This window comes from Ambystoma mexicanum, chromosome 6q (assembly GCF_040938575.1).
Source record: "Ambystoma mexicanum isolate Mex_15411 chromosome 6q, UKY_AmexF1_1, whole genome shotgun sequence".
Lineage (NCBI taxonomy): Eukaryota > Metazoa > Chordata > Amphibia > Caudata > Ambystomatidae > Ambystoma > Ambystoma mexicanum.
The window spans coordinates 543,831,115-544,119,472 of NC_090937.1; positions in this window are offsets into that span (position 1 = coordinate 543,831,115).

The window sequence follows — 288,358 nt, forward strand, 5'->3', positions numbered from 1 at the left end:
AAAATCAGCTGGATGCCTGAAAGGAGTCATAAAGATATGGTTCCCAAAGAAGCATTTCTCCAGACAAGGATGTCGAGATATGAAGGATGATGGGAGATTGGTGGATGAATCAAGGGGGAGTGTAGAGAATGGTCCAGTACCCCCACCTCAACCACCATGCCCATATTGCCTATATGTTGGGAACCAGAGTGCGAGACACAAGGAAAACCTTTGAACATACAGATACCAAGGAGAATCCTGGAAGCAAGGATCCCATTGAGAAAACCATACCTGCCTATGAGCCAGTATGATGGCCATTTGAATGAAATCCCAGAAGAAACAGGAGAGCTGAATGGAGGAGAAGAATAGTGACGTCACTGTCACAAGATGCAGGACTGACGATGGAGAGACAAGAGAATTAAGATATTCTTTAAGGCATCAAGAAATTATCAAAGATAAGTGACATCTTTGGATGAAGACGAATAAACTTATCCTACAGAACTGATGAAGATATCAAGTCATTTGACTTGTGTACATATGCAAAGAAACGCAAGTAGAAGAAGTATTCTTGAGGCTAACTTTATAGTGAATAGATTGCGACATGCGCCAAGTATATATATATATATATATATATATATATATATATATATATATATATATATATTACACAGCCACGTTAGTGGCTGTGTAGTTATGGTTAAGTTGCTGTTTCCATAGGAAGAGCACTTTTTGGGCGGCTTATACCTTCGCTACCCCTGGACGAATTCTCAACAAAATTTGCAAAAAAAGTATATGGCCCACTCTGAATCTTCTTGCAAAGTTTGGTGAGGATTCGTCCAGGGGGGGAAAAGTTATAGGGGGGTCCCAAAACTTTTTTTTCCCCATAGACTGAATGGGAAAAAACTTTGCGCACGGCTACAGCCCGAACCACTGTACGGATTTACACCAAATTTGCGGCAGGAGCGGCGGCCTGGTCCCGAACGTGTGCTTTTGCAAATTTGGTGTAAATCCGTCGAGTAGTTTTTTTTAAAAATGACGAAAATGTAAGGCAAAAAAAATTAGTGATATCTGTGTTCGCTTCGCGGAAGGACTTCCCTGTTCGCTCCACGGACAGCACCCCGATTGGCCCATGGCCTTGCGTCATGTCCGCGGACATGCGACGTGTTCGCTGATTGGACGACGAGGGGCGTGGAGCATGTCAGATTTTCTGTGGCGCCCGCCATCTTGTATTCGCCGTCGACCGCGTACAGCGTGGTGAAACATGGATAAAAAATTGTATTTATTGCTGTGTGTTGGTGTTTAAGAGTGTTTGGGGAGGGTGGGGGAGTATGAGATAGGTTCAATGTTTTGTTTTTTTATGTGCTAGACATTTTTGTTGCGTTCGATTTGTCCGCAGAGAACACGGCTGTTCTGACATTTTGTAAATAAACTAAATGGTGGGGTGTTTAGAGGACGGAGTATGTGTCATGTTTGTTCGCAAGGAAGGTAAAAATGAGCTATGAACCCTTGCGGTGTACTTAATTGTTCGTAAATACACAAATTGGGGGTTTCCTCAAGACGCTGTCCGTATTGTAATCTGTCTAGTTGAATGTGTTCTAAGAACACTCGCGGTGTCCCGAAATGGTTGCAATTACACAAAATGGGGATGTTCTGAGAATGTTGTTTGTATTGTTCGTTGTCAGGGTGAAAGTGTTTTAAGACCACTCCTTTTGTCCGCTAATAGTACAATTTCCTATGGGCGTCAACCGACTTTTTGTCCACTAAAGAAACGATAAATCCGGCTGGTGTGCGCCGACATTATGTGATAATCCTATTACTGGCGCTATTGACCTGGCTGACTTGCTTTTGCGACACTAAATCATATCTCCCGCCCCTAAGGCTGATATTATCAAAGCATTCATATTCCCCGCCTCTCTTCGTGACGTTACAGGGTGCGTCATCAAATGCGCCCAGTTCTCTGCAGTCCTAAGTGGCTTTACACAGAACCCGGAAGACAACACATATTATGTCACAACACAGCGCGCCACAATTCGGAATATGAAACAGTGATTTAAAAGCAAACAGCAAGATTGTAAATTTTGTAAAGTACATTTATTTTACATCAAATGTTTAGAGAATATTCAGCAATTTGCATTTGTCTTTGTTGTCGATCCGCAAAAGTTCATGTTGAGGCACGCGATGTTCCTTTGCGGTACAGAGGGTGTTAGATCAGCTTACAACTCAGTGCGCCACAATTCGGAATATGAAACTGTGGTTTAAAAGTAAAACAGCAGGATTGAACATTTGGTAAAGTACATTTATTTCAACTGAAATGTTTAGTGAATATTCAGCGATTTGCTATTGTCTCTGCTGTCGATCAGCAAAAGTTTATTTGGAGCCACGCGTTGTTCCTTTGTGGTAGATAGGCTGTTGGTTTATGATAAAAGCAGTAAATGGTCGCTCTGATAATCGGAAGGTTGCTTCAACAACGAGCCATTAGACCACCGTATTGGTTGGTATGTTGTTTGTAGCCGCTAGTACTGCGTAAGGGCATATTGGGCCTTGGCGATTGTCCCATAAAATGGTGAGGGTCATGAAGTTGCATATTTGGACCTGCACCTGGCAGTTGAAGACCCCATCCGCTGGAGTCTGTAAATCGTGACATAGGCAAAATGGGGCCACATACCTGTTTTAAAAAACATAAATTAGTCTTACCAGCCGATCTTCATTAAAAATCATCATTTTATTTATTAGGTCGTGAAACTATTTGCTATCGAAGATAGTGCAACGGAGCATGTTAATAATAAAATAATAATATTTTCCCATTCATATAGCGCTAAGAATCGTGAGGTATCTAAGCGGTGCTTATTATTAACCACAGTGTGTGGTGCTCATTTATCGACCACGGAAGGATGAAAGGCTGAGTTTGGCCTTGCCGGGATTCGAACTTGCGTTAGCAAGCTGTGCACGGATGTCAAAGCGAGCGTTGTACTCGCTGTGCCACTTGACAGGCTACAGTGAAGTGGCACAGCGAGTAGAGCACTTGACCGCCTATAGACCGGTTAAATTATTTCTATTAACCCACCCTGTGTCGTCTGCCTTTTTCAGAGCCCTCTAAACAACAGGGGATCAATTCGGCGGTGATAGTGCACGGTAGAAAACATTATGCCACTTTCAACGAACAAGTTCAACTTGAGCGGTCTTTAATGCTACGCTATTGTAATTATATTTGGTATAAAATAATGTAAAGGGTTACTTACAGTACAATTACAATTTCCATTGTCTACGAGTGGTGCAGTCCCAAAATACGACTCCGCGTGTGTGAATGATCATTCGCATAGTGATATAATATATAAAAGTGGTTTCGTTTCAGAAATTTCATCTTTATCTTCTCTTACGTTTTAGCAACACTCCTTCAAGAGAAGTCTTTCATCACAATCTCTGTCTGTCAAGGTCAAAATACAATACAACCTTATAGTCCGCTTCGTGAGCCTCTCCGGGGCCCGAGAAAAAAATGGAAGCAGCTGACCTTCACTGTGAACGAGCATAAATTCTTACTTTGCAACATTCTGTGTAAAGCCATCTGTAGAAGTTGGTTTTTGCACGCCATGTTTGTATATTGTTTGCGTGATATTAAAAAAAGTTTGTTTAAGGGACGTTATGGTTCTAAGTACAGCCGAAAGACCCCTGAAAATCGCAAGTTATGGTAAACTATGAAAAATAACTTGCGCCACCACCGTGCACTGCTAAGACTAACACCCAGGACATCAAAGATGACATCGCAAATGTCATTGATTAAATCACTGATGGCATCACATGCGTATGTACTTTTCATGGAATTTGTGTACTAGGGATTTTTATTATAATGTTGTGAAAAAAGTTTCAAGGATATTGCAATAAATATCATACCGTTATTAGTGCTTTGAACGATGCATTGATATAAATAGCATTGTATTATGGCATTCTATCTAGTATACTGAGCTACTAATGGAGAAACATAGCATTGTGTGCAGAGTACAAGATGAAAGTATAATATTTGTAATGTTAATATGTTGAATAATGAAATGATAATTGTCCTGAAATGTTCAAAAATTCACAAAATGGGGGTGTTCTCAGGACGTTATTCGTATTGTGTGATTGCTTAGCTGTATGCAATGAGGCAATGGCACAGAGAGTAAAGTGGACGCCGTCCGCAGACACCGCGGCTGTTCGGAAATACATCCGGATTTTTCCAGGAAATCCAACATGGAAAGAAGACTGTACGGATCAGCCAATCAGATGTTGACGTTGTGGATTTGTGTTGAAAGAGACTGTGTGTGGTGAAGATGGCAGAAGTCGAGAAAGTCAGGGTGTTGGTGCTTGGAGAAATGTTTGTGTATGGTTTACAACAGTATGCTCAATGCAGGCATGTTGCAAAGAACTTTGATGTGAAAGGAGTGGAGGTGGTGTGGAGTACTGTGCCTGATTGCAATGTACAGGGAATTGTACAAGTTTGTGAGGATATGGCCACGATGAACAGTCCGCATGTGGTAGTTTTGCACTATGGTGCTTTCCATTTATGCAACGTCAGTGCCCCTACTTTGTTGGCTGATTTGGAACGCTTGGTTCAAGCCGTAATGAAGATCCTTCCAAATGCGAAAGTAATTTTTTCTGGATTACTACCTAGGGCAATAAGGGACAATAGTTCAGTTTTTTGTCCTCAGCAAAACATTGCTAGGTGTGTCATCAACCGAGGCATGTGTGCCTTCATGCTTAGAGCTGGTATGTTCTTTTGTAATAATGAGAATATTGATGCCAGTAATGCTGTTAATTTTAAAGAAGATGGCATTTCTTTATCTTTTACGGGAAATGCATTTCTATTTTGGAATGTAAGGGTTGCTTTGGAGAAGGTTATGTGAAGATTTTAGGAGTAAAGTAAGAAAAAAAAACAAGAAAAAAAAATACAAAATGACAGGTGTCTGTCAAGCATCTGTAAAAAAACCAAAAAAAACCTCTCTTTTCAGAGCCAACTTCAAAGGGGAAATGGGGCACACTATTTAAATTTACATTCACCACACTAAGATTTTCGATATGTCCACGGACATGGCGGTAGTCAGCGGACATGAAAATCACTACGAGGGGGTTAGTATGTTCTATGTTACATGTAAATGAAGTCAGGGATATTATGGTTAAGTTGTGCTACTAAAAACCTATGAAATTCAGTAAAAAAACTTTGTTAAAGGGACGTTATGGTTAAGTTGAGCTACTAAAAACCCATGAAATTCAGTGAAAAAACTTTGTTAAAGGGACGTTATGGTTCAAAGTAAAACCAAAAAACCCCTGAAATTCGGCAGTTATGGTAACATAAGCAACCATAACTCGCGCCACCGTGCACTGCTAACACTAACACGCAGGACATCTTTGAACCATAACGTCCCTTTAACAAAGTTTTTTCACTGAATTTCATAGGTTTTTAGTAGCGCAACTTAACCATAACGTCCCTTTAACAAAGTTTTTTTACTGAATATATATATATACATATATATATATATATATATGTATATATATATATATATCACTAAAAAAAACTTTGTTGAGGTGACGTTATGGTTAAGTTACCCTAACAAAGACTTGTACACTTCACTACAGAAATACTTTCCACCTCCCCTTTATGCTTCAAATTAAAACCGAAAAACCCGTGAAATTCAACAGTTATGGTTAACTAAGCCCCCAACACTGCCACCGCACGTGTGCACTGCTAACACTAACACCCACACCATGAAAGATGTCATCTGAAATGTCAATGATGACATCAATGATGACATCACTTGTTTAGCCCCTTTCTTTTCCTTCCCTGCCATAAATATATATGTGCATTCAGTAAAAAAAAAAATCACTAAAAGAATGTTATACTTCACAGTGCAACCAAACACCAATGCACATTCCCCCATTTTAATAAGCTAAGCAACCATAACTCGCACCATCTATGTTCATTGATAAGACTAACACCCAGGACATCAAAGATGAAATCACAAATATCATTGATGACACCACTGATGACATCACATGTGTGCCTCACTTATTTTGGTGCATTGAAAATGGAGGCTAGGTGGTTTTATTCACTGACCAGCACAATATTAACATTGAAAAGGTGCTGTATACCAAAACGTTACCCTTTTTGTGTGTTCTTAAAGTACTTTCTTTAGGGTCTGGTGTCAGCTCAGGATGCACATGCATGGGGCAATGGCAGGCCTCAAACACACAATTAATTTGTATAGAGGAAGATAGACTGTGGAATGCTGCTAGTTCTTTCTACCCTACTTCAATTGACCTGTATTTGCCGCTCATTTAGATGCATTGGGTTGGCATATGTATTGTTTTTTTTAGTACAAGTGTGTATTAAGTGTACATTTGTCAGCTAGTTATTACATGTGTAACATTACACAATCACCCCTGACATCTTGCTACCAACATAATAGAAAGAACCCCTTGTAGGTAGGGACTTTTTAGGGATATTATTTTCACATGTGATGTCATCAGTGATGTCATCAATGATATGTGTGATGTCATCTTTGATCTGGGTGTTAGTCTTAGCAATGCACATAGATGGTGCGAGTTATGGTTGCTTAGCTTATTATAATGGGGGAATGTGCAGTGGTGTTTGGTTGCACTGTGAAGTATAACATTTTTTTAGTGAATTTCTTTTTACTAAATGCACATATATATTTATGGCTTGGAAGGAAAAGAAAGCGGCTAAACCAGTGATGTCATCATTGACATTTCAGATGACATCTTTCATGGTGTGGGTGTTAGTGTTAGCAGTGCACAGGGGCGGTGGCAGGGTTGGGGGCTTAGTTTACCATAACTGTCGAATTTCAGGGGTTTTTCGTTCTTAATTTGAAGCATAAAGGGGAGCTGGAAAGTATTTTTGTAGTGAAGTGTGGTGGTCAGTCATAATTTCGAAAAAAAAAATGTCGGAAAAAAAAATGTCGAATTCTGTTTTTTTAAATTATATATTTATTTTGGGGTCCGGGAGAAAAAAAAAACATATTGAAAAAAAAAATTGACTTTTTTTTTTCAAAATAATGACTCTCGACATTATTGTTTTCGAAATTATCACTATAAACCGTGAAGTGTACAGGTCTTTGTTAGGGCAACTTAACCATAACGTCCCCTCAACAAAGTTTTTTTTTTAGTGAATTGTAAGGGTTTTTAGTAGTACAATTTACATATAAGGTGTATCTAAGAAAAAAATGTACTGCATGGCACAGATTTTCAGTAGTGCAACATAACCAAAAGGTTCCTTTAGGAAGGGTCGTTTGGTTAACAATATATAGCTTCTGAAGAATGCCACATGAAAATATACTGTCGTACAGCACCGTGACATGTCCCAGAAGCAGTACACACTTACCTGAACGAAGTATGCCTGTTGGGCAATGTGGAAATAGATTTTATATTCATGTAGGAACATATACCTTCAACATTTGCCTTTAACAACGCCAACACGTATTGCCTGCCAAAAAATAAAGATACCCGTAAACAAAGTTAATAATGGGTTAACAACGACCTTTCACAGTATAATTGAAAAAAAAAAAAAAACTTGAATACACATCACGCACTCCTTATTTCTCTGTAAAGTACATAGGCGCAATAATCTTTTCCAGCAATAGTCTAAATTACGAATGCAGTAGCATGTGCTACTAAAAAGGACGTGTACTTGTTGTAATCCCAGGCGACTTTGGCAGTAAGGATCACAAAACAAAATCCTCTTTCAAGATGGCCCCCATAGAAAGGGAAGGCGGTTATTGCATACATAGGACCTCTTCCCTTTCCATTGTAGGTTGCAAAAAGCACAAGAATGTGGCGTGACACAGAACCTGTAAATAAACATTCAGCGACGTACAAGCTAATACATTACATTTGCAAATAAAACAGAGGAATGGTAAAGAACATGTGACCATTTTACAGGTTACAAACTAGATCTATTTAATAACAAACTTGCAGAGACCATCGGAATAATCGCATAAGCAATGCAATGATTACAATGCTGGTTAGGGAGGCATTGCAAACATTGAAGATAAGGAGGCCGTTATTTTGCGCAAACAAACATTTTGGGGTCTTCTTTGAAGCAGTCGCTTTGTTTCCACAGTTATTTCCCAAAAGTCGTCATGACATAGAGCCTACAGCACCATAAATGATGTCATGTTGCTCCGAATAACGAGTTCAGCGAACGGACAAAGCGGGCTTACAGTGTCATTTCACATTATTGTTATGGACAGGCAACCACTCACCAGCAGTTGTATTTGCCGTCCGAAGAAGCCCTCACTCGGGATTTGGAAATCATGGCATGCACAGTACGGCAAAATATACCTAATCGGGAAACGTTACAAAAAAAATGTCAGTAACCAACCTGTGCCAAACAGAAAGGTGATGGCTGGAAGATTTTGAATTAACCATAACCACGGGCAAAGCTCTGGGCAACCCTCCAGACCATCATTTTTCAGCCTCCCAAACAATTACAGAAGGGGAAAGACCATATGCAAATCAGGCTTGGTCCTACCCAAAAAGCGGCAGTCCAGCCCGAACTGCTAGGTCACATCCCTTCTCCACTGAGGAGGCCCAACAAGGCCGAAACATGTCTGGAGTTGCTTGTGTTTCGGTGCAGAGGGGACCTGGCCTAGCAGTTCGGGCAGGGCAGCTCCCATTGGTGGCAGTACCTGACTGATTTGCATATGGCTGGACCCCTTTTGCAATGGCTCAGACGGGCTAAAAAACGGTGGTGTGGAAGGTTGCCCAGAGCAATGCCAGTGGTCCAGATTAATTCAAAATCTTCCACCCATCACTTTTTTGGTTTCAGTTTGTCTCCCTATGTGACAGAGGGTATGCCCAGACGTGGGTCCCTTGCTCGCTGCGCCATAGGGAACCAAGCTGCACCTCACTGAGGAGGCCCAACAAGGCCGAAACATGTCTGGGGTTGCCTGTGTTTCCATGCAAAGGGGACCTGGCCTAGCAGTTTGGGCAGGGCTGCTCCCATTGGTGGCAGTACCTGACTGATTTGCATATGGCTGGACCCCTTTTGCAATGGCACAGACAGACTTAAAAACGGTGGTGTGGAAGGTTGTCCAGAGCAATGCCAGTGGTCCAGATTAATTCAAAACCTTCCACCCATCACTTTTTTGGTTTCAGTTTGTCTCCGTAAGTGAGAGATGGTATGCCCAGACGTGGGTCCCTTGCTCGCTGCGCCATAGGGAACCAAGCTGCACCTCACTGAGGAGGCCCAACAAGGCCGAAACATGTCTGGGGTTGCTTGTGTTTCCGTGCAGAGGGGACCTGGCCTAGCAGTTCGGGCAGGGCTGCTCCCATTGGTGGCAGTACCTGACTGATATGCATATGGCTGGACCACTTTTGCAATGGCACAGACTGGCTAAAAACGGTGGTGTGGAAGGTTTCCCAGAGCAATGCCAGTGGTCCAGATTAATTCAAAACCTTCCACCCATCACTTTTTTGGTTTCAGTTTCTCTCCCTATGTGAGAGATGGTATGCCCAGACATGGGTCCCTTGCTCGCCGCGCCATAGGGAACCAAGCTGCACCTCATTGACGAGGCCTAACAAGGCCGAAACATGTCTGGGGTTGCTTGTGTTTCTGTGCAGAGGGGACCTGCCCTAGCAGTTCGGGTAGGGCTGCTCCCATTGGTGGCAGTACCTGACTGATTTGCATATGGCTGGACCCCTTTTGCAATGGCGCAGACAGACTAAAAAACGGTGGTGTGGAAGGTTGCCCAGAGCAATGCCAGTGGTCCAGATTAATTCAAAACCTTCCAACCATCACTTGTTTGGTTTCAGTAACCAACCTGTACCAAAATGTTTTAAAAGATCAAATCGAAACTGTGCAAAGTGGTCCACAAAAGTACATGCTCAAATTTGACATTTTAGTAATATATTACTAATGTCCAAATGTACCTATAGGTGAAGGTTAGAAACGGCGAGATTTTGCATGCACCGTAAGAGAAAATAAAATGCCAAATACACAGAAAGACGATAATGTAGGTATGAAACAAAAAAGAGTGGACAAATGAAAAAAAAAATGACATCTCGTCATTTCAAAGAAGACCAAAAAAACGTGCAAACTTATACACAAACCTATGTGGACAAACTAAGCTTTTCAAATTAAGAACATAAATAGTAAAAAAGGTTGAGTGCAGTCATACCCTGCAAATGAGCAATGTGTGCACTCTGCAACATTACAGGAAAATTGCACAAGGGCAGAAAAATAATACGTTAAGTATATTAGCACAATTAGATGGGCAGTTATGTAAAAATAAAGCATGGATTGCTGTACAGTGGGCCAAAGTACACTTACAAAATATTTACAGCCTCCATTCTTTTTCGGCAAGTCAGTCACAAATGTGTTTGCAGCGAAGAATCTTCCTTGACTGATATGCAAGTCACTTACAAACTTTTTAATACATAACCTTATCAACAGTTTTTTTTTTTACCCTTTCATTCCGTGAATAGCGCGCAAGTTTGTCTTGGGCTCAAGGTCAAAAGACAATTGCCCCTTTACTTTCACTCGGATGCACGGGCGTACTGAGCGGTCAAGCAAAAAAGCAACTTGTGTGGCCTTCACTCAGAAGGCAAATACATTCTTGCTTTGAAGCAACATAATGCAATCTAATTATAACAACCTGTACTCCCATACAGCTGCGCTGTTTGCAAACAATCTGGGAAAGAGCCACATGGTCGTGAGCACAACCTTTTCCCCCCGTTCAGTGTAAGGGGAAAAAAGACATTTTGAGAACCCCTCCCCCTTATAACTTTCGCCCCCCCTGCAACAAACATGACCAAACCTTCCAACCAAAGTCAGAGTAGGTGATATATATTTTTTCCAAACATTGGTGACAATTAGTCCAAGGGTACGACAGTTATAAGGCAGCCAAAAACAGTTCTTTCTGTGGAAACAGCCACTCCACCAAATCAACACAGTCAGTAACGTCCCTCTCGAATGTGCTGCAGTGGGTGCCGCCAGGACCTAGAGGTTAAGATATATGTCCACGTACTTTTGAATGGATATGTGTACAATGTCTTATGCCTCCACCGCTAACAAGGTCGTTACTGGGTGCATGGGCTTCAGCCATGCAGCCAACACTGTACACCCTCCCCAGAACCATCTGACATGCTAACCTATAGGACAAGTGTATGCACTGCAGTAGTATGAAGTGGTGTTTCTGGGCAGGGCCTAAGGTTTTACGACAATGATGTATGGGCTACGTGCTGCAGCCATGGAAGCAAAACTCTACATCCTGCCCACAATCACCTCAGTGATGTACAGTAGTACTGGTGTATTGATAGGTGTGCTATGCTTCACTTATTCTGGCCAGACACTGCACTCCTACCTGTTTGTACATAGATATTATTGCAATGTGTTGATGTGCACTGGCTTATAACTCCAGTGCTTATAACTTTCTTGTAGGGTGCATGCCCTTTGGCCATGCACCCAACACTGTACACTCTCCCCTCAACCATGTAAGAGATAATGAATAGTACACGTGTAGCCATGGTCGTGACATGCAGCAGTGGTTGTGGGCAGGCCCTACAGTCTTGGAAATATGGCCTTCGGCCTACGGCCTATGGCCATGCATCCAAGACTCTAGGCCCTGTCCACAACCACTGCAGCATGTCACGACCATGGTGGCGTACTAAGGAATAACACCCCCATAGGAAAATGTAATGTAATTGGGAAATACACTCAAAATTAATGGTCACTAACGCCACGCATGTCCTGCGAACATTTTACAATGGCTTATGCCTCCACCGCTAACAAGGTCATTACTGGGGGCATGGGCTTCGGCCATGCAGCCAACACTGTACACCCTCCCCAGAAACATCTGGCATGCTAACGTATAGGACGAGTGTATGCACTGCAGTAATATGAAGTGGTGTTTCTGGGCAGGGCCTAGAGTTTTACGACAATGATGTATGGGCTACGTGCTGCAGCCATGGAAGCAAAACTCTACATCCTGCCCACAATCACCTCAGTGATGTACAGTAGCACGGGGTGTATTGATAGGTGTACTATGCTTCACTTATTCTGGCCAGACACTGCTCTCCTACATGTTTGTACATAGATATTATTGCAATGTGTTGATGTGCACTGGCTTATAACACCAGTGTTTATAACTTTCTGGTTCGGTACATGGCCTTTGGCCATGGACCCAACACTGTACACTCTCCCCTCAACCATGTAACCGATAATGAATACTACACGTGTAGCCATGGTCGTGACATGCAGCGGTGGTTGTGGGCAGGGCCTACAGTCCACAACCACCGCCGCATGTCACAACCTTGGTGGTGTACTAAGGAATAACACACCCATAGGAAAATGTAATGTAATTGGGAAATACACTCAAAATAAATTAATGGTCACTAACGCCACGCGTGTCCTGCGAACATTTTCAAGGTGCCTGTACAAAGCACAGACTCAAATAGTACCCTTATTAGATACTTCATTTTCTGCACGTACAAACATCCTGAAGAAGGCGCCAATGCAGGTTATATAGGCTCTGGCCACAACCACTGCAGCATGTCACGACCATGGTGGCGTACTAAGCAGTAACACACCCATAGCAAACTGTAATATAATAGGGAAATACACTTAAAATTACTGGTCACTAACGCCACGTGTGTCCGGTGAACATTTTCAAGGTGCCTGTACACAGCCCGGACTCAAATAGTAGCCTTATTAGATCCCTCATTTTCTCCATGTACAAACATCCTGAAGAACGATTCAATGCAGAATATATAATGGACAATTGCCGGCCAAACAAGTACAGTATTTCATCTGTCTCTTACTCTGTGATCCTCCCCACGCACTATAGGAGAGCAAAACAGTTTCGAAAACAGCATTTCGCCTCTGGTGAGTAATAAGCCACCCAAAAAGTGCTCTTCCTATGGAAACAGCAACTTCATAACTACATGGCCACTACCGTGGTATTCCACTATGTATTTTAGCAGAGCTGGACTAAAAAAGGAACGCCTCTCTTGCAGTGTGTCGCAGTTAAAAACAATTGAATGAATTAACAGGAGTGAAACTCACAAAAGGTGAGGCTGGATGAGCCCAAGATTCCAAGGTCGTATCAGGCTGGGGTGAGCAGACATTGGATACAAATCGTGTCAAAGAACAAAACTACTGTTCAGAAGACATGGACAAAAACAAGGAAGACATTAGAGGTCTATTAGAAAATAGTATTTTAAATGCACTAGAGCTCAATGTTTTGTGGTCTTCAGACACGTGTAGGGATAAAATTGGATGAACATGATGACCACACCTACGGATGCCTTCACTGCCTTAATTCTCCAGAGCAAGGAACATTTCCAAGGCAGAATTCAAAGCCTTAATTAACAGCAGACCACTGGGAAGCTATGGTTAAGAAACTCACCAGCACCTATAAAACCAGCCTGTGTGCTGCTAACGTAGATGGAAAAGTACGGATGGAGTTTAGAGTGCCAATTGTAGGGGGGCTGCGTGTTTAAGGGTCCTATAGTTTGTTTAACCAATCAGACGTTGTGTATTTAGTGACATTCACAGTGACCTGTTAGAGGGGAGGGCTTAGTTTCCCCACCTGATGTTAAGAAGCCTATCACTTTCTTAAACTATTATGGAACGTATACTAAGATGTTCAATTAAAACCAATCACAATAGCCACTAGGTTTTTGTATTTTGCCACGTAGGATGGCATTAGTAAATACGTAGGTTGACATCATCCATGACAATTTTGTGTTATAAAAGAATGCTTTTTTTATAGATGAATTGAGAAACTATGTGCTGAGACGTCCGTTGATGTCCGTTGTACTCCCTGTTTTAGGTAATTGATATTAAAACAGTTCTCTTTTTGCCAACTACCTGAGTCGTTTTGATTATTGATGTTTGAGTAACTTCTGCATCCCCATTTATCTCAAGGGTATTGCTACCTCGTCTTAAAGGACTGGAGTCTCCCAATTCAATATATACATCAACCAATGGCCAACAGGGATATTACTTAGTACAGTTCCACAACCTGTAAAGAAAGGGTTTATACAGTGCGAATATCTCTGTGGCAGTCCTTCACAATTCAAACCCTAACTTGAGAGGCAGTCCAGTCCCTAAGATGAGTGTGGCCTTCAGCTCAAAAGTACTTTAGGTGCTGGTGCACGCAATCATGTGGTTAAGTAAAAAAGGGGTCTCTTTCAGGGGCTGTAGCGACTCAGGAAGGTGGGTGAAGTTGTGAAAATAAGTTCACACTATTCAGGGAGGGTCTCCCCAAGAGGTGCAGAACAGGATCCAAGAATTGGGAATAGCTTGTTAGCACAGGCTACCTTGATAAAGAAGAGCGGCCCTCAGGGGACAATTGTAAGTTAAAATGGATGGATGCACCAGGGGCCACCGGAAAGGGTTGCAAGCACTCACAGACCCTCTGCATACTCCAGGTTCAAATTCTGGGGTTTCGCAGCTCTGCAGCTTTCAGGAGCTTTGTTCCAGGAATGATTCTGTGTCAGGACAGTGGTCATTTCTCTGCTCCAGGTGAAGGGATCAGGCCACTTCCACTGCAGCGAGTCTTAGAGAACAGGGGGGCACAGCAGCAAGGCACCCACGAAGTTCTTTACCACAGCTCGGTGACACGGTGACCACACATGGTCGGGTTCAGGCATACTCTCCTAATTCCAGACCTAGGAATGCTAGGTGTGCGGAACTTGGCAGGAAAGTGCCTTATTGCCAGAGCTTACAGTCTCCAAAGGCTCAAGTAAAAACACGAGACAGTGGCAGTTCCAGAGCAAAGGTCCTGTATGAGCTGGTCAGTTCACTAGGCATTCCAGGAACACTTCCTAAGAGACTCAATTACAAGTAAAGTTGAAAGTGCCAAGCATAGTTGGTCCCACTATTTCCAAGGGTCAAAGCGCTCTTGCAGGCCTTCTAGGTTTGATCAGAAACAGGGGGTCTGACGGGACAACACCGGGCTCAGGGTGCCAAACCTTTTGCAGGTGACCAGCGGTTCCACAGATCTTACTTGATTCAGGATACTTGGCTCCTTCACTGAGGTCGGATTGAACTCAGAAGATCGACCTGAAATGGGTGTAAGATGCCTTCCGTTATCCAAAATCTTCTTTGCGTCAAAACGAAGAGAAACCAATAGGAGATCTGCTCACATACAGACATCCTAGACGTGGACCAATCATGGACCACAGCGGTCCCAGTCATCCCAGCATACCAGACATCCTGGCACCCAGAATTAGTATTGGAACTAGACGGTTGAAGCCCACATCCTGGAGACAAACACACAAGGCATGCAGAAGCCTGTGAAATCTTCGGTTTCTGCGGGGATCTGCATGACCAAATAAGGAATTTCCAGCATCTGCTCAACCGGGGGAAGGCAAAGGGACAAGATGGCCAAAGCACAGAACAAAGGACCTTGCGGCATGTCCATTTTAGGCACTGGCCACTGTCCTGGGCCAAACGCATTAAACATGGTATGGACCATCAAAAAGAGTTGAAAACACATTAAAAATAAGAGGTGCCACCAGCTCTGTCCAAGGCACACTTGTACATTCACCAAAATTCCTTCAAGGGCATCTAGGGCCTTAAAAAGGAGAAGGGGACCCCAGCACACTGTATGGTAAGGTACGTTGTGCACTGATAAAATGTTACTAAAGAATAGAAACAAAGTGAAAGACTAAGGGAAACAAAGTCTCCCAGTACTGACCATCTTAAGGGCATGTCAGTTTCCCCATAACAAAATGAGCAAAAGCCCAGCGGAGGACAGCATAAGGATGGGCTTCATTGGCAAAAGTAAGGCTAGTATGGTCAGACAACAGCAAAAAGTTGGGGAGTTTACAACTGGAGGGAAAATAATCCATACATGCAAATCTTCCCTAACAGGGGATAGTTTGTGTCACCCCAGACCTTGGCAATACGGATTTTTGATTACTTTTATATATGCCTAAGGACAAGGTGGTGCAGCAGTTACATTTGTACCATTTGTGCAATATTTTTAGTGTGCACATTCGAGTTCACAACGTCTGGCTACTAAACTTGGCTAGTTCCTTAAAATATCCATGCCACACGGTTTTTCACTTGCTCTTTGGCCATATTGTTTCTTGACATTCTTCTTGCCTTCTAAGGTCAGGAAATCCCTAATATGGTCATGTATTTGCCTGGGAATGCTGCTGTTTTCATCGACTAGTGCATGCCATTTGTGTGTGAACCCCAGAAGTGGGTGGGGCTGTCTGGTCCCATTCCACAACCATGGAATGCACAAGCATTTTTTTTATCAGAAAGGGTTGCACTCAGCTCCTGGCCTGGACTGAATCTTCCTTCCACCAGCGGCTCCAGGGCTTCCTGTATTGGATCCAATAGTGGGAAAACCTACCTCCAGCAGCTCCCAGTCAACCTGCCTATTCACTTGGAAAAATCAGATTCATGGTGGTGAGTAATCACAATATCTCAGCCACTCTGTCTCCCTCAGGTAAACCTTAGAAAAAAGGTGTGTTTCTTCCATTGCATTGCTTTTTAAATGTGTGTCATAAAAAGCTGTTCTAAGAGATGGAAAAAGCATCGTACATATCTGTAATATTCTTGAAAAGTCATCTGTAACATGTTTCACCACCACCAGATAAAAACGTTTCCTAACCTTTCCCCGCTCCTGACAATAAGCGGAGAGAAGCAAGAAATTCAAAAGATCAGAAACAAGCCTGAGTGCTGGGTGGGCGAGGAACCAAAAGTCTAAAATGTGTAGCTGACTGCAGAGAGCGAGATGGAGTATAGAAATATATGAGTTCAGTAAGATAGTTGGGAGCAAGACCATAAAGAGATTTAAAAACAAGACAAAGAAAATTAAACATAATTTGAGAGTAAAAAGGTAGCAAGAGACGAGGAGATAGAATCAGGGTAGGGAAGAAGACATAATAGATCAATTAAAGACTGAGATTAGAGGGGCCAGGTGAGACCTGGGAAGACCAAACAAGGTGGAAGAACAGTGGAACAGCCGAGAGAAAATTAAAGAGGAGATTAGAAGTTTGGGTGCTTGAAACGTGAGGAATGGCCGCACTTTACAAATGTTGTAAAGGTGGAAATGGCAAGAATGCAAAGTAAGAGATATGGTGACAGAAGGAAAGAGTTGAGTCAAAATGCAAAACAATGTTGCCAGCTCTATTTGAAATTGAAAGCTTGGAGGGCGGGAAAGACAGAAATGGATGCGGAGGATGAGGGGGAATGGTGTTAGCAGGAAAGAACAGAACTTCAGTTTTCCCTGCATTGAGAGTGAGAACATGAGAAGACATCCAAGACTTAATAGCCACAAGACAAGCTGAAAGAGTGCAGAGGATATAAGGGGAAAAGGAGGGAAAAAAATAAAGCATGTTTAGCAGAGAGTAAGCAATTATAAAGACCATAGTAAGGGAAGTAAGAAGAGTGGTCAGGTGCTGATTTAGATTTAGGCCAGCACCTTTCAAGCCAGCGAAGAAAATGACGCATAGAACGAAGGTGAGGGGACAACCAAGGTTGAGAGGGTTTCCAGTTGGGGTGAAAAGCAGTCAGAGGATAGAGCTGATCTAGCGAAGATGAAAGAGATGAGGAAATAAGAGAAGCGGCCGGTCAGCATTGAGGGAGGAAAAAAGAGGCATATGAGATGCAGAAATACAGGTAATAAGAAAAAGCATAGGATTGAAATTTCGTAAATCACGACAAAAATGTTTTGCTGTAGAGGAGCGAGTCAAGGAGTGTTGAGGAGTAGGAGGGGATATAGACCCTGAAAGTAATGGTGATCTGAGAGATAGATAGGTAAGGCAGATAATGAAGAAGCAGTGAAAGTTGAAATAAAGATTAAGTCAAGAGAAGGACCCAAAATGTGAGATGCAGGATTTGCAAGAGGTAAGAGAAAATGAGAATCAAGAACAGAGAGAAAGTAAATAGTAGCATGTGAAGAAGATAGATAGAAGTTAAAGTCACCATGTAATAAAATAGGAGGGGGGCTAGGCAAAAGGTGAGATAGAAGATGGTCAATATCATCACAAAAAGGAGCCAACTGGACCACGGGGACAATAGAGAATGATGAATGAAATTGAGATGGGTGTTATGAACATTTTGTAGATGAATTCAAATGAAGAGTAAGAAGGAATGATGACTGGAGAAGGAATAGAAGAAAAGCAAGAGCAATAGAGTAGGCAGTACCACGACTAGTGGCACGGGGGACATGGTCAAAAGAAGTAATGGGTAAAGTCAAAGAAGCAGGAGTGGTCGTGTTATGAGGCAAAATCCATGTTTCAGTAATACATAAGAAATGTAAACTGAATCTCCGAAAAATGTCCAGAATTGTGGTGGATTTCTTAAATAAGGACCTGGCATTCCAAAGTCCAAGGTCGATGGTAGCAGTATTTATAGAAGCTGAGGGATACATGAGGTTGGTTTTCGTATGGTTACTTATGAGTCTAACATCACAGTGAGAGCTTTCTGGGGAAGCACTGAGGTAGCAAGATGGCATTGCTACACAGCCGCTCTCGCTGCGGACAGCCGTAGACAGCAAACAACTTTTCCTCAACTGCGCCCCGGCTTCGCCTCCAGGCGGAAGTTGTGGCTGAGGACAGATTGGTAATGAGGCAAGGGGCGTGGCTAATTTCATTGCCTGGTGTTGCCAGGCAACGCGACGCTGATGGAGTTCCTATGGGCTCAGTAGGAACCAACTGGCAACAAGATGGAAACTGTACTCCAGGGCAGTGTAGTTACACACACACTCACAATCCGAGCGGATGGTGCCAAAGAAAGGAAGCTTTCAAGTCAGCCGCAGGCAGCAAACAACTTTTTCCCAACATGCAGTAAAAGAATTTAGGGAAATATTTGATCAAATCTGCCCCATTGTTTGGGTTCATGAGCATATGATGGACATCCTGGCATGTCTTTGATTACATGAGCATTGTATGGTAGCTGGAAACATATGTGAGAGTAACTTTGAATATGCTGCCAGTACCTGGTAACATAGAAATAATGTTCCTACACAAATCCAAAATGTTGCCTTTGCCAATATGTGTTTTTATATGTACTACCTCTGCTGAAGCCCTAAAGATGTGTACACCGTGATATGTTAAAAACAAATGCTACATTAATTAATGTATGTGTTAAGATTATACTATTTGTGTGAATTCACACCTTCTTTGGTCATTATTGTAAACTCAATAAACATCCATCGAAAGTAACAGAATATCTTTTTTATAGACAAAATCAATCTAAACACTCTTTAACATTTTTGTGTGGCAATTCCATTCGCTTGTCCACACGGCAGGAAGGGATATAGGTTTTGTATTTCATCACTGTTTTTGCCATTGATTCTATAACCAAGAGAGTACATCACCATATCCACCAGCTCTGGAAGGGGCTTTGAGCCTTATTAAGGCAAGCATATATGTAGTCATATTAACCAATGAGGATATGATAAAAAAGACAATATTTTTTCCAGCAACTACGGAAAATTCATCAAAAATGAAAATAAAACAAGTGTACAACAATGAATTAGAGCAAAACACAGGGGGGTAACATCCTCTCAGTGCACCCACCAACAAGCCTCCATGTATACATCAGGAAATGAAACAAACCGTAACAAAATCCCATATATGATCCAATGGATTGAAACATGACTTGGCAGTGTAAGGACAGAAGTCATGCTTCACTGCTATTGATCGTATATGGGATTTTGTTACATGTGGATAATGTTGTCAAGTCGATAATAGGATGGTTAGGATCAATGGTGAGATCATGTTTACACCTGGCCCAAGAATCCAGGAAGTGGCATTTGGTGAATTCGAAATACAACCCTCTCCCTCACCCTCATCATGCTAGTAATACCAGGAGTGATGAAGATTACAAATGTTAGCCTTAGCGTCCTCGAATATCTGGAACCCCATAATTGCTAAGGCATCTCGACAATTTCAGATACACAAGCAAATGTTTGCAATAACAAAGGAAAAAATGAATATTGCATCCCTTGCAAAACATACATTCTGAGAGAATGCGAACAGTAGGAAATAGCTTGAACGAAATATCACCCGAAGCACCTCCGATAGGCCTTTCGCTCAGGCTCTTTTATAGGCATTTTTATTGCCATGAGCTAGGCCCATAAAACACCAAATTAGGTTTGTATCTTGCAAGCCGCACAGAGGACCATCCTTAGTAGTTCCCTTCCTGACACCACCACGGGGAGCTCCTCGGGTGGCATCAGAACTCCAAATATCATTTCCACAGCCGACATGCTTGATTCTGTCTGGGTTACCCAACTCTACAATACCTGCATTAACAGCAATCTGAGAGCTGGAAAACCTGTTATTAGTCTCAGCTGAGCTTTCAGACTGCCTGGATATAGTCCTTTGTCCACTTGTGATCTTCAACCCCAAGGGTGAGGTGACGCAACTAACACACATCCTCTAGACCACCTCTGCCCCTACTGAGGAGATCACCAAACTGTCCTTGATGACTTTCAGCATTGAGTTGCTGGTAGAGTAAAACCCAGACCAAGCATTTGTATCCTTGTACATGATGGCATCCCTTGCCAAAAGGTTACTCGGGGGCTTTGCTAATAAACTGATCAACCCAGGCATGCAGCCATGTTCCCCGCATCTTTAGCACACCTGTCTGTAAACAGCCTGTAAACCTTTTTGGTTCAATAATCACTGTAGGGAGCCTATTTAGATTCTGAGAAAAATATAAAATGTAGTCTGTAATTATACTCACACTTGGCCCATCGGCTGGCTCACCATCCAACAATAGGCTAGAACCCATAGGATCAGAATATATGGAGGCACAATTCCAATGGCCACCTTGCGGACACACTGGCTGATTGTTACTCAGTTCCTTTATAATAGATGGCATACACTGGAGTTCTCTGAACTCACAGCACCCACCACTGAGTTCCTGGCCAGTACAGCCCACCGGACCGCCAGGTATAATGGGAAGCCTTTGATTCTGAATGGAATTACCATCTGAGCCAATGCCTGGCTTGCCCATGTTGGTGGGACCAGCACCTGCACACTCCACCCTATCCCGCACTGCCCTCTTGTTTCATGGTAAGCAATTCTCAGCATAATATCCATCGATGTAATGCTGTTGTGCCTCCAGGATTGATATGGATGAGGGTTCAGCTGCAGCTGTGAGTTCTTGAAAAACATCAGGGGTTCTGTCATTTGGGACATTTGCCTCAGTCTGTAAAACAGGGACCCCTTTTTTAGACAGATCCGGACCCTAAATTAGACATCTAAATGCCCCTTCTTTGGGACAAGAACATCCAAAAGCACTAACACAACGTGTGTAGTCATCTCCACCAATTCTACTCCATGTGGCTCGACTGGATTGTAATCAATGTCTTCACCAGTGGGAACCAACAGACCGCTTAAGCCACTGGAGCTGACCACATCAGTCACATCAGCCACAAACAACACGTCAGTGTCAGTAGCAGTGTCAGCATCAACTGCTAGCACCTCAACCACCTTGGTTGCTACAACCTCCCTAATTTCCTCTTCATTTAACTCGCCAAATGTACTGGCCCCCAAGACCCTCTGGTTTCACGTCACCCAATTGATCGTAGCCTGCGTTGACGGGTTACAAGCCCCAGCAGTGTTTGTGCCCATGTGATTTAATGTAACACCTCCCTTTTTTGCCACATTCCATGTCCAGAGTTTCGCCACCATGGCAGATGAGTTTTGATTCTACAGCTGAACAGCCTCCACCCCTCTGCAGTCGGGTTAACAGGTACATAAAAAGGAGTGGCAAGGGCAGAAGATAGTGGTAAAATGTGGTAGATAGCAGGTAATAAAATATCAGGATACAGGATGCAGCATACAGGATACCAAGGCCCTTAAAAGACCATGATTCCTGACCTCCTGGCTCCCCCCACCTCACGCAACCTTACGGTCTTATGGTCACGGTCTCACAGTAGCTGCAGCATGAGTCAAAGAGAGTAAAGAGGGGTGATCCAAAAGGAGATGGAGCTTGCAGTGTGGCGGATCAAGCTGCACCCCTGATTAAAAACTGTGTGGACTTGCTGCCTGTGAACCCCAGGTGGCTCTGTGTAGTGTCCACACCTCCCGTCAGGTTCAGAGATCTAGGTGCAGAGTGCACAGCACAACACTTACCCAGAGGCAATGGGTAGAGGGCATGACTCCAGGCTCCGGTCGACTTTGTGGGTCCTGGATCCGCCACACACTGTGCGTCTTCCAGAGCCTCCCATCTCCATCTCGTCTTCTCTGCTCCACCAATGCAGCATTCGGAGCATTTGAGGAAAGAACCTGAGAATGTTAGAGTGTCACTTTTTCAAGCCGCACTGCCTCGCAGGGGAGTTGCTAGGTCTGGAAAAGACCCGGGGCTATGCTGATGTTGGAACTGTTGGGACTGGGGGCTAGCTAGTCTTTTGGCTGTAGCTCCTGAGATTCTATCCGGGGCTACAACCAAAGGATCAGGGGCTATAGCCCCCTTAGCCCCCCCCTAGCAACGCCCCTGCTGCCTCGCACTACACAAGCATTCGCAGCCGCTTTCGACAAGGTACCTATGAGTGTTGTGGAACTCAAAATCAAGAACTGCAAGATGCCTTTCGTTCGGCAGTTGTTGTAAAGAGGATCGTGCATTAAAATGACAGGAAATGCCTCAAATACGTCTAGTGAATATTTTGTGTGGGAATACATTGTCACCCAAGAATATTTTTCTGTATTGCAACATGCTGCTGCAGATTAACGGGGCAACTGTTAGAACAATTAAATTCAGTGGGGTTGCATGTCAACATAAGGCATGAACAGGTAACATAACATCATTGTGTTAATAGTGTGCCATTTGGGTGTGGTGTGCGAAGAGGAAAATGCCATTTTGTGTCTTTTTGTACAGACCCCATCTAGTATCTCTTGACTAGTTGTAGCTATGCAGTCGCCTGATGCATAGATATTTTCTGCAATTAATGCATCTGTGTCCTACTGATTAGAACAATATTATAAAAGGTAAGCATTCATTTGACCAATGTCTGTGGCATGTACAACTCTCTGCTTCTTTAGTGCCTACACAGATTGGGAGTGTACTGTTAATGACTCATGGCATAGTGCATGACAGTGAAAATGTGATGTGCCTGAAAGCTCTTCCCGATAGCACTGCGGCCTCTGCATCATGCATACTGGGGAGCTATTGGATGGTGAAACAGGGTATTGCACGCCAATGAGGGCTGGGTCATTAGGACTCTGAAAATCTGTTGTGCCATCTCCTGGGACACTAGGAACATTTATGGATGTTACCAACATAGCAGAGGCATCACCACCAACCAGCCTTTTGCCTCAGAGCTTTGTGGGCCAGGAAAGCAAAGGATCCACATATGCAGACTACATATGTACTAGTGTGGAAGACAACTACTGTAATGGGGAACCAATGATAGGGCAAGGTACTGACAGGTGTAGTACTTGAACAATGGATATTATTATTATTATTATTATTATTATTATTATTATTATTATTATTATTATTATTATTATTATTATTATTATTATTTTATTTAGTTACCGTGCTTATGTTTAGTTAAAACATTTTGCATGCTTGCACAAATTAATAACATCCAATATATCAACAGTGGACATTATGGGGGAGGCAGTATGAGTTCAAGAGATGTGTCACATTGGTGAAGGAGGTGGAGTGAGTGCAGTATATTTATTAGGAGTTGGTGGATTAAATTGCGCAGACAAATCAAGCAATGGCAACCAACACACTGGTCAAGCCCCATATAATGCAGTGCCAGGGAAAAGCCTAGAAGTGTGGAAAAATATCAGGCACGTATTGCTTCCTCACGAGACACCACTCACTGCATGTGTACATGAGAGGAGTGGTATTTGATTACAGTAGTATAATACATATCTCTTCATCAGGGATGTTGTCAGTCCACCATCCACACTCAATGTGCCAAAGATGTTAACAGTTCAAGGATATATGATACTAGTGCCACAAACTAATAGACTCATAACATGGGGATATGAATGTTATTCTAAATATGTCACTTATAGTGCAGGGCCTGATGCTCCTGGCCCATTAAACGGGAGAAGTAATGCCAAGTGGTACACGCATGGTAGAGGGGACTTAGGTGGATGCTGCCCAGACCACTGCCATGATGTTACTAATTGGTATGGGACAAGCACAGTTGTTGGGCAGGTGGTGTGTTCACAGAGGGGGATATCTGGTGTACACATAAGCATGCAGCACCTTCGGCAGCACTAGTCAAAGGACTATGTAGGACTGCCACTGTTGCCTGTGGCTGCTGCAAGAGAAACAGGTGCTGATGTGAGACTTTGCAGAGCAATCTTGGTGGATAGGCATAGTCGTGTCTCATGCCCAGGGATACACCTGCCTCCTCATGTCTCAAGCAAAACCTGGATAATGCAACGTGATGATATGATACGTTATTTATAACATGCTTAATGCCCAGAGGTTTCTAATCGCAGACACAGGGGTCGGACCTGTGTTGCTCTGTGTGGTCTTGCTTCCAAGTCGAGCGTGTTGCCCCTGAGCCATCCTCCCAAGACGAAGAATGGCTCAGCACATTTGGTCCAAGGGGACCTCTAGCATTTGCAATCTATGTGGTCAAGTTTGGGCTTCTGTGTTTCTTTGCATCAAAACCTAGTTGTTCTAATAGCCATTATTATTTTGCAGCTGTGCATAATCTGTGAATGCGTAGTTTCGACACTAGTGTGACTCAATCATATGTTGTTGATCAATTTTGGTAGGTGGTCATGTAAAGTAATGTTGTGAAGCATGATCCACGCCTGCATTACGTGTCTTTGCCTCAGTAAATGCCTTTGAGCAGACACATGAGGCATGGCTTTATAATCCTAATTGTTCTCTTGATGGTGCTCCTTCTTGTCGCTAGGGCACTTGCATACCACTTGATTTCTCTTGTTGTGGGGTTGTTGTATGGTGACATTAGACATGTCTACAGTGGGCATCCTTTGCCACCTTTGAGGGCGGGATGAAAGTACGGATACTTCCCAGTGCCTTTGTTTAGTGGGGCAACTGTGATGTGAGGAAGCGATAGGCATGAGAGGTGGGCGTTGTCAACTACAAGTGCATATCTTGGTGTATTCACTTCTCCAACAGGACATATTTCTTGTATGTATCTTTTTGCATCTTGATACCAAACTGCCCTCAAATTTACCAACATCACGAAGATCCGTGGAATAATTTGCATTAGGCAGTGAACGATAGGCTTGCAACATAACATGGCCTATGCAAAGATGTTTTACAGCCAGGTGTCTGTAGTCAATGGCACCGCTACCCAGGGGCAAACTTGGCAATGTCACAGTAGTCCTCCTTGACATCCCTGATGATCTTTGGAGACTAAATGAAACATCTGTGTCATTATTACAAGCATGGTTATTTGTGCAGATCTTTGGCAGATACTCCCTAATCACACCTGGCATTCAGCTTTCCCCAACTGAGTTTCTCCGGGGAAAATATTCAGTTGTTTTACTTGGAAACACATTGACCAAATATATCAGTGGTCGTGTACTGTGGTGACTGCAGGCGTCCCCAACTGGACAATGCTTGTTGTATCTTTTCAGAATATAATTACTTTATTACTAATAATTGTTATATCATGCATTGCTTGCTGATGGTTTACCATACTGGAACAATGTTATGTTATGTTAACGGTACTTATATAGCGCACCGTCACCAACGGAATTGGTCCCCAGGCGCTCTGGAGGATCTGTAAATGAGAAGGTGGTATGGTTTAGTAAGGTGGAGAGGGAGTAGGATAGTGAGAGGAGTGGTGTACTGTTGGCAGCTTCAACTCGGTAGACACTGGGTGCTGAGCTTTGGTGCGAGTATTGGATCGGTGTCAGTCCGCGTGTGCTGTTGGTACGACTTATGTGTTGTTGCAGTGTGGTGAAGTGCGTGCAGCTTCTTGTGCGAGAGATGGTTGTATGAGTTTTTTAAGTATGCAGAGAGTTTGAGTGTATATTAGTTAGTGAGTTATGTGACATTTAACATGCAAGCATTCACAGTTCTGTCTAAGTGTAGCACTTGCTGACCTACATAATTCAGTCTGAGTATGGCAGTAAATAATCTTCACAATATTATCTAGATACTGCACAGGCTAATGTTCATAATTCTATCTAAGTGTGGGACATGCTAACACCCACAACCTTGTCTAGATACGGCGCAGTCTAATGTTCTCAATTCTAAGTGAGGCACATGCTAACATTCAAGTTCCATCAAGGTGTGGCTTATGCAAACATTCACAATTCTGTCTAGAAGCGACGCAGGCCCAAGTTAGGAATTACGTCTAAGTGTGGCAATGCTAACATTCAAGTTCCATTTACGTGTGACCTATGCTAACATTCACAATTCTGTTTAGATACGGCGCAGGCTAATGTTCTCAATTCTAAGTGTGGCACATGCTAACATTCAATCCCCAAAACATCCTCGTGTTAAACCAAAAAGTATTTCTTCATTTATTTGCATATGAATGCAATCTTCAGCAAGAGACTCTGTGGTTCATGGGTCATCTTTCTGTAGTTTGTCTTTCTATGTTCTCATTCAACCACAATCCAGCATGATCCTATCACGCTTCAGCCATTTAAACAAGTATAGGGTTGTTCCATTCAGGCTCTTCTGCCTCCTCGTTGCATGTTGCCCCTTTTGTACATCCATTGAGCATCATTTTTCGGCATTTTCTTCCTTCCTGGTGTTGCTCCTGCACCTTGCTCTGGCCGTCCCTGAATTATTCCATGTTCTGCATTCGCACAGAGGAGAAGTGAGTACTTGCCCTTTTCTGGATTTGTGTCTTTCCCTTTTTTTTAAATTGGCTATCTTGCACCACCTACAAGCCAAAACGATCGCATTGGAGGATATATAGGGTGAACTAGCATATGAGGAGGGACATAGGAGTTGTTTGGTTATTTACCCACCAATTGCTGCCCATCCCCATCCAAAACTCCTTCTCATGGGAACACTTTGAGCACACTTTAATCAAGCCTTATCACCAAACTTACCAGTGCTCTTTCAAAGTAGTGTCTGTGAGTTGATGGCTTTGAGCTGTACACCGCTACTGGTGCAATGCAAATGTTTTACTCAGGACTGCCCTAAGCCACTTGATTTAAGAAACACCATGTGTTTCCTTCACTGAAAACTTGTTAAAAACAAGCATTGGCATAGCCAACAGTTTTTGCTTGTGTAAAGGTATTGTGCATTTGCCAGCCTCTGCAATTTGATGCACAGCTAGTCACACCCTTTTGCACCTGCTACCATCAATGGCTACTTAATATCACTAAGCTAGTGCCTGGCCTGTGCCTTTCCCATGCCTACACAACAGCCACAACTGTCCACATTGCCAATGCTTGTTTGTTACATTGGGGTGCCCCAGTAATTCCTGTTTTTGTTTTCTTTTTTTTGTCAACTCTTTTCTTTGACTTTATAGGCTGCCATGTTCTCGACTCCAACTTTTCCTCACTGATCCCTCTGTGTGTGCTTTTCACTCCCAAGGCTGCAACATTGTAAACCACGAAACATGGACCAGCTAAACCATTTATATCATCATTCGGCCCTGGCTAGACTATGGGAATGTCCTGCTATTAGGAGCAAATAATGATTGCATAAATAAGCTACAGAGGATCCAGAATGAGGCAGTCAGGATCATATTTGTCATATCAAGGAGGTAACCCACTACTGGCTATAGAAAAAGATTGCATTGGCTTCCAGTCACAGTCACACCAAGCTTTAGGCCTTTGTCTGTGGCACATCAGTGCCTTCAGGGAAAGGCCCCCCCCCGCTACCTTAGGAAACGGGTAACTCCTTATGCACCTACCAGAGACATGAGATCAGGTATGCAGCCGCAACTGGTGGTAACCAGGTAAAAAAAAAACTAAAAAAAAACAAGGGGCGGGGACGTTCCTTTGATGTACTGTTGCCCCAAGTTTGGAACACGCTCACTCTGAATCTTCGCACCGATGAAAGCTAGGCGCTGTTCAAGGAACATCTAAAACCCTGGTTGTTTGCATAATACGGCATTAAGCAGATCTTCCGCTGCCCATGTTTTGTCCTGTGGCTTTTTATTTTTGTCCCTGCCCTTGTTTTTGTGTTGATCAGCGCCCTGATGCCTGCCAGCTGTCGGCGCTATAGAAATAAATAAAATATGTATATTTTTTTAATTCATAAATCCACAATGGTAACATGATACACTCCTGACTGTGTATTTAAGAACACGTGGGACACTGTGCAATACAATGTCCATCATTCTCTTTTTGGTAACACATTTCAACTCACACTGTGTAATTTATAGGGATTATTGGTAGATCACCAATTAAAAAGTGTGCAACCTCGGCTGCAGATATCTCTTTACCTTCAGTACACTCATTTTGTATCCAGGGTTCAACTTAAAATGTTTTCATTAACCTGGTAGGAGATTCTTTCCAGAGTCAAAAGTGCTTCCCTCTTCACTTTCCTTGTTTCAATTGCTCACACATTATTGCATTCCTCGTTTTCTCTCGTACATTTATATATATGTAAAGTATCTTGTCATCTTTTGTTTGGGCTATTAGCTGTCGCTTGCGACACCTATAATAGCCCAAACTATTGCATTCAAGTACTGATTCATGTACACATAGGGAGAAGGGCTTCTGACGAGGGTCACTTGAATGACATTTGAGGAGGGATACAGTGTTGTTTGTCTATGAGCCCACCCCTTCCTGTTCATGTCTATGCTAATTCCCATGGCAATTTCGACCCATTCCTGCCTTGTCCCGCCTAGACCTACGCCACCTGGGAACTCTTTGAGCACTGAGCTTGCTTCATGCAGTGTGCTGATGTGCTCGCAGGCTGTCTGCTTTAATATTGCAAGCAGGACAGAACTAATAGCGGAGAGCAGCCCAACATCCACCAATGCATGGCGAAGGTGCTAGCAACCACTAGAATATTTCTTGTGCTTTTTCTTTTTCTTTGCTAAGAGGTGGGGGTGATTTTGACTCTTGCACACTTATTGGACGGATTCATACCATGGCGGCTCGCATGATAGGTTACAGCTTTTCTAGGCCAGACGCATTGGTTTTACATAAAACCATCGGTTTGTTTAATGTTTAATGATGGCGAATGAATTGTTTGACGCAGTTAGCACTTGCCCCCGTTTTATTCCATGCACTACAAATGCCTATTCACCCTTCCCCAGTGCATAGCTCTCAACTCACACGCTTTTGGCGGGTGTCACCCGCCTTGTAAAGGGCTGAATCACCCGCCAACCCTCCTGCACGCCCATTCATTCCTATGGGTGTCTCACCCGCCAAAAACAAAATCGGGTGATTTCACCCTCCTTTGCAACACAAATGGTTGAGAGCTATGCCAGTGGGAGCTGGAATGGGGAAAATGATCGCTCAGACTTTGCAAGAGTGCTTAGCCGCATCCTCTGGCGCTGGCAGCCACGCCTTCCCACACCCGTTAACACCACCATTTGGCCAGAGCGGCGTCTTCACTTTCAGTCGTCCGTGTTCACTGCAGAGGAATCAACCACCTAGTGCCAACGTGTACCATTTCTCACTCCTCCATCACCATTTGCCCCATTCATTATTGACAAATAGAGTCTGCGAGGTCTATCCATCTCTAGATGTCTTTCACCCCTCCTCCCCGCTACCCCCTGCTACCCCTGCACTGTGCACTTGCTCCTAAGTCATAGACTGCAAATCTACAGGCAAACTACTTGTGGCTGCCGCAGACCCCCTAACCCTCCCCCATCCACACGCGACCCCTGCCGCAGAAAGCTGCACAGCCGACCCTTCCCAAGACGCATCACCCTGAGCTCAGCTCCAGGTGGGCACATGAGGGCTTTTCAGAGTTACAAAGATAGGAATCTGTGTGATGCTATACGGCCAATCTATGCAAATATAGAGCAGCGACTCCCATGTGGCTACAGGGTGATTTTTGATGGGATGCTGATGTTACTAATCTCCAGTGACGGGTGGATGTCATGGTATCAATTTGGGATTACTGTGTCCCCCCTAGATAGTCTTTCTGGCACTCTTCCTCTTCGTGGCACTATGTCCAAGTTGGCCTGGACTGAATGGCTCTGTAGTATGTCTTTATTGTAACTTTCTAACTGCTGCAACACATGGCAACACTTGCCCGTGGTCGCCCGTTATCTTCTATTCCTTCCCCACTCCCCAGCGATGTCTGGGATCTGCATTGATGCAATGATTTGTCATGCCTTGCAAGCTTCTCTGCTGCCCTGCGACTGCAGCATTCAGATATTGACATGCCTCACAAGGGGCCCCAATGATTAAAACACTACAGCACTGGCATGCATCACCTTGTAAGCATTCCCCGTGCCCAATGAAGACGGCATTGCGACATTGGCATGTGTCACCCTGCAAGCTTCCCCAGTGATGCCAGTTATAATACCCTAACTTGCATCACCTTGCAAGCTTCCCCGGTGACCCATAATTACAGCATCCATCGCCCTGAAAGCTTTCCCAGTGCCCAGTGAAGCCAGTTTTAGTACACTGGCTTGCGTCACCTTGCAAGCTTTCCCTCTGCCCGGTGTTGCCAGTTTCAGAGAAGTGATCTGCATCACCTTGCAAGCTTCCTTGGTGCCCCATGGCAGCATCCATCACCTTGAAAGCTTCCCCAGGGATGCCAGTTTTACTACACTGATTTACATAACCCTTGCAAGTTTTCCCAGTGTTCAGTGATGCCAGTTATAGTAAACCAACTTGCATCATGCGTTGCACATAGATACATGCATAGGCAAGGAGTTGCACACAGTAGATTTATGAGAGCAGCAAATACACTGCACCTAGACGAATTTGAGGGTCGGTAATATATTACACTTAGACGAATTATGAAGGTAATCAATCTGTTGCACTTGGAGGAATTTGAAGATTAGTGAAAGTTTTGCACTTAGAAGAATAATCGCAAACCAGCGTTTTTTTGCCATGTTACAAGGTCTGGGGCTTTCCCTAATCAATAATAGGCTTACCTTGGACAGGGACTACCTTACCAGTGCCACGGCAAATCCATACGTCATCACTGAGACCAACGTGTCCTAATTGACCTCTCACCTTTCCCACCATTGAGGACAGTGTTGCAATGCCACAGCCATGAGTCTGAGCTAAGCCAAGCGCCATGCGGGTTGGTTCACAGGGCAACTGCTCTTAGCAGAGAGCAGGCACGAACAAGGTCAGGAGAGACCATGCACAGCTGTTCTGCCAGGAATGGGGGCTCTCATTTTTTGTAATTTAGACTGAGCTATTAGGTCGTTAAGTCGAACATATTGTATTAGAGGAGCACAGCTAGGGAGAAATGGCATATGAGAAGGGATAGTAAGATTACTCTAGGCAGGGCCGGCGCTAGTTGTGTGCAGCATGTGCAGCTGCACTTGGCCCCGTGCCTGCTAGGGCCCCGTGCCTCTTGTAGGCTGCAGCTTGGGTCGTGTGCTCAGAGTCCCTAAGCTTGCTGCAGTCCACTCTCAGCACACAGGCGGCACTCGCTGCGGCCTTCAAGATGGCGGGGTCGCTTGCCGGAATATCTTTTTCGAAACCAGCTTCTGTACCTCGAGGTTTGGCTCGCGTTTGTTTATTTCTGGGGATGCAACTTGTCACCTGTCAACCTTCTGCTGTGACTCTGGAGAGACCACCCTCCCCCTCCCAGCGGCCCAATAGGCACTGCAGGCCTCAAAAACACAGCTGATCACTTTCTTTAAGTAGAGCGTTAAAAGTGGCTGCACTTTACTATTGAAGGACCATTTAAGAGACAATTTTTGTGTTGAGAACTGCAAAGGGGCATTTTTATTTTGAAAGCACATGCAAAGCAGCAGTTAGCTGCCTAAAATCTGTGCCTTCCTCCAGCACCATTAAGCATATTGTACAAACCCGTTTTAGCTAGTTGCCTTATTGTAACATGTTAATATTACCCAAGACAAAAAGTGTTTAAGTAGAATGTAACATTTTCCTCACATTATATATGAAGCATGCAAGTGAGCCATGAATATTTACCAAAGATGTGACAACAGAGGTTGAGACTGAAGGGGATATTTTCTCTGATTCTGGCCCTGTCCTGATTTTCAGGGCAAAAGTCAATACATGTGGGTGGACAGCGTCGGCAAACTTTTTTCAACGGGTAGACGCAACTCAGGTTCTGTGTTTTTGAGGCCCGCATTAAAAAGAAAAGTGTGCTTGCTCAATTGTTCAGCTACTAAGGATTTCACACCAGGTTGTCCTGTTTCCAATGCCGTTGCTTACCCACAAGGACACATAAAAGTGCAATTAAATCTCACGTGTTATGTTTGGATTTTGTTTTCTTTGGAATATTTCATTATAAAGTGTTGAGCTTAAAAGGTGGGCACCTTTTATACTTTGCTATTGTAGTTATTGGAAATTCTGCTCTCGGATAACCATGTTTTCGCTGCTGCCTACATACGTAGTGGTCATTATACTATGATGTCACTTTCTGTGATGTCACTTCCTGTGATGTTATCACATGCACATGAAGGGACCGGCACTTAATTTGCTGCACTTGCCCCCCTGCAAATCCTAGGGTCGGCCCTGACTCCAGGGTATTTCCGGAGACCCAACACTATTCATCTGCTCACGGCCAGATTGCATTGACTCCTGCAAAGGCCCTGCTACGGTGGCTGCACACAAATCAATACAGAGGCCGTTCAAGTATTTAACAACGAGGTGAGTGTTCAGGAATCGGCAAGCACACCCAAGGGGCACATGCAGTTTCCACTATTACAGAATGGGGAGGGGCATGAAGCGTTAATTAGAATTAAACTGGTCTTGTGTTATTACCTTAAATAAAGTGGTGTTCCTTGTAGTATATAACCCTAAACCTACTTTCTGCTATTTTTGGCAGGACAGCCACTGGCATAACGGGGGCCCCCACAGTCCCTGTGGTGCGGGGGCCCGCCAGCACATGTCCTGGAAGGGGGCCCCACTTGGAGAAAAAAAATATATATATATTTTCTTCCATAAAAAATGATTTTTTTCTTTTTTAATTGACTGCATACATAAAGACATTATTTCTGTAACTGAAATAATTTCTTTATGAAGGCAGAGTGACTACAAAAATAAACTTTATTTTTGAAGTCTGAGGGCTCCTCCCACCCCATGGAAGGCTGGAGGCCTCCATGTCATAGGGGTTGGGGGGGGGCTATGACTTCAAAAAGAAATAGATTCTTTTTGAAGTCACTCTGCTTTCATAAAGAAATTATTTCCGTTATGGATCGGTCCTTAACGGAAATTTCTTTAAGAAGTCAGAGTGAAGTAATAGGGCTCCCCTCAACCCGATGACGTGTGCGTGTCCGAGTGTATGGTGAAAGTGTGCACACCTAAATGTACAGGTGGCTGACTGAGTGTGCCTGTATGGTGAAAGGGTGCACACTAAATGTATAGGTGGCTGCCACTGTGAGTGTATGTTGAAAGGGTGCACACTTAAATGTATGGGTGAGGGCCTAGGTGTGTGTGCCTATATGGTGAACGTATGCACACTTAAAAGTATGGGTGGCTGCCTGGGTGTTCCTGTATGGTGAAAGAGTGCACACTTAAATGTATGGATGGCTGGGTGTGCATGTGTGTATATGGTGAATGATGTGTGTGCTTGCGTTCAGGGGCGCAACAAAACCTACATTTCGGGGGGCTAACTCTTCAAATGTTAGGAGAGGTGTAACTTCACGGGCGGTGTGGGAGGGGCAAACTTATTGTGTGGGGGCATGTCATTTCTTTACGCATTTTAATGAGACTATTCTAGTGGAGCTTCAATGTTACAAGCAGTTAACGCTCTCCTTTAAGGTTGAAAGCAAACACTTATGGACTGCCATGAGAATGAGTGGTCTCCTGTTCCCTCCCTACCCTTCCAATCTCTCCCCTGGCATGCAAGTACTAAACCCACGTCACAATTTCAATTGCCTAGAAAATGTGGCATTTCAATGCAGCTATTAGCACTGAAATGCTTTATATTAGTAAAAGCTGGGCTCTTGTTAACAACGAAACCCTGGTACAGTTTAACATCTGTGTCCTGTTCTGTCCGGCTACTGCTCTGAAGATCATCCAGGTCTAGTCAACATAGCCCAAAATTTCAGGGTGGGAGAAGTGCTGAATCCCAGTCAACTCAATGGTGTTGCACCACGACTTGTGTTTAATGCCTTGATTACTTATTGGTAATCTTCATTACTCGTAGCCCATGTCTTCCTCACCCCATTACTTGTGTATGAGGCAGTACTTGTGTATGAGGCAATCTACCTCATACACAAGTACTGGGATGAGGTAGAGGTACATGGAGGTAATACCTGACTTAGCTACCTGTAATCTTCATTACTCCTACTCCCACTCTTCCTCATCCCATTACTTACCTATGAGGCAAGGAGCTTCAGACGTAAGCTATGGGACAAGGAAGAGGGATGTGGAGGTTCTTCTGGGCCAAGGAGCTGATTTTGGAGGTTGGGGTAGGGGTGGGTGGGAGAGAGGATGTGTGTACGGTGGGAGATGGTTTTGTGCAACTAATCATAATGGTTGTCCATGACCAGGCTAAGCAGGTATGATATGTGGTATTAGTGGCTAAAGGGGCATTTTGATGCAGCCAGTCTCTACTCATTCCTCAGTTTGGTATGACATTTTTTTAACTGGGCATTTCTGATAAAGCAGTCCTGCTAAGTGTAATTACCTGGTTAGACTGGCATTTAGGTGCTGCCAGTCTACCTCTTTCTAGACGTGACAAGACAAGGGAGGGAAGATAGAGGGAGAACAAGACAAACAATCTTACTAGGTCTTGTGTCATTTAGATCGTGCAAGTGCAAGACTAAGAAGTGCAAGGGGAAAGGAAAGGGGGAGTGCAAGGATGAGGGGCGGGAAAAACAGGGCAGCAATGATCTGAGTAAGTGCAGCCAGTGCAGCACGGCTCTGGGTAGTACAAGGAGAACAAGGGAATGTAGGGTTACAGTTACAGCCCCTACAAAAGTGGTAGGCCCGAGGCAGTGCAAGGGTGACTGATCAAGAAAGAGTCTAGACTCAGTGAGACTCAGCCAAGCATCCAGTCGGTACAGCAGACAGGTAGGTCAGGCAGACCAGCAGGGGAGGGATAGAGAGAAAGCAGGGGAGAAGAGGAACATTTGGAGCTGCTTCTGGATTGTCAGGTGGGCCGGCTCAAGTTTGAGAGGGGCAGGGAGGCCATTCCATAGGGAGGCACCTGCAGAGGATAGAGATCTACCACCCAGTCTCTGCCTGGAGAAGCATCTATTCCTTAGAGAGTTGGTGGTAGCTGAGAAAAGGGCTCAAGAAGGAATGTATTTTAGAAGAGAGTGTTGGATGTAGTGTGGGCCCCGGGCCCAGAAAGCCTTGTGGACAATGCAAAGCATCTTGAAATTGATCCTTGCCGCAACCAGGAGCCAGTGGAGAGATTTCAGGGCTGGAGAGATATAATCCCTGGGCTTGAGGCCAAAGATACATTTTGCAGTTCTGTTCAGGATTAGTTACAGAGGGCGGAGAGTGAAGGAAGGCAGATTGAGAAAGAGGCTGTTGCAGTAGTCCAGCCTAGAGAGAACCCAGGCTCTGGAGACAGTGAGCTTCTGGGGGAAAGTGAGAAAGGGAAGAGTTGTCATGATCCATGCCCCTGACCCCCTCAGGTATAACAGCCCCCTGGCAGCATTGGGGCTAAAGCCCTTCACACTGGCCCCCAGGGCCTTAAAACTCCATCAGAAACATACATGGAGTCAGTCCTGGCGCCTTTGGCACCAGGCTCATTATCAGGAATAAAGCAATACCAGTTTTGGACCTTAATCCAACATGGAATCCTATTACACAGCTCAGTTCTTAAGAACCAAGCCATGCGGTCTAGCGTTTTGGGTGTGGTTGGGCCTGGAACTACTTGGCCTGGAACTACTTTACCTGGACTATTTAAACCACACCCAAACAGCGGAACAGGATTTGCGTTATAATGCACTCCTGCAGCGTAACGCTGACCGTGTCCAGCTCCTGCTCATCTGCTTCTCCAGCGGCCCGAGCCCTAGATCCGGATTCCATTCATAACCTGGAAGAACAAGAACAGCATTACCAAGCAAGAACACTTACCTGTGAAATAACCATTCTTGAATCCATCCTGCGCTTCGCTTACCTCACCCATCTCTGTTATGTTCGCCGCAACCTGCAAAGGTAAAGAAACAAGGACAGCATTAATAACAATTCTTACCTGGGCAAGCAGTGAGTCCTGGCAGCACCCTGCGCTTCTCTTACCTTGCCCATCTCCAGGTTTCACCACAACCTGCAAGGTAGAAGGAACAAGGTCAGCATTAACAAAGCACTTACCTGGGCAATTAGCGCTTCGAACGCTCATCACTCCGGAACATCACCGCAACCTGTACAAAGAGAAGAGAACAGAGGTAAGCAATTAACACCAATAAACAGCGCAGCGCTCCGCGCATCAATAAATTACTGTGGTCTTCGCCATCGGCGTGGCAACTCCAAGATCGCAACCATCCCTGTGAAAACAAAAAGAGACACTGTTAGGGAACAGCGTAGTGGAGCAAGATGCCGAGAAGACAGAGAAAATGGAGGGAAAGAAAGAGACAAAATAAAGACGAAAAAGACATTATAACTCACCTGGAAGACAGCAAGCAGAGTCGGAGTCACAGCCGGTCTGGACCCGACATAAGGGCACACGGACCAGTGAAGCAACTAGGTCCATGGAACGCCCACACCAACCATGCGCCCCTGCACAGAGACACAGGACGGAGAGTTCAATGCAAAAAAAACTTATGGTGAGCAATAACACCAAGGGAGGGGATTTGTACCAGAGGGAGGTGGGAGTCCACCCATCACAGAACCAGTATCTTAACCCTCCATTCTCCTGTTATAGGCACTAACCAATGTCTGGCACATAACCAAGTAGAGAGGGGTCCGCTATAGCCCTCAGACCTCCATCCAATATCGTGTGGCGCCCCCGTGGACAGCAGGTGAGCGTAACAGAGTCCCTTTGAGGAAGAGCAGCTGATAGTGGGACTTCTTGGCGATGTCCGAAATGTGAGGAGAAAAAGAGAGAGTGGAGTCAAAGATGATAACAAGGTATTTTGCCTCACAGGAAGGCGAAGGAAGAGGGCCAAAGGCGGGCAGCCGGAGAGAGAGAGGGAAAGCAGGGGCAGGGTTCCCAATGAGAAGGATCTCCACCTTACTGGCATTAAGGCAGAGATCGTTGGGGGTGCACCAATCCTGAATCGAGGATATACAGTCAGGAATGAGCGCGAGAGGAGAGGAGTATGAGGGGATCCTGAAGGAAAGCAGAGTGTCAACCGCATAACACTGAAAGTAAGAGAAGGCAGAGATCAGGTGGGCCAAAGGGGCCAAGTAGAGGTTGAAAAATCAGGGTGAGAGGATGAAGCCCTGGCGGACACCAGAGGTATAGAGAGATGTGCTGGAGAGAAAAGGACCAAGTTTGGCCTGGGAGGGCGGTCCAATAGGAAGGAGGTCAGCCACTCAAGGGCCTGATCTGTGATGCCTAGGTTCTCATGGAGTCGATCGATCAGGATGGTGTGGTTGACCATGTCGAATGCAGAGGAAAGATCAAGGAGGAGGAAGACAGAAGGAATGCTGGAATCAAGGTTAGAGAACACATCTTCACTGGTGTTCAGCAGAGCAGTTTCCGTGCCTCTGGCAGCTCTGAAGCCAGAACGTTTCAGTGTGAAGAGTAAGCTGGGGGATGGCCAGCTTTTCTAACAGTTTGCCCAAGAAAGGGGTGATGGAGTTTGGGTGATAGTTTGGATCAGCAGACAGCTTCTTGAGGAGTGGGTGCGCAAGAGAGTGCTTAAGGGGAGAGGGGAACATTCCAGTGGAGAAAGATTGATCATAGAAATTGGCCAAGGCTGAAGTAAAGGTGTCAATATGGTCATTGATGGTTCTGGAGGAGCAGAGGAGAACCTGTTTGGACAACACTTGCATATATCAGACTTGTCTAGAAACCTCGTCAGGTGTTGTCAGAGAGAAAGAGGAGAAAGGAGGAAGAGAGGGAGGGATGACCAAAGGGGGCCCAGGAGAGGAAGAGGCAGAGGAAGAGGAGATGGAGGACAAGATGTCCTGCGTTTTAGCTGAGAAGTGAGAGGACATACCCATACAGAGGACCTGGGAGGGAACAGGAGAGGTAAAGACTGCAACAGGATTGACCATTCCTTGCAGATTCTAAAGAGTTTGGCCCACAGAAACGCAGGCTTGAATGTGTGTTCTCTTCTTGCTGAATGTTATTGCTTCAACGGGCATGTTGGTGCAACTAGTCTAGGCATGTTTAAATGTGGCCTGACATGCTTTACTGTATTGTTATAACGTGTCGACACTGGTCTACATTGTGCAGCCAGTTGAACATGTTTTCATTGAGGCATGGCATTTTTAATGGCAGAGCATTCATGTTCCTGTGCACTGTTTGTGATTTGCATGTATTGGATTGCTGTTACCCTACAAAACAATTGTAAACAGTCTGGCTTTTTAGCCAATTCTTCTCAGAAAGTGTGCTGTACATAGCATTAAAACACATATTTATATCTTTCTCCTAGTGCAATGTGCGGCATACCCCTTCAGCAGCACGTTTGTGCTTATTGCTCAAGCATGATGCTCTAGGCCGGCCCAGAGTGTGGCGCGACCTGTGATATGTTGCCGAGCTGGGGGGCCCCTCTAAACATTGCTCGCAGGGGGGCGCCCACATTTTGTGTTACGCCACTGAGGACAGCTTAGTGAATTAGTATACATAGGGAAAACATCTGTGTGCAACCAATAGATTCCAGGCTTTATCATGGTTGGAGAGAGCTGTTTACTCTTCAATTCTGGTGGAAGGTGTATCACTCAGTTTTAGAATTGCTCATAACATTTCACTAAGAAACGATTCCAATTGTTTCACCACATTGATGGTTACTTTTTTTAAAAACTTCAGGTCAGTGAAAATGTGAGTGCTCTCTCCATCAGAGCCTGTAAACATTGGGCAGCACACAGATGTTCAAAGTAGTTGACTCTATTCTAATGTGATTTTAGGACTTGCAAAAACCCTCAAATAACCCTTTCTGATCATCAAATCACTTTGAATCTACCAATCTGTCTCTAATGTCAATTCCATTTGAGGGGTATTCATGGACATTTAGGGCTAAAGGCACCCACCTCAGGGTGTATTGCATATATGATCTTCACTGCCTCATGTGATGAGTATCCATAACAACAGCTGACGGACAGAGTAACTGCTGGCCGCACCAGCGACTTCGGCAATGGTGGAGCTGGAGAGTACCACACAATTACTCGGGTCAAACATTGTGGCCAAACGTTATCACACAATTGGTATTATATGCGCCCAATAGTAGTGTTGGTTCTAACACTAGACACATTAGTTTGCTGCCTAGATCATTGACCATGAGGGGAAGCCAACGAACATGTTTTCATCTCTGTTGTTATGAATTACTTGACAGTATATGTAGCCATACATCTATGCCACATATGGCTTATTAAAAGTGAATTCAATACGAAAAGAAATAGGCTAAACTTGACAAATCCAAAACTCTAAAAAGAGCTTCCACAGATAAAGGTGTGCACAGTTGGTGTCTACTTATCCCTGAGATGCTAAAAATAATTCAACAGCTAAGCATGAAGTCAAACCATCTAATACTGAAGATAGACGGCCAGGGTGTTTCATTCATTTATATTACCCTGATGCTGAAGTGAACAATACAGCAACGAAGCACCCCTCACAGAATATACTCACCTTAACAGAAGCAGAAGTGGACACAGCAAGGACCCCAGCCCAGACCAAATCACCATCAACCGTTTCAGAGAAGAATCAGAGTTATCAAACCATTTCTGACGTGGTTTTTCTATAATGTATACTTGATTGACCACATCACTTGCAGTTGGCAGCCATTTACAAAAAAAAAGAACCTGTCAACTCATTGGGAATTACAGGTCAATCAGTTTACTCAATAGACCCTCAGAGGTTTATTGTAAAATATGTTTAAATCAGCTAGAAGACCCGGCGACAGAGGCAAATACAATCTCTGTTCTTCAAGTAGGATTTAGGCAGGGCAATGGCAGGGAAGTACCATTGACTGGGCATCTTGTTTTTACTTGAACTAAAGTAAATATGTGAGTTTTGAGAAAGAAACATTACGTCCGTTTGTCATGCATCTCAAAACGGCGTTCAACGCTGCGTGCCAGAGCTTATTATGGCATGGATTGCTTGATTTTAAAATCTTTTCAGACATCTAATATCGGATCCAGAAATTGTACAAAAATAATTTTGAGTCCATTAGATTTTGCCCAGAAGGAAAGATAACAAAAGGGTTCCCGGTGTCAAGTGAAGGCCATCAGCGATGTGTTCTCACCCGGGTGCTCTTTATAATTTACACCAACAACCTGCCATTGCACATCTCAAATGCAGTATTCGATACCCCACTGATAGCCAACCGCAAAGTCAGCATTTTATTATATGCTGACGATGCTGTGTTGACTTTCAAGATATGGTTTACAAAAGCAACTAGGGATCGCCTTAGACGTCTGCAGAGACAGACGGTTGTCAGTCAATTGTTCAAAGACAGTAGCTTTGGCAGGCCACCGCTCAGGCAAAATCGATAATAATATTACATTTGTTGGTGGACTACTAGGAAGTAATTATTTGATTACCTGGGGATTAGAGTGCACGAAGTTGCAAACTGGGGTTCCCAAAGTACAAAGAGCAAATTGACCTTAAAAGACAGTCAGGTGCACTTGGCATACTTCATCATCTTCCGGGATTTCATTTACCCATACAGTTCTATATGTGTATGAACAGCGTAGGGGTAACGCGCTGTCTTGGAAGCTCAACCATGCAGAGCATTTGAATCCCGGACCTGCGCTTAGAAAATGAACTCAGGTATGGTATTATGTGCTTTATAAAAAAAAAAAAATACAAAACATTGTTTTAAAACACTTAAATCTGATGCCTTGTATGCAAGTAAACTTTGGGGAGTTGAAACACATAGACAATCGAACCAAAATAATTTAAAAAAAAAATGTTTGAAACAATCGTGGGGCCTTCCGGCCAGCACTCCCACTATCTCACTGTTTTTTAAATTGGGTTAAAATCGATTACGTCTGAGACCCCTTTGATACAACACAATTCTAATAATTTTACATTGTACAAAAATATGTTCTGGGATGTAATCCACTCTCCTGGGGAAACATCATGGAAATGGTTTAGGCATACCAAAACCTTAGTACATAATATAGGTCTTGCACACCTTCTGCATAGAGAAACAAAAATGACATATGCAACTGCCAGGGATGTGAAGAACAAATTGTCTATGCAATTTAAAACTGCTAAATGAACAAATATACTTTAATTTGAGCACTCGATCGATTTCCATGTTGCAAAAATAAAATATGTAGGTAAACTCATAGGTGCTTGCATGGGCTACAATGTCTTCTAAAGTTAGCAATGAAAGTTTGTCTAATTAAAAAGACTGGCCTCATCACGACTTCGGCGGTAGGGCCGGCGCTATTAGCGCGGGGGCTATTAGGGTGACCGCCATAGACCCCGGCGCTAATAGTGCGGGATCACGAGTTCGGCGGACTTGGAAGTCCCCATTCCCGATTGAGCCCATTCGGGAATTCCCCATTCCCCATTGGGCTCAATGGGGAATCTTCGCGCTCATACCGCCGGCGGATTTCCCGTCGGCGGTATGAGCGCGAATTTTTGGCGGATTTCACACCAGCTCAGAGCTGAGTTGAAATCCGCCGAAGCCCTGATTCGGTGGAATTTTAAATCCAGCGGTAATAGCGCTACCGCCGGATTTAAGAGTTACCGCCGAAGTCGTGATCTATTTGAAAAATAACTGGGCAGCTCTTGGGTGCTATCCTTGCAAGCAATGTGGAACAGCACTGCTCAGCGTTTTTTAAAGGCTTTGCAGGAAACTAATAATATGATGATTAAAAAGGAGGATAGAGTGCTCCATGTTAGGGCCACTTAAAAGCAACTTGAAGAATGGGATCACACTGAATATTGATGATACTGGCAGCACTATCGCCAGCGTCTTTATACTTCAAAGGGCTGATTGTGCTTCTGATGAACCCCTCTCGCCTGTGGCATGTAGGTTGCCCTTCTGGCTCACCAGAAGTAGTCTGCTATTGGATAGCAGGCATATTAGTGAGAAATGAGAGTTGGGACTTGTTGCACTAGGTAATGCCATTGGCCTACATCCCCTTTCATTGTGTGAGCATGTTAGAAAGACTGAGTGTTCATACAGCCGCACTAACAGGCACACAGACTGGCTCATCCCGATTTCACCCGGCCAACCCCACCCACGGATGCCCAAGCAAGAAGGACAATGGTGGTGAGTGAATGCCGACAGCTAGTGCTTGAATATTCTGCACAGGTGCAGTGTGCTATATGTACCTTTCCCTTCCCATGTAAGGTTCATGATCACATGTACGTGTCGATGGGGGAGAGAGGCATTTAGGGAGCAGTCTGCTGGGCATTTTTGGATGCTGACAGTCTACATTGGATATCTGCACTCGTGCCATATCTGTTCTTTGCAAATGACCCGGTCCATGATGATGATATTAAGACAATTAATAGTTTCTTATTCAGTGCCTCATGTCTGATTCTATCTGTTTCAAAATGCTTTATTATTTAATGGTACTCAATGTATCTACCTCAGAAGGATGAAGGGATAATTCAGCCATGATGAGGGATTTGAAATTGCCTGAGATGGGGTAGTTAACTAAAAGCTTTCCCCCGGTCATGCTGCGCCAGTTGTGCAAGTGAGACTGGGTTGCAATGTCCTTGTCCATACTATGACCTTTTGGCCTGTGTGGAAAGCTTGTTTTGATCCTGCCCAGATTTATATCAGTGCCCATATTTCAGAGAAACTTGCAATGAACGGCTGTGCCCTTGCTGTACATGAAATCATTAAGTAGGGAATCTTGTATTGACCCTCACAAAACAGTGCATATACCTGTTTGCAAGCGATGATTGCCCTTGCTTCGCCATTGTTACATTTTTCAGTCCCAGTGTGGAATACTACAGATTGGCAGTAACCTGTTTGGGACCGTGTCTTGAGGTTCGGTGGATGACACTGTTCAGCTCTGTAGTTTTCATCTTGGATCTATTCAATGCTATACATTTACCCACGTGTAAGGAAACCTTGCACTCGGCCTGTCCACACCGTATCTGCCATGCCTATGCTGCTGAGATACCAATATCGGAAAGAAGCTTGCACTCGCCCTACCCAGGATATACTCTTTTTGAGGAAATATTACAGTCACCCAGGGATGACATTTCACCAAAATGCCAGAGGTAACCACACGACCCTTGGCCTCTGATGACATCACAGGAAATTATGTCATTTGACCCACCATCAAATGACATCACGGGCAGTGATGGCACACGACCTTTCACCACTTGAAAAAACAGAAAGTGGCATCACATAGCATTGATCCTCATTACACTAAGATAAATATGGTTATAATATCACTGCAATATGATATACAATTCATACAAGAATGGATCACCATATGTAGCGTTAATATCATTGTGTATATGCCCATATTACCAAATTACCGTGAATGTAAGCAGGCTCCCAACACATCAACCCGGACTATTGTACATCACTTGGGCTAAACAGTACATGGACAGATGATCAAAAAGAGGCCGAAACCTCAAAATGCAGACATCCAATGCCTGTCAAGTGTCTGTCAACAGACTGGAAACAGCAACTGACCAGCAGAAGTCAAACCAGAAAAACGATGGTCTGGAGGGTTGCCCAGAGCTGTGACTGTGGTTATGAATGATTTGAAACCTTGCAGCCATCACCTTTGTGTTTTGCTTATTTGGTAAGTAACTCACCTTTTTTTTGTTAGATGGGAGATAGGGTGGGAAGGATGTGTTGCAGGTCACAGTAATTGCAGGTTTGTATTCATTTTAAAATTTAAACAGCAACAGCAGCTCCATGACATCACCCCTAACAAAAGCCCATTTTATTATTTTCTTTGGTCCTTTATAACTTGCTTAATGCTAGACTCCCCCAGCTTCTAAGCACTGGAACAGGAACTGAACCTATGTTGCACTGCATCCTTTTGTTCCCGAAGCAAGTGTCTTGCCCCTTAGATATCCTTCCAAATATATATTTTTTTGCTTAAGGAAGCAACAGATTGTTTACTTCATAGGCGAAGGGCAATTTCCTGTAAATTAATTATCTCACCTTGCATATATCTACAGAGCGCCTGTGATGCAGGTGTGGCAGGGTCAGGTCACACAGTGTCCAGGCAGGATTGGAGGCAGATACCACTGGAGTTCACCCCTCTTATCACCCCTCTTGTCACAGGCCCAGTAGCTCACTGGATGTTTAAAGCAGACAACGAGAAACACTATTGAGATTTGCGTTCATGCTGTGCTGCCACAGAGTACTGCAGGCTGCTTTTACCCATTCCCAGCTAGCTAGACCAAGCCCAATACCCTTCCTGTTGCTACAGTACTGGGTATGAGCTGCACAGACAGCCCCGCTCTGAACCCAGCCATTCAGGCATTCTTTCCTAATCGACTGCCAACCTGTTCGTGATGGTGGCTTCATGGTTTTTTGTGCATCCCTATTATTTCTCGTGTTAACAAGATCTAGATTCCAAGTTAAAAAATCTGTGGCACATTTAGCTTAATTTACAATTGCCTTTTTCAGGTGCAGCACAGATATCTGCTCTTGGCACTGCCTCTGTGTTCAATGGACGCAAGGACAGGTCTAAAGGTAGCAGTAGGGCACCCCCAAATGACGTCTCTACAGTCACCTTGTTAATGTAGGTCTTGCTTCTGTTTGTGAGTAGAGTTTGCACTAGCTATGTACCTGTTTGTGCAATGGGCTCCTCTCACCAATGCTTATTTTGGCAGGGAAGCTTACAGTGGCTATAGTTCTGCTCTATCTATTTGTGGAAAAGAAAATGTGCACTGCTGTATTTCTAAGTGAGGGAAGCTTGAATTGACAATGCCCATGCGGTACCTGTTCAATTTCTAAGGGATGCCTGCACTCACTATGCCCATTCTTCAACTTGTACATAGGGCCATTTATTTATTTATTTATTGAACATTGGTATGGTGCCTCTATAGCAAAAATTGTTTCCAGGTGCCACAAAACAAGGGGAGGGGGGGCAGAGGAGAAACAACAATAAAAGTCCTACTAGGCCTTGTGACATTTAGATCATGTAAGTGCAGTGACAAGAAGTACATGAGGGGGCAGAATGGATGTGATATGGGAATGGGGCAGGAGGGGGAATTGCAGGAGGGAGGGGCCCCAGGGGCTAGCAAGTGCTAAGTGGAGCCCAGGAGGGCAAGTGCCTGGGGAACCAAGGGTAAGGGTCAACTAGTCCGAAGGCAGGGGTGGACCAGCCTCTGTGGCTAGTCAGGAATGGGTGCCCAAGGGCAAGTGCTGGTTATGAGGGTGCTAGGGTAGACAGATTGATGAGGGCCTGACCCCTGTAAGACTCATAAGGGACCAGACAACCAGTTGTAGCGGCAGGGAGACATTAGCGGGGGAGAGGGAAGGAGGAGGAGAAAAGGAAAGTCTTGAGAAGCTTACATAATTTAAGGAGATCCTGCTCAAGTTTAATAGACTTCAATTGTATTGAACTGTCTATCGAGTGGTGTGAATACACCGTGAGTAAGTGTACCATTAAGGACAATTTAAAACAGAGAATTAGCTCACACATTAGGGACTTGGAACACTTGACTGCACCAATATAAACACTACAAGAGAAAGAAACGTGATCATGACAGAAGCTACATTCTTAGCGTATGCGGAAGAATTAGTTGAAGGCATACTAGCAAACCCTTCCATCTTGGGTGTAGATGAACAGATTGGCCTACAAGCCAAAGGAGATTAATGGAATGAACTGGAGGTACTAAAAAAGAAGTTGATAAGAACAGAGCTACATGGCTCCATTATGACTGAATACCTGAGGTCCCAAACAGCACCTAATGGCCTGATAAGTCGAATAGAACCTCGTATCTTCCTGGATCAGATCCAATTTAGATGCGACTGGAGCTGCATAGCCAACAAATGCACCAGGTTAATCCTCATAATTAACACAGCGAAAGCTGTATCTGAAAAAATAATGAACAAAATTAAAGCGAAACAAGACTCTCTAGCTGCCAAAACCATTGTTGGAAACTACTTAAAGAGCATGGAAGCACTAGATGCTACAGTAAAGGAATTCAAGGAATTCAATTTGAATAAAAATATCACCAAACAAAAAAAAAGATATTGCAGCATTCACCCACGAAAAGAAGTACCCCTACATCACAGAGGAATATTATGAGGATATTGACAAGAACAGCAACCAGAACTAGTCTAATGGTCAATCAAGGGGACGCACATACCAACGTAAAAACAGACCTCGTCCTAACAACTGGAACTTCTGGAGTGGTTACTCAGATGAGGATAGTACCAGACCATCAAGAACACTGAGATTTGAAGACCAAGAACAAAGTAGACGGGGAAATCCTCAGGGTTTTGAACAACCAAGAGGTCGAGGGAGATCAAGAGGCTGGCAGCAAGACCAGTCACTGCGAGTGACATGCAACCACGGACGGGGATGGAACGAACAAAACGCCTCAAGAGTATGAACCGGAAAACACAAAACCATAACAGAAACATGGCACAGTCCTTGGTGGTCAATTTATCGAATATAACACTGACACAGGAACAACTAAAAGTACTACAAATGGGACTATCTTCTGTCCCCACAAGGAAACACGAGCCCTTTGAAGTCCGGATCGAAGTTACACAACTAATGAGAAAGATCCGCCTCAAACAATTCTTTGTGAATTCAACTGCGCAGGAGAACCAAGCTGCCAACAATCTCCATAATAAATCTACCTACTACCCTCCCCCGCACTATATCTCTCCTGAATCAATCACGTTCATTTGAGAAGGCTCTGCTCACGAGAATTGAAAAAATCGAATCAGAAGAGATTACACCTTTCTTCAATTTACAAAAATTGGAGAGCCAAGCACTCAGAGAATTAGAGAATAACGAACAGATTGTAATTAAACCGGCCAACAAAGGGGGCGCAATAGTGGTCATGGAGAAAGAGTGTTACAACAACATGGTAGAGACTTTGGTGAATGACAAAACCACATACAGAAGACTTGGTAGAGACCCTACAGAGGCTTTGAAACAACTGATTGACCCTATCATTGAGGAAGCGCTCGCAGAGGGATATATCAGCCAAAAAGAGGCTGAATTCCTCTGCCCCAAACATCCCAGATGCCCAGCGTTTTACGCCCTACCTAAAATACATAAAGGCACCACACCAACTCCTCGATGCCACATAGTGTCAGGCATAGGCTCTATATAAGAACCTCTGTCCCAATTTGTGGACTACTTTTTGAAGGAAGAAGTGACCAACATGAGATCATACACAAAGGACACCACTGCAGTCCTTAAATATTTGGACAATGTAATGTAACAATGACAATACATACATCGTCACCATGGATATAGAATCACTATACTCCAAGATACCCCAGGGAAAAACCTTGAAAATTATAGAAAAAAACACTACGAGCAAAGAATCCGGAGATAGGGATACCTATCTGCTTTATTATGCAATTAGCAGAATTAGCCCTAACAAGAACTACTTTATAGTAGAAGAAAGGTTCTTTGAACAAATCTCGGGAACGGCGATAGGGACAACATTTGCCCTCTCTCTAGCAAATCTATATGTCACTGACTTTGAGGAACAAGTCATTTACCATCCCTCTAACCCCTTCTCAAACAACATCTTCAGTTGAGCCGTTACATTGACAATGTGCTGATGCTGTTTCATGGTGATGAACAAACATTCCTGAAATTCACGGAATGGTTGAACTTAGAAAATCCATTTCTCAAATTTACATTTGAAAGCAGCAAGGAAACTGCGACCTTCCTAGATTTAAAACTGCAGAGAGAAGGGAGAAGAAAATAAACAACGGTATATCAAAAAACAACTGACGGTAATTCGTTATTGGAGTACAACAGCTTTCACCAACATTCGCTAAAAGAAAATTTACCCTTTGGGCAATTTCTCCTCTTTAGGTGTAACTGCTCTACTCATAGGGAATACGATGTGCAAGCCGAGAGACTGGTGACAAAACTGTGGGAAAGAAGTTATCTGTAAAAAATTATCAGATATGCCAGGAAAAGGGCGCGTAACATCCCTAGAGAAGTGACCCTGGAGCAAAATCCCAAGAGCAAGTCAGACGACAACCAGATTACAGCAGTATTCAGCCACTCACCCATAGTGAATAAAATCAAAAAAGCGGTGAAAAGAGTCTGGCATATCCTAAATGTAGGAGAGCATACGCTGTATACCCCAAGGTTCGCCATCAAGAGAAGACGAAATATAGGAGACAGTCTGGTGCAAACTTACAAACAGAAGAAGGAGACCATGCAGAACCAACCAACGGTGTGGAATCAGCCAAAGGCCACGGTCCACTCACCATGTGGCTTATGCTCAGCCTGTCCCTTCACAAAACGGACCACTACTGTTGATATTGGGTGGAACACGCCATGGGAACAGAGGGTGTTGACTAACTGTAACACCTCTAACTTAGTCTACTTGCTAAAATGCCCCTCTAATAAGATATATATAGGGATGACCTCAAGACCTATAAAGGTACGGATCGGTGAGTACAGATCCAATATAAAGATGAAAAGGACTACTGCTCCATTGGTGGAACACTATCAACAAATGAAACACACAGAGAACAATGTGACCTGGACAATACTGGAAAAAGTAGTAAAACCCACAAGAGGGGGCAATTTGGGAGCAATGATGCTTAGAAGAGAACAGTCATGGATATTCAGGCTCAAGAGCCATCTGACTGGCCTGAATGAAGGCATATGCTGGCAAGCCTTAGTGGTCCTGTGGACACTGATTTCCTTGAGTAATACCATCATTATATGATAACAGTGACAAATAACACCAGTAGTTGCATCCAATTGAATCACACAGTATGCCCTTCATGACTAAAAAAGCAGCAGAACACTTACAACATACTATGTATACAGGACACAGAGGTATTAGCAACCTGATCTCTTACTCCACCTGTCTAAACATACACGGCTTCATATATAGCACCATATTGTCGAAATTCCCTGTGAAGTCAGCATATTGGACACTTAAAAAGACTAGCATGGACACGGATTCACTTAAAGCGACCCGTTGTATTAAAAAGAAGATAAGACACCGAATCCGCCATAAAATGATTGGCGGAATCGTGGTACATATGAATAAAGCTCTGCAAACACGGAATTTCTCAAAACACAGCATGGCAATACATACGTGCTGTTGGACGTGTAGAAACTAAAAAAGGACTACAGCCCCTGAAGGAGGGTACATAAGGAATACCCTCCCAAAATGGCACCTGAAAACTTCGCTGGCGAGAATAGGAGCCTGGCACAGCGAGACACGAGTCCAACACCAGGTAAATTAAGAGCGAAACGAGCCTGCCTCTAATCCTTAGGATGACATGCTTAGTCCAACCTCACTATGTATTCTACTGCGGCAGTCATGAGACCCGCAACACAGCATACGTGCAGCGTTCCTCTCCCGGCCCGGGCTTGTGAACACCCGGGAGGGAACTGGCAACCCAACCGCATGCATGACTCAGGCTTATAGACCGGGGAGCCCCGACATTAGGGCATATGGCATCAAGGGCATTAACAGCACCCAGGTCCACAGGCACTTGATAGACAACAAGTGCACTAAGTAACAACAAAGATACATGGGTTAGCAGTCAGAGTTGGGGCCCCTCCATAAACACGAGAGGATGAGACTACCAACAGACCCAAAAATGGCACAGTGCACCCTTCTCTCTAAGAGCCTACACATATTAAGGACAATAGCGCATGCGCTATATATACAACAGTGACCCTGATACAACACCCTGTTATGGCTAAGAAACATAGCCTGGAACTGTAAGAATGAAAAATATGAATAAGTCTAGCTAGGCATTGTTACTTCTGAATATTAGATTACATCATATCAGGCCATGATCTCAAGCATACAACAACTGGCTTACATTACCTCATTTCAGGTCCAGTCCGCTAAAAAGCACAAGTAGGATTGCTAACCTCAGAAGGCTACAATATTCCCTCTACACATTAACACACCACAATAGGGTAAGTGGCTACAATTGAACCTTTTTTGAAAAAGAAATGTTTATAAACAGGCTGGTAGAATGATAATCCAGACAAAGACTGACCAGTGGTCATTGTATCGATAGGTATTCAAGATCCTCACCAACCAAGACTAAGAGACCGGAATCAAGCCTACACTCCAAAGGCCATACATTCCGGTAAGAAACACTGTAAACATTGAATTAGAGAACACAGCTGTCATGTACACTTCAAGCTCCTGACTGTGTATTTTCCCTTCTAGGGAGTGGACGTAATGATGAGATGTCCCAGCAATGTAGAAGACGCCCGTGCCAGTCAAAGAAATTGGAAGACAGCAACATTTAATGACTGTCTTTTTTATGCCAAAGTATAATGCCCTTATAAGGCACGTTGTACAGTCCTGAAGAAAGCAGCAAATTAGTTTCCCCGCTGAAACCGGTCGACATACATCACTAGATATAGCAAGTGACCTTGATATACCTGTCTCACTACACTGAACAAGTGAGCTTGAATAGAGGACATACATGTTTTAACAATCCTGTGAGATCAGCACCACCACCTGGTGGACGACCTACAGTGCTTTTTAAGATAAGTCACACTGAAGGACAGCAACGCCATTAAAGATGTTTGTTGACTGCCCAACAGTGCGCAATTTTTTAGAAGTAGAAAAGTAGTTAGCCAGGCTAGGGCGAGCTCTTTACACTTCCCCCACATCTGGAGAGGCGTAGCACAAGCGCCATACCGGAATTTACCACCAGAAGGGCCAGTGTTGTTTCTTTATAGGGACATTTAGTTATATGTAGGGACTGAAGCAAAAGGTCCAAATAATTTACAATTGATAGCATTGATTCTGCTCATGACATGCTAACAAGTTTGAGAGAGGCAAGGAAGCTGTTTAATAGGGAGGCTACTGCCGAAGAAAGATATCTACCCCCCATTCTCTGCTTGGAGAAATGTCTGATATGTAGACAGTTGGAGCTAGAGTACTGTAGGATTCTAGCAGGGGGTATTCAGGGATAGGATTTTGTATGTAGTGAGGTCCCAGGACCCAGAAAGCATTGTGGGTGATGCAAAGGGTCTTGCATTAGATCCTTGCAGCCACCGGCAGCCAGTGAATAGATTTTAGGGCTAGAGAGATGCAGTCCCTGGATTTAAGGCCAAGGATAAGTCTTGCAGTCCTATTCTGGATTAGTTGAAGAGGGTGGAGAGAGGAAAGAGGCAGATTGAGGGAGAGGCTGTTGCAGTAGTCCAGTCTGGTGAGGACCAGAGTGCTGGAGATATTGAGTTTCTGGGGGAAGGGAAGGAAAGGGAGAATGCCTCTGAGGAGGTGAAGCTGAAAGTGGTCCTTCTAGGCAAGGTCAGTGATATTAGGTGAGGAACAGAGACAGGAGTCAAAGATGACACCCAGGTTTTTTACCTAAAATGAGGGTGAGTGGAGGGGGCCAATGGAGGGCAGCCAGAGAATAGGAGAGAAGGAGGGGGCAGGAGTCCCAATGGGTAGGATCTTAGTCTTACTGGCATTAAGACAGAGATCATTAGCAGCACATCATGCCTGGATAGCAGTCAGACAATCAGGAATGAGTGAGGAAGGAGAGGAGGTAGAGGATGGAACCTTAAAGTAGAGCTGTGTGTCATCAGCATAACACTGGAAATGTGTGGATAAGGTGGAGATCAGGTGGGCAAGGGGGAGTCGATGTAGATGTTAAAAAGCCACAGGGACAGGATAAAGCCCTGAGCAAGATGAAAGTGAGGTGGAGAAGAGAAAAAGGCCCAGTTCAACCTGGGAGCACCAATCAGAAAAGAAAGGGGTCAACCAATCCAGTGCTCGGTCCGTGATACCCATTGTACCACAGAGCCAATTTATGAGGGTGGCATGATTGACCGTGTGGAAGACAGAGGACAGATCGAGGAGGATGAGAACAGAGGGAGAGTTTGAGTCAAGCTTTGAGAGCAGGTCTTCACAGGTATTCAGGAGAGCAGTTTCCATGCCTCTGGCTGCTCTGAAGCCAAACTGGTGGTTGTGGAGACAGCCAACAGATTCAGTGTGATTTATTAGTTGGGAGATGACCAACTTCTCCAAGAGTTTGCCCAAGAAAGGGCTAGTGGAGATAGGGCAGAAGTTAGCCGGGCACGATGGGTCAGCAGATTACTTTCCTAGTAGGGGGAACACAAGGGGGCAATTGAGGGGTAGTGGGAAGGAGCCAGTGGCAAAGGTGTGATTGCCGAACTCAGCCAAGGTGGGAGCGAGGGAGGAAATGTTGCATTTTGATAGTTCTAGAGGAGCAGGAAAGTACCTGTTTGGAGGACACATTCATAGAGCAGACTGTCTTGGTGACTTCCTCCGGTGCTATGGGTGAGAAGGAGGAGAGTAGGAGGGGAGGAGAGAGGGGGACATAAAGGGGGCCTGTGAGCAGCTGGAGGAGGGAGGGGGTAGAGGAGAATGAGAACAGGATGTCCTACATTTTGGTTGTGAAGTGGGCAGCCAAGGCTGTGCATAGGGCCTTCGAAGGAAGAGGATAAGTTAATTTTGGCATAGGATTGACAAGTTCCTTTCAGATTTTGAAAAGTTTAGCCTTGTTGGTGGTGGCCTCAGAGATTTGGGCTTGGATACAGGCCAGCTTCTTGGAGTATATGGAGAGCCTTTATTGTGTTTAGAGCAGGCGACAGGCCAGTTTTGTCAGAGGATGTGCTAGAAATCAACCACTTCTGTTCCGCAACTTTGCACTTGCATTTCAGCAAGGCTAGGTTATAATCATACCAACTATTGCACTTGGAGGCCTGCTTCATGTGGATCTTCATGGCAGGGGCAAGGATGTCAAGGGTGTTGGAGATGGTGAGGTGGAGGTTAGTAAGGGCTGAGTCATTGTGAGAGTCAATAGCAGGGGTGAGAGGGGAATGAAAGATGCACTAAAAGCAGTTACTGACACTTGCCTCATCATTTGAATGATGGAGAAAGAGACTGGCAGTGTGCGCATGGGTTTAGCGAGGGAGCCCAGGAGCTTCAATTTAGAGGAGAGTATAGAAGAGGAGAGGACAGGAGAGGAGAGGAGAGCATGGTCAGACCAAGAGAGAGGTGTAGTGAGAGGGTTAGAGAAAGATATGAGCACATCCAAGGTTTGCCTGGCAGAGTGGGTCGGGCCAGAGGGAAGAATGGTGAGGTAAAGAGTGTCACAGAGGTTGCCATAAGAGTAAAGTGGCAGCATCAGGAGAGTCAAGATGAATATTAAAGTCTTGGAGAAGGAGAAACCTAGAGGTAGAGGTCAGGAGAGAAGATCCGATGTTGGCCCACTCTGAAAGGAAGAGGGAGACTAGACCAGAGGTCCTGTAGATGGTGGCGAATGTGAGCAAGAGGGTTGGAGAGACCCAAAGCTTATAGACAAGGCATTCAAAGGAAGAGTAGGATTGAGTGGGTATGATATAAGCAGGGACCCATCTACGGAAGAAAAGGACCACTCTGCCTCCAGACCGTTAGGCTTGAACTTGGAGAGGATCTTGTAGCCCTCAGGAAGGATAGTGTCCAAAGCACTGACAGAGATAGCATTGAACCACGTCTCAGTGAGAGCAAGAACATCAAGGTCAAAGTCTTCAAAGAGATGACATATGTCTGAGGATTCTTTGACAGCAGAACAAGAGTTGAGGGTAGCTAAGTGAAGCTGGTTGCCACCTTTGAAGGTCTTCCAAGGAGGGGTACAGGGATGAGGTACACCCATCGGTGGGGGTGAAGAGGTCAGAGGGGTGACAGACAGAGGATTGGCAGGAGAATGGAGGAAGTTAATGAGAGATGGGAGATGTGTATCGAGAAGGAGGAGGTTGGGCCGAGAGCCCTGGGCCATGATAGTGCCATTCTGGTAGACATTAGTGATGCACTGGATGATGGGAAGTGTGCCAAGAGCACTTCCTGTGTGGTTCCATTAGTAATGGTTGAAGAAGAGAAAGGGGAGATGACTGCAACCATATGGGGAGTCCATATATCCAGGGAGTGAATGACAAAGAGGATGTCAGTAATAGTCTGCCTGGATGAAGGGTTGACATAGGTATCGGCAATGGGCAGGCCTGGGTTAGATTCCAGGAGACCCTTCTTAAATGTTTTGCTTACAGGCTTCAAAGGAAAGGCAGGATAGGTAATGGAGTAGCAATTAGAATAGAAAGGGAAGCTGGAGAGCACCATAGGGGGAGGTGACAGAGGGAAACTCAGGAGAGAGAGAAGATTGAGAACTGCACAATGCATGAAAAGAACTCACCAGGCACCCTTGCAGTAAAACAGTCACAAGTGACTCAGGTGCAAGTCACCACACAGATCAATGAAGCAGGCAGCCTAGCAACAGACAGAATGCAAGAGCACATGCGGGTGCAGGAATGGGTGAGAAGTGGCCCAGAGGAAGCCAAAGTGAATAACCGCTTCTTTGTTGTAGCAAGAAAGTTCCAGCCCCCTAGCAGTTTCGTAATCACAGAGCCAGGCGGGAGCCATGCAAAGTGGCAGTATTGGCGATAAGAACTGCTAGGACGTTCTCTCCCCACACCCAATGTAATCCCCCCATACACCACTGGCGCTGTGCCCATTTAACCAGCAGGCAGATGCCCAACCAGGCACAAGGCACCCAAGCGGGGTCCAGTGGCATCATAGCACCCAAAGTGAAGATCCATGGCCAGCAAGGAAGGGCCCAAGTCAGCTGCTCAAATCCCACCTTGCAGCAAGGCTCAGAGGCCCATATTACACTCACCAAGAATATTTGGCTTGATAGTACCTTGTTGTATACAGAATTTTGATCTGTGATAGATCAGATAATCTCATCAGTCCTCCCCTATTCTGCTCACTCATCTTCAATGTATCACGTTCCACAAAGGCCAGGTCTGTACTGCACACAATGGGTAGGTGCAGTGATCCCTGTGGGCTGTACCTCTCTCTTGTACCAGTCCCTGCATATGACCGATGTGTCATACTTCCTTCCTCTGCCCTGCAAAGAGTATGTAGTGCGGCTTCAGGGCTCAGGCCTGTTCCATCACCACTGTTCTTCAGGAGGGGCCTGATGGCATCACATGCGCAGTCACACCCTCAATGATTCCTCTGTTACTTGGCTGTTTTACTGGATAAGCCCAGCCATCCAGATACTCCATCAGCATGCGCGGGCTTCCAGCTAAAGGATCTCAGGTCAGAGCCTGCCTGGACAAGCTTGTTATCTGGCACTGCAATGTATCTGTTACTGCTCTGCTTGTCTAGCTTTCTCTGGGGCTTTCTGATAGGCTTCATGCACCATTACCAGCTGGTTCTTTGGAAGCATACATGGGTATAGGTGGGTGCATAGAGGGTGGAGGTGAAAGTTGAGCATGGAGTTGTTAGATGAACACTGCCATCTTGGTCTAACGTTCTCCCTATTCAAATAGGGAGAAACATCGGCTTCCAGGTAGAGTGACTTGGGATTCATTGTCTGCTGTGCTGCATCAGTGTATCCAATCCCAGCTTCCTTAACAATGATTTTAAAAATAGAGGGGTGGCTCCAAACCAGCACCGCACCCATGTTCTTCAAGGGTTCGGTGCTTTGTCACCTCAACTGCTGTCCACAACGCGGGTCTAGGCTACCGCGTTCTAGCCGACCACCGGATGCACGCAGATGCTCTTCTCTATGCTCCCCCATAAACCTGCTTCTCCCGAGAGACCTCTATCTTGCAAGGGGCAGCCTGCTCACTCATCAGCTGCCTTTCTGCCCATGGAGACCGAGGGAGGGCCCCCGTGTAGATCTTCGTTCCAACAGTGGGGCCTTCCAGCCCCTAGCCTGGGAAAGCATGCATGGGGCAATTCCAACTCTACGCCGGGGAGTGTCTATGCAGCAGGCCACTCCAGCTCTCCGCCGGGGAGTGCGTATGCAGCGGCATCAACCACCTCAACCTGTCTAACACCTCAGGATTGGGGGCACAACATTAGGCTCAGCCTCTTCCACCTCTGCTACTTTCTCAGGGCCAACTTCACACCCAGGGCAGTGTGGAGGTCTCCATCAACTGCTGTCCCCTCTGGGGCCTGATCTCATCCTAGCAAATAATGCGGGCAAAGGACTCATTTTTGCCTGATACCCACTGGCATCTGCAGAAGCTCACAAACCATCAGCTCTGATTTCCACCTGAGGGGTACTTCATTGCAGTTTTATCAGATTATTTGACGCTGGGAGTTAAGTGCACATTCATTACGGTGCTCCCAGTCTGGCAGCCACCCTATGGTCCAAACCGAGCTGTACGTGTCATATTTGTGAGGTAACTCTCTACGTGCCCTGTTTGTGAGGAGAAATTATGCTGACGATGGGCCTCATTATAAGTTTGCTGGTAAAAAATGAATATTACCGGCATGACGGTGCTACCGTTTCCGTGTAGCAGTGCTGCCGGAATCTATGGTAGATTCCGAGACGGCATGCACGCGCATTCCGGCATGCTGGAAATGGTAGCACCGGCAACCCGGTAATGGCCCCTAAACCCCCGATACCAGCATCCCCGATGCTGCAGACACTGACTCTGACGACGCCGTAATTACTGGTACAGGTATTACGGGCACCGGAAACGTCATCGCGTCGGAAATGGAAATACACCGATGGCCATCATTAAAACACAATCCATTGCAATCTTCATTGTACAGGAGTGTTACTCGAAAACCAAGTATATACCGACACTGAGGAACATGTCAGCTAAGCAAGCAGCTGTCTGTTGCCGCAAACCATGTTTCAGTGAACAGGAACTTAACAAGCTGGCAGACACACTTGTGGAGCCTGCTGATATGGTGTTCTGTGCTGATCTGCGGCGCCCAGCACAACTTAGGAAAAACGGCCATTTGGGAGGATATGGGCCGCAAGGTCTTGGTGTTGGGGACACCACCCCAGATGGTCAGAGATTGTGGGAAGAGGTGGGACGACCTCTGTGTCCGCAACCTCCTAGCTACAGAGAGCAGCCAGGGGCTAACCACGTGAGGTGGCGCGCTATCCCCCATCAAACTGCAGGCATGGAAGGAGACCTGCAGCACCGTCCTCCATATGGAGAGCATAGAGGTAGTTGGAGATGCAGAGACGGGAGTAGCGACTTCCGATGATGCTGGTGAGTGTCTGTAACCGTCATCCCAAAGTCACATCACACACCTTGTATCCCCAATGCCAATGGTCAAGTCCAAATGTCAAGTAATTGGCACTAGAACCCCGCTGCCATTCCACCCACGACAACCTCCTTCCACACAAGTACAATTTACCTGGCAGGAAGACAAGAAACACACCCCACTGACACACCCCACATGTCCCTTCCTGTCAACATGAACGCACCAACCTCCACAAGTGAAACACATCTGTTTCACAACCAAACTCTACATGTCACACAACCCCTGTGGCATGGCCACTATATTCAACCCACTAGAAACCAGTTCCCCAGCCAATAGACACTGCACACTCCAGGGCCGCACCACAAAGATGCTCCCACACTGCATCCCCACACATTCATGTGTGCACCATGCCATGCCCAACACCATGTCCATGACAATGCACATGACTCTGAATGTACTAGCATTGATGTGTATCAGATGGAAACACACCCATTCCTGGTGGCCTGCCTCACTGTCCCCCACAGGCACATCATCTGACAGCAAGGGTGAACATCCCACCACACCCAGGTCCATTGCAGCACGCTGCCCACACAACATATCCACCACATCTAGCCAGGAGCAAAGCACCACCACGGCAAGACCTGAACATGCCACAACATCTTCCGCACAGCCCTCCCCCCCCTGACACCAGGACACAACTGCTGCCCAGCAGCCCCAGCAGCCACTAACTCCTGCCGGCAAGCAGCCCTTGCAGGCAACAACACCTGCAACCGGGCAGCCCCGGCAGGCAATAACACCTGCAGCCAAGCTGCCCCGGCAGGCAACAACACCTGTGGCCAAGCAGCCCCGGCAGGCAACAACACCTGCAGCCAAGCAGGCCCATCAGCAGGAAGAGGCTGAATTCCCAGACCACAAACTGCAGGCTGAGCCTGAATCCCCAAATGACATGCAGAAGAAAGAGCCTGAATCTCCAGGCCACTCCTGCAGGAAGAGCCTGAATCCCTGCCACCCAGCCAGGTGCCTGATCCTGCAACACCAACAGTAGGCCCTGGAGCACACAGCACTGTTGAAGCCAGTGGGCCCGACACACAGAGAGATGGTGGCCATGAGGACCAAGCTATGCTTACTCCACCAGTCCCTCTGAGACCACCTCCCTTGCCACTACCTGGACTGAGGCACATACAAGACATTGAGGGGTGCCTCAGTAGAATGGAAGAGTGGCAGCAAGAAATACACACCTTGGTCACCCAGTACCTCACTGAGGCAAAACTGACACGGCAGGACACATCACGTAACACAGCATGGGTGCTTGGCAGAGCCATGGAGGGTGTGTACCACCTGGCGAGGACTGTGAGGGAGGGGAATGGAGTGATGTCTGCTATGACTGAGTAAATTAACAAGTCGGTGAATGCTACAGCCAAACAACGGCCCATCACCACCCCACTCGGCCCATTCTCCAGCACAACACTGACCAGTTCCATTCAGAGTAGCCCTGTGCGTCAGTCACAGTGACTCAATCGCCTGCCAGAGGCTCTGCCCTCATACTCCAAAAAGTGGGTGTAAATAGGCCATGTTACTAGTGCATGTGGGGAGGGAGTAGTTGGGAAGGGGTTGTGTGGGTAATGGGGAGGGGGCAGTGGGTGTGGGGTTGTTGGGTTTGGGGGTAGTTGGGGAGGGGGTAGAGGTGTAGGGGTTGTTGGTTGTGGGAGTGGTGGGGAGGGGTTAGATGTGTAGGGGGAAGAGGGGGAGGGGGTAGTGGTGGAGGGGTCAGTAGGGGACAGTGTGTGGGGTAAAAAAAAACAGAATGGTAGTGTTAGTCAATTTGAATCACATCTGTACATAGTTCATCTTTATGCAATACATCTGGTGTTCCGAACAAACATGACTGGACATTGCTTATTCAGTTTGAGTCTATTTAATCATGTACAGTGTCCAGTGCCCAATGTGACCCAGTCCCAGTCCTGTGTCTTTAACAGTCCATCAAAAGTAGTGGTCAATTCATTCTTGCCATGTTGCACGTCCATCATTGCCATTGTGGCGCTGGGGATTTCCCCCATCTTCATCATCGTCATCCTCATCCTCTGGTGGCATCATGTCCATGTCAGGGGGCAGGGGGATGTTGCGCCGGATGCACATGCTGTTTAGCATGGCACATACAAGCACGATTTTACCAACCTTCCCACCGACCTGCTGAGGCAGCAGAACCGGGCCTTCAACAGGACAAATGTCTGCTTGATGGTGACGCACGTGCATACATGTGCATGGTTGTAGGCCTCTTTGTGCCTGTTGTGTGGTTGCCTGATGGGGGTCATGAGACAGCCCACCAGGGCATACCTGGCATCACCTGCAAAGGAGTGAGAGAAAGGGTACCTGTGATTTATTTGGTCATTCCATGTTGGCATTGGCTGTACAGTGTTAATTGGAAAATGCAAATGGGCACAGGAAATCATAACTGTACATGGCATGTGTCATTGTCTATGAACCCGTAAGTGAATTTAGGGCTGATCCATGGCGCGGGGGATGGGTGCAGTTGCTGTCACATGGCACAATCGCTGTGAACCTGCACTCTCACAACTCAACCACAACAGACCACAATGCACTCAATTGGCATTATTGTGTTAGCAATGGAAATGGACTGTGCATATACAGTGGCAACTCACACATATGACTAGGTCAGATATCCATTGGTAGTATGTGTCACTGGTGAGGGGTTATGTTACAAGAATACGGCTGGGTGGGTGTTAGCATGGTGGAATGAAGCATTGTCCTGCACCTCTCAATCAAATATTGGTGGTAGTCAATAATTGTGCTTTGTGTCATTTTCATCCTTGACCCATTCAATTTGAAGGTGTCCCTTGAGGTGACATGACAGGTGTACCTGTGGATTGTGAGTGCAGTGAGAATTTTTGGAGTGTGGCAGATGGTTTTCGCTCTGTCTGAGCATCATGACTTGTGAATTGCGTTGCTGGGTTCATGTATTTCATGCATTGGCACTACAGAGTAGTGCATTGTGGTACATGTGGTTTATGTTTTCTGATGCTCCTAATACATGTGCTGATGTGAGCACTTTGTCTGTTAAATGCATGGAGACATGGCTGTGAAGGCCTTGCACTTGTGCATGCATTTGCTGTGTTGCACTTTCTGTTGAATTTCTATAAATTACAGTACAAGGCACCCATTACGCTGTGCCTGGTCTTCTTCCATTCAATGTGTGAGGTTTTGTGCTGTGCAGGTTGGGTATGATGAGGTTACTTAGTGTAAATTCTCATCTTACTTAGCCTTTTATTGGCCTGCCCAGTCTCTCTGCACTTCATTGTATACCTGCTAAAGGTTACAGGTACTTTGCAGGAGTGATGATGGATTAATGCATGCAGTGTGCACACATGCTCCTCATGCAAGCTATGCTATGCCATGTGTGGACACCCCTCATGGCCCTGTGGTTTCACTCAAACAGGTTGCCAATGCTGTTAACTGTGGGATGTATTAACCCACTTATGCTCTGCCCTGCGGCATCACTTTGTGCTGATGGTGCCAGAATTATCAAAATGGCTGCGAAAACCCTTGTGTGCGCCAAAACCTATGGAAATCACGCTTTGCAACATGAAAAGATGGCTGCCAAATCTACCATGCATGTTGTCAGTGGTGGAACAGAGATCTCAATCCTGAAACAGGTCACTGGGCTTCACAACAAGTAAAAATGGAGCCTGCATGAAAAGCAGTGCTTTGCTGAAAGAAATCCAAAATCTTGCGTTTAAATCTTTTTCTTGTTTGGTGAAACTGCAGAATGCCGACACAAAACACACACAAACATCCAATATTCTTGCTGGGTGCTACAAGTCACTTAGTTCAAGAAATCATTATGAACAGACAATGTTCTGAAAAGCTGAATTTGTCATCAAAACATTCACAGCAAAAATGTGCCTGCCTGTGAAATCTGTCAAAATCTGGGTGCAGTACCCGTGGGGGTTCCAAGAGAGGGGCGTGATATGAGTGGTACATCGTTCAGAATAAAATAACATTTAGACACAAAATAAATAAGGATTTCAGTTGTGCATTACACGCTAGGGGTTAATTAGGTGAAGTGCTGAATTGAAATCACTTACATAACCCCCCACCCCCAATTCAACACCCCTCATGGCCCTGTGGTTTCACTCAACCAGCAGACAGGTTGCGTATGCTGTTAACAGCCCCCACTCCAATTCAACACCCCTCATGGCCCTGTGGTTTCACTCACCCAACATCCAGGTACGATATCCAGCATGTCCTGCCATGTAGCAGGGCAGCGTGGAGTTGCGCAGCACCATGGAGTTATGTGTGTAGCCAGGGAATCGTGCACAGCAATGTGTGATTATTTTGCGGGCATCGCACACCATCTGTACATTGAGGGAATGGTACAGCTTCCTGTTGCGGTACACTACCTCCACAGCATGCCGGACAACCAGCTCCACATGTGTACAGTCGAGCGCACCTATTACATTTGGCATGCCTGCATGTGAATGGAATGATATTTTGGTTGCATTCACCTCCTGAGCAGTCAGTGGTAGGCCAATGTGGTTGTGTACGTGGCATCTAGCACCTGGATGAGCACATGAGAGAAACAGGGTTGTGCAATTCCATGCAGCTGCCCCACTGTGTGCTGATAAGTGCCTGTGGCAAGGTAGTGTAGCACACTCACTACCTTCAGCATGGGGGTTGGTGGCTGTCCGGATATTGATTAGGCTCACCAGGTCATCATGTATAAGGTCCACTATAGTGGTGATGGTGTCCCTGTCCAGCCGGTACAGAGTGTGGATCTGAGCAGGGGTTAGATTGAATGGGCTGGCCCTTAGGCGAGGGATTTGTGGCTGCCTGCGGGGTACAACTGGCTGCACATTGGGTATCTGCTTGCCCATTATCACCCTCCTTCTCCTCCTGTGCCTCTGCTGCATCCACTGACTCAGTGCCTCCTCATTGAGTAGCTTTGCAGGCATGTCCTCCAGCTCCAGTATTGCTAGTGCTAATGGAAGCATTGTGGATTTGGAAGGGGTGTGGTGTGTGGCAGTGCTCTTTTTGTGCTGTGCCACACTCCATTGCCTCCAACTGTGCGGATTATCTACACCTGTGCCAGGTTTGTACACATCAGATTCCTGTTACCGCTTGCTCTGCGATGCCGGTGTTTCCGGCATAATTTTATCGCTTATTACCGGCATCTCCAGGCCGGTATTTGCTTGTGTGTGCACCTCTTAATGTGGCCTTACTTGCAGCATGTCAGTGTCACTGGCACGGCTGCCGCGTAAGAAAGCTGATACCGGTACCGGTTTGGATGGACACAGCCGGCCCCTGCCGATGCCAGTGTCACCGGCATCGCAACTCGGAGTACTCCAGTCCGGTAAAGGATGTCAGTACGGTAATATCGGCATCAATTTTGCAGGAACAGCATACTTGTAATGAGACACCATGTCCATGTAGGTCCAATACCTGCTGTATTTAGGAGATACGCTTGTGTTGTTCCTATCTGTGCTGCACTTGGCATGTATGTTTTACCCAAAAGGGAGCTGGGTCATATTTGTAACTAGAGATTGCTTTAGCCAGGAATACATGGGGTTTTGGGGTGGCAAAATGTCCAGCTGCCTTTAGCTACCAATATACCTGCAATAGCCCTACCCAGTACAGCGATATTCAATTAGCATATAAATGCATATTTTATGCACGCATCCTAGTCGACAACTAAGCTTTCTCCCTGTTAACCTTTTTGTGACACATTGCAGCATTCGTAATTTGCAAATGGGCCTCATTGTCAACTGTAGGTCACTATGTGCTGCATGGAAAAAGTGCATTGCAGTTTTTTGTGTTTTGTTTCTAGGTTATGTGCTATCCCCGAGCGAGCAGCAAAATCTGATTTAGCATGAAGATTCACCCCTCGCTCCCCCCTTCTTTTGCTGCACAGTTGCCATTTTGCCATTTGTTCATGGGAACATAATCACAACGGTGACACCAGGCGCCACTATTAGCCTTGCTCGTGTACACCATCACTTCAGATCTGACACTTCATCTTGCTAACTACCTTCCCAATATAAGATGGATCATTTAAACAATGATATAGCTGTCAAGATGGTGATGTGATCCGCTTCTCTGGCAGTTCACCTCCACTCGCAGATTGTATTGTACTTTCTTGCGGGCATCTTCGAATCTGCGGCTCATCTTCTCTGGCCTATTTGCACGCGCTGCACGTACCACAGAGTTTTAACTGACTTACTTCAGAAGGATTCACCGCAGTTGCTAGGGAACGTTTCTGTGTTCTTTTCACTTCTTATATAGCATTAACTTTCCAATTGATAAGGCCGCACCTTTTGGTACTGAGGGATTTAGGCAGAATCAAACAATGGCCGTGGGACTGCAGCATAGATAAGCAAAAGCAGACGTGTTTTTTAGACAAGTAATACATGGGATTAGGCAGAAAGAAAGGACGGGGACACAAATTCCGTGAGTGTTTTTGAAAATATTACACAGGATAGAACAAAAGTTGATGAGAGCAACGTGTACTACTGCAGGATTAATGCGTTCATATTTTTCGAAAACTGGAAGAGCAAATGAAAGTCATGAAAAAAGAAATACATAAAAATCCGCCGTTCCTGCTTCCTTGAGAGGTATAACCATTTCCAGAGTTCCGCGTGCGTACGAGTATAAGGCAGAGTGGTTGGAATGATTCTTTGTCCGGAGCTCTTGTGATTTGCCTCAATCATCTGACCAATCCACTTTCAACTAAAACTTATGACATATATGGGAGCTGAACCAGCAAAAGTCGCAACTGGTGAATTTGAAATGTGGTGGGGTGTACATTTCTCCGGGGCGAATGTGTAAGCGAATGAGCGCAGCGAGTGAGCCCAAACCACATCAAGGGAGGGTTGTAGGTGGGTTCTCCACCCAGGAAAAGTTTGGAAAATGGCTTCCAAAATGTGCAATTTACTGCCAAAACCACAGAAATATAACAGGAACATCATAGGAACATCACTGCAATATCTCACCTGTGCTACGTTCTGTTAAAAAGAAAAAATGGTGGCTTTGGTTTGAGTGTAACTGCTGGGTCCGTGGACTGACTTACCATTGTGGACAAGTGGTACATTGCAAATATTGAAGTACCAGAAGAACAAACAATATAGTCAAAGCAGCAGAAACAATCACTTGCGTTAAAGGTTAATATTTAAGACTGAAATACTATATAAAAAAATGATGGCTTTTTTAATGGTGGAGATGAGTAGGCCAGTCAAATATCAGGTGACATGCTAAAAAGCTGTCAATGTTATTTTACATAACCTATTGTTGATGGAGTTAAAATTGGACTGCTCCTGAGATTTTTTATCTAATGTTATAGAAAAGTATACAGTGCTGGAACAAATTTGGATTTGATTGGGAAATTAAACTGTTATACACAGCTACCCAGTGAGGAATTAAATACATTCCATAATATAGAGAAAAGGGAGGAAAGAACGAATCGCACTCCCGCATGGCACAAACATGAATGCCAGGTTCAAAAAGGTTCGGAAAAAACAAACAGACACAGTATAGGAATTACTGATGTCTTTAATGTTTTAATAAGTTAAAAAACAAAAGCACCGTGCAAAAAACAAATGCACGACACATAGCAGCACATAGAAGACAGAACAACAACAGGACGCCTAGGGGCAGCAGCCTGCAAACAACGCGTTTTGCGCTATACTGAGCGCTTGATCACGCTATATCCATATTATGTTTATATATATATTCAGTAAAAAAACTTTGTTAAATGGACGTTATGGTTAAGTTGCGCTACTAAAAACCTATGAAATTCAGTAAAAAAACCTTGTTAAAGGGACGTTATGGTTCAAAGTAAAACGAAAAACCCCTAAAATTCACCAATTTCAGGGGTTAAACAACCATGGTAAGTTAAACAACCATAACTCGCGCCACCACTGTGCACTGCTAAGACTAACACCCAGGACATCAAAGATGACATCACAAATGTCATTGATGACATCACTGATGACATCACATGTCTGGCAACCCCTTCATTCATTTACTGGCATATCTAGGGCACGTGGTTTTCTTCAGTAGCAGGCAGGAAATAACAATTGAAAAAAGTACTATATTTATAGAGTTATCCCTCAAGCGTTCTTACAGTAATTCTCTTAGGGTCCAGTCATATCATATGAAACATACACATAAGGCAAGACACAGGCTTGAAAGACAGCATTGGTTTCTGTGCATGAAGATAATCAGTAAGGTTAGCAACACTTTCTGATAGTTTTTTTTTTACTATACTTTCCCTGTATATATTCATATTTGTATACATTGTACTCACACTACTTTCTTTAGGGTGCAGTCACATTATGTGATACATATGTGATACATAGGGTAAGTTGCACCTTTGAAACAGAATGTTAATTTCTCTACAAAAAGATAATTAGTTAGGTAATGAACACTTTCTGCTATTGCTATTATACTCATATTTGAATGTGCTGTTATTTATTTGTGGTTTTGTCTGTAGTAAGTAGTTTTTATTAGCTACTTATTACATGTGTAACAGTATGCAAAACTGTAATAAGAAAGTAGTTATCATTTCAGTATTGAATATCGCAAAATTATGTATATTACACTTCCATCATGTCTGCTGCACACAATGTGTATGTTTCTACATGAGTACGTTAATATACTTGATAGAATTTATAATAGAATGTATTTATATTAATGTATTGATTAATGCACGAAGTACCTCATGATATTTATGCAAATGATCCTTGACAATTTTTTGTGAACATTATAAGAATGCATTGCACAGACTTTTTATGAAAAGTAAATGCACATGTGATGTCATCAATGACATTTGTGATGTCATCTTTGATGTCCTGGGTCCTTAGCAGTGCACAGTGATATGATATGATATGATATGATCGTTTATTTATATAGCGCCTATACACAATGTGTTTCAAAGCGCTTCAAGGCAAGGGAGGGAACAAGGGAAAATACAACCACATTCATTACAGGCCATGAACAGTAAGGATGTGAAATTATCATACTCGGCCTGACGACATTTCAGATAGTGCAAGAGCTAAGACATAGATAAGGAAGGGAGGGGGAGTGTGGAAAGGAAATGGAAACAGACAGGCGACTACCGTAGTAGGCCTGACGACATTTCTGGTAGAGCCGGAGAAAAAAAAAGGTGAGGGAGAGGGGTGCAGAAAGGGGGGGGAGGAACAAAACAAGCGATTATCATACTAGACCTGACAACATTTCAGATAGTGCTGGAGGGGTGGTGGGGAGGAAAAAAACAGTAATGGCAGGGTGGAGGAAACAGACGAGGTTGCTATCATACTAGGTCCAGGGACAATTCTGATAAAGTAAGTGCATAGAAGAAAGTAAGGGGAGGAGATAGGAAAAGGGAGAAGGGAAAGGAGGAGAGAAAAGAGAGTAAGCAGTCAAAAAGAGTGGAGAAGCAAGAGTAGAGAGCGAATACAATTGCAGAAGTAGTAACACATAATGTTGCAAGCCAGGATAAAAGATGAAGATGGGAACAGCATGATTTAGGGCCACCATGAGTACAAGATGCAAAGGAAGTCCAGCATGAGAGTTGAGAAAGAGTGACGCACCGTGAATGAAATGAAGTCCATAAAAGTCAAATCCAGCATTGGCCACAAGACAGTGATGGTGAAGGAAGGAACCAGGTGGGCGGGGCTTGCTAAGTGGTGAAAAAGAGCAGCAGGCAGGAAGGTACCAGGTGGGCGGGGCTTAGGCCAGGTGACCTAGATCCACTTGCACCTGCTCCCCATCTGCAAAGGAAAAGAAGCTGGAGGGCTCCTTAAGTAGGGAAACAGAGCGGCAAGCAGGAAGGCACCATGTGGGCATGGCTTGCTAAGTGGTAAAAAGAGCGGGAAGCAGGAAGGCACCAGGTGGGCGGAGCTTGCTAAGTGGTGAAAAAGAGCGGGAAGCAGGAAGGAACCAGGTGGGCAGGGCTTGCTAAGTGGTGAAAAAGAGTGGCAAACAGGAAGGCACTAGTTGGGTGGTGCTCGCTAAGTGGTGAAAAAGAGCGGCAGGCAGGAAGGCACCAGGTCGGCGGGGTTAAGGCCAGGTGACCTAGATCCACTTGCACCTGCTCCCCATCTGCAAAGGAAAAGAAGCTGGAGGGCTCCTTAAGTAGGGAAACAGAGCGGCAAGCAGGAAGGCACCAGGTGGGCGTGGCTTGCTAAATTGTGAAAAAGAGCGGGAAGCAGGAAGGCACCAGGTGGGCGGGGCTTGCTAAGTGGTGAAAAAGAGCAGCAAGCAGGAATGCACCAGTTGGGCGGGGCTTGCTAAGTGGTGAAAAAGAGCAGCAGGCAGGAAGGCACCAGGTGGGCGAGGCTTAGGCCAGGTGACCTAGATCCACTTGCACCTGCTCCCCATCTGCAAAGGAAAAGAAGCTGGAGGGCTCCTTAAGTAGGGAAACAGAGCGGCAAGCAGGAAGGCACCAGGTGGGCGTGGCTTGCTATGTTGTGAAAAAGAGCGGGAAGCAGGAAGGAACCAGATGGGTGGGGCTTGCTAAGTGATAAAAAAAGAGTGAGAAGCAGGAAGGCACCAGGTCGGAGGGCTTGCTAAGTGGTGAAAAAGAGCGGCAGGCAGGAAGGTACCAGGTGGACGGGGCTTGCTAAGTGGTGAAAAAGAGCAGGAACCAGGAAGGCACCAGGTGGGCGGGGCTTGCTAAGTGGTGAAAAAGAGCGGCAGGCAGGAAGGCACCAGGTGGGTGGGGCTTAGGCCAGGTGACCTAGATCCACTTGCACCTGGTCCCCATCTGCTAAGGAAAAAGCTGGAGGGCTCCTTAAGTAGGGAAACAGAGCGGCAAACAGGAAGGTACAAGTTGGTCGTGGCTTGCTAAGTGGTGAAAAAGAGCGGGAAGCAGGAAGGCACCAGGTGGGCGGGACTTGCTAAGTGGTGAAAAAGAGCGGCAGGCAGGAAGGCACCAGGTGGGCGCGGCTTAGGCCAGGTGACCTAGATCCACACACACCTGCTCCCCACCTGCAAAGGAAAAGAGGCTGGAGGGCTCCTTAGGTAGGGAAACAGAGCGGGAAGCAGGAAGGCACCAGGTAGGCGGGGCTTGCTAAGTGGTGAAAAAGAGCAGAAAGTAGGAAGGCACTAGGTGGGCGGGGCTTGCTAAGTGGTGGAAAAGAGCGGCAAGCAGGAAGGCACCAGGTGGGCGGAGCTTGCTAAGTGGTGAAAAAGAGCGGCAGGCAGGAAGGCACCAGGTGGGCGGTGCTTAGGCCAGGTGACCTAGATCCACTTGCACCTGCTCACAATCTGCAAAGGAAAAGAAGCTGGAGGGCTCCTTAAGTAGGGAAACAAAGAGGCAAGCAGGAAGGCACCAGGTGGGCGTGGCTTGCTAAGTGATGAAAAAGAGTGGTGAAAAATTTACCATTACTGGCGAATTTCAGGGGGGTTTCGCTTTTACTTTGAACCATAACGTCCCTTTAACAAAGTTTTTTTACTGAATTTCATAGGTTTTTAGTAGCGCAATTAAACCATAACGACCCTTTAACTAAGTTCTTTTACTGAATTTCATAATTTTTTAGTAGCACAACTTAACAATAATAACTCTGACTTCATGTACAAGTAACTTAGAACATACTGAACCCCCTCTACTGAATTTGATGTCCGCGAACTCTTTTAATGTCCGCGGACATATGCGGACAACAGCACCACTACCCAAAAAGTCTGGGGGGTATGTTTAATTGTTATATCATAATATATGAACATTTTACAAATTCACAAACCAGCACACATACACATTATATGTAGTAATACATAAGAATTGTAACCCATATGTATAACACACTAACCATTCACTTAAATACAATATGTTCTAAAATGGAATATACCAAAAGAAGAAAGATAGTCTTCGAACATGATTACCTCACAGAAACTCCACAACTAAGAGCAACAGCAGATCTACAGACCAGTCAGAAGACACCTTACCAGAAGCTAGTAAGTTTACTGCATTTTGCTCATATATTTGTAAACTTTCTGTATTAGATACAAAAAAGTGATATTATGTTTTTTTTTCTCACAGAAATGTCTAGAGCTCTGGAGTGGCTAGAGGAGCATTTCCCACGTGAGGAAATGTCTGAAGATAGTGAACCTAATGGTAGACACTTTACTATATAAATCAATTAATAAATATTATTTTATATACATTTAATATATACTTTTTTTTGTACAGACCATACAAAAATTGAAAATACTAAAGAAAAAGCAGTATTGGATAAGACTCTTCAGCACATAGAAGAAAAAATGGACCTACTCATGGCAAATTTTAACAATTTAAAAAACTTTGTGGAGGATCACTTGAAACAAACAACTACATACCATTGTCCCACATGTACCTGTCCCCCTCACCATATCCCACTCAATTATCCCCAAACCTTCTCCATGAACCAAAATGTTTTGATGAGCCTTCCATCCCTTCTTCACCTCATATAAATCCTATTGAAACCCCCCAATTCTCCTGTTTTTGTTTCAGTTTCTGCCTCACCTTCTCTGTCATAAATTTAACATTTATGTAAAATAAAGTAAAATTATTATATTGGCCCTCATTACGACCCTGGCGGAAAGTGACTGACCGGACCGCCACAGCGTAAATAGCGTTTCCGCCATTGCACGAAGGAGCAAAGTGCGGCCCATTCCGACCCATCGGGCACGAGCACCACGGCATGGCGGAAGTGCAAAGTCTGCGATGGCGGAAATGACCCCAAAACGGCCCACACCGCCGTCGTACGGCGCCCTAGGTGCAATACCGCCACCCATCACAGCGGACACCGCAGTGTGCGCCTACCGGAAAGTACGGTGACCGGAAATATACGGAAACGGAAGTTAAAACATGGGCCCGGAACGGGAAACATCCCGCCGTACACCTATAAAACCACTAAAACCACACAACCACTAAAATCACTACCCTGAGACACACCCCAACCCGTCATCCACCCTAGCGAAACCAAGAAAAATGGGAAAAGTAGCGAAGAAAGCGTGCGACCGCAAGCGGCAGGTCCACTTCTCCCGTGAGGAACTCACCGTGCTAACAGAGACCCACCAGGAGAATGCTGCCGTCGTCTTCTGCACGCAAATGACCAGGACGGCACTTGCAAACAAGAAGGCCATATGGGCTCTGGTGGCACAGCGGGTAAGTGCGGTGGGGACCGCACCCCGCACCCCACAGCAATGCCGTAAGCGATGGGACGACCTGCGGATACGCGTCCGCAGCATACTCTCTGCCAACCGCAACATTGCCACAGCCACCGGGGGAGGTCCTGAATCACCCATCAAGTTGACCCCCTGGGAAGAAATCTGTGCCTCCACCATCGGAATGGAGAGCATAGAGGGAGTCGGAGGGATGGAGAAAGGAGTGCAGACATCCGAAGATTCAGGTAGGTGGGCCAAATAAAACAATGCCAAATCCACAAAGTCCATCCATGTGAAGTACCATGCGTCCACATAGTGCAACAGAAACACATGTCCAGGAGAACGTCCACACACATCGGCCTGATAGCGCACGTTAAAACCCACAATAAATACATAAATAATTAAAAACCCCTAAAACACGCACTACACGTGCAGCAGGCACACCCTAACTGCAGGCTGCCAAACAACTGCACCCTCACTCCACACACAAATGAAAGCACCTCCAAGGCCCCGACCCAAATCACCCTCAGGTACCACCCCAATGCATGTGATACAATGCCATTCCAATTCCCACAGACCCATCAATAACCCTCGCCCTCCTTTACTCCACCACAGGGTCCGATCCAAACGACGAGCTTCAGGACACCCCTACCAGCACACCTGTAAAGAGGGCCAAGACCAACGGCCAAAGACCCTCCACCTCAGCTGCACGCATCAAGACACGGCAGCAGCACAAATCAGGTGGCAGCACAGAGGAGGGAACATCAACAGGCACCCCAGCAGCCAGCATGCCCACAACACCACCACCACAGGTCCACCCAATGGATGCCACAGAAGGCACTGCCTCCGGTGGCAGCAGCACCATAGGTGACACCCCATTGATGGCAGCATGCTCCGACACAGAAGACGGGGATGTCGAAGTCAGATCCATCCATGACCTGTCCCAATCCCCCTGTCTGTCCCATCCCGTACAACATGAGGATACCACGCAGGGGCACCCACAAGACGACGACTGGCCATCCCCCACAAGCCCTGTGGCAAGGCAACATGAGGACAACAGCCCCTCTGTGACACCCCCGCAAATGGCCATGGCCCAGCAGAGGCAACAGTCCCTCGACCAGTTAATCGTGCAACAGCAGCAACTGGCCACGCTCCTCAAGGACCATGCCGATGAATGTGGGGGCACTAAGGCAGACATAGAAACATCAACTGAGACACTTAGGGCAGAAATGGAGAGAGGTACAGAGACACTAAGGGCACAAATGGAGAGAAGCACCGAGAGCCTGAGGGGGGAACTGCATGCGACGTCCAAGGACGTATGTGCCGAACTTGCTGCAGTGCGCCGTGTGCTCACTGAGCTCTCGCAAACCCTTAGGGACATGCATGGACGTGAGCAGGCAGAGACATCATCCGTTGCAAGTTCCGTCCAGGGCAGCCCCCAACGTAGATCTGGGAGGAACCTGCGCTCCACAGGCAGGGGTGCCCCTGATACCCGCAGAGGGGGCTTGCAATAGCGACTGCCCACTGACAATGAGCATCTTTGGACACTGGTGTTCGGGGGGGAGGTAGGAGGGTGGAGGGGGTGTGTTGGGCTCACTTGGGTGGCGGGTCGATAGGGTGCACAACATGATATCACATATGCCATAAAAAGTGCACGATCAACCAATGAGATGTGTGGACATTGATCTTTGTGTACTAGGCCATCATAGGCGTACAGTCCATATTGTGCATGTCCCAGACACACACAGTGCCACGAGTCCCGTGTCCATGTATCAGCCACCAGGCGTGAGTGCTAGAAGCATACATCAATGAGATGCTGACGAATGTCACGGCCCTCCGGTGCCTCGCAGACTCCTTGAGGTGCTGCCACATCCCCACCCTCATCATGACCATCATCAGGTGCTTGCAGTTCTGCGTCAGGGGGCATGGGCACATTTCTACGTACGCACATGTTGTGGAGCATGACACATGCCATCACCATCTTTGCAACCTTCACATGGCGGTACAGGAGTGCCCCGCCAGACCTGCTGAGGCAGCGGAAACGACCCTTCAGTAGGCCGAATGCCTGTTCAATGACTACACGGGTACGTGAGTGGGCATGGTTGTAGTCCTCCTCATGCTGGTCCCGTGGGTTCCGGACTGGTGTGAGGAGCCATCTCTTCAGTGGATATCCAGCATCACCTCTATGTGGACGAGAAACGTATGATGTGGAATGCCATTGCTACGTACGCACACCACTCCCCCTTCCTGCCAGGTCATTGCCGAATCACATACCCCACATTATCATGCATGTAATGAGACTCACCGAGTAGCCAGGATCTGTTCCCTGCGTGTCGCTCCATGTAGCGTGGTATTGTAGAGTTCCTCAAGACCATAGAATCCTGGGTTGATCCAGGGAATCGGGCACAACAATGTGTAATGATCCTGTTGGAGTCACACACCATTTGTACATTCAGAGAATGAAATTGTTTTCGGTTGCGGTACTGGGCCTCCATGGCATGTGGGACGACCAATTCCACATGGGTGCAGTCGATGGCACCAATGCAACCCGGTATGCCGGCAAGTGCATGGAATCCCACTTTTGTGTTGGTAATTTCCTGCTCCGAGCGTGGTAGGAAGATGTAGTCGTCTGCGTGCTGCAGGAGGGCATCGAGCACTTGCAATAGTGTCCGTGAGAACAGTGGCTGAGAAATGCCATGCAACTGTCCGACTGTGTGCTGGTAGGTGCCTGTGGCCAGGAAGTGGAGTACAGACACCACCTTCAGTAGGGGTGGGATGGCGGTTGGGCTATCTATCATGCTGACAAGGTCAGCCTGTGTCATGTCCACAATGGCGGCTATGGTGTCCCGGTCCAGACGGTAGAGGGTGTGGATCTGCTCATCAGTGAGGTTGAACGGATGTGCTCGGAGGCGTGGGATTGCGGGCTGCCTGCGTGTTGGTAGTGGCTGTGCTGGCGGCCCTTGCTGGCCCTGCCTTGGCCTCCTCCTCTTCCTGCGTCTCCTCCGTGCGGCCGGTTGTAGTTGGTGTTCGTCTTCTTCTTGGAGTTGGAGTACTTGCAGTGCTATCAGGTCCACCAGGGCCAACATCGCGAGTCCTGCCGGTAGCATTTCGGTGTGGTTGTGGGAGGAGACTGGCTGTGCAATTTATGTGTTTTCAGGCTGAATGGCCTCCACCTGTGGTGATTCATTCCACCTGTGCAAACTGCTCTCCCCTTTGGCCGAGCACGTCCCGCGCACAACGCTGCAATTCGTGGAATGGCATCTTGCTATTGCAATCATGTATTTGTACCCGATGGCCGTGTAACATTGGTTGATATGTTCATTCTGCTGTGGTCCCATTGTTTCACATACTATCTGTGCAGTCGCGAACAGAGTTGTGAAGGGTCAGTGGAACGTAGTACTCGAGTAACGGTGGGCCCTCATTCATCACTGTACCGAGTTGCAACGACGGGCGGGGCGTCCCATTCGTGGGTGAAGGCAGTTGCCATTTTCACACACAGCCGCACTCGATGGATTAATTAGTGTTTTCAAACGGCCACAGATGCCTCTTTGACGTGATGTTGCAAATGAGGAATTCGAAGGGCGGCGCTTTCGGTTTTCAGCTAGCGGCGAGGAAATGCCCACAGGTCTGACTGCAAATATAACGTTCTATTGTTCAATGTCCTTGAGACAGGGGCCATGGCGAGAATGCAATGATTGATATGAATGGTTTGGGATGCGCAATAGCGACGTGGGCGATGAGGCCGGACGTTCCCAAATACATGTTACTTCACTACACTGGAATTACGGGCTGGGGCACTGTGGATTTTGCAGGCTGCATAACGCACAGACTCAATGGATATTTCTAATGTTATGTGAGTAAATATTCAGGCGTTTTAATCCCGGGATGAGGGAATGATGAATGGATGCATGGGCAGGTGATTTGATACAGAGTTTGCCATGTACAGGGCTTCTTGGGATCTATCCGCCTCCCCTACGCTATGTGATGCAGGGCTGCCATAGTGGGACCATCGTCTATCTGGCCTTGTTGAGCCCTCCCTGTCTCGACGCGCCCTCAGACACTTGTGTCCATGCACGTTACCAATCCCATCAGATGGATTCTGTTTTCACAGGCGCATGCACAGGTACACTCGTTTGTGATGGTGTTTACACCTCGATATAGATAGTTATGAGTCGCAAGTGGTTTTTGGGTGGTGATGGACCTTTGGAGTGGGCTAGCATGCATGTGGCTGTGGATTTAGTGTGATCATTGCAGTGAGTTGTTGGAATGTAGTACTGATGGCCATTCTGTTCTTTTTCTTTTCTTTTGGTTGACAGGTATCTCCTCCCCTTTTGCCACTGCCATCTGTATGCCACTCCTGCAGATGGGTTTTACTCCCGACACCTGCTGCTTCGTGTTAATCAGTGGAGCAGCATTACGATCTTATGGGACGATCGCCAATGGGCCACATGCCCTTACGCAGTACTGGTGGCTCGGAGCAACATTTCGGCCTTTCAGCTGGACTAGTGCCTCCCCATTGGGACGGCCCTGCGGTTCTGTGCGCTTCCATGTTGCCTTTTCGTACGTCAATGTGGCTCTGTGTACCATGAGGGAACAGGGCGTCACACAAGTAGTGGCTGGTCATTTCTTGCGGATGCAGCCCACAATGGTGAAATGTGTTTTGGAGTTCATGGCCTGATGGCTGTATGGGCTTGGTGATTTTGATGTGCATTAAATTTCTATTCTGATTTGGCCCGTGTAGCGTTCTTCTTTGCAAGTGATGTGGCATATGCCTATTTGGGGGGCGATGTATTGTGAGGAGATCTGCACTGGGTTCCAGCTTCAGAGTTTAGTTGCGTGGTACTGTACTGGGCGCGTTTGCCTACGAAGCCCGTGAGGTCAGGGATGGGGGCTGCCAATATGACAGTTTGAATCTTGTCATGCTCAGGGGCGGGGGATTGGGTTTTGTGTAACAGATGCCGGTCAGCCAGGTGGACTGGTGGAATGATGTGATTTTCGGAATATTGCTGGTCACAGGTGCCTGTGTTTGCGTGCGTTTCTTGGTGGGGGACTGTGGTCATGTCCATTGGGATGGCTTCTGTATTCGTGCCATCTGTGCCCTGCAGCTCCCATTGGCCCCTGTTGTGTTTCTTTTGTTCGTTGGCATGCATGGGTGACTTGTACATTTCACTGGTTGCATTGTGACTTCATTGCACCTACTGGGAGTTGTACTTTGTGGGCAGGGAGCGGTGTACGGGCACTCAGTGGGGCCGTTTACGGTTGATTCGCGATGCCGTACTTCTCACCATGGCGGAATGGTGCATTCCGCCATGCTTGATGGCGTTAGGTACATGTCCGCTAGGGTCGGAATTGGCGTACCCTTGCGCCATGGTGGTGTTTACGGTTTGGCATGGCGCGCGCGCGCGTGCTTGGTGCAGTTAGCGTTGGCGTTCACTACGGTGTCGCTAATGGCATCGTACTTTGCGGTGACGGGTCATAGTCGCACCGAGCGCTATTCGATGGCGGTATTGCATTTCCGCCATCGTTTTCCGAATTCCGCCAGGGTCGTAATGAGGGCCATTGTGTCCTAATTCATTTCTTGTTTTTTTTTAAAAAGCAGTTCAGGTGTCCGCAGACAGCGCGCGTGTCCGGAATGTCCGTAAAGAAACAAAAATGGAAGCGTCCTAAGGACACTATATCTGTCCGTAATTTTTACATGCAAGTTGAAACTGTTCTAAGAACACACGCGGTGTGGGTGTCCTGTGGACGCTATGCCTGTCCGTATTGTTCGCAGACAAGTTGAAACTGTTCTAAGAACACAGGCTGTGTCCTGAAATATTCATAAATAAACAAAATGGGGGTGTCCTGAGGACACTATACCTGTCCGTACTGTTCGTGGACAGGTTGAAACTGTTCTAAGAACACATCAAGTCTCCTGGGATGTTTGTAAATAAACAAAATGGGGGTGTCCTGAGGACGCTAGGCCTGTCCGTATTGTTCGCAGGCAAGTTGAAACTGTTCTAAGAACACAGGCTGTGTCCGAAAATGTTCGTAAATTAACGAAATGGGGGTGTCCTGAGGACACTATACCTGTCCGTACTGTTTGTAGGAAGGTTGAAACTTTTCTAAGAACACATCAACTGTCCTGGGATGTTCGTAAATAAACAAAATGGGGGTGTCCTGAGGCCGCTATGCCTGTCCGTACTGTTCGTAGCAGGTTGAAACTGTTCTAAGAACACATCAAGTGTCCTGGGATGTTCATAAATAAACAAAATGGTGGTGCCCTGTGGCTGCTATGCCTGTCCGTATTGTTCACAGGCAAGTTGAAACTGTTCTAAGAACAAACACCTGTCCGTAAATGTTTATTTCACTTGTGACGCACTTTTAATCACTTCAGGACCTGAACAGTGTCCGTAGAACACCAACGCGCATACGCAAAACAGTTTCAGTGTATTTGGTGTCCTGCGTGTGTTCTGATTGCGAACACTGTTCGTGTCCACAAACAATTTAAAATGACATTTTCAAGCAATCTACAATATTTTTAAATAAAAAGTCCCACATAGTAATCCTGAGTTTCTACATACTTTTTGGGACTTTTTGAACCCTTTTTTCTGTTCAATCTGTCCGCGGACAGCACGCATGTCTGCGAACTGCACACAAGTACCCCTATAAAAGACCACACCCTAGAGCTCATTCTCATTGTGTTTCTGGCTATTCTACAGAACACAGTGAATTTTGCGGCCAACTTTACAGATTTTCATGTCGAACCTGGTGGCTTCCATGGCTCCACTCATGCTACCTGGTGCTGCATCTGCCTCAGCACCACCCCCACCCCCTCCACCACCACCACCTCCCCAAGGGCCTGAAGAGGGGAACAGGAGTGAGGATGCACAGGAGGATGAAGAGGATAATGAGAATGAGGTAGTGGAAGTCCCTACTACCAGCACTCGGCATGAGTCTTGGGTGTGGCAGTTATTTACCATTTGTGGTAATGTTCCTAAGGTGCGTGTGAACCAAGTCACCTGCAACGAGTGCAAAATGGTACTCAGTCGTGGGAGGCCTGGTTCATACAGCTTTGGGACAACTACCATGAAGCGACACCTAAGGTCATTCCACACTGGGGCCATTCGCAAGGTTGTACCTTGCGAGGAGCATAGCAGGTTGACTTCCTCTACTTCATCCTCCGTTTCCGATCCTGTCACCACAAGGAACACTCCTGTGGGACAGCGTATTCCTCACACTGCCTCACAGGCCAGACGCAATACTGATGACCCTTACCTTTCAAGGGTCACAGTTGTGTGTGTGTACTTCGACGCAGTACTGTGCAGGGGGGAGAGACTTTGTAGTGCTTTTGAGGCTATCGTCTCAGAGCACGAGAAGATCTGCTCACTACCCAAGTAAAACCCACTCTACATCTTCCTCTCTCCACTCGCCCTTTCTTATCCCCGTGGTTGGTGTCCCCCCTTACCCTCCTTTCCCCTCATCTCCTAGTGTGTTGTGTATAAAAAATAAAAAAATATAAAACAACAAAAATAAAAAAGGCTCTTTTCAGAGTCGCCTTTCACAGTTAAAAAATAGAAGTGAAAATAAATGAAGCAGGGCCCTGTGTATTTTTTAGAAGTCCGTGGACAGTCCACGAACATCTAAAATTATGGAGTGCTGCCCTATCATAACCATTGCAGTTTTATCTGGGAGGAAGTGGTGGCTCTGAAAAGAGCCTTTTGGTGGTGTTTGTTTGTGTTTGAAAAATTTGAAATGCTCAACACCTACTAAAAAATGGATGCTGTAATTCCAAAAAAGGTTGCAATGCATTTTGGACATTTCTCAGAAAAATCTGATTGCCAGCATAAGTAAGATGGACTCCATCTCTGCGAAAAATGGATGTGCTACGAAGCATAATATTTTCATTGTGAAAAGAGGACATGCCAAAATCTCTTAGAAAGGCACAAACAGCCTTATTGACATTGCGCTTTGCTTTCTCCATTTGTGGACCAAATGAAGAAGAACGAAGCCACATTTGTCTCTGCGCAATCCATGAAAAAATTACTTGAGAATTTGGAAACATGTCCATGACCTTCCCAAGTCCTTCTTTCATTGCATATTGCAAAGAATTTCCAGACACATGTCCTAATCTGTTCGCTTCATAATGAATTACAATTATGTCTGGATGTTGCTCTGTCTCCAAAGTAGCACAGAGAGGTAGCAAGTCCAACCACTTCATTCCACGAACTCCATGCCAGCGCACTTCCACATGTGGGAATCCACTATCTACAGCTACTCCACAACTTTCTGCATGCTCCTTCAACCAATGTATCCATGAGTCTCCCAAAATCCAAACAATCTGTTTTCTGAAACACACAGCCATAGCTATCTGTTCTTCTCTCAGCAAAAAGAATATCTGAGAAACTCTCTCCTGGCACAACACACCCACTAAACTTTCCTGACCAATCCCTTTCTCTGCTCATTCTCATTTGCATGACTCCCCAACCCAAAATCCCTGGATGTAACACCCGATGTCTGGGGACTACCGCCATGTCCACGGACATATCGTAACATGGACAGTCCTTCTACCATTTCCATTTCACTTTCTGTGCCATTCTCTCATTGGACATAGCTAAGAAGTCACATGACCATCCGCCAATCACATCCAATACCTCTACATCTAACTGCATCATCATAGATCAGCACTTCAAATGTACTGTTAATCTCTCTGAGTACAAATGTCATATCATTGGAAAGCACCTTTTACAAGAAATACTGTACAAGTCTCCAAGATTTCTACTTGCAGCTGCCTGCATATCCATATGCATGAACACAAACTACAGGTATGCATATTTCCTGTATAGTACATGTACAATTCTTATAGATTCATATAAACAGATTAACTGACTTTTCGCTTGTATAATCTATAAAATGAATTTGCTGTCATTTTTTCCATCTCCCAAAATTAACTGTCACTTCCAAACCTAGCTGCTATTTAATTTCTTTTTTACACACACATATTCAAAGCATGTTGAACTAACATATTTAAAGTACAACATGAAGAGTTAACATACTCAAACAAAATTGCATGCACACACTATGTTCAAATATCAAACAACAATACTTGTACAAAAACATAAAAATGCATTAATTTATTTATTTATTTACTTATATTTATATAGTGCGCAAGCAGCCCATGGCATTGAGGCGCTGTTACTTACAAGAGCTTAGTTACAGAAATAGTGGTATTCAGTGGTACATTATGAATTCCACAAGGCATAGAAATGATATTTTGATTGGTACAGTTAGTCATTACAATACAGTTTATGCATTAAGAACATATTATATGTATTCAACTGGTGCGACGCATCTTATGTGAATAAGATAGTTTTGATGGTTTTGAGGAAGGCGCTGAGGGTCAATGTCAATTAAAAAAATCAATGTCTAAATTAAAAACAGTGCTATATACAAACAAAATTACTAATTTGTTTCCTTTACAATTGCAGTGAAGACCATTCTCCTGAAAAGAAGCAGCCGAATTTGAAGTACAAAGAACAACTAAGAAGAAACCTGCTCATTTCAGAAAAAAGTAAGTTGAATACCACCATATTATTTGTACTATTATTCAAACACACCATTTTGTCTACAAATTCCCATTTCTTAAACAGAGATTTACAGGCACAATTTCCTATTTTTCAACACACAAATGACCCAACTCAGCCCCTAGAATTGTTATATTATAGAACAAACAACTGTTTTAATTGTATACCATTAGATTTACTATTTGTACTTCTCCACACCACTAGCTTACTTTCTACTGTAATCTGAACCCCAGTTTAGTAGCACATACATTTAAGGATACCCATCCCAACTAGTTGTAATGCCCAATGCACAATCACACACAATTACATACATCTTTATCATCTTACTCAGACACTCATGCACACAGCACACATACATTAAGAACACCCCAACCCATACCTTCTTTATTTTTTTCAACAAACCCTAAAGAATGCCTATCAAAAATCGAGTCCGTAGAAAGCAACGGAGAAGCAGAGTAAATGAAAATAGAAGTGTCCAAAACAAGCATCCACCTCTACCAGAACTTGTAAAAAAAAAGTTAAAACAAAACAGCTAATACAGTCATTTAGCGAAACAAAACAAGCTTCAAGTAAAGAAACTTTGCTTCCTCTATCAAAATGTAAAATGAACCACAACAGAATTAACAAAAAATCAGCTACCAATATGGATAAAACTGTTCCTATAAATCTTGATATAGTGCATAGTAAGTATACCAAAAAACGTAATGTTCCGAAACAGAGTCCTTCAAAATCTCATAAAAACGGGAGAGAAATCAGGCTCAACTCTTAAAACCTAGCGTAGGGAATTAATCTTAGAAGCGTTGATAGACAGTGCAATCCTTCTCAAAAGAAAGTTATTTATTTTAGTGTTAAACAAAATGGAACCACTAACAAAACTAATGACTAAATTACAAAAAAGACTTCTCAATAAACGAAATGTCAACAGAAATAACTTCTTAAGTATCTGTGGAGGTGAGTGGAGTCACACTACGAGCACAGAACCATACTTTAATGAAGAAGCATACAAACAAAAGCAAACAAATACAATTGCCATACATAGCAGTGGACGAGGTTATGAAAAAGTTAATAATACCATAATGGAACAAGAAATACTGCTTACAAAATATCCCCAGAAAACTTAGAATTACCTCTCCATTCAACTGAATCAGAGCGTCTAGTATACAAATGGCCATGCACGTCAATTTGTAACATTCGCAAAATATCTTTCAAGTCTTTACGCCTATTCCTCAATAAATATGTGAAAGGCAAGAACAAAATCAAAATTAAACTACTGCAAAATATGGATACCTGTCCAGTGCGCAAGTACACAGGACTAAAAGGACATGCATTGGCCTGCATTTCAGGACCTACTTGCAAAACCACCTTCCATTATATCAAAATGATATCAACACATCATTCAACTATAAGAAATCTAGTCTATAAACTGTACTATGCTAAACGTCATGCTTTAGCACTAGCCAATTTAAATAACATTCTTCTACATGGTACAGCAAAAGACCTACTTGAAGAAATCGACTATATCCAGAAAAAATGTTTTGGAAGTGAAAGCCACTTACAGAATGAAATAGTTTTAAAGCAAATTAGCAACAATTCTATGCATGACAACCTTCTACTACACACTACTACAAAAACAAATACTGAAATTTAAAAGTACATCTGCTGAAGTAGTACCAAGCCATGTGTGTGTATGTTGCCATAGAACTTTTTATAAAAGTAACACAGAAACTGTAGACCTAACATACAAAATAGAAGACAATTAAGATTCTAAATGGTTTGAATTAGCTATCTACCTTATAGCAGAAAACAAATACAAAATAACTGACCCCTTAATACTTTGCTGTTACTGCACTACAAAACTTGACAACAACCAAACTCCTTCACGTGCTATCACAAATAATTTGGAATTATTTCCATTACCAAAACCCCTACAACAACTACATTTATATGAGAGCATCATAATTCAAACAGAGCGCCCCTTTCAGGCAATAATACGCCTTCAACCAAAAACAGCAAAATTACCTCCCTCTGAATTAGTGAAAGGTATTCGGGGAAAAGTAGTGTATTTACCATTAAGTCTAAAAGAAAATGTGCACACTCTAGGAGTGCAACGTCCAATGGAGCAATCTTTAATTATCTTAGTAAATGGTGTACCTACAAAAGACAAAAGAATTTGGCAACAACTGGTAGATTTACATAAAGTTAGACAAGCCTTGTAATATCTAAAAGACAATAATGAATACTATAAAGAAATTAATATTGAAGAAAACTTGAAGGATACCACTGAAATAATTCAAGCGACACAAGAAACTGGTCAATTTGAGCTCCTAGATCCTGCTACAATATCCAACACTTTAGACCATTATACAATTCACCCATTGCACTCTAATGACACTGTAGAAGATGCACTAGAAACGTTCCAAATGCGTCAAACAAAAGGATCACCAATCAGCATATGGGAAAAAAGTATAGAAGCACGTGCTTTTCCTGTACTCTTTCCTACTGGCAAAGGAGGAAGGTACAATGATAGACCTATTCAAATAACAGCATCACAATACCGCTCATTACGGATGTATTCTGAAGATCCCAGATTTAGACAAAATGTGGAATACATATTCCACCTACTCTTTGAAAGTGAACTAGCAACTTTATGTTACAGAGTTGCACACATATTAAAATCAGGATCCCATTTTCAAAATATGTCAGCTACACAATTATTACAAAAAGTGCAACAAAAAAATGAGGCTTTACAATCAAATATTACAAATCTATTAGCAAATATGCATGGTACCAAAGAGTACTGGTTTCGACGTCATGGAGAAGTACGTTGTATGATCAGAAACCTTGGCCCACCAACTTGGTTTGTTACATTAAGTTGTGCAGAATATGCATGGGAAGATTTACATGATTTCCTATGCATATTTAACAAAAACAAAACAAACAGAGATATACTAACACCTGGAGAACTTTGTTCTCTAGATCCTGTTAATGTTTCAAGATATTTTCACCATTGCTTCATTGCTATGCTACACTTTATTTGTAATAAAACTACTCCTCCCCTCTGAGAAGTGCAACACTTCTTTTGGAGAAAAGAATATTAAGCCAGAGGAGAACCACATATCCACATGCTTTTATGGATTAAAGATGCTCCTAAATTCGGTCAAGACAGTGATGCCACTGTTTTACAGTTTATTAAAAAATTTATCACTTGTGAAATTCCATCAGAAGCAACAAATAGTGATCTTCATGCACAAATTTTACAATTTCAAAGACAAAAATGTGGCAAATATTGTCGTCACAAATACAAAAACAAAGGGAAATACTACACCAAATGCTGCTTTGGTTTCCCTAGACCGGTTACAAAAACAGGTCAAGTGAACAACTTCATGTCTTCAGTTAGACATAGTGTTAAAGGTAAATCACCTAAAAATACATATTACATAAAAAGAACAGAAGAAGAAAAATATATCAATGATTGCAATGTAATCATTGCCCACTTATGGAACGCAAACAAGATGTGCAGTACATTGCAGACAATTCAACTGCAGTTGCACGATATGTTACAGCATACTTAACAAAAGCAGAAAAACAGAGCTCCAAGACCTCTGGAATGCCTGTCATCAGGCAAAACACTGTCTCAGAAATTATACAGCTTGGGCATAAAAATGCTCTCCCATATAGAATGTGGCTCCTATGAAGCAGCAGATCATTTAACTGGTACTGCTCTGTATGGAAAATCTGAAAATATAGTATGACTAAGTATTGGTCCTGCTAAATCTAGAAAAAAAGTTCTAAAATCATACGAAGATATAGAAACAATAGCCAAGCATGATCCCAGCAGCCACGACATTTTAAAAAACAATTTACTGGACACATAATACCCAAACAGAAGTAACTGGTTGGAAACCATGTGTCTATACCACATAGCCCAAAACTTCACATACAAAAATAATATAAAACCCGATGAATAAAAAGGTAAATACAGAGTGACAAACTGTGAAGGCAGCTTAGTAAAACTCACCAAACGAAATTTAATTAATCATATCAAATTGTCATTAAAGACTCCTCAACATAAAGAACTATATTACATGTCCCTGCTACAACTCTTTAAACCATGGAGAAAAGAAGAAGAAATACTAGATAACTATGACTCATATGAAGACGCTTTCAAAGCAAATGAAAGCACTATAACTGATGTAAACTTTACACAGTACAAAACAATGTTGCACAATGAACAGCAACACGAAGAACTCCAGGCCCAACTAGATAAGGACACTCCTGATAGTAGTCAACCTTTTGCAACAGGAAGCCAAGAACCACTGGGAGAGCCACTAATAACAAATGAGGCAGAATTAGCTATGACAGAAGTAGAAAATACCATGTGTCAGTATGAAGATAAAGAAGACTTAACTATACTACAATCAAAACTAAACAATGGACAACGTAGCATTTTTCAAGAAGTAACAAAAGAAATCGCACATGGTGTACAACATGAAAACAAAGAATGCACCTGCCAAAATTACAAACCTATATTACTGTACGTCAGTGGTGAAGCTGGTTCTGGCAAAACATTCTTAATCAAAATCATCAGTAAGTTCCTTCAACAATTGACAAACAACAAATTGTCAGCTGTTGTCACTGCCCCCACAGGTTTAGCTGGCTACAACATAGGCCGTGTCACTCTACACCGATTACTACTCCTACCAGAAGAACACCAAATCAAATTAGACTATTACAAACGTTCTACAGAAGCTGCAATGGAACTACGCAGAGTATTAAAACAAATGAAAATGCTACTAATAGATGAAGTGAGCATGGTCTCCAACCTAATGTTGGCTTTGATTCACCTCAGATTACAAGAAGTACTCAAAACAAACTACGAAGAGCTCTTTGCAGGAAAACACATTATTGTTTTCGGAGATCTTCTTCAATTGACACCAGTGAAAGGTGAGCCTATTTTTAAAATATTAGGACACAAACTCTGCCGTAAAACTGTTGGCAGCATTGGAAATGTCAACCTACCTGCCACCTTGAAACTTGAGGAGAACCACCTACGGTTCTGGAAGCTCCTCAAGACCTTCCTCTTCACCTCTGCCTTTCCCTCTCCTCTCCCTTGCTGATCTGCTTCCTCTCTCAGCAATGCTACCCAGGTCCCTGCTCACAATGTCGCCCTCCTGCACTGCCCCCTGGCCACCCCTTGCACTGGGGCCTGTATCTGTACCCATACAAACCCCCCCACTCTTCGTCTGCACTGATCAGATACTCCCTATCTGACTAAACTTGCACTTGGCCCGCACATGCTAGCACTACCCTGTTTCTGATCACCGCATTTATTTATTTATTTACTTATTATTTATCTTGTCCTCTCTTATGCTTCTGCATTTTCCAATTTCTCCCCCTCCCATGCACTTTTGCTCTTTTTCCCTTCCCCATGCACTTGCACGTTCTCAATATCACTGGGCCTAGTAAGATCGCTGTATTTGTACTCCACTGTTCCCCTCCCTTTGCCTGGTCGCGCTCTGAAACACCTGTGTATGAGATGAGCCTGTGTATGAGATGAGCGCGATATAAATAAAATATCATATCATATCATAACCTTTGGCAACATTTCCAATACAGAGAATTAACACAAAATATAAGGCAATCTGCAGATCTCACTTATGCCAACATCTTAAAAAGTATTAGAGTTGGTACACTATCTCAAGAAGCACAAGCAAGATTGAAAACCCAGCACATTCATGCACTTTATGGCGATAATGTATGTGCTACAGATGTTATGGCACAATTAGCACCCAAAAAAATCAATTGTATGGCCTTAATGCCAACTCTTGCAAGCTGTTTCAAATTCAATGAAACAATGTTTAATCAAGAAATGCAACCAATAATGGAAATTAGCACCACAGAAAAACTAGACGTACATGGTATGACACTACCCATGTGTGAGCAAGCCACAACACGACTAAATAGTTTAGAAAATTCAATCTCCAACACAGCTGGGTTCGAAAAAATATTAAAATTATCCTTAAATTGCAGAGTAATGCTTAAACGTAACCTTGACGTGGACCAAGGACTAGTTAATGGAGCACTGGGTACAGTTGTTGGCTTTCAAACATACCCACGTGACAACAACATTCAGTTTGTCAATATTCTCATTGACAAACTTTCAGAAGTAAAAAGGATAGGACACTCAACAGCTCGATTCCTTCTCTTCAAAGACATGTATGTACGCAGAGAACAATTTTCTCTAACTCTTGCATACGCAGTCACCATTCATAAATCACAAGGTCTTACCCTAGACAAAGCATTAATAGACATTGGTAACACAGTCTATAAAGAAGGCATGAGCTATGTAGCACTATCACGCTTACGTACACTTGACGGTCTATTTCTAATCAACTTTGATGCAAGTAAAGTAAACGCTGATATTCCTTGCATTTTAGAATACAATAGACTTCGTTCACTATACACCCCCATCTAAAAACCTATCCTGTTCCACAAAAAGTAACATTTTGTAAAAGAAAACTAAATCAAACAGAAATACAACAGAATATCACTGCAATTCCTCCAAAGAGAGTAAAGGAAACTAATACTTCATCAATTAACAAAACCAAAGAAGACCCAGTTAGAGAAAGTAACCCAGGTACTTCGTCAAAGAAGGAAGACAAACTCAAAAAAAATCACTCAGATACAGAATTACCTGGTCCATTTAAACTCTCAAATATAATTGTTGTAAGTTGCTACGCAATTTAGCAATGCATGTTCTATTTCAATTACCACCAATTGTTGACAACATATTCTTACAGTACAGACCAATTGTGTTTGCAAATGTTAGTACTTCATAGAAATGCAACAAACAATCCTAATAACACATATTCAGGCCGATTCATGGAATTAATGTGAGCGTAAAATGGCAGCGCAAGCGTGAAAATCGTAGCGCAAGCGTGACAATCGCTGCACAAGAGTGCCAAAGCCGCGCACATCGATTCATGGAAGTCAGTGCGCATGTAAATACTGGGATGTGCGCTAAAATCGTGGGTGGCGCACGGCGGCGCACACGTCATCAAACGGTGTGCCCTATGTGCACAGCGAAAGCGCACATACCGCAGCGCATATAACAAAAGTAGGCGGAACACGGGGCCTAACATGCAGAATGGGGAACAACACGTGAAAATGTGGGCGTTACGGGGGGAAGAACAGGAGGTAAATGCTCGCAACGCCCACACGCTCGCCTACAACACGTATTCATGGAATCAAACAGGGGAAACGCGTGCGCCAAAAAAGACGCGGTAATCCGGAAACACGTACGCCAGCAGGAAGCAGGCGCACGCGGCCCCGCGCAGCATAAACGTGCGCGTAAACAACAAACAAGCTCAGACGCTACGGTGAATATACTGTTCCTCGCAGCAGTGGTCGTGGGACACCACAGGAGGAGGAAGATAGCCAGGCCCCGAATTTTTACACCCATGACCAGCCTTTTTGGGGTGCTTGAAAACCAGGTGTATGGGGGGTAAAGGTTTCCATCACACATAATACTCGACCTGGTGAGTGAGTGTGTGGATGACCTCACATCACCCACTCTGTGCTCCCAAGCACTGAGCCCCTTGGAAAAGGTGCTCAATGTACTGCACTTCTTGGCCACTGGTTAATTTCAGCGGACAAGTGCCATAGTGGGGGGGTGTCACAGGTCACACAGTCAAGCTGCCTACACCAGGTGTTGGCCATCATGACTGCACGCTCCACAGTCCGCAGGCACATATACATGCCCAGAACACCTGCAGAAAGGCAGGCTGCCATCCAGGAGTTTTATGGGGTGGCACACTTCCCCAAAGTGCTAGGTGCCATTGATTGCACCCATGTGGCTCTACGTCCTCCCAGGGCAATTGAGCACATCTATAGAAACCGCAAGCACTGGCATTCCACCAATGTGCAGGTAGTATGTGATGCCAAGGGAATCATCACCTCAGTATATGCCAACTATCCAGGGTCCACCCACGACAGTTTCATTTACAGAATGTCAACCCTAAACCGGGACCTAGAAGCTGGGCGGCCTGGCGATACATGGCTGCTCGGTGAGTATAAATGCCACAGCACATGCATGCATGCCAGATACTGAGTAATGTCACAACCCTACTAATGATACCCATCACCACCTCCCCAGGGGACAGTGCCTACCCTCTGAGCACCCACATGATGACGCCAATTCGGAACCCCACCACTCCACCCGAGGTAAGATACAACACAGCCCATATTGCAACCCGGGGCATAGTGGAGCGCACATTCGGAGTGCTCAAGTCACGCTTTCGCTCCATTGAACGTTCTGGCGGGCAGCTGTTATACGCTCCCCCAATAGTGTGCAGGATCATAGTGGCAGCATGTGTCCTGCACAACGTTGCAACACGCCGGGGCCTGCCGGTGGACATGGTGGTGCCCCCACATCCCCAACCACATGAACGCCCGCTGCGCATGGGAGGGGAAAGGGCACGGGGTGAGGCAACCCGAACGCAGCTGGTGGCTAATTAGTTCACTTAGAATCACACCCCTGTGGAGTGCACACAGCCCTGCCACATACCAGCTGACAATCGATGATGACACAAGGGAAAGTGAACTGTCACAACCATACCAGCCTGAGATTGGTCACTTGGAAGTGTCACAATGTGTGCATCGCTACCTACAGAAACACCACCAATGTTGTGTCATCAAAAGACACATACGCTGCTAAATGCATTACCCCTTTGCAAAATACAACATGAGAACAGTGCCATGTCACCCAACCCCTCCCCAGCACCACCACCCAACACACCATGGCATGTCATGCTATGTGAGAGCAAACAAAGCAATCCCGAAAACCTGACCCAAGTGTCACAAATAACAGTGTCCCTAATGGAAACTGGCCACACACAATATGCTCCCAGTAATGTTGAACTAACAACACACATGACCAAATACTTACCAACAATACAATGCAGCTACACAAGCTCAAACATAACTAAAACATGACACTACTAAGTTAAAGTAGTCGTAGTCTTACAACCTGAATATGCCACCACATCGCCCCCTTACAACTGTAGTCTTGCAGGCTTCAAAACTTGTCTGTGTACTGCATACAACATGAACTCCATCTCCAAAGTAGACGGCCTTTTGAAGACATGAGGAATGAACCTGCAAATTCAGAGGGAGACATGGAAGCAGAAGCATACATAATTCCAACATGCAGTGTACAATACAACAACAATATACACAAGGAATGTCTACACAGTATTGACTACAGACTGCCCACACAGCTCATGGGAGCCCAACAACACTGTGTACATCACTGTCACTTGGTCACACCCTTTGCAAGCCCATGGAAACGGGAAGCAGGAGGGGTGTGTGTCTCACGAACCCAAGCATCGAACCAAACTCAGGACAAGCCCGCATGTGCCCAGCTGGAATACACAGTGGATGCCCATGGGAGCCACACAAAGCAACACACTGTAAAACAAAACCAAAAAACTCAAAAATGGCCATGTGTGGACCATGGGGGAGGCCACCGAGGAGTTTCGAGGACAGGGTGCACCCCAACACCCACCTGCGTGGATGTTGAGAAAAAAAAATACCTCCATGGGCTCATGGCCAGCACGGCTACGCTAATGTGGGAGAACTGCTGTCGCTATGTTCACCCTCTGCTGCTACATCTAGAGGTGGCCGTGCTATGGGAGGCAGCCCACGCAATGCCCTGGTATGGTCCTCCATGGCAGCAAGCATGCGGGCGTGGAAGGTTTCGTTCTGGAGGATGATGGTGCGGAGATCCCCATGCAGCACCTCACGGGTAGCCCGCATTTCTACCTGCATGGCCTGGCGTGATGCCCGGATCTCCGCACGGGTTGCCTGGAGCTCTGCCGAGAGTGAACGTGTGAGCTGCTCCAGCTGCTGTTCTGACCTAAAATTTCGGGAAGCCTCAAGTTCACCCAGAGTCTCCCTGAGGAAATGGTGTTCTAACCTCAGGGCTTCCCTGTGGCCCTGTGACTCTACAGATATGGCTTCGCGCAGAGTCTCCAGTGCAGCCCGTTGGTCCCTGTTGGACGCCAACATGTCCTCCCTGTGTGATTGGCAAATAGAGTCTGTTGCCTGCTGTTGGAGCTACATCTGCCTTTCCGGGGGTAGAAGGAAAGTGGCCACCCTATCCATTGCCTGAGCCATCATTTCACACGATGCTCCCTGTTGTGCTGCTATACCGTACATGGAGTTTTCCCATAGAGTATTGCCTGGTGGCGCACAGCCACCGCATCGGCGGGCACCACACCTGTTTGGGGCAAGGCGACCTGCTGGCACCCCATGTCCTCCACTGGTGCCCGGTTGTGGCTGAGATTCCTCCTGGGTCTGCACCATCTCCTCTACCTCAATAGCATCAAGTGCGTCATCACATGCATAAACATGAAAGACAACAAATGGAAACAGGCTTGAGCACCATAGCACACACATAGGCCTGACAAGCCAGAGATCCAGTACATGAATAACACATGTCCCACATGACTATAACCCTGCCATGCATGCACTGTCAATGAGTTGGAAGGGGAGGCAAAAAGCAGACACTGAGGACTCCAAGATGGAAAAGCAACACATTTGCTGCATGCCCGATAGCACTGGCATCACACATTAGCCTGTGAGTGGCATGTCCAATACACATACATGACACACGCCAGCACACAGATGGCATGTAGCATAGCCATGGTACTTTTGTCAAGTACAGCCATATGTTAGTGAATGAGTACTGTCACCCATCCATGTGAGATGGACATGATGAGATGAAAAATTCATAATAGTGTGACAAAATACGCATGTGCCACACACTGCAACATATCCAGTTAACAATTATACAGTGATGGCAGGAAGATGGATACATCAATGGTTGGTCACTTCAACATGACAAGAAACAACAGTCATTTTCCACATTCAAACAGGCCCCAAAAATGTATGTGAGCAGGCCCTTACTCAATCAGCCTAAATGGGCAAATCATTCCCATAACAAGGTAATAAATATGGGCCTTTGTGGGGTGTAATCTATGACAGAAGCATGTCACATATGTGGCATGAGGGCAGAAAAATGTGTTGCAAAAATGGGAGGGTTGAAACAATCAGGCAGAACAAACACTGAAAACTTTGAACAATGGTGTTGCAAGATGACAGTTCAAGGGCAACTGCAGTAATGTGTTGCTAATTGGCTACTGTGGTCAGAAGGTATACTGTCATACCCAAATCCAAGGCCGGTGAATGGTTTGGAGGAAGCACATGAGTGACCCATGCCACTCAGGAGTACACACCCTCACCTGGCACTCAATCAGAACACATCACCCAAGCAACATACACATGGATAACACACACATCCATGGGCACTCACCGGACAATGCTTCATAATCTGGTAGGTCTCCCACGCCTTGGATCTGTTCCTCTGTGACGAAGGTTCCAGCAACAGACTCATGTTCTGTGAGTTGATCGTCCTCTGGTGGAGACCCACCACCAGTTACCAGAGTAGAGGCGTGATTGGAAGCCAGCTTGTTCTTTGCTCTGCGTTTCAGGTCATTCCACCGCTTGTAGCAATCATCAGCTGTGTGCCTCACAAATCCAAGGGCACTAATGTGGTCTGCGATGGTCTGCCAGAGGGCCCTACGTTGAGCAGGCATAATCTTGCAGCCTGCAGTCACCACCATTTCGCTCTATGTGCCAACACATAGGCCACAAGTGCATCAAGTTTGGCGTCATTGAAGCTAGGCTTCCTTGATGTGCCGGAGTGTGTAGCCATGTCTGGGGTCTCAGCCTGTAGTGCAAGAGCACCCTTCTTCTTCTTCTTGGAAGGTGGTGCGGATCCTTAGTGGCATACGCCGCTCTGGTTAGTAGGGGCAGTTGTGCAGGTGGACTGGGTACTTGAAGTTTGCGAATGCACAATGACCAAAGGTCTTGGTGCAGGCATTGGCTGCATGGTGATGTTGGCAGGGCCAACGTCAGTGTGATGGACCTGGACCGACACTGTCCCAGCTGGGAGACTCGGAGCTGGGGTGGATTGAGCTGCAGCTGCCCCTGCAGCCTCCTCACCCTGGCTACTTGGGGCAGCAGTTGACATTGCACCTGGCCTGGTGACAGCAACTTTCACCGCCACACATGGCTTAGACTTGGTGACCTGGAATCAGCCTGGGAGTCATCCTGTGCCGGTTCAGTTGACAAAATGGGCCCGTCCAACAAGGGCTGAGCTGGGATGGTGTCAGCTACATTTCCCACAACCATGGGGGGGTATAGGTGGCCCTGATTGGTCCTCCACACACTGGGCTCTAGGGGCACGCTGCAAATCCCGGCCACGTCCCCTACCGCGCCCACCATGCCCACCTCTTTGAGGTCGCCACCTTTACCTCCCTTACTGCTTGGTCACCTCCCAACCATGGCACTGATGTTGTGTGTATGGGAGTTGCAGTAAACAATTGTCCTGGTCAATTCGGGTCAAAGGGGTAGGGTACTAGATGGAATTCGTACCCTAGTGCTCTAGCAAGGCTGTCTATGACCCCTGGGGAAGATGACAGGTCACGCAATGCACAGGCACCCCAAAACAAAATTACACGTGCACGCAACCCCTGGTAGACCACGTGCATGGAAAAAAGAACCTGCACCACGCAGTGGCACCCAGAAACACAAAAATAAGCGTACATGTGTTACACGCAGCCTACAGTGACCTCTGAAGGGGTACGCAGCACACGGGGGGCAACCACAGTTGGAAAATACATGCGTGACTCACTGTCTGCCTTGAAAAAGAACGTGACACCCCCGCCAAAAGAAGAAAAGAACGCAGTCTGAGGAAACAAAGTACAAACTGGAAACGTTGTGAAGTAATCACATGTGAACCGACAAGAAGTACAAGAATCACCCGCTCGGTCTCCACAAAAAGCACGTACAAGGAAATGGCATCCTACATGTATTTTTTAAGCCTGCCCACACGTGCAATGTCACAGACGCGTGCACGCGCTAAGGCCCTTTCCTCCAATAGCACGCTGACGTGCATTATTCTCACGTGCTTATTCACAATCTACCCGTGTTGTGGGAAACGCCCGCGCAAGTAACGTCACAGACGCGCTTCCGTGCTAAGGGCCTTTCCTCGGATTTCACGCCGACATTCAATTCTTTCACGTGCCAAATCACTCCATATCAAGCTGGCCAGGCAACAACACACGGAAGACCATGCTCCTGCCCAGAAGGACAAATTACTGCTATTTGGTGCCTGAACATCAGCCATCTGCAGGGGTCCAGTTGCTGTGACCACCCCTGCTGGAACAGTAGACTCCCGACTGGTGTACCATCTTGCTCCACAGCCCAGCCCCAGGACCCAGTTGTCCACCCACACCTGCCTCGGGGGTTGCCATGTCGGACACAACACCATCTGGTACCACTGGCAGAGAGGCAGAGGGTTACCAGCTTCACTGCTGCAGAAGTTGGTATCCTGGTGGAGCAAGTCCTGGGGCATTATGATGCCCTCTTTGGAAGTTCATGCACCGACAATGAAGGACGGAAGAGGATCTGGACGGACATCGTGGCTGCCATCAACGTGGAGGAGGTGGCAGCCAGCGACTTGCAACACGTCCGGAAGCGCTGTGAGGACTTCAGGTCCAGGACCCTCAGCAAGGCCAGGCATCTCCTGAAGTCAAAGCATGGGAAAGGACGCGGGGTCCGCCTTACCAACATGCAGATGAGGGTCCTGGAACGTATAGGGACAGCGCTCCACCTCCAGGTCCTTTGCAGGCAGACCCGTTGAGCGGTAAGTGTGCATGCCTACTGATTGGATGCTGTGCATGTTGAGGTGTGGCAGGTGTGTGCAGTTTGCACATATGTCTTTGAAGGACCATGTATGTGTGTGCATGTACAGGGACATGAGCCTGCCGCATGAGACTCCAGTCATGTGTGAGGCAAATCCACGGTGTATGTGAACGAAAGCATTAGGGCCAAATGCATGTTGGGTTGCACACATGTTTACATATCTATGTATGTACCATGGCATGGTTGGGGTGTGACACATGGATGTGGGTTCCACCTTTATGTGCGTGCATGGTGTACATGTGTGTGTGAGGGTATTTGACATGTGTGCCACTGTGATACACCATGGATGCATGTGACACTGACATGTAGGGGGCTGATTGGCAGATGTGAAATGGATGCCGGGATTGCACTGCAACAGGTGGTGTAGATGTACAGATGCATGTTCGTCTGGTGGCGTGTGTGCATGTGTTTGCCAATCCCCGTGTTGCATGTGATGTCAGGCTAACCTTCGGATGGTCATGGTGTTGTATGTGTATGGATGGTGCTGGCTGCTGCAACATTCCAGTTCACTTGCGCGTGAGTGTTGATAGAGATGATATGTGTGTTGGGGAGTGTGAGGCCATGTATGAAGGTTGAGACTGCCACTCATCTGCAACTGTCATGTGTGTATCAGACCATTGTACAGTGCCCTGATGCCTGTGTTCTGTCTCTCCCTGTCTGCAGCGTCAACTGATGAAGAGGGCGGAGACGGTGCTGTGGAGCACACAGGCAGGGATCCTACCGCCAGCTGGAGAGTCAAGGCCCAGCTCCCCTCTCAGGTTTCCATCTCATCGGGGAGTGAGGAGTCAGGTGCCGCCTCCGCAACCGCAGCTGCCGGGGATGTGTCCAAGAGGCGGAGGTCGGAGGTGGACTCCTCGGCAGCAGAAGGGGCAGCTGAGACCTCAGAGGGCCCTATGGAGGAAGATGGCATGGAGTCATCCAAGTTGGTGGGAGGTTTGGTTGAGGGGGAGGCCGTGGAAGTCACACACACGGGGCCTGGAGGGGGGGATTCCACTGGTGCCAGTGGTGCAGTTCAGGGGCAAGGACAGGAGGCAGCACAGGCCACCGCAGAGGTGCCTGTGTGTAATCCTGTTCCCGATCCTATGACTGCATCATCCGGCACCAGCAGGGATGCCTTCGTCCAGACCTGTTTTCAGGGAGGGGATAGCCGCACAACAACTGGTCTTCCTTTCCCTGCGGATGTGGCAATCCAGGACCGGATTGAGCCTGTCCTGGGTGGGGTGGCGTTGCGTGTTCGTGACATTCGGGATGACGTGCGGTGTTCTCGCGAGGACAGCGCATGTCATTTCCAATGTCTTGAAGACCACGTCAACCTACTGGGCAGGGTCACCAGTGCTGGGTTCCTCCGTGGGCTGGAGCTTCTGCCGACCCCCTCCTCAACTGAACTCCATATGCACCAGTCGTCCTCCATGCCATCTTCCTGCCCAAGTGTCACCCGGGCACCCTGTGGAGCTGTCCCTGACCCAGCGGCCAGACTGGTGGAGGACACATCCCTGCCACAGTCGGAAGTCGAAGGTCCAGCAGGGGTGGCCACCCCAACAACTGGACCCCAGCAGGTGGCTGACATGCAGGCAACAACGGCAGGGCACATGAACAGCAGCAGCATGCTCAAGGTGGGAGCGATGATGTCTCGGGGCCAACAACATCAGAGGGGCAGGCATCGGCCGGAGGGCAGGAGGACCCTGGATTGCAAGTGTCTTCCTTGTGGCAGCGGTTGGGCCAGGCCATAGATGCGGAGTGGGGGCGGGCAGAAGAGGCATGGCTCACAATGGTCAGGGCGGAGAACTCCATGCAGAGGGCACTGAGGCGGGCCGAGTGCCTTGAGGCAACTCGCAGGGAGTTGGAGTTCAACATGGCATCGTCCCTGCGAAACCTCGGGCCATGGAAGAGGCCCACCTCCACGACATAGACCAGGAGTTCGATGATGCCCTGGCCCGGGAAATCGAGAAGTGAGCCGTTGGACTCGCCTGCCCCCATTGTATATAGTTTGTAGTGTTAGGTTTCATTTTCATTTTCATTTATTTTGGGGTGATTGGACTATGCCCCACACTTTTGTATATAGTTATTTCTTAGGTAGTTTCTTTGTAAGGTTTTAGTTCTTTTGTTGGGCTCATGGACCCTTTCACAATTGCTTGTACATAGTTGGACATTGGATTCATGTGTACATTTTCTTTGGATTTCACCATGGAGCAATGGAATTTGATTATTATGTTTCCTTTGGATTTGTTTTGGTGGACAGTGAGTTTGGACCATTTTTCTTCAGGAATTCTTTGGATTGGATCTACATTTCCTTTTTGATTTTTTGGACATGCATTTCATTTCATGTTTGTATTTTTTTTGCCTTTCATTTCATTACATTATTTTTGTTCATAATACATTTTTATATTTTAATTCCATGTGTGGGATTCGCTCATTGGGTTCATGCATGTCAAAATGTGGGTTTACACAATCTATGGCAAACAGTGTGTGTGACGGACATGTGTTGATTTATATGGTTGACTTTTGATTTGTGTCCTGACATATGCATGTCAGTGTGGGGTGGATTGGTGAAATCATTGCATGTCAAGACTGGGGGGCATGCTGTGGTATTTTTGTGCACATGAGGGCCTTGATTGTGCAGCTTCCTGTCGTGTTGCAGGGGGACATGAGTCAGGGCCTGCTGGCAGGTGCCCCTCACTGCTGGGTGGATGGGGGTGCTGGGGGACATGAGTTGGGGCCTGACCTTCAAAGCTGGGTTGGTGGGGGTGCTGGAGGACATGAGTCGGGGCCTGACCCTCACTGCTGGATGGATGGGGGTGCTGGTGGACATGAGTCAGGGCCTGCTGGCAGGTGCCCCTCACTGATGGGTGGATGGGGTGCTGGGGGACATGAGTCAGGGCATGCTGGCAGGTGCCCCCCACTGCTGGGTGGATGGGGGTCCTGGGAGACATGAGTCGGGCCTGACCCTCAATGCTGGGTGGGTGGGGGTAGTGGGGGACATGAGTCGGGGCCTGCTGGCAGGTGCCCCTCACTGCTGGGTGGATGGGGGTGCTGGGGGACATGAGTCAGGGCCTGCTGGCAGGTGTCCCTCACTGCTGGGTGGATGGGGGTGCTGGGGGACATGAGTCGGGGCCTGACACTCAATGCTGGATGGGTGGGGAGGCTGGGGGACATGAGTCGGGGCCTGACCCTCAATGCTGGGTGGATGGAGGTGCTAGGGGACATGAGTCAGGGCCTGTTGGCAGGTGCCCCTTACTTCTGCGTGGATGGTTGGTGCTGGGGGACATGAGTCGGGGCCTGCTGGCAGGTGCCCCTCTCTGCTGGGTGGGTGGGCGTGCTGGGGGACATGAGTCGGGGCCTGCTGGCAGGTGCCCCTCACTGCTGGCTGGATCTGGGTGCTGGGGGACATGAGTCGGGCCTGCTGACAGGTGCCCCTCACTGCTGGGTGGATGGGGGTGCTGGGGGACATGAGTTGGGGCCTGCTGGCAGGTGCCCCTCACTGCTGGGTGGATGGGGGTGCTGGGGGACATGTGTCGGGGCCTGACCCTCAATGCTGGGTGGGTGGGGGTGCTGGGGGACATGAGTCAGGGCCTGACCCTCAATGCTGGTTGGAAGGGGGTGCTGGGGGACATGAGTCCGGGCCTGCTGGCAGGTGCCCCTCACTGGTGGGTGGATGGGGGTGCTGAGGGACATGAGTCGGGGCCTGCTGGCAGGTGCCCCTCACTGGTGGGTAGGGGTGCTGGGGGACATGAGTCAGGGCCTGCTGGCAGGTGCCCCTCACTGCTAGGTGGGTGGGGGAGCGGGGCGACATGAGTCGGGGCCTGCTGCCAGGTGCCCCTCACTGCTGGGTGGATAGGGGTGCTGGGGGACATGAGTCAGGGCCTACTGGCAGGTGCCCCTCACTGCTGGCTGGATGTGGTGCTGGGGGACATTAGTCAGTTCTCACTTGTGCGTGGTGACATGTGGGCTTGCTCAGGGGCTTCGACAGAGTGGATGGCCTGCCTGTGGGGCAAGGCCAGGGGTGCAGTGTGTACCCCTGTGTTGGGGTCTGCCTGTAGGCCCTGGGGAGAGGGCACACCTGGGAGGACACACACTGTCAATTCATTGGGGCACACCCGTAATACACGTGCCACCTGCTCGCACAGGGCCAATTGTGTGTTAAAATTCCTGCGTACCCCCGAAATACACGTACCCCGCTTGCACAGGGACAATCACGTGTGAAAGTTTCTGCCCACCCCGAAATATACATACCCCACTCGCACAGGGTCAATAGCGTGTGAGAGTTCCCACGCACCCCTGAAATACATGTACCCCACTTGCACAGGGCCAATCGCATGTGAGAGTTCCTGCGCACCCCCGAAATATACGTACCCCGCTCGCACAGGGCCAATCGCTTGTGAAAATTCTCGCACACCCCCGAAATACATGTACCCCGCTCACACAGGGCCAATCACGTATGAAAGTTCCTGCGCACCCCCGAAATACACATAGACCGTTCGCACAAGGCCAATCGCATGTGAAAGTTCCTGCGCACCCCCGAAATACACATACCCCGCTCGCACAGGGCCAATCACGTGTGAAAGTTCCCATTTACCCCCGAAATACACGTACCCCGCTCGCACAAGGCCAATCGCGTGTGAATGTTTCCGCGCACCCCTGAAATACACGTACCCCGCTCGCACAGGGCCAATCGCATATGAAAGTTCCCGCGCACCCCCGAAATACATGTACCCCGCTCGCACAAGGCCAATCGCATGTAAAAGTTCCCACACACACCCAAAATACACATACCCCGCTTGCACAAGCCCAATCGCGTGTGAAAGTTCCCACGCACCCCAGAAATACATGTACCCCGCTCGCACAAGGCCAATCGCGTGTAAAAAAGTTCCTGCGCACCCCCAAAATACACGTACCCCGCTCGCATAAGCCTAATCGCGTGTGAAAGTTCCCGCGCACCCCAGAAATACACATACCCCGCTCGCACAGGGCCAATCGCATGTGAAAATTCTCGCGCACCCCCGAAATACACGTACCCTGCTCGCACAGGGCCAATCGCATGTGAAAGTTCCTGCGCACCCCTGAAATACACATACACCGCTCGCACAAGGCCAATCGCGTGTGAAAGTTCCTGCGCATCCCCGAAATACACGTACCCCGCTCACACAGGGCCAATCACGTGTGAAAGTTCCCGTGCACCCCCGAAATACATGTACCCCGCTCGCACAAGGCCAATCGCGTGTAAAAGTTCCCGCGTACCCCCAAAATACACGTACCCCGCTCGCACAAGCCCAATCACGTGTGAAAGTTCCCACGCACCCCAGAAATACACATACCCCGCTTGCACAGGGCCAATCGCGTGTGAGAATTCCTGTGCACCCCCGAAATAACCGTACCCCGCTTACACAGGGTCAATCGCGTGTGAAAATTCCTGCACACCCCCGAAATACACGTACCCCGCTCGCACAGGGACAATCGCGCGTGAAAGTTCCCGCGCACCCCCGAAATACACGTACCCTGCTCACACAAGGCCAATAGCTTGTGAAAGTTCCCGCACACCCCCGAAATACACCTACCCCGCTCGCACAAGCCCAATCACGTGTGAACGTTCCCACACACCCCAGAAATACATGTACCCCGCTCGCATAGGGCCAATCGCGTGTGAGAATTCCCACGCACCCCAGAAATACACGTACCCCGCTCGCACAAGGCCAATCGCGTGTCAAAGTTCCCATGCACGCCCGAAATACACGTACCCCACGCACAAAAGGCCAATCGTGTGTGAAAGTTCCTGCGCACCCCCGAAATACGCGTACCCCACTTGAACAGGGCCAATTGCGTGTGAGAGTTCCGCGCACCCCCGAAATACACATACCCTCCTCGCACAGGGCCAATCGCGTGTGAAAATTCCTGCGCACCCCGAAATACACGCACCCCGCTCGCACAGGGTCAATCGCGTGTGAAAGTTCCCGCGCACCCCCGAAATACACGTACCCCACTCGCACAAGGCCAATCGCATGTGAAAGTTCCCACGCAGTGGGTTTCATGTATTCGGAGGAGTGTGCAGGGATTTTTACAGACGTTTTCGTGGTTGGGGCGCTGTTTGCTTGTCCACTGGGCTGTGCACCATATACGGTATTTCTGCGCTGTTCATGGCACACGGGGAGAGGTTGGGGGCATAACTGGCGCTGCTGCAAGGTAGCTGCGCTACTCTGCGCCACGGCTGGTTATGGATGTTGAAATCCATGAATACGCTGTGCGCGGAAAAGGATTTTGGTGCATGCGGCTGACACAGACTGCCGCACGCGCACACTGTGCGCCAGCGGCGTGCACCATTTGTGCGCTGAATTCTATGAAAAAACCCCATAGTGTTTAAGGAATAAGACAACAATTGGACTACTGTGCTGGAATGGTGAAATTCACTATAAACGCATAGGAAGATACACACGAATTTCTAATGTACTTACTACAAGTACTGGAAATCAAAAACATACCTATAAATTAAATCTTCCAGATTTCATACATGTGGAACATACATGCACTCTCTGCAACAATATGACACAAGAACAAATCCCCAAAGAGCGCTTAGTGTATGTATCAATACCTAATTGTGAATCTGTTCCATTTCAGCAACTTGTGCAAAATGCAAACCATGGTAGATTATGTACTACCTGCAATTCGGATAAACGCTCCACCTTACTAATACAAACACATAGTAAATACGTAATACTAATGCTTTTACGTTACAAAGCAAATGGTACCAAAAACAACTGCAAGCTGCCTGGATTCACACAGGTCAAGTATCACTTGGTAAGAAAACTTTCACAACAATAAGTATAATCTACCACACAGGAGACACAACCAATGCAGGTCACTATACTGCATATATATAAAAAAAAATGTGGATGGTTCGAATGTAATAATAATACCATTACTCTAAAGCAGAGATTGCCTGCAAATCTTACAAATGCTTATTTAATCTTCTTAAAACCGAAATGTATTAACTAAACTGTACTTAAACCTTAACTAAACTTCTATTAAAAAAACTATAAACTGTTAGAATAGGCCAACAGGTATCTAACTGCCCCAAGATTCTACAACAACTAAACAGATAAACGAATACTACTAAATTATATAAAAAAATAGATAGTTAGAATACGCCAACTGGTATCAAACTGCTCCAAGATTCTACAACAACTAAACAGATAAATGAATACCACTATATTATATCAAACAATAAACAGTTAGAATACGCCAACTGGTATCTAACTACCCCAAGATTTTCAATAACCAAACAGATAAATCAATACCACTACATTATAACAAAAAATAGACAGTTAGAATATGCCAACTGGTATCTAACTGCCCCAAAATTATACAATATCCAAACAGATAAATCAATAGCACTTCATTATAACAAAAAGTAGACTGTTAGAATATGTCAACAGGTATCTAACTGCTCCAAAAATCTGCAACAAGCCTATATATAGAGCATTAGACAAAAACAACAAGTGAACACTGAAAACAAACAAACAAATATACTGTAGTATAACAAAAAAAGTTTTTTTTTTAAATCCATCATGGATTTTTTTTTCTCCCACAGACCCAGTGATTTTAGCAACAAACACAGAAACTGAGCAAATTGCACAGTACACTGGTTTGTAATCTACTAAATATGGGGGTAAAAAATGTTTTTTCAATGTTATAAGTCATTACAAAATACAAATACTAACATGATCTTTTCTTTTATCACAGAAATTAACAAGAAATACATGTACTTCACCACTGACGCACAGTAGTATAGGTTTGTAATTTTGGCAGGTGCATTCTTTGTTTTCATGATGTACACCATGTGTAATTTCTTTTGTTACTTCTTCAAAAATGCTACATTGCACATTGTTTAGTTTTGAGTGTAGTATAGTTAAGTCTTCATTTACACACATGGGTGTTCTACTTCTGTCATAGCTAATTCTGCCTCATTTGTTATTAGTGGCTCTCCCAGTGGTTCTTGGCTTCCTGTCACAGAAGGTTGACTACTGTCAGGAGTGTCCTTATCTAGTTGGGCCTGGAGTTCTTCTCTGTGTTGCTGTTCATTGTGCAACATTGGTTTATACTGTGTAAAGTTTACATCAGTTATAGTGCTTTCATTTGCTTTGAAAGCGTCTTCATAGGAGTCATAGTTATCTAGTATTTCTTCTTCTTTTCTCCATGGTTTAAAGAGTTGTAGCAGGGACATGTAATATAGTTCTTTATGTTGAGGAGACTTTAATGAATTTGATAAGATTAATTAAATTTGGTTTCGTGAGTGTTACTAAGCTGGCTTCACAATGTGTCACTCTGTATTAACCTTTTTTTCATCGGGTTTTATGTTATTTTTGCATGTGAAGTTTTGGGCTATGTGGTATAGACACATGGTTTCCAAAGTTGTACTTCTGTTTGGGTAGTATGTGTCTAGTCAATTGTTTTTTAAAATGTCTTGGCTGTTGGGATCATGTTTGGCTATTGTTTCTATTTCTTCGTATGATTTTAGAACTCTTTTTCTAGATTTAGCAGGACCAAGACTTAGCCATACTATATTTTCAAATTGTCCATACAAAGCAGTAGCAGTTAAACTATCTGCTGCTTCATAGGATCCACATTCTCTATGGGAGAGCATTTTTATGCCCAACTGTATAATTTCTGAGACAGTGTTTTGTCTGATGACAGGTCATCCCAGAGGTCTTGGAGCTCTGTTTTTTCTGCTTTGGTTAAGTATGCTGTAACATATCGTGCAACTGCAGTGGAATTGTCTGCAATGTACTGCACATCTATATTTGCATTCCATAAGTGGGCAATGATTGCATTGTAATCATTGATATATTTTTCTTCTTCTGTTCTTTTTGTGTAATATGTATTTTTAGGTGATTTACCTTTAACACTATGGCCCTCATTACCACCCTGGCGGAAAGCGACTGACCGGAGCGCCACAGCGTAAATAGCGTTTCCGCCATTGCACGAAGGAGCAAAGTGCGGCCCATTCCGACCCATCGGGCACGAGCACCACGGCATGGCGGAAGTGCAAAGTCCGCGATGGCGGAAATGACCCCAAAACGGCCCACACCGCCGCCGTACGGCGCCCTAGGTGCAATACCGCCACCCCTCTTAGCGGTCACCGCAGTGTGCGCCTACCGGAAAGTACGGTGCCCGGAAATATACGGAAACGGAAGTTAAAACATGGGCCCGGAACGGGAAACATCCCGGCGTACACCTATAAATACACTAAAACCACACAACCACTAAAATCACTACCCTGAAACACACCCCAACCCGTCAACCACCCTAGCGAAACCAAGAAAAATGGGAAAAGTAGCGAAGAAAGCGTGCGACCGCAAGCGGCAGGTCCACTTCTCCCGTGAGGAACTCACCGTGCTAACAGAGACCCTCCAGGAGAATGCTGCCGTCGTCTTCTGCACGCAAATGACCAGGACGGCACTTGCAAACAAGAAGGCCATATGGGCTCTGGTGGCACAGCGGGTAAGTGCGGTGGGGACCGCACCCCGCACCCCACAGCAATGCCGCAAGCGATGGGACGACCTGCGGATACGCGTCCGCAGCATACTCTCTGCCAACCGCAACATTGCCACAGCCACCGGGGGAGGTCCTGAATCACCCATCAAGTTGACCCCCTGGGAAGAAATCTGTGCCTCAACCATCGGAATGGAGAGCATAGAGGGAATCGGAGGGATGGAGAAAGGAGTGCAGACATCCGAAGATTCAGGTAGGTGGGCCAGATAAAACAATGCCAAATCCACACAGTCCATCCATGTGAAGTACCATGCGTCCACATAGTGCAACAGAAACACATGTCCAGGAGAACGTCCACACACATCGGCCTGATAGCGCACGTTAAAACCCACAATAAATACATAAATAATTAAAAACCCCTAATACACGCACTACACGTGCAGCAGGCACACCCTAACTGCAGGCTGCCAAACAACTGCACCCTCACTCCACACACAAATCAAAGCACCTCCAAGGCCCCGACCCAAATCACCCTCAGGTACCACCCCAATGCATGTGATACAATGCCATTCCAATTCCCACAGACCCATCAATAACCCTCGCCCTCCTTTACTCCACCACAGGGTCCGATCCAAACGACGAGCTACAGGACACCCCTACCAGCACACCTGCAAAGAGGGCCAAGACCAACGGCCAGAGACCCTCCACCTCAGCTGCACGCATCAAGACACGGCAGCAGCACAAATCAGGTGGCAGCACAGAGGAGGGAACATAAACAGGCACCCCAGCAGCCAGCATGCCCACAACACCACCACCACAGGTCCCCCCAATGGATGCCACAGAAGGCACTGCCTCTGGTGGCAGCAGCACCATAGGTGACACCCCATTGATGGCAGCATGCTCGGACACAGAAAACGGGGATGCCGAAGTCAGATCCGTCCATGACCTGTCCCAATCCCCCTGTCTGTCCCATCCCGTACAACATGAGGATACCACGCAGGGGCACCCACAAGACGACGACTGGCCATCCCCCACAAGCCCTGTGGCAAGGCAACATGAGGACAACAGCCCCTCTGTGACACCCCCGCAAATGGCCATGGCCCAGCAGAGGCAACAGTCCCTCGACCAGTTGATCGAACAACAGCAGCAACTGGTCACGCTCCTCAAGGACCATGCTGATGAATGTGGGGGCACTAAGGCAGACATAGAAACATCAACTGAGACACTTAGGGCACAAATCGAGAGTAGCACCGAGAGCCTGAGAGTCCAAATGGAGAGTAGCACCGAGAGCCTGAGAGTCCAAATGGAGAGAAGCACCGAGAGCCTCAGGGGGGAACTGCATGCGACGGCCAAGGACGTATGTGCCGAACTTGCCGCAGTGCGCCGTGTGCTCACTGAGCTCTCGCAAACCCTTAGGGACATGCATGGACGTGAGCAGGCAGACACATCATCCGTTGCAAGTTCCGTCCAGGGCAGCCCCCAACGTAGATCTGGAAGGAACCTGCGCTCCACAGGCAGGGGTGCCCCTGATACCCGCAGAGGGGGCATGCAATAGCGACAGCCCACTGACAATGAGCATCTTTGGACACTGGTGTTCGGGGGGGAGGTAGGAGGGTGGAGGGGGTGTGTTGGGCTCACTTGGGTGGCGGGTCGATAGGGTGTTCAACATGACATCACATATGCCATAAAAAGTGCACGATCAACCAATGAGATGTGTGGACATTGATCTTTGTGTACTAGGCCATCATAGGCGTACAGTCCATATTGTGCATGTCCCAGACACACGCAGTGCCACGAGTCCCGTGTCCATGTATCAGCCACCAGGCGTGAGTGCTAGAAGCATACATCAATGAGATGCTGACGAATGTCACGGGCCTCCGGTGCCTCGCAGACTCCATGAGGTGCTGCCACATCCCCACCCTCATCATGACCATCATCAGGTGCTTGCAGTTCTGCGTCAGGGGGCATGGGCACATTTCTACGTACGCACATGTTGTGGAGCATGACACATGCCATCACCATCTTTGCAACCTTCTCATGGCGGTACAGGAGTGCCCCGCCAGACCTGCTGAGGCAGCGGAAACGGCCCTTCAGTAGGCCGAATGCCTGTTCTATGACTACACGGGTACGTGAGTGGGCATGGTTGTAGTCCTCCTCATGCTGGTCCCGTGGGTTCCGGACTGGTGTGAGGAGCCATCTCTTCAGTGGATATCCAGCATCACCTGTATGTGGACGAGAAACGTATGATGTGGAATGCCATTGATACGTACGCACACCCCCCACCCCTTCCTGCCAGGTCATTGCCAATTCACATACCCCACATCATCATGCATGTAATGAGACTCACCGAGTAGCCAGGATCTGTTCCCTGCGTGTCGCTCCATGTAGCGTGGTATTGTAGAGTTCCTCAAGACCATAGAATCATGGGTTGATCCAGGGAATCGGGCACAACAATGTGTAATGATCCTGTTGGAGTCACACACCATTTGTACATTCAGGGAATGAAATTGTTTTCGGTTGCGGTACTGGGCCTCCATGGCATGTGGGACGACCAATTCAACATGGGTGCAGTCGATGGCACCAATGCAACCCGGTATGCCGGCAAGTGCATGGAATCCCACTTTCGTGTTTGTAATTTCCTGCTCCGAGCGTGGTAGGGAGATGTAGTCGTCTGCGTGCTGCAGGAGGGCATCGAGCACTTGCAATAGTGTCCGTGAGAACAGTGGCTGAGAAATGCCATGCAACTGTCCGACTGTGTGCTGGTAGGTGCCTGTGGCCAGGAAGTGGAGTACAGACACCACCTTCAGTAGGGGTGGGATGGCGGTTGGGCTATCTATCATGCTGACAAGGTCAGCCTGTGTCATGTCCACAATGGCGGCTATGGTGTCCCGGTCCAGACGATAGAGGGTGTGGATCTGCTCATCAGTGAGGTTGAACGGATGTGCTCGGAGGCGTGGTATTGCGGGCTGCCTGCGTGGTGGTAGTGGCTGTGCTGGTGGGCCTTGCTGGCCCTGCCTTGGCCTCCTCCTCCTCCTGCGTCTCCTCCGTGCGGCTGGTTGTAGTTGGTGTTCGTCTTCTTCTTGGAGTTGGAGCACTTGCAGTGCTATCAGGTCCCCCAGGGCCAACATCGCGAGTCCTGCCGGTAGCATTTCGGTGTGGTTGTGGGAGGAGACTGGCTGTGCAATTTATGTGTTTTCAGGCTGTATGGCCTCCACCTGTGGTGATTCATTCCACCTGTGCAAACTGCTCTCCCCTTTGGCCGAGCACGTCACGCGCACAACGCTGCAATTCGGGGAATGGTATCTTGCTATTGCTATCATGTATTTGTACCCGATGGCCGTGTAAGATTGGTTGATATGTTCATTCTGCTGTGGTCCCATTGTTTCCCATACTATCTGTGCAGTCGCGAACAGACTTGTGAAGGGTCAGTGGAACGTAGTACTCGAGTAACGGTGGGCCCTCATGCATCACTGTACGGAGTTGCAACGACGGGCGGGGCGTCCCATTCGTGGGTGAAGGCAGTTGCCATTTTCACACACAGCCGCACTCGATGGAATAATTAGTGATTTCAAACGGCCACAGATGACTTTCCGACGTGGTGTTGCAAATGAGGAATTCGAAGGGCGGCGCTTTCGGTTTCCAGCTAGCGGCGAGGAGATGCCCACAGGTCTGACTGCAAATATAACGTTCTATTGTTCAATGTCCTTGAGACAGGGCCCATGGCGAGGGAGCAATGATTGATATGAATAGTTTGGGATGCGCAATAGCTACGTGGGCGATGAGGCCGGCCGTTCCCAAATACATGTTACTTCACAACACTGGAATTACGGGCTGGGGCACTGTGGATTTTGCAGGCTGCATAACGCACAGACTCAATGGATGTTTCTAATGTTATGTGAGTAATTATTCAGGCGTTTTGATCCCGGGATGAGGGAATGATGAATGGATGCATGGGCAGGTGATTTGATACAGAGTTTGCCATGTACAGGGCTTCTTGGGATCTATCCGCCTCCCCTACGCTATGTGATGCAGGGCTGCCATAGTGGGACCATCGTCTATCTGGCCTTGTTGAGCCCTCCCTGTCTCGAGGCGCCCTCAGACACTTGTGTCCATGCACGTTAACATTCCCATCTGATGGATTCTGTTTTGACAGACGCATGCACAGGTACACTCGTTTGTGATGGTGTTTGCACCTCGATATAGATGGTTATGAGTCGCAAGTGGTTTTGGGGTGGTGATGATCCTTTTGAGTGGGCTAGCATGCATATGGCTGTGGATTTCGTGTGATCATTGAAGTGAGTTGTTCGAATGTAGTTCTGATGGCCATTCTGTTCTTTTTCTTTTCTTTTGGTTGACAGGTATCTCCTCCCCTTTTGCCACTGCCATCTGTATGCCACTCCTGCAGATGGATTTTACTCCCGACACCTGCTGCTTCGTGTTAATCAGTGGAGCAGCATTACGATCTTATGGGACGATCGCCAATGGCCCACATGCCCTTACGCAGTACTGGTGGCTCGGAGCAACATTTCGGCCTTTCAGCTGGACTAGTGCCTCCCCATTGGGACGGCCCTGCGGTTCTGTGCGCTTCCATGTTGCCTTTTCGTACGTGAATGTGGCTCTGTGTACCATGGGGGAACAGGGCGACACACAAGTAGTGGCTGGTCATTTCTTGTGGATGCAGCCCACAATGGTGATTAGTGTTTTGGAGTTCATGGCCTGATGGCTGTATGGGCTTGGTGACTTTGATGTGCATAAATTTCTATTCTGATTTGGCCCGTGTAGCGTTTTTCTTTGCAAGTGATGTGGCATATGCCTATTTGGGGGGCGATGTATTGTGAGGAGATCTGCATTGGGTTCCAGCTTCGGGGTTTAGTTGCCTAGTACTGTACTGGGCGCGTTTGCCTACTAAGCCCGTGAGGTCAGGGATGGGGGCTGCCTATATGACAGTTTGAATGTTGTCATGCTCAGGGGCGGGGGATTGGGTTTTGTGTAACAGATGCCGGTCAGCCAGGTGGACTGGTGGAATGATGTGATTTTCGGAATATTGCTGGTCACAGGTGCCTGTGTTTGCGTGCGTTTCTTGGTGGGGGACTGTGGTCATGTCCATTGGGATGGCTTCTGTATTCGTGCCATCTGTGCCCTGCAGCTCCCATTGGCCCCTCTTGTGTTTCTTTTGTTCATTGGCATGCATGGGTGACTTGTACATTTCAATGGTTGCATTGTGACTTCATTGCACCTACGGGGAGTTGTACTTTGTGGGCAGGGAGCGGTGTACAGGCACTCAGTGGGGCCGTTTACGGTTGATTCGCGATGCCGTACTTCTCGCCATGGCGGAATGGTACATTACGCCATGCCTGATGGCGTTAGGTACATGTCCGCTAGGGTCGGAATTGGCGTACCCTTGCGCCATGGTGGTGTTTGCGGTTTGGCATGGCGCGCGCGCGCGTGCTTGGTGCAGTTAGCGTTGGCGTTCACTACGGTGTCGCTAATGGCTTCGTACTTTGCGGTGACGGGTCATAGTCGCACCGAGCGCTATTCGATGGCGGTATTGCATTTCCGCCATCGTTTTTCGATTTCCGCCAGGGTCGTAATGAGGGCCAATGTCTAACTGAAGACAAGTAGTTGTTCACTTGACCTGTTTTTGTAACCGGTCTAGGGAAACCAAAGCAGCATTTTGTGTAGTATTTCCCTTTGTTTATGTATTTGCGATGACAATATTTGCCACATTTGTGTCTAGGGAAACCAAAGCGGCATTTTGTGTAGTATTTCCCTTTGTTTATGTCTTTGCGACAACAATATTTGCCACATTTGTGTCTTTGAAATTGTAAAATTTGTGTATGAAGATCACTATTTGTTGCTTCTGATGGAATTTCACAAGTGACATATTTTTCAATAAACTGTAAAACAGTTGCGTCACTGTCTTGACCAAATTTAGAGCATCTTTAATCCATAAAAGCATGTGAATATGCGGTGCTCCTCTGGCTTGGTATTCTTTTCTCCAAAAGAAGTGTTGCACTTCTCCGAGGGGAGGAGCATTTTTATTACAAATAAAGTGTAGCATAGCAATGAAGCGATGGTGAGAATATCTCGAAACATTAACAGGATCTAGAGAACAAAGTTCTCCAGTTGTTAGTATATCTATGTTTGTTTTGTTTTTGTTTTTGTTTGTTATGCGTAGGAAATCATGTAAATCTTCCCATGCATATTCTGCACAATGTAATGTAACAAACCAAGTGGGTGGGCCAAGGTTTCTTATCATACAACGTACATCTCCATGACGTCGAAACCAGTACTTTTAGTACCATGCATATTTGCTAATAGATTTGTAATATTTGATTGTAAAACCTCATCTTTTTGTTGCACGTTTTGTAATAATTGTGTAGCTGACATATTTTGAAAGTGGGATCTTGATTTTAATGTGTGTGCAACTCCATAAAATAAAGTTGCTAGTTCACTTTCAAAGAGTAGGTGGAATATGTATTCCACATTTTGTCTAAATCTGGGATCTTCAGAATACATCCGTAATGAGCGGTATTCTGATGCTGTTATTTGAATAGGTCTATCATTGTACCTTCCTCCTTTGCCAGTAGGAAAAAGTAGAGGAAAAGCATGTGCTTCTATACTTTTTTCCCATATGCTGATTGGTGATCCTTTTGTTTGACGCATTTGGTACGTTTCTAGTGCATCTTCTACAGTGTCATTAGAGTGCAATGGGTTAATTGTATAATGGTCTAAAGTATTGGATATTGTAGCTGGATCTAGGAGCTCAAATTGACCAGCTTCTTGTGTCTCTTGAATTATTTCAGTGGTATCCTTCATGTTTTCTTCAATATTAATTTCTTTGTAGTATTCATTATTGTATTTTAGATATTGCAAGGCTTGTCTAACTTTATGTAAATCTACAAGTTGTTGCCAAATGTTTTTGTTTTTTGTAGGTACATCATTTACTAAGGTAATTAAAGATTGTTCCATTGGACTTTGCACTCCTAGAGTGTGCACATTTTCTTTTAGCTCTAATGGTAAATATACTACTTTTCCCTGAATACCTTTCACTAATTCAGAGGGAGGCAATTTTGCTGTTTTTGGTTGAAGGTGTATTATTGCTTGAAATGGGTGCACTGTTTGAATTATGATGCTCTCATATAAATTTAGTTGTTGTAGGGGTTTTGGTAGTGGAAATAATTCCAAATTATTTCTGATAGCACGTCAAGGAGTTTGGTTGTTGTCAAGTTTTGTAGTGCAGTAACTGCAAAGTATTAAGGGGTCAGTTGTTTCATATTTGTTTTCTGCTATCAGATAGAGAACTAATTCAAACCATTTAGAATCTTCATGGTCTTCTATTTTGTATGTTAGGTCTACAGTTTTTGTTTTACTTTTATAAAATGTTCTACGGCAACATACACACACATGGTTTGGTATTTCAGCAGATGTACTTTTAAATTACAGTATTTCTTTTTTGTATGTGTGTAGTAGAAGGTTGCCGTGCATAGAATTGTTGCTAATTTTCTTTAAAGCTATTTCATTCTCTAAGTGGCTTTCACTTCCAAAATATTTTTTCTGGATATAATCGATTTCTTCAAATAGGTCTTTCGCTGTACCATGTAGAAGAATGTTATTTAAATTGGCTAGTGCTAAAGCAGGACTTTTAGCATAGTACAGTTTATAGATTAGATTTCTTATAGTTGAATGATGTGTTGATATCATTTTTATATAATGGAAGGTGGTTTTGCAAGTAGGTCCTGAAATTCAGGCCAATGAATGTCCTTGTACTCCTGTGTACTTGCGCACTGGACAGGTATCCATATTTTGCAGTAGTTTAATTGTGATTATGTCTTTGCCTTTCACATATTGATTGAGGAATTGGCGTAAAGACTTGAAAGATTCTTTGGGAATGTTACACCTTGACATGCATGGCCATTTGTATACTTGACGTTCTGATACAGTTGAATGGAGAGGTAATTCTAAGTTTTCTGGGGATATTTTTGTAAGCAGAATTTCTTGTTCCATTATGGTATTATTAACTTTTTCATAACCTTGTCCACTGCTATGTATGGCAATTGTAATTCTTTGCTTTTGTTTGTATGCTTCTTCATTGAAGTATGGTTCTGTGCTCTAAGTGTGACTCCATTCACCTCCACAGATACTTAAGAAGTTATTTCTGTTGACATTTCGCTTATTGAGAAGTCTTTTTTGTAATTTAGTCATTAGTTTTCTTAGTGGTTTCATTTTGTTTAACACTAAAATAAATAACTTTCTTTTGAGAAGGATTGCACTGTCTATCAACGCTTCTAAGATTAATTTCCTACGATAGGTTTTAAGGGTTGAGCTTGATTTCTCTCCTGTTTTTATAAGATTTTGAAGGACTCTGTGACAGAACATATTTGCTAAAATACTTTTTTTGGTATGTTTAGTTTGCACTATATCAAGATTTATAGGAGCGGTTTTATCTGTAGTGGTAGCTGATTTTTTGTTAATTGTGTTGTGGTTCGTTTTACATTTTGATAGAGGAGGCAAAGTTTCTGTACTTGAAGCTTGTTTTGTTTCGCTAAATGACTGTATTAGCTGTTTTGTTTTAACTATTTTTTACACATTCTGCTAGAGATGGATGCTTGTTTTGGACACTTCTATTTTCATTTGCTCTGCTTCTATGTTGCATTCTACATACTTGACTTTTGGTAGGCATTCTTTATGGTCTGTTGAAAAAAATAAAGAAGGTATGGGTTGGGGTGTTCTTAATGTATGTGTGCTGTGTGCATGAGTGTGTGAGTAAGATGATAAAGATTTATGTAATAATGTGTGATTGTGCATTGGGCAACTACAACTAGTTGGGGTGGGTATTCTTGAATTTATGTACTTCTAAACTGGGGTTCAGATGATAGTAGAAAGTCAGCTGGTGGTGTGGAGAAATATAATTAGTAGATCTAATGGTATACAATTAAAACAGTTGTTTGTTCTATAATATCAAAATTCTAGGGGTTGAGTTGGGTTATTTGTGTGTCGAAAAATAAGAAATTGTGCACCATTCTGCCTCTAAATCTCTGTTTAAGAAATGGGGATTTGTAGACAGAATGGTGCACAATCTCTATTTTTAGGCACAGAAATATCATGAATTAACCTTACAGTGTGTTTGAATAATAGTACAAATAATATGGTGGTATTCAACTTACTTTTTTCCTGAAATGAGCAGGTTTCTTCTAAGTTGTTCTTTGTACTTCAAATTCGGCTGCTTCTTTTCAGGAGAATGGTCTTCACTGCAATTGTAAAGGAAACAAATAAGTAATTTTGTTTGTATATAGCATTGTTTTTAATTTAGACATTGATTTTTTTAATTGACATTGACCCTCAGCGCCTTTCTCAAAATCATGAAAACTATCTTATTCACATAAGATGCGTCACACCAGTTGAATACATATCATATGTTCTTAATGCATAAACTGTATTGTAATGACTAACTGTACCAACCAAAATATAATTTGTATGCCTTGTGGAATTCATAATGTACTACTGAATACCACTATTTCTGTAACTAAGCTCTTGTAAGTAACAGCTCCTCAATGCCATGGGCTGCTTGCACAGTATATACATATAAGTAAATAAATGTTTGTGTTTTTGTACAAGTATTGTTGTTTGATTTGTGAACATACTGTGTGCATGCAGTTTTGTTTGAGTATGTTAACTCTTCATATTGTACTTTAAATATGTTAGTTCAACATGCTTTGTAAATGTGTGTGTAAGAAGAAATTAAATAGCAGATAGGTTTGGAAGTGACAGTTGATTTTAGGAGATGGAAACAATTACAGTAAATTCATTTTATAGATTATACAAGCTAAAAGTCAGTTAATCTGTTTATATGAATCTATAAAAATTGTACATGTACTATATAGAAAATATGCATGCCTGTAGTTTGTGTCCATGCATATGGTTATGCATGCAGCTGCAAGTAGAAATCTTGGAGTCTTGTACAGTATTTCTGCTAGAAGGTGCTTTCCAGTGATATGACACTTGTACTCAGAGAGATTAACAGTACATTTAAAGTGCTGATCTATGACGATGCTGTTAGATGTAGAGGTCTTAGATGTGATTGCTGGATGTTCATGTGACTTCTTAGCTATATCCAATGAGGGAATGGCACAGAAAGTGAAAAGGAAATGGTAAGACTGTCCATGTTACGATATGTCCGCGGACATGGCGGTAGTCCGCGGACATCGGGTGTTACATCTGGGGATTTTTGGGTTGGGGAGCCATGCAAATGAGAATGAGCAGAGAAAGGGATTGCTCAGTAAAGTTTAGTGGGTGTGTTGTGCCAGGAGAGAGTTTCTCGGATACTCTTTTTGCTGAGAGAAGAACAGATAGTTTTGGCTGTGTGTTTCAGAAAACCGATTGTTTGGATTTTGGGAGAATCGTGGATACATTGGCTGAAGGTGCATGCAGAAAGCTGTGGAGTAGCTGTAGATCTTGGATTCCCACATGTGGAAGTGCACTGGCATGGAGTACGTGAAATTAAGTGGTTGGACTTGCTACCTCTCTGTGCTACTTTGAAGACAGAGCAACATCCACACATAATTGTAATTTATTGTGGAGAGAACAGTTTAGGACATGTGTCTGGAATTTCTTTGCAATTTGCAATGAAAGAAAGACTTGGGAAGATCATGGACATGTTTCCAAATTCTTAAGTAATTTTTTCACGGATTGCGCAGAGACAAATGTGGCTTCGTTCTTCTTCATTTGGTCCACAAATGGAGAAAGCAAGGCATAATGTCAATTAGGCTGTTTGTGCCTTTCTAAGAGATTTTGGCATGTCCTCTTTTCACAATGAACATATTATGTTTCATAGTACATACATTTTTCACAGAGATGGAGTCCATCTTACTTATGCTGGCAATCAGATTTTTTTGAGAATGTACAAAATGCATTGCAACCTTTTTTGGAATTACAGCATCCATTTTATAGTAGGCGTTGAGCATTTCAAATTTTTCAAACACAAACAAACACCACCAAAAGGCTCTTTTCAGAGCCACCACTTACTCCCAGATAAAACTGCAATGATTATGATACGGTACCACCCCAACATTTTTAGATGTCCGCGGACTGTCTGCGGACTGTCCGCAGACTTCTAAAAAAGTCACAGGGACCTGCTTCATTTATTTTCACTTCTATTTTTTAAATGTGAAAGGCGGCTCTGAAAGAGCCTTTTTTTTGTTGTTTTATATATATATTTTTTTTCATACAAGACACACTAGGAGAGGAGGGGAAAGGAAAGTAAGAGGGAGACACCAACCACGGGGATAAGAAAGGGCTAGCTGAGAGAGGAAGATGTAGAGTGGGTTTTACTTGGGTATTGAGCAGACCTTCTCATGCTCTGAGACGATAGCCTCAAAAGCACTACAAAGTCTCTCCCCCTGCACAGTATTGCGTCGCAGTACATACACACAACTGTGACCCTCAAAAAGTAAGGGTCATCAGTATTGCATATGGCCTGTGAGGCAACTTGAGGAATACGCTGTCCCACAGGAGTGTTTCTTGTGGTGACAGGATCGGAAACGGAGGATGAAGTAGAGGAAGTCAACCTTCTATGCTCCTTGCAAGGTACAACCTTGCGAATGGCCCCAGAGTGGAATTACTTTATGTGTCACTTCATGGTAGTTGTCCCAAAGCTGTATGAACCATGCCTCCCGAGACCGAGTACCATTTTGCACTCGTTGCAGGTGACTTGGTTGGCACGCGCCTTAGGAACATTACCACAAATGGTAAATAGCCGCCACACCCAAGACTCACGCCGAGTGCTGGCAGTAGGGACTTCCACTTCTCGTCATCCTCTTCATCCTCCTGTGCATCCTCACTCCTGTTCCCCTCTTCAGGCCCTTGGGGAGGTGGTGGTGGTGGAGGGGGTGGGGATGGTGCTGAGGCAGATGCAGCACAAGGTGGCATGAGTGGAGCCATGGAAGCCATCAGCTTGGCGTTGAAAATCTGCAAATTGGCAGCAAAATTCGTTGTGCTCTGCCAGAAACACAATGAGAATGAGCTCTAGGGCGTGGTCTTTTATAGGGATGCTTGTGCGCGGTTCGCAAACATGCGCGCTGTCCGCGGACAGATCAAACAGAAAAAAGGGTTCAAAAAGTCACAAAAAGTATGTAGAAACTCAGGATTACTATGTGAGACTTGTTCTATGGTGAGTTTTTATTGGAAAATATTGTAGATTACTTGAAAATGTAGTTTTAAATTGTTCTGGGACACGAATAGTGTTCACAATCAGAACATACGCTGATCATGGGTGCGGTCACATGATAGGTTCGCGAACATGTTTGCGAAGGGAGCGTGTGCCCGCAGGACACCAAATGCACTGAAACTCTTTTGCACATGCGCGTTGGTGTTCTACGGACACTGTTCGGGTCCTGAAGTGATTAAAAATGCGTCACAAGTGAAACAAACAGCTACGGACAGGCGTTTGTTCTTAGAACAGTTTCAACTTGCCTGCGAACAATATGGACAGGCTTAGCGTCCTCAGGACACCCTCATTTTGTTTGTTTACGAACATACCAGGACACTTGATGTGTTCTTAGAACAGTTTCAACCTGCCTACAAACAGTACGGACAGGCATAGCATCCTCAGGACACCCCCATTTTGTTTATTTACGAACATTTTAGGACACAGCCTGTGTTCTTAGAACAGTTTCAACTTGCCTGCGAACAATACGGACAGGCATAGCGTCCTCAGGACAGCCCATTTTGTTCATTTACGAACCTCCCGGGACACTTGATCTGTTCTTAGAACAGTTTCAACCTGTCTACGAACAGTAAGGGCAGGTATAGGACACCTCTATTTCGTTTATTTACAAACATTTCAGGACACAGCTTGTGTTCTTAGAACAGTTTCAACTTGCCTGCTAACAATACGGACAGGCATAGCGTCCTCAGGACAGCCCCATTTTGTTTATTTACGAACCTCCCGGGACACTTGATCTGTTCTTAGAACAGTTTCAAACTGTCTAGGAACAGTAAGGGCAGGTATAGTGTCCTCAGGACACCTCTAGTTCGTTTATTTACGAACATTTCAGGACACAGCTTGTGTTCTTAGAACAGTTTCAACTTGCCTGCGAACAATACGTACAGGCATTGCATCCCTAGGACACTCCCATTTTGTTTCTTTACGAACATCCCAGGACACATAATGTATTGTAAGAACACTTTCATCTTGCCAGCGATCAATACGGACAGCGTCCTCAGGACACCCCCATTTCGTCCATTGACAAACATTTCAGGACACAGCTTGTGTTCTTAGAACAGTTTCAACTTGCCTGCGAACAATACGGACAGGCATAGCGTCCTCAGGACACCCCCATTTTGTTTCTTTACGAACATTTCAGGACACTGCGTGTGTTCTTAGAACAGTTTCAACTTGCTAGCGAACAGTACGGACAGATATATAATGTTCTTCGGACACCTCTGTTTTTGTTTCTTCACTGACATTCCGGACACCGGCGCTGTCTGCGGACACCTCAACTACTTTTTTTTAAAAAAACAAGAAATGAATTAGGACACAATATAATAATTTTACTTTATTTTACATGTATGTTAAATGTTATGACAGAGAAGGTGAGGCAGAAACTGAAACAAAAACAGGAGAATTGGGGGTTTCAATAGGATTTATATGAGGTGAACAATGGATGGAAGTCTCATCAAAACGTTTTAGTTCATGGAAAGGGTTTGGGGATAATTGACTGGGATATGGTGAGTGGGGACAGGTACATGTGGGACAATGGTATGTAGTTGTTTGTTTGAAGTGATCCTCCACAAAGTTTTTTAAATTATTAAAATTTGCCAAGAGTAGGTCCATTTCTTCTTCTATGTGCTGAAGAGTCTTATCCAATACTGCTTTTTCTTTAGTATTTTCAATTTTTGTATGGTCTGTACAAAAAAATATATATATGTTAAGTATATATAAAATAATATTAATTAAATGTTTTATATAGTAAAGTGTCTACCATTAGATTCACTATCTTCTGACATTTCTTCATGTGGGAAATGCTCCTCTAGCCACTCCAGAGTACTAGACATTTCTGTGAGAAAAAAAACATAATATCATTTGTTTTTGTATCTAATACAGAAAGTTTACAAATATATGAGTAAAATGCAGTACACTTACTATTTCAGGTAAGGTGTGTTCTGAGTGGTCTGTAGATCTGCTGTTGCTCTTAGTTGTGGAGTTTCTGTGAGGTAATCATGTTGGAAGCCTTTCTTTCTTCTTTTGGTATATTCCATTTAGAACATATTGTATTTAAATGAATGGTTAGTGTGTTATATATATGGGTTACAATTCGTATTTATTACTACATATAATGTGTATGTGTGCTGGTTTGTGAATTTGTAAAATGTTCATGTGTTATGATATAACAATTAAACATACCACCCAGACTTTTTGGGTAGTGGTGCTGTTGTCCGAACATGTCCGCGGACATTAAAGGAGTTAGCGGACATCAAATTCAGTAGAGGGGGTTCAGTATGTTCTATGTTACTTGTACATACAGTCAGAGTTATTATTGTTAAGTTGCGCTACTAAAAACCTATGAAATTCAGTAAAATAACTTTGTTAAAGGGACGTTATGGTTAAGTTGCGCTACTAAAAACCTATGAAATTCAGTGAAAAAACTTTGTTAAAGGGACGTTATGGTTAGGTTGCGCTACTGAAAACCTATGAAATTCAGTGAAAAAACTTTGTTAAAGGGACGTTATGGTTCCAAGTAAAACCGAAAAACCCCTGAAATTCGGAAGTTATGGTAAGCTAAGCAACCATAACTCGCGCCGCCACCGTGCACGGCTAAGAGTAACACCCATGACATCAAACATGACATCACAAATGTCATAGTTGACATCACTGATGACATCACATGTCTGTCTACCTCTTTTTTCCTTTACTGACATATCTAGGCCACATTGTTTTCTTCAGCAACAGTCAGGAACTAAAAATTATAAACCTACTATATTTGTAGACTTATCATTAAAGTAGGTTCTTATAGTAATTCCCTTAGGGTCCAGTCATATCATATGAACCATATACATATGCGAAGACACAAGCTTGAAAAACAGCAATCCTTTCTGTGCATGAAGATAATCAGTAGAGTTATCAGCACTTTCTGATAGTTCTGTTTTTTTTTAATTACTGTATTTTCCCTATATATGCTCATATGTGTATGCATTGTACTCACACTACTTTCCTTAGGGTCCAGTCACATCATGTGATACATGTACATAGGGTAAATAGCAGCTTTGAAACAGAGCAATCATTTATTTGCATACAGATAATCAGTTAGGTTATGAATTGTTTCTGCTACTACTTCTGCTTTTTTGCTTACTTCACTTTCCCTTTATATACCCATATTTGTATGTGTTATTGTGTCTTTGTGTTTTGTCTCTAATAATGCAATTATGTTATATGTGGGTTTTATTAGCTACTTATTACGTATTTCACGGTACACACAACTCTAATAAGAAAACAGTTATGATTTAATTATTCAACATATCAACATTATGAATATTATACCTTCATCATGTATGCTGCACACAATGCCTATGTTTCTGCATGAGTACCTTAGTATACCGGATAGAACTTCATAATAGAATGCTATTTATATCAATGCATTGCTTAATGCACTAATTAGCTCTTGATATTTATTCCAATGATCTTTGACACTTTTTTCTCAACATTATAATAAGAATCTCTTGTACAGACATTTCATGAAAAGTAAATGCACATGTGATGTCATCAGTGACTGTGATGTCATCTTTGATGTCGTGGGAGTTAGTCTTAGCAGTGTACGGTGGTGGCGCGAGTTATGATTGCTTAGCTGACATCACTGATGACATCAGATATTTGGGTCACTTGTTTTTGTTCACTGACAGATCTAGGCAGGTGGTTTTGTTCACTACCAGTCAGAATATTAAAATTCAAAATGTGCTGTATTTCTAGATGTTAACCGTGTTGTATATTCTTGAAGTACTTTCCTTAGGGTTTGGTCTCAGCTCATGGTGCACATATATGGGGCAATAAGCAGGCCTCAAAAGCACAATTCATTTGAATATATGAAGATAAACTTTAATGTTATTGATATTTTCTGGTGATGCTGTTTCTTTCTTCCTTGCTTTAGTTTCCCTGTGCGGGTCTCTGATTTGTATGCATTGTGGTCGTTGTATGTATTGTTTGTAGTAGTACAAGTGTGTAGTAAGTGTTGAATTATTATCTAGTTATTACATGTTTGACAATACTCAAAACTCTGATAAGAAAGTATTCATTATTTTAATATCCAACATTGCAAGATTATAAATATTGTACCTCTATGGTGGTATGCATGCTGCAGCCAATGCCTATGGTTTTGTATGATTAGGTTCCTGTACTAAGAAGAACACTGCAATAGAATGCTGTCTGGAGCAGTACATTCTTCAATAGATTAAGTAGTTCATGATATGTCTCCCGGTCACCTATGACATCTTTTTGCCAACAAACCTGATAATCACAACCCCTTGTAGAGACTTTTCATCAAAATTAATTTCACATGTGATGTGATCAGTGATGTCATCAATGACATCTGTGACGTCATCTTTGAGGTCCTGGATGTTAGTCTTAGCAGAGCATGGTGGTGGCACGAGTTATGGTTGCTTAGCTTACCATAACTGGTGAATTTCTGGGTTTTTTCAATTTTGCTTGTCACCATAATATCTCTTTAACACAGTTTTTCCACTGAATGTGATAGGTTTTTACTAGTGCAACTTAACCATAACGTCCGCACAGCATTCATACTGCCCAAAAGCACAGGGGTTACCTTACATTATTGTTGCATGCAGCGAACAAACATAAGATGTTTAAAGGACAGCACATATATGTACCACAATCAAAAAGTAAATGTCTACAAACTCTGTACTTGTAAAACCACAAGTTCAATTACATAGGTTGTGCAAAATAATGGAATGCACCAAACACAAAGGTGACCTGTGTTTCTAACAATATTAACTCAGTGCTGCTTTGCTTACACAGTCAGAAGCAACTGTCACAAGAAAGTCCAACCTACTAAGAAGAAACTCATACAAAAAGTAGAAAGTACAATATATTTATTCCTGTAACATTGGAGTTTGTTGTATGTACCTGACTTTAAAAAAGTATTGTTTTTTTACACAAAAATGCCAAGCACCCCGAAGTGGCTAGAGGAAAATTTCCCCCATGATGATGGTACACAGTTACATTTTTAAAGTAGGAAAAGCAATGTACATTGCTCACATGTCACTGAAACATGTTTTCTTTTTTTTAACAGTCCATAGTGCCCATGAAGAAATTGGGCTGGAATTACCACCAAATGTGCAAGAAGGTGGGCACAGACAGACCCAAAATGCAAATGTAGCAAATTAACTGATAAGTCTCTGTACAAAAAATGGATCAGTTGAACACCAATTTTGCCCAGTTGAAGACGTTTGTAAAAAGGCATATAATGGACAATATTAAATACCACTGCCCCACTTGAACCTGTGCCCCTTCCCCAGATCCCAGCCAATCTTCCCCAAATCCCTTTAAGCAACGATGCTATGATGAGACATCAATCCCTTCCTCCCCTGATGTACAGCCTGTGCAAAACCCCAATTCCCCCATATCCCCTGTATATTTTTCCCATTCTGCTACCCTTCCCTTTCCTAATTAAGTGAATTTGTGTATGTTATTACATTTTTATGTGTTCACTGTTGCTGTATCTGTGTTTTTTTTTTAAAAGCCCCGTTTGGAGTCCGCAGACAGCTCCGGCCTGTCCGTAATCAAAATGGAGGTACCCCCGAACAGTGCACCTGTCTGGACATGTCTGCAAAATCATGATGCATCTTTATATGATTTGGGGACCCAGATCCTGTCCTGCAGACACCTGGGCGCATGCACATCCGATCCCCTGTGCCCTCAGAACACTGTACCCCGTTGGCAGATTTCTGCAAAGTCATGGCATGCTTTTAATTAGTTTGCCCCCCCCCCATGTCCTACCGACACCTGGATGCATGCACATCTGATCCCGTGAGCCCTCCGAACACTGCGCCTGGCCACCGATGTCCGTAAAGTCATGATATACTTTTCATTAGATTGGGGGTCCCACCCCTGTCCTACGGACACCTGTGTGCATGCGCAACTAATCCCCTGTGCCCTCTGAACACTGCGCGTGTCCGGAACTGTCCGCTACGCATGTGTCACACTTTTAATTAGTTTGGGGAGTCCAACCCTGTTCTACGGACACCTAGGCACATGCATACACTGCATCCCACGCAATTGGTGTACTACGGAAAGCTGTCCTATCCGTGGACATCCGGGAATGTCACAATGTGACTGCACCTGCGCTGAGCATCAGGCCCATCTGCGGACACTGTCCTTAACCCCGAACAGTTTAAAAGTGCATTTTTGGCCATTCCAGAGTATTTTGCCTTGATGATCTAGAGACTTTTTGCTACTTTTTGAGCCCTGTCTGAGGCTTGAAGTGTCAGCGGAGCGCACAACTGTCTGTGGAGCACGCCCATATAAAAGACCAAACCCCACTGCTGCTCCTCATTGTGTTTTTGGCTGACCAGGACACAGAACTTGCTGAGATTCGTGTGGCTGGATTCCTGCTTTTGGTGTGCTGCTATTCTTCCTTTTATCTGCAATGGCATCCATGGCTGCTGCTGCCTCAGCACCACCACCACCACCATCTCCCCCACCACCAGCACGATCACCATTTGAAGGGCCTGGAGAGGGGAACAGGCATGGTGATGTAGAGGGGGATCAAGAAGACGAGGAGGATGAGGTAGTGGAAATCCCTACTACCAGCTGCCAGTGCGGAGGCTATTTACAACCATTGGGGGAGTACCCAGGGAACGTACATCCAAGGTTCGATGCACTGAGTGCAATACGGTACTCAGTCATGGAAAGCCTGGGTTGTACAGCTATGGGACCACCTCCACCTCTATGGGACCACCACAAGGCAGCAGTTTGGAGGGTTGTCCCTTTTTGAAGGTGGTCTTAGGTTGAGTTCCTCTGTTGCATCCTCAAAATCTGCTCCTGTCACCACAAGAGACACTCCTGTGTGGCAGCAGATCCCTGAACATGCCTCACAGGCCATACAGAATGCAGTGGACCCTTGCCGTTTGAGGGTCACTGTACTTTGAATATACTGTGGTGCAGTACTCTGCAGGGGGAACAGTTTCAAAGTGCTTTCGAGACTACGGTCCGGGAGCATGAGAAATGGTGCCCCCTACCTAAGTGAAGCATACCCAACATCTTCCTCTCTCCACCTGCCCCTTCATCCCTGTCGTTGGTGTCTCTTCCCTACCCTCCATTCCCTTCCCTTCCTTGTGTGTCCTGCATAAAAACACCAAACAAATCATAAAAGAACAAAAATGAAAAATAAATTGTTCTTTTCAGAGCCACCTTTCACAGTTGCAAAAATAGAAGTACCAAAAAATGGTGCAGGCCCCTGTGCAGCCGGAAAAGTCCACTGACAGCTTGGTTGTCCGTGGACATCTAAAAATATATAGGTCGTGGCAGCATCTAAACCATTGCACTCTTTTGCGGGTGAAAGTGGGGGCTCTGAAAAGAGCCTTTTTTGTTGTTTTTTTGCTTTTGGAGGGTTTTGTTTCAATGTTTAGAGAAAAAGTAGGCAACCCTTACTGTAAAATGCTTGCTATAGTTGCAAAAAGGCTGCAAAGCATTTTGGATATTTCGCAAAAAATCACCAGCATCAGTAAAATGGACTCCATCTCTGTAAAAAGTATTGGTACTTCGAAATGTAATATATTTATTGTGGAAGTACGACATGCCAACATCTCTCAAAAATGTCCAAAGAGCCTTGTTGACATTGCGCCTCGCTTTCTCCACTTGTGGACCAAATAAAGTGGAGCACAGCCACATCTGTCCCTGGACAATCTGAGAAAAAAAATACTCGACTTTCCCAAATGCCTCCTTCATCACAAACTGCAGTGAAATTCCCGTAACATGGCCAAAACTGTTCCCTCTAGAATTAACAATAATAATGGCTGGATGATGGCGCGTCACCAAAGTGGCACAAAGTGGAAGCAGGTACGCCACTTCATGCTGCGCACTCCATACAACTGCACATCAACATGATCAAATCCAAGATCTGCCGCCACTCCACAGATCTCTGTATACGTCTGCAACCAACATATCCACATGTCCCCCAGAATCCACACACTCTGCCTCCTGAAAGAAATGACATCTGCACTCCTCTCAGCAAACAGATCTTCTGCCACAGTCTATCCTTGCATACCACACCCAGGAAATCTTATTGGGCAATCCCCTGGCCTCCACAGTCCCATTTCCATGCCTGAGGTGTCCACAGACTGATTGTTCAATTCAAGGGAGTGGGGAAAGAATTTTAACCCAAGCTAGGAGATTTCCACTTTAGTGGTGGCTCTGAAAAGAGCCTTTTTTTAAGGTGCTTGTACACAAACACCTTTTGTTTTGTATTTGTTTTGGCCTTTTCTCTTCTTTTCTTCCTGGCAGGCTTACATGAACCTCTTCAAATCATCACTTAAATTGTAAAGGACAATGCCATTTCCAATGTTGGACAAAGAAATGCTACCTGCAAAGAGGATTAATGTTCTCATTGTGGAAAGAGAACATCCCAGCACTACACAATAATGAAGACATGCCTCTGTTTACAAGACAAGTTTCTGCATCTTGCTGAGGACAGAAGACATTGGGGTTTTTCCATACTGCTCTGGGTGATATGTGTGAGAAAACCACCTTTGAACTGGGAAAAAGCAGCATCAATGTTTTCACCAAGTCCTTCAGTGCACTGAACAAACTTGCAGCACTGATATAACCCAAAGGCACTCCTCTGCAGTGCACCACTAGAACATCAGGAGTACTGAAAGTGGCCATATCTCTGCAAAGTGCAAGCACTCCTTGCAAATTGTGGCCAGGCAAACTGCACCACTAAGCCCCACAAAGCCTCCACTCCCTGAAATCCAAGATTGTCAGAAATGCTGCTTCCCTCTGCATATCTCTGCAAATCACTCACAAAGGAATCTCCCACTATCCACACACTAACTCTCCCCATCTCTCCAACAACAGCCATCTTCATTATACACAGCAATGAAAAAAGCATTACCCTCTCTTCCGATAAAGCACAACCTGAACACCTGATTGGCTAATCCCCACAGTCCCATTTCTATGCCAGGCATGCTGAGAAGACCCGAATGTGGCACACCCTGTCCGTGGACTACCACAGTGTTTGTGGACCCTGTAACACAGAGGGCAGCCCTTCTTCTCTTTCCACTTCACTCTTTGCAGCACTCCCTCATTGGCTACTGTTAAGCAGTCACACACCCATCCACCAATCACATCCAAGAACTCTACATCTAACTGTGTCATCACAGTTCAACACTACAGATGTACTGTTCAACACTCAGAGTATAGGTCTCCTTTTAATTCCAAAGCACCTCCATCAAAAACTACTCTAAAAATCTCAACGATTTATACTTCCAGATTCATCCACATCTGCATCCATCAACACAAGCTACAAGTATAAGACACATGGAGTGGGGTACCAGGTAGTAGAGCGCTCAGTAATGTATATCTGCTCAGGTACTAGTTCAAAGTAAAAGTGGTGAAGTGGCTGCTGCAAACCTTTGGAATGGTAGGATCCCTCAGCCTACTCTATTGATACTGAGAACAAAAACAGAATGCTCCAAGGTAAGGCACTACCACACAAAAGAGAGTAATAATAGAGAGAGTATGGATTGTGAATGTTGCATTCTATTTTTTAATCACAGTTATGCATCATGTGTATCAAAGATTGGTCCACTGAAATAACTTTGCTCAACTTTGCCGACACCTGTTTCAACCCTGACTGGGTCCTTATCAAGGCAAGGCTGAATAGAAAACAATGTATATAATGGAGAAACAATATGATGAGCATGTAAGGCATTTGAATGTGATGTGTTGAGGTGTGTTTTGGCAATTATGGTGACGCCTCCGTCTGTGGATTCTGTTCTGTCCGCTCGGAGGATGATATAGTCGTCAGGGATGGCTAGCGAGAGAGCTGGGGCATCGGCTGCATGGCGCCAGGACTCAGTGATGGCTAGGAAGTCTTGTTCTTCTACTCAAATGAGGTCTGCCTTATCTGTGGCATAGGCTACTACAGATTGCGCATTCATTAAGGCGCCTCTTATGGGTGGGGCGATAGTTTTCATGCGGGTATGTATGGTGGCTGTGTTGTGAACCTTATGCTTGGTCATAATATTAGTTAGGCTATGCTTGGGTCTGTCCATGGGACGGTTAGTGGGAGTACCCATGTGCATAGGTGGGGTCTGGTCAATCAGTTTAGACTGGATGGAGTCCCTGGCACGAAGCTCATATAGTTTAGGTAGTCAGGCATGTAATCTGGCATATCTAGCAGAAGGGCTGCATGGCGTGGAGAGGTGGGGCAGAATGGGTGTGGCATAAGGCATAATGGATGGGGGAGTAGTGCCTATGGAGGCAGAGCTAGAGTTAAAGCTTGGATAGATAGATGAGTGGATGAGGTGGAGAATTACTCTCAGCAGTGCTGAGTAGATGCCTGGTAGGTACATTCTATTGGGTGTAAGGTGAGACAATCAAATAGCAGGGCAGGTATAGGCTGAATGCAGCATGGATGCTGAATGCCACAATCAGATGGCAGTGCAACTCAATACTGAATGTAACTATCAAGTGGCAGCGCAGCTGGTTGCTAAAAACGACAATCAAATGGAAGTGCAGGTAGCTACTAGATGCAACATAGATGTAAAAGTGATAATTCAAAAGCAGGACAGCTAGGTGCAAAATGCAATAATGAAATGGCAATCCGATGGCAGGGCGGGTAGGCACTAGATGCAACATAGATGAAGAATGCGATAATCAAATTGCAGGGCAACTAGGTGAAAAATACAGTGATCAAATGGCAATCAAATGGCAAGACAGGTAGATACTAGATGTGACATGGCTGCTAGGTTCAGCAATCAGAGGTAGTAACAGTACACAGAGTATGGTGAAGCTCCTTGGTGTCCTCATGGTGTTGTTATAGTGCGTGTGGGAGTCAATGGTGTGCGAGCTCTTGCACAGGTCATGACTGAGAAGCAGTACAATGAGTAAGATGGCTATTGTCAAGTCAACAATGCAGTAGTTATGGCCAAATTCACATAAATATATATACGCAGATGGTGCCTGTCTTGAAGCTAGGTTCTCAAGCAGCACAAGAGTTCAAGTACAGGTGCTTACTAGTTGAAAAGTGTGAGCAGACATACTTACAATTGCATTACAGTATAGCAGTCAAAGGCATAGGCGCAAGTCTCATAAATGCAGTGATGAGAAAGATAATAAGAGAGGATAGCCACGATAGCTAGCGGGGTCAGGCAAGTACGCTAGGCAGAGTAGCAATGGGGAACATTGTGATATGCAAATCTATAGTACTGTGAGCAGGACAATATGTCGGGGGTGCTCAGGTGTGGGACATGCACAGTACCTTTGTTGGTGCCTCGGTGGGGGCTCTGTGATGTTGAGCAGGGGTTCTGGCAGCAGGCAGTTCAGGCAATGGACAGGCAGGAGACAGGCGTTGGCTTTATTAGGCGGGCCTTAGTGCAGTCGGGCCGGCTAACGCCATCCGGAGGCAACGCGTGATTGAAATGCGCGATGTGGCCCAATCAGGGTTGTTTCCTCATAAGGGCGGTAGCTAAGCAACCTAATTAACAAAAACATGGTCAGCCATTTTCTAGGGCACGATCTCGTGTGTAGCAATGACGGCTCACAGGACGTCTCACAGGGCGATCCAGTAGGTAGGCATTCGAAATGAATTGCCACAGGAAGGTTCTTGCAACAATCAGGCAGCTGCAGTCTGGAGGAGGGGCACAGCTCTCCGATTCGGCTGGTGCTCGGGCGGGTGGTCAACTCCGTCGGAGCTGGGCTGCTGCAGGATGGAAGGGCTCCTGCCGTCCCAGGGTGCTAGTGACTTGGAAAATGATTAATTGTGCCAGGCGCTGGCCTTGTTAGGCGGGCCTTAGTGCAGTCGGGCCGGCTAACGGCATCCGGAGGCGCAGCGCGATCGAATAGCGCCGTGGCCCAATCAGCCGTAGCAAGGGGGAACAGCGGCGATGTCACCATGCGACCACACTAACGCTGAGTGTGGGCCCTTAATTCGGGGACATGATCCGGACCCTGGGACAGCGGAAAAGTATTGTGTTGTGCAATGTACGGAGTGTTTTTCGGAAAGTACATGCTTACAAACACACCACAATGTGCCATCTGGTTTTCACCAATGTGGGCCTGTTTTCCGGGTACAAGTTATCCACAGCAGCCCTACAAAAGGCCACACCCCAGAGCTGCTCCGCAATCTGTTTGTAGCTTTTCAGAACAGAGTAGCAGGCCACATTGGTTTTCCCTGTAAGTGATGGTGCATCGCAACTGCTGTGCCACATTGCCTTTGCAAGTAATGGCAACCATGTCAGCCCGGCTCAGTAAACATAGTAATGAAGAAAAGTATTAACAGCCCTTCCTGTGACCCACACCCTCAGTTGCGATAGTCCCCACTGTCCCATTCAATGGGTAGCATGCTGAAAACATTAGTATGTGCCACATGCGTTTCTCAAAGTACTACGAGGGCTGTGCCCCAATAAAGCAAAAATATTCCTTCTTCCCTTTCCCCTTTCTTCTTTCCGGCAAGCCGTCATTGGGAACTGGTAAAATGTTCCACACACATCCACCAATCATATTGAAGAACTCTCTATGTAACAGTATCCGTTCTGTAGAACAGTCCTCTGCATACACACCACACCCAGAAACGCTATTGCGCAATACCTCCACAGTCCCATTTCCATGGCCATCCTCCAAATCCCCGGATGTGGATTTCGTGCTTTGTGCGGGCATGGGGAATGAATTGCAATTAGGGTAGGGGAGTTTGTTTTTAGTGGCAGCTCTGAAAAAAGCCTTTATTTTTTTTATTTTTAAGGTGCTTCTAGAGAAACAACTTTTTTCATTTTTTATTTGATTTCATGTGTTCTTGTGCTCACATTGTTACAGTAAACTCTTCAATGCATCCTGCAGATAAACAAAAAAAAACATTACCAATGGGCAACAATGAAATGCCATTTGCATGGAAACACTCCGCATTTCCACAACAAATCTGGTCATTGTTGCATAAGAACATCCCATGAGCACACAAAAAAATCACACATGCTCCTGCTGATGCGACACCTTCCAACCTCTGGCTTGGAAAAACATACATTAGCATTGTCCCATACTCTTCTTGGTGATATGGATGAAAAAAGCTCCTGGGCTGTGGGGAAAAAATCTCTTCACTACATTCAGCAACCTCTTTGGTCAACGGAACTAACCTAAGTAAGTCACGTAACCCTATTGCATACGCCCGTAGTGCATGACGACAACATCAACAGGAGCCGAAATGGCCAGGCATCTGCAAAGTGCATGCATATTGGCGAAACTGCAGTCATAGACAGCGCTACACAATGTGTCCACTCCTTCCAAACCAAAATTGCCATCAAAGTGTCTTTCCAGGGCTTACTTGTGCAGATCTATCACAAAGGCATCACCCAAAGTCAACACAATGCGTTTCTCCATGTCAGCAAGCCTCACTACGCAGAGTAATGTAAAACAGTTTGAGCGCCCCTTCCTGTGAACCAAACCCTCAGTACCTGATTGGGTAATCCCCACAGTCCCATTTCCATTGGCCAGCATGGTGAGAAGGGCAGAATGTGGCACGTGCGCTTCCCAAAGTACCGCGCGCGCCGTGCCCCAGTAAAGCGGGAGCAGTCCTTCTTCCACTATTTTTTGTCCACCACTATCTCATTGGGTACAGGTAAATAGTCACACGCACATCCGCCAATGCCATCCAAGATGTTAGCATCTAACACTGTCAGTTCTGCACAACACTTCATATGTACCATTACTAATTAAGCCTGCAAGTGTCCTGCCATTGGAAAACATGTCAAGTAGAAAGTTCAGTAAAAGTTTGCAAGATTTGTGCATCCACATTCATCCTCATGAGCACACCCATCACCACAAAATGGAGGTATGAATACTTTTTGACTCTGCGCACGGTATCTGCCACTGAGCGTCCATTATGTTTTTAAAAACCATACTGTTTTTTCTCCCATCCCCTACCATCAAGTGGCACTTCAATGGTATGTGCTTGCAAAGTTTTCATACATTGTAATATCAAAACAGGAACTCTCTTCTTTCCTTCCCACAATGCTACAAATTGTTGTGGCCACTAAATGATCTCCTACATAAATGGTAAAAATATGGCACCTAAACCAGCACTGAATGTATTTTACCAGCCTAAAGCAAGTTCCCAAAAGTCACTTTCTGCACAGATGTGGTTCTCTCTAGGCTGGACTATTGCAAGAGCCTCTTTTTAAATCTGCCCATTTCTAATCTCTGCCTTCTGTAATCCATCCAGAAGAGGACTGCACAACTTGTCCTTGGCCTCAAGCCCAGGGATCATATCTCTCCTGGACTGAAATGTCAGCAATAGCTCCAAGTGGCTGAGAGGAATAAGATGAAGACCCTCTGCATTATGCACAAGGCCTTCTGGGCACTGTGATCTCAATACCTTAAAATCTCACTTCCCATATATCTCCCTGCTCAGGCTCTTCCCTCATCTGCCTCCAACTACCTGAGAGTAAGTACCTTCTGCAAGCAACCAGTTGGTGGTAGATCTCTTTCTTTGGCTGGTACGTCCCTCTGCAACAGCCTCCCTGCCTCCCTACCACTTGAGGAGAACCACCACCGGTTCCGGAAGCACCTCAAAGCCATTCTCTTTGTGCCTTCTTTTTCCCATCTCCCCAGCTGACTTCCTGGCTGAAACTGATTCTGCACTGGTTACCTGGCCACTCTCTGATGTTGGTCCCAGGCCACCTCCCCACACCAGTTGCACCCCTGCACTGCCTTTCTGGAAAACCCTGCACTTGTTCTTCTTCCCATACACTGCACTTCCCCCTCCGCTACCCATGCAGTAGGGGGATCTGAGTGGCACCTGTCCTAGTAGGTTTGTTGTCTCTGTCTCCCCTCTTTTCCCTCTCCCTTGCATTGTCACGCCTTGCAAAACTTGTTTATAGGCGCATTATAAATGTCATATCATACAATTTCACAACATATGATATTATACACACATTGCATTCATTACAATAGGATGCCTGCCACTTACGTTTTACACCTCACAGTTTTTTTTTAGCAGTACCCCACTTACTACAAACTTTTCAAAAATTGTTGCACAAAAGCAGTTTGAAAACTATTTGTCAGCCTTTTAACGGCTACTGGTGCCAAATGATGTTAGTAAAAGTAGTGAGTAAAATTGGCAGCTCTTATTCTAAATACAGATACCCTTAGGCTCACCAGGGTGTAGAAATATTGTGAAACAAAGACAAATTTTGTATTTTAGAATTGGCGCCTTTATTGTTTCATTTCTGTGCTTTGTTATCACACTTTTAGTGCATTCCTCTTTTAGTAGATTCCTCATGTACTATGTTATCACACTTCTAATACATTCCTTTATTAATGGGTTCCTCTTTTAGTGCATTCCTCTTTTAGTAGGTTCCTCGACATGTGTTTCCCCGTCTTTGTGTCAAACGGTTATTCAGGAGGTTCCTTCTTAGCCTTATATTCTGTTAAATAGTCACAGAAAATTATCTTTTCACTGGAAATTCTTAGGTTCTGTTGTTGAGTCACAGTTCCACTTATAATTTCACTTTAGCCTTTCTTGATGTCACTGGAAATTCTTATGTTTCCCAATTTGTATTCTGTTGTTAGTCACAGATATTTTCGTTTTTCTTAAGTTGCTTTTGGTTCACTTTTCAAATTACTGTTTGTAGTCACTGTTAATTTTCAATATTTGTTTGCTTCGCTTTGATCACAATTGATTTTTATTATTATTCTGTTATTATTGACAAAATTTTGGCACTAGTTTTATTGCTGCTGAAAAAGAAAACCACATTATGGTTTTGTTACAATGTTGTAAGCTCAGAAAAATATGTTCGCACAGTTGTTAATTGGTCGTAAATTAATCTCTTAGAGATTTAGAAAAGAAGGAATTCTTTTGTTAATTTGTGTTGGTTTAATTACTAAACCTGATAATATACCACTTTTGTTTAGTGCTTTACGGTTTTATTCTAGCAATGTGTACACAATTATAATACAGCTGAATTATACCTTTTTACCAGTTGGTTGCAATGGTGAATGTTTTCTCAAATCGTTTGTGAACACATTGCTGTAAGTCAGAATCTTGTTGCAGATACCTACGTATAAAAACCGCGGGGTATTAAGTTGGAGCATTCTGTGTCAATCGCAATATTTTGACACACATTTTTGTCTATTCTAAGACAGCTCCTGTGCTTAGTTTCCAAAAGAGTCCTAGCTAGTGTAAACAAACATTATTTGTACCTTAAGATTTCTTCTTTCCTGCATCCACTGTTGCTCGCGTTCTTGGCCGATCTGTGCGGGTGTTCCTTGTACTATTTCTGAGTTCCAATTACATGATTTAACGTCCCTACGTGAGGCCACGTTGTTTCACTTTACATACTGATGGTTAACGCCATCTTACTTTGCACAAAAGCAGCACTGAATGCATGTTAGCAACTTCAAACAAGTACATACAGTGCATGCATACAAACAGGATGCCCGCCCGTTACATTGCACACTTCCACCATAGGCTTCTGCACTTCTTTGTACAAACTTGGGTCCGCAAGTCCAACTTGGGTCCTTCCTCTCTGACATCTTTTTTTCTACTTCTGGTGTAACCCAGGGATCTAACCTCTCTCCCTGGCTGTTCAACCAATACCTGGCACTCCTTGCCCACTGCATCGCTGCTCTCTGACCCAACTTTCAGTGCTATGCAGATGATACCCAGCTCATTTTCAGGCTACCCTCGGCCTCCTCCTCCTCTCCTTCCCTCATCTCTGACTGTCTGTCTAACATCCAGGAATGGTGTGCTGCCAACAACCTCTGCCTTAATGCCAGTAAGACTGAGATTCTACTCATCGGCACACCCACTCCCTCCTTCCCTGCAGCGCTCTGGCTGGCCTCTCTTGGCCCTCCTCCCACTCCCACCTGCAAGGCTAAAAACCTTGGGGTCATTTTCAACTCTGCACTCTCCATCTCCCCTCACATCTCTGACATCTCTAAGAAGTCACACTTTCAGCTGCACCTCCTTAGCGGTATTCTTCCTTTCCTATCCTTCACCCAGAAGCTCACTGTCTCCAGAGCCCTGGTCCTCTCTAAACTGGACTACTGTAACAGCCTCTATCTAAATCTTCCTGCCTCCACTCTCCGCCCTCTGCAACTTATCCAGAACAGGACTGCGAGACTTGTCCTTGGCCTCAAATCCAGGGATCGTATCTCTCCAGGACTTAAATCTCTGCACTGGCTCCCAGTGGCTGTGAGGATTAAATTCAAAACCCTCTGCATTGTACACAAGGCCTTCTGGGGTTTGGGGCCGCAATAACTTCAACTCTCTCTTCCTAAATATCTTCCTTCTCGAGCTCTTCGCCCATCTGCCTCCAACTCCCTCACGGTCAGTCGCTTCTCCAAGCAACGAGTTGGTGGCAGATCACTATCTTCGGCAGGGGCCTTTCTCTGGAACAGCCTTCCTGCCTCCCTGAAACTCGAGGAGAACCATCTCTGGCTCTGGAAACACCTCAAAACCTTCCTCTTTGCTTCCGCTTTCTCTCCTCCCCTCCCCTGCTGAATTCCTGACTGAAATTGCAATGGGTACCTGACCATCCTTTCTGATCTCTGGCCCAGGCCCCGTCAATTGCCCACCTGCACTGCCTCCCTGGCAACCCCTGCCCCTGGGGACCATTTTTTTGTATCCCTACAGACCCCCTACCTGCACTTCATTACACTTGCCACTAGCTGGCTGTTTTATTTCTCTTATTTATCTTATTTATTCCACTTTCCCATGTACTGCACTTTCCCCTCACCCTTCCCCCCGCGCACTTTTCCGTTCCCCCCTTCCCATGCACTTGCACGATCTGAATGACACCTGGCCTAGTAGGATCATTGTCTGTCCCCCCTTTGTTCCCCCCTTGCCTCGTCGCGCCTTGAAACACTTGTGTGTAGGCACGTTATACATGCCATATCATATATCATATCATATCATATATATCATATCATATCATATATCATATCAAATCAAAGAGACCTTCTGGCACAGTTTTTGCGTACACACCACAAGCACAAACCTTATTGAGCAATGCCCTACCGCCACAGTCCCATTTCCATGTCTCCCATCCTGAAAATGGCTGGATGTGGCATGTGTAATCCTGAAACTACCACAGAATCAGCTGAGTTTTCATGCTTGGAAGGGGGGTGTAAAACAGGGTAGGGGATTGCATCTGTAGTGCTCCGTCAGAAAAGTATTTTATTTAATTTGTGTTTTACGCGCTTACAAACAACCTTTTTGTTTTACACCGGCATGGTCCCATACTCCTCTTGGTGGAATCGTTGAGAAAAAAAAATCTGCATCACTGCATTCATCAACTTCTTCAGGTGACGGAACAGACGTCCACACAACATGTAACCCAAATGTAGACCTCCATAATGCTCCACGACAACTTGAACAGTAATGGTAGAGGCCACATATCTGCAAAGGCGAACCATTCTGCCGAAACTGCATGCATAGAGACTGGCCCACAAAGCGTCCACTCCTTCCAAACCGAAATTAACAGCTACACCTCTTTGCATGGCATACCTGTGCAGATCTTGTACAAAGGTATCACCCACAATCAGCACTTTTCGTCTCTCCATGTCTACCAACCTCATTACACAGTGAGTATTGGGAAAAAGTAGTAACACTGCTCCCTGTGAAACACACCATTGACACATGATTCCATAATCCCCATAGTTCCATTTGCATGCCCACCATGCTCAGAATGGCAGGATGTGGCACAAGCGCTTCCCAGCTAAAGCGAGCGCTACACCCTAGTAAAGCAGGGACAGTCCTTCTCCCCTCTCCACTGTTCTTCGTCCAGCATGCCCTCATTAAGTACTGTGAAATATTCACGCATGCATGCAACAATCACAGCCAAGAACTCTGCATCCAACACTATCATTTCTGTACAGCACTCCATATTTACTGTTGAACACTCCGAGTACACTTTGCATGTGCTCCCAAAGCACCTGCAGTACAAAGCTCTAGAATAAAATCCCCGATTTCAGCATCCAAAACCATCCAGAGCGGCACCCATGATGCCTTCGACCATGCACACAAACGTCTACTGCTTGCCCTCACCCAGAACAACATAATGGAGCCATGCATGATGGAAGGTTGTTTGTGGTGTCAAGTCTAATGTTGAGGTGTGTTTTGCCAAATATGGCAACGCCTCTGCCTCTGGATTCTGTTCTGTCCACTCAGAGGATAGTATAGTCGTCAGGGATGGCTAGCGAGAGAGCCTGGCCAGCGGCTGCCAGGACTCGGTGATGGCTAGGAAGTCTAGTTCTTCTACTAGAATGAGGTCTGCTATATCTGTGGCATAGGCTACTACAGATCGTGCATTAGTTAAGGCACCTCTTATGGGTGGGGCGATAGTTTTAGTGCGGGTAGGTATGGTGGCTGTGGTGCGAACCTTATGCTTGGTCGTAATATTAGTTAGGCTATGCTTGGGTCTGTCCATGGGACGGTTAGTGGGAGTGCCCGTGTGCATAGGTGTGGTCCGGTTAGTCAGTTTAGACTGGATGGAGTCTCTGGCACGAGGCTCATATAGTTTAGGTATTCTGGCACGTAATCTGGCATTTCTAGCGGAAGGGCTGCATGGTGTGGAGAGGTGGAGCAGAATGGGTGTGGCATAAGGCACAATGGATGGGGAAGTAGTGCCTATGGAGGCAGAGCTAGAGTTAAAGCTTGGATAGATAGATGAGTGGATGAGGTGGAGAATTACTCTCAGCAGTGCTGAGTAGATGCCTGGTAGGTACATTCTGTTGGGTGTGGGTAAGGTGCGACAATCAAATGGCAGGGCAGATATAGGCTGAGTGCAGCATGGATGCTGAATGCCACAATCAGATGGCAGTGCAACTAGATACTGAATGTAACTATCAAGTGGCAGGGTAGCTGGGTGCTTAAAGCGACAATCAACTGGAAGTGCAGGTAGCTACTAGATGCAACATAGATGAAAAAACGATACTCAAAAGGCAGGGCAGCTAGGTGCAAAATACAGTGATCAAATGGCAATCAAATGGCAAGGCTGGTAGCTACTAGATGCAATATACATGCAAAATGCGATAATCAAATTGCAGGACAACTAGGTGCAAAATACAGTGATCAAATGGCAATCAAATGGCAAGACAGGTAGATACTAGATGTGACATGGCTGCTAGGTGCAGCAATCAGAGGTAGTAACAGTACACAGAGTATGGTGAAGCTTTTTGGTGTCCTCATGGTGTTGTTATAGCATGTGTGGGAGTCAAAGGTGTGCGAGCTCTTGCACAGGTCATGAATGAGAAGGAGTATAATGAGTTAGATGGCTAGTGTCAAGTCAACAATGCAGTAGATATAGCCAAATCCACATATATTTATGCAGATGGTGCCTGTCTTGAAGCTGGGTTCTCAAGCAGCACAAGAGTTCAAGTACAGTTGCTTAATAGATGAAAAGTGTGAGCAGACATACTTACAATTGCTTTACAGTATAGCAGTTAAAGGCATAGGCGCAAGTCTCATAATTGCAGTGATGAGAAAGATAAGCAGAGAGGATAGCCATGATAGCTAGCAGGATCAGGCAAGTACGCTAGGCAGAGTAGCAATGGGAAACATTGTGATATGCAAATCTATGGCAGTGTGACCAGGACAATGTGTCAGGAGCGCCCAGTGTGGGACAAGCACAGTACCTTTGTTGGTGCCTCAGTGGGGGCTCTGTGGAGTCGAGCAGAGGTTCTGGCAGCAGGCAGTTCAGGCAATCGACAGGCAGGAGACAGGCGTTGGCCTTATTAGGCGGTCCTTAGTGCAGTCGGGCTGCCTAACGCCATCCGTCAGTGCTGCACGATTAAAATGTGTGCCGTGGCCCAATCAGGGTCCTTTCCTCGTAAGGGTGGTTCCTTAGCAACCTAATTAAGAAAAACACGGTCAGCCATTTTCTAGAGCACAATCTCATGTGTAGCAGTGGCAGCTCACAGGACGTCTCACAGGGCGATCAAGTAGGTAGGCATTCAAAATGAATTGGCACAGGAAGGTGCTCACAGCAATCAGGCAGCTGCAGTCTGGAAAAGGGGTACGGCTCTCCGAGTCGGCTGGTGCTCGGGCGGGTGGTCAACTCTGTCGGAGCTGGGCTGCTGCAGGATAGAAGGGCTCCTGCCCTCCCAGGGTGCCAGTGGTGTAAGCGGTTTCAACCCTGCACTCCACCTAAGTCAATGCTAAGCGTGAGATGCCCAGCTGGAATCCTTATTTATATATTTTTATGTCAAAAGTTATTTTATTTCTGGATGATGTACCCTTATATCACGCCCCTCTCTTTGAATACCCCAGTCTCACTGAACCAAGGAGTAGGTTTGTTTTGCAAATTTAAAAGATTTATTTGATGAATTGAACAATATATATATCACACTTTTATGAATATGTACAATATCTGAATATCACACTTATGAATATTATACAATGATCAGCAATGGGTAATACTGCAATAATCAACAATCTCTTTAATCAATTAGGAGTATGGATAAGAATAATAACGTAGCAGGGAATAAAACATTGTGTGGGTTCAATGAAATGCAATGAGATGGAATTAATGCAACACAGAAATGAAACTTGATATGAATTCAATCAAAGACAATGTAATCACTCTTTCCCCCTGATACTAGTCACTCCCCACCAATATGCAAGATGAAGAGATGGAATGGGAGCACACAGGTTTCAGGAATAACAATCAACAATTCCAGTTTCATTCCCGATTCCCCCCAGCAAGCTCAGAGAGAACAGGAATAATTTTCAAACAGGTTAATTGCTTTTGAATGTAATATGAAGCAATGGGAAAAATGCTAAAATGACTTTAATTCGCTAAATAGGATTCAGAACTAGTGAGAGTTGCTTTGGATTGGTTCAGGTAAACACTAGCAATGATTGTTGAATGATTATCAGATTGAAAACGAAATTCAGAAGTTGATTGCAAGAAATGGCTATTTTTATATGGAGTGAAATTGAGCCAAATGCAAATCGCAGCTAACTTTTCAGCGCGTGACAAATGAGATTACAGAAAAACTAAATGGAGTTAAAATAGTTGAAAGCTGAGGATGTTAGCTTCAAAATGACGTTTACATTTCGTTCCTAGCACATACGGTTCAGAAGTTAGAGAGGTTTTAGTAGAGGTTGCTTGTACTAAGGGCTATGAAGATGCAAGATACCCAACAGCCAGCCACCAGAGCAGCGGCACCTCCACTCTGACTTTTGTCTGCCAGGACATTTGACTTTCTTCAGAAAAATATCAGCGCACAGATGATTATCACTACAATTATCACAGGATTATATGTATGTGAGAAGGATTTCAGGATGGACAAAAGAGATTCTATAATGCAGTTCTGGTTATGTTGGAATGGGTTGGATTGGATTACTTAATACTAAGAGGTTGATCGTGGACAGTTCTACACTAGATACTCACAACTATGGTTTGGAATGGGCCCGTCAGAGATCTGGTCAAAGGTTTTGCTGGAATTCGCCATCGGAAAGGTCTCAGGTGCTTGGTTCTGCTCTCAGCATGGCACTCTGTTCTGCACGGCCTCTTGGACTGGATCTGATGGGTGGGTTCTGGGTTACAGCTCTGCTGGACTGATCTGGATCTTGGATTCTAGCAAGGGTTCTTGGCCAGAAGCAGCCAAAACAGCACAGACAGGCTGTTGAATTGGTGAGGCCCCATGGAAGTTTAGGGGTTAAAATCAGGTTGCAAGATTTTAAAGGCTAGCTGAGAAGGGTTCAGGATTTTGGGTTGGGCCTTTTGCTTCAGGATTCTGGAGTCTGCATCTGGGTTCTGGAGTCTGAATCTGGGTTCTGGAGTCTGGATCTGCATTCTGGAGTCTGGATAGGGGTTCTTCCTGCAGAGCGCTTCGCCGGTAGATCAGTGATGGGTGAATGTGTGTCTGTGTTTGGGTCCTCAACAGTCCCTATTTATCCATTTTCCAAAGGGGTGGGAAGGTTGATTATACTATGCCCAAACCTCTAAGAATCTGATAGGTCAGAGAATTCCCTCTCCCCTGATTTGAGAAGGGAACAGTGTGTCATGATGTGTCATCATGTGTCAGAGTGACACTGTGTTTATTGTCCAGAGAAAAACCCTTCCCTTTGTTTCTACCCAGAAAATCAATTTTTCCTAAAGAACATATTTCCAATATCCCCAATTGTTGATAATACATATTTACATTACAGATTAACTAAGGTATCTTTCTGTCAAAGCCTCATCTTCCTACGAGTTTTGGTTCACAAATGACAATTTATCGCACTTTTCGGTGGTTACTCAGTGTCAGTTCTGTACCAATTATTTTACATACATGCACATACCCTATGGGCATATTCCTGTAAATGTTCATATTTCTAACATAATCACAATAGCTAGAAAATGGACATTTTCATGGTTCAGTCTCTGAATATCGCACAGATTCCAGATTAGTTTTAAACTGTGAGCGAACTTTTCATTTTAATAACCTATAAATTCCATATTTTTATCAGTTCAGTACAATTTGCTATAAGTCTTTTTCTCAAACATATTTTCTGTGCTTTCTGAATAGACAAATGGTTAGTCTCCGCCTCCAAGGTCTTGGCTGGGCCAGAAAGTCACACGGGTTTGTCTTCCTGGGCAGTTGGTTTCAGTTCACACCCGAATTAGCATTTTCTTTCAGTTCAAGAAGCCCATTGTTTCTTTACCAGAGCAGCAGAGCAAGTCTCCTCCTCTTCTCATTAGCATCCAAATGAGATATCCTCTCCTTTTGGTGGGAAGGAACAGGGTGATGCGTTCTCAGTGGGGGAAAACCTCTTTGAAGTTTTAGCTGAATCAGGTTACAGTAAATTGTGACATTGTTCCTTGTTAAAATTAAAGTTAAGCAACCATATCTTCAATTCCAGTCTTTTTCAACATGAAAATCAATAGTGGCACCCTATATTGTATTTGATGGAAGTCCCTTCTTTCCCCACACTTAGATTTTGAGACACAAGTTTAACATGACAGGTTTAGAGATCGCCAGCTTCTGACAGAGGCGAGTAGCAGTATTGCGTCTATTTTCAACATATTTTCCCAAGCAAGCATCTTTAAATGTGGATTTTCTTATGATAAATGTACTCCTGCTGACATTATATTTATGTGGATTCTTGAAGAAGAATGATGTTTAACCCCCAACAAGGAGGTTGGATCTTTTGTGTGGTTTGTGAACCATGATTTTTGCAAATTTGACAACCAAGAAAAACGTATTTCCAAACAGCTCTGTGTTTCTTTTGCAATCAGCATTGCTTTTTCAAGTAGTTTCAGGCTACTCTGTGGGTAGTCCAAGGGTGGGTTTTGGCAGTGGTCTCCTGTGTTACCACTGACATAGGCAAAAGTGGATTGGCGGCCTATTTTTCAGGTTTTTCCTGCGCACTTCTGTGTGATTTTAGTGTGCATAATGCTTTCCAGCGGCCATTCTGATGTTTCTGATGCACACAGTGCACAGTAATGTTGCAGGGCCTGGACTAGTGGGTTAAAACATCCCACAGTGGCTTCGAAATGCGTACAATGTACAACGTATTCTGCCCAAAACACATCTTGCAGACAGCGTCCCAAGGGAGAACAGTGGCGCCATCACCATGCGACCACACCAACGCTGAGTGTGGGCCCTTATTTCGGGGACATGATCCGGACCCTGGGACAGCGGAAAAGTACAGTGTTGTGCAATGTACAGAGTGTTTTTCGGAAAGTACATGCTTACAAACACACCACAATGTGCCATATGGTTATCAACAATGTAGGCCGGTTTTCCGGGTGCAGGTTATCCACAGCAGCCCTACAAAAGGCCACCCCCCAGAGCTGCTCCGCAATCTGTTTGTAGCTTTTCAGAACAGAGTAGCAGGCCACATTGGTTTGCCCTATAAGTGATGGTGCATCGCATCTGCTGTGCCACAATGCCTTTGGAAGTAATGGCAACCATGTCAGCCTGGCTCAGTACACACAGTAATGGAGAAAAGTATTAACAGCCCTTCCTGTGACCCACACCCTCAGTTGCGATAGTCCCCACTGTCCCATTCCCATGGGTAGCATTCTGAAAACAGTAGTATGTGGCAAATGCGTTTCTGAAAGTACAACGAGGGCCGTGCCCCAATAAAGCAAAAATATTCCTTCTTCGCTTTCCCCTTTCTTCTTTCCAGCAGGCTGTCTTTGGGAACTGGTAAAATGTTCCACACACATCCACTAATCTTAAAGAAATCTCCATGTAACCGTATCCGTTCTGTAGAACAGTCCTCTGCGTACACACCACACCCAGAAATGCTATTACGCAATACATCAGCCTCCACAGTCCCATTTCCATGACCATCCTCCAAATCCCCGGATGTGGATTTTGTGCTGTGTGCGGGCATGGGGGAATGAATTGCAAATAGAGTAGGGGAGTTCGTTTTTAGTGGCAGCTCTGAAAGGAACTTCTTATTTTTTATTTTTAAGGTGCTTCTAGAGAAACAACTTTTTTTCGTTTTTTATTTGATTTCATGTGTTCTTGTGCTCACATTGTTACAGTAAACTCTTCAATGCATCCTGTAGATAGACAAAAAAAAACAGCATTACCAATGGGCAACAACGAAATGCCATTTGCATGGAAACACTCCGCATTTCCACAACTAATGAGGTAATTGTTGCAGAAGCACACCCCATGAGCACACAAAAAAATCACACATGCTCCTGCTGATGCGACACCTTCCAACCTCTGGCTCGGAACAACATACATTAGCATCGTCCCATACTCTTCTTGGTGTTATGGATGAAAAAAGCTCCTGGGCAGTGGGGAAAAAGCCTCTTCACTACATTCAGCAACCTTTTTGGTCGACGGAACTAACCTAAACAAGTCACATAACCCAAATGCATGCGCCCGTAGTGCATGATGACAACATCAACAGGAGCCGAAGTGGCCAGGCATCTGCAAAGTGCATGCATATTGGCAAAACTGCAGTCATAGACAGCGCTACACAATGCGTCCACTCCTTCCAAACCAAAATTGCCATCAAAGTGTCTTTCCAGGGCATACTTGTGCAGATCTATCACAAAGGCATCACCCAAAGTCAACACAATGTGTTTCTCCAAGTCAGCCAGCCTCACTACGCAGAGTAATGTAAAACAGTTTGAGCGCCCCTTCCTGTGAACCAAACCCTCAGTACCTGATTGGGTAATCCCCAGAGTCCCATTTCCATTGGCCAGCATGGAGAGAAGGTCAGAATGTGGCTCGTGCACTTCCCAAAGTACTGCGAGTGCCACGCCCCAGTAAAGCAGGAGCAGTCCTTCTTCCACTATTTTTTGTCCACCACTATCTCATTGGGTACGGGTAAATAGCCACACACACATCCACCAATGCCATCCAAGACGTTAGCATCTAACACTGTCAGTTCTGCACAACACTTCATATGTACCATTACTAATTCAGGCTGCAAGTGTCCTGCCATTTGAAAGCACGTCGAGTAGAAAGTTCAGTAAAGGTTTGTAAGATTTGTGCATCCACATTCATCCACATGAGCACCCATCACCACAAAATGGAGGTATGAATACTTTTTCTACAGTATGTTTACAACTCTGTTATAAGTGCCTCTGCGCACGGTATCTGACACTGAGCATTCATTATGTTTTTAAAAACCATACTGTTGTTTCTCCCATCCCCTACCATCAAGTGGCACTTCAATGGTATGTGCTTGCAAAGTTTTCATACATTGTAATATCAAAACAGGAGATCTCTTCTTTCCTTCCCACAATGCTACAAATTGTTTTGGCCACTAACCGATCTCCTACATAAATGGTAAAAATACGGCACCTAAACCAGCACTGAATGTATCTTACCAACCTAAAGCAAGTTCCCAAAAAGTCACTTTCTGTACAGCTGTGGTTCTCTCTAGGCCGGACTATTGCAAGAGCCTCTTTTTAAATCTGCCCACTTTTAGTCTCTGCCTTCTGTAATTCATCCAGAAGAGGAATGCGCAACTTGTCCTTGGCCTCAAGCCCAGGGATCGTATCTCTCCTGGACTGAAATGTCAGCAATAGCTCCAAGTGGCTGCAAGGAATAAGATGAAGACCCTCTGCATTATGCACAAGGCCTTCTGGGCACTGTGATCTCAATACCTTCAACTCTCACTTCCCATAAATCTCCCTGCTCAAGCTCTTCCCCCATCTGCCTCCAACTACCTCAGAGTCAGTACCTTCTGCAAGCAACCAGTTGGTGGTAGATCTCTTTCTTTGGCTGGTACCTCCCTCTGCAACAGCCTCCCTGCCTCCCTACCACTTGAGGAGAAACACCACCTGTTCCGGAAGCACCTCAAAGCCATTCTCTTTGTGTCTTCTTTTTCTCCTCATCTTGCCAGCTGACTTCCAGGCTGAAACTGATTCTGCACTGGTTACCTGGCCACTCTCTGATGTCGGTCCCAGGCCACCTCCCCCCACCAGTTGCACCCCTGAACGGCCTTTCTGGAAAACCCTGCACTTGTTCTTCTTCCCATACACTGCACTTCCCCCTTCCCTACCCATGCAGTAGGGTGATCTGAGTGGCACCTGGCCTAGTAGGTTTGTTGTCTCTGTCTCCCCTCTTTTCCCTCTCCCTTTCCTTGTCACGCCTTGCAAAACTTGTTTATAGGTGCATTATAAATGCCACATAATACAATTTCAAAACATATGATATCATACACACATTGCATTCATTACAATAGGATGCCTGCCACTTACCTTGTACACCTAAAAGTTTTTTTTCTGCAGTACCCCACTTCCTACAAACTTTTCAAAAATTGTCAGCCAAAAGCAGCACTGAATGAATGTTACCAACATCAAACAAGTGCATACAGTGCATGCAAACAAGCAGGATGCCTGCCCCTTACATTGCACACTTCCACGATAGGCTTCTGCTCTTCTTTGTACAAACTTGGGTCAGCAGGTCCAACTTGGTTCCTTCCTCTCTGACATCTTTTTCTCTACCTCTAGTGTCCCCCAGGGATCTATCCTCTCTCCCGAACTGTTCAACCAATACCTGGCACTCCTTGCCCACGGCATCGCTGCTCTCTGTCCCAGCTTTCAGTGCTATGCGGATCATACCCAGCCCATTTTCAGGCTACCCTCGGCCTCCTCCTCCTCTCCTTCCCTCATCTTTGACTGTCTGTCTGCCATCCAGGAATGGTGTGCCTCCAACAACCTCTGCTTTAATGCCAGTAAGACTGAGATTCTACTCATTGCACACTCACTCCCTCCTTCCCTGCAGCTCTCTGGCCGGCCTCTCTTGGCCCTCCTCCCACTCCCACCTGCAAGGCTAAAAACCTTGGGGTCATCTTCAACTCTGCACTCTCCTTATCCCCTCACATCTCTGAGGTCTCTAAGATGTCACACTACCAGCTGCACCTTCTTAGAGGTATTATTCTTTTCCTCTCCTTCCACCAGAATCTCACTGTCTCCAGAGCCCTGGTCCTCTCTAAGCTGGACTACTGTAACAGCCTCTATCTAAATCTGCCTGCCTTCACTCTCCGACCTCTGCAACTTATCCAGAACACGACTGCGAGACTTGTCCTTGGCCTCAAGTCCAGGAATCGTATCCCTCAAGGTCTGAAATCTCTACACTGGATCCCAGTGGCTGCGAGGATTAAGTTCAAAACCCTCTGCATTGTACACAAGGCCTTCTGGGGTCTGGGGCCGCAATACCTTCAACGCTGTCTTCCTAAATATCTTCCTTCTCAAGCTCTTCGCTCATCTGCCTCCAACTCCCTCAGGGTCAGTCGCTTTTCCAAGCAACGAGTTGGTGGCAGATCACTGTCTTCGGCAGGGGCCTTTCTCTGGAACAGCCTTCATACCTCCCTGAAACTCGAGGAGAACTATCTCCGGTTCCGGAAACACCTCAAAACCTTCCTCTTTGCTTCTGCTTTCTCTCCTCCCCTCCCCTGCTGAATTCCTGACTGAAATTGCACTGGTTACCTGGCCACCCTTTCTGATCTCTGGCCCAGGCCCTGTCAATTGCCCACCTGCACTGCCTCCCTGGCAACCCCTGCACCTGGGGACCATTTTTTTGTATCCCTACAGTCCCCCTACCAGCACTTATGTCTGCACTTCATTGCGCTTGCCACTAGCTGGATGTTTTAGTTCTCTTATTTATCTTATTTATTTCACTTTCCCATGTACTGCACTTTCCTCTCTCCCTTCCTCCCATGCACTTTTCCTTCCCCCTTCCTATGCACTTGCACGATCTGAATGACACCTGGCCTAGTAGGATCATTGTCTGTCCTCCCTTTGTTCCCCCCCTTTCCTTGTCGCGCCTTGAAACACTTGTGTATAGGCACGTTATAAATACCATATCATATCATATGATATCATATCAGAGACCTTCTGGCACAGTTTTTGCATACACACCACAAGCACAAACCTTATTGAGCAATGCCTTACCTCCACAGTCCCATTTCCATGTCTCCCATCCTGAAAATGGCTGGATGTGGCACGTGTAATCCTGAAACTACCACAGAATCCACTGAGTTTTCATGCTAGGAAGGAAGGGGTGTGAAACAGGGTAGGGGGTTGTTTCTGTAGTGGTCTGTCAGAAAAGTATTTTTTTCATTTGTGTTTTACACGCTTGCAAACAACCTTTTTTGTTTTTTCTTTCTATGTGTTTCTTTTTGCTTCTCCTCCTTCACTTTTTACAGATTTATGGTCAACGCTTCTTGCACAGTGTCAAAGATAATAGTATTGCCAATGGCATTCAAAGAAATGACATTTGCATGGAAGCAGTGTATATTTTGCAACTTCATACTCTCATAGTGGGTGGAGAACATCCCATTAGTGCACATAAATGCAGACATGATTCTGTTTATAAAACACCTTCCGAGCTCTGACTGGGGACAAATTACACCGGCGTGGTCCCATACTCCTCTTGGTGGAATGGTTGAGAAAACGACCTTCACAGTGGGAAAAATCTGCATCACTGCATTCATCAACTTCTTCAGGTGACGGAACAGACGTCCACACAACATGTAACCCAAATGTAGACCTCCATAATGCTCCACGACAACTTGAATAGTAATGGTAGAGGCCACATATCTGCAAAGGCGAACCAGTCCGCCGAAACTGCATGCATAGAGACTGGCCCACAAAGCGTCCACTCCTTCCAAAGCAAAATTAATAGCTACGCCTCTTTGCATGTCATGCCTGTGCAGATCTTGTACAGAGGTATCACCCATGATCAGCACTATTCGTCTATCCATGTCTACCAACCGCATTACACAGTGAGTATTGGGAAAAAGTAGTAACACCCCTCCCTGTGAACCACACCCTTGACACCTAATTCCATTTTCCCCACAGTTCCATTTGCATGCCCACCATGCTCAGAATGGCATGATGTGGCACATGCGCTTCCCAGCTAAAGCGAGGGCTACACCCTAGTAAAGCAGGGACAGTCCTTCTCCCCTCTCCACTGTTCTTCCAGCATGCCCTCATTAAGTACTGTGAAATATTCACGCATGCATGGAGCAATCACAGCCAAGAACTCTGCATCCAACGCTATCATTTCTGTACAGCACTCCATATTTACCGTTGAACACTCCGAGTACACGTCGCATGTGCTTCCAAAGCACCTGCAGCACAAAGCTCTAGAAGAAAATCCACGATTTCAGCATCCAAAATCATCCAGAGCGGCACCCATGATGCCTTCGACCATGCACACAAAAGTCTACTGCTTGCCCTCACCCAGAACAACATAATGGAGCCATGCATGCAAATATGTGGTCAGAAACCACAATCCACAAACTTAACATAGCCAGTGGCACATCTACCCAACCACAGTACCATAACACAGCGATGCATGGAATCATGTAACAGTTAGCATATTTCAAAAACTTCCCACTGCCTCTGCCACCCCTACCCACTTCCATTCACAAAGTATTGTGTCACTGCCAACCAAACTACACAATCGTCACAACATTGGGCATACTCCCAGGAAGCTACACAAACCAGAACATCCAAGAACATAGAAGATTCACTTCAACCTTACCCTCTTCTATACTGAAAGTGTTCCAACACTGCACCTAGTGGGCACACTGCAGGACTTTTCACTGCACAATCTCCAGCCATACACAGAAAACCGTAGGATGTTCTAACAATGACTGCACCCATGGAAACAACAATATAAGCATGGCAGCGCACTTCTGGTGTTCTATGAAGAGTAAAATCTGCTCCACAACCATTCTGTTAAGGTGCCCAGTCTCTGAGAGATACAGTCAAAACTGCATTGTTGCGGTGGGTGTGGGGAAGGCCTTGGCTTTTGGTTGCATGGCCTGTGGCCTATGACCTTTGGCCATGCACCCAATAGTCTAGGCATTGCCCACACCCACCGCAACGTAATCCAGCCATTCATGACAACATGTCACCACGTACCACAATCCACACATGTACAACATCCACTGACACTCCTACCCAACCTCTGCACTGTTATACAGCTATGCATAGAAACATCCACCTTTTAGCAGAATCTACAAACTTAACAAGCCTCCGGCACCCCTACCCACTTTCATTCACATACAATGGTGTTACTGTCAACCGAACCATCCAACAATATATGCATGTCAGCTGACTTCTGGTGCTCTATGAAGTCTACAATGTGCTCCACAACCATTCTGTTAAGGTGCCCACCCTCTTAGAGATGCAGTCAAACCTGAATTTCTGCAGTGGTGTGGGGCAGGCCTTGGCTTTTGGGTGCATGGCCTACGGCCTATGACCTTTGGCCATGAACCCAATAGTCTAGGACTTGCACACACTCACTGCAACATAATGCTGCCATGCAAGGCAACCTGTGACCAAGTACCACACTCCACACAAGTACCACAGCCACCGCCACTGCTACCCAATCTCTGCACCGTAATACAGCTATGCATGGCAACAGGCAACAGTTAGCAGAACCTACAAACATAACACAGCCTCCGGCACCCATACCCACTTTCATTCACATAGTATGGTGTTACTGCCAACCAAACATTTTTTTTGTTTACAACAGTGACCCTGCTCCCAGCTCTCTATTCAGTACCCAAAAGCAATGCTGCACAGTGCAGTAAAGTAGTCAGCACGCTTCTCAACGGACACTACACAATCCTATGAAATAGGCAGTTCACCCCTATCCCATTATATGCACTCACTATTTAAATATTGCACCCACTTCACACACTGCAGTATCCAAGAACATAGAAGATGCACTTCAAGCCTACCCTCTTCTATACCGTATTGCAACACTGCACTCAGTGCACACACTGCAGAACTGTTCACTCCATTTGCTGCAGCCATGGAGTAAACACTGTAGGATGTGCTACCAAACACCACACCCATGGAATGAACAATGTATGCAATACTGATGAACCACACACAGAAGGCAACAATGTCAAATCTAATTGCTACAAGGGCGCATAGTTGGTGGTGCAAGGCCTCCATCCGTGCATCGAATGGGCTACGGGCTTAGCACATGCAACACACCGGAATACACCCTATCTTACAATGTGCATGTCATGTGCAATTCACTCCCCTTCTGCAATTAAGCTCCCACCAGTCACCACGGAAAGAAGTCTCTGCACCAGCTATTGTGCCGTAATGAGGCCTGCCTGCATTCAGCACACATGGTAGTTGCATGTGCAGAGACCCACAAATTGGTGTTGTACGCACGGATCCTGCAGGCACATCAACATCTTTGTCCACCTATTGACATATCTCAGATGACCCACTTCTCACTCCCCACCCTTTCTATACCTTCTTCCCACCACCCCATGGGGTAATATATATTTTGCAATGCACTGTGCTTCTGCAAATCAGCTCCCACCAGTCACCACGATAAGTGGTTGCAGCACGATCCATCGTGCCGTAACGAAGGCTGCCTGCATTCACCACACATGGTAGTCGCCTGTGCAGGGACTGGTGAACTGGCATACTACGCATGGATACTGCAGACACACCACCGTATTTGTCCACATAATAATCACACATCTCAGATGAACAACCACCCTTTCCATCCCAGTCTTCCCACTACCACATGCTGTACATTATGTTTGTCAGTCCCTTTTGGCACCACACTGTCCTCTGATACGCCATGGCAGAGTTTCGCAAAAACTTTGATGCAGAACGCGCTTTCCTCCAGCCAACCACCGGCCACATCCAAAGTTCGCCGACATCACAGCGGACTCCAAGCCAATGTGAAGTTTGTCTGCTGAGCGAACAGGGAAATGGGTCAGTGTAGCGGAGCCAGATATCACTCATTGTTTTAGATGTACATTTCAGTTCTTTGCAATGAAAGTACTGGTCGGATTTCCAGCAGACACACACAAGCACGCTCTCTGAACCAAGCCACCGCACCAGCCGCAAATTTGGTGAAAATCCTTCCAGCCGTTTGGTCTGTGGTTGTGTGCAAAGTTTTTTGCCCATTCAGTCTATGGAAAAAAAACATGTTTGTGACCCCCCTATATCTTTTCCTCCACTGCACGAAACCTCACAAAACTTGCCAACAAAAATTCAGAGCTGGCCAAATACCTTTTATTTTGCAAAGTTTGGTGAGGATTCCTCCAGGGGGAGCACAGATATAAGCTGCCGAAAAAGTGATCTTCCTATGGGTTTAGCAACTTAACCATAACTACACACCTGCTACGCCCAAAGGCCGTCTAATATATTTATATCCGCACCATTATATCATTAATACTAGCAGGCCAATTACCATGATTCCCCGCACCACAGTGTTCCTGAAGACGTGCAGTCTTCTGCTATGCTTTTGATTTTGGTTTTTGTTGGCACCACTGTAGAGGAGGAGCCAAGTACCCCCACCTCAACCACCTCACCTGTATTGCCCATATGTTGGGAGCCGGGATGTGAGACACATGCGGTACCAGTGGAAATACCGATACTTAAGAAAATACTGGAAGCAAGGTTCCCATTAAGAAAACCGTACCTGTATACAAGAAAATATGATGGCCGTTTGAATGAAATCCTGGAAGAAACAGAATAAATGAATGGTCAAGACAAATAGTAATGTCACACAGAGCAGAGTTGATGTGACTAGAACTGATGAAGAGACTAGAGAATGCAGATATTATATGAGGCATCAAGAAAAAACAAAGCATAAGTGACATCTTGGGATAAAGGTGAAGAAGCTTATTCCATAAAATGGATGACGAAATCCATTTAGTTTACACGTGTAGAAAAGAACCGCAAGCAGACAAAGTATTCTTAAGGCTGGCTTTATAGTGAATATATTGGGGCATGCGCCAATATATGCATATATGCATAAAGGATAAACGATGGATGCTTCCGCTATGTGTTGTAGCAGAGTTGGACTAAAAATGGAAGTCCTCATCTTCAGTAAGAAAACACATAAATTAAAAGTGAATCTCGGAAAGACGAGGCTGAATGAACCATGAAGTCAAGCCAAGAAGCCAAGGTCTTATCAGGATGAAAAAACTAGCAGTGGATACAAAATCGTGTGAAAGAACAGCTCCTGTTCAGAAGGCACGAACAAAACACGAAAGACCTCAGAGGTCTATGAAAAAATAGTATTTTTAAAACAGTAAGAGCTTGAAATCATGGTCTATAGTCACGTGGAAGGATGAAGTTGAAAAAGCATGATGTTCACACCTACGCATGAGGGCAGAGCGTGCCTTCACTCCCCTGATTCTCCACAGTACAGAACAAACTCAAGGCCGAGTTTCAAAGCCTAATTGACTACGCTGACCACTGAGGTGATGATAGATTGATATGGTAATTGGTGGGAAGCTGGGGTAAGACAAGCTTTCCAGCACCTGGAAGACCAATCTGCATGCTGCTTGATGTAGGTTGAAAAGTATTGACAAAGGTGAGAGTGCCAACCAATTGTAGGGAACCGTGTAATTAAGGGTCCTATAGTTTGTGTAGCCAATGGGATGTTGTGTATTTAGTTACGTTCATAGTGGCCATTTTTGAGGGAAGGGCTTAGTTGTCAAACCAGATGTTAAGAAACCTATCACTTTCACTCACTATCCCATCCTAGTATAGACAGTATATGTAGATGTTCACTCTGAGCCTATCATAGTTAGTAATATGTTTTGTAGTTTGACACGTAGGATGACGTTGGTAGTGACGCAGGTCAACGTCAATGATGACAAGTTTTTAATATAAAAGTACTGTTTTTTTATGAATTTCATTGAGTAAGAGGATCGAGAGAATTTGTTGATGTTCATTATGCTCCCTGTTTTAGACTATTGAAAATAAAACAGTTATCCTTTTTACCAACTAACAGAGTCATTTTGATTATTGATGTTGAGTAATTTCTGCATCTCCATCCATCTCAAGGGTAATTGCTACTCATCTTAAAGGGCTGTGGTTATTCAGTTCACTTAGTGGAGAGGATGGTTTAAAATCCATCTGCGTAAGTAAACTTTGGAGTCCCGGCAACATCTCCCGACCTCTGCCATTCGGCTAACAGGACATTAAGCCCCCTGTAGATAGTGGTTAGTTTAAATTTAAAAAATCTTGCAATTAGGGCTTGACGGTCCCTCTGGTTTCAAACAGAATCCCATTCCACGGTCTACGAGAAACTGAACGAATGGGAAGTTGGAGAGGTGTTAAAAGAGGCGTATGATCCCGAGCGTCGGAAGACAAACATGCAAATGGTGAGTAGGAACTGAGAAAATTGGTAAAATGATTATAAGGGAAAGAAGTGTAATGGGAGGTGGGGTAAATATAACTTGAGAATAAGAGTGCTAAATAGTGAAAAGAAATTGACTTGTGTAAGGACAAGCAATAGAGCTATCGTGAGGAGAGATTGCCACGATAAGAGGATACACCCTGTTCCTGCATTTTAAAGAACAGATCAGAAGAAATCTTAAACCTAAAGTCCCATAGTGGACACATAGACAACGAGTTCTGGTTAAAGACAGACTTAAAGAGGTTGATTTAAACTCTGTATGGAGTATTGATTAGAGGGTAAGACAAATCTTAGCAAGAAGATCGTAAGAGATATGAGTGACCGGTCGAGAGTTCTGTTTGTCTGTTTGTTTTATGTATTTGTGTGTTGGTGATGACATCATAGTTTAAAGAAATTGGTAAAAGGTAAACGGGAGGTTGGAGAATTTAAGTGATCGTTTAAATATGAGATGATGGTTTTTTTTAGCAAGATTAAAGTAAAAACAAACTTGATTTAGAGGGATTTGAGCCGGCAGATAAAATGTGAATGCAATGTCTGCAAGGAGGGTCACTATCAAAGGTAGTCCTGCAGTATATGACAACATATTTGCATGCAGCATACATAGGGAAAAAGCTAGACAAGCTACTAGCGAGCTTAGAACTTTGGAAAATGTACCAGGAGGAAAGAGAAGGGCCGCTACCTCCAGATTGGATCCTTAATATATGCAAAAAGGGGGGTGAGGAGCCTTCTGCTCCCCCACCCCATCAAAAATAGATGGCCAAAGCAAGAAAGATGATGGGTTATACCCAATGAGGGAGCTTAAGGCAGCAACGGGGTATAGTAACTCAGCATATGAGTTGCCTGCGCAAATCAGTGACGAGGGCCCGGAGAAAAATACTGAGAAAGTTGTAATTCCTAAAGTCCAGAGGGACAAGGAGAGACGAGACAAGGAGAGAAGTGATTGAGCAATCACATCTTTAGATATAGGAAGAGAAATAAAGAGATGGAAGGGAGAAAGAGATTAAGCTTATGAGTTAGCACTTTTACAGAATGAATGGATGGGTGGACAGATTTTGCTCAAACTCGATGGCAAAGGCATTGATGATGTAAGACAAAGGGAAGATCGAGATGGTCAAGATAAAAAGAATAAGGAAAGGGAGAAACGATCGAAAGAAGAAGAGGTAAAAAGAGAAGATCGACAGAAATGCGAGCAGGTATATAAAGATGAACAGTTGAAGAAGCAGGAAAGAGCATAGAAGCAAAGAGAATGAGATAATAGACAAAGGACAATCGATGAGAGGGAAATGTTAGAAAGGAAAAGAAAAGAAGATGAAGAACAGAAGTTAAGCAATAAGAGAATGCAAAGATGAAGGGATGAGGAGATACGAAGGGCAAACGAGAGAAGGGATATGAAGAAAAAAGAGTAAGATAGGTAAAGAGAGGAAGCAAGAAGGTGCAGAGAGCTTGATGATGAAATATAATGAAAAAGAAGACAGAGAGCACACAATCTAGATCACCTGGAGAAGGAGATAAGGGATCACAAACCAGAAGTAGAATGGGAGGACATAGAGGAGATCTTCCTGGAATATGAGTCATTACCTGGCCCATCTAGAGTCAATCTAGAGGACGAATTTGATTCCAAGAGCATTGGGAAAGCGATTGATTAAGTTTATTATGATATGAAAGCCCAGAAAGAATTGAAGGGGAAGGGAAACAATGATGGACTTGAGAGTACACAGCTATACGATACAGAGCATGTAGCACAAGGCCCCCCCAAGGAGTTGTCTTTAGATAGACTGACTCTACACAGAGATGAGGAGGAGAGGAGTTATATGAGTTGGGCAAAGGAAATGTTGGATGAAGACAGAGACACCTTTTGTAGAGAAGAGAAGATGACGTATGTGGTCCTGTGGGTTGCTTTTCAGTGGATAAGGAAGTGAGATGGTCAGATTTAGACGCACCTGTACCTAGGACGTCAAAATCATTGATGCAGTCAGATCAACCTAAAGGGCAATCTCATGGTGAGAGGGGGGAATCGCCACCATATGTGAGCATATTAAGGTTGGTACCAGGAAGAAGGCGGTGCAGTAAAATTGTCTCTGCCTTGAATAGACAGACAATGGGAGATGATAGTGAGTTTGGAGTTTTGCAGTTTCCCCTTGCTAGAGAAAGGGGGAGCTAGACCACAGAATATACCTTGGCCCCAGATGAACAAGGATAATTTGAGGTGTAAACTTCTGAGTTTAACTTCTGGCGCCGGAAAATGGATACATGAATCAGAAGAAAATGACAGAAGGAAATACATTGGCTATAGGGGACATTAAAGCTCTCCTGATTGCCATTCTTGGAGAGAGAGCTGATGACGTTTTGTCCAGAGCCGGGTATTCTGGTGTTACTACGGTTAACACTGCTCATGACGGAGCACCATTTAATAATTGTAGTGTGGCAGTCTAGAAAGCGCTTACAGTACTCTATCCAGACACGTCCAATATGGGAGCTATAATGACAAAAAAGATGCAGAAAGGGGAAGACCTGCTTGCCTACATTCAGAATTTTCAAGAGTAGTGGAGCTTGGAGACACGCAAATCTTGGGGAGAATCTATATCTGTGTTCTATCATATACTATGCCAAGGGCTGCCAGACCCGGTACAGAAGCAGGCTAAGATGTTAGTGGGTATGGAGGCCAAACCGTTGTCGGAGATCCAGTTGACCATTGTACATTATTGCAGACACTTGCAGGAAAAGAATCGCAAAAAAGATGATGTCAGGAAAAGCGAAGAGGCGAAGTTAGTACAAAAGAAGTTATCTAAGTACGCTATCAAAGGGGCGATTATAACTATTGGAGACAGATCAAATTCACAGCAGGTAACAAACATGTCGCAGGGAAATATTCAAAGGCAGTTTAATCAGGGCAATAATGGATTTGCTCCACGAGGAAGGGGAGGATTTCAAGGTAGAGGTTTTCTGTATAATCAACGGAATTGGCAGAACAGTCAGGGAATCTTTCAGAATAATCAAGGTGGGTTTCAGAATATGCAGAAAGATAATCAAGGCATGCAGAGAGGACAAATGGGGAGACCGCCTCCTGTATATTGGTTATGTGAAATGACAGGGCATTTAGCTAACATGTGTAGAAGTCAAGAGTTTGTGCAGAATGGTCCATTTTCAAGAGGGGGGACTTCAAACCCGCCTGCATATTCACAGCAGAGTGGAGATGTATTTGCTCAGAATCAAACAGTGCAACAGGCACAAGTGCTGAGAATGCAGCAAGGTTTGCAAATGCAGCAAGCAGCAGTAAATCCACCGCAAGGGCAGTCACAGCATTCATCTATGCAGATACACCACGGGACAGTAAATGTCTCCTAGGATAGGAGGCGTCACTGTGGAAGGAGGAAATCCATTTACAAGTACAGTAATGAGGCTGTATCCACAATGGGACAGCTCAGAGGGAGACTTGATGTGTTCAATGCTATCCGTGATGCCAAATCCTCACGAGGAACCGAGGGTAGACATCAGTATAGGAGGCAAAGGTTTTTTGTTTTTGTTAGACACGGGTGCAACACATTCATGTATAAAAGAGGGAACCTTTTTAATGTATTTAATGCCATGAATACTCAAGGTTTCACAGGAGCTACAAGCAGAGTTTGTTTTAGTGAAGGCTTACCAGTCTCTATAGGAGAATGTGACATGTCGGTGCCACTGCTGTATTCAAGGCAGACACCTGTCAATATATTAGGTCGAGATTTGATGACTAAGTTGAATATGACAATTTCGTTTACTGATAAAGGTATATTGTGTTCAACACCAGGAATGCATTATTTAAACGTGAATTAATTTATTATGGCATTTGCAGGACAAATGACCATGAGAGGTATCCCATTAGAACCTGAAGTGTTTCATTATGGGGTATGCATTTTGTTGACGTGGCTGGCAGGCTTGGTAGGCAAAACTATGAGAATACCTGATGTGTCTTTATTCAGGCCAAAGATACTTATGGATGAAGAGGAAGGGTGAATCTTTACTCTTGAACTACAAGCAGCAATACTGCGAGGAGAAATGGCTTTGCTTGATGGGAATGACCATGATGGCAGACGATGGTGCACAGTGATCGCCATTGGGGAAGGTTACAGATTTACTGACGACACTGATGAGGACATGTTTAGAGATTATCCATCAGATGATGAAGCAATATTTCAGATGAGCATTACTAATTGGGTACGAGCCATTAAACGTGAGGTTCCCCAGAGAATGATGCTAGTACAAAAGCGTCCTGAATATTTTGAGGAAGACATGGCAAAAGTGCCAGTCTCATTATGGACTACATGCCCTTATGACGTAGGCCTATTGAAGTGGGTTGGAGAAGTGTATTGAAACCAGGAGCAATTTTACCAAGAGCACGACAGTATCCTATGTCTCGAGAGGCAGACAAAAGTATGTTTAAGACAATTTCCGGCATGATGGATCAGGGCATCTTGGTGACATCAGAATCACTACATAATATGTCAGTGTACCATATCAACAAATCTAATGGGGGCTCATGGAGACTAATTCAAGATTTAAGAACGATAAACCAGATTGTAGAGGCCGAGTTCCCTCTAGTTCCTAATCCGGCTACAATCTTATGTAACATACCTGTTGAAGCACAATATTTTACTGTGATTGATTTGAAAAATGCATTTTTTTTTCAATCCCCTTGCACAAAGACTCACAGGATCTGACGTCATTTACGTTCAGACAAACTAAGTTAAAAACCACGAGATTACCTCAAGGGTATTGTGAGTCTCCATTGATTTTTAATAGAGTTCTCAGATGGATTTAAGCAATATTGATCTGGAAAGTGTTGTCTTGCAATATGTAGATGATATTTTAGTTTTCAGCACTTCAGGGGAAGGATGCAGATGTGTTTCTATTCAATTCATGGTTGTACTTGCTGACAAAGGATAGAAGGTTGACAAGGAGAAGTTACAGCATTGCCAACAGGAGGTATTCTACATAGGTCAGTTGATTTCACATAAAGGGAAAAGAGTTACTTCTGAGAGAGCCAAGGCCATTTTGAAAACCACAAAGCAACACACGATAAAGCACATACAAAGATTTCTCTGACTATGTAACTATGTCAGAGTATGGGTCTTTGATTATAGGTCATATACAAGGCCTTTATCACAAGCTCTAAAGAAAGCACAGGCTATGCAAGAGAACATTGTTTGGACTGAAGAGATTGATTAAAGATTTGAGGAATTGAAGAAGGCAATTTGTACTGCTCCAGTTTTAGGGATTCCTAATTATGCTGAGGAATTATTTTTGTTTTCACATACGCATGGTACCGTTATGAAGGCAGAGCTCACACAGAGAAGTACATTGGTGTACAAGCCACTTGCATATTACAGTGGGATTTTAGACCCAGTAATGGTAGGTCATTTTCCGTCTGAACAATCTTTGGAGGCCGCCGCGATCGCCATTGAGAAGGCTACGAGTATAGGGACGGCATGCTCTATGATGTTGTTTTTTGAGCATGCATTATTTGCTATCTTGGAGAAACCAAAAGGAACATTGACTTCCCAAAGGGCTTCTGCCTATGAAGTAGTTATATCAAACCCAGTGACCAATATAGTCGATACAGAATATTGAATCCTGACAGGTTTGTACCTGAATCATTGGCAGTGGATGAGCATGTGCACGACTGTTCAAACTAAGAAGAGTTCTATGATGAGATCCCTAGGATAAAAGAAAATGCCTTGAGAGGGGTAGACATTGTTTTTATTGACAGTTATTCAAGGATTCATCAAGATAATGGGCAGAGATACACCGTGCCGCTGTGGTAAAACACACAGCCAATGGGGAGTTTCAGACATTAGTAAGTGCACGGCTCCCATGTTACTATTTAGCACAGGCTGCAGAGTTAGTGGCACTGATAGTCGCGATCGAGAATCATGCAGACCAAAAAGTAACGATGTACAGTGACTCTGCCTATGTGACGTCAACAGTGCAGGCAGGATTAGCGCATTGGAAAAGGAGGGGCTACCTCCAAGCAGATGGCACTCCAGTGCAATACACTGCCTTTTTGGACAGGCTTATCAGGACACTGCAACTCCCAGTAAGCATCACAGTTGTTAAATGTGCAGTTAATGCTAAAAGGGCAGATTTTATCTCACTTGGAAATCAAGCAGCAAACGATGAAGCCAAGAGAGCTGCATGTTTAGAAGATATGTCTTTTGATATGCCTAATGTGAATGAAAAAATGGTGGTGATGATGAGTGTGTCTGACCCATATAGTAATCTTTCGAAGACACAATAAAAAATTAATAGAGATTCAGGGAGAAGCACCCCAAGACGAGAAGGATCTGTGGACGTGAAGAGGGTGTTCTTTAAACCCCTCTGAAGCATTGTGACGACAAGACAGCACTGGTAAACCAGTGAGGCCTGTAGCCTTATTAAGGGTGGTGCTGGACCAGCTACACTACCCTGCGCACACAACTAGAGAAAACCTTGCTGCAACTATTGCTGAGGAATGGTCTTTACCAAATTTGTTATAACACGTCGTATTCTATGTAGTGAATTGAATTGTTTGCCAAAAGTTCACTGCTGGGCACACACTGCACACAGTTAGAGGAGTTATTCTGAGACCTATTGGACCTTTTCAGCATTTGCATATCGATTATGTCGACATGCTGCAAGTATGTAATGGGTATATATACATGATTGTAGTAGTCTGTCCCATTTCAAGATAGATTGAAGCTGGTCCATGTATGCGTCCAGACTCTACCTGTGCAGCAACATTCTTAGTGTGAGAAGTATTTCCTACATGGGGAATATGTGAAGTAATAAGATCAGATAAGAGTCCTCAGTTTGTGAATCAGACATTTGAACAGATTAGCTTGATGCTGGGTATAACGCACAAGTTTTCTTCGGCTTATCATCCACAAGGGAATCTTGTGAAAGGATCTGTGAAAGGCTCAATGGCTTGCTTAACAAAAGAATAGCCAAATTGAAGCTTACCTTGAAGAAAGGGTGGTTGCATTGCCTGCCAATGGCATTATATGCATTGAGTAACCAATCAGGTTCAGACCACCATCTCACCCCTCACAAAATAATGACAGGGAGACGAATGGGGAACCCCTGACGCCTTCATCCAGAGTTAGATGTGATGCACAGCCAAAGTCCGAACTGTTTGGAATGGAGCTATGTGAATATCTTACTTGTATGACCTCAAATATCTGTCATTTCAGGTCAGCTACGGGCGAAGAGGGTGGGTCAGCGCAGAACGCAGAAGGAGATGCTTCAACAAGTAGACCTAAAGAACTATTTGTTCCTAAAGTGTTCCCAGGAGATGCAATCTTAATTTGCAACCATACAAGGAAGAAGAGGGACGAGCCCCGCTTTAACAGTAGTTTTATCGTGGAAGACATCCCGCCTTCTGCAGTCAGAGTGCAAAGCAGACGCGCTTGGAGTTTTCTAGGTGACGTAAAGATTTATGCTGGATAAATCCTTCTGCCCTCACCCCATCAGAAGGAAGCATCGGGGAAGAACCTCAGCATGTGCAGACAAGGTCTATGATGAGGAAGAAGTACGCAAAAGCTTGTTTCGGGATACTCTTTTCAGTCACTTATAAAAGAGTTAAGGGAAGTTGATTCGAACACTCTGTGCAGTCATTTCAGGGTTAAGGGAAGATATGTGTTCTTGAGACACAGGAGTTTGTGACATTGGACTGAGGCATGCTTAAGCCTTGATAAGAAGAAGATATGCCAGATCTTGAGTTTGTTTTCGACAATTGGAAGAGAGTACAGTACCCTGATTCATTTCTCACTGAGTTCCTGTTTGGATTTGCTTATGGTGATGCCTGATGACAACATTACATTGATCATTCTTGCTTATTTTGAGTTTGTATTGCGCGCATACCATTCGATTGTGGGGAGAACTACTAGTATTACTGTTTTCTTGTGAGAACCTAAAAATAGCTCAGTTGTGAGAAGATTGCTTATAGCTATGACTGAACAAATTATTCAGCTTTCTGAGTACAGTGGGGAAAATACAAATGGCCCTATCATCTGACAATGCAGATAGATTGGTCAGTTTGGTCTTCTATTACCTGGTTGAAGAGTGTCCACAACTTGTCAGAAGACACACTGATGTGCGTACATTTCCAAGGGATCCGAGAAACAATGCAGCTTTAAATGAGATTCTGAGAGACATCATACTCCAAGTAAAAACTTAGCCTGCAAGGACTCTGAGATCTGAATGAGGCCTTTTATTCAAAGGACAGATTTTCGAATTTTTAGCTTAAAAGAACCCTTGTTTCATGCTGAAAGAAGATCATCAGGTCACCCAGTGAAAGGCCGATTCAAGGAGTTCACTGGGGCTTTGTGTTCATTGTCCAGTAAGTAGTTGGTTGTCCAAGCAAGGGTGTCGAGTGAGATCAGCAGTTTCAGAAGCAGTACATCATGGTGTCACATTAAAGTTAATGGGCCTCATTACATGGTAGGCGGTAAGGGTTTACAGGCGTTAAAAACCAACCCGCAAAGGGACCAGTGGAGCTAATTACGGTACCGCAATTTGCGGCACCGTAATTAGCGCCTTCCCCATTCCCATAGAGCCCCATGGGGCAAAAATGGGAATGGGGAAGGGCAATGGTGGAAGGGGAATTACCGCCCCGCCAACCATGGAATGGGGCGGTAATTCCCCTTTCCTCCAAGGCGGTACCGGTAAATTACCGGCATGAACCATGGCGCTATTAGCGCCATGGTTTACCGCCTACCGTGTAATGAGGCCCAATGTTTTCCTTCCTTAGGCAATAAAATGGGAAGTATTAGTAGCAACACTATCATGCCAGATCCAGAGAGATGTCTCACATTATGTAAAAAAATCGATGCTGCACCCTGACATACCTCTGTGTTATTTATGCTTGCATCTTGTTCAGAATAATATTGTTCTGGATCACTGTACGAACTTCCTATTACTTAAACCTAAATGGAGCAAAAAATCATGAGAATTTTTCTAGCAGAAGGAAGGTATAGACATGGCAACTACTAGGCAAACAAGACCCTATGTAATTATCCCCATTCCAAAGAATAATGATGAATCATCTAAGTCTGAGGTAAATGTTACTGACAGTCATTCAAATGCTAATGGTTTCTTAGAGGCTATTTCTGGACGCCAGAAACAGGTAGACAAAAGAAATGGATGTTGAAAAATGAACCTACAATGCAGTGGCGTAACACAAAATGTAGGGCCCTCCTGCGAGCCATGCTGAGCACCCCCCAAACCAACTCAGCAACAAATCACAGGTCATGCCACACTCTGGGCCGGCCTAGATTGTCACGCTTGCGCAATATACACAAACGTGCTGCTGAAGGCGTATGCCGCACACTGCACTGGGAGAAAGATATAAATATGTATTTTAATGCAATATACAGCACACTTTCTGAGAAAAACTGGCTACAAAGCCACAGTGTTTGCCATTGTTTTGAAGGGTAACACCAATCCAATAAATGTAAGTCACCAACAGTACACAGGAACATTAATGTGTTGCTATTAAAAATGCCATTCCACAATGAAAACATGTCCAACTGTCTGCACAACTTAGACCAGTGTAGACACATAATAACATTACAGTAAAGCATGCCAGGCCACATTTAGACATACCTAGGCTGGTTGCACCAAAATGCCAGTCAAAGCAATAACACTCATCAAGAAGTGAACACACATTAAAGCCTGCATCTCTGCGGCCTCTACCAACACGGCAAACTCTTTACAATCTGCAAGGAACTCGTCAATCCTGTTGCGGTCTCTACCTCTCCTGTTCCCTACAATGCCCTCTGTACGGCTCTTGCCTCTCACTTCTCCGCTAAATCTCAGGACATCCTGTCCTCTATCTCATCTTCCTCTCTTGGCCCCCTTTGGCAATCTCTACCTCTCTCCCTCCTTTTTCCTCTTTCTCCCTGACAACACATGATGAGGTTTCTAGACAAGTCTGATCTATGAAAGCGTCGTCCAAACAGGTGCTCCCTTGCGCCTCCAGATCCATCAAGGACCATATTGACAACCTCACTCCAGCCTTCGCTGATTTTTGTAATCACTCCATAGCCACTGGGAGGTTCCCCTCTCCCCTTAAGCACTCCCTTGTGCACCCACTCCTCAAGAAGCCACCTGCTGATCCTACCTGCCTGGCAAACTATTGCCCAATCTCCATCACCCCTTTCTTGGGCAAACTCTTGGAAAACCTTGCCATCTCTCAGCTTACTCTCCACACTGAATCTGTTGGTTGCCTACATGACCATCAGTCTGGCTTCAGAGCTGCCAGAGGCATGGAAACTCCTCTCCTGAACACCCATAAAGATCTGCTCTCTAACCTTCATTCCAGCATTCCTTCTGTCCTCCCCTTCCTTCTTTTCTCTGCTTTCGACACAGTCAACAACGCCATCCTGATCAATCAACTCAGTGAGAACCTGGGCATCATGGATCAGGCCCTGGAGAGACTGACCTCCTTCCTCTTCTTGGATTGCCCCCCTCCCCCAGGTCCAACCTGTTCCTAATCTCTCTGGCACCTCTCTCTACCTGTGGCATACCCCAGGGCTCTATACTCTTAATCTGATTTTTCAACCTCTACTTGGCCCCTTTGGTTCACCTGATCTCTACCTTCTCCTCTAAATTTCAGTGTTATGCGGATGACTCAGCTTTCCTTCAGGCTCCCCTCTGCCTCCTCTCCTCTCTCACTCATTCCTGACTGTCTATGCACGATTCAGGATTGATGTGTTTCCAATGATCTCTGCCTTAATGCCAGTAATACGGAGATCCTTCTCATTGGGACCCTGGCACTAGCTTTCCCTCTCTCACTCTGGCCATTCGCCTTGGGCCCTCTTCCTTCACCTTCCTGTGAGGCAAAAAACCTTGTTGTCATCTTCTATGCCACTCTCTCTTTCTCTCCTCACATCTCGGGTGTCACCAAGATGATCCACTCCCAGCTTCTCCTCCTCAAAGGGACTCTTCCCTTTCTCACGTTCCACCAGAAGCTCACTGTCTCCAGAGCCCTGGTTCTCGCTATGCTGGACTATTGCAACAGCCTATTTTTCATTCTGCCTTCCTCTATTCTCCGTCATCTGCAACTAATCTTGAACAGGACTGCAAGACATATCCTTGGCCTCAAGCCCTGGGATCATATCTCTCCAGCCCTGAAATCTCTCCACTGGCTCCCGGTGGCTACAAGGATCAAGTTCAAGACCCTTTGCATTCTTCACAAAGCTTTATGTGGCCAGTCCCGCACTACATCCAAAATACCTTCCTTCTCGAGCCCTTCGCTCAGCTACCTCAAACTCTCTAAGGGTTAGGCGCTTCTTCAGGCACAGAGTGGGGGGTAGATCTCTCTCCTCTGCTGGTGCCTCCCTCTGGAATGGCATCCCTGCCCCTTCAAACTTGAGCCAGACCATCTGAAGTTTCGTAAGCAGCTCAAAACATACCTTTTCTCCTCAGCTTCCTCCCTCTCCCTCCCCTGCTGACCTACCTGTCTGCTGTACCAACCGGTTGCTTGGATACCCTTAGAGTCTCTTGGAGTCCAGGCTCTTTCATGATCGGTCACCCTTGCACTGTCTCCGTGCCTACCATGCACTTAGGGGCTGTAACTGTAACACTTCAGCCCCTTGTTCTCTTTGCACTACTCATAGCCGCGCTGCCCTGGCTGCACTTACTCAGATCATTGCAGCCCTGTTTTCCCCTCCACTTTCCCTTGCACTTCCTCCTCCCTTTCCTCTTGCACCTCTCGTTCTCAAATTGACACAAGGTCTACTGAGATAGTTTTCTTGTCCTCCCTCTATCTTCCCTCCCTTGTCTTGCCGCGCATAGAAACACTTGTGTACAGGCGCGTTATAAATGACTTTTATCATATCATTTTATCACAGATGCCCAGAAAAATATACAATGCTGCTGTAAGAAATGGCTAGAGTGGCAGCACCCAAATGCCAATCTAGCCAGGTAGTTACACTTAGCAGGACTGCTTTATCAGAAATGTCCAGTTAAAAGAAAGTCATGCCAAACTGAGGAATGACTAGACTGGCTACACCAAAATGCCTCTCTAGCTAATACCACATGTCATGCCTGCTTAGCTTGGACATGGGCAACCATTGTGATTTATCACACAATCCCACCCCACCACACATCCCCTCTCCCCCCACCCCCTACCACAACCTCAACCCCAATCAGCTCCTTGGCCAAGAATTACCTCCACATCCCTCTTTCTTCTCCCAGAGCTTACGCGTAAGGCTCCTTGCCTCATAGGTAGGTCCTGGGATGAGGAAGAGTGGGACAAGGAGTAATGAAGATTACAGGCAGCTAAGTCCGGTATTACCTCCATTTACCTCTACCTCATCCTAGTATTTGTGTATGAGGCAGAGTACACAAGTACTGCCTGATACATAAGTACTGGGACGAGGAAGAATATGGCTAAGAGTTATCAAGGCATTAAACACAAGTAGTGGCGCAACACCATTGTGTTGACTGGGCTTCAGCACTCCCCCCCCTGACATTTTGGGCTATGTTGACTCGATCTGGCTGACCTTTAGAGCAGTTGCCAGACAGAACAGGACACAAGTTAAACAGCACCTGGGTTCTGCTGTTAATAAGGGCCCACCAATTACCAACGTAAAGCATTTCACTGCTAGTACCGACATTCAAATGGCACAATTTTTAGGCAATTGAAATAGCGATGTGGGTCTAGTACTTGCATGCCAGGGGAGTGATTGGAAGGGTAGCGAGGGAATAGGAGACTTTAAGGAGAGAGTTAGCTGCTTGTAACATTGCAGGACTTTAAGGAGAGAGTTAGCTGCTTGTAACATTGCAGCTGCACTGGAATATTCTCATTAAAACGTGTAAAGACGTTAGATGCCCCCACACAAATAAGTTTTCCCCTCCCCACCACCTGTGAAGTTAGCGCATCTACCAACATTTGAAGGGTTAGCCGCCCGAAATGTAGGTTTTGTTGTGCCCCTGTACACAAGCACATGATATGATATGATAATATAATATGGAATCTATAACGCACCTATACACAAGTGTTTCAAGGCGCAACGAGGCAGGGGGGGAACAAGGGGAGACAGACAACGATCCTACTAGGCCAGGTGTCATTCAGATCGCGCAAGTGCAATGGTAGAGGGGACTGGGAAAAGTGCAAGGGGAAGGAGAGAGGGGGAAAAGAGCTGTACATGGTTAGTAGAATACAAGATAAATAATAGGGCCAGCTGGTGGCAAGTGCAAGGTAAGTGCCGGGAGAAGTGGCTGTAGGATACAGAGACAGTCCCGTAGTGCAGGTAGGCAGTGCAGGGAAGAGTGGCTGGGCCAAGGACCGAGATCGGTGAGTGGCCCAGTAGCAGATTCAGTGCAGGTTCAGTGATTTTAGCAGGGGAGAGAGGAAGAGAAAGCGGAGGCAAAGAGGAAGGTTTTGAGGTGCTTCCGGAACCGGACATGGTTTTCCTCAAGTTTCAGCAAGGCAGGAAGGCTGTTCCAGAGGGAGGCCCCTGCTGCGGAGAGAGATCTACCCCAAGCTCGTTGCTTGGAGAAGCGGCTGACCCTGAGGTAGTTGGAGGTGGATGAGCGAAGAGCTCGAGAAGGAAGATATTTCGGAAGAGAGAGTTGAAGGTATTTTGGCCCGAGGCCCCAGAAGGCCTTGTGGACAATGCAGAGGGTTTTGAACTTAATCCTCGCTGCCACTGGGAGCCAATGTAGTGATTTCAGTCCAGGAGAGATACAGTCCCTGGGCTTGAGGCCAAGGACAAGTCTCGCAGTCCTGTTCTGGATGAGTTGCAAAGGGCGGAGAGTAGAGGCAGGAAGATTTAGATAGATGCTGTTACAGTAGTCCAGCTTTGAGAGAACCAGGGCTCTGGAGACAGTGAGCTTCTGGGGGAAGGAGAGGAAAGGAAGGATACCTCTGAGGAGGTGTAGCTGGTAGTGTGACTTCTTAGAGACGTCAGATATGTGAGGAGAGAAAGAGAGTGTGGAGTCGAAGATGACCCCAAGGTTTTTTGCCTTGCAGGTAGGCACAGGAAGAGGGCCAAGGGAAGCCGGCCAGAGAGCTGCAGGGAAGGAGGGAGTGGGTGTGCTGATAAGTAGAATCTCATTCTTACTGGCATTAAGGCAGAGGTCGTTGGCGGCACACCATTCCTGGATCGCAGAGAGACAGTCAGAGATGAGGGAAGGGGAAGAGGAGGCCAAAGGTAGCCTGAAAATGAGCGGGGTATCATCCGCGTAGCACTGAAAGTAGGGACAGAGAGCGGCGATGCGGTGAGCAAGAAGTGCCAGATACTGGTTGACATACACACCATTCACCATATACACACCCAGCCATACAAACATTTAAGTGTGCACTCTTTCACCATACAGGCACACTTAGGCAGTCATCTGTACATTTAAGTGTGCACACTTTCACCATACAGGCACACATGCACACCCTGCAACCCATGCATGTGTGTGCACCCTTTCACCATACACTCACACAGGCAGCCACCTATACATTTAAGTGTGTACTCTTTCACAGTACACTCACACACGCAGACGTCATGGGGTTGAGGGGAGCCCTATTACTTCAAAAAGAAATTGGGGCTAATTTTGGGTCCGGTGGTAACCGTGCCGGTGCTACTGGCGGGTTGCCGCCAGACCCTTAAACAATGACTGGTGCCTGACTTCCTGGTGCCACCAGGCTCTTCCAAGTCCAGAGGCCGGGAAGTCAGGCACTGGTAATTTTGGTAATCCCCATTCCCGTGGAGTCCCATAGGACTCCATGGGATTGGGGACACAGAAGCACCAGCACCATTGTTAACGGTGCCGGTGCTTCCCTGACGGGTCTGCCTACCATTGCCGCTGTGCCCAGCAGGGTCAGACCTGTTCGGCACAGCAGCCACAGCAGGTAGACCTGTGATAACAATAGTGCCAGTAAGATTACCAGCACCGTTGTTTCTGCACTGGCATGGTCAGAATGAGCCCCATTGTTTCTTTTTGAAGTCTCTCTAACTTCATTAAGAAATTATTCAGTTAAGGACCGAACCATAACTGAAATAATTTCTTTATGAAGGCACATTGACTTCAAAAATAAACAATGTATTGTTTAAGTCATAGGGCTCCCCCAACCCCTTGACATGAAGCCCCCCAGCCTAGGGTCTTCCATGTCATGGGTTGGGGGAACCCTCAGCCTTGAAAAATAAAGTTTCTTTTTGTAGTCACTCTGCCTTCATAAAAACATTATTTCTGTTACAGAAATAATTTCTTTATTAATGCAGAGTGAATTCAAAACAAAACTTTACTTTTGTTGAAAAAAAAATGTTTTTTTTTTTCAAGTGCGGCCCCCTCCCAGGACATGTGCTGGCAGGACCCCCTGCACAGCGGGGGCTGCGAGGGCCCCTGTTACACCAGTTCTACTAAGTTAATGCATGCAACTACAGCTAGTCCACTGATGAGTGTTCCTAAAATTGTTCCAGTTAGAATGAGTTTTGCTGACATGTTGTATGAGATAATCATGGCAGATCATGAGAGATGAATAAGACATAAAAGAGATACCGGGGTGGAGGACTTTGAGCTAAATGATTACCTGGATAGTACAACACATTTGGGAAATAACTTATGGTATCAACATATGAGGGAAGTGGGAAGAAGTACCTCTAAGGAGGAATGATTTGTATGTGCACTCCTGCCTTACAGTATCTAAAGTCCAAGATCTTCATAGCTATTGAAATAGACGCCCAGACAGCACACTGTCTTTCACACATAACACTTTGCAGAACCAGAGGCCAGTTCATGGATCGAGATGCTTATCTCAAATGGGCAACTGAATGGACAGATACAGATGAAGATGACCATATCCAAGATACAAAGACAAGAGACAGAACTCACACGAAGAATCATGTGATCAGATATGAGAAACCTGGATTGAAAGGTGCTGGAATCAGATGAGAAGGAAACAAAAAACTGGAGAGTCCAGGAAAATCTGCAGAAGAAATCAGTAGATGGAGGAACAGAGGTCAAATGCAGATCTGGGGATCAGTGCTATCACCAAACGGGTGTGAAGAAGTAGTGGTGATCTGCAGAGCCTGGGTGGTCACTGGTTGTTATAAACCTGCCATTGACATTGTACAGCATGGATGCAAGCCACTATGGCCAAGACTTGCTAAGCTATTGACTTGGGTCAAAGACAGGGCAGGACCCTTGCAGATAGTACCTTTGGAAAGTGCAAAGCTGTGCTTCAGAAATAATGGCACAAGAAAAGTTGGAGAGAATCAGAACTGTGGTTGAATCTTTGATGTACCAGGAATGATACATGGGACAGCAGTGACCATGGATCATTATTGGGCTTGTGGATCCAGAGCCTACATGAGGATACCCACGGATTGGGGAGGACGCTGCTCACTAGTGAATGTTCATGTGCCAGCACTGGTGATTCCAAAGAGTGACTTAAACCTTGACACTTTCCCTAAAGAAGATGCTCCCCTGTGGAAGACGAGATATGTGGAGCTGATAAGAAGAATGAAGAGAGAGAAATACTTCTCAACAAAATCTATCGAAGCTTTCGATGATATTCCTTATGAGCACAGACTATTTAACCAGACAGCATCAGTGTTTTCGTTGATCTTCATGCCAAGTGTCCAGGTTGGAGCAAATACCAACTGGCTACAGATTACCAGATGGGAATTAACTCTACCATAAAGGGATTCAATGCTATCAGAGAAGAATTGTGAGCCATATGACTGATGACTCTCCAAAAAAGATATGTTTTGGACATAATCACAGCTGTGGATGGAGGTGTTTGTGCAAAAATCGGAGAATCATGTTGCACATTTATACCTTCTCATGATGACAAGAATGGAACCTTGATGGAGGCCATAGGTATGCTGAAAAAACTTCATGGCCAGATGATCGATGAAGTAGAAGATATCATTGATGACAGTTGGTTTGGATCTCTCTTCTCTTGGGTTCCACAATGGATGGCAGAAATTTAAAAATTCCTTAGAGCCCTGATACTTATGATATTGCTTGGATTCTGTGTGATCAAGATAATAATCCCCCAATGCAAGAAGACAGCCAAGAAAGCCATAAGTATGAAAATCATCATCAATGTTGAACCAGGATAGAAAGCCAAAGACTTGACAGACGAAGAAATCAGAGACTTTGTGAAGGCCAGTATCCATGCACCTGAAGGAACAAAGTTCCTGTATGGAAAGAATCATAAGACGTATGTGGAAAGATGGATCTATTGCAGTACAAATGGACAGTGCAGTCTCATGACGTAGAACAAGGATGAGCACGTGAAAACAGCAGGATGCTTGAAAGGAGGCATAAAGATATGGATTCCAAAGAAGCTTTTCTTCAGACAAATATGTCTGGATGTGAAGGATGGTGAGAGAGTGATCGATAAATCGAACAGAGGTGGGAGTGTAGAGGAAGATCCAAGTACCCCCACCTCAACCACCTCACCTGTATTGCCTATATGTTGGGAGCCAGGATGTGAGACACGTGCAGTACCAGTGAAAATACTGAATCTTGGAAGCAAGGTTCCCATTGAGAAAGCCGTACCAGCATGCAAAAAAAATATGATGGCCGTTTTAATGAAATCCTGGAAGAAGCAGAACAAATGAAGGGTCAAGACAAATGGTAATGTCACACAGAGCAGAGTTGACGTGACTAGAACAGATGCAGAGACTAGCTAATGCGGATATTCTACAAGGCATCAAGAAAGTATCAAGGATCAAGGTGACGAAGCTTATGACAAAAAATGGATGAAGAAATCCAGTTAGTTTACACGTGTACAGATGCAAAAGAAACGCTGGAAGACAAAGTATTCTTAAGGCCGGCTTTATAGTGAATAGATTGCAGCATGCGCCATTATATACATATATGCATTAAGGATAAATGGTGGATCCTTCCACTACACGCTATAGCAGAGTTGTACTAAAAATAGAAGGCCTCATCTTCAGCTCATTCACTCCAGGTTGCCCAGCCAAATCTTCAGGGACATATAAACTTCCCACAATGGAAGATTTAAGAGGTGCCGGATTGGATTTTCTTGTAGTCAAATCAGCAAGGGAAAGAACAAAACAAGCATTGGCTAAGCAGTATCAAGTTTTATTAACTTCTATTGTATTGAGAAAAACTGTAAGCCAATCTTATTAAAACAAAAACTATTCAGTGACTCCATTCCCTCATAATCAAGACTACCTGAATAATTTTGCAGTTGAAACACTGCCAATAAAATAGAAAGACTGAATGTTGTGAAGCGTCATCTTGAACACATACCATAATGTTGATTTATAACATGATGGATAAATACATAAACTGGTGTTTTCTTCAACATTTCCTGGTTGAACTATATTTAAGATGCATTTTAACACTGCAAACTAAGTTTTCTTCTGTGCTTATCAGCATTTCTCACATATTTATTTTTGTGATGAAGTGTTAATGTTCCAATCTGCATTTCTGCAAAATTAAGTTTGTGGCCTTAGGATGGCTTCTTGCCTTACTATTTGCTAATGTTCCTTGTGTGTTGTATATTCTGGACCATTGTCATTTGAATTCCCATGGAACAAAGTAACTACCTGAATCCTGCAGGGCACTTTTTACATGGTGACATCTGAGGTACATTTGAAATGCATTATTCTGGCATATCATCACTTTAGACTGAGTCCATCTCCATGTCTCTTATGTTAGATGTTGTCCATTGAATGAATCAACACTGATCACCTTGCTTTATCATCACCATATTTCTCCATACAATTGAACCATATGCACCGCACTTGAATGAAGAAGTGCAGTCTTTTGTCATCAGTTTGCATGAGTAATATTTTTTTGGTTTCCATTTAACATAACAATATGAATACAAGATGGTCGTTTTTTAATGGAAGAAACAATGATTTGTTGCAATTCATTTTAATACGTGACATGTACAATGATCAGTGATGGAAGTGGTCGCAGGCTCATTTACTTATTTACAAGGCTAGACATTGGGCTGAAGCTATATATTTGATCTTCACAGTAGAGAATGATGACATTCTAAATGATATTTATGAGTTTGAAAAGGTTGCTTTGTTACATGTATAAAATGTATAAAATAAAACCAACCAACCAGGGAATGGTTCTTTCATAATCACCCAGTGAGTGATATTTCAATTCTTCTCACAGTCACATCCAACTAAAATGGCTTTACCATCTCATGTCTGCATCTTAAAAAAATAAAAAAAAACACATACATGAACAATAAACTCCCTGGAGTGGATCAGTAAAGAAATGATCCAAATAAAATGATGTTTACCTCTGTTTCTGAAATAGTTGCAATATTCAGTGGCAATGGCATAATTATTCACTCTACTGAAATTGCAGAATGGATCCACATGCAAAATAACATATATTGTTGCTTTAAAATACATATATCCAGTCCTTTTATCCTAAAATACGGCATACATTATTGGCATGATGGAATGCATGGAATACATCATATTCCATGCATTCCATAAGAGTGGAGACAAGGGGCCTCATTACGAGTTTGGAGGTAGCCATGGTGCTGTTAGCGCCATGTCTGCCTCCAAAATCGTGTCCGGGTCCGGGGTCTGTGAATGAGAAATTACCGGTCATTCCAACCTTGGGGGACCCGGCAATTCCTCATTCACAAAACCCTTCCCCATTCCCATTCGAGCCTCCATAGGGCTCAATGGGAATAGGGATGGAGCTAATAATGGGCCCGTTAATAACAGGTCCATTATTTGCTCCCTGGTCCCCTTACAGGACCCGCAAAGGACGTCTGGTCTGACCAGACGTTCTGTGCGGGTCCCGCAAGGGAACCTCGTAATAGTGCGGAATGGGTTTACCGGCACCGGCACCAGTAATGGTGCCGGTAAACCCATTCCGCCAACTTCGTAATGAGGCCCAAGGACTTTTAAAGGAGTGGTGTTGTAAATATTAGAAACTGGTGTTTTCCCTGGTATACATAGGGCCTCATTAGGAGGCTTGGGCTTCAGTAATGAAGGGTGCTGGTACGGGACCGGCACCGTTCATTACGGGATGCGCAATTACAAGGTTCCCTTGTGGGACCCGGAACAGACGTCTGGTAAAACTAGATGTTCTTTCCGGGTCCCGCGAGGGGACCAAGCAGCTAATAACGGGCCCGTTATTAGCTCCATCCCCATTCCCATTGAGCCCTATGGGGGCTCATCTGGGAATGGGGAAGGGTTTTTCCAATGAGGACTTACCGGGTCCTCCATGGTTGGAATAGCCTGGTAAGTCTTCATTGGAGGAACCCGTTACTGGAGCCCGCTATGGAGGCAGCCATGCCCTTATTGAGGGCATGGCTGCCTCCATACTCATAACAAGGCCCATAGTGTCAAGTGTCTAGAAGGTAGACTGAGATTGTGGTAATGCTCCCTAAATGTATAGTAACAGGTGAGGGAGGGCAGAAGGACTGTTTGAATATAGTAGCGTTGCAAAATGTTTGTGCACAAATGAAAGTTACTGTTCAAAGAATTATACTTCAAGAACAAGGGGGTTATTCCGAATTTGGAGGCAGCCATGGTGCTACTAGCACCATGGCTGCCTCCAAAATCGGTCCGGGTATGGGTTCCTAAATGGGGACTTACCGGGTCATTCCAACCTAGGAGGACCCGGTAAATCCCCATTCAAAAAACCAATCCCCATTCCCATTTGAGCCCCGATAGGGCTCAATGGGAATGGGGAGGGAGCTAATAAAGGGCCAGCTAATAGCGTGCCAGTTATTTGCTCCCTGGTCCCTTAGCGGCTCCCGCTAAGGGCGGCTGGTAAAACCAGCCGTCCTTAGAGGGAGCCGCTAAGGGACCTCGTAATAGAGCGTTAGGGGGTTAACGGCACCGGTGCTGTTAAGCCCCTACCGCCGGGGTTCGAATGACCCCCCTAGTCTTAAAATTACAAGGGCTGAAGTGATAATGATGTTTTTATTCGTGTTAAACCCCATGTGTTACTCTTGGTAAAAAGTTAATCTTATGTAATTCATGACTAATTGACACAACTGATGGTTCACACAAATATGTATGAATTCTATTGACATACATAATGTTCTGAAGCATAAACTACACATGCATAACTTACTTCAAGGCCAGAAACAAATGTGGTTACCATGGGCGTACTAGGGTCTTGTAGGTGTGCCTGTATGGAAAAAAGGTACATACCTTAAAAATGTTACTTTATATATATTCGCAAAACATCAACATTTTTGGAAAGACACATATTGTATTTGGAGGTTCTATGTGTGAGTGTTAGATGAGATGTGCAAAAGTGAATGGAAGTGTTTCTAAATGTGTGGTATATATAGAGTAAGTCGAGATTTGTGGAAGCAACGTTTTGAAAAGAGAAACGTTTTAAATAAAAATATTTGGCACATTCTTATGCTTTGCCTGTCTGACATTTGGTATTTTGTATTCAGTGTTTGTTTATGTGTCCCGACCCACGTTTGAGCTGCATTTATTAAGTTAATCTGGTTAAAGGTATCCCATGTCACACCTTACCACCAACTTTGGGTGTGAGTGTGCATGTTTGTGAAGTCACTCCTTAAGTTTTTGTAAATACTGAGGGCCATATTCATTTAAAAAAAGTGCTAAATCTATGCAAACTACTTTTCACCATAAAGAACATTGTGCCTCCTTGCGCTTGCGAAAAATTTAGCACTGTTCACTGGTTCATGGATTCTAAAGCACAAAGTAAACCATAGCACAAACAACAGTGATGCCCAGAATGCCCACAACTTGCCCCCCACGGAAACAAAAACTAGCACCAACAAACAACCTTTGCGCCTGCCTTTCCACCACCATGCAGAACCCCAGAAAAACTGTGGCCGTCCCCCGTAAGTCAAAGCAGAACCCTGGTGAAACTGCTGGGTGTCACACGTAAGGCAAGTCAGCACCCTGGTGAAACTTCAAATCGTCCACCCCCAAATCAATCCAACACCCCAGCAAAACTGTATACCGTCCACCGCAATCCAGCATCCCACGAAACTGCAAACCATCCCCCATAACACAAGTCAGCAGCACGGCCAAACTACGGACTGTATCCCCCCCAATGCAATCCAGCAACCTGCGAAACTGTGAACCGTCCTCCGTTACTTAAGTCAGCAACCCAGAAAAACTACCGACTGTCACCTCTAAGTTGAATCAGCACCCAAACTGCGGGCCTTCACCTGTAAGTCATAGAAGCCCACCAAGTCCTGACTGCTCTCAGCACCCTCAGTGAACTCCCCCACCACCCCTGGCAGCTCCCTCAAGTCCTCAAACCGCACTTAACCACCACTGACCATTACGCCAGGCAGCCCCTGCTACTTTGCCTCCTGCCACCACCCCCACTGACCTCTTCCCACTATCCCAGGCAGCCCCTGCAAGTTGGCCCTTCTTGAAAAGGGTACAGGATCCTCCAACATCCCCAAGTATTTAATAATAGGGCAAAGGCTGCCACAGATACGGTAAGAGACCAGGGGAGAGGGGGTGCCCTTAAAGGCTTCTGTATGATTACATTATTGCATGCTTTATAGATGCAGTGCACATGTGGGAATAACAGCCTTCTTAGATATTTGCAACCATACTGTAGCACAAAGCTTAAAAACAGCACGGCAGTCAGCACCCTCCTACTGAATTCTGAGCACTACGCCAGGCTACCCTCTCAAGTCCTCACAACTCGCACCACCCCCCTGACCTCAACCCACTAACCCAGGCAGCCCCTACTAGTCCAATGTGGAGCAACAACCTACTTTGACTCCACCAGCCTGGCTCTACCGTGAAGTACAATTTCTACATATCCTCCTCCAACATGAACAACTGGGATTACTGCTGTTGAATCCAGGACTATGCATTTCACCATGACTCCCTGGTAGACCACATGTGGCGTCATGTCAACAGGACACCATAATGTCTCACACAATGAACTTTGACTACTCCATGTATATGTGAGATGCTAATGCAATGTGGCATTTGTACAGTGACTTTGTGTCATTGCAATGGCCTTAAAGCGCAGAGGGAAAATGCCCTTGGAGGACCAAAGTATGAGGAGTCATAGATTTGTCTGACTGATTAACAATGCGTGCGTGCATATTAGCCTGTACAAAGGTACGTAGATAGAGGTGCTAGCGACCCAAGTAGAACAGGTTTGGGGTTAAGTGATGTGAAGGTTGTCAGAGAGTGCGGGAGTCAATGAGACTGAAAATGTGTTCAGCTATAATCTGTGCAATATATAAGAAGCAATTATCAGACGTGGCTGCTTTCTAGTGACAGAGTTGATGGATGATATGAGAGCAGGCAGTGGCTGATTGCAGATCTGTGCAGTTGGGTGGCCGTACTATGGGAATGGCAGAGCAATCTACCATTGAGTGCACAACTGATGAGTGTAGCCCACTCATCCACAATGAGCCCACATCCCACCTCAACACCCTGTGATGAATCTGATGATATCATCACTCCTTTCCCAGAGGTAGCCTCTACTCATGTACCCAGGGGACGGCAGCTACTACCTGATCCTGACCCTGGTGGTGGCTATGCGAGGGAAGATCACATGAGGGGAGGCGACCTTCAGAGTGATGGACATGCAACATAAGATGAGATATGGTACCCCCCTTTCCTTTTAGGGATATCCCCTCCATTCCCTCTACCTTGATGGCATATTGTGATTACACCCTACAATATCCCGCAAAAGTTGCTGGACATTTTACAGCCAGCAAAACAACATGTACTGAGTACGAAGAAGAGGACTGACATGAGAAAGAGGGTGAACCATGATGCACAGTCTAATGTTGTGAAGAACAAGATTGGTCCAAGACATTAACAAGCCTGGAGGAGGGAGTTTGAATTAGCCGCTGCTGAAAGATGGAAAGAACTTTGTTTTCCAAAAACAGGAGATGCAGGTTGCAGTGCGGAACAGATGGTGTCCCAATGCAGGAGGAAACCCTGAAGGCAGTCAAGTGGAGTCAGCGACGGAGGGAGCCGTACGAGGCACTATTGGCTGGTTGGGCAGACTAGGAACCAGAGGGGATGGATAGCCATGTCTGCAGAGCACAGCCATTGAGACCGACTGTGTAGAGAAGCAGTGCCGGTTGGCACCAGTATCGCCAGTCGATGCAAAATGAAGTTGCGGCAGGAACTAGAAGCCAGGACGGACTTTGTTCTGATGCAAGGAGTGAGAACGTTCCGTGATGCTGCCTGGGGAAAGCACTCCACCAAATACTGAGGTGAGTGCCCGAATATGTATGAGTGGAGAAAAAGAGCATGTATGTTACCAGTAAAAGCCAAATAGGAGAATGGGACACCAAAACTGAGGCAAAGAAATAATGAAAGAATGAATTGATTGCCGAGAGTGGGGCGAGAGTAATCCTTATTGAAATCACTGTCATCTTCATAGTCACAGTACTTTGCATGAAGAAGCTTGGGGAAAACCCATACCCATTGAACTGAGTGAGAAAGAGAAATTGAAATCTAAGGTGCTGGCAGGAGATTATTCCAGACAAACTGTGGAGCTGTGATTCACACCCATAAGTAACTGTACAAGAAAACCTGGCAGGGGAGCATACCAGGTTTTTAGCAAGTCAAGGGACCCAAACCCAAATTGTGTAAAGAAATTGTACAAGAGAACCTGGCAGCAGAGTGTACCAGGTGTTTTGCATGTCTGGGACCCACACTTAATATAAATTATCCTCGAAAGAGAATCCCAAGAAGACCCTGCTCTCAGGTTCTGAATTGCATTGAATGTAGAAAAAGGCCTGGGGAAGGGAGTTATTTCCCCTGGAGTGGATTGCAACAACAAAAGGAGGGCGTTATCCTCTTGGGCTTTAAAGAACTTGGTTATTCTGTTGATGGTTTGTTTTTGCTGGAGGGGAACGTGGGCAAGGGAGTCATTCCCCCTGAACTGTGAAAATTATCCATTTGAACGTGTGCTGGAGCTATACCCTTTTGGTGACCTTGAACATTTATGCACATTGAAAGCCAAAGACAATACCCTTAACAGCTTAGCGTTCATTTTTAGAATGATGGGGCTAGGATAGGATTTCTGATACAGGGCATTTTTGCTTTGAACATCTTGACACCTGACATATCCTTAGTTTTGTTTAAGGTAGGAAATTACCTCGTAGATTAGGGATTTTGAGGCATTTTCCAACCCCTTTTCCAACCCCTTCTCAATTTAAGAAATGTGTATGCCAATCACCTTGAGCCCTCTGTGTCTGTGTTTCATTCATGGTTCCTCACAATGCTAAATTCCCATAGCATTTAATGAAGTGTGGACACATACACATTGACAAGCAAGTATCAAAGGAACTCCTGAACATCAGTGGACCAGAAAGGAATTCAACCTACAAGAAACTCAAGCTCCAGTAGCGAATGTGCTGAGGCGAATTAGTTGCCACCAGATACAACAGACACATCACACAACTAAACCATATAGAGTATGTGGCAGTACACATGAACAAGTGAGTATCCAAACACGCATCCACACCATGTAAGCAATCCAACAACATGCTTGTATTGCAAAGGACGTATGTAGGCAAGCAACAGATGTGCAGGGCAACACAGTCAAAAATGAGAATCACAAAGCACCTCACCTCCCCTCTTATACAAGAGCCCACCCCTTGTCAATCATCATGGATGCTACACCCACATGTGGCATGTGCACTTGTCTCCCAGCAAACATCACAGTAAGAACATGACACACACACAGTGAGGCCCAAACACACATGACAGACATAGAAAAGTATGCACTTGGAGAACATGTCAGAAGTAAATTAACACCTGGACAATGAAACCGCAAGAAGTGTTGTATGAAGATCATCAAACCGTGTATTTAAACTACATGAAAACTAGGGGAACGGTCAAAATGTTCATGGAAAAAAACAAGGAAAAGTAAAAAACGAAACTTAACACAATAAAAACTGTGAACACTGCAGAAGGCTAGTCTGTTTGGATGTTGGCTATGACTTCGACCAGAGCCGAATCCCCATCTACAACCTCAGCCTCTAGGTGGGCCACTGATGCTGCCTGGAGGACTTGTACCCTGTCAATCAGCACCAACTCAGCATCCTCCGTCATGCTACAAACTTCCCCCAGAATGTTAGCCTGCCTCCTCGCAACCCTCTCCCCCACCTTGGCCCTGGCACTCCTGATTGCTCAATCCCTTGCCCGCCACCTCCTGCTGCCTTGCATACTGTGCTCTTGAGGACACAAGAGTCTGGAGCCGCATGTGCTTCCCCTGCCTCATCTCGACCAGTTGTCTCCCACTCCTTCCTCCTCCATGTGGCAATGCCCTGCAGAATGTGCCTCCTCACCATCACCATCTTCTGCTGCCTGGATGTGTCAGCTCTCTGAGTGTACCCCCTCCAACTGGATGACACTTCTCAGGGGAGTACAGCACCTGCACTGCCCTGAAGTGCTAGCTGTCCCTCCACTGCCTGTTCCTGTATTGGTGGCTGGGCAGGCAAAGTGACCACCTCATGTGGCATTGTTCAGACTTGCACCTCATGCAGGGACATAGGCACAACCAGACTGGACAGTGGTGGTGGGACTGGTGCACAGGGGGCCAAAGTGGTATGTGGCACAGAAGGCTTTCTGGAGGATGACTGGGTGCAGAGGAAGATGTGGAGGAGAAGGGCAATTGTACTACCCATCCCAGAGAGACCAATCAAGAGCAGGGCATGTGCCAAGTGAGCCAGGAAAACACTCCTCTGCTTGTGATGCTTTGCGCAATCTCTCTGAGAGCTATGTACAACATCACAAATAGCTGCCATCCACCGGGAAATAACTGCCAGCAAGGACTGCACAGCATCTCGGATGGCCACATCAAACACAAGTGGGGAATTCGTCTGGGTGAATGCATCCAAGCAGGTGGTTTCTGCCGAAGCAAATGGGCCAGTGACAGGAGGTTGTGCAGAACCCTCCATGGAGGACTGCACATCTGCATGTTTCTTGACCAGGGGTGCAGCATAAACACCCTCCTCAATGCTTCCACCGAACCCTGTGGGGTAGGCTGCAATGGCCCCCTCCTCCACCAATCCAGATGAGTCCAGAGAGTCCTCCATCATTGATGGCCCCTGTGTGGCAGCACATCCATCACAATCCCCTCCTGGGACTCAGCAACCTCGACGGATGGTACTAGCGCTTCGCCAGCCACATCTCTCTCAGAAGAGGAGGTGTCAACAGTGAGTGGCTGCGGTATGTGTCTGGGTCTGCAGAAAGAGTTTTTTGCTTCTCCGATCCACAGTACTGCTTCTGTGCTCTTTGCCAGCTGCAGCAACCTTGGAAAAGTGTCCAAACAGCATGGACATCAGTCAACATTGACAATGCATGTGTGGCATACACAACATAAAAAGTACCATTAAGTCAGCATGGGTCAACCAGCAACTGCCGCACACACCCATGCAATCAGCATGAATACTGACACACGAGTGCAGGAACAATGATGAGTTACAGTCATGACACATGCACATATCAACCCAGAACATTGATGTGTGGCCACAAACACTATGCAAGAAATTATGACATAGCACAATCCCAATGCCAAAGCGACCCAATTGTAACCTGCAGACAGGGTCATGAGAAGTGTGCCTGGGTACATGTCTCACTAACATCATTGCATGTCTCGCATTATCACCTTGTCTGCTCACACAGACATACAACGTGGGAAAGGCTACAAACAGGATGGCCACGAAAAGTCACACTTGAGATCACTCCGGTGGAAGGAATCCTGCTTGCTGTCACCTCCTCCACCACATACCGCAGCCATAGACCTCTCGATTGGCCAGACCATGGCATGATGCATGACCCGTGATGAGGATGTGCATGTCTGGGATGCAACAGCTGCTCCACCATTGATGATCCTTCCACAGTTTCACATACAGAAACCTTGTTGTGACTTTTTCTTCATCTGCGTATTCAAATGTGATCCTCTTCTCAGTGCTCCACCAGGGCCTCCGCCAACCCCAGCAGGACCAATCCAGGGACCTCACTCAAAAATCCAAGCAATCAATTATAGTAACGGGCAGTGTGTATAAAGGAGAGGGACTTAATCAGCACCAGTTTATGACCTGCATTTACTGGGAATTCGTAGTGCATGTGATATAATTACAATTCCCAATCCATATCACAAACATGTTTCAGTGAGCTACCCGCACCTGTCGGCAAAGGGTAGACACACGCTGATCCATTCAGTGTGTTACACTTGCAGCACCGGACATCTGACAGCATCACAGACATGTTATTGTTTGTTGTCATGTTGCTAAATGCCACTTGTCTCTTTAAGAAGTTGAACGCCAACCACTGGGGATCATGTACGTAGTTGCCAATTGAGCTGTAGGCTTCACTCCTGGTGTTGCACTTTTGTCTATTTCATTCGGATTCAGCTTTGAAGCCATACTCCCCCTCATACCCAATGCCTTTGGTTTCCTAGATGCTGCTCAGTCAGTCACTGTGCTTGCACGGTAGAGCAACCCACATTGAGAGGCCCTCCCCAAGGGAGTATGCCATTAACGCAGTCCTGAGGCAGGTGGAAGGTCAGTGCTTGGAAGAACAGCTGAGGCCAGAAAAGAAGTTGAACCCTAGTTGAACAATGTGCATCAAATCATTCCAGTCGAGTTCAGTGAGGCACATGGGCAGGCCACCCTGACATTCACATGCAAGTCAGATGAGATTCTTTTTCAGCCAGTCAACCTGCTGGCCGTAAAAAGGTCTGTCTCTTGGAATTGTACCATTGACGTGTTTTTGCCCACCACTGTGAGACGGCAGGACACTCCCAGCAGGCCATGCTCTGATGACACATCACCTGGGGCTCGGAGGGTTGCAGTGGTTTCAACACAAAGCCCAGTGGCATGGTGGTTTCACTACAAAGCCCTGGGAGGGCAACACAAACCCAGTTGGGCACAGACAGGACCTTTACACACTGTCTACAATAATCCAGAGGAAGGTGACTGATCTTTTTTGTATTATGTGTACCCAGGGTGACAGAGGGGGAGTTTTGGCCAGAAGAATCCAGCCTCTTTATGGACCAAACTGGAAATAGCATTTTTGAACTGAAGGACATTCCGACTGTTGTCTGCTAGTGCAATGCATTCCAATGGTCCTGTGCAGGAAGGTCATTGAGTCCCCTGGCCAACAGCTAGCAGGACCCACTGGGTAGGGGCCACAGCAGAACTGTATGCAAGCCAGGTGCACAAAGGTCAGGGGCAGGGAAGGGCTTCAGTGGTGCTCTGGCCAGGGCGCATTTATGCTTTTCTCCCCAGGGATAGACAGAGACCATGGCAGGATGCCCCGGGTCGACTGCTGGCCAGGCAAACAGTCGACCCACATTCGAAGCAGGTTTTCAGGGAAGGGAACATATCCACCAGCCATAATGAAGGTAGCTCTTCCAATGAACCTGATAAGCAGGCACAACCCCTGGTTTACTGATAAATACCCACACTTCTGCGTGGCCCCAGGAGTGAACATGCAGGTGGTTTTGTGTTGCTGGGGGAGGGGGGACAGTGGGGCTGCAGGGACTTTGGCATGGCATGCATATGCTGAATGCATTGGAGCTTTGCAGGGCCCGGGCCCACCCCAAGCATTCAGAGGGCACTGTTCTGTAATCCATAGTTTTCAAGTTTCACAGTTCCATGCATGATTCAATGACCAAGTCCTTGTTTTATTCTGCATTGCATGCCTATGCTAGCAGGCAATGAGTTTTGACAAGCCCCACTAGACCTCTCCAGAGGGCATGGCTCAGATGTTTCTCAGTTAGTAGCCTGGCCGGCCAGAGGTGTTAACCCAGCCATTGTTCACCTGTCTCAGAAGCAGTGTGCCAGCCACATTACGTAGGATATTTCCTCCTGACAGGGGACTGAGCCCACTCTGGAGGGCAAAGCACAAAGACTTCAAGGGCTTAGGTGCTATCCCACCCTTTGATGCCACTGGGTAAACCAAAGCTGTCAGGTTATCTTGTTCCATACGGGACACCTCAAGGCTGTCCAGTTACTTCTCTTTCATGCACTTCATGTCTACGCAAGCTGAGAAGGCGATTTAGAAAGAAATGATGTTGATGGGAGCCAGGTGTTTCCTTTGTGCACACTGGTTCATTGCATTTAGGGGAGCACAGTGTATGGTGTCATTGGTGCCAGGCATGTGTTCACTGCGTTGCGTGTATTCATGTGTGTTGGCCTGGAGTGAGCAGGTAGAGCAGCATGGGTGCAGAGGGAGCCTTGATGAAGATAGGAGGCAGATGATCCATTTGTTGCAGTTCTCACATGACACTCAGGGGAGCACAAAGTGGTGCTGTTGTGGGCGGGGATGTTGTCACTGTGTGGAGTGTTTTTCAGTGTGTTGGCCTGAGCTGAGCACGTAAAGCAGCATGGTGTGGAGGGAGACATGTAGATGGAAGGTTGGTGAGTCATGTATTGCCGTAGTTGCATGGCACACAGGGGGGCACACACGGTACAGTGTCTTTATTTATTTTATTTTATGTATTGGTTATTTATAATGTGCATACACACAAGTGTTTCGAGGTGCAACAAGACAAGAGCTTGGGGGAACAGAGAGGACACAAATGTAACAATCATACTAGGGTTTGTGACATTCAGATCATGCAAGTGCATTAACGAGAAGTGAAGCAGAGAGGCGAGGGTGGGAAGTGCAGGAACAGGGCAGAAGGGCCTGTGAGAAGGAAATGCCATGGGAGGCCACATGGACAGGGCCAGGAGAATGCAGAGAGTGCAGGGGAAGGGGGGTCCACGAGCTAGGTGTGACGTAAGCAGCTGGAATGACTCCAAGGGTGCAGGCCCAGCTCGCAGGTGCAGGCAGGAGGTCCATAAGGGCAAGTGCAGGATTATTGGGGAAGTCAGGGGCAAACAAGTGCAGGGCTAGACTGGACAAGGGGGGGCTGCGAAGTTTCCAGAACTTAAGAAGATACAGCTCAAGTCTGATAGGGGCAGGGAGGCCATACAAGAGGGCGGCAACTCAAGAAGAGAGAGATCTACCCCCCACTCTCTGCATGGAAAAGTGTCTTATGTGCAGAGAGTTAGAGCTAGTAGACCCAAAGGTTCTAGCAGGGAGAAACATAGGGAGAGTGAGTTGGATGTAGCGGGGTATCAGGCCCAAGAAAGCCTTTTGGATGATGCAGAGGGTCTTGAACTTGATCCTCACAGCAACCAGGAGCCAGTGGAGAGATTTAAGGGCTGTGGAGATGCGGTCCCTGGGCTTGAAGCCAAGGATAAGTCCTGCAGTCCAATTCTGGACTAGCTGAAGAGGGCGAAAAGGGGGAGTTAGGCAGATTGAGGAAGAGGCTTTGCAGTTTTCCAGCCTGGAGAGGATAAGAGCTCTGGAGAAATTGAGTTTCTGGTGGAAGGTAAGAAAAGGGAGTATGCCTCTGAGGTGGTGCAGCTGAAAGCGAGCCTCCAGGTCCGAGATGTGAGGAGTGAAGAAGGGAAAGGAGTCGAAGATGACACCAAGGTTTTTAACCTCACAGGAGTGTTAGGGGAGGGGCACATGGAGGGTGGCCAGAGTGTGGGAAGGAAAGATGGACCAGGGGCCCAATAAGAAGGATATCTGTATTACTGGCATTAAGGCAGAAATCGTTAATAGTGCACCATGCCTGAATAGCAGAAAGGGAGTCAGGAATGAGAGAGGATGAGGAGGAGGCAGAGGAGGATAGCTTGAAGGAGAACTGTGTGTCATCAGCCTTACACTGGAAGTTAGGAGAGAAAGTCGAGATGAAATGGGCTAGAGGGGCCAGGTAAATATTGAATAGCTAGGGCGAGAGGATAGAGCCCTGAGGGACGCAACAGGTGGAGAGCAAGAAGGCGGAGAGAAAAGGGTACAGGTGAACCTGGGAATGAGGGTCAGAGAGGAAGGAGGTTAACCAGTCCAGAGCCAGGTCTGTTATGCCAAGAGTGTCATGGAGCTGATTTTCCAGGGTGGCATGATTGACTGTATCAAAGGCAGAGGAAAGATCTAGAAGACGAGAACAGCAGGAGAGCTGGAATCGAGGTTAGAGAGCAAGTCTTCACGGGTGTACAGGATAGCGGTCTCCATGCCTCTGGCAGAACTGAAGCCAAACTGGTGTTCGTGGAGGCAACCAACAGATGCAGTGTGGTGGATAAACTGGGGGATGACCAGCTTCTCCACTCGTTTGCCCGGGAAGGGGCTAATGGAGATAGGGCTGTAGTTTTGTGGACAGGAGGGGTTGGCAGAAGGCTTTTTTATGAGATGGTGCACAGGGGAGTGCTTGAGAGTGAGGGGAATTATCCAGTGGCAAAGGAGTTATTGCAGAAATCAGCCGAAGCTGGAGCGAGGAGGCAATGTTGTCCTTGATAGTTCCAGAGGATCAGGAGAGCACCTGTTTAGATGAGACCTTCAGAGAGCAAACTTGTCTAGAAACCTAAGCAGGTTTTATGGGAGGAAAAGAGGGGAGTATGATGGGAAGGAAGAGGGGGGCGTGGGAGGCCTGAGAGAGGGTGAGGGAGAAGGGTGTGGAGTACAGGAGAGTGGGGAGAGGATATCATGAGTTTTAGAATTGAAGTGAGAGACAAGAGAAGTGTAGAGGGCCTGTGAAGGCAGGGGTGAAGCGTAGACTGCTGTACGGTTGGCAAGTTCCTTGCAAAATTTGGAAAGTTCAGCCAGGTTGTTAGTGGCCACGGAGATGCAGGTTTGTATATATGCCCTCTTCTTTTAGCAGATGGAGAGTCTGTATTGCCTTTGAAGCAGGTGGCAGGGCACTTTGTCAGATGATGTGCTCGAAGCCTGACACATTCGCTCAGCTACTCTGCACTTGTGTTTCAGAGTGACCAGGTTAGAGTCATACCAGGAGTTGCACTTGGAGGCAGGTTTCATGTGGATCCTCATAAAAGGGTCAAGGATTTCCACAGTGTTGGAGATGCAGAGTTGAAGGTTAGTAAGGGTTGTGTCAGAGTAAGTGAAGGAGGCACACAACGGTCAACTGACACTCGCTTCATCGGTCAAATGAAGGAGAAGGTGACTGGCAGTGTGGGAGGGGGCTTAGCCGGTGTTAGGACTGATTTCTATACTCTGGCATGGTGGATAGATGTATAGAAGGCCAACCTATATTGTGACAGGGACAACTCTGAGAAACTGTAGCCAAACCAGTTTAGGTAGCATTGACAGGCTAAGTTCTTCAGAGGTGGTGAGCAGGGGCGTAGGAGACCCATAAAATCTGGGGGGGACAGGGGACACCTTGGGCCTTCTTTTATTTATTTATTTATTTATTGTTTTTTAGTCAACTAACTCTACTTTTCGCAAAATTAAAATAGCAGTACGTATTGAATCACATATATCATCACTGTACAAAACAAGAGAAAAGAAAACAGAAGAAAATTAAGAAAAAGTAAAGCAGTTAAGTCACAGTACAAAATCCTTTTATTTGGCATCTCACTTCAGAAAGCTCAGCTCATGTAAAAATCTTACCACTTCCCAGGCCTGTGCATAGCTCGTCCCAAAAAGATTGGGTGTCCACCCACCATTCCTGCCTTGTCCACAAATCTCACAACCTGTACAAGCCTCTTAACGGGGGTCTTGCTGCAGACACAAACTACAGAGTAAAATGATCTGTCAATTATTTTGTAGTGAGTGATAATCATGAGCATTTGTCCAAAAAAGCAAAATAAAATTTCCGGCGTTCGGTACGCATGATAAATTGTTTTGCAATTGTTTGTATGTCCACCAGATCCATTATATCTTTGTGTATATTGCACACACACACACATGATTGAGTCTTTTCTGAGTCATTGTTGTGCGCAGCCAGGTTTTCAGTCGCAGTAAAGCACTAAAGCTCCTCTCAGCCTCACAGGAAGATACTGGAACAGTGAGGAAGATCTGCAGTAGCTTCTCCACCTGTGCAAAGAAAGCTCTTTCTGTGGGAGGCATCCGTCGAAAGATCTCTACCAATTCTGAGATGGAAGAATATTTATGGACGCTTGATAATGTTGTTAATTGTGCCGAGAGGAGGGGATATTCAATTTCTGGATACTTAACAATATTTTCTGCGCTTCTGCCTGTTAGAAGCAGCTGTTCAATATGTTCATACATTTGGATGCCTTCCTGGTCAAAACGCTGCTTAAGTTGAACAGAAACGGTGTCTAAAAGTTCAAAATACTGTGGTCTGTAGTAGTCCTTTATGGTTCTTGGATGAACATTTTCAGCTAATCCTTCATCAATACGTTTTGGAATGTGGCGTCGTCTGGGCAGTTCTGTCTCCTTCAGTTCATATTTTGTCACCAATTGTTGAAACCAATAGTAACAAACGCTTGCTCAGCATTCTTTGAGAGATCAACCCGTTTCAATGCAGCAGACTTTGCACAGGGGAAGCAAATAACTCCTTCCAGTTTGGTACTGTAGTGCAACCATGGAAAATCTTTGAACCAGCTTTCCTGAAAATGCAATACGCACTTCTTCTGATTTTGGAACTGCACTACAATGGTTTGAACTGGTATATATTTCACAGATGGGTGATTTGGAACCATTGCACTTAGAAGAGCTCCCTCATCATCGCTATCTGAAAGGCTGGTTGATTTTTGCTCAACAAAGATTTCACAGTTGTCCTGGTCATCTTCCGCATTGGCAGTTGTTGCCCCAAGGATTTCTTCTGCTCCATAGATCCTTTTGTCATATTCATTTGTGGGCGTCATGCGAAGTCATTGCAATGCATTCAATTGGAGCCGCATCAGTACATTCAACTTCTGATCCTACCTGTTGGTCTGTGGACTGCAAAACAGGCATGTTCTCTGCTGCACTGGACTGTTTTGTAACAAAGAATTTACGAATGTCCATTCTGAAAAAGAAAAAAAGAAGACTACATTCGGAAAGAGAAAAAAAGGAGACTATACAGCTATAGCAATTCGGCCAGACATGGAATTGTCAATGCAATGTTACCATTTATAAAAAAGTATTTGTTGTGTTCAGTACAGCGTACCTATCCAAGATGTCCACTCCTGTGATTTTCTCACAGATATGTTGATGCCCAGGGTAGATGGGTGAGGTGGGGGGCTGGGGGGAAGTAAAAAGGCACACTGAATGCCACAGTGAAAGTTGATATAGAAATGCAATAAAAACATCCACTTGCCAATAAACACTGAGGGGTTGATCAATTTCTTTTAGGGACATAAACCTATAGTATGTGTGTGTGTGTGTGTGTGTGTGTGTTATGTGTGCGAGTGGCTTGCCAGAAATATGTTATGTGTCTCACTCTCCACGCAGGGCCATTCCAAGGACTTGTGGAGCTAAGTTCTGCAAATCAAGTGTGGGAGTGGGACCAATGTAATGTGTGTAGGGTGACCACAGGAAATGAAATCATGGGGAATTAAATCACTAGAAAAATAAATTACTTACCTCTATAAACATAGTTTCTCGAACAAAGCAAGGTTCCCGGGCAACATGCATCCCCAACCCATTTCATCTTATTCCCATGTTGGGAGGGAAGGGCAGCAGGGCACACAGATGAAAGGCATTCTTAATTGGGCATTGCCAATGCCAACAGTTTTGGCTTTTGTGTAGGTATGGGGAAATACATTTGCCAGGCACTGTCATAGTGGTCTTAACTGGAATCTAGCAGCTGCAAGGTGGTGAAAGTACTTGGGCATTATGGACATATAATAGCACTGCTTGGTGAATGCCTGATATTGATAAACAAGCTGAAATTGTTGGCTTTGCCAATGCATGTTTTTAACAGAACTTCAGTGAAGGACGTGCATAGTGCTCATAAATCGAGTGGCTGATGGTAGGGCGGGTTTGCAGCTGCTTTCAAAAAACACTGACAGGCACTTGAGTGAAAAGTTTAATGGTAAGGTTTGAATAAAGCGAACACAAACAGTTCCCATGAGAAGGAGGTGTGGGCAGCGAGGGAAATAAAAACAGTAATACTTCCAAGCAAAAACATCTGTACACACAGGATCGGACAAAAGAGGATTGCAACATATATGCCATTCTGTTAATCAACTTTAATCACTTATTATGCTGTGCAGGTGTCCGCTTTCCTGTGTGAGGTTCGGCTGCTGCAAGTAATCGAAAATCAGCTCTGGCACATGTGCTTCACTGCTTCAGGTCTTCAAAGTTCCTTTTTGAACCAAGGACATATGAAGCACAATGTTGTTAGATGCGCACAGCACAACATATTTATTTATGAAGTTACATAATCTGAACACTATCACTAATATGCACAGGCGTGTGGATTACACAACTCCATGAAACCTCTCTGTATGTGAAACCTGTGGTGTTGATGGGTGCAGGTCAAAAGTACCTGGTTCCTGTGTGCCAATCTGCTTTCTATGGGGTTGGCAGAGAAACCTGGGAGTATGTAATCCATAAGGATGAGCCCAAGATCAGATTAACCGCTGCTGTGGGAGAGTGCGACAGAACTAAGGAGGAGAGTGTAGTCAAGGCTCGGTTAGTGTTGATGTGCTCATGGCTAGGCCGGTTGTGGCCGTATGTGTAGGGTTTGTGTGTGTAGTGTAAGGTGGTAGGAGATATTAGAGGAGAGACGGTTAGTCAGGGAAAGGTGGGATTGGGCCTTACAAGACAAAACAACCTGCAACCCTACCCTCCTAGATAGGTACCATATCTCTAGCTCACAATTTGATCTGTCAATCCCTCTCTCTCTCTATCTCTCTCTCGCATGCACACTCTTTCTCTCTCCTTTCTCTCTGACTTTCTTTCTCTCATCCTCACTTTTCCTTTCTCTCTCTCTCTTTCTCTATCCCTTTCTTTCTATCTCTCTCTCTATCCCTTTCTCTTTCTCTCTCCCTTTCTCATTCTCTCTCTCAAAGAGATATGTAGCATCCCATGTGAAAAAAAAGAATATGTGAGTTGGCAGATGAGAGAAAGGGGGCAGTCAGGAGGACACTCCACTTAATCCCCATGAGCTTCCTGCTAAGGGTTAATGTAGGCAAGAACCTTTGGTTCAGAGAAAGGGCTTCTTGAAATCTGAGTGCCGCACTCGCCCATTTTGTCTTCCTTGGCATGCTGGTTGGCAGGTTGAGAGATGAATCAATACTCACTCTAGCATGCTCATGTATTATTATTTATTTATTTATTTATTGTTTGCTTGTTAGGCGCTTATACAACAAGTAAATTGTGTTCCAAAACGCCCACAGGGCAACAGGGAGGGAACATGGGAGTAAGATTAAATATAACACTATAAGATAAAGGCGGACCTGCTAGGCCTGTGAACATTCACAACGTGCAGGTGCAGAGAGAGAGAAGGGGTGAGGGTAAGTTCTAGGTGTATAAAGTGGGAAGCACTAGGGGGTGAGCTCAGTGGAGTGCTGGGTATTTTGCCCGTAAAGGGTAGGGCCCGTCTTGGACAGGGAAAGAAGGTGTTTGTCAGACAGTCGGGGCAGTGGCCAGAATCACTGTTGTCTCCCAAAAGCTCTAAAACTCTTCTCACACAGGCCAAAATTACATTTCTCCCGTCCCAACTCACCAGGGTTTCAGGCAGCACCTGGATTTCCATAGTGCAGGCCCAACCTTTTAGGGTTGGTCAGTTTTTGCCCAAAGTGGGCATGTTAGATGAGTTACTTCACTGTGCAGCTAGTAGTTTTGATCAGTGGTAACTTCACTGAGCGGCTAGTAGTTTTGATCAGCGGTAGGTTACTCTGTCTCTGGTACAAAAGGAATGAGTTGAGATGGAGAAAGAACTCTATTGTACAAGTTGACCTCCACATGCAAGTCTTTTCGATCTTTGGCTTCAGTGGAAGGATCAGATATTAAATCCAGGAGGATCATGAAGGAGCGGCAGGTGGTCAGATCTCGGGAGGATCACCCTCCAGTGGCTCTCCCAGGGAGAGCACTGGATTCAACCGGGCTCTGCATTTGCAAGTGAATTATAAGACACTGATACGGTGTCTACTCTATCTTCCAACATGATTTCACTCCCTAGGTTTTTCAAAGTAGTTTTCATTCCATTGTTATTAATGTATAATATTTTAAATTCTTTTAACAAACAATTCTTTTAACAACAATTCTTTTAACAAACACCTTTTTGCAATGCATTACTATGAAAAGCAGGTGGCGTTAAGCTTGTGAGCCTTTAACAATGCAAAGCAGTGCTGAACACTAACAAAACCTTTGCTCCGGGAGGAGGGGAACGGAACAGCCAGAAAAAGTCAGGCGCGAGATCGTCATTTTTCTGGATGACCAGAAATAGCTGTCGACTCACAATACATATGGTGCTGTGGTTGGATTTCAACTGGACATTCCCAATGGGATGAAGACCACAGCTTCTAAGTAAGCCCCCTCTGGCTTGGTGGAATTCACTTAATTGTGAACCCCATACCACGTTCTAATCGGCGACATAACCCATCGGGCCACATTCCTTTCACGATTTAACATCCCAAGTAGCATAGTGTCCGAGAAGAAAGTTTCCCCCCTCTTAGCGCTGTATGTTCTTCATTCACAATGATTGTCCTTTACGATTAACTCTTTCAGTGCCCTTAGGGTGTACATATAGGCCATAACATGTGATCTTGTTAAGCTGAAAGATGCATAGGTATTGATTTTAAAAGGTTTGGCTAAAGGGAGGTTATGCCTAGGTTGGTGTAATAGAATTCAGTGACTAAGGTTTCCGAGACCAGGAGGAGGGAAATTGGGGGGACCCAGGAGACAAGTGCCTCAAGCCAGGACATTTCTAAATACTAAGTGCAATAGTTTAATAACAGGTCAGTTTTTTCAAAGATGTAATTTCCTTGTTAACACACAGTGGCTTTGTAGCGGGAATGCATTCGGAATGAAACACACAGTGGCTTTGTAGCGGTAATGCATTCGTACTGAAACACACAGTGGCTGGAATGCATTTGGAGAGAAACACACAGTGGCTTTGTAGCGGGAATGCATTTGCACACTGGCTTTGTAGCGGAAATGCATTTGGAGTCATCACTATCATATTCGCCCAAAAAACCGTTTATTTAGTGCTAGTAGGGAGTGGGACCCGGCCTATGTCGGCAAAGCCTGCAATATAATGTGACTCTCCAGTCACATACATTTGGTGCCATCCTATGCACGAGACGTTCATCACATGCCAACCGGCAGATCCTCCCTTCCTTCTATTGGTGCGCCGGGTGACAAAATGCAGGTTTGGCCTTTCACAATGGCCTTAGATGGTAGCACTGGTATGTGTTTGGGGCATATGTCACTGTCAGACCAGCCATAGACACACACTAGTGTTAAGGATGATGAATCTTCTATCCTATTCTTCGAATTGAGGTGTTATCCTCAAATGCACTAGCATTGACTGATTGGGGGAAGCACTGATGGTCTGCATCAAACCTCCTTTTGCACCAGCTGCCCCTGCTTAAAAAAAGTGGCAATTACCAATAACCAAAAATCAACGTCCTTTGCTTTTGAATTAAAACTATGAAAACAATTTGGTAGAATTGATGGTACAACTGATGACATTGGTTGATGCAATGCGACCTCTGCAGAAATCCCTGGGACACGTAAAGTGTATAGGTTTGAATCCTAGAATGGCCAGCTAGGCCTTTCATTCTAAGGTTTTTTAAATGAGTGCTGTTAACTTATATTAGAACGGAGAGCCCTGGCCAATCAGGGTACGCGAAGCGCACCAGTAAACAATGTCAAACTCTAACTCTCTTTTGGATCCACCATTTTCCTTACCAGTGCCCCAGACTGCCTTTCCCCCTAGCCCACCTCACCTTGCCCAACGCTCAGTTACCATCCTCCGATGTCTTCCTTTTCTCTTGCTGCTTCAGAGACTCCTCCCCTACTCTGGGTCACCCGTGGCAGATAGAAAATGAGAGGGTCTCTTTTTTTTTTCTGCTTCGCAGGTGGCCATTTTCGGTTTGTAGCTTTTTTGTTCTTATGGGTAATCTGGCACACGTAAACTGTCCTGCCTGGACCGAAACGGTTATGCCGCTGACTTGGCGCCTTACAATAAACACATACGCAGATTACTAACATCGCACCGGTCTGAATGTTTGATCTTTCGAGCCCTTTTAGACAAACTCCCAGAACAAAACGTTTCATTTCTAATCATCTACTGAAAATCGGTCCGCATTTTATCAACCAGGGAGGGGCAGAGAGGCTGAGTCAACCCTGCCTGGAAGGACTGCAACCTACCTGCAGTCAGACCACACAGGTCTGTGCAGCTGATGCTGAAGAATGTGTCACTCTGACCCACGCAGCAGGTACATTAACCAGCTGAGCTCAAATCCCAGTGCAATAACCTGGCCTCCTTTAGCAAGTTATCAAACCTCGAAGCTTTCACAACAGAATTCGAAAAACCAGTCCCTCCCAAATCTTTACAGAAGACACAATAACAACTTGAGGTGCCATCCCAAGACCCCCAACGCAGCCACCCCCCAGGATCTATGCGGTAGGCGCTGTAATCCCCTGAGCTCGTGCTGCAGTACCCAAACCTGCACACGCACGTGGTTCTCTGCAGCAGGCACACTAACTTCATCAGCTTTCATATCAGGATTCGAACATCCAGGAGACTCGATATTTCCACAGCAGGTACATGAACCCCACGAGATGCCATGCATATAGGCGGTGACTCCCTGCAGGATTTATGGTGCAAGTCGCACGCTGATCTCTGCAGCCAGCCCATTGACTTCCTGAGCTGCCATACCAAGATTCGAGCTTGCACTGTCACATACTGAACTTTGCAGCCGTCACACTGACCTCTTGAGCTGCCATACCAGGATTCACACCTGCACCGTCACATACTAATCTCTGCATGCATCCGGCGCATTGACCCCCTATGCTGCCTCCCCAGCTCGAGACTCACCCAGAGGGCCTCCCAGCTGCCTGGTTTCCCTTAATAAAAATAAAAAATAATATAAAAAAACGAATGGCACACGGGGACGAAAGAAGCCTGGTTGCTAATATACTTAACTACCTCCTGGAGGGGTGGGCATGGACGTCAATGGTATTAGGCCCTGGCTACTTTGGCCTACCTGGCTTCAGCTTGAGGACTGGTAACGTCCATGTCTGCCCTCAAAATCGATAGTTAACGCTATTTAATAATCACTCTTGTTAACAGTGGCAAGCAACAATCTTGATCAAACTGCAGGAAGAGTAAAGGGTTTCTTCCCATGACAAGCATATCATTGGAGTGGGCATTGACTAGCAGGGAGGCTAGCAGAATACTGGGATCTGTCTGACAAGCAAATTATTAGGGGTTTACAGAGTCGATTACGAATCTGCCCCAAAAAACGGGAAGAATTCAGTTTATTTTGATGCCCATAAAAAGAATAAATAAAAAGCTGCACCTGGCGAGGCTGGGATTCAAACCCACGAGTGCTGAGCACAATGGATAGCAGTCCATTGCCTTAACCACTCGGCCACCTCGTCGTCTTGCAAATTGGAAAATCATTGTTGACTCAAACCTACTCTCTCTTACATACTTACCTTTTCTCAAGAAGCACAAAAGACACCTTGTAAAATGCACATGAAGGAAAGGTCTTTAGTACCCAAAGGAACCCTACAATTATTAATAATCTAGGTCCACAGGCAGCATATATCCTTTCCCTACAGAAAACGCGCAAAGACTACATTTCTCACAGGAGGGAAGCCGAGACAGAAAAAACTCAAAACCACTATTTTACCATTTTCTGATTGCAAAAAGATATGCAAGTCCTTTTTTGAGTTGTGTGGTTACTTTAACCCAAAAAAAAGCCCACAACACGATGAATGGAACTAACGCTTGTTCACCTATGGTGTGAGCGTCCCATCCGGTGCTAGTTTATCCCAATATTGCAGTTTTTAGAGATTCACATTGTAAATACATTCCTGCCTGACTACAATTCACAGAAATATTGTGAGGTTTTTGCTCACGTTGATAATGAGATAGTGCCTTACTCGCAACCTCCATGAGAGCCACTGCCAGAGAAACTCAAAGCAACCCAGTATCTGAGTAAAGGGGTGGGGTGTGGAGTATGGAGCAGTAGGACAGCATACCATATTCTCCCCAATCCCCACCTCCTCGCGACCAGGGATTAGAGAATTCACAATAACAAACAGATCGGCATTTGATAGATGTCAGCACGAAACTGCTCATGTGTTTTCAGAAACGAGGACTTTTCAAAAATATACGCAACAGATACGTCAGTGGGGTGTGTGAAAAACACTCATAGGAAATAAAACTGATAGCAATCGTTAATTGTAGTCGTGGGCTCGTAGCCGAGTGATTAAAGGATAGTTCCGGGACTTTTTTTTTATTGTCCCTACGGGTCGGCCATGTGTTTGTAAGCATAAATCGGTAGATCGTAGGAAACTTTCCTATGGACCTTACCCGACTTTTCGCCCATTATCGCACTCGAAATCAGCCTCCATTTTGTGATAATCCTATCATTCCGCCGCATCGACCTGGCTCACCTGCCTTTGCGGCACTAAATCAAATCCCCCGCCCCTGAAACAGACTTTATCAAAACATTCATATTCCCCGCCTCTATCCGTGACGTGACTGAGCTGCGTAGGCAAACGCGCCCAGGCGTCTTCTACGCGACTCCACACAGACCCCGGAAATCAACACAGATCAGCTCACAATACAGCGCACCACAATTCGGAATATGAAACTGTACTTTGAAATCAAACCGCAAGATTGTAAATGTGGTAAAGTACATTTATTTGACATCAAATGTTTAGAGAATATTCAGCGATTTGCATTTTTATTTGCTCATGTTCCAAAAAGTTCGTATTGAGGAACGCGATGGTCCTTTGCGGTACACAGGGTCTTAGAGCATCTCACAATACAGCACCACAATTCGGAATGTGAAACCGTGGTTTAAAAGCAAACGGCAAGATTGTACATTTGGCAAAGTACGTTTATTGGACATCAAATGTTTAGAGAATATTCAGCGATTTGCATTTTTCTTTGCTCTCGATCCAAATTAGTTCGTCTTGAGGGAAGCGATGTTCGTGTGCAGTACACAGGGTGTTGGTTTACGATAAAAATAAGCTCTTCTGTCGCACTGATAATCGCATGGCTGTTCCAACAACGAGGCACTAGGCCACCACAACGGTAGGTATGTTGCATCTAACCGTTAGTACCGCGTAAGGGCATACTTGTACTTGGCGATCGTCCCATAAAATGGTCAGGGTGGTAACGTTGTTCACGCGGAGAAGCAACTGGCGGCTGTAGAAGCCGTCCGCCGGTGTCTGGTACTCGTGACACAGACAGTAGTGAATGATGTACCTAAAAACATAAAAAATGAAATTAGTCTCACCATCAGATCCTTATTAAAATTATTCATTTCATAGCGAGGACAGCGCTACTGGGTGTACACAAGTGTTTAAAGGCGTGGCGAGGCATGGAGGGGGGGGGGAGTGGAGTACAAGGTAAGTAGCATAAAATAATAAATAAATAGGGCCAGCTGGTGGCAAGTGCAAGGTAAGTGCAGAACAAGTGCTGGGAAGGGGGGGCTGTAGGATACTGAGACAGTCCCCCAGTGCAGGGGTTGACAGGGAGGCAGTGCAGGTGGAGAGTGGAAGGGCCCAGGACCGAGGTCGCAGACAGTGGACCAGTTGTAGCAGGGGAGAGGGAGAGAGAAAGCAGAAGCAAAGAGGAAGGTTTTGAGGTGCTTCAGTAAAAGCAGATGTTTCTCCTCCAGATAGTGCGCGGTAGAAAACACTATGCCACATAGAACGAACAAGTACAACTGAACCCGTCTTTAAAGCCACTGTATAGTAATGAAATTGCGGTATAAACTCATCAAAAGTTACTTACATTATATTTGCATTTTCCATTGTGTCTCTGTGTAGGGCAGACCCGAAACACCACTCCTTCTTTGCCGACGTTACTTCTTCTAATGAACGTGGCTCATCGTTTCGTTTCTGAAATTTTATTCATTATCTTTTCTTAGTCTTTCAGGATGGTCCCGGCCTGTCAAGGTCAAATCACAATAGAACCTTATATTGGGTCGTGGGCCGTTCCGCCACCCGAGCAAAACATCAAAGCAGCTGACCTTCACTTTGAGCGAGCACACATTTCTAGTTAGCTCCAGTTAGTGTAAGGGCATCTTGTCTGCGTGCCTTTTTTTTTATTGTCCCTATGGGTCGGCCATGTGTTTGTAATACGGAAACATTCTATAATTTTTGTAAAAATGATTTATATTACTGTTTGGTTTAATTGCAATGGGCCTGCAACATGAGGATACTCGAGAGAACAGACAATCGAATTACAATCATTTAAACCGTGATGTGTATTTCTCAATGAGCTCTGCTTTAGGTGGACATGGAACAGAGGCAATGTTGGGTGGCAATGCAGTTGTCCCCTGCATAGGTTCGTTCACCACTCCATGTATGTGCCTATCGAGGACATCTACGATAAGTCTCTCAATAAACTCATATTGCATATCCTCAAACACTGGTTTGATCACCCATTGTTTACTTCTTTTAGTGAAGGCCTTATTGTAGCGAAGCGTCCCTAAAGTTCCGGTCGTCCTACTTTGTTGACGGCCAACATTATGGTTATGTGCCAAGACCGCTAGAAGAGTCCGATTTATCATGCCTTCCATGCCAAAATGCAATCTTTTGGGCCTGTACTTTAGGCACATATTGTGGAACACCTCCAAATCTCCTGTGTGGCAGAATTCCGTGAGTCCCCTCAAATCTCTTGTTATAGTTTTATCAAATACAATCTTTTCAATGGCCTTGTGAGTGGGTGATGAAGGAATCAACCACTTCTTCTTCCGTGCCTCCTCTGTGGACAAATGGCCATGTTCACATTTGTGGAAATGCTCATTTGTCGACCATCGATGTACGTTGCTACAGTGCAACATTACTGACCGCCATTTTTCCAGTAGAATTTCCAACGACCCTTCACATGTTTTTGAGCTCCACCAAAGATGGTTGCTGATTGACTTAGACCACTGTGAAATACCTTGCATATCTTTTTTTTTTCCTGCAGCCGACAATTTTTTATTGATTGATTTTGCAAGATGCCAAACGTCAAATTGGTGATTTATATTTTTGTACTGTTCTCTCATTGTCTTGGCAATTGAAACGTGTCTGTCCGTGGCTATCAGGTCGATCACCATTCCCCGCGATTGTAGTTCTTGCAATGATGCTACAAAGCCAACTTTCTCCATGGCCACTGAGGATGTACTTTGTGACACCTGCACGACCACCGAACTCACAATTTTCTTACTTTCCATGTCCTGAAAGTGGTAGGTGCAGTACTTGGCTGAAAATCCTGGACTGTCGCATTGTCCATCACCGGCTAGCCTGAAGCGTTTGCCCGCGAATGTACTTTCCATTGACATTTTTTCCATTCTCCAAGCTTCGCTGATGGCTGGAAATAGATAATCGGTTTGGTATTTGTAGAACTGACTTTTCGCAATGAAATGGATTCCCACAAACTGAAAGAAATACTGTAACTTTTTAAAACTTGAACCACTAAAAAGTGCGGCCGCTGCACAAAGTAGATTGCCTGCTGGCAGTTGCCCCAGCATGGGTTGTGCAGACCATGCGAACGGATGATATTGTGTACAGGTGGCATGTATTTTAAGGTTAGTGCCTCGAATTGCACGAGTCACATTAATCAATGGCTCCCCACATACTTCCCCACCAACCCAATGCCCACATTTCATCATCATAATAATATCCATCAAACAGCTATCGAATACAATGAATTTGGCCTCTTTCCTTATACTGTCACTCTGCATCCCAGCTGGTTCGGCCTGTAACGTTGAGGACATGTCACTCGCATGAAAGGTACAATCTCTGATATCGTCTTCCGCTATGCTGAGTGATATTGATGGTGTTTCATTGTCGTCCACTTCATTCTCTTCCATTGCAACATCTGTTCCTTGTCCGGAGATGGGAGAAAAAAACAATGTCTTCAACTTTCGCGTGCTCTTATTTTTTGCGGGTGTGGATTCTGTGAATTGATCTACGACTGCATCCAAACTACCAGGAGGACATTCACTATCAATGGCTGGTGGTGGTATAGCTCCGTTGTCAATCACTTCATATTCTTCCCATTGGCACGATGCATCTCCAGTCTCAAGTCCCTGCCAAAAGGTTTGACAAGCAACATCTCTCGTTCGCTTCACTGTCTGTGTAGATCTAGTTCTTACACCCACTCGCAACTAGAGGACAGATTAGAAAAGGGATGTTCAGTTTAAACACAACTTACAGTATTGAACTATTGACAGTGAAAGACAACATAATATAGTGAACAGGACACTAACCTTCTTTTGCTTTCTTTTCTTTGAAACTTTCTTTCCTCGAACTTCAACATCTGGACGCTGTTGCTCCGACTCGTGTGTGCATGTCTCCACTTCCTCTCGCGCTGCAACGACTATACTTTCATGATAAGCACATCCATCACTCACTGAGGCTCCATCGACTCGCTGAAACATAGAACTTTCATTAGTATGTATAATAATATTGAAAACACAAAATGTACTTGGGGACCAATACCCATACGTACATCTCAATAGCAAAACACGAATGAACGCATTGTGTAGAACATTCAAACGACAATAGTTCACGCATTGTTGATCTAGTTAGATTGAACTGTCAAGATCCATACCTCGGGCTCCGCATAGACTTCCATTGATGATATTATTGAAGATGACGCTTCAGCAACTCCCTGAAACACAGTAATTGCATTAGTATGGTTTTCTATTTTGTTTAAAAGCACATAAACTTTCTGCAGGCGTCAACGGCTCATCTAAATAGACCTGCACAAATGATCAGTTGTCTAAAATAAATAATGGATATCTAAATATGATTCGATTTGCTCCATCGTTGGAAGTGTCACCACCCAGAGATCTGCATCAACTACTAGGGGTGATGTTCTTGTTGAAGAAGCTCCGTCAGCTCCCTGAAACATAGTACTTGCGTTAATAAAGAAGGAAGTATAGCGGATGTAATCACGTCATTTGATCTCGCATGATTGATCTGTCAGTATCCATACCTCGAAATGCATAAGAACATCAAGGGACGCTGTAACTGCGGTGCACACTTCTGCAAGCTGTTGCGCCGACCCGTAACTGCATGCTCCCCCTTCCTCTTGGACTAATGCTCCATCGACTCCCTGAAACATAGGACTTTCATTAGTAATGAACACAATATTGAAAAAAGAAGACACATAGGAGGGCGACGACAGAAGGACATACCAATGGCTAAAAACGAAAGAAACATTGTGTGTAACAATCACGCTACAAAAATGCAAGATCTGATGATCTCCATCGATGGAACTGTCCGGAAACGTACCTCGAGCATCTGAGTGACATCTACGGTTGTCGTCAATGCGTTGGACTCCTCAGCATCTCCCTGAAAGACAGTACTTGCATTGTTTTGGATAACAATAATTATAACTGAAAACAAAGACTAGAGGACGAGTACTGTGGTGTACCATTAGGTAAAATAATTACACGATCAATTAAAACTATTGATTTACATGCCTAAAACAAGTCAGTGTCAGAATAGCTAAGTAAGATTACCCGATAGGCGCTTGAAGTGGCTGATGACTGCAATAACGACACGGATGGAGAATCTTCAGCCTTCATATTTAGTGGATACATAAATGGGGAAATTATTGTTAGCTAATGCTACACACTACCGCAATGCCGAGAGATAAATACGTAAACTTGACTCACCAGTGGAGGGATGTGGACGAATAGAGTGGGAATAGCGGTTGAGAGCAATTTTCGCCTCGCTCGCGGTGTTTTCGTCCTTATTAGCAATGATGTGGAGTACATGTCTGGGCTAAAGTGCCTGCTGCAGATGCGGTATCGATCACTCCTCTTGTCCGCAAAGACTTCTAGGACTCTACTTTCTATCTCAGAGGCTGGATATCCGCAATATCGGACCCATTCTCTTATCTGATCTATTGTCTTAGGGAAAACATGCATTATAGTACCTTCAGATTTGTTATGGGTCTTCGAAGGGCAACCGCCAATGGAACAGGCAGGCATTATGGAAAGTTCTGAAAAGTAAAGATCAACAATTCTCTATGAATACCAATGTGTTAAAACATTAAATGACACATAAAAGGTTCAATGCAAGGTCCGTTTTGGTTCTTGGAACTATACACGTTATTCACATGCGGATAAGTATTTCAATAACTTTCAAAAAATAGAAAAAGTAATTTGACTAAACTCAGAACATGTGACTAGTTCCTTGCATGTACTGTCGTGAACGAAAAGAAAACATGGATGCAATTTGATGACTACTAGCAAATAGATATAAATTAAAAAATTGGACGCAAAATGATTATGGTACATGGACTTACCTTGACGAACAAACAGTTAGATGCAGGGATCAGAGTAGTTTCTTGTCGTAGAACAGGGAGCAGTTCACAGGTTGCAAACTGACGAGTTTGCTCAAAGTGGTCACGGAAGTTCACAGAGACGAAGAGCAGATAACCAGCACCTTCACGGGTTGACTAGCAAAGCGCAAAGAAGTTCTCATTAGAAATATGAAGTGGGTTATAAAGAATTCGAAACAGGGGTGTGTTTGTGAATGAATGACGTGTATATGTCGTGGCATTATGCGGTCTGCAGGGGGCCGTCCAGCGTGAGGGGGGATGCTTGGCAGGAGACACGGGGTCTGGAGGTAGACATGGGAACAACAACCCATGCTCTATAGACCACTTTGAAGTGTACATGGTCTTTGGCACCTCTTGGCCTTTATCGCTCCCTGACAGCTCCACTTGCCAGCACAAGTACCCCGGTGCCAACTGCCTTTGATAGGGCTGGGGGTGGATCGGGGCGGTGGTCGTGCAGACAAGACACAGGAAGACTCGTGAATGGAGACACACTTATGTGGATTGCAGGGGGCCGTCCAGCGTGAGGGGGGATGCTTGGCAGGAGACACGGGGTCTGGAGGTAGACATGGGAACAACAACCCATGCTCTATAGACCACTTTGAAGTGTACATGGTCTTTGGCACCTCTTGGCCTTTATCGCTCCCTGACAGCTCCACTTGCCAGCACAAGTACCCCGGTGCGAACTGCCTTTGATAGGGCGGGGAGTGGATCGGGGCGGTGGTCGTGCAGACAAGACACAGGAAGACTCGTGAATGGAGACACACTTATGTGGATTGCAGGGGGCCGTCCAGCGTGAGGGGGGATGCTTGGCAGGAGACACGGGGTCTGGAGGTAGACATGGGAACAACAACCCATGCTCTATAGACCACTTTGAAGTGTACATGGTCTTTGGCACCTCTTGGCCTTTATCGCTCCCTGACAGCTCCACTTGCCAGCACAAGTACCCCGGTGCGAACTGCCTTTGATAGGGCGGGGGGTGGATCGGGGCGGTGGTCGTGCAGACAAGACACAGGAAGACTCGTGAATGGAGACACACTTATGTGGATTGCAGGGGGCCGTCCAGCGTGAGGGGGGATGCTTGGCAGGAGACACGGGGTCTGGAGGTAGACATGGGAACAACAACCCATGCTCTATAGACCACTTTGAAGTGTACATGGTCTTTGGCACCTCTTGGCCTTTATCGCTCCCTGACAGCTCCACTTGCCAGCACAAGTACCCCGGTGCGAACTGCCTTTGATAGGGCGGGGGGTGGATCGGGGCGGTGGTCGTGCAGACAAGACCCGTTTGCCGCAGGGCCTCACCAAGGAGAGGCCATCTAACTGAATGTAAGAGGATGGCTGCAGGATCTACTACATGGAATGCAGGGGGGTGAGTTTATAAATACCTCACCCTCCCAGGAGAATATACACTAGATTCATTTAAAAAATCAAAACAACCATTGTTAAAATATATGTTGGGCTTTATTTTAGATTTTAATTAAACATAAATAATAAACATTACACATTGTAAAGTTGAGGTTGCAGCACATCGAGGGAAAATCCGCGGTATTGTCCACTGTCACTGGGGAAATGTTGTCTAATGGCAAGTACCGCACAGGCAGGTATTACTCTCCGAACGCGGTGTCCGAGCCTCCCGTGAAGCCACCAAGTGAAGCAACGATAGGCCACCAGCCTGTACCACCTGTGAAAAAAAAAGATGCAAACTGTATTAAACTGACCAAACTTTCTTATCAATGTCGATTCAGGTAACACATGTCATTTTTCTTAGAAAAAAAATTATATCTAGAAAATGCACTATATGGAACAAATTTACATGCGTTCGAATGATATGTAAATGTAATTTTATATGTGGGAGACGACCATGAAATAGTGGTGGCATCACTGACATCACAAACAGAGTATACTTACTCGTTACTCGGATTAACAGTGCCGCGAAGTTCGTGCATAAGCACCATCATCATCCTCAACACGGTCCGTGAGAGGCAGGCTTCCCTGAACTCTGGCAGCTCGGTGATGCATTGCGGACTTTGCTCGCCTTCCTGCAGACTTTGCTCGCTTTCCGAAATGTAGGCCAAGCACCCGGAATTTTCACGGCAGCAGCAGTTCTCCTCCTCAGTTGGCATTAGCTCGCACCGATTGCACGTGCACCAGGTGGAGACGCCGTCCATGCGACATGGTCCAGGCTCTTCATCCGTTGACTGGTCCTCCCAACTGTCGTCCGAATCCCCATCGTTTTCGCGTGCTTGACTTTCCAGTAGTTCTTCCTCGGTGTACTCGGGCTCGTACATATACGGCATTATTGTGGCCATTGTGCGGTAAAGATAGTAAAATAATTTACAGAGATGGTACAGGTGTTCACACGGGCTACAAGCGGCGAAGGTAGCTGACCAGAGCACTGAAACGAGTCACAGAATACTCAAAGTAACACAGAGAGAGGAATGGAATCGAAAATCTGCTGCTGTGTGTTGTGAAACGGTCTGTTTATACTTATTGGGGAAAGAGGCGTCCTGCCATTTCCATGGCAACACGTCAATAGCTGAGGCGCAGCGATTGTTGACACGAGACGTGCTTGAAATGGGCAGTACGCGTCTGCTGATGTCAGGCTCAGGGGCGGGGGATTTGATTTAGTGCCGCAAAGGCAGGTGAGCCAGGTCGATGCGGCGGAATGATAGGATTATCACAAAATGGAGGCTGATTTCGAGTGCGATAATGGGCGAAAAGTCGGGTAAGGTCCATAGGAAAGTTTCCTACGATCTACCGATTTATGCTTACAAACACATGGCCGACCCGTAGGGACAATAAAAAATAAGTCCCGGAACTATCCTTTAAGGTGATGGACTTGAAATCCATTGGGGTCTCCCCACACAGGTTCGAGTCCTGTCCTGCCGACTATCACAAAACAATAATTAACCATTAAAATATATATCACTCTGTAAGGGATAGACATTGCAACGCACAATGGAGATGCATTCAGAGTATACCCACTTACCCAATCTCCGGAGCAAAGCGACAAGGGAGATGCACTACTTTGCAGAAAACAAAGAAAGGGCAAGGGGGGGGGGTCTCTGACTGGAGTGGAACGGGTCAGGCTGGAAGGAAGCACTAGTATTCTAGTGTCACGCCTCGGGAAGCCAACAGCACGCGTTGAAGATGAGGGAGGCTGCGCAGCAATGCACTGCGCACACCAGCAGCCCCGGCTGGCACGTGCTGTGTATTTACTGGGGGTGGGGGAGGAGGGGAACGCGCACGAGCGAGTTGTTGTCAACAACTCTTGCTCGTGGACCTGCGTTGTTCTCCTCCCCTCCCCCTCCCCCTCCCCCAGTGTTGTGTGTGAATCATCAGACTGCCAGGGCCATGGATTCGATTCCTATGGCCCTCGCTGCGTGCAAACTTCAGACAGAGTATGAAGTTTGCACGCAGACAGTGCACACACTGGACACACAAACTGGGGGGGATAAAGGCCATTGTATCCCCCCCACTTAAAATAGTGGGGGGGATTTGTCCCCCCCCAGTTCCTACGCCCATGGTGGTGAGCTTGTAAAGGGTCTACAATGAAGTCACACAATGGGAATCACAAATTGCACTTAGGCAAGAAAATACAGTTATTTAATTATGGCCAAAGCACACTTTAGAAAAATAAATACAAGCAGGTAGACTTATCCCACAATACTATTAAACTAAGTACACATATACATTCACTGGGGTGGAAAGCATAATCCAAATAAAATACTCCTGCAATGGAATGGATAGACAAGTGATATACACAAAAAGTTCCACAAAGATGATCCCTAGCTAAAATTGTCCAGCACAAAGTTGCCTGGGGCCTTGTGCCCAATAGTTCAGGATACAGTTCCTCAGCATTTAAGATGCAGGAAAAAATGCAGGTAGGGTCTCTGGGGTCCAGTGAAGGGTTCTTAGAGTTAGGGTTTAATGTAGATGAATGCCCAAAATTATCCCCAACAGTCAGACGTCTTGCAAAGACAAGCATTGGCAAAGCCAATCGTGTTAGAAATTGGATTATTATAAGCCCATTGACTTATAATGGGAGCATAGGGGTAGGTTAAAAGTTCAATAACTTAGCCCCTTACTGTGATTCTTCCCCAGACTTGGTAGAACAAGGGAAGAGTGTCCTATGTTGCTTTTCCCGCCCAAATTCACAGCCCTCGAGTTCCAGTGGTTGCAGGTTCGAGCTTCACTCCGGTTGGTGTCTTTTGCTGGTACAAATACTCTTGGTTGAAAAATGCAAAAATAAATGATGCAGCACCCCTCTCAGGACTGGACTCGGGACTGGAAAGCAGATTTCAGATGGTGTACGCTGTGCACAGTGATGCAACAGGACTCGGTAGCCACGGTCAGACTTTCCAGTCCATCTCCATAGAGGAGAGCCTTGCAATGGCGGCTGAGGGTCCACAAAGTTTCAGGCCGAAACACGGTTCAGAGACAAAGTTAGCATGGTAGCCCAAACACGAAGCTGGTCAGCCACAGGAGGGTTCCAGGGCAGCTTGCGAAGGTGCTTTTTTGTGCTGGACATCAAGCAGATATCTGGATCGCATGGTTCCTCCACTCCAAGGTTCATAGCACCTTCGCAAGGCTACTAAAGATCACAAGCAAGACAGGGCTCCATCACGGCTGCAGCAGAAAATGGTTGTCAGGCCTCCTTCAGTCAGGTTTCAGGTTTCTTCGGAGGTCTCACTGCTGGACAGTATACTTGACTCCTTCAGGTTTCTCCAGGATTTCTGAAGAATGGGTGCAAGGGTCCTCTTCTTATCCTAAAAGCCAGGTAGGAGCTGAAACTCTGACTAGCCAGTAGCAGGACTAGCCCACACACATACCCCAGCGGTAGTCAGATGAGGACCACAGGCAGGAACATTCATGCATGCCACTCAGACACCCAGAAACCAGAATTTGGATTGGAGTCAGACTGACCCAGCCCACATCCTGCCTGCAAACACACATAGCCCCCCTTTAGCCTGCCAAAAGCTGCTGCTTTCCCGGGTACTGGAAGTCCTTATAAGGATCTTCCTGGCCTCTGAGGTCAGGAAGAAGGCTAAACAACAAGATGGAAAAAGAACACGTGAAAAATCTAGTGGCTCAGCCATGTTTGACGAGTAGCCACAGTAATTAGCCAAATGCGGTAAACGCGGTAAAGCTACAACGAATTTCCCCAAAAAGTGGGGAAAAGTCACTGCTGCCACCAGCCCATCTTTTAAGCACATCTAGAGGAACCAAAACTACTCTGAGTGTTAGTCTAAGGCAAAACAACATTGCACCCAATTGCTCTGCAGTGTAAGCTGCTTTGTGCAATGATAAAAAGTTACCATAAGTGATACAAAAAGTAACCACAAGTAACAACATAGTAACATGAATAAGGGAAACACTGTTTCCCAGTACTAATAGCCAGAAGGACACATCAGTTTCCCCATAACATGTGAGCAAAGGCCAGTGCAAAAAGTACAGGTCAGATTAAAAAATAAAAGCAACAAGTTTAGGAGTTCCATAAAGATGGAAGGAAAGGTGCAGTAAAGAAAATCTTCCAAAACACGCCCCGCCCCCAGACAAAGGGACAGGGGGAACTAATCCACACCTGGATCGGTCCTCTGTTCCAGTCGGTTATCCCTGTTGGACAGCCCATCAACATTTCTACATTTGGGATCTGGCCTATGCCCAATAGTTAGGTTCAAGGCCTGCAGACACATGAACCACCTGAGCCATTTTGGATTCTCTCCCTTAACATCTATCAACCACTTCAAGGTTTCAGGGGGAGCAAACACAGTGAAGTGGGTCCCATGCAGGTATGACCTCAACTTCATAAGGCACAATAAAATGGATAAACAACTCTTCTCCACCTGAGGTCAACTGAGTTCTCCACTCCTAAACTGGTAGCTGACTAGACATATATGGTGCTCCTCGCCTTTAACATTTAGCTTTGAACATCTTCCAACTATCCCAGTGACATATGCATCTGTCTGCACTAAGAAAGGTCTCTTCCAATCAGGTGCCCTTATTGCATGGGCATGACCTAGGGATTCTTTCAATCCAGTGAAGGCCTTTTCACACTCAGGAGTCCATAAGAACTCTTTAGGTCCCCTATGAGTAGTGAGAGCAGTCAGAGGGACAGCTATATTGCTATAGGCAGCCACTGTGTTTCTGTATTTCCCAGTGAGGCCCAGGAAAGTCCTCACTTGGGCTTGGGTAGTGGAGGTTGCCCAGTTATGTACCTGATGTACGTCACTGACAAGAGGTTGCATCTTGTCCCCACATACACCAACTGTATGCATGAGGAAGGCCAATGGCTCCTGTTCAGCTTGACACTTGGCTGCCTTCCTTAACAAGTTAGCCTGATGAAGGTCCTGACACCCAGTCTCTTGAGCCAGACCCAGTTCCTTCTAAGTGGGGGTTGAATCTGCCATGTCATCCAGACATGTATTGCTGAGATCCATTCTCCGACTCAGAACAGAGTCTAAGCTCAGTTGACAGGTGTCAGTTGCAGCCGCCAAACCAGAAGACCATACACTGAACTAAGTCTCTGAAAAGGATGCAACTGCTGTCTCCTCTTCAGCACAGACTGACAGGGGTATGTTGCCATACACTGTAGAGAGATCATAACAGCAACTGTACTTGGCAATACAGAGCGGATCCATTAGGGCGTTACTTCTTAGTGAAGAGTGTGCTTTGTCTTGGGGACAGAACGCAGAGCTGTAGTGTCCATACAGAATCTAAAACTGGCTTTACTTGTATATCCCTCCAGTTCCTCAGAGCTGAACTCTTGAGAACTAGAATGCTCATACACTCTTTGTTCCAACACAGAGTGGAACTCACACCAACTCTCAGAACTTTTTCTTGGTTCTGAGCCACCACAATACAGAATCTTGGTGGGTTCACTTGCTCCCAGAATACAGTCTGGTTTACACCATCCTGTTATAAAGGGTGTCAGTGACAACAAGAGGGGAGATTACCTCAGCGAATTCTCCAGCTCACCTTGCTGATGTGGGGTCTGGTGAGGAGACTCTAGGCCATCCTCACTGAAGCCATTAGAAGGCCTGCTTTGATACAGGACAGAGAGACACACAGATTTCTCTGGCTCCCACTCTATCACCATAAGCAGGGCTCCAATGTTATCTCTCAAGATAACATCCATCATACTATTCCCAGGAAACTGTATGGCAACCTGTCCAGGTTCACCAAAGCCTTGGGAATAGTTTACCTTGCCAAGCTGTGAACCATGGCAAGGCCCAGACCACTGACAGATAGTCAGGGATTTACAGAACAGGTTTGTTAGGAGAATCTCCCACCTCCTTCTCTTGGGCTCACTGAGAGCTCCAATCAAACTCCTGAGAGATCTGACAGATCTCTCTCTCAGACCATCCTGTGAATGACAGCTCAGTGACACTTGACAGGTCGCTTCACCATCCCTCCACTGGGTCTGACCACTACCGAGCACAGCAGAGGAGCTACCTCTGTAGCTGTAATTCAGTAGTGGGTCAATGACTGACTTGGCAGTCATTCCCTGTGGGCTGGCACAGGGCATAGGGGATTATGATCAGTAATCACCCTTTGCAACCTATTGCCTGAGGTCTTCAGAGTCAAAGGGCTAATGAAATTAGGCCATGTCTCAGGTAGCAAGGAGTTCACTCCTAAAAGTGAACTCTGGAGTAATTGAATTATTGTCTCACTCCTGTGAACCTGGTGACAGAAAGTGAGACTCCTAAAATTGGTTTTCCCTTGGGACCCCCATCATGGGCCAGCAGGAATGTGTGTCAGACCACACAGGTTATATCACCAACTGTAGAAGGAAGGACCTCACAACCTGAGCAAACTCAGACCTCTCAAGGTTTGCTCTGGTGGGCTCTGTGGGTGTGCTTTGCAGTCACCCACCTTCCTGTTGAACTCTTTGCTTCGCTGGAGGAGAATCCTCTCATTGGAAGCAGGCCTTTCTCCATAGGCCTAACCATGATGGTTTCCTTTTCTGTTGGCCCATACTTATTGGTCTCCTAGGACTCTCCTCTACCTGTATACTAGGCAGCTGAGGAGGCCCATATAATGCAAGGCTTTCTGGGGGTCCCTCTTCCAAACTAGGAATGGGGACACTTACAACTACCTCAACATCAGTTTTAGGTAAGGCAGGGGGAATATTTTCCTTCCCTCTGCCTTTGTTTCTGACTCCACTCGCCATGGGTTTCCCCTTAGGCCTAGGCTTTCTATTAGGCTTGGCTAAGACAGCTTGATTATGAGACCTAGTGTTTGAAAGGTCTGGTGAGGGCCTATCAGTACCTAGGTCTTGAAGACTGAACTCACCCAGACCTCTTCTAGGAGCCACTCTCCTTACATTGACAGATGCCCTGACCATTTCTCTATTCACAGCTTGAATGACAGGTGCTACCGGAACATTAAGAGAAGGCCTACCAGCCAACTGAGTATACCCCACAGGAACTCTGGCAAGACCCTGTGGGTTTACCATGAAGGAAGCTACATCAGTATGACTGGGCCCTGTGTTCCTAACAGTAGAGAAAGTTACACCTACTACCTGAACACTCTCCTCAATATAATGATCACTATGTAATAGGACTGGGATGGGAGCCAATGTTCCAGCATTGCTAGTTTCCTAGGAATCTAAACACATTTCAGACTCTTCCTTGAGGGAATGCAGTCTAACGGGAAGGACACCCCTGCCATCTCTTCTTTCTCATACTGAGAGAAGGCCAGACTGGCAGAGTGGACCCCCAAGGTCTTACTCTTACATTTGGGGTCCACCTTCCTGTGGTCACTTGCTCCACAGGTATAACAAGTCACACTGGCACTTGACACATAGGGGGACATAGTGTAACCACTCACCTGCTTGGGAGGGTTAATCCCACTACCCTGACCTGGTTCTGATTACTACCCCTTTTAAACCTTTTGTGGGCCTTCTTGGACATAGTTTTATCAGTATCCCCACTCTCCTTCTCTTTCTGCTTCTTTCCCTCCTCCTGCTTACCTGAAGCAGGCTTGTCCTTATGGGACACTCTATGTGACACCCATAAGTCAGCAGCATTGGCTAGCCTCTTTGTATTTAACTCCTTTGAGTCAACCACATGGTGCTTAAGCTCTGGGGAACAAGAGGCAAAAATATGTTCAAGCATGACCAAATTGATCATACCCTCAAAGGTGGTTACCTGATAGCCTTCTATCCAGCCACACAAGTTCTTCAAAGAATCAGCAACAAAACTTACATAGGTCATACCTTCTTTCTTTTTGTATTCTCTAAACCTCCTCAAGTATTGGGCAGGAGTCTTCCTAAACTTGAGGATCAGAGATTGCTTCAGTTTTACAAAGTCTAATCTATCAGCCTTTGACATTTCCATAATGGCACCACAGCCAGAATCGGGCAGTCTGCTGATCAACCATGCAACCCTGTCAGCATCACTCCCTCCTTATACTTCACGTGCATATTCAAAAGTTACAAATCAGAAAATTATATAATTCTTCTGAGCCTTCTCCTTCCTCATCCTCAACACCCGTCACTGTAGTGCCAGCAATTACATTACTGGTGCTGGGTCTAGCCCCAACACCACTATCGGGACCATTTGTTAAATTAGGTACAACTTTGTTTCTTTCAAAATCCAGAATGTTTACAATTAGCTCAGCTTTTGTGCCAGAGACTGTCAAGCTCCTCTCAACACACAACGTTCTCAATTGCTCCGCTTTTGAGGCACTCAAAATTGTGAAACTGATAGTTTCCATGATATTCAGTATAGTAAGGGACTTCTATCTACAAGTCAATAAAACATTATAGTGTCTTGTGTAAGTATAATCTGGACAGACCACCAGTACACTGTGGTACCCAATACAGATCATTTTCACAAAACACCCAGGTGTTATGTAGAGAGGGTCATCCCACCGCTTTACACCAATGTGTCAGGACTGATTTTCTATACTCTAGCCTGGTGGACATATGTATAGAAGGCCAACCTATATTGTGACAGGGACAAATCTGTGAAGCTGTAGCCAAACCCGTTTAGGTAGCAGTGACAGGCAGTCTATTATAAGTTCTACTGAGGTGGTGAGCTTGTAAAGAGTCCACAATGAGGTCACACAATTGGAATCACAAATTGCACTTAAACAGGAAGTATAAAAATACATGTATTTAATTATGGCCAAAACACACTGTAGAAAAATGAATACAAGCAGGTAGACCTATCACACAATACTATCAAAAACTAAAAACATTTATACATTCACTGGGGTGTAAAGCATAATAGAAATCAAATACTCCTGAAAAGGAATGGATAGACAAGTTATATACACAAAAAGGTCCACTGAGATGATTCCTAGCTAAAATTGTCCAGCCCTAAATTGCTTGGGGCCTTGTGCCCAATAGTTCAGGATACAGTTCCACAGAACTTAGGATGCAAGAACAAAATGCAGATGGGGTCCAGTAAAGGGTTCTTACAGTTAGGGTTCAATATAGACTAACGCCCAGAATTATCTCCAGCAATCAGAAGTCTTGCAAAGGCTAGCATTCGCAAAGCGAATAGTGTTAGAAATTGGATTATTATAAGCCCATTGACTTATAATGGGAGTATAGGGTTATGTTAAAATCTCGATAACTTAATAACTTATCTCCCTTACTCCAAATCTTACCCAGACTTGGTAGAACAAAGGTGCCCTATGTTGCTTTTCCTGCCACAATCCATGCTCCTCGTTTTCTAGGGGTTGCAGGTTCGAGCTTCACTCTGGTTGGTGTCTTTTGCTGGTGCAAGGACTCTCGGTCGAAGAATTCAAATACAAACAATGCAACACCCCTCTTAGGACTGGACTTGGGTCAAATAAGCAGGTTTTGTGTCGTGCAGACCACACAGAGGGATACAACAGGACTCAGTATCTGTGGTCAGAATTTCCCGTCTATCGCAGTCGCCTTTGAGCTAGGATGCCGACATATTGCAGGAGAGAGCCTTGCAGTTGCAGCTGAGAGTCCACCAGGTTTCAGCTTTGAAGATAGCATGGTAGCCCAGGAATGAAGCGGGTCAGCCACAGGATGGTTCCAGGGCACTTCTGAAGGTGGTTATTGTACTGGGCACTGAGCAGATGGCGGGAATGGATGTTCCCTCCACTCCCAGGGCCATAGCACCTTTGCAGGGCTACTAAAGATCATGAGGCAGACAGGGCTCCACCAGGGCTGCCGCAGAATTTAGTTGCCAGGCCTCCTTCAGTCAAGTTTCAGGTTTCTTCACAGGTCTCACAACTGGACACGATTCTTTGCTCCTTCAGGTTTCTCTGAAGAATGGTTGCAAGGGTCCCCTTCTTAGCCTAAAAGCCAGATAGGAGCCGAAACTTCCACTAGCCAATAGCAGGACTAGCCAACACACGCGCCCTAGCAGTGTTCCAATCAGGAACACTGGCGGGAACATTCATGCATACCAATCAGACACACAGAAACCATAATGTGGATTGGAGTCAGACTGACCCAGACCACATCTTGCCTGCAAACACACATCGGGTCGCTACTTTTGCTTCCCCTCTCCTTTATTTTGTGTTGTCCCGTGAATCTCTGGTCCCGGAGTCTTTTCGCCGCACCCTGATGCTTGCGAGCTTCGGCGCGTAATAAATAAATAAATAAATAAATAAATAAAACATAGCCCTCCAATAGCCCGCCAAAAGCTGCTGCTGCTTTCCTCGGCACTGGGAGTTTTATAAGGATCTTTCTGGCCCCTGAGGCTAAACAACAAGATGGAAAAAGAACAGGCGAAAAATCTCGTGGCACGGCTATGTTTGACCAGTAACCACAGTAAGTAGCCAAACATGGTAAATACGGTAAAGCTAAAACAGAATTCCCCAAAAAAAAGTGTTGGAAAGTCATTGCTGCCGCCATCACATCTTACATCTAGAGTAACCAAAAATCCTCTGAGTGTTAGTCTAGGGCGAAAGAAAAATGCACCCCATTGCACTGCAGTGTAAGCTGCTTTGTGCAATGATAAAATGTTACCACAAGTGATACAAAAGTAACCACACATAGTAACATAGGAACACGACTAAGGGTAACACTGTTTCCCAGTACTGATAGCCTGAAGGACATATCAGTGTCCCCATAAAATGTGAGCAAAGGCCAGTGCATTGAAGCTTAAGTACAGGTCAGATTCAAAAATACAAGCAAAGCGTTTAAGGGTCCATAAAGATGGAAGGAAAGGTGCAGTAAAGAGAATCTTTCCTAATAGTCGGGGAACCAGGAGGTCCAGGTGAGAGGACACGAGAACATGATCAGACCAGGAGAGAAGAGTAATGAGAAGGTTGGAGGTGGGGAAGTCTGAAGAGATGAGAGCATCCAAGGTGTGTCCAGCAGAGTGCATCGGACCGAAGGGAAGAATAGAGAGGGAAGAAATCACATATGTTGCGGAAGAGCCCAAAGGCTGCATCAGGAGAGTCGAGGTGAATATTGAAGTCTCCAAGGAGGAGAAGCTTGGAGGAGGAGGGGGAGTCAAGAAGAGAAGAGGTGAGATCATCCCATTCAGAGAGAAAGTGGGAGACCTGGCCAGCAGGCCTATTGATGATGGCCAGAGTAAGAGAGAGGCCAGGAAAGGCACATAGCCTGCAGGCAAGGCATTTTAAAGAAGAGTAGGCCTGAGTGGGAATTATAGTAGCAAGTACCAACTCAGGCATGATCAGGACCCTCTGTCCCCGGGATGGTTAGGCCTGTGTTTGATAGGATCTTGTAACCGTTAGGGAGGAGACTGTCAAAGCATGTGACAGAGTTGACCATCAACCATGTCTCGGTGAGAACGAGGACATCTAGATCGAGGTCCTAAAGGAAGTGGTAGATGTCAGAGGAGTGTTTGATGGCAGAGCGAGAGTTGAGGGTAGCTAGGTGGAGCAGATGGGCTCTTTTGAAAGTCTTCTGTGGAGGGGTAAAGGAGTATAGTACACCTGTCAGAGGTGGTAGAGGGGCCAGTGAGATGACAGAAGGAAGAGTGTCAAGAGAGGAGAGGAAGTTGATGAGAGATGGGAGATGGCTATCAAGAAGGAGGAGAGCCCTGGGCCATCACAGTGCCATTTAGGTAGACATGAATGAAGACCCTAGAGGACACAAAGGATACCAAGAGTACCTCCCAGCATGTGTCACTGTTAATGTGAGAGGAAGAGAAAGGGGAGAGCACAGAGACCATATGGGGAATCCAAAGTTTAGAAGAAGGAACGACAAAGAGAATGTCAGCGGAAATCAGCCTGGAAGAAGCAGTGAAATAGATGTCAGCGAAGGGCATGCCTCGGTTGAAGACCAGGAGATCCTTCTTAAGCATTTTCCCTCCAGACTTTGACAGAGGAATAGGATAGGTGATAGAATAGCAATTAGAGAAGATAATTGAGATGGATAGCACCATTAAGGGAGAATGGGAAGAGAGGGAAGGGGGAGAAAGGGAGAGAGGGTGGAAATGCAGAACACAAACCAACTAAGCCCACAGCAATGCAACGATCAAGCCAAGTGCGAATGGAAGGCCTAAATTCCAACATACAGCAAAGAGCACAACAGCTACAGGTGAGTTATAAGGACAGGAGAAACTAGAAAGAGGGATAAGAGGGGGCAATATCTAAACACAGGCAGCAATTGCAAAGAAACAAGCAGATTTGACATTCCAGAAACGGTGGGAAAAGCATAACAAATAAACACACAAAAGCAGATTTGACTTTCTAGGAAGAAGGGGGAAAAAGCAAAATACTAAGTACAGTAGAAATTACAACATAAGCACAGAATCAAATTTGCTGGCATCATTAGCATGGAACAGATTAAGATAAGGAAGGTGAACAACGAATGTACAGTGCAGGCAGGAGAACCCATGACACAATGAGGGTAGAGAAGCCAGTAACACAGTGTGGAGGAAGTCAAAAAAACAATGCAGGCCGGTTTGTAAGGTCTGTAGATGATGCAGATAGCAGCAGGAAGCCACTAAAAGGTTATTGCTGGCCAGTAATAGAGAACTCAGTGACCAAAGGTCGGGAAACAATGGTGCTGAAAAGAGTTGTAGCACCAGGCGTACACCGATTGGGAGCTCAGGAGTGAGGGACAATATATCTGAATTCATCGACCATCAGACCATGGAAGGGCACCTAGAAACAGCTCCACAATGGCTAGTGGCTTGAGGGCTGGATGATGGTTGCCCAGATGCAGATTGTTCCCTTATTGGTGCAATACACAGTGTCTTCAAGTGCTGTGAGGCAATCAACTAATGCACCTCACCCCACCTGGACCGTGCAGGTAGGATTCAGAGTGGCCTCACAACAACCAGGGGCAATCTCACAGGTTAAAACCATGCCACACAGACCCATGAGCCAGGGATGTAGGGCCGTCCAGACTTTGTCCACCACCACAACCAGGGAACAAGCAAGTTCTAAGCTGCTCCCCAGGCAGCAGAGCGCACCATGGCCACAAAACCCAATAGGGCCTCAGGGCAGCCCACTAGTACAGGCATACTTGCCGTTCCCCAACCAGCAAGACCTACCACAGTGATCCAACCACAGCATGTGTGCCGGCCGCAGGGCCCGCCACCAGTGTGTATATTATCGGAGGCAAAGGGGGTTGTCTATTCCGAGCACTTTAGTGCCATCAATACAGGGCCACTGGGATGCAGCAGCTCCACCAGCCCACCATATCAGATACTGCCAGAGGGAGCGAGGTTCCAGAGGGCCAATGATCACCCAGGTCCATCTTGTGGCTGCCTTCTGCCTCAATCATCCATGGCTGCAGTGATGTCTGCAGGCACAACGTCTACTTTGGTATGTGGGGATGTGCGCTACGCAGTGAGTGCCTGGTCCCCTCTCCTGGAGCCAGATGCGGATGCACTTATAGCACTTGTTAATCGTGGGGCATTGTGGTGCTCTGTATAGCTGGGGTGGGCCCGGCCAAACCGCCTCAACATTTGCAGCATTCTGCTGCTGGGACTCTTTGCCATCAAGGGCTGTGATTCTGGCCGCACTCACTCCGCCAACCTCAACCAACATCTTTGCTGGCTCGCTGAGGGGCCCAGTGGGGCTGTGACCACCCCACATCCGGCATCATATGGAGCACCTCTCCACCTGTGTCCCCTTGACTCTTCACCCCCAGCGCTGTCAGCCTGTGCTGCTTTGCCACCCCCTCCACCTCTTAGACTGCAGCCACCATCTTCAAAGAAGATGCATTGAGTTCAGGGTTGTGTTACCTGGTCTGACCCTGTGTTTTTTTTTCCATCTTAGGCATGTTACAAGGTAAGACGGTTGCTGCTATGCAGGACACAGGGCTGTGGAACACCTGCATGCCACACCTCCACCGTCTACTGTGGTTTCGGCACCAGCATAAAAGTACATTGCTACATGACTGAGGACAGCTGGAGCCGACTCTCAAGGGAAAAAGTTGCCATGTGAGATGGACATCTTTCTTGGACTAAACTTGCACTTTTCTCAGTCTGTATGGCATTTAATATGGAGATGTGTTTATGAGCTGTATCGATGGCAGATAATCAAGCAGCCACTCCACCTGTATATTAGGGTGAGACATGCCTAGGGTGGGCAGAGCAGTCCTCCCAGGCAGTTGTTCCTGTTTCCATTATTTGTTGTGCCTTTCTTCTTCTGGTCTCCTGTGTGTTGTTGGGTGTCTGAGTGCACAATTATTGGTGGTGGGCATATCAAATTGCTAACAGCTTTCATTGAATGTGTTGTGTGCTTTTGTGCACACAGCAGGGATACTGTTGTTCCACTTGCTATGACTGTGTCAGTGGTTTGTGCAATTGAATTGATGGCTATGGACACACACAGTTTGCCTCTCCCAGACACACATTCTCAGGGTGTTGGTATGGGCAAGGTGGATTAGCGCTGATTCATCATTAAAGGGAAATAGGGATGTGGCTTCACTGTGTGTGCTCTACGGGGGCTGCTAATCAGTTGAAGTAGGTTTGAATGACCTGATTGTGTACAATCTGTCCCTGTGTCCTTTGACCTGCCAAGGGGATGGGTAGTGCCTGTGATTGAAGGCCATGCTACTTCTGCAGCTCTACTGGTATGTCACACTGTGTACCAACATTGTGCAGGACAAAAGATGCCTTGATGATCTGGCATACTTCTGGTGGGGCATATAGCAGTACGCTACCAGAGTGTCCAAGGGAGCTAAAGCGTGACTTAAGCACCCCGAATTTGCACTCCACTTTGGTCCTAGTGGCTAAGTGTGCTGTGGTATACTGTACCTCACCTGGGTGGTAGGATTCCTGAATGGTGTGAGCAGGATGTGTGAGAGCGGATAGGCACAGTCCCCTGCAAAGGTGGAAATAGTTATTTTTAGCATTGATTTTCATGGGCTGTTACTCTGTGTGTCATGTGACTGCGTGCACATGTGATGATAGTTGATACTCACTAATGAGGCCGCTGTTGCCATAGGTTCCAGATGCCAAGGCCTGTTATAGTGGAGAACGGCAGTAAATTAAGCAATCATCTAGGCTTCCTGGGAAATTGGCATTTACATGCATGATAACTCCCTGCACATCACAGATTACCTATGCAATGATTGCATTCCAATGCTTCCGTTTGCGGTACTTGTGCTCTTTCTCTTTGGGGTCTGTAGCGCAACACGTGTACAAGCAATGGCTCTGACTACCTGTTAAAACAATGGCATAGGTATACTGGAATTAGTCCATAGCCATAACCTTTAGGGCCGTCAGCAGCTTCTTCAGGGTGTGAGTCCATGGGAGCAGATGGTCGGTGATGCAAGGTCTTCCTCCCACTCCTTGATCAAGTCAAATAAGACATGGGGGGAATCTGTACCTTGCATACATCCCTTTGGCTTGCATCCCAAATAGCATTGTGAATGGATTGGAAATCATGTTCCTCACCTACCTCTTCCTCCATGAGCAAGAATGATCGCTGCCACTACTGCCAGATTCATCCTAGAAGTCTTATTTTGTAATGGTGTACATTGCACACTTTTGTACGTGGCATTTGCGCTTTGTATGTTGCATCACGTATCATGCGGTGGTGAGATTGCAAGGTTTATGTGTGTCTTTTCACTCCCGGAAGTTGCGGTTAGGAATCCATAAATTGGGTTATGTTTGCGCTTGCATGGGCATGTACGTTTTTCACCTGGTGCATCCCGGTGTCCAGTCATTTGGTCGACTACAAACTGGTCGACTGCAATTTGGTCGACGTCATTTGGTCGAAAATCAAATGGTCGAATTTTTTTTTTTTTATTTATATATGTGTTTTGTGGGTTTTCGTGTTGAAAAAAAAAAAAGAAAGAAAAAAAGGGGGTTGGTGGGGGACCCCCCCCCCAAAAAAAAAAAGGGGTAAAAATAAAAAAAATAAAAATTCGACCATTTGGTTTTCGACCAAATTGATTCGACCAGTTGTCCAGTCGACCAATTGTTTTCGACCAAATGACTGGCAACCGTGCATCCCTCAACACGTGCCCTATTTCTTTGCTCTGGCCCGTATAACACTTTGCGCTGTATGTCGCACACAGTGCTCAGCACCATGCAAAGCAGGTAAGGACCTGCACTAAATAAGTGAAACCTCGCACACAGTTCAATACATGACTCAGCAACATGTGCTTTGCGTGGCGCAAAATGCACTTTTTCCCTTTGAAAAACTTGCTCTTAATCGGGCCCTCTGTTGGGGTGTAGGTTAGGAACAGATGTCTGCCTAAAATAGGGCTGACATATTGTGCTCTAAGAACCCGATTCCTTGCACCTGAACCAGATTCTCCCAATTCTTTTTTAACTAGCTCTTCGGTATTTTTAAGTGTTTAATTATAGAAATGCGCATTTGAAACTAAACTGAACGCAGGACGCTTGAGGTGCAACTCTTCCGTGGCACATTTGCGAACAGTTTGACTGTAATTATCACTACCTGTGTGGATTTTGTGTCAAACACTCATGCAATTTATGAACACGTAGATGCTATTTCATACATATTATGTGTGATGTAGTTCTCCTTGAAAAGAATAATTGCAAGGAAAACGTCACGTCAAAAACGTAAACAGTAAACTATGCAACCTAAAAAAAAAGAACAACGTTTAAAAAAAGTGTTAATGAATACGTCTTTGGAAGCTGCTATCTTCACATATATGTATGGAAGCAGGAGAGCTGTGATTTGCCCACTCCGTTGTTTTAAAATGCACAAAAGAACAAGAACAATCAACAAAGGTCACAATCTATTCAATCTGGCAAGATGTTTGATGAAAACGGTACTAACCACATCTATCGTGTACTGTATGCTACATTTGCAAACTAAAGACTGCTATTTAATGCAACTGTCAGATTTAGACCGGAGCATAGAAAAAGTGTGTCTCGAATGTTATCTCCAAACGATACTGCCATACCAACGGGCTTTCTTTATCACACATGCCCAGCTTATACCACATGCAGGCACCTAATCCCCTCTGCCCTTTGATACAAGCAGATGTCATAAAGGTTACATCTTTAGCTGGTGGCAGACAAAAAGCATGTTCCTGTGCTGAAGGGAATCGGAGAGAAGTGAACATCCCTTGCCGGCAGCTGCAATTTCTCCAGCTAGGAGGCACAAAGGAGCTTAAGAAGAATTGATGATGGAAACTTTTTGTCACCAGCAGAAAAAAAAAAAAACATTTGAGACAGGCTAGCTCTAGGCTCTCTCTGGGAAAAAAAAAAGCGCATGCCGGGCGATGCCAGGGGTACTTAGCACAGCTGCTCGTGGCTCGGTGCCTAATTGAATGTTGTTTGTCTGACGTTTGTCCAGTGGACTGTTGCCAGTGGCAGCATGCAGCCGATGCGCCATGTAACACGCGTTAACTCCTCACCTGCAAAATGCGTAATTACATCACACAATTCTGATGAGATGCGAACATGTTTTTAGATGCCAACAGGCACCGGCACACAGTGCAGAAGAAGATGCTTCCGGTTGTGCTGCGGATTCGCGTCTTTGAAAAAAAAAATGGTGTTAGTAAGGGAAGAGATTGACTTCGGGGCCCGCGTTCTCCCTAATGGTATTCAGTCATTAGAAGGCACGCCATCAATTTCCAATTGGCAGGGACTATAGACACACTGCCATCCCAATGGTATGTGCGCGTGCAGATTTTCATTATATTTCCTCTGTCTTCAGGTGACACAATGTGATCGATGCCATGGCGCTGTCCGCATAGTCAAGGTTTATGCTTCAAAGGAAGCTGGCATGCCTAAGCCTGCCTGTTTAGTTATCAATAATGAACAGCCTGAAGGCTGCAGTTTAAAAGCCATTTGTTTGCACGTTTTAAAGATGCATCATATTTATGTTAACACACGTTCATAATGAGACATTAATAGCTTTTTAATCTTTAGAAATACATGTTGTACTCATTTGAAAAACTCTGACAACTTTGATAAATATGCAAAGCTGTCTCCGTTCATGTTAATTAAAATGGGACATTACAGGGGCCTACATAGTGGAATGATGCCGCTGGTTCCAGGAGGTTTCCCAAACAAACATGGATTCCATAAATCATGTCGAGGCGTTGGTGTGTTTTGTATATAATATGTACCTGAGGCTTTGCTAGTGGGGGACTGAGGGGGCTATAGCCCCGGGTATTTTTGGTTCTAACCCCGGATAGACGCTCAGGGGCTACAACCAAAAGGCTTGCTAGCCCCGCATACCACAATCCCCACATTAGCGCTGCCCAGATCTTTTCCAGACCTAGCAGCACCCCTGATATGTACTAGGAGTGTGCAGTGGGCCTATTATTGACTTACGGGAGTTTGCTTTCTAAATCTAAAGTTGCCTATGGTTTGTTCTTGGCCTTCCCTTTGCTGTCTTTTGAGCCTTGCCCATTAACTTGGCTGCAGTGTGCTGATGGGTAGGACTTTGACTGCAATACTATTCTATACTAGGCTGATCTCATTCAGATGACTTGCAGCCGATCAGGTGGTTCAGCAATGCCTGGCGTCAGTTATGTACTGACAAAAGAACGTCGTTTTCCAGGGGAGACATTGTTTCATTTGCTGTGAAATCGTCTGGACATGAACGGAACCTCAGAGTGTTAGTCAATAATTATCTTGCCATTAAGCTTCACTTTAGCAATGTAGTCAGAACCTGTTACTTCAATAGTGGACAGGAATTCTGCACCGTTTCTCCATTTCACACATTTATCTACTTCGGTGAAGCAGTGTTAGCTCTGCACAGACTTGCCTGCAGATTCTGCCGAGTCTAACATGTGTCAGTAAGAATGCTGCTTCAACTTGCACCTCCCAAACACTCATCTGACTTAAGATGGTGTAGCTGGCTTCTAGTGATGTCATTGGATTGTAGTTAAAACTATGACCATTGTTCACAGGTTCTAGCGTTAACAGGCCCGAACGTCTTGCTCGTCACTTCATTAAGGATGTCCCCACTCACACAGTGACACATCTTTATGTATATCTTTTTAAGTCAGATTGCCTATTCGGATCAAGGCCTTGGAATAGCTAAAGATGGTCAAGAAATATATCAATAGGGTTTGCAGTGTAGATAACCAGAGGGAGCATGTTTGAGTGAACAGAAGTACGAATTTAGACTTGTTAGCCCGTAGCTATAGTTTATTTAGTATTTATTTATTTATTTAGTGTTTGCTTGATAGGTGCTTATACAATAAGACAATACTGTTTCACAGCACCCACAGGGCAAGGGAGGGATCAAGGGTAGGATGCACATTGCAATACATAAAAACACAATATTTAAGAGCAGAGCGGTTGGGGGAGGAGGAAAAAGAGGATGAACATACTATGCCTTGTGAGTATTCAGAACATGCAAGTGCAGCAAGGAAGAGGGCAGAGGGGTACGTTTTGGGGAGTATGAGCTCATCGGTGAGCCACAGATAAAGTGCTTGGGGTGTTGAGTGCAACAAGGCCTGGAGCCACGAGGGGTGTAAGTGCATGTGCAGAGGATAGACAGAAGCTGTGTTAATTCTCTGGGGATGTCAGGGCCCGAGCATACATAAGGGCCCAGAAGACCAATTGCAGCAACTGTGGGATTAGCAGGGGAGAGAAGAAGGGAAGGTGGAGGTAAACAGGAGAGTCTTAAGGATCTTCTGGAATTTAAGAACATCCTGATCAAGGCGCAGAGGGAGGGGGAGGCTGTTCCATAGGAAGGAGCCAGGAGAGGAAAGCAAGTGACCACCTGCCCTTTGCTTAGTAAAACACTTTACACACAGAGAGTTGAAGCCAGAGGAGCGTAGTTGTCTAGATGATGAACCCGGACAACGGGTCCTTTAAGATGAGGTAACATTATCTGAGATGGGTGGAGATGCAGATCTTACTCAAACATCAATAATCAGACCGACTCAAGAAGTTGACAAAAAAAGTCAAAGCTGTTTTTAATAACACGTCTTTAAAACAGGGAGTACAACAAACATCAACGGATGCCACACAGACCTATCCCTCACTCGAGAGATACACACATTTATAGTAAAAACTCATCATCATTGATGTCACACTATGTGGCAAATAATAAAAAACCTACGGGGGTTTGTGGTTGGTGAACGGGGAACATCTACATATACTTTTTATGGCCTACACAACGTGATTTGATCTCTAAGTTCAGGTAGGCCACAAAGCTCATTCCAAGTGCAAGTCATCTTCGGTGTCATGAAAATATATGACATACTATTGGCTTCTCAAACTATAGGGCTCCTTAATACGTGGTCCTCTATAATTGGTTGGCACACTTGTACCATTCTAGAATATTCCACTCGCTATCAGCACGCAACTGGGACTTCAGGTGCTGGGGAGTTTGGCCTGGTCATGCCTTCCCACCCAATTAGCCTAACATCCATCATCACTCCTGCAGTCTGCCATTCAATTAATACCTTTGAACTTGGCCTTGCAGAGGATCACTGTGCCTGAGAATAAAAGGGAGTGAAGCATGATCTTATCTTCTGGTCTCGGTGTAGCTCGCCCCAAAGTTTATTCACATCCAACCATTCGACTGGAGACCACATTTTCAAGCTCTTTGTTGTATTTTAACATCATTAAATGAAGAAATCTTGGCAAACTCAATGGTTTTCATTACACCTCAAACAGGAGCTAAGCTTGCTTCTCACATTTTTATATCTTCTTGAGTACATGGCAAGGCTCTCGGTGGCCCGATTCTTGGCACTGGGCCAGGCAAGCCTTTCTCGGATCTTCCTTCGCCATCAGCTATTATTCTGCCGCGCCGCACTTCCAACCCTTTCATTCACGGGTCCAAGTTTTCAAAAGTGCTTTGTGGAACATCCAGGTTCTATATATTACTATGTATACACATTGGTCTATCACATCAATCTATTCACTACATAGACAGCCTTATGATTATTTTGTCTACTTGCGTTACTACATTTGTACAATTGTAAAATGATTTTGCATTTTCTCCGGTGCTTCTCTGCATGTGCAATCTTCATTTTGCTCCCAAAATGTTGCAGACTTCATTACTTCAATATCAGATTCTATAAGGTCTACATTCTTACTTTAATTGTATCTCTTCTGTGTGTGTCACCGCTGCTTCATGTGACATCACCAGTTCTTTCTTCCATCAATTTTCACACTTCTTCCGGAACTTCCTTCAGAAGGTCATCATTTCTTCATGGATATATATAGGGTTTTCTCAATGGATACCTTGCTTCAAGGATTTTTTTGCAGCATTGGCATTCACACTGGTATTTCACATGTCGCAATCTCTGGTTTTCAACATATAGGCAAAATAGGGCGGAACTTCCGTTAAAGGTACTTGGCTCCTCCTCTACAATGAGGTTGAAGATAGTGTGGTCCCCGGTCTCAGACCACCTTGTGGAAGATGCAGTGGGATTTGAATTTAAACTGTGCAGCAACTGGGAGCCAGTGGAGACTTTTTAGTGCTGAGAGATGTGGTCCTTGGATTTAATGCCAAGGGTAAGTCTTGCTGCCCTATTCTGGTTTAGATGGAGGGGTCGCAGAGTGGAAGATGGTAGATTCAGGAGGAGGCTATTGCAATAGTCAAGCCTTGAGAGAACCAGGGGTTGGGTCAGATTGAGCCGCTGGGGGAAAGTGAGAAAAGGGAGAATTGTTTTGAGAAGGAAGAACTGAAAGTAGTACTTCTTGGCAATGACCTGAGTGTGAGGGAGAAATGAGAGATGACTAAGGTTTCTGGCTTCAGAAGATGGCACAGAGGGAGAGCCCAAAGAGGAAGGTTATAGTGAAGGGAAGTAGGAGGGAGCAGTGGTCCTGATGGGAAAGATCTCAGTTTTACAGTCATTGAGGCAGTTGGTGAAACCATAGCTATAGAAAGACTATTTATTTAATTGTTCAAGTGGTATGAAACATAAATACAAATGTACAAAAACAAGTCTCATGTTGTGGCAAGCTTTGCCAAGGATTACGTTCCGCTATCTCTGGGAAGGGTGGATACAAGAAATTTGCTGGGAGTGGAGGTCAGAGATCTGGCAGTAAAAATGTTAAAGCAGGCTGGCACACAATTCATAAGGAGTTTCTCTTTTTTAAGCGAATTACAGCTGAATAAGTATGGAGTCGAACATGGGCGTACATTTCCAAAGTAAGTCATGATTACATTGAATGGTCACTATCTGATCACACCCATAATTTACAGAAAGTTACAAAGCAATATGCGAGTGCATCAGAAATCTTTGATTTCTACAGGGAATGTCTTATTACAACACCCCAGCCTCGTGCTACGGCACAAGTGCCCACAGCTCACATTGCAAACATTTAGTTTCATAATCATTTGCTGTCCTTCGCCTACAGCTAGGCTCCCACTGTAAAGATAGACAGAGAAATCCAAGCTGGTAGCAAGGTTACAGATGACAATGACAGTAAACATAAGCATTCTTCGTACAAGTCACATTCTTCCCACCTTCCCCCAAGGGTTCGCAGACTCTGTGAAAAAGAACAATAGTGGAGTCCTTTCTGGCTTAATTGCAAAAGATGCTGATTTTCTCTGCATCTCATTCAAGTCATGCAGAAAAATATGCCTGAATATCGGCACTGCAACACTTGGCCAGGACTCATCAAAAGTCTCAGAACTAGTAGTTGGTTAACCCTAGTATGCAGTCAACCATAATATTGCGCAACAACATTTTAGTAAATATCAGCCTGTCTAAAATAGTTCCAGCTAATCATTAAAAATCAGGCATGTGCAATGGGCATTGAATACCAAACAATAACAAAGCAATAGATGCTAACCTATGTGTTACAGATGTCAATATTTGTCAACACATGTATTTTCTTGTAGAATTGACATGAGAATAATACTTCATCTCTTACAATATAGAGTACTAAAGTTGAAAGTATTATTTGTAAGTGTTATTTTTAAGTCTACCCTATAATTGAAAATGCATCAATAGTGCTAACCAGATTATTTATGTTTTTACTTGTTTGGTTGCACCATGCGTATTGCCTCTCAATCTCTCATAATCCTAATTTTTAAAACCAGGATGAAGCCTGAAATATTTCTGTTCATGCTGTCCCATTATGCTGCTGAACGCATACTATACAATTTATAAGAAGCATTTAGCAGATCTGTTATCTATGATAATTCAATTTTTTATTGGGAAAGTTCAGACAGGGATTTACACCCGGCAATGATTATTGAATTGGTGGCATGGGAAACACGCAGAATATGCAGAAACTAGATTGGATATATTGCTGGTAGATGCAGATAAGGATGTCCACCTTGACTTCTGGGACATTCTTTGCATTGTTTGTAAAGATTTGGGGGCTGATTGGTCTACCCTCACCATCCACCAGGTGTCTTCAAACCCTTTCCCACATGCCTCAAGCAGATTTTTCTGCTAAATGTTAAATTCAGAGTTTAGGGGAATATGAGAGTGGGACCTAATAGGCTTGTCCCAATTCAGGGCTACTCTGATCAGAAAAAAACAGTAACATGCTGTAGAATATAAGACAACCATTTCAAACATTGAAACCATCTTGATTAATGTGTCCAAAATATAACACTGGATTAGATTTTTAAAAGGTTTTCAGATAAACAAAAAAAAAATTAGAGTTAAACTCTCTCAAAGTAATTGAAGATTGTACGTGGGACCAAAATAATTGAAATTGCATTGCTATTGGAATGTTTTTTTCCCTTCCAAACAATCTCTTTAGCTATCTGGATCTGTTTATTTTTAAGCAAGTAAATAGTATACAATGATATTTATGTAGCCTTATAAAAAAAGCTGAATTAGAAGGGGCTAATATATGGTGAGGGTTGGTGGGCTCTTCCAGATTTTGAGAGAAATCACCTGCCAGCAGCAGCATAACCCATTTAAAGGATTACTACATTAATCCTAATAGGAGTGGCCCTATCAAAGATTGCTAATAATCAATAATGTTACAACCCTTTGTGAAACAGGCCTTGTAACTTCTTCATCAATCATGTACTCAGCAGAACATGATTAAATCTCGGTTGATTACAGAGTCATGGCCGTGTCTGCATCTACGGGTGAGTATGTAATCATTAGTTTCAGTGCACAAGCTCGTTCTTCTAAATATTTCTTACAATAAATAGCTACCCACTTACTATTATAGATATATTGTAGTTACAGTATTTACGAAAGTCGAGTTTTCACACACACAATACATTTATAATGGTAAGTGGGTAGCTATTTATTGTAAGAAATATTTAGAAGAATGAGCTTTTGCACTGAAACTAATGATTACATACTCAGCCGTAGATACAGACACGGCCATGACAGACGAAGACTGGATAGCACCTACTATTGTTACAGAAATTTGAACTCTCTAGGTGAGTAATTTATTTGTTTAACATTTATTCATGAACAGATGCAGCAACTGCAGAAATGCGCACAAAATAAATGTAACTCATACAATGTATAATTTCCAAATAGGTTGGATGCAACACGAGATTATCATAGAGCACCAGCTGACGTATTTTACATATCATTCCTATCTACACTTCCGCACGTATAGCAGTCACATAGCGTAATGCTATAATTAGTAACTATGTTCTCTTAACTTTAAGTAAATGCATTCAAATATATTTACCTTGTAGGATACCATACTGTACTCCCTGCCCGGATTGATGAAATGTAGGTACCGTTGACAATACAACTCAGTCGAGTTCCCAAAATTATAAGAAATCTAGGAACCCAGACGAGGTAGAGATATTATACATTACTAGATGACCTAATTTTGAATGCTGTAAAGTAGACTGATAACGGAACTTCATCATACATCCCATAGGTAAATCATACTTTGGGTCAACTCAGCTGCCACTACACCAAGGACAAGTACCCATTATTTCACATCGGTACCAGTATTTGAGAAACACGTCACAGCAAATTCTGAAAAAATGGATGATGAATTATGAACACAATAGAACTTTGTAAAGTATTGGATTATGCAAGATCGAAAATTACTTTTTTGCTCCTGAAGAAGAGTGATTCCTTTCGAAACGCGTTGAGCTTTATTTTTACTATTTCTTTTGATATTTCATGATATTGTTTGTTGTTCTGACTTACTTTGTCTGTGATTTAAATGTGAAACAGAATTTTCATTTGGTGAATTTCTATATTGTAGATGCTTATGATATACATAAACTTAATTTGTTGAATATGAGAGATTAGTTGAATGTTGGATAAAAAAAAATGGATATAATTGGTTTATCTCTTGAACTTATAGGAAGTACTATGTTATTTCATTGAAATCATTTTGAATTCTGACTGAAAGTTCCCTTTCAGTTAACTTAGGTGTGAAGGGGACGGGAGTGTCCATTAACCATGGGCATTTTATGTTGTTCACTTGTATATCACTGACTTCTGATACCAGAGTCAGTTTATTCTCCCCAGCACCCTTGACATTCGAAAATTTAGTAAGAGCGAGTATTTACCTCTGAATGAACGAATACTCACTCACAATGGACTCACAATGGTGTGCTTGATCTCTTCGCTATAATGTTAGTATTTAAGCGAGAGACCCAGTCATGGCCAGTGAGATGCAGAATCATCTTTGAAATTAAGAGAGGGTCGACTAACTAGGCCCTTGTATCGGACTGTATATATTTACAGAATTGACTTGCCAGGATTGTAGCTTTTCCTACTTCTTGCTAATTCTCTTGACTCACATTACACTGGGCAGATTGACCAGGAATGAATTGACATGGAGTTCAATTTGGGAACATAATGTGAGGTCTGGTTCTGCAATTAGTAAAAAACAACCATCCCACTCCACTCTCCAAATGGAGATCATTTATTTTAATGTGGATCTATTTTTCCTGTGGCAAAATGCAAAGAGATTCCAGGGCTGTCACTATGTGACTTATTAATTTCCCATTCATTTTGAATCTTACTGCCTGATTTGGATTCCACTGTAGTTTCTGAATGCCCTTTTTCAGTCTCCAATATGGATTATTTTTCAATAGTCTAAAGTGATTGATTAGCAGGTCTTGCATTATTTCGACTTTATGATTGGTTGGTATAACTGGAAGGACTCTACTGAACCTCACCATAAGATAGGTATTGCACTTGAATGCAAAACAGATATGATTTACAGCAGATGCAGAGGTTCTTCACTTGTGTAAAGACTCCTACCCATTACCCATGTTATTACACAGGGGCTTACCTGTTTCCTTGGTGGATGCTGTGAGCCTGTTATCATGGCCGGAAGCTGATTCTAGCTTTTCCGGCATTGCGGAAGGTCCTTTCCTCTAGTATTGCATAATCATATAGAGGAACAAACCTGCTGGTGTCCCATAATCATCGGGAGAGACTTCGGCATTCTCGCAATGGTGCCTATACTGTGGAAGCAATCCTTTTGTTTCTCTCTAATTAGGGGGTACAACACCAAGACTTTCAAGAGGAAAGGGGTGTGACACATCGTGCTCCTGCATGGGAGGAATCACTACACCTGGTTCCTAGAGCAGGTGGGATGAATCCTTACAGGTTGTGAGTGCATTTCCTCCAGGCCTCTGGAAGCCTTCCTAGTCAGGTAAGTCTCTGACAGTCTGTGAGAATCTTTAAGCTCTCCTGGGACATGGAGGGAGTACTCAAAGAGCTTATCAACACAGTGCAGAAATTGCAGGTCGGGGTGAATATCAACCATAAAGAGAACACAGTTCTTTTTCAGATCATGACAGCTTTACATGGGATGTGGGTCAGTTAACAAAAAAATAATTGGCCTCAGGAGCCATTCCTCGTACCGACTCCCAACCGTTACTGACACCTGCTATGCACCCTGCCCCAGGAAAAGTGGCAAATATACCATTGCCTCATGTGCCTCCAAGATAAGGGGCAATCCTACGGAATTCAGGTAGTTTCTAATGCAATGTAAAATACACTTCTTTAATCGTCCCACTCTCTATCTGATCAAGCCAAGGTGGCTTCCATTTTGTTTAATTTGGAGTAGACCACCTTGTCATGGGACATCCCCTACACAGACAACCACTGTGCCCTCTTGACTGACTTCACTGTGATCCTCCTAGAATTAAACTATGTTTGATTGGAAATATGCCGTCCAATCAGTTAGGAATCAGTTAGTCGATTTACACCAAGGCAATAGAGATATGTTATCTTACCTGGCTCAATTCAGCACATTGGTAGCCCAAACACACAGGTCTGAAGATGCTCAACTGACCCTTTGTATCACGCTCTTAAAGAGGACCTCAAAGACACCCTCAGTCAAGTTGTGGCTCCCCCAGATAACACTGCTGATTATATTTCCTTGACGTTCAGAGTCGATCAACGCATTATGGAAAGAAGGGGAGAAAGGAGAAGAAATGCATTCACCCTTTGGACAAAATTCCTTCTGTAAATTTTCCAGAACCTGAACCCATGCAACAAGGGACTACTTGAGGACCAATTGACCCAGAGAAATGAGAAAGAAGAAGAAGGTGGAATTTGTGTTTCTGCTGTGGGAGAAACTGGTCACTCAGAGTGGTTATGTCCAAGGCAAGGGGTGGGAAACGCTCATGCTCACTGTTAATAGGAGGCGGATGCCTCCAATGAAGCCAGTGAGGACCTCTTCTTAAAGATCAACCCTATAACCAAAGAACCTCATCCTGTGGCATACTATTCACGTATCTTCTCTGGGCTTAGCCATGTCAACGCCAAATTTTGCTGTGCATAAAGAAATAGACTTGGACTTCTTGTAAGATTGATTGGCTTCAGTGCCTTTCATGGCTATGGTTACGTGGATGGTCAAACCCAAATGCTCAGCTTTCACAGAAGATGGTAAAGGATTAATGGTACTGACCTAAAATTGTTAATTCCGCTGACACAATTTCTAGCAACAATTGAATATCAGTTAAACATGGTTTCTGATGCTTTGGAAGTGAACAACGGGCCATTGGGCATCTAGAAGGCCGATTAAATGAAGGAAAGGGAGGTGGTGATCCTGAATGTAGTGTTGTGGGGATTGCTGATGTATGTAAACATTTTTTTAAAGGTTTATATAAAACCGTATAAAAAAAAAAAAGGGTGCCAATAAAACTGGATTGATAGAACATGTAAAGAAGATGCTGGGGAAAGTAAATACCAGCAGGAGACTATTAAACCCCTATTATTGGACAATGGTAGGTCCTGCATATTGATGAAGAAAGTAATGGAGTGGGTAAATGGGACTAGAGAGATAAAAGAACTACTGAAACCAATGAATAGAGAAATTATGAGAACATCAAATAACATTAAGAATACCTTGTCTGATCAAACTGGAAATACCAAAGGGCACCTATTACAAAGGTGCACTTTAGGTGCTTAGAATTGGGCGAGGTTCGGAGTTGGATACCTGGTTGGAAATTTGAGTCCAAATGCCCCTTGTGTCAAGCTGGGCATGAGGATTTGGTCCATTTTATTTATTCTTTTGCCCAGCATATTGTGATCCAAGGAAACAATATGTGCTCCGCTGTTTACAGGAATAAACTTTACCAAGCATAGGCCAGCACTTTATTACCTATTGAATGCATCCTCGCCAGTTATCGCCTGGAACCTATCACTATACATAATAATGGCATGCCCAACACGCGAAAGGAGACAGAGACAATACACAACGGTAATAAGTAATTATGAAACTTGATGAGTTGATCTCATATACAATAAATATATGTGTTGGACCATGTCGGGAACGGCACCTGAGATGTACCCTATTCAATGTTTTCACACGTGTTAGATCTCAGGAAATGCAATAAAACAACAATTAATATAAACAAAAGATGTTTTTTTAATAATAATGTTGCCCTTAATTGAGTTCTTTTTGGGTCCTCGTGGCTACCTGTACCCGATAGTGTGTTGATGTTGCATACACACAGGGGTGGTATGCTGTAGAGAGGAGGTTGCCCTTGCACTAGGGTTTTTTGGGTGCATGAAAAACAGATTTAAAAGTGCATATTGTAATTATTGCAGCACGTGTATACTGTTATGACAAGTGGAAATGTTTCAAATTTATTTTGTTCTATGTCATCCAATAAAATGGTATAAAGGTGCTGGCCGTGCTAATCAGGGGCACCACCGGCACATAACCGAGCTGTCTCGGTTTTTTATATAAACCCCTTTTGCACTTACACAGAGTCCAGAGCTTTATTTGTTCTCTTCATCTAGTAGCATATGGAGTATCACAAAAGATTACAAAATAAATCCCTTTTGGAGTTTTCATCAAAACGAAACACCTCAGCCACTTTCCAGTGTACTTGTCAATTCCTTTGTCTTTGGCCGAGGGGAGGCCTACCGGTTTCAGTGGTAAGACAACACAAACCATTTTCTTCAGGGCCAGAAAAGGTAAGAAGCAGGTAAATCTTTAGAGGCTGCTATAGTGTAGATTGAGAGTAGGCTGCTTTTGATGGTTGAAGTGCCGCACCCGTACTATGGTCCTGCCCGCTTCTACAAAGTCTTCTAAAAAAGGGGAGGAGGCCACCAGGGGGCGCAGGCAGGATGGACGCCTGAGCTTCGAGCTCCGCACCCAGCCCCGGGTAAACTGCGGTCCACCAGCGGAACGAGGGTCCCACGAACCACGCGACCCCCACCAGGAGGAGTGGGAACCTGTAGCCCCCACCTGGACCCAACTCCGATCCCGATCCGACGCTCCTACGCGGAGCTTCACGGGCCGAGGCGACATCAGCAACCCCTCCCCCACGGCCTGGTGCGAAGCAACGTGGGAGGCAACGAGGGAGGGTGCGGCGGCCGCACACACACAGGTTGTGCCACACACGAGTGGGCCTGGGGCTGCGGGCCCGCGGCGCCCCCCCCCCGGACACTTAACGCGGCCTACAGCGGGTCATCGCACGACCCAGGGGCCCGACCCGAGGAAGGCCATCCGCCCGCCCAGGGAGCTGCGACATCGTAGGGGGGCCGACGCAGGAGCGCGCCCCCCCTCCCATCGCGGCACACACCAAAGCAGCCCGTGGCGCCCGGGGGCTCCACACCTGGCGCTCCTGACACCCGAGGCGGGGCATCCGGGACGCCGCGGCCTGTTATAGGGGGGCCCTGACCCCCCGGCCCGCCCCACAGCCCCAGGGCCCGGCCTGGAGAGGGCCATCTTCCCACCCTTGGAGCAACGACACTGCAGGGGGGCCGACGCGGGAGCGCGCCCCCCCTCTCCCATCGCAGCACACACCACAGCGGCCCGCGGCGCCCTGGGGCTCCAAGCCTGGCGCTCCTGACACTCGAGGCGGGGCAGCCGGGACGCCACCGACGCGGCCTGTCATAGGGGGGCCCGGACCCCCCGGCCCATCCCACGGCCCCGGGGCCCGGCCCGGAGAGGGCCATCCTCCTGGCCTTGGAGCAACGACACTGCGGGGGGGCTGACGCGGGGGCGCGCCCCCCACCCTCCCATCACAGCACTCAACAACTCAGCCCACGGCGCCCTGGGGCTCCACACCTGGCGCTCCAGACACTTGAGGCGGGGCAGCCGAGGTGCCGCAGGCACGCTCTGTCATAGGGAGGCCCGGGCCCACCTGCCCATCCCACGGCCCCAGGGTCCGACCCGAAGAGGGCCATCCATTTGCCCACGGAGCATCGGCATCGCCTGGGGGCCGACGCGGGAGCGCGCCCCCCCCAACACACTCCCCCTCCTCCCGCTCTTACCTGAGGAAAGTGCCAAGGGACACCTGCAGCCTCGCGACGAGGACCCTCCCCACTGCGGCGAGGTTTGGGGAACAAAGTGAGGCAAGCATAGAAGGCAAGGACCCCTGCTCAGCACCCCTACGACCCCCCTCCACTGGAAGGGCTCTTGGAGTAAACGGGGGACCAAAGGAAACGCTACGCACACTTGAAACATTGCTTGAGTTGGGTCCTCAGATACCCCTACCTACAACAACTTGGGAACTCCCCCAGCTGAGATACCTGGGGATCGCCACCACAGGACTAACTAACGGAGCCAAACAGGGTAGACACGCTCCGAGCTGCCGACGCCCTCGGGGGTCGTGCCCCCTCTCCACCCTGCACCCCGACTGGCCCAGACACGGTTGACGACCAGGCGGTGCCCGCTGACAAGTAACCGACACAATCCTTCCATGAGCTGGAAAGAAAACCTGCTGAAATACCAATTTGTTGCCAACGAGAGTGTCATGGCGACCGGGGGCCCCGCTGCCCCACCCCCAGACCTGGGGGCCATCCAGAACAATATCCAGATGATTCTAGAGGAGATACGCGGGATGAGGACTGACATGGGTGCCAAATTGGCTGACCTCACGACCAAAGTCACCACCCTAGAGGACCGAATGGAGGGAGTCGAAAACAATCAACTCTCTGTAACACTCCTTGAAACCCAAATGGACATTAGACTCCAAGACATGGAAAAACGAGAGGAAGAACTCCGGCTGAAGGTCGACGACATGGAGAACAGGGAGAGAAGGAACAACCTGCGCATTTTTGGCCTGGTGGAGTCCGAGGGCGAATCCACACAAGGACTCGAGGGCAAAGTGCACGACATTGTGAGGATCGCCCTGGGAACAGAGCCTACGGACACGATCAACTTTGACAGGGTGCACCGGGCAGGGGGGGGGGCAGAGGCCCGCGCTCGGTCTTGGTCCGGCTACATTATTATAAAGACAAGGCCAAAATTCTAGAGAAAGCGAGAAACCTCGGCAACATACAATACGGCGACTCAAGGGTGTCCATCTTTCAAGATCTGTCGGCCCTCACCCTGTCAATGAGGAGGAAATGTGGCACCCTCACAAGATGGCTTCAGGGAAAAGGGGTTCGATACCGCTGGGGACATCCCTTCTACTTGGAATTTGAATGGCTAGGGGAGAAGCACCACCTGGTGTCGGAGGAGGATATTCGGAGGGCCACAGACGACCTGGTTTGCGACCAGGCGGGCCACTCGGGCACCCAGGATGGAGGAGCCCGAGACCCCCCCAGGGGTCCTGACAGAGTGGTGAACCACAGCGGCAAATCCAAGGTCAAGGGGGCCCGGAAGTTCCGGAAAACTAGACATCCGTCGACAAACTCTGAAGACCACTCAAAGTCATGACAACACCGTTCGATCGGAGGTGGAGGAAATCACAAGGTGAGCATTGACTCGGGGTCCAGGCACTGGAGGTCCTGGGCCCACGAGGTGCCATAACGGGACGCCGCATTGGCGCTACGGCTGGCCCGCCGGACTACAGGGCGGGCGAAAGTTTGTTAAAAAGTTAACTGTTTGGATGAGTTAGCCCACACACGAGGCCCAAGTTAATGGTTGGTGGGCTGGAGTGGGGGCTCATTGTTCCAGAATTTTATCTCGGACACTTGTACCGAGGTTCTGACGGGGCCGATCTATATTGATTTTGAGAATTGGGATTCCCCAACACATGAAAATCCCGGGGCTGGGGTTAGAGTCCTTGGTGGTTCGTTGACCAACCCCAACGTATGTTGGGGAAAGTGGACGAACGCCTTATATTTCAGGGGAAGGGTGGGAGGGGGGAGGAAACAGGGAGGGGGGCTTGGAATAGGGGGGAGGGGGGAAGAATGGTCAACAGGGCAGACAGAGGGGTAAAGGGGGATAGTCAGTTCAAGTCACAGAAACTTGCTTGGCGGCGGGCTCTGAAATTCAGATACTATGAGGGGTCCAAAGTGCACTACCGAAAAGACGATAATGATTGAAGGAAAGATAGGCACGTTGAATGTCTAGGGCCTTAACTCTCAAAATAAGAGGTCCCTTACGAGCAATATGTTCCGCAAACAACATCTAACAGTCCTATTCCTACAGGAAACACATTATAAACGAGGGAGAGAGTCCAGAATCAAAGGGAAGGATATTGGCTGCAACTACTGGGCATCACACGCGACCTCGAAGAAGGAGGGGGTGGGCATTCTCCTGGGAAGGGCACTCCAACTCACAGGGGTAGAAACCAAGAGAGGATTTGGAGGTCGATTTTTAGGTGTCAAAGGGTTTTGCGAGGGACAGCGCATCACTCTCGCCACCGTATACGCGCCCAACTCGGGTCAGGTAGAGTTCCTCACGCGGATCTTCAGTGTCATGGACGAGTGGGCAGAGGGGGCCATGATACTTGGCGGGGACTTCAATCTCATAGCTGACCCCCAACTGGACTGGTGGTCCGCCAGGGGAGGGACACCCAAGGGGATCACTAAGGACAACCTGGCCTTGCAAACCCTCCTGAGGGATCACTACTGGGTAGACACCTGGCGCAAAGCATACCCGGGCCAAGGCGGTTACACCTTCTTCTCTCCCCCACACTGCACCTACACTAGAATCGACCTCCTGCTGACCTCAGAGGAGGGGGACGGGGTGGTAACCCAACCAAGGGTCGAAGCCATAACGTGGTCGGACCACGAATTGCTCGTGGCTAATTGGTCACTGCCCATCGCCCCGAGATCATCCCGATGGCGGTGCAATGACACGCTCCTTAGGGACCCCGTATTCCGTGACTTTATGAAACAAGAAATGCTGGCCTACTTTGAGACAAACGACACCGGGGAGACTGACATGTCCACGGTATGGGAAGCGGGGAAAGCCACTTTTAGAGGTCTCCTCATAGCAGAGGGCTCGAGGCGCAAAAGGGAGAGGGGCCTGATCGAGAGCAAACTCCGTGCGGAGTTGAAGGTCTTGCGGACCAGATTGGGCGCCCCGGGGGTGGACCGGGATGCACTCCTGGACGAGATGCAGGGCAAAAGACAGGAGCTCCATACGGTTCTCATAGGGGAGGTTGTCAAAAAAATGCGGTACACCCAACAAAGATACTATGAACGGGGCGACAGGGTAGGCACTCTATTGGCACAAAGGTCACGGGGGTGCAGAGTGGAAAGAGGGATTGCCCAGCTTGCTGATGAGGGAGGCAGAATTCATGGGGACCGGCAGAAAATAACGGAATGTTTTGCTGACTACTACAGCAAACTTTATTCCAGGCAAGTGGGCGAATCACAGGAGGATATCTCCTCCTACCTGGCAGAACATCCCCTCCCCAAGCTGACCGACGAAGACTTAGAGGCCCTTGAGGGGGAAATCTCAGAAGAAGAGGTGGAGGGAGCCATCAAAAGACTGAAGGCCGGAAAGGCACAAGGCCGAGACGGCTATACAGCAGATTTTTACAAACAGACCCAATCGATCCTAGTGAAACCCTTGGCTAAATTGTTCAACCAGATTAGGAGTCGAGACACAATCCCACCGACATTCCTGCAGGCCATCATCACTGTCATACCCAAACCCGGCAAGGACCAGAAGGACTGTGGGTCTTACAGACCCATCTCACTTCTTAATTTGGACGCCAAGATTTTTGCTAGAATCTTGGCTTCCAGACTGGAAAACTCCCTCCCACGCCTGATACACCCAGACCAGGCGGGATTCATCCTTAACAGACAGGGTTCCGATAATTTAAGGAAAACACTCCACATACTTGCCACAACCGAGGCCAGAAACGAGGGCACACTCCTATTGGCTCTCGACGCAGAGAAGGCCTTTGACAGGGTCAGTTGGGCCTTCATGAGGGAGGTTCTCACATCTATGGGGATGGGCCCAAGGTCATTGGGATGGATATCTGCGCTTTACTCCTCCCCCTCGGCCAGAGTGGTGGCAAATGGAACGGAATCAAGAGAATTCCCCCTTGAACGTGGTACGAGGCAGGGATGCCCCCTATCCCCGTTAATCTATGCATTAGTAATGGAACCATGGGCAATCTCGATCCGCAACGATATGGCCATCAGGGGAATACAGATGGGGGACATGCATTGCAAAATTTCCCTCTTTGCAGATGACGCCCTGCTTTATGTCACCAGACCGTCCCAAACAATCCCCCGGTTGCTACAGGGCCTCACACGATATGGGGAGCTATCGGGGTATAAAGTCAACCTGGACAAATCGGTGGCATTCATTGGTGGGAATCTATCGGACCCGGAGATGGCCTTTGTGGAGGGACTCCCCTTTAAACGGAGTGAGGAGGGGTTCCGGTATCTGGGAGTCCAAATCACGCGCGACCTTGAAGACCTGTATACGGCCAACTTCCCCCCCCTCTGGTCAGCAATCAGGAGAGACATAGAAAGGTGGGCGGGAGTGGGTCTCTCGTGGATGGCACGCCTCAATCTCATAAAAATGGTGATTCTCCGAAAATTCCTGTTTCTCTTCCAGATGCTCCCGGTGCAGGTCCCTGGGGCCTTCTTTGAAGAAACAAAACGAGTCCTTCTTAATTTCCTCTGGCAGGGTAAAAAACATAGAATCTCGTACGAGGTATTGACCAGGGCTAAGGAGGACGGGGGGGTGGGTTACCCCGACCTGGGGACATACTCCAGGGCATCCCAGTTGAGGATTCTGGTTGATCACTTCTCACCGGAAACGAAGAAACAGTGGGTAGCCATGGATAATAGGCCCCTTGCACCTGTCACAATAGAGGAATGGCTCTGTGTCCCAAGGAATAAGATCCCCAGAACCGTCCTGAACCATCCGATTCTGAAAGTACTGTGGTCCCTATGGAGAGAGGGAGGCTACTACAGATGGCTCACAACATGGCCCTCCCCCTTAAGCTGCATTTGGGCCCCTCCTTTCCTGGCCAAAATAGCAGAACCAGCAGCATACCAGACATGGTTAAAGGCAGGCCTTAGCAGGGCTGGTCATATGTGGGTGGGGGGCTCTTTCCTACCCCCGAGTGACCTTGAGGAGGCCCTGGGAATAGGCACGCTTTCCCCTTTCCGTTATCTCCAGCTCAAAGGTGTCCTCACTGAGCCATCTTGGGGCGATACCCTCAGGAGGGATCTCACAGACTTTGAAAAGCTTCTCCTAACCGCGAGGGGCTCCAAGGGGATAATATCCCGCCTCTATAGGCTCTTTCTGTTCTCTGTCCCCAGAGACCCGCCGCCAGCACGCACACAATGGGGTAGGGACCTAGGTGAGGAAATCGATGACGAAAGATGGACGGAGATGTGTAGACAGGCTAATCGATCCACGGCCTCCCTCCAGTATCGCCATCAGGCCCTCAAGATACTACACCGATGGCACTATCCCCCGCAGAGGATAGCTAGGATGAGGCCAGGATATGACCCACACTGCTGGAAATGCAGGACAGAAAGAGGAGACTACCTTCACATGTGGTGGGGATGCCCAGTGGTCCAAAACTATTGGGACAAGGTACGGGCCTGGATCAAGGGGGTGGATGGGGTTGAGCGATCTTCCTGCCCTTGGCTCCTCCTCTTCGGAATTGACATTGGGGAAGGCCAAGAGGGCACTCAAGACCATATGCTTCAGGTTATGCTGGTAGCAGCCAGATGTTGCCTGGCACAGAAATGGAAACATCCGGAAATGCCAGGGGAAAAAACCTGGGTAACCAAGGTACGGGCCATCTACGACATGGAGTTCCTCACACACCTGCTTGATGAGTCCAAATCCAGCATCGAGGAAATCTGGCTCCCCTTTTTTGACAAATACGGCCGAGCGGTCCAATGCTTAGTGGTGGTGCCGAGGGACCACCCCCCCCCAAGGACACAGGGCCACGGCCCGCAGACCCGATTGTGAACTTTACCCAGTTGGTCCACACGACTTCGACGTGCCAAGCGCACAGTGCATTGCCACTTCTGTTTTCTAAAGAGCCTGTTAAGCAAGCAATTAACCAACCTATGAACATTTGAACTGAAGGGGGGTGGAGAGAGGGAAAGGGAGGGAGGGAGGAGGGGTGTGTTGCGATTGGTTCTTTCTTGTTAACTCACATCAGCAAATGTAATGTGATTTCGTAATGCACAACTGAAACTTAATAAAATTGATTTTCAAAAAAAAAAAAAAAAAGGGGGCAACATCGCCTGGAATTAGTATTTTAAAGTTGGGCGCTGTTAATAGGGCGTTCCAACAAAGGACCAAGCAATGGAAAATGCATGTATCTTCTTTCTCAAGTAGGTGCCGACTGGGCTTGTCACGCGGTAACCTGTCTGTTGACTTGTTGACGGTTGCACGGGTCATAGAATAAACAAACCATTACTTTGAGTCACATACCGCAAGGCTGCAGCTCCCTGCCTGTCACGCCGTACATGCGCTGTAAAGTCAACAGACAGGTTAACATGTGACAAGCACAGCCGGCACCTACTTGAGAAAGGAGATACATGCATTCTCCATGGCTCGGTCCTTTGTTGGAACGCCCTACTAACAGTGCCCAACTTTAAAATACAAATTCCAAGCGAAGTTGCCCCCTTTTTTAGAAGATTGTGTAAAAGCGGGCAGAACCATAGTACGGGTGTGGCACTTTAACCATCAAAAGCAGCCTACTCTCAATCTACACTGGAGCAGCCTCTAAAGACTTACCTGCTCCTTACCTTTTCTGGCCATGAATAAAGTGGTTCATGTTGTCTTACCACTGAAATCGGTAGGCCTCCCCTCGGCCAAAGACAAAGGAATTGACAAGTACACTGCAAAGTGGCCGAGGTGTTGCCTTTTGATGAAAACTCCAAAAGGGATTTCTTTTGTAATTTTTTGTGATACTCCATGTGCTACTAGACGCAGAGAACAAATAGAGCTCTGGACTCTGTGTTAGTGCAAAAGGGGTTATATAAAAAACCGTTACAGCTCGGTTATTTGCCGGTGGTGCCCCTGATTAGCACCACCAGCACCTTTTTACCATTTTACTCGATGACATAGGACAAAATAAATTTGAAACATTTACACTTGCCATAACAGTATACACATGCTGCAATAATTACAACATGTGATTTTAAATCTATTTTTCCTGAACCCAAAAAACCCTAGTGCAAGGGCAACCCGCTCTCTACAGCATACCACCCCTGTGTGTATGCAACATAAACACACTATCGGGCACAGGTAGCCACGAGGATCCAAAAATAACTCAATTAAGGGCAAAATTATAATTAAAAAATATCTTTTGTTTATATTACTTGTTGTTTGATTGATCTCATATACCCCATGATTGCTAAGGTACTCATAGGTCTCATATAATGTTAAACTGTTTTATATATGAGATTTTACACATTAATTGTGTAATGAATTTAGGTAGTTTCATCTACTCAAAAACATGAAATTGTGCTATGAAATGATATTGTAATGTATGGATTATTGTGGTTTGCTCTAATTGTCAAATGGTTGTGTGTGCTGTATCTATTATGGATTTTTTATTCAATCTGAAATAAAGAATTGACTTACTTAGCTTCTCTGCTTCTGAAATAAACTGCAGCATCTTTGAGAAAAAACTGTTCACAATAAAAAAAAGCCTTTCTTACTTGGTGTCATCTATTCGAAGGAGCCTGTCATCCCATTACAGTTATTACTGACCATCGTAATTTGGATTTCTTAAAGACAGCAACATTTCTTCTTCTGATTTGACTTTGTTGTGACTTGTAAACCAGGAATCTTGAATACCAAAGCGGATGCAATTCCTCGACCCTACAAAATGGATGTACAAGAGTCTGAAGGCATACCCTTTGTCTCACCAGAATGGATACTTTGCCTCACTGAAACCCGATTATTCCCTTACTAAGAACTCATCAAGAAAGCAAATACAGCATTTTGTAAAAGGTTGTTTCCCAAAGAATATCCTTTGCATTGAGAAAATAAAGGTTTTCTCTTTTATCAAGACAAACTATGGCTCACTAACAGAGCTAGCCAACACACCTTTTTATATTTGTGCCACAGAATTCCAGGGGCAGGACATTCGTAAAATCTATGACAAGGTATGAAGAGTCACATGGTGGAGTACCATGAAGAAGGAACTTCAAGAATACGTCCAAGTATGTGGAGTTTGTGCTAGATCTATGAAACCCTGATACAAACTGTATGGTCTCTTTCTTCCATTACCTCGACCTCAAAGACCCTCGTAGACTTGCTCTGTGGATCGCATATCTGATCTACCTGCAGTACAAGGATATGTAGTTATATGGACCATAGTAGATTCCTTTTACAAGATGGCCCATTTTGTTGTATTCAAATCAGTCCCTGCTGCTCCCATTTTGGCATGTACATTTCTACAAATTCCAGTCACATGGATTACCCTAAAACATCCTAATGGATCAATGTTCACAATTCATTTCTGCCTTTTGGAGAGAGTTGAATCGACTTTTGGGTATTCAGTTGAACTTCAGCACTGCTTATCACCCCAGAGCAATGGCCAGAATAAACGTGTCAATCAAACTATCGGAGAATACCTAAGGTTCTATGTTACTGAACGGGATATGGATTGGGTGACGTTATTGTCTCTTGTTGAGTTTGCTTACAATGGGTACGACTACACTTCTATACAAGCTATAACGTTTCAGGTTTCCCATGAGACTCAGCCTAGCTCCATCCCATTCTGAGGGGTCAGGGATACCAGAGTACCAGCTGTCACAGAGTGGGACAATCACATAAAAGCATGCCAAATGACAGCACAGAACCTTTTGAAAATAGCCCAAGAACACGCTCGCAAGTATGTTGACCAAAAGGGACAAACTGCCCCGGACTGCAAGGCTTATGATAGTGTATGCTTATCCACTTCCCTTTCAAAGATCCCTGCCTGTAGCCAAAAGCTCAAACCATGTTATATAGGGCCCTTTCCTATTTCCTGAGCCTGAGTTGTTAACCCTGTGGCCATGGAATTATGACTGCCAGCTGCGTACAAAATCTGTCCTGTTTTCCATGTTTCCCTCTGTAAGCCAGTCCAGACATCTGTGTTGTATACCAGAGGTATAGCACAGCCCCCCATAGTGGTAGGACCACAAAAGGAGTAGAAGGTTCGAAAGATAAGCGATTTGCGGTTTGTCCATAAAACACTACAATAGCTAATACATTGTAAAGGATATGGTCTGGAGGATCAGACCTGAGTTTCTGTTAGAGATGTTATGGCTCCCCATCTTGTTGCCAGGTTCCACAGACTTTATCCTACTGATCTCAGTCAAATGGTTCCCTCCTCAGCAGCGGTTGCCACCATCACACGATCACGGCCACAAGCTGCCCTGTCTTTCGCAGCATAGCAGAAGTTACTTTCTTCTAGTCTGATGTGAGCAAGGAGTGGAATGAACATGCTGATGTTCCGTAATCATCGGGAGAGACTTGATAAGCCCTCCTAAATGCAAGCACAGTGTTCTCTCAGCAGTGCCTCTTCTGTGGAAGTAATCATTCAGGTTTAGGTAATTAGATATCTCACTTTCCTTGCTCTTTGTTAGTTCTATTATGTTCCGTCCTTTTCCTCAATAGTGTCTATGTCCTTCCCCTTGCTGATACTTCAAAGATGCTGTCCCTGTTCATTCCAGGTAAATGAAACCTCCTCCATCTCTTTTGCATATCAAAGAGAGTAGAACTCTTCTTCCAACCCTGTGTTTCTTGTGTATCTATAATTAGGGAGTACAGCACCAAGACTTCCCAAGAGGAAGGGGGTGTGGCAGGTATAACTCCTGCAGGGGGGAATCACTACACCTGGTTCCTAGAGAACATGGGGCAAATGCTCACAGGTTGGTAGCGTATCTCCTCCAGACCCCCAAGAGCATTCCCAGCCAGGCAAGGTTCTGACAACTTTACACATATGTGTGCATACTCCCATTACCTTTGATCAGTGGGCAGTAATCTTCTTACCTGTGGCAGTTAAGCCTAGCAACGAGATATCTAACTTTGGCCCATTCTGGCACAGATCTTTCTGTTTCATCCAATAATAGACGTCTTGTAGAAGGATAACAAGTGACACATACAATCAACACACAAATATCAAAAGCCGGGAACATAATTAATAAGAACTTACACACAATATATCATCAGAGACCATATCTGCATCCTCAAGCCTTCACAAAGATGTTGAACGCCTTTCCCTAGAAGCACTGCTTAAAATTCCATTATAATCCTGCTCCTGAAAAGAAAACGGCAGCCAATAGGATTCTAATGTATCTACAACATGTCCAGGCTCCTTTTTCTCAGCATGTTTTTGACATGTAAGGTGACTTGCTATCTCCAGAATTCCACGTGTGAACATTTATCCCTAAATGTTTCTAGTTAGGTAGTTTATACTGTTTAGGGTCAAACCATTCACATTGATAGATTCAAGGTTTAACTGAACGCCTCTTAACATTCCTGCGCTTGATGTCCTAACCCATCTCTAACTTTCATCTGCATTTGATATAGTTGACCATGAAATTCCTATGGAGAAATTAGGGAGATGGCAGGTGGTTGAGCCATAAGATTGTAGGGATGTATAGCAGAAAATAAAAATTCAATCGCAAGGACCAAACATTTCTCCAATGTACACCACTGGTTTCAGTGCTATTTAACTTTTAGAAGCAGCAATTGAAAGAAGAAATCGCCTGTTACAAAGTGTTGCTTATACAATTTTAAATATAAAGAACAGGCAAACCTGTATGGGTTCAGGAATCCTCCCTTTAGAACAATTTCAAGGCACATTTGAGGGTGCGTCCCACACTGTCATCCAGGAAAAAGGCCTAAACCAATATTTTAAAGGTTAAGGAAACTTTTGACACGTAACATTTTGGAACACTCTGCCCAACCCAACATACAAAGACAACATGCCCAGGAACTACTGTGTATAGTACCGAGCAAGACTGTTCAATGGACAAGTAGACATGGAAGATGGCTGAAGTGACAAACCAACACTCAGTGTGTGTGTAAGGTCCATTGGTAGATATTAGAAAATTATAATTTGCTGACTCTATGTGGAAAACCTCCCCATGGTAGTCATGTCACTCAATATTAGAGTACACAAACTGTCTTTATGCAGGCTTCCCTGCCTACAGGCTCCCAAAATATGCATCTTCAATGTCAGAACACAGCTTTCTGCTTTGCTTAAAAAAACACCATTTAGTATATGGGAATCCTAAATTGGTCCCCAGTGGTGGCCAACATCAAGAATAAGATGCTATACTGCACCTTTGAAAGCATTCACTGTTTGGTGCACTGCTACCAACAAGACAACATTCATTGTTGACAAACATCAAGAGCCTCCTGCTCTTACAACACCAATGTTCTTGGAGTGCTTTCATCCCATTGCAGGAACAAATGCATCTTTTTTTATGGTCCTCTTCCATAGGACTTTCTCCCCTCACATAAGCGCCATTGAAACACTCATGTGTTTAAGGGCAGCATTCAACACATTCCTTTTCTGACCTTTCCCTAGTCATCTCCCCCTACAGCACCAAGACTCCATTTAGATTCGGCTATCCATTACATAAGTGAAAATAGACATATATTCATATATCTCGCTGGACACTCGTGACTATGAAGAATCTACAATGTGACATGCATATGTTTCAGAAAACGTCTACATTAATACAAGACAACATGATTAACAGATTGAGAACAACAGTGTCAAAAGCATCTAAGTTATCACGAAGTTGTAGAAGAAAACGTTTATTTTGCAATCCTCTGTGTAACATTTTGTAAACTTTAACACAGAGATGCAAGTGATCGCTTCTTATGGTCACTAGTCGTAGTCCGTTTTCCCTTTCCATGGCGACCATCGGGAGCGGACATGCTGGGAACAGAAGTGTTTCCAGCGCGTTCGCTCCCAAGTAAAGAAGAAAAAACAAGGTAAGTGGGGTTGGGAGGGCAGGGAGGGGATAGTTTGGGGAGGAGGGGGGTGGAGGAAATTAAAAACTTACCTGAGTCCCCGGCAGGGGACGAAGGCAGCATCCAGCCATGGGGAGGCTTGGAGCGGGGATTGCCCTGTTTCAAGCCTCCTCGTTGGCTAAGGGGCTGCCACACCCCTCACCAGGACCAGAGTACCCGGCACGTGCGGGACACAGTGGCGTACATGGGAATACCGTGTGTTATGGCTCGGAAAAGAGCCAATCCACATGTTGTATTCCCAGTGCGCAGCGTGTGCCGGGTACTAATGTAAGTTACATCACACACATTACTAGTGAGCTCCAACACAGCACAAGGACCTTGATCACTATTTAAAAAGCATAACTGAGGTTGACACGGCAGCGGTAGAGCTGAGCTAATGCTAGCACTCATCCATAGAGCAAGTGGCTGGTCTATATGGTGGTAGTGATGCAGAAGTGATGAAGTTTAGGTTACTGTAATACGTGAGTTAGTGTTCAAAAAGCACGGGAGGAGCTGGGTAAAGGGAGGTGAGCTGAGTTCATAGGAGGAAGTTGACCAAACAGTGATGGAAGTGGGCTATGCATTATTTCCTTGAGGCTAGTGAAGCACACTTTTTATTCCGGAGGGTCAAATTGGCTAACAGTGTATTGAGCAGAAGTGAGTGCTGTTCTGAGGGAGTCCTGTTCTAAGGGGTATCAATGAGGAAGTTTTAAGAATTTTGAGGGGAAAACTATTCAGTAAGCCGGTTGGAGTGGTCGAGAATTAGAAGCTCCTTCTTCCCCTCCAATGTATTCTAGGCATGCAGAATGTATGGCCTTAGAGAAATATATATGCTATCAGTTTTGTGTACAATCTGATTATTCATTGTACCACTTCTAACCAAAATGTTAAAGGGCATTTTGAATATTACTGTTTGCAAACAAATATAAATCTATGCTGTAGCAGCAGATACTCTCTTATAATTAGAGCTCGAAACCAAGATCATATATGAAAAGTTTGTGGACCAGATTGGCTCATCCTATGCACAAGTTTATATGTATATGCCATTTGAAGCACCCATGTAATAGATGCCTTAAGAGTATGCAGGTCATCAGTGGATTAATTTGTGGTACAGGCTGTTTTCAGGTTCTAAGTGAGATGACCACTAAGGACCCACCTATTCAAGGAGGCGTGCTCGCTACGGGCTACATTTTCTCTAGATACCTCTGCAATGTTTTAAAAGAGATTTTATTGGTAGGCATTTAACACTGAAACATGTTCTGTGCACGTCACTCAGTAAAATGTTAAGACGCTTTATTATGCTGATATGAAGGATTAAAAAGGAAGATTTAATTCTTACATTTGGACATTGATAAAAGATCTGCTAATTGTATATTGACACATTCTCATGTTGGTATTTTATCTGGATCATGATGATAATGGCACAAATGTTTTGATGTTGTAATATTTGGCCTGTATTAATGCATATATACTTTTTTATGGATTAGTATCCAAACTAAACCTAATTCAAATATACATACATTATAATCACTCTACACTTCCAATCCCACAATATACTAACTTAACATTGTCATCTAACCTCTACTATTGATGTGGATGGGTGGATGATCATTCCTTGCCTTCAGGACAGCTTGAGGCTTTGTGTGTGGTGGCAGGGGTTTTTAAAGCCATAATGCCAGAGGTGTTTAAGTCTCCAAGAACTGTACCAGATGGCCCCAACAACACCTGGTCCCATTTCAATTCTGAGAGGAGGAGAAGAGTTGGATCATGGCCAGAGGGGTAACCCACTACGTAGAGGGGTGCCCCTTTGTCATTTGTAGCAGTGGAAGTGCAGTCTCTCAAAATTGCTGCCAGTTGTCAAATTGAGAACAAGCAGTCAAAAATGGGCTGCAATCTCGTATCAAACTTCAAAAACATGAGGTGTAACATCCAAGGGAGAAAATGCATTTGGCGGTAAAGAAAATATCAAGCAAAACAAATACATCACAACAAACAGCAGAATTATCCTGCCATCACTTCGCTAAACAACTTTAAGCAGCAACGTCTTGATGCTGCAATGAGACACATACCAACATGACTGAGAAATATATCAACATTATCACTACTTTCGAACGATTAATCAGTAACACAGGTATCTTCATTTTTTATGTTTCAAAATGCAAGTATTTTGTAGCAGTTCTGTTCTGTGTGTAATGTTCCAATGATCTGTTACTTAAGTGTTCTATAGAACACCATTTGCGTATAGGGTGTTGTAATCTGATGTGAGAGGGGATTCCATTCCAGTAATTCAGTTGCTACTGGCTGCACCATGGTGTCTGTTCAAGAAACTTGCTGTTGTCCTTCCTAACAGTTTCATACCTCATTGTTACATTGGCTAGGAGCGGATGTTGGACCCCATGGATGGCAGATCCGCGCGTAGAGTAGCTCAGCTGAGCAGCAACTGTGGTAGCAAAGGTTTTCTTTCCTTTGTTGGGTGTCGGAACCAGGTCAGTGCACTGGAGCACAGAGGCATCCTAAAATACTGGTGTGCACCAGTGCAGCTGCATTCCATGTAGGTGTTGTTGAGCAAACTGGCAGTAACCAGAGTTGTGAGTAATCAGTGGGGGGCAGGAGAGATCGTGCAGCATTGATGTGATTCACAGTGACGTTGCGTCAAGTATCTGAGGATTTAATTTGAGGAAAATAGAGGAAACAGAGGTTCTCGTTTTCCCGGCTAATACTCTTCCCCTTTCTCTTCCTCCATCTTTTATTTTGTTTCCCCCATCACAGCTTCCAATCTCCCCTACAGATCGAAATCTGGGGCTTCATCTTGACTCTTCTCTATCCTTCTTTCAGCACGTTTCTCTAGCATCACGTGCCTGCTGCTATCATTTACACAATATCCGCAAAGCTCGCCCATTTCTTAAATTTGAAGCTTGAAAAGTCTTGATTTCTTCTTTTATTTTTTTCCTAAACTTTTCTACTGCTCCACGGTTCTCTTTGGGCTCCCACTGTCTTGTCTCGCCCCTCTAAAATCTGTCGTTAACTCACCTATCCATTTTCTCTGTCTTCTTTCTTTTCGAGATTCTATCTCACACTTCCTTGCTACTCTTGGCTGGTTATCCTTTCAATCTCAACTCAAATTTTATTTCTTATGTCTTGTCTTCAAGTCCCTCTATGGTCTTGCTCCTGACTATCTTTGTATCCTGGTATCCTTCTATATCCCTTCTCATTCTCTTCGCTCCTCCTCTCAATTTCTCTTGGTGGTATCCCACTCCCTATGTGCTCAATCAAACTTTCATTCTTTCACTCTTTTAGCTCATCTATACTGGAATGCTCTCCCTTACTCTCTTCACTCAATCTCTGCCTGTCCCTTATTTCGTAAGTCACTGAAGTCTAATTTTCTCCAGCATGCTTAATATGATTGATTGATGGATTGTTTTTATTGACTATGATTATTCACTTAATTGTACCGTTCTTTGTTTCTGTGTACAACGCCTTGGCTTAAGGCCCTATATACAATATAAATAAATACAAATACAAAAACAAAATGCCGTAATGCTAGTACGGTGGCTTGGAAGTGAGCAGTAAACAAAGGAAGGAGAGCACTACAAGCATTACACCATGTGAGTAGGTAGAAGGGGAGAACTGCCATCATGTTTGTCCAGATGACTGTTAGCAGACCCTGGTAAGAAGGAAAGAAAATACATAAAAATAAATATAGTGACAATTGGAACATAATTAAGAAAATGTTTAGGGCATAGATCACAGCATCAATGTGCAACAAGCAAACACAAAGTCACCTACTAAGTTTTTAACAAATCCAGAGGAACCAGCTGTGGGTAGTTAAATTCTTGTGGGTAGTTAAATTCAAAGTATAGTTGAGAGCAGCCGGCAGAGCAATGGGAATGCATGATCAGAAGATTACCCTTCTTAACTGTTTGGGCACAGAGAGCCTTAGAGTGTTTCAACATTTACCATGTGATGATATAAGGGTTGCAAACCCCAGGAATGGCAAGGAGACACTCTGGCCAGCATAAATGAGACAGCATTGAACAAACTAGAAATATGTTTTGGGAGGAGGCCCAACATAGTGTTGGAAAGCTATCATTTCTTTTCAAGGGCACAAAACAGGGGCAAGTCAAAAGATGTTACAGTGTTGAGGTCTTTGATAGCTACATAAAGGTTTACAGGAATACAAGCCAAATGCATAAGAGATCAAATAAGGATGAGAACATGTAACACCAAAGTTAGGGCGAGGTTGTGGATTGACAAAGATCCCCCCCCCTCTTGGACAAAACCTTAGAGATAGATAGAGCAATTGAATAGTCCATGGAAAGTGATGGCCGAGAGGAGTACACAAGTAGACACAGTACATGCTAACTTGGCAACAGAACACCTGGCAATGAAAGGTATCTGCCAAAAAGGAAAGTTAAGGGACCTGTGAAACCAGAAGGAGAATTGGCCAGAAACCCGAAAGGCACAGCGGGGGCATATGGGAAATAACTTTGCAAGAAATGCAGATGGTCGAGTCGCGGAACGGGTGCAAAGATGGTCCTGCCACTGCGGCGGAACATAGACGTTGTGGAGGAAAGGGCCATTTTTCTAGAATGTGTAGAGCAAATACTAGTGGGGAAGAAAGAATTGGAAATTATTACATCAGAGTTTCATGATTGAACGAGAGGAAAGCACATGAGTGACAGAAGTGGCATATTACAGTAAAACGGGAGAAAGAGTTTGGACCTAGAGAGATGATAATGGTGAATGTTGTTCAACTTGAAATGTTGGTTGATTAAGATTCACCCTACTCTATGATTTTACCAGAATTATATGAGGTGAGGTGTGGTAAGGAAGTGGTTGATCTTAAGGTGCTGGGTATCAATCTGAGTGCTTGTGGACTAGTACCCATAAAGGTATTGGGTTGTGAATGGGTGAAAATAGAATTTAAGGGATAGTGGAAGACAGGCAAACTATATATTGCGGACAAGGGAGTGAGTCTTCTAGGGTGGGATGAACAAGCCACATTGGACATACATATTTTCCTGGGCAGAAATGTGCCTGTGTTGTGTATGAGTGAAGTGAATTGAGATCATTCTGTAACAGGTGTGACTAAGTATCATAAAGTTATATATTCTTCAGTATTTTTTGACAGTTTGGGGATGAAATGTGGATTTTCACACAATATGATTAAAAAAGGGAACAGTGCCAAAAACACACAGTTAGATATGGGCCATTAGCAAGAGAGAGAGAGACTTAAGGAACAGTCACAGACATTGAAAGATGACAACATAATTGAGGAAAGTGATGCATTGGACTGGTTATCCCCTGTAGTGGTGACCCAGAAACAGGACGGTGGACTATGAATGTGTGTGGATTTGAGGGTGTTTAACACAAGCATTTGGGTAGATAGACATCAATTGCCAACCATTAATAAGTTGTTAGCCACCATAGGGCAGGTGGGGTGGTTTTCAACTATTGACGTATTGTCGGTGTAACATAAAATAGATTTTCATAAGGAGTCTCACCCTCTTACTTAACTTGTGATGCCTTTTAGGGCATATGGGCATTGCCAGATGCATTTAAGTTTAGCATTAGCATCTCTGGTTTTTCAGTGGTTGATGCAAGCATTGTTTGTAGACATGGCGGGTTTCAGTTATTTCCAAGATTACATTTTGATATGGGCAAGAGACACACATGAACACAATGAAAGGGTACTCATGGTTGTACGTGTATTACAAAAGAAAGGGTTCACCATTAAGTTGGCAATGTGCCAGGTTGGCATGCAAAGCATGACCTATCCGGGACACCCTATAAATGCGGATGGTAAAAGACCGAAGGAGGGGTGAGTGAGGGTACTAAGGGAGGCACCAGCACCTACTATACTAACAAAGAACAACTCATGTTGTTTTAGTGATAACATACTATGTAAAGTTAATTCCTTTATATGCTGAATAAAACTGTCAGCATGCAAGAATTGTTGAAAAAGCATGCAGTGTTTTTATGGTCTCAGCACTGTCGAGAGGAATTTGAGTGTATCAAAAAAGGATGCAGACAAGGTGCCATTATTGGTTTCTTTTGATGTTAGTTATAAGACACATTTAATGGAAACACTTGTGTATAGGCACATTATAAATGCCAGATAATATCATATCTTATCATGGAGGATGCAAGCGATGTAGGTATGAAAGATGATGGCAAGGTGGACAATATTGCCCCATACCAGGGTGCTCAGAAATGTGGAAAGGTGGTATGCCATCATTGAAAGGGAAGGTGTATCTGTGTATTGGAAGTAAAAACATTGCAGGACATTTTTATGGGGCATTTGATATGTGATCAAGACTGATCACAATCCTTTGACCTATGTCATGATGACAAAAAGTTTGGGATCAACATCTCCTAGGACCTTCAAGTGGATGGTAGATTTCCAGAAGTATAACTTCTCCGTAGAGTACTATACAGGGGTTAGAAATATTGTGGTGGATTGTTTGTCGAGGTTACTATCCCGCCTCACTGAAGATGACAAGGAAGAAACTGCCAGTGGGACGCAGGTGGCATGCAGCATTCCTGCATTGAAAAAGTGGAAGAGGGAGAGTCCAAGTGATGTTGAGCTAGAATGGATCAGGTACAGTTATGATATGGTTGGAGCAGCAGAGAACTAACAGATGCGGGAAAGCATTACATGCATGTATTGTATGAGTTGGTGAAAGGTCTGTGGAGTGTGACCAGAGGTGATAGGAAATTACTCCTATGGTTATGAGTATGAGGTTTGTGAAGTTGGTGCATGAAGGTTATCTAGGAAGATTATTGATAAAAAAAAGATTGTGAGAGTTGTATTGATGGCCAGGGATGGATGATGATGTGGAGAAGTGTGTGACAAGAGTATGGTTGTACGCAACCAGCCAGTGATTCCTGTTGAGGTGCCAGGTGAAGTGTGGGCAAAGTTGGCTTTGGACATCATGGGTCCCAGGGATGTGTTAAGTGGTGAGCTTAAGTTTATAGTGGTATTGGTGGATTACACATCCAGGTGAGTGGAGGCAACAACTATGCAGTTTGTGATGATGTATAAGGTCATAGAATTTCTAAGAAAGATTTTTGACAGGGAAGGGGTGCATAGTCATGACCAATGGGGTGCAGTTTGTATCTCACCAGAGTTTATGCATGAGTTGGGTATTAGACATGAAAGGACGGCTTTGTACAATCCGTCGGCCAATGGACTAGTAGAGAGACTTAATCGTTTTTTCAAAAGGCAATGCAATTGGTGAGTGCTAATGGTTTGAACTGGCAGTGTCTTGTTTTGAAAGCTTTGAAGGCATACAGGCACACGCTGTCAGGTTTTACTGGGTATTCATCTTTTGAATTAATGAGAGGCAGGAAAGCTGGATCAAAATTGAGACCGGTGGCTTCAGGGTGTGCCCGGGTTAACAGTGTGGATATGGGTGAGGTGTTGAAGAGGGCTCGATGAAGAGAAGAGCAAATGAGGAGAAAGTGTTGAGTTGAAAGTGTCAGAGATGAGAGTGGGTGATGTGGTGAGGGTACAAAATCCCAGATTTGTGCACAAGAGCATGAGTGTATACATGCCACCCCAGATGGTGGTGAAAGTAGGGACTGGTTATGTACATTTGGATGATGGTTTTCAGTGGAGTAGGAAACGGATTGCAATTCAAGATGGTAAGGGGGGATGCAGAGTGGATGATCTGGAGGTGGTGGAGGAGGTGGCAGGTACTCAAATGAGAAGTAGCACGTTTGGGAAAACCAGTAATTATGACAAGAGTCAGTCTGTTCTTGAAGAAAATGTGACTCAGGCTTCTGCTAGGTGGGGGTCTGATGTGGCAATGGGAGAGGTTGAAAGGGCGTGTGAGAATAGCACATGAGAGGGCAGGACACCTGAGAACAGCATGGATTTACATTATGATAGATCACCTATATCCAGGTTGAGGGTGCACCATGTAAATTTCAAGGACTATGTGTGGGAGTGTCATTAGCATTTAGGTGTTATTATGAGGAATCAATTTATTCAGGAAGTTAGATGTTTTGTTGTGTCATGTTATTTCTATGTTATAGGTTTCAGCAGGTTATCATTAATGTGTGTAGGGAGGAGGACGTGTAGTAGTTATGTTCTGTTTGCTATGTGCTAATGATCTGTAACTCAAGTGTTCTATAGAAAACCATGTGCATAAATAGTGTTATGATCTGATGGGAGGGGGAATCCAATCCAGTGTGTCAGTCATGACTGGCTGCACCATGGGGTCCATTCAATAAACTTGGTGTTGTCCCACTCACCGTTGTCTTACCTCATTGTTACACCTTACAAGACGAAAAACATTCATATATATGGTCAAATCAAAAGAGCCAAAAGCACTATACTTTTGATTTATGATTACCTTTGACCATTATAAATTAATTTGAAGAGTATAGACTTATTTTATTTAACTCCCCCTGAGTTTTTACTTGCTTTTGTTTTGTTTTTGTTACCTTCCTTTGACATTGATCAACCTATCATTTTGTATACTGCCAACCCTTTCACATATATAGCACCCCAGAGAAATATTTAACCACTTGAACGATACTGTCTCATTTGAACGCTTGGCATGTAATGAAGAACATATTTCTACAGCACAAACACATTGACAATGTCAAATTACAGCTCATGAATTGCCATTTAAACTTGATTATGCACTGCACGTCAGACTTGCACTAAATATTTTAGCGCCTGCAGGTTGCAAAATCCTAAGAACCAGCAGTAATTGATGGTGACTCTGGAAGCAGATTAATTCCTCTGTATGCCCATCATCATCTGCCACTCTGATGAGCACTATGGCAATAGATTAAAGGTAGCAATGATTTTGTTTCATGCCAGTCTGTTAAGTAAAAAGGTGTAATGTGCACATGTATTCTGTATGAAGAGAGAGTCATTCATTGAATCACATGTGAAATATCTGTAACCACAATAATAGTAAGTACCCATGCATTGTGTTACTATAATTCCAGTGATGAACTCAGATAAGAAGATATTAAGTTATGAAGCTAAATAAAAAAAATGCAGATTTAGATTTTAGCATTTATGTTGTGGAATTTTACAGATGTGTTGTAAAATGGCTCAGAACAAGTTTCATAATTTCTGGGCAATTTAAGTGTTTAGTGAAAAAGGAGGAATTTTGTTTTTTTATTTACTTGAGTTGTTACCATTGTATTTTTGTCGCTCTTGTGTTGAACATCGTTATATTAGTTAGAATTTTTGGTTATTATGAAATGGATTTTGTAGTTTAGGTGCTGTGACAAATCCTTGGATGTCATCACTTCTCCTCGAGGGTGAGCCCGTACCCATGAGGACAGGGAGGTGATGCCACTACCCAATTGCCCCCCTGGGGTTGGTACTCAGAGGGAAGATCTCATGAGGAGACACGCCACTGTAGGACCTAGGATGACTATCCGAGGAGAATGGGATAAACTCCACTCCAATCCCCCTCACCTACCCCACCTTTGCCTTGTCACCCCATGTACATGGGTTATGTAGCCAAAATCATAAGTACTGGGACAAGGAAGAATCTAGTCGACCTGAGGGAGAAGTATAGTAGAAGCACTGGGATGAGGAAGTGTCTAGTCTGCCCAAGGGAGGACTATAGGACAGGTATTGAGACAAGGAGGCAATGGGGAAGCATGAAGAGTACTCCTGGAACCACTAGTGGTGGTTCAAGTGGTTCCCAAATTCCTATTGGTAAATCACATTCAAAATAGAAGACAGAAAACAGTAGATGAAGTTCATCACTTCCTGCAAGATCTGCAAGGAAATTGGCAGTGCGGCCAAGAGAAGCAAGGGGGAATGGGACGCAAGGCAAGAAGGTAAAGTATTTCTCGAGGGTCAGAAGTGAAAAGACCCTTCTCCCTACTGGAAAGCAGTTGACTTATCTGACAGAGGAAGAAGGACTGTGCAGACCATGTTGGTACAGCAGGCCAGTCGAAACGCGCAGCTGTGGAGACGCCGTAGCTGGAACAAAGTAGGCGGAAGGCATGCCAGGAACAAAGGCAAGTCCCAGGACTGACTGTAGCCCATGGCAACACTTCCTGAAGGTAGGGGCCAACACGGTCTGGCCAGTGGGGACAGAAAAGAGACTAGTGGTCCAGATACAAAGGGTTGAGCTATCCTGGGAACAAGGGCTGAGAAAATAACCCTGCAACAAGACTGTAGGAAAGTAATATGTGAAGCAATACGGGAATGGGACCTGTACCCACAAGAAGGAAGTTCATCTGTCATCTTCATAGTTGTAGTACCTGGCAGGTTAGTGAACCAGGTATGACACACTAGCATCAGAAAATCATATGGGTCTGGGACCCACAACCCCAAGATAGGAATCCAAGTCTACATTGTAGAGAAGTGAACACATATTAGAAATAGGGCATGAGAAGGGAGTCATTCTCCCTGGTATTGTGAACTGTGCCAAGACTGTTAAAAGGCCAGTGTAAGGGAGTCATTCCCCATGCTGTTGTGATTTGTAAAGTATGCTTGAGAAAAGTCCAAGGCAAAGGGGACATTCCTTCTGGTGTTGTTAACTGTCCATTAGACCTGAGATAATGTCTGGGGAAAGAAGATATTCCCCCTGGTGTTTTGAACTGTGTGATACGCCTGGGAAAATGCCAGGGGAAGGGAGACATTCACCCTAGTGTTGCAAACTGTGAAGTAAGCCCAAGAAAAGGACAGTGGAAGGGAGACATTCACCCTAGTGTTGTGAACTGTGAAGTATGCCAAGAAAGGCCTGGGGAAGGGAGTAAATCTCTCTGGTGTTGTGAACTGTGAAAATAAAAGCCAAGAGAGTGTGAGCACAGAGCCAAGGAAGGCCAGGGGAAGGGAGCCATTCCCCTGGCATTGTGAAAACAATGTGAGCAAGATACTTGGAGAAGGAAGGCATTCTCCAGGAACCCAATAGTGAAGAAACAAGTGTGGGCAATAGGGAATGTTGATTTTTGAATTGGAACTTTACCTTTTGAGTATGAACTGAGAACTTCACTGCTTTTAACCTGGAACTTTGTTTTGTGCTTCGGAAAGGGATTTAGACCTTGAGAATTGAGTTATTCCCAACTAACAATTGAAATTGTGATCTGTTGTCCAGAAGAAGGGAGCCCTTCTTCTGGACCAAGAAAATCCACTACTTCTTTAGTTTATGTATATGTGTAAGGGAAAGAAGTAGGTTTTTGACACAGGACAGTGGACTCTTGATTGGCACGGACCTCTGTAGTGTTTTAGTTGAGGTAAGTAAACCCCTCTTAGAATAGGAAGAGGTAGGTGTTCTCTTTATTTCTCATATAATAAAAGTGTATGCAGACTTTGCATTTAGTTCTTTATCACCATCAGGCACATGGCCACCAGTGAATAGACTTACCTTTGGTCTGTGCTCTTTTCTGTTCCCATATAATGATTTTTTTAACCTCAATGATGTACGTAACCAAGGAAACAAATAATCATGCATCCATGATCACATCTGGAGACATTATACGTGTCACATCCTTTCAGGTGGGGACTGGTGGCTACAGGCACACCACTTTTCAGAAAGACAACTAACATGTTTTTCTATACTGTTTGGTTGCCTAGGAGTATTCATCGATTTCTTTGAGCCAAAATGGTTCACACACTTCATAAAGACTAGTAAGTGTGGTTCCATAATTATTTCCATGATTTCCTTTTTTTTATTTTTATTTTTTATCAAGAATTACAGGAATTCTGTTGTGAGTTAAACACATTTGTATTTAGCATTGTGTCTGTCTTCATTTTATTTACAGACATGGGCAGCCAGTCCTGAGGAAAACATTCCCATATAATTATTGGACAATTGTTGAAACTGGGAAGGAGTTAATTACAGGCGACCTTTCCAAAGAGCAAAGAACATAATTTTGAAGACAATTTGACAGTATTCTATCTAGTATACTTTGGCATAATAATAAAATGCTATATAATTGCAATATTATCAAACATTTGGGTCTGTTTGTTTTTAATATTTTGATGTATTAGATTGTGAATCGATTTTGAGATTTGCTTGTCCTTATATATTAGGAGGTGATGGCTTTTTGTGCACATTAGGCTTTTGGAATTGGGGACGCACTGATTGTACTATCCGCACACTGCACTTTATATATTTATTGTGCATTCTCGATATGTGTATTATGTCTACAACTACTTACTGTTCATGCAGAAGCCAGTGGACGAGGCTACAAAAAGAAAATATATTCAAATGCGTTGTACAACTTCTTTTGCGTAATACCTTCATTCCACAATTGTTTTGTGATTTGTTTATAATAAGGGTGTATGCCAACAACCATGCCACCTGTGTGCTAGTCTCCTCTTTCTACACCCTTACGCTGTGAATAGAGCACATGTACCACAAACAGATTGTGTTGGTGCATGCACTTAACATTTCTGAATTACTTTTAGAAGGTGAACTTGCAGCAGAACATATGCAAGGTAACCATGAAGGGGAGCTAGAAATGAAGAAATTAATGTTTGAGCTGGAAAACGTATTTGTTGTCATATGTTGAATTTGTAGAATGTAAGCTTCGGTTTAGGTAAATATCACAATTATATTGAATGTACTGCTGATAGTCACATTTTTCCATCATTTAATATAATCCACCAAAACCATTAGGGTATTGTGCAATTCAGCCGCTGGGCCCTCTCTGGCCACTTTAATAACAATGATGATTAATGTATAATCACAATAATATGTATGCATGCATGCACATAGTCGTGTGTTTGTAGGGCATATAGAGCACAACCCTAGTTATAAACAGAGATGTACAGTCTAGTCAGAGGTACACAGTGAGGGGTGATTGCCTTGTCCGTCTATGGTCCTCATTTGTTGAAGTGGTCCATGAAGAACAGGATTTTCAGTTATTTCATTAATCACATAAAGGAGGGAACCAGCCTGATGTTAGCAGGGATGTTCTTCCAAAGCACGGGTGAAAGTGGGAGACTGCTTGTTTTATGGATTTCCCCTTCCTGCTCTTATTGTATTCCATTGAGGCAATATTTTGGCTCCTGGTGTTTCGTTGTCTTCCTGAGATGGTGTTCCTTTCAGCTAATTATGGTAGGCCAGCCTGACAATGCATACCTGGTGTCTGAAATAACATCCTGCTTTAGTTATTTCTGTTATAGCCCAGGTTACAGTGTTTCAAAAGTCTAGTGCAGTCAAAAATACAGGCCTTGTCTGTCCATGGATGCAATATAACCCATTATGTGTCAGGTGATGCTTCTCACACCATGAGACTGACTGCCAAAATGATTGTGGCATGGAGCCAGTGTGAGCACTGATCTGCAACACAAATATGGTCTATTTAAGTGATTGTCCAGTAGAAGGTAAGTATGGAGGTACATGGTGGTGAGGCAGCCCAGTGGAAGGGACACTGGACAAGTGCCGGAAAAGGACAATGGGTAGAAGAATGGAGTAGGATAGCTGAAGGCATGAAGCACGGAGCACATGCAGGAAAACAAAGTAAGGTGCACAGAAACAGTAGTAAGACAAGAATCTGCGGCAAGAACTTGGAAGCTGGACCCTCTGCTTTGGCTGTCTGAACTTGGGTTGGACCAGCTTGTGGGAATATGGGCTTTGGCGATTTTCTGAATCAAATAAGGTGGGGCTTCTTTGGAGATACACTTGTGGGTGATTGATAAGACATGATTTTGAATGGTTTGGATCATTAGTTTTCTCTGGATAGGAAGGGCCTGGCGCATTGAGAAATTTTGTTGATTAGGCTGCGGCATAGGAGATGGCATTTACTTGGCATGTTAGGGAGAGAGTGTCATCGATACAGACTCCTAGTGTTTTTACCGAGGAGGAGACAGGGATCACAGATCCATTGATGTTGAAAGTGGAGTATTGAGGGTCAAGAGTTTTTAATGCTGCTGCTGCTGCGCCAATGATGAGAAGTTCCGTTTTCTCAGCGTTGAGGCATAGGCCGTGGGTCGCCATCCATGATTGGATGCTGGCGTAGGTGGAAGTGAGGGTGGTGGTAGGAACTTAAGAGCGGGAGGAGAATCTGTATTTTGTCAGCATAGTTAGTATAAGCTATGTATAAGCTATGCTGAGCGAGTCCAGCTGTTAACCCAAAACTATGGAGATGGTGAGGCACAGGCATTATCGGCAAAGACTTTCATCACTCTCTCTTCGAGGAAGGAGGCTCCAGGTGGCACCTTCCTCGGAGAAAGCAGCTGAGGAGGTGAGATGGTGACATACAATATTATGGTTCACTAGATCAAAGGATGCAGACAAACAGAGGAAAAGAAGCATGGCCAGCTTTCTTTAATATCTGATAGTGTCCAGCTGGATTTTCAGATCCAGGAGAGCTGACTTTACCGTGGCCAGGGCGGAAACCAGATTATTGGATGCCTATAATTTGGTTGTTTTCTAAATGCCATTGAATTTGTTAGTAGGCTGCTCTGTCAATAATTTTGAGGAGGAACGGTACAGTGGTAATGGGCTGACAGTTATTTGCAATAGTGGGCTGGAGCTTGGATTTCTTTAATAAGGGAAGGACCCAAGCTTCATTGAGGCAAGAGGGTACTATTCACATATTAAAGGAGGCATTGATAAAGGCTATGATGAAAGGGTATAGTTCAAGGGGATAGATCAATGGTGCTGGGCAGATGTCCCCTTTGCATCTGGATGGCTTTAGACTTTGTAGGATGCAAGACGTTTCTAGTGTAGTGAACTTTTTGAGAATAAACAATGGGGCATCTGAAAAGTTTGCATTGGGCATGTAAGTGGTAGCAGCATTTTCATAATGCAAGGTTTTTTTACCCAGATATTCTCTGATAGTGTGTCAGTTTTGAGCAGTAAAGTGTTCTGAATGGAGTTACACCAGGCAGAGTCCTTAAGTATTGTAAAGACTTGGGGGACTAGTGTTTTCAGTTCTTTGAGGATTGAAAATAATTCCTTTGAGTCGGAATTGACATTGGGAATCATTGTATTGAATGAGGAGGCCTTGGCATGTAGAATGGCTTTTTTTATAATTATTGGTGAGGGTTGAGAAAGCGTGCTTGGATGATTCAGAGGGAGTATTTTTCCAGCTTGAATCATCAAGTATTTTTTAATCTCTGAGGGTTGTGAGATCTTGGGTGTACAAGGCGTTGGAGTAGAAAGCTGGTTTGGCTTGTTTGGCTACTAGGGGGGCAATGGTGTTGATGGCATTGGTAAGGGTAGTGGAATATTTATGTATTTAATTTTTTTATTTTTTTTATTTGCCAGTGTTATGAAGCAGCGAAAAACAGCTTTTTAACACAATAAAAACAAACACAATCAACTGATTAAATCAGTCATGAAAATTATAGTCCAATAAAACCAATAGTATCACAGATAAACGAGTTAATAACGAACTACAGTGAGAGGGTCTCCAACATACATGCAACCTTTTCCCAAAAGATATTAAAAAACACAATATAGGGTTTGTGATTACCCCCATGTATAACTCCCATATTGCTGGAGAAGGAATTGAAGGCTTGAGGCCTGCTGCCATCCGAGCAGGAAGTCAGAGGGTGTCCAGTGATGCACAAAGGACTTACAGGGGTTTAGCAGATACAATGGAAGCAGTGCCACAAAGGCGGCACGTGCCCATAGGTCTATGGATGGTGATCCAGGTTAATGATTTATTATTTCTTTATTTATTGTTTGCTTGTTAGGTGCTTATACAGCAAGTGAAATGCCATTTCAAAGCACCCATAGGGCAAAGGGAGGGAGCAAGGGAGAGAAACACATTAAAAACACAATATTTAAAAGCAGTGGAGGGAAAAAGGAAAAAAGGATGAACCTACTATGCCTTGTCAGTATTCAGAATGTGCAAGTGCAACAAGGAAGAGGGTATAGGCGGTAAGTGCTGGGGTGTCTGGGCTCATGTGTGAGCCACAGATGAAGTGTGTGTTATGGTGAGTGCTACATGGCTGGAGCTGCATTAGTGCGAGCCTTCAGGGCAGAGGGTGTGCCAAGGCATTTATTGAGTGTAGCCAAGAGCTGGGGATATTGGGTGTGGGAGGTCAGGGGCCCAGTGAGGCATAAGGGCCCAGGACACCAATCACAGTAACTGTGAGATTAGCAGAGGAGAGAAGAAGGGAAGGAGGAGGTAAAGGGGAAAGTCTTGAGGAACTTCTGGAATTTAAGAAAGTCCTGCTCAAGGCATAGAGGGAGGGGGAGGCTGTTCCATAGGAGGGAACCAGCTGAGGAAAGCGATCGACCACCGGCCCTCTGTTTAGAAAAATGCTTTACACACAGAGAGTTGGTGTCAGAGGAACCTAGTGGTCTAGAGGGAGAGTATTTAGTAAGAGAAACCTGAAGATAGTGTGGTCCCCGGGCCCAGACAGCCTTGTGGAGGATGCAGAGGGATTTGAATTTAATCTGTGCGGCAAACGGGAGCCAGTGCAGACTGTTTAGGGCTGGAAAGGTGCAGCCACTTGGCTTAAGGCCAAGGATAAGTTTTGCTGCCCTATTCTGGATTAGCTGAAGAGGTTGCAGAGTGAAAGACAGTAGATTCAGGAGGAGGATATTGCAATAGTGAAGCCTAGAGAGAACCAGGCCTTGAATAACATTGAACCTCTGGAGGAAGGTGAGAAAAGGGAGAACTCCTTTGAGAAAGAAGAGCTGAAAGTTTGACTTCTTAGCAATGGCCTGAGTGTGGGGGAGGAAGGAGAAAGAGGAGTTGAAGATGACTCCAGGGTTTCTGCTTCAGAAGAAGGAGCCGGGGGAAAGCCCAAGGAGGAAGGCCAGAGTGAAAGGAAGAAGGAGAGAGGAGGGGTACCAGTGGGAAGGATCTCAGTTTTACAGGAGTTGAGGCAGAGATTGTTGGAAGTGCACCAGGACTGGATGACAGATAGGCAGTCAGGAATGACGCAAGGTGCAAGAAGGTCATCAGGAAGTTTTAAGAATAGTTGTGTATCATCTGCATAACACTAGAAGTTGGAGGACAAGGGGGAGATGAGGCATGAAAGCTGAACATGGTAGACAAGGGGGAGAGGATAGAACCTTGGGGGACACCACAGGTGGAGAAAGGAAGTAGGAGAGGAAAAGGTGCACAGGATGGCTTAAGAAGAGCAGTCAGTAAGGAAGGATGTCAGCCAGTACACTGCCCATTCAGAGATACCAAAGGTATCATGGAGCCTTTGTATGAGGATGGCATGGTTGACCATGTCAAAGGCTGAGGAGAGGTCGAGAAGGATGAGGACAGCTGGGGAGGTGGAGTCCAGAGATGTGAGAAGTTCTTGATGGGTATTCAGAAGAGCAGTTTCCGTGCCTCTGGATGCTCAGAATTCAGATTGATGGAGACCACCAACAAGTTTGAGTCAGGGCAATGCCAACTTCTCCAGCAGCTTCCCCAGGAAGGGGACAGGCAAAGTCTGCTGAAGGTTTCTTCAGGAGGGGGCCCACAAGGCAGTCCTTAAAGGAGGAGGTGAAAGGGGAGTCCTTAAATGAGGAGGGTAAAGCACCAGTCACAAAAGAATGATTGCAGAAATCAGCGAGTGCATGTGCAAGAGAGCAAATGTTATCCTTGATGGTTTTGGATGAGTAAGGGGAAACCTGTTTAGAAGAGACCTTCATGGAGCAGACAACTCTGGTAACTTCTTCAGGTGTGACATGTCAGAAGGAGGAGATGGGGTAGGAGGTGGTGAGGGGCAAATGAAGGAAAGGGTTGTGGGATGAGTTGGGAGGGTGAATAACAAGCGTGTTCAGGATGTCCTGCATTTTGGTGGTGAAGTGAGTAACCAGCATTTTGCAGAGGGCCTGGGAAGTAGAAGAGGTGGAGGAGACTGCAGAATGGTTGGCTAGTTCCCTGCAGATCTTGAAAAGTTGAGCCGTGTTGTTCAAAGCATCGGGAACCTGTGCCTGTATGTGGCCTCTTTTCTTGGCTTAGATGGAGCGTCTCTATTGCCTTTGGAGAAGGTGACAGGGTAATTTGTCAAATTATGAGCCAGAGGTCTGCCACTTCCGTTCTGTCTCGCCACACTTTCGCTTCAGGGCTGCAAGTTCAGAGTCCTACCAGGGTTTCAGGCAGATCCTCATGACAGAGGCAAGAATGTCAAGAGTATTGGTGATGGACAAGTGGAGGTTGCTAGGTGCAGAGTCAGAATAGAGTCTGAGATAGGGGGCCGAGGGGGATGAAGGTAAATGTGAAGGAAGCAGCTGATACACGATTCATCGGGCAGATGTTAGTGAGCGAGGTTGGCAGGGCTTTTGGGGGAGTGGTCAGAGGGCAAAGGAACCCAGTTGAGAGGAGAGGAGGGAATGGTCTGACCAGGGGAGAGGGGTGACTAGTAAGGGGAGAGAGAGAGATCAGGGTGTATGGACCAGAAGGGAGAATGACAAGGGATAGAGAGGTGCAGAGATTGATGAAGAGAGTAGATCATGAGCCAGGGGAGTCTAGTTGGATATTGAAATCACTTAAGAGGAGGAGGTTGGAGGTAGATAAAAGTAGGGAAAAACAGAAATCATCCCATTCAAAGAGGAACAGGGTCTTGGAACCTGGAGGCCGGTAAATGGTAGCAATGGTCAGGGTGGAGATAGGAGAGATGACCAGCTTGCATACCATTCTCTCAAAGAAAGAGTAGAGATGGGTGGGTATGATAGAATCAGGAACCCACTCAGGGAAGAGTAAGGCAACCCTATCGCCAGTGTGGTGAGGTTGATGCTTGGAGATGTCCTTGAAGCTGTCAGGGAGGAGGGAGTCCAAAGCAGTGACTGAGCTGGCATTGAACTAAGTCTCGTTAAGAGCGAGAATGTTGAGATCAATGTCTTCAAGAAAGAGGCAGATGTCAGCAGAATGGTTCTTGTCTGGGTGGGTGCTACGAGTTGCCAGATGGAGGAGATCCCTGCCTTTGAATGTTTTCCTAGGTGGAGTAAAGGGGCGTTGTACACCAGTGACAGGAGGAGGGCTAGAGGGAGTGGTAGGGGGTGCAGGAGAAGGAAGGAAGTTAATGAGACACAGAAGACTCCAGTCAAAGAGAAAGAAGGTGGGTTGAGGACCCTGGATCAGGATAGTGCCTGTCTTATAGACATTAACAAAGAAACGTGAAGATAAGAAGCCGGCCAAGAGGACTTCCCACTTGGTGCCACCATTAATGGGAGAGGATGTGGAAGGAGTGAAGTTCTGACATAGGTATCTACAATGGGAAGTCCAAGGTTTGCACACAAGATATCTTTTTTGTGCTTTTTCCTGCTGGACTTCGTGAGAGAGGGGAGATAGGTGATAGTGTAGCAGTTAGAGAAGATGGGTGAGATGGAGAAAAGCATAGGGGTGGCAGAGGTTACTTGAGGAATGAAGAATAGTGTCTGCACAGCACATGTCTAGCTAAACTCACAAGGAGGCAACGTAGAGGTAGTCACAAAGGCATAAATGCAATCCAGGAAAGGAAATCAAATTTCAAAAGAGAAGAGGTGCATGGAAGTAAAAGTACACAGGGCTAAATACGATTTTTAAATAAGGAGGCAGAAATGCAATGCAAGTGGTGCACAGATGTAAAAGTACACAACCCTAAATTCGATTTTTAAAAAAGGAGGCACAAATGCAATGCAAGAGGCGCACAGATGTAAAAGTACACACAACTGAATTTGATTTGTATAAAAGGAGGCACAAATGCAATACAAGAGGAGTACGATGAAAAAGTACACACAGCTATATTCGATTTTTAAAAAAGGAGGCACAAATTCAATGCAAGAGGTGCACAGATGTAAAAGTACACACAGCGAAATTCGATTTTTTAAAAAGGAGAGTCAAATGCAATGCAAGAGCTGCACAGATGTAAAAGTACACAACGTTAAGTCCAATTTTTAAATAGGAGACTCAAATGCAATACAAAAGGTGCAAAGATGTAAAAGTACACACAGGTAAATTCACTTTTTGTTTTTTAAAGTTTTTTAAAGTATGCACAAATGCAATGTAAGAGGAACACAGATCTAAAAGTACACATAGCTAAATTTGATTTGTAAATAAGGAGGCTCAAATGTAATGAAAGAGGTGCATAGATGTAAAAATACACACAGCTAAATTCGATTTTTAAAAAAGGAGGCACAAATGCAGTGAAAGAAGATGTAGGATAGTTGAGGCAAGGAAGGCAGAGTACATAGGCACAGTAAATGATTCAGAAAGATTAGGGGAGGAGGCAATGGAAGAGTTCATCCATCACTCACTTGCAGATCTGCAGGGAGCCTAAATGTCCAAGAATCCCAAAACATGGTGTAGCAGTAACTAGTCTGGAGGTCAAGACATAGTTTGTGGGGGGTAGAAGGCCCTTCAGGCCCTCCTCGGCTCAGACAGGAGCCTTAGAAGATTGGTCTTCGGAGGGGGAGCCGGCGTTCGCCTGCCAGGTTCTGGATTGGCTGTTCAAGTGTGGACACAAGCCAATCAGGGATGCATCAGGCTGCATATATCCAGAGACTCATGCATTTACACTGGCGCATCCATTTTGCAGAGTGTGCTTTTAGCACAAAAAGTATGGGCCAAATGATGAAAAACACTACATCCAAAGTGGACTCATGATTTAAAATGATTCAGCAGAAATCTTCTAGATTGACAATAAAAGTGCACTTTATAGCCACAATGGAGTACCCCCACAAACCTTGAGCCCACAAAGGGCTGCCTTATGGTCTTTTGATGGTGCTGTGTGCACAGAGCCTTGTGGTGATAGTGGGGGTCGCAAAGGCCCGGAGCAGTGTGTGACCAGCCTCTGTTGTGTCCGAGTAGTGTTGCACTAGGAGCTCTAGGCCTGTAGTCTCTAGGATGTCAGGATTAAGGCATTGAGGAAGGGGGTACGATTTTCCTTGGTGAGTTTACGTGAACTGCGTCTAAAAGTGGAGGGGGTTGAGCTAGTGGAGGGTTTGATGAGCAGGCCTGCTGGGAATGAGAAGATGATGACATGATGGTCTGACCATGGGCAGGGTGAATCGGTTTTAATGGAGATGTGACAATTTGTGTCTGCCAGCCAGTATAGCGTGCGTCCTCTGTTGTGAGTGGGATCACAAATGCATTGGTCAAAACCAAGAGAAGTGAGGGCAGTGGCTAGTGAGGTGGCTGGTAAGTCAAGGGGGTTGTTGATCACCAGTCAGATGGAGATTCCCCCAATCTTCACAATTGTTTCAGTAGAGTTCTAGGCCCTGTCTGCCCCCTCTCTGGGTTCAAGTGTGTAACCTTCACAATTTCTAATTGGGTAGTAAACCCTTCTTGGTCTCTTCCTAGGCCTCACGACACTCACAGCTCCCTACATCCCAGCTGGTCGGAATGTCGCCCTGTTACCTTTATCAACTACTGCGCACGGCAGTGGCTCTTCTGGGGACTGGAGTTGGCCGTCCGATCCTCCTCAACACTCGGCAGCTTCTCTTATCTGCTTCTGTGACCCATGACTGCTGGCTATGTAAGTATGGCTCTGGGACCCTGCGGTCCATCTTCTTACTGATCCTTTCACTCTGCCTGGCCTCATGGTTGAAAGACCGACTGGTGTATGGTCCTGGAGAGCAGCCTTTTGCACCTCGCTGGCTTCTTCTTCTCTCTGGTCTATGCTGTCTCGCTACTCCTGCCCCTAACAGCTTCCATGCCTGTTGTTGCTCTGGGGCTTATTTAACAACAAGTTTACAAACTGTTAAGTCCTTCTTTCATTTTTATCGCTAGCGGGCATAGACGACTAGAATGTTCATTCAAGTTCTCACCATTACTCTTCCTTGGTACGCACCTCCTCCTTGTTCCAGTACCTGTTAATTAAGTCTCCCTATGTTTTCGGACTTACAGACATACATAGAAGTATGGGATATCTAGTTGGGTTCTATGGGATAGGAAAGTGTGTAGGGTGTGCGTGGAGGGTTGTACCAAGTTCTCCTGAGATGTTCTTTTTTGTCACCGGAGGGGAGGTCTCTTCCCATGAAATCCTCCCACTGAGTTCCACCCCCAGGAAGACTACCAGGTAGCGGCCTCATCACCAAGGCCTCATGGGAAGTGACAACATCTCGGGATTCGTTACACATCGTATTCGTGAAAGGTGATGATAATTTCTGATCAGTTGATCGATTAATAACAGCAGGTCCACCCATTCAAGGAATTGGACCACCTTGTTTTTGTATTCTTCACATAAACCTCAGTGAAATAATGCTCTGTGTGTTGCTTCGGACATTTGCAAATCTACTGCTTGCTGGCAGAATCAACTAATGTAGGTAATAAAGTCCTGGGTAACCTGTTTAATATCAGCAAGCTGGTTTTGGTTCTTGGAAATGCAGTCAAGTGACTGGAACACCTCCAAATAGCCATTTTTGAACTTGGTGAATTTGCTTAATTTTGGGTTATTCGATGAAATGTATCAAGTAGCCCAGGCCAGTGCATTCCTGGTCAAATTTCCTAAAATGTACCCTATTTATGTTTTTTGTATTTTGGTGGGTTGTGGGCTAGCCAGCACACAAATTTTATTTTACAGTGGTTTGAGAATACACAAAGTTTCAATGATTCCCATTCAATTTCATGAAGGAAGAGTGTGCTAGGATGTTTTCAGTAACAGATGTGGCTGTCTCACAAGCTATTTCTGTGGTGTTCTCTTACTTAAGTGCGGTGACCTCTAACTTCAATGCTTGCATTTCATCACAAAGACCTTGTATAATATCCATTTTAGGGCAGGTGGGAAGGCATCTCTATCTGTCAAGCAATATGTTAATCGCATGCTGCGTACCTGGTGTCTTGATTGATGTCCAATGCGAGGTTGTTCTGGTAAGGTCCAGATTTCAGTGTGCTTCTGGAGTCCAGTGCTATTGCAGGAAGCCAGGCTATTTCTGTCCTTGGATGCAATAAAACTCAGGCTGGGTCATGGGCTGGTTCCCTACATGACATGTTTGTCTTTCATAATTTCTGTGGCATGGAGACAGTGCAAGCATTTATTTTACATTTTTTTATTCATAAAATGCATTTGGTTTGTATCTTAAACCTTACATATGTACTTCTATAGAATTTACAATAGAATCTAGTCTTTTGCGTTTACTGTTTCATGTTGTGAACGTAGTTATCAGAGGTAATGTCTTCCTAAAAATGTACAATTTTGGCCACCATCTTTCTATTGTTGCCCATGAGAATTTGTCTACATCATTCCTTAGTTTCCAATTTGTGGAGGGCGCTTAGGTATGTGCAGCTAAATGTTAGTTGCTTCTGGTTGAGTGCCTCGCATTCCATTATTAAATGGTATATGTTTTCTATTTTCCCAGTCAATTTGAAAAATCTACAGTCTTTGTTAGCATCTTTATTTTGGGTCAATTTTCCTAGAATTTCGCTGGTGGGGAGAATGCGCAGCCTAAATCTCAGGAACATGTTTCGAATTCGGCAATCAGGGTAAAGATTGAGATAGTGTGGTAATTAGTTGAGCGCTATTGATTCTCTCTCACACTTTAAATTGAGATTGTATCTATCTTGCTTTTCTTGGGTCTCAATCCAGTCAAGCCTTTCGAGTATCTTTTTGGAATTCTGTGGCCTTTGCGTCAGTGTCTCAAGAGAGATGTCCTTTTGGGTGCTTATGCTCATGGCTGCTTCTTTCCATTTTGTTAGTGCTGTGTCGTTAACCTTCAAATGGGAGGTTCTCAATATATCCAGTGCAGGAATAATTTCTTCACTGTTCAGCTTTCTGTATAGATTGAGAGTTTTCCATGTGACTATTGACTGGAGAGATTGTAGGCCCAGCTCATAGCGTACCCAGGACATCGGAGTTGATTGTGGCAAGGTGAGGATTTTCCACCAGTAAATCGCCTCGAGTTGCATCCATATTGATTGATCTAAGTTGATCATGGATTCTCCTCCGTATGCTTGTATTGCAGTCACCTTTTGCTTGTAAAAGGCTAACACTTGCTTGAGTGAAAATGTGCCAAATTTTCTATGGATCATCAGGCCCTGTCTTGCTAGGGCTTTTGCTTTAGATTTCAGATGATGTGTCCAAGGAATTTAATTCACAGATTGATTGATCCAGATTCCTAGATATTTATAGGTTGTAACGTGAACCAATTTTTCCTTTTGTAGATAGAATGCAAAGAGATTCTGTTTCTTTTGTGGTTTACGTGTCAGCATCATAATTTTCGTCTTTTTGATGTTTATTGCCAATTCGTTATGATCCATATATTCTTGCGTTTTGTTGAGTGCAGTTTGGATATTCTTGCATTTTGTTGAGTGCAGTTTGGAGGCCACAGGGTGTTTTTGCCAGGAGGATGATGTAATCTGCATAAATTAAACAGGGTAAAGCAGTGGCGTTTAATTTGGGAGGATTTATACTTGGTGTATACATGAATGCTTCGAAATCAGACGTAAACAAACTGAATAGGGCTGCGGCAAGTGGTCATTCCTGCTTTAAGCAATGCCATGTATTGATTAAGTTGGTTATGATACCATCAGCATACATTCCCACTTGTATTTTGGTTAGTATACAGTAGCTTTTTGGGCTCGAGTATGTCGCAGGGGCAGCCCCATTGTTCACGTTTCGCCCAGAGTAGATCCCGTTTGATTTTGTCAAATGCTAAACTAAGGTCTACATACGCAACATGAATTTGCGTTTTTGTCCTGTCAGCTTCATGTTTCAGCAAATTCAAGATTATCAAGTTAATACTCATGTCTACATTTCGAACAAATCCGGTTTGTCGGACTGCCTGGTGGTTTGTCTATTTTGACCAGTCATTTAGCTGTATAAGTAGGTGATTGGCAAATATTTTCCCTAAGAGGTCCAATAGTGCCAACTGTCGGTAATTCATCAGATCCTTGGTTGATCCTTGTTTATATATAGGGATTAGTGTTGCAAGTTGCCATGAATCCCGAGAGCTTTTAGTATGGTTGATTAGCTCGATGATTTCTCCGCAGAAATTAGCCTAGATTTCAGGGTTCTTTTTGAGAGTAGCATTTGACAGCCCATCGGGGCCTGGTGCTCTCGATGCATTAAGTTTTCTGATTGAATTTGTGAGATCCTCGATGTCATAGCTCACATTCCAGCTCTTTCCAGTGGCTGGTACTACTTTATTCACGGTTATAGGTTTTTCTTTGTATAACTCAGTGAAGTACGTTACCCAAGCAGATTCGGGGAAGTCTAATATCATTGCATCCTTCGTTTTCGTATTAGGCTTGAGTAGATCCCATAAGCATCTGGTATTATTATTTTTGAGGGTATTCATCATGAGTTCAGCGTTTTCTTGATCCTGCATCATTTTTGCATTTTTTAGGCAGTGTTTAAATTTTTGCTTGGCTGTGTGTATCATTCTCCTTCTTATTTGAGGGGATTCGTGTTTGGCTCTCTTTATAGCAGTTTTCTTTTCCTGCTTCTTTTCAGCGATGGTTTTATTGTAAACCTATTTAGGCATTTGGTGGAAATTATCTTTCAGCACCATTGTCAGTTTGAATTGGTTGAGTAACCATCCGTAGTTGACTTTATTATTGTCCTCTAGCTTCGAGTTCTTAAATGATTCCTTGATAGTTTTTAGCTTACTTTGTGGTATCTTAAGTCGATTAATTCTGGATGACAGGGTCAACAGAGGGATGTTTATTCTGGGTAGTACGCTGGTGTGTATGTCACACAAGTGCTTCAGAATATAATGGTCACTATGATCGCTGAATATATTCAATGCTTTCGTCAGGGTTTCAGTGATTCCTTTAGTGGTATAAATCTATTATTGACTTGCTATTTCCATGTGACCATGTGGGAGAGAGTGTATCTGTTGTTTTATTTAATGCATCCAGATGATCAAAATGCCTGTTACGTGCCTCTATTGACCATCGGCAAGCACGATGCTCTCGCAAGTGTTCTTCTATTATTTTTCCTTTTTCGTCGAACAGCTGGAGATTGAAATCACCACATATGATGAATTCTGCGCATTCGTGCTTCTTGTATTCCAATAAATGTTTGTGATGATGAGGTACTTTTCCTAGGAACATGATGCCACTAGTTTGTTTCGTTCCTGTGTTGTTGTTCGATTTTTAAGTATAGTATTTTGGGCCCAACAGCCAATGTTTTGGTGTTCAATAACTTTGAACGCGAAGTCCTGTTTGATCAAGGTAAGTAGTCCAGCTGAAGGTCTACCTGTCGTTTTTGTAATTGCATAATTTGTGTATGTAAAATAACCTTCACAAATGGGTGGTTTGATGAGCCATGTCTCTTGCAAACAAATGATGTTTGCTTTATTCAGGCTGACTGTTCAGTTTGGAATAAATACAGGTGCCCTCGGGAGTTCAAAGAACAAAGTGGGACTGATTGTTTAATGCTTCCAGCTCGTTGTTACAGTGATGTTTTTTTGTGCGATTCATGTCGATCTATCGATGGACTGATGTCTCGCCAGAATGGAGATTCTTCCGAATTCCATCTGGAAGGTGCTTTATACAACTAATATCGATGGTGAGTTTGCTTTTGCTGGTCATTATGTCTTTTTTCGTCACTGTTTTTGTGTTCTTTTGAATTCGCATTGATTGTAAGGCTTTCAAAATTGCTGATATCTGAATACATTCTACTGGTACCTTGCCAGGTCATGATTGAGGTATCAACATATCTTGTCTCATTGAGATCATCTGGGGTCAATTCGAATCCAAGCAACTTTATCTCTTTACTACATGATTCTATTAATCTCAGCATTTCCAAAGAATACAATGTATCCATATTTTATTGAGACTTTTGTCATCTATGAACTCAATTAGTTTTAGGTATTTAGTATTCAGAGATCTTAGTTTAGGTATAGCCTTGAAAAGGCGTAGTGTGTTGGTTCAGTTCATGATGATTTCCATGTCCTGATTCATTCTTCCTTCTAATTTCAATCAAATTAGTTTTGCTCTTTGATATGGATCAACAAATTGGGGGCACTCAAGAGTCAGACTTTCTGCAATGGTTTCTTGGTCGTCGCTCAGATCTGTTTCATGCAGGGATCTGATGTACAAATTAAAGAAGACTGGAGAAAGGCATGAACCATGTGTGGAGGAAAGGAATTTGACTGTGAAGGTACGGCCTGAAGGAATGGTAGAAACCAATTATGGGTAGTGGTATCAAGCGTAAGTGTCTGATTAAGTCTTTCCAGGAGTATGCCGTGGCTGATGGAATCAAATTCCGCTGACAAATCTATACAAATGCACGATCCATCAGATTCTAGAAGTTTAAGGAGGTTTTATTTACATCTAAAAGAAACATGTTTGTGCTTCTCTTGATCAAATACCTGATTGATGTTTAAGATAACACTGATTTGGGTGTAGAAGGCATCAAGATCCATCTATGTCAGTCAGTTTTGATCTTGTGTGCATTTGGTGGTGCCTCTAAGAAGGATAACATATTTTTTGTGGGACTTGCGTGTAGCACTTGACATGCAGACATGAATTTTGGAGATACAGTTTATTAGTTGGTGAATGTTGTCAAGGCCATTAACCCTCAGTTATAGATGTGTCATCAGCATTCTGGTGGACTTTGATGTTGAATTTGGACATGAGTGCCCCCAGTGGCTCCATGTATAGGCTGATGAAGACAGGGCAATGAATGGAACCCCATTTGGGGTGCCAAGGTGCTGAGTAGCACTTTGCGGGAAACCATATTGAATGCAGCAGAGAGATAGAGCAGGACCAGAAGGCATATGTCACGTTTCTTCTATGATGAGGAGTGCCTCATTAGTGTCCTGCAGGATACATTCTCAGGCCGATTCATGGAATAAATGTGCGCCGAAAATCCCGGCGCAGAGGGGCCAATACGTGCGCTGCGCCGAAAATTAGCGCAAAGCGCAGGGAAACCAGCGCACGTCGATTCATGGAAGTCCGTGCGCAAGAAAAGCAGAGGACGTGCGCGGAAAAAGCGCGCGGCGCAGGCCGGCGCACAGGTCAACCAACGTCGTGCGCCACGGCCACTGCGCCATCACTCCGAGCGCAGCGCACAGCTCTAAAGTAGGCGGGACACAGGGCGGGACACTCGGAATGGGGAATAAAATGGGGCACAACACTCGGAATGGGGAAGAATGTGGGCGGCACAGGGAAAGTTTAGGAGGCAAGTGCGCGGAACGCCCACACGCTCGCATACAACACGTATTCATGGAATAGAATAGGGCAAAAAAGCGCACGCTCAAAGCAGCGCACAGGCACAAACAGGCACAAACACGACCGCCACAAGAAAGCAGGCGGTAGCGTCTCTGCGCCTGCAAGAAATGTGCGCTAAAAGGTGCGCCAACAAATAGCACCTATATACAGACATGATCAATGTCCAATACTGTGGCCCTCCAGGACAAATGACGTACAAAGGGGTACCCACAAACACAGACACGCGCAGAGAGAAAAAATAAACGTGTGCGTGCATACCGGGGTGCGCGGTAAGTTGCACACGCGATATGGCCGGGTACGTGGATTTCAGGGGTGCGCGGGAAGTTCCACACGCGATATGGCCGGCTACGTGGATTTCAGGGGTGCGCGGGAAGTTCCACACGCGATATGGCAGGGTACGTGGATTTCAGGGGTGCGCGGGAAGTTCCACACGCGATATGGCCGGCTACGTGGATTTCAGGGGTGCGCGGGAAGTTCCACACGCGATATGGCAGGGTACGTGGATTGCAGGGGTGCGCGGGAAGTTCCACACGCGATATGGCCGGGTACGTGGATTGCAGGGGTGCGCGGGAAGTTCCACACGCGATATGGCAGGGTACGTGGATTGCAGGGGTGCGCGGGAAGTTCCACACGCGATATGGCCGGCTACGTGGATTTCAGGGGTGCGCGGGAAGTTCCACACGCGATATGGCAGGGTACGTGGATTGCAGGGGTGCGCGGGAAGTTCCACACGCGAAATGGCCGGCTACGTGGATTTCAGGGGTGCGCGGGAAGTTCCACACGCGATATGGCCGGCTACGTGGATTCCAGGGGTGCGCGGGAAGTTGCACACGCGATATGGCAGGGTACGTGGATTCCAGGGGTGCGCGGGAAGTTCCACACGCGATATGGCCGGCTACGTGGATTCCAGGGGTGCGCGGGAAGTTCCACATGCGATATGGCCGGGTACGTGGATTCCAGGGGTGCGCGGGAAGTTCCACACGCGATATGGCAGGGTACGTGGATTGCAGGGGTGCGCGGGAAGTTCCACACGCGATATGGCCGGCTACGTGGATTTCAGGGGTGCGCGGGAAGTTCCACACGCGATATGGCCGGCTACGTGGATTCCAGGGGTGCGCGGGAAGTTGCACACGCGATATGGCAGGGTACGTGGATTCCAGGGGTGCGCGGGAAGTTCCACACGCGATATGGCCGGCTACGTGGATTCCAGGGGTGCGCGGGAAGTTCCACACGCGATATGGCCGGGTACGTGGATTCCAGGGGTGCGCGGGAAGTTCCACACGCGATATGGCAGGGTACGTGGATTGCAGGGGTGCGCGGGAAGTTCCACACGCGATATGGCCGGCTACGTGGATTTCAGGGGTGCGCGGGAAGTTCCACACGCGATATGGCAGGGTACGTGGATTGCAGGGGTGCGCGGGAAGTTCCACACGCGAAATGGCCGGCTACGTGGATTTCAGGGGTGCGCGGGAATTTCCACACGCGATATGGCCGGCTACGTGGATTCCAGGGGTGCGCGGGAAGTTGCACACGCGATATGGCAGGGTACGTGGATTCCAGGGGTGCGCGGGAAGTTCCACACGCGATATGGCCGGCTACGTGGGTTCCAGGGGTGCGCAGGAAGTTCCACACGCGATATGGCCGGCTACGTGGATTCCAGGGGTGCGCGGGAAGTTGCACACGCGATATGGCAGGGTACGTGGATTGCAGGAGTGCGCGGGAAGTTCCACACGCGAATTGGCTGTGTGCTCCCAGGCATTACCTGTACACCCTCCACGGCCCCTGCAGGCAGCACACACCACAGGGAACTACCCTGCACACCTGCTCATGTCTCCCACCACCCCCACCCCCCATCCACCAGGGACACCCTCCACCAGGCCCCCACCCATGTCTCCCACCACCCCCACCCCCAGCACTGTGGGGAACCTGCCAGCAGGCCCCCACCCATGTCCAACCCATGTCTCCCACCACCCCCACCCCCCATCCACCAGGGACACCCTCCACCAGGCCCCCACCCATGTCTCCCACCACCCCCACCCCCAGCACTGTGGGGAACCTGCCAGCAGGCCCCCACCCATGTCCAACCCATGTCTCCCACCACCCCCAACCCCCCATCCACCAGGGACACCCTCCACCAGGCCCCCACCCATGTCCAACCCATGTCTCCCACCACCCCCACCCCCCATCCACCAGGGGCACCCTCCACCAGGCCCCCACCCATGTCTCCCACCACCCCCACCCCCAGCACTGTGGGGAACCTGCCAGCAGGCCCCCACCCATGTCAAACCCATGTCTCCCACCACCCCCAACCCCCCATCCACCAGGGACACCCTCCACCAGGCCCCCACCCATGTCTCCCACCACCCCCAACCCCAGCACTGTGGGGAACCTGCCAGCAGGCCCCCACCCATGTCCAACCCATGTCTCCCACCACCCCCAACCCCCCATCCACCAGGGACACCCTCCACCAGGCCCCCACCCATGTCCAACCCATGTCTCCCACCACCCCCACCCCCCATCCACCAGGGGCACCCTCCACCAGGCCCCCACCCATGTCTCCCACCACCCCCACCCCCAGCACTGTGGGGAACCTGCCAGCAGGCCCCCACCCATGTCCAACCCATGTCTCCCACCACCCCCAACCCCCCATCCACCAGGGACACCCTCCACCAGGCCCCCACCCATGTCTCCCACCACCCCCACCCCCAGCACTGTGGGGAACCTGCCAGCAGGCCCCCACCCATGTCCAACCCATGTCTCCCACCACCCCCAACCCCCCATCCACCAGGGACACCCTCCACCAGGCCCCCACCCATGTCCCCCTGGCCCCAGGTCCTGACGATACACAATCATGGCAGTAATGGCCAGCATACCCAGCACAAACACCCAGGCAAGGATTGCATGCACCCACATAGTGAATGCAATCACATGACACAACCCCAAAGGCAAGTATGCAAAAGAACACATGTCCGTCACACACACATACACAATGGGTGCAAGTGAATGTCAAAACCCATATCATGACATGTAAGAAACCAAAGAGAAAATGACACAAGTGTAAGATAATATAAAAATGTATTAAAAACAAAAAATAAGTAAACTAATAAAACATACAACTATCTGGCAAAGTAAATAAAAGGTCCATGTCCGAGAACAAAAATGATAAACCAAAAAACAAAGGATTGAAAAATCAATAGAATTTGTCCAAAGCAAAAACATGTAGTATGAAATCAAAGAAAAACCATTACGTCATGGCGTAAACAATATGAAATTAAAAAAATGTATCTCCCAAAAAATAACAATATATACAGGAATGTTCCAGGGTCCATGAGCCCAACAGCACTAATGAAACCTAATACTAACTAATTAAAAAAATATGTACAAAAAAGTGGCCATTGTCCAAGCGGTCCAAAATAATAAAAATAAATAAAGGAAACCTAGCACTAACTAACTAAAAAACTATATACAAAGGCAGCGGGCTAGTCCTGCGGCTCACTTGGTGATGCTGGCCAGGGCATCCTCGAACTCCATGTCAATGTCCTGGAGGCGGGACTCAGTCCTGGCCCCGAGGTCTCGCAGGGACAACCCCATGTGCTCACCAAAATCCCTGCGAGCCTCCTCGAGGCACTCAGCCCGCCTCAATGCCCGACGCATGGAGATCTCCGCCCTGGCCATGGCGAGCCGCTCCTCTTCCGCCCGCTGCCGCTCCGCACCTATCCGCTGGCCAAACTCCTCCCACACGGAACACACCGCCATGCCAGGGTTGCCCTGCCCTCCGGCCGATGCCTGCCCCTCTGATCTTGATGGCCCTGAGCCATGATGCCTCCCACGTCGAGCCCGCTGCTGCCTCCGACGCCACTGCCTCTGCCAGCACGACGGCATCCAGGCTGATGGTAACCACCGACGCCGTCGTGCACGTGCCCTGCCCGATGATGCCGGCACATCTTCCATCTGCTGGGGTCCACTTGCTGTGTTGTCCACCCCTGCTGGACCTCCGACTCCCAACTGTGGCAGGGATGGGATCCCCACCGAGCTGGCTGCATTGGTCGGGGCAGGTCCACAGGGGGCCATGGTGGCATCTGGGCCGGAAGACGGCAAGGAGAACGACCGGTGGATAGCCTGCACAGAGGAGGAGAGGGCCGTCAGATTGGCCAACACATGCAGGAACCCCCCGAACATGGCCGATCCCAATTGGGCCACGTCGGCACGGTGCACTTCGTGATGACGTGCGTGCTCCTCCCGGGAAGCACGCACGTCATCACGAATCACAGCCGTGCGCATCGCGACCCCAATCAGGACCTGCTCCACGCGGCCAGGGGTTCCCACGGCCGCAGGTGGAGGGGAGTCAGTTGACATGGACATCCCCTCTACCTGCGGACGGGCCTGGGACGGGGCATCCCTGCTGGTGCATGGTGGTGCACTCACAGGGTCAGGGACAGCGACATGCACAGGCACCTCCACGGTGACCTGTGCTGCCTCCTGCCCCTGGCCCTGGACTGCACCACTTGCACCAGCAGGGATGCTCCCACCAGGCCCCATGTGTGCACCAGTGTCGGCCTCCTCCTCCTCTGTGCAAACCACCAACCTGGATGGCTCCTCACCGTCTCCCGCCGTAGCAGGCCCCTGTGGGGGCTCACCCACCCCTTCCGCTGCAGCCGTGGGGGCATCCCCGCCGCCTTGCTCCACAGCGCCGTCTCCGCCCTCTTCTTCACTAGCCGCTGCGTAGAGGGAGACAAAGGACACAAGCATCAGGCTACTGTACAATGGTCCCCTAGACAGGAAGCAATAGCAGATGAGCACCCCTGTCAAAGTACACTTCCATCATGTCCCTCCACAACACATGGGTCAGTCCAGGCAAAACACACACAGTAACAGGCATGGTGCATGCCATGCACATTTCCATGCATGTCCAATTGACTCTTGAAACATTCAATGATATGTAACTCACATGCATCATGGCTCATGCATATCACATGCACACACTTCACCTCAGTCACATCCATCTGGCCCCAAACACACCGAACACAGGCGAAACAAGGGTAAGTTGGGTGCGTCACTGAATCTGTGCATTGTCACACACATGTGTCATGCATCCATGGCATGCACAAGTCACAGACACGCAGGTCAGGCACACAGACATGGCTACCATATATGTACCTGGCATCAGCACCCATCCTTCACCCCCATCCATGTCCAGGTACAGAGACTGGCATGCTCTCATGTCCTAAATCTGCATAGGGCTCCCCATGCCGCATTTCAACACATGCAACAACCATGTGGGTCACACATCACTGGTCGCACATGCATTACCATGATGTCCCTGCACACATACATGCATACATGGCCCATGGCACACATACAGGCAAGTATCATAGAACCAGCACACCGCAACATGCCCTGTCTCACACAGTAATGCTTGGACACTTACCGCTCAACTCCAGACGGGTCTCCCTCTCAAGGATCTGGGCGTGGAGCGCTGGGCGTACGCGTTCCAGGACCCTCTTCTGGATGGAACTCATGCGGCCCCGGCCCCCCTCCACGAGGCGCCGGGCCTTCACAAGGGTCCTGGACCTCAAGTCCTCCCAGCGCTTCTTGATCTTCTGGACGTTGCGGGTTGCCACCCCCTCCGCGTTGATGGCAACCACACAGTCGGCCCAGATCCTCTCCCGTCCTTCCTTGCTGGCGCGGGACGATCCAAAGAGGGCATCATACTGCCCCAGGACATGCTCCACCAGGACACCAACTTCGGTGGCAGTGAAGCTGGTGCCCCTCTGCCCCTCTGGCCTGGGGTTGCCACTGGTGCCAGATGTGGAAGTGCCCGACATGGCAACCCCAGAGGCAGGTGTGGGTGGGCAACTGGGTCCTGGGGCTGGGCTGTGGAGCGATGTAATCCCAGTTGGGAGTCTTCAGTTCCAGCAGGGGTGGACACAGCAACTGGACCCCTGCAGATGGCTGATGTGCAGGCACCAAATGGCAGGGCACGGTGGCAGCAGGCAGGCAGGCAGGCAGGCAGGCAGCAGCAGATAGCACGTGGGAGGCTGCTCAGGGCACTGGGGGGGCAGTAACTCGGCCTTCTGGGCAGGAGCGTGGTGTTCCGTGTGTTTTCGGGTGGCCAGCTTGATACGGAGTGATTTGGCACGTGAAATTCCTGCACGTCAGCGTGAAATCCGAGGAAAGGCCCTTAGCGCGTAAGTGCGTCAGCACGCATACGCGATTCTATTGGACCAGAGTCCCTCATCGCGTAAGCGCGTCTGACGTGATCCGCACGGGCGTTCCCCACTCAGCACGTGATGACGGAGCACACGTGGAAATACTGCACGTCAGAGTGTCATCGCGTGTAATTGGCCAAAAGTGCGCGTACACGCCATTGGCCTAAGTACGTGTATTTCAGGGGTGCGCGGCCACTTACACACGCAAGTACGTCAGCGCACCTGTATGCCTGCTGCGTGGGAATTTCCACACGCTATTGGAGTGGGAACTCGATTCCAGGGGTGCGAGGGTCACACGCTCGCCTAGAACACGCGCAAGGCATTAATTTGCGCACTTTTCAATAAACAAGCCAGATGCCAGGATGAACATACCGTTCCTAGCAGCAGTGGCAGTGGGCTACCAAAGGAGGAGGAGGAGGAGAGTCAGGGCCAGAATATTCACACCCAGAACCAGCCTATTCGGGATGCCTGATGACCAGGTGTATGGGAGGTACAGGTTTCCAGCACACATCATACTGGACCTGGTCAGTGAGTGGGAGGATGACCTCACATCACCCACCCTGTGCTCCCAAGCACTCAGCCCCCTGCAGAAGGTCCTGAATGTACTGCACTTCTTGGCCACTGGATCCTTTCAGCGGACAAGTGCCATAGTGGGTGGTGTGTCACAGGCCACGCAGTCACGCTGCCTACACCAGGTCTTGAACATCATCACTGCACGGCCATCAGTCCGCAGGCACATATATCTCCCCAGGACTCATGCAGAAAGGCGGACGTGCATCCAGGAATTCTATGGTGTGGCTCAATTCCCCAAAGTGCTTGGTGCAATTGACTGCACACATGTGGCTCTACGTCCACCCAGGGCAACAGAGCACATCTATAGAAACCGCAAGCACTGGCATTCCATCAACGTGCAAGTTGTATGCAATGCCAAGGGAATAATCACATCAGTATATGCCAACTATCCAGGGTCCACCCACGACAGCTTCATCTACAGAATGTCTACCCTATGCCGGGACCTAGAGGCTGGCCAGCATGGAGATACATGGCTGCTTGGTGAGCATGAATGCCACTGCACATGCATGCATGTCAGATACTGGGTCATGACACAACACCACTAATGATACCCATCACCACCTCCGCAGGGGACAGTGCCTACCCTATCAGCCCCCACATGATGACCCCAATCCGGAACCCCACCACGCCACCCCAGGTAAGGTACAACACAGCCCACATTGCAACACGGGGCATAGTGGAGCGCACATTCGGAGTGCTCAAGTCACGCTTTCGCTCCCTTGACCGTTCTGGCGGGCAGCTGTTATATGCTCCCCGAATAGTGTGCAGGATCATAGTGGCAGCATGTGTCCAGCACAACGTTGCAACACGCCGGGGCCTGCCCGTGGACATGGTGGTGCCCCCACATCCACAACCACATGCACGCCCGCTGCGCATGGGAGGGGAAAGGGCACGGGGGGAGGCAGCCCGTACGCAACTGGTGGCCAACTTCTTCACCTAGGAATCACAGTGCTGGCTAGTGCACACTGCTCTGGCACATACCATCTGACAATCAATGATGACACTACCTGACAATGTCTGAAAATTACTTGACAATAAACTGTCAGATACACATCAGCCTGAGATTGTTAACATGGAAGTGTCAATATGTGTGCACCCCTACCTACACATACACCAGCAATGCATCACAACGAAAAGACACAACTCCATCAATCAAATATGCATTGCCACAGGCGATTCACTACATGACAACATTGCCATGTCACCCATTCCCTTCACAGTCCCGCCACTGAGGACACCATGTCATGGTATGTGACAGCAAACAAACTGGCCATCACAACATGACACCAGTGTCACAAATATCAGTGCCCCAAATGGAACATAGCCGCACTTGAACAGCTAACCGCGCTGGAGCCACTACTACACACCTGTGTAAGAGTAATTTCAATCAAATTACACACCAACCCACCCTGAAGCCCACCCAAACAAGACACAATGCATGTAATCAATGGTAGTCTCATTACCTGATTCTGCTGGTATGTCCTCACCGTCCAGATGTACAGTGATGGCGCCACGCAAAAGTGTCAGTGCACATCTACCGACATGTAGTCTGACTCCAGAGAGTATGCCCGTGTGAAGATCTGTGTGAAATACCTGCAAAACATGAGCAACATATGTAAGTAGAGGCACATATCAAACCATCATGCATAGTTAGGTGCAACAACAATGTACACTATGAATGTCTACACAGTATTGACTATGGACTGGCCAACAGCTCATGGGAGTCCAATGTCACCGTGTAATTTGCTGTCACTTGGGCACACCCTTTGCAAGCCCATGGAAACGGAAGCAGGAGGGGTGTGGATGTCTGGTACCCAAGCATCGAAACCAAACTCAGGACAAGCCTGCATGTGCCCAGCCACAATACAGTGTATGCCCAGGTACCCACACAAGGCAACACTCTTGCAAAATAAAAATTAAATTGAGAAAAAATGGCCATGAAAGGGCCGGCGGGGGGGGGGGGGCCACCTATGAGGTCCGAGGACAGGATGCACGCCACAATCCACCTGTGTGGATCATGGGAAACTAAAACACCCCATAGGCTCGTGGCCCACACGGCTACTCTGTTGTGGGAGATGAGTCGCTATCGCTCTGGCCAGACCCTGCAGCTGACTCTGGAGGTGGGGGAGCTGCCTCAGAAGATGGTGTGACAATGGGAGGCAGCCCACGCAAAGCACGAGTTTGCTCCTCCATGGCTGCAAGCAGGCGGGTCTGGTAGTTCTGGTTCTGGGTTATAATCATGCGGAGGTCCCCATGCAGTAACTCCCGGGATGACCTGACCTCCGCACGAGTTGCCTGCATCTCGGCCGAGAGCGTCCGTGTCAGACGCTCCAGCTGCTCCTCTGTCCTTCTATGGGATGAAGCCTCAAGCTCTAACAGGGTCGATCTGAGGTGACGGAATTCTTCCCTCAGGCCTTCCCTGTGGCGCTGGGACTCCATGGAAAGTGATTCCCGCAGAGTCGCCAGTGCCGCCCGCCTGTCCATGTTGGACGCCAACATATCCTCCCTGTGTGCCTGGCAGATGGACTCTGTAGCCTGCTCCAGTCGCTCCATCAGCCTTTCTGGGGGGACAATGGAAGTGGCCACCCTATCCATGGCCTGTGCAATCATCTCGGATGATGCTGCCTGTTGGGTGGCCATACCGTAGATGGATTGCTCCCAAACGGTATTGCCAGGTGGCATACGGCCACCACGTTGACGGGCACCACACCTGCCTGGGGCAAGGCGGACTGCGCCTTGCTGTGCCGGCAAGGCCTCAGGCTGCAGGACTGCATTCCCTCTCTGATCTGCAGCCCCAGGAACAGGATCAGAGATTGGGTGGTGTGGCCCTGCATCCGTAACCACCGGAGGCTGATCTGCCGACACTGACATCCCCATTGAGGGCAATGGCCCGGCTGCAGGTGGGTCGGACAGAGGAGATTCTCTCCCAAGAACACTCACCTGCGACTGCACATAGGTGTCATCCTCCGAGTCTACACCTGAATACTGCTCGGGGGAGGAACCCCCAGAGACACCCCTCGACAGCACGACCTGCAGCACTTGTGGGTTTTCACCCACAAACACACCACGTCCCTCACTTGTGGAAGGTCGGCCCGGGTTGCCCTCCTGGGACGACTCAACCACCACATCCCCAGCATCAACAAGTGCTTCGTCCCCTGCAAAGACATGAAAGAGAAAAATGGAAACAGGCATTAGCACCATGGCATGCAACAAGGGCTGATGAACAACAGAGGCAGTAGTTCTACGACACATGTCCCACATGACTGGGAGACCTCCTATGCATTCACCATCACTGGGTCTGTAGGGGAGGCTCAGGGCATACAATGTACAGATTGGAGAGCAACGCCTGCTCACCATGCTGCCTAGCACTGCCATCACACATTGGCCGGTGATTGCCATGTCAAAGGCACATGCCATCACACACATGGCATGTGACATAGCCACCAAGTGAAGAGGGAGAGGAGGGCTACTTTTTTGGATTTCAACCACTCTGGTCCTGACATTGCATCGTCACATCAATAAGTAAACATGTTGTACATGGATCTGCTAGTCCAAATTGGCCACGATGCACAGTGCCTTGTCTACATCAACAAAATGCAGTAAACAATGTGATTCCACCTCCCCATCACCTGTAAAGGAATCATATTGCATTCGTGAAGCACCGGTCCAGAAATGTATGAAGGTACAGCGGAGCACTGAGGGGTGGTGGGGCAGAAGGGGATGCCAGTCAACAATCCTACTGGTGCTCGTGTCATTCATGTCACGCAAGTGCAGGGGTGGGTGGCACAATGAAGTGCAAGGGGAAGTGGCGGCTGGAAGTGCTGTACAAGGTAAGTAGGACTTGACGTCAAGGGCAGATGGTGTTAGGCGCAGACAAGTGCTGGGGGGGTGGCCTATAGGGGTACAGAGACAATCATGCAGTGCTGTGGGCTCGGAGGGGACAGGGGAGGTACACACTGCATCTGGCTCGGCAAGGTCCTTGCAGATTTCTATGTGTCCTGCAGAGTTGTCACATGCCGCAGATATGTGCCCTTGGATTGGGGATCTCATCTTGGTGAAAAGGGTGAGGCGCTATTGCCTTTGGAGCATGTGGCAGGCCAGTTTGCCAGAGGATGGGCATGATGCAGGACATTCCCTCTCTGCCACCCGGCACCTGTGGTTTGGGTTCACAAGATCCGAGTCATGCCAGGACTCTGCATTGGCATGGGGCTTCAGACAGGTGGTCATGACCGTGGCAAAGACATCCAGTGTACCTGACATAGAGTGGAGCATGGAGTGGGCCCTGTCAGGATGGGAGTGAGCCTAAGGGGGAGCTGGATGGGGGGGAGATTTTGGCAGCATGAGCCTCGACTGACACACACTTCATGGGTTGGAATACCAAGAAGGTGTGTGACAGTGGTGAGGGTGGCTTTGCCTGTGGGGTGGTGAGGGTGAGCTGGGAGGAGAGGAGAATGTGATAACTCCAGGAGAGAGGAGTGCAGAGATGGACGGAGAGGGGAAAGTCAGATGAGATCAGAGCATCAAGAGTGTGCCCTGCAGAATGAGTAGGGACAGACGGGAGTCTAGAGGGTGAGAGGGAGTTGCTGAGGTCACAGAAAGGTCACGTGGGGGTGTCAACAAGCATGCAGGTGGATGCGTACAGCACCAAGGAAGAGGATTTCTGTGTCTGGGGACATGAGTGAGGAGGAGAGGTGAGGACACTCAGAAAGGAAGTAGTACATTTGACCAGTTTTCCCAGACACAGTACGCACAGTTTGTGAATGTCAAGGTGTGGTGGAGAGAGACGTCACACAAGCCATTCCAGAGTGGAGTAGGTCTAAGTAGGAGTGACAGTGGCAGGAATACCCTCAGGGAAGCCGAGGGCACACCCCCCCTGCACAGTAGTGGCGGGCCAAGGAGAGGGTCTCCTGAACATCAGGTAGGAGTGTGTGAAGGATGCAGACAGAGCTGGCCGTCAGACATGTTTCCATGAGACCAAGGATGTCAAGGTGCATAACCTCATGTAAGTGACAGATATCGGAGGAATGCCTGATGCAGCCGCAGTGAAAGGAGTGTAATTGTGGAGGAGGTTGACAGCCTTGTAGGATTTACGGGGAGTGCTAGAGATCAGAGGTGCAGCATGTGTAGGAGTTGGAGTGGGAGGCGGAGAAGGATCATGGGAGGGTGCAGGGAGGCAGTGCAGGATTGATGAGGAGAGAGGAGGGGGGACAGCAGGAGAGGAAAGGAAGTTGATGAGATGTGGGTAGTATTTCTCAAGGAGATTGAGGTTGGCCTAAGGGCCTTGGACTGAGACGCTCCCATTACCATGCACATCAATAGTGGCCTCTGAGGATTGGAAGGAGGCCAGGAGTACACCCCAACGGGTCACACCATTGATGGTGGAAGAGGAGCAAGGAGAGAGGACAGGGACCATGTGAAGGGTCTATGGGACAGGCAAAGGCATGTATGAGCAGATGTCAGTGAGAGTTAGCTTTGAGTAGGCTCAGATGCACTGGTCAGCAATAGGGTGGGTCGCATTGGAGGGCAGGGTGCCCTCATTTGACTTTTGGCAAGCAGGTGTCGTGAGTAGGGCACGATGGTCTGAACTGTAGAAGTCATGGAAGATAGACCATGAAGAGCAGCATGGAGTGTGAGGGAATGGGGCTCGAAACCAGACGGTACCAAAGCCCACAGGTAGGAGGTGGATCTCAAGGCAACATCCACAGTATGACAGCATGTTGGTTGGCATTTATATACAGAGGACGCATTAGCATGTGGTATCATTGCATGTCAGGCATGTGAAGATGAAACTTGAATGGCTGGGGGAAAGTATAGGAATGGTATGTAAGACATCAGATGAATAGACAGGGGAGTATGAGCAACAATGTAGTGACAAAATGACAATTCAAGGGCAACTTCCATGGTGTCGGGCCATATGTGCACTGTTGCCAGTAGGGATAGTGCTGTGGGCAGATGGTGTTGCACTGAACATACTGGATGAGGCACATGGGTGCCACTATCAACTCTGCCACACACCCCCTTGACAGGCACCCAACATGAATGCTTCACACACACACCATGCACATGGATAATACACACATGCATGTGCACTCACCGGATGATGCCTCGTAATCAGGGAGATCTCCCACACCTTGGAGTTGTCCCTCGGTGACGTAGGATCCAGCTACGGACTCGTGTGGTGTGAGTTCTATTTCCTGTGCTGGGGACCCACCTCCAGTCACCAAGGTTGCGGCATGACTTGAGGCCAGCTTATCCTTTGCCCTGCGCTTAAGGTCATTCCAGCGCTTCTGGCAATCACTAGCTGTGCGCCTCACTACTCCAAGGGCACTTATTCTGTCAGCAATGGTCTGCCAGTGTGCCTGGCGTCTGGCATGTGTGGTCTTGGACCCTGCAACGATGACCATTTCCCTATCATGATCTGACACATACTGAACAAGTGCATTCAGTTCGGCGTCTGTGAAGCTTGGCTTCCTTGATGGGCCGGACTGTGCAGCCGTGCCTGGGGCATCAGCCTGTGCCGGACGTGCACTCTTCCTCTTGCGCTTGGAAGGGGGTGGGGATCCAGAGTGTCCTACGCCGCTGTGGACACTAGGGGCAGGAGCCGTGGTGGACTCAGTACTGGGTGTGTGGGATTGCACACTCAGCATGGGAGTAGGTGCAGGCATTGGGGGTAGTGGGATGGGGTCAGGCCTGATCTGAGGTGCATGAACTAGGACCGACACAGTCTTGGCAGGGTGTATGAGAGGTGGGGTGGATGGAGCCACACCCTGGCTACGGGGGCCAGCAGATGACCTATCTGGCATAGATGCGCGTGCCCTGATGACACCAATGTGCACCGGTGCACGTGCAGTGGACCTGCTGACCTGGATGACAGCGATGGGATCACCCTCGGACAGGTCTGGTGCCACAATGGGCTGGTCCGACAAGGGCTGATCAGGGTTGGTATCAGCCACATGACTCTCAACTGGGGGGGGGCGGCATGGGTGTCCCTGACTGGTCCTCCAGACTGGGGGGGACAGGGGCACCCTGCAAGTCACAACCACGTCCCCTAGTGGATCCTCCACGGCCACCACGTGTGGCTCGGCCACCTTTGCCACCCTTACGGCTTGCACGCCTCCCAACCATGGCACTGATGTTATTGTGCGTATGGGAGTCGGTGTGCACAATTGTCCTGGGCAATTGGGTGTCAAAGGGGTTGGGTACCAGATGGTATTCGTACCCTAGTGCAGTGGCAAGGCTATATGACACCCCTGGGGAAAGATGACGGGTCACGCAACGCACAGGCACCCCAAAAAAGTTAAGGAACGTGCACAATACCCCTCCTAGACCACGTGTGCTGATGGAAAACCCTGCACTACGCTGTGGCATCCAGTAACACAATGAACGTATGCGTGTCACACGCAGCCTAGAATGACCTCTGAAGGGGTAGGCTACACACGGGGCAAGCACAGAAGTTAGATACGTGCGTGACTCACCGTCTGCCAGGTAAAAGAGCGTGAAAAATGAGCGCGTTTGGTTGGCAACACCCCCGCCAAAAGAAGATGTGTACGCTGTCTGAGGAGACAGGACAACAGTAGAAGGGGACACTGTTTGAGGGAACAGGCCCAGGTAAACCAGTACAAGAGGGAAAAGAGAAAAAGCTGTCAGAGGTAACAGGGAGTACGAACTGGAAACGCCGTCAAGTAAATCGCGTGTGAAACGACAAGAAGTACAGAATTCACCCACTCGCTCTCCACGAAAAGCACGTACAAGGAAATGGTGTTCTACACTACCTTATATACAGGCCCACACGTACAGCGTCACTTACGGCGTGTACGTGCTTGGCCCATGTTCACCAATCACACGCTTTGTCACTTCTGCGTGTGGATCCTTTTTCACCAATCACACGCTTTGCCACTCCTGCGTGTAGCTCACTTTTCGCCAATCACACGCTTTGTCACTCCTGCGTGTAGCTCACTTTTCACCAATCACACGCTTTGTCACTCCTGCGTGTAGATCCATTTTCACCAATCACACGCTTTGTCACTCCTGCGTGTAGATCCATTTTCACCAATCACACGCTTTGACACTGCACGTGCAGAGACGCACATATGCTGGTGACGGGTTTTCGCCCGATTCGCTGAGTGTGGGATTTTAACGTGCAAAATCACTCCCTATCAGGCTGTCCACGCGTTCAAACACGAATGACCACGCTCCTGGCCAGGAGGCCAAATTACAGTCCCCCAGAGCCCTGAGCACGCTCCCACCTGCCATCTGCTGCTGCCTGACTGCCTGCTGGCCACGTGCCCCACAGTGCTGGTGGGCGGGGGTGGTGGGAGACATGGGTGGGGGCCTGGTGGAGGGTGCCCCTGGTGGATGGGGGGTGGGGGTGGTGGGAGACATGGGTGGGGGCCTGCTGGCAGGTGCCTCTGCACTGCTGGGGGGTGGGGGTGGTGGGAGACATGGGTGGGGGCCTGGTGGAGGGTGCCCCTGGTGGATGGGGGTGCAGGGGGACATGATCAGGTGTGCAGGGTAGTCCCCTGTTTTGTGGGCTGCCTGCAGGGGCCGTGGAGGGTGTACAGGGTACACCTGTGAGGGCCCACCCAGCCTATTCGCGTGTGATAATTCCCACGCACCCCTGTAATACACGTACCCTGGCCATTTGCGTGTTGAACTTCCCGCTACCCCTGTAATACACGTTCCCTGGCCTATCGCGTGTTCTACTTCACGCGTACCCCTGTAATGCACGTACCCTGGCCAATCGCGTGTTGTACTTCCCGCTACCCCTGTAATACACGCACCCTGGCTGTTCGCGTGTGATGATTCCCGCGTACCCCTGTAATACACGTTCCCGGGCCTATCGCGTGTTCTACTTCACGCGTACCCCTGTAATACACGTTCCCTGGCCTATCGCGTGTTCTACTTCACGCGTACCCCTGTAATACGCGTTCCCTGGCTGTTCGCGTGTGATAATTCCCGCGTACCCCTGTAATTCACGTTCCCTGCCTAGTCGCTTGTAGGACTTCCCGCATACTCCTGATTTGAAGATTGCCCGCTTTGCTTTCCTTGTTTGCCAGCCCTGTGAAGTGGTCCAGGGTTTGCGCAGCCCTTAGCGATGATTTAGCGATTTTGATGGCTTTTCCTTGCGCGAGGGCGTTCTTGGGGGCGTTACTGGCGCTGCTGCAGGCTCGCTGCGATTCTCTGCGCCACGGCTGGTTTGGGAGCATGAAATCCATGAATACGCTGTGCGCGGAAATCAGTTTTAGCGCACGTGCCTGGCGCAGACTATCGCAGCCGCACGCTGTGCGCCAGCCGCGTGCGCTACTTGTGCGCTGGATTCTATGAATTACCCTGTCTCTGTGCTGCATCTGGGTCAGAATCTGGGTTGATATTCTTGAGGAAGTTTGTGTTGGACAATATTTTCATGTAGCTGGAGGATGACAGTCTTCTTTATGATGTTGCCAATAAAGGGAAGATGGGTGAAAGGAGGGTAGTTTGCTAGGTCGTCTGGATCAAGTTTATTTTTTAATTAAGGGTAGACACTGGACAGATTTCAGTGCATTGGGGAAGATACCTTGTGTGAGGGAGGCCTTCATAGCTTGGAGGGAAGGAGTAACAGCATGTCCTATAATGTTTTTCAGGATGGAGGCTGGGATGAGTTCATCCTCGTATCCTTGTAGGAGGTGGGCGTAATTATGTGAGGATGTTTGCAAGTTCTTCCAATATTAGGGTCTTGAATTCAGAACATACATATTGTGACATAGCTTTTTGGAATAGCAGGGGCATCTATTGTTAGGGTGTCTTTAAAGTGGCTAAGGATCTTGTCCATTTTGTTCATAAAGAAAATGTTGATTTCATTGCAACTCTCTGTGGTTTTGAGTACTAGAGAGGTTGCTTTGGGATTGAAGCAGTGCTTGATGGGCTTCAGTAGGGCACAGCTTGCGTTGGAGACTTCTGCTATGGATCATGGGTATTAATGTGCTTTGGCCGAGGTGATGAGGGTCTGCAGGCTCAGCATAGACTTTTCAAGATAGTGAGATTTTCTTGAAGTTGGGGTTTACACAATATCATTCATTGTTTGTAGAAGGCATGCTTACTGCCAGTGAGTTCTTGGTTTGATGGCTTGATTTTGCTGCTTTGCAGTTTCATTTGCATATCAGTGTTTCTGGAGTCAGTTAGTGAGTGGTTGAGCTGATTGAAAATATTTGTAACGTCAGATGAAAGAGTGAGTGTTGAAGTCAGGGTGGTTAAAATGTACTCTAAGGCATCTGGTGGAGGTTTAGAAGTAGACATTGGGGTGTCTGTGATTTCAGTTGCCCTCAATGGGGGGCAGGGGGCTGTGAATGGTGAATCTTGATAGGTATGCCTGCATGGCCAGTCCAGTCAAGTTGTATAGTTGGGAAGCAGTTAATGTATTTTGATCCAAGCAATGCTGGGACACAAGTGCTGCCTTTGGTGTAGGTGGGATCAGTGATGGGATGTGTGATGTGATGGTTTTCCTTATATTGAAAAGGGCCTCTTCGGTTTCTTTATTGATTGTGCTCCTTTCAGATTGACCTC